This window comes from Staurois parvus, unplaced genomic scaffold (genome assembly GCF_062004578.1).
Source record: "Staurois parvus isolate SC_StPar_1 unplaced genomic scaffold, SC_StPar_1.0 ptg000011l, whole genome shotgun sequence".
NCBI lineage: Eukaryota > Metazoa > Chordata > Amphibia > Anura > Ranidae > Staurois > Staurois parvus.
In genome coordinates this window covers 34,447,905-34,736,262 of record NW_028317807.1, presented here as the reverse complement: position 1 = coordinate 34,736,262, position 288,358 = coordinate 34,447,905, and the positions used below count along the sequence as shown (strand labels likewise).

The following is a 288,358-nucleotide window of genomic DNA, read 5'->3' as shown; positions in this document are numbered from 1 at the left end:
ATAAATTGACTCCTTAGTGTAGCTACACAGACATGAAGGACATTTTCATTATTTCACTCATGTCTGTGCTCTTCTATGGCAGCAAAAGAACGCTGTAGGGCAACCAAGCTAAAGTTCAGCCATGAAATGTCTTAATCAAACATCCCTTATTACATCTAATGACATTGCTTATGTAATCTTGTTTCATGGAAATATTGAATATTGACAATCCGCTTTCTTTTTTTCTTTTTTTACAGTATGCAACTAAATGACATAAAATAATCCATGACCCATGTAAAATACACACAAATAAACATTGTGTTAATTCAACACATACACATTTGCCCATGTTTTAGCCTTCTAAAAATGCTTCAAATACATAAAACTAACTGATGATCTACCACATACCAGCGTGATTCTGTCTTACTGCTTCAGCTGAATAAACAATGCCTTTGCTGTCTTAAAATCCCTACGACCATTGTCAGCTCTGCCTCCTATCCCCACCTTTCTCTGTCCCTCAGCCATGCTGTTGCCTTCATTCCCTAGAGCCTGCCTACACACTGTGTATATGGAAAGGGTTTTTGGAGGATGTAGTTCTAAGGGGTATGTCTATATCTATAGGAACTGAGCTTCCAGTTGTTGCCACTGTAAAATATTTCGGAGCCTGATGTTGAAAGCTATTTCTTGCTACAAGAACAAGGTAAAAGTAAAATGAGTGCTGGAACATTATCTAGAAGGGGGAATGTAGTAACATTTAATTAATTCCTTAAATTAAAAAAGATTGACCAGAGGGAAACCAATGACCAAAATAAATCGCACAGTTTGGTCGAATTAATACAAGTTTAACATGATTGGCAATCCCTCATATATCCACCCATATTGGACTGCAGAGTTATCCCCATTAACCTCTTACAATGCCACTATTAATGTTCTTTTTGTAGGTTAGTGTTGAGGCATATCTACAGCAGTAGCTTTCCCCAGGATATGAAGTGCCTTGCAGATTTATATGCTGGATTAAAGTGAGGTTATGGAGGGTGTATAAGGTAGTTAACTTGCAAGGGTTTAATATTTCTCCTCTATACAGTCCACCCATTACACTGTTTCAATAGAACTGTTTAAATAAATTCAAAACTGTAATTACGTTCAAACTGACACATAGACTGCCCACTAACTGTTATTGTCTCTGAACACATCCGCGTGACTCTGTGTCCAAGGGGATTGTCTCAGAGAAAAATTGTACAGAAAACCAAATTTTACAGAAAACGGAATGGTACAGAAAACCGGCATTCACTATTTAAGATTATCCTACAATCTATACCTCCCTCCATCGCAGTGATTCCCAACTCCCATTGTATGTGCCCTTGTGGGAGAAAGACCTTAGTAGCTCTTGGAATGCTGAATGATACATTTCTTGCAGCTTATTACAAAATTTTACTTTGCTGGTGTATGGTACATCAAAAACTTGATAGTTTCAAGACGAGCTCCTTGAACCTTTGCTTTCGGTGGGTATACTAGTTCACATCAGGTGGGGTTTATGAATATTTTTTTTTCAAAATGTTCTGTCTTTTTTCATTTATATAATAAAAAAAAGATAAAATACCACCAAAAGAATGCTCTATTTGTGTGAAAAGAATTATGAAATTCATTTGGGCACAGTTTTGCATGACCGCACAATTGCCAGTTAAAATAGAGCAGTGCCGAATAGCAAAAAAATGGCCTGGTCATAAAGGGGGTAAGAGCTCAAGTGGTTAATAAACTGTTCTTTTTCTCTTTCAGCTTCTGCTAGCATCTCTAGGGTGCTAGAAAGGTCCCAGGCGAAGTGCACTTGCTAACGCTCATCTGGGAACAAAGCCGGCACTACAGAGGAAGCATTGGCTTATGCTCCCTCCTGCTCCCCCTCCCCTGCCAGTGCTGGCTCCATGCACTGATTCTTTGGGATGGTAGATAGGCAACCCACAATCTGGGCTTTCCACCATGGCATTCCCAGAGCATAAGGTCGCAGCCCACATCAGAGGGCTCCTTGGGCCTCATGTGGCTTCTGGGCCATGGATTGAGCACCCCTGAATTAGAGAAAGTCTCTCTATCTCTCCCCATTTCCAACCTATTTGTCCCACATTTTGGTCTGATGTACACACCTGTATAAAATGTACTATTTATCTATCAAAAAGTGCTTTACAATGCTAAAGCGGAAAAGAAGTAAAAAAAAAATCCCTTCTGGGTTTAGCCAATCATTTTTGTGTATTGACCTCCAAGTAACAGGAGTGTGGCAATTTTTTTTATAAATAGGCCCCTTAATATATTTACATATTTGATTTCTGAATGGGAGTTACAGAATGACCATAGACTCTTGAGTCTTGAAGCAGAACTGAAAGCAAGACTTTTTTTTGTTTCATGTCAGTTTTTTTTTTGCCAACTGTGTCTTATTGGGTGGATATCTCTTCACTCCAGGTCCCATAGTTACAATATTAAGTCAGAAGAAACTCCTTCAAAGTAAGGGAAATTCTTCATACTAGTGTCCCCATTGGAAGATTTCCCCTTTATTTCTGTTCTGGTGACTTCTCAAAATTAAGCATTTTTTTACTTTCACTTTTGGTGATAACAGTCACCATGACAAATACAGAAGGTGAATCTCCTTAACAGGGGCACAGACAGCAATAAAAGCCTGACAGGTATTCTAATTCCTCTCCACTTCATCTAATACTAAACAAATTGAATTTTGACTTGTAAATTTCATATCTTTGCATACAGTACAGGGCAAAGGCAAATATATTCACAGACCCAGGGGTTATAGGCTCATACCTTCAGGTGATTGGACACTAGCAAGCACATGCCCACTAGACGCCTCCACTATAATCCTACCCCACTCCATGAATCCTCCGTTTTGTAGCAAGCAATGCAGAGTAATCAAGCAAAAGAAGAAAGGGTGTCCTGTACTGTACTCCAAGTTATAGAATTTACAAGCAAGTCAAAATTTCTTTTTTCTTAATCATACAGTACAGGACACAGGCAAAGTATTAACAGACCCTGGGACATCCCCAATCAATGAATGAGAAGGGTGGGCAACTACTAGGCAAAGAGAATTGTGCCAACAGGCTCAACAACACAACGGTCAACAAACCCAACTTCAGAATGTCGCTGCAAGAACCTTGTTGCCAAAAACTTCAGAAGATTGGATGTGCACCAAGTAAAACTTTAAAAAGGTATGAGCAGAAGACCAGGTGGAGACCTTACAAAGCTGGGCTACAGAGGAATGGTGCTTGAAAGCTCAAGATACTCTCACTGATTTGGTGGAATGAGCATGTAAGTGTCCCTTAAAGTGTGAGCTCTGCTGATCAGTGTTCTTATATAATGAGCAATGGTAGACTTTGCAGCAGGGCATTTTTCCTGAGGCCCTAACAAGAGGCCATATAGGAAATTAGTTTTCCTGATGGAAGCTGTTGCTTTGATGTAGACTATGTCTAGGTAATGAAGAGAGATTTCTTTTTGATGCTTTGAAGCAGGGCATAAGGATGGTAACACTATGTCTTTATTGAGGTGAAAGCGTGATACCACCATAGTAAGGATGTCTTGGAAGTATGGCTGCCTTGCATTGTGAAGAATGAGAACTGGCAGAAAGAGCTGCTATTTCAGAGGCACATCTAACAAACGTGATAGCTACCAGAAAGGTCACTTTGCAGGAAAGATCATATAAGGTGATAGCCCTGATGAGTTCAAAGGGTGGTTCTGCAACTCACAGAGAATCAAGTTGAGATCCCAAGGAAGGGTTCTGTAATGGGGGCCTGATGCGAGATACACCTATAATTAAGATTTTGAGAAGGAAGAGGGAAGCCAGAGGCTTTTGAAAAAGAAAATACAAGGAAAAGACCTGTCCTTTCAGAGTGCTTAAGGCCAAGTTTGGTCAAGACCTGATTGTAGGAAGGTGAGAACATGAGGCACAGAGTAGTGTCTGAGTTTAATGATGCCTGTATTCACACCAGGCAAAGAAGGATTTCCAGGTATAATAGTAGATTTTTCTGGAAGTGGCCTTTCTTGATTTTAGCAAGGCAAGATTGACAGACTCAGAAACGTCTCAGTTTCTTAAGCCATGCTTTTAAAGCCAGAGACTGAGAAGCAGGATAGAATAGGGGGCCCTGAGACAGCAGGTGTGGCCTGCTGAGTAGAGGCCAGGGATTGTCTCCTAGTAGTCTAAGTATGACAGTGCATCAAATCTTTCTTGGCCAGTTTGATACAATTGGAATCACCATCTTCTTCTCCTGATGATATAGCCTTGAAGGAGGCTACCATGACTCCTAGAACTCCCATGGAGAATAATTTTGTGGGATGTCTCTTTGACCTTAATTCTCGAGCATGAGATAGATGATTTTATATTCTGGAAGGAAAACCTTTGCTTGAGATGTGTCTAGAACAAGACCCAAGTATTACAGATGCAGAGAAGGCTGGAAAACAGATTTTTTGAAAATTGATCACACAACAGAAGGCTTAGAGCATCTGGATTGTCCCATGGATATCTGCAGAAAGCTGGGTGGGAGATGAATCCTTTAGGAAATGGTTGTCCAGATAACCTATGATCTGGGTTCTGAGAAGGGCAAGGAGAGGTGCTAAGACCTTTGTGAATACTCTGGGAGCAGATGATAGGCCAAAAGGCAGTGTGACAAACTGGAAGTGACTGTGAGGAGGATACATAGGAATATGCAGATAGGCATCTTGGATGTCTACAGATGCTAAGTATGCTAAGTATTCTCCTCATCTCTGAGAGACAATAATTGACCTTATGGATTCCATAAAAAATTTTGGAATGTTAAGGTATTTGTTGTGGGATTTTAAGTCCAGAACAGGACAAATACTCCCATTGGGCTTTGGTACCATGAACAGGTTTGAGTAAATACCCTTGAACCTATCTTGTGGAGATAGTGGAGATAGTGGCACAGCTACTCCCTAGGACAAGAGATAGTTCAGGGCATTGTGAAAAGTTGACTGTCCTTGGGCTGATTTTGGTTGGTGGTGAGGGGATAAAGCTTTGATCTCTCATTTGTACCTCTTTGAAACCACCAATTAAACCCACAGGTCCAGGGGTGGACTGACAACTCATGGGGCCCCCGGGCAGTAGGGGATCATGGGGCCCCTGTGTCCTTTCCCACACTCAAGGCACACCCAAAAAAGCCTATAAAAGGTACCAGGGGCATTTCATGGGGCCCCCTACAGTGCCCGAGTGTTCGAATGGTCAGTCCGCCCCTGCACAGGTCTGAAATGTCTGTGATCCAGAGAGAGACAAACTGTAACAGACATCTCCCCACTCTTAGGAGTGAGGGAGCCCCTTCATTGGCAAGAGGGTTTTTTGTAAGACTTGCTGGGTTTTGTGGCCCATGTCTTGCACCTGAGGCAAGGGCTGAACTTAGGATTGAAGCCCAGGTACAACAATTAGGTTCTCCTGAGGAGAGGCAAGGGGTTATGGAGGGTTTGAATCTTCTGCTGTGGAAGTCCTGTGACACAAGTGATGAATGATCTTTTACAGATGGTTTCCGTGGTCAGGTCACAACATTTCAAAATTATGTTTGTGAATGGAGTTTAGGGCCATCCTAGAAATATGTTTCATGGCATGTTCTAGGGCATTTACACAAAAAAAAACAGAGCAAAAGGCAGTTCAAGTAAATACACAGATAAAGCAGGGGTCATGTAGGTTTTTCATTATCCTGGTACAGTTTGCTGCAGTTTACCATACTGTAATTGCAGTGAGAGCTGGTTGCAGTATTGGGCCTACTAGAATAAAGAGAGCTTTTAAGAACATCTCAAACTTTCTATCTGCAGAATCTTCAATAGGCACAGTAAGATACTTGTTTAACCTCTGTTCACACTATTGCGGGTTGTGTGGCCTGCGTTTGCTCAGTCATGGCAGCCCATGCATTTGAATATACTGCTGTGCCTATGTTTTCCGCAAAAAAATGTTGGTGCAGGGAAACTGCATCGTCTTTTTATCAATGCGGTTTTCTTGCGTTTCCCGCACCCACAATCACACTGCGGCCTGAGATGCGTGGGGTGCAATTCAGAATGAATGGCAGCCCCGTGTGTCTCGTAGGAGCACCACAATTCGGTTGCAGGTGGTTGCAGATGTGTGAACAGATGCAATTCCCACATCCGCAACCAGCCCTCAGCCTGATGGCTAGTGTGAACCTACCCTTAAGACAGGCAGGATGGCATGATCCATTACACATATTTGTAAACGTGATTGCACCACACATATGAGGTATCACCACAAATATCAGAGCGAGAGCAATAATTCTTGCACCAGACCTTCTGTGTAACTCTAAACTGGTAATCTGTAAAGACTTTTCGAAAGAGTCGCCTATGAAGATATTTAAGTACCGTAGTTTGTTGCCATTCCACGGGCATGCACAATTTTAAAGAATGACATGTTAGGTATCTATTTACTCAGCGTAACATCATCTTTTATATTTTACTGAACAATAGAAAATTATATTGTGCTTGTGTGCAACAACCAACATTTTTTTCTCCAGGGTCATTGCGTTCAGAAAAAAAATTGTGTTTGGGAGGGTTCTAAATAATGATCTAATTATCTGATTTTCCCATATACTGTATATGAGAAGTGTCAGAAAAGGCTTGGTAAACAAGTGGTTAATGTGCTTATATAAGGTAATGAAGTGGTGTGGGATGCACTAATTTATCTTGTTCCTTTGGTGAAATATTTGAATTGATAAGTGGACTTTGAATTACAAGTAAACGTTTGTCTCTTTTTCTACAAATTCTTTGAATTATTACTTCATTACATTATGTATTCGCAATAAGCACTTTGTTAAAGTGCAGCACAGTTTGTTATGATGGAGAGTGTGATGAGGCTGAAGTATTATGGGTGGAACTGCACATGGGGGTGCGTACTACAAAGATAATCATTGGAGTTTGTTATAAGCCTCCCAGTGTTAATGAGGAGGTGGAAACTCAGCTCCTTGTACAGATCAAAAGGGCTGCAAGGGCTGGGACAGTGATAATAATGGGGGATTTTAACTACCTGGAAATTGACTGGAGTAATGATACTGCAGGAACAGTTAAAGGGCAAAAATTTTTAAACCTACTACAGGACAATTTTATGGTACAGTTCATAGAGGCCCCTACTAGGAATGATGCTCTGCTGGACCAGGTAATCTCAAACCATGCAGAGCTTATTACGAATGTCCATATAAAAGAACATCTGGGTAGCAGTGACCATAACATGATTTCATTTATTGTTAGCTGTAAACAGCAAGCACATACGGGAAAAATAAAAATGCTCAATTTCAAGAGAGCTAATTTTCCAAGGCTGAGAGCTGCTCTCCAAGACTTAGACTGGGAGGTAATATTGGCATTGATAAACACAACACAGAAATGGGAGTTCTTCAAAAAGACTGTGTGTGAACACACTGCAAAATACACCCTGTTCCAAATTATTATGCAAATTCTATTTAAGTGTAACAAAGATTAAATATTTTGTTTTTCAGTTTAACTCATGGATGGCATTGTGTCTCAGGGCTCTTTTGATCACTGAAAACAATCTTGGACACCTGTGATAATTAGATTGACAGGTGAGCCCAATTTAAGGAAAAACTACTAAAGGAGGGTGTTCCACATTATTAAGCAGAGCATTTTCAAGCAATATGGGGAAGAAAAAGGATCTCTCTGCTGCCGAAAAGAGTGAAATAGTTCAATGCCTTGGACAAGGTATGAAAATATTAGATATTTCACAAAAACTTAAGCGTGATCATCGCACTATTAAGAGATTTGTGGCTGATTCAGAGCACAGACAGGTTCGTGCAGATAAAGGCACATTGAGGAAGATTTCTGCCAGATCCATGCATCGGATCAAGAGAGCAGCTGCTAAAATACCATTACATAGCAGCAAACAGATATTTGAAGCTGCTTTTGCCTCTGGACTCCCATGGACATCAAGGTGTAGAGTCCTCCAGAGTCTTGCAACTGTGCATAAACCTTCTATTCAGCCACCACTAACCAATGCTCACAAGCAGAAACGGCTACATTGGGCAGAAAAATACATGAAGACTAATTTTCAAACAGTCCTGTTCACTGATGAGTGCCATGCAACCCTGGATGGTTCAGATGGATGGAGTTGTGGACGGCCACCCTGTTCCAACAAGGCTGCGACGTCAGCAAGGCGGTGTTGGAGTCATGTTTTGGGCTGGAATCATGGGAACAAAGCTGGTCAGCCCCTTTAGGGGCCCCGAAGGTGTAAAGATGACCTCTGCAAAGTATGTGGAGTTTATGACTGACCACTTTCTTCCCTGGTACAGAAGGAAGAACTATGCTTTCCGCAATAAAATAATCTTCATGCATGACAATGCACCATCTCATGCTGCAAGGAATACCTCTGCATCAATGGCTGCTATGGGGATAAAAGGAGTGAAAGTCATGGTGTGGCCTCCATCCTCCCCTGACCTCAATCCTCAATTGAGAATCTTTGGAGCATCCTCAAGTAAAAGATCTATGAGGGTGGGAGGCAGTTTACATCCAAACAGCAGCTCTGGGAGGCTATTCTGACATCTTGCAAACAAATTCAAGCAGAAACTGTCCAAAAACTCACAAGTTCAATGGATGCAAGACTTGTGAAGCTGCTATCAAATAAGGGGTCCTATGTTAAAATGTAATGTGACCTGTTAAAATTTTTAAAAAGATAAAATGTTTTTAAAAGTTTCATTGAAATAGATTTGATTTCAGTAAATATGCTGCAAACACAACAAATGACAATTTTCAGTTCTTTACAACCTATAAAGTGTTTTGAAACTTACTGTGCGTAATAATTTGGAACAGTGCATTGTAAGTTTTTTATGTTTAAAAAAATACTGTTATCATTAGGAGGTTTGTTCAATACAATTTGAATTGTACTCTTAATAGTTGATAACATGAGAATTATGCTGACTGTTATTTACATCAATTATTTTGGTAAATGAGAAAAATATCATTTGCATAATAATTTGGAACAGGGTGTATATTTCCATGGGCAACAAGTTTAAAAGGCTAAAAATCAAACCTATGTTGCTTACGGCCAAAGTTAAAAAGGCTATAGATAATAAGAAAAGAGCTTTTATTCAATATAAAAATGAAGGAACACTATCATTGTTTAAACATTACAAAGAATATAACAGAATATGCAAAAAGTAAATAAAGGCCGCAAAAATTGAAAATGAACGACAGATTGCAAAAGATAGCACGACCAAACCCCCAAAAAATTCTTCAAATATATTAATAGTAAAAAGGCTCGGTCCGAGCATGTAGGCCCTTTACAAAATAATCTAGAGTGGGTGACTGGGGACAAAGAGAAGGCAATTTTATTTAATACCTTCTTCAGCTCTGTATATACAAAGGAGTATGGAGGAGCTCTTGTCCATAATGGGCATGGTATTGACACAGCTCCAGATGATCCACATTGGCTCACAATTGATATGATCCAAAACTATTTAGACAGTATAAAGGTGAATAAAGCACCTGGACCGGTTGGTATACACCCAGGGGTCCTTAAAAAATTGAGCTCTGTCATTTCAAAGCCATTGTTTCTAATTTTTAAGAACTTTTTAATGACTGGCATAGTACCACTGGATTGGCATAAGGCCAATGTGGTGCCAATATTTAAAAAGGGGTCAAAATCCTTACCAAGTAATTATAGACCAGTTAGTTTAACTTCTATAGTTGGGAAGATACTCGAGAGTAATAAAAGACCACATAGATGAGTTCTTGCTGAAAAAAATATTTTAAGCAACAGGCAGCATGGATTCATGAAAGACAGAAGTTGTCAAACAAAGCAGATTTCTTTTTATGAGGGGTGTAGCAATCGTGCACACAGACGGATACAAACTTCCATTTTGGCAAAGGACCATTTATCTTGTACAATCATATCTCTCCCTCCCTCTTTCCTCATCCCCCTCCCTCTCTTTTAAATGACATGTGGTCTGTTTGGTGCAGAGGTCAAAAAGGGCATCGAAACCCAATGGGAGGGTGTCCTGGCTATAAAACCTCACCAGCTAGGTGCCCCCCTGTCTGGTAGCTGTGCAATCTGGGATATCGTAAAAGTGTAAACCAAGTCCCTCACTGAACTTCAAAAGACCTTCCAAGGGGTCGTAAAAACAAACTTACTTTTAAAAATTCACTTTTTCATATAAGTTGATATCTTCACATAGGACATAATTACTTTAACATGGAGCCCATATTCGGATGGCTCAGTTTGAGACCATTCTCCTGGTATGTTACACCCCTTGTCTGACACATATAAGAGAGCAGAAAATTGTATCTCCTGAACCCTTCAAGTGTATATGACATGTTTCATCTCTAACCATTCCGCAGATGCTGCTGAGTATTAATATACTAGTGCCCAGGCTGCCAAATCCCCCGAGAATAAGTTATGGGCCATAATATAGGCTACAAGGGATTTTGGTTCTAGCTTGGGTCTCCTCCCCAACACCCCTCCCCAAATGAGGCAATTGGTTCTCTGTTGTAAGGAGACACCCTGCTGAGATCCTAGAAAAAGGCTGTTATGCTTGGAGTTGTGTGTGTGAGAGAGAAGAGTCTCCTGTTTTTAACATCGAAACTGACAATAGAGACAAGAAATCCTTTTGACTCATGAAACTTGAAGCTGCTTAAATCAAGGCTGACTGGCAAGTACTTTAACCCTCTAAACTCCTTTCTGTTATCTCTTTGCTGTGTTATTGTTCTCTGTATATTCTTATATATATTGGCTACATCTTGTTCTGTAAATATTTTTTATTGCACCCTTTTGACCTTTTAGTAATAAATCTTTTTTTCTGGAAGTGTTGAACTGTTTCTAAAGCTTTTTAATGCAAATTAAGAATTCCTGCCACTGAAGAGCACTACTGGATGTGTTTAACCCTCTGTATAACCTGCCTGCGGTGACAGTGGTATACAGACGATTATTTCAACCATCATAGTGTTATTGCTGATATTGCCAAGTTTCCTCTTTCTCTGTACAAAAAGGAGGTGGTGGCAGTGTGAAGGGTTAGTTGCGTAATTAACCTGGCCCAGTAACAATCACGCTCAGGCTGCCGGTACATCGATTGCGGTCCATTAAATCGTTGTGCAGGGTGCAGTTGGGCGTGGCATTGTTACGCACATGACAACACGGTTTTAGATTGCCTAGTCCTTTGGTCACGAGTTTGGTGAGAAGGGCAGGGGTCTGACTCCACGATCGTCACAAGGGGGTGAGCAAAATCTTGGACAGAGGGGTGGCGGTGGATGTGATATACTTGAATTTTGCAAAAGCGTTTGACACAGTTCCCCACACATGGCTAATGTGTAAGGTAAAGTCTACGGGCTTGGAAAAATCCGTATGTAAATGGATAGAAAACTGGCTAAAAGATCGTATTCAGAGAGTAGCGGTTAATGATTCCTACTCTGAATGGTCTCTTGTCATCAGTGGTGTACCCCAAGGTTCAGTGTTGGGACTCTTACTTTTTAATACATTTATAAACGATATAGGGTCTGAGATTCACAATCCCATTTCAGCCTTTGCAGATGACACCAAGCTGTGCAGTGGAATAACGTTCTTACAGGATGTCTTCAACTTACAAGCCAATCTCAGAGCTCTGTGTAATTGGGCAACTATGTGGCAAATGAGGTTTAATGTTGACAAATGTAAGGGTATGCACTTGGGGGCTAAGAATATGCATGCATCATACATACAAGGGGGGAGTACAACTGGGGGAATCAATGGTGGAGAAGGATCTGGAGGTTCTGGTAGATCACAAGCTTAATAATAACATGCAATGCCAAGCTGCGGTTTGTAAAGCGAGAAAAATCCTATCTTGTATTAAAAGAGGTATAGACTCCAGAGAGAGAGATATCATATTACCCCTGTATAAATCATTAGTAAGACCTCATCTGGAATATGCAGTTCAGTTTTGGGCACCAATTCACAAAAAGAACATTGGGGAACTTGAGAAAGTGCAGAGAAGGGCAAATAAACTGATTCGAGGCATGGAGGAGCTCAGCTATTAGGAAAGATTAGAGGAACTGAATTTATTCTCTCTTGAGAAGAGGAGATTAAGGGGGGATATGATCAACATGTATAAATACATCAGTGGTTCATATAATGAACTCGGTGTAGAGCTATTCACCCTGAGGTCAACACAGAGGACAAGGGGGCACTCTTTACATCTGGAGGAAAATAAATTTAATCTCCAAATACGGAAAGGTTTCTTCACAGTGAGAGCTGTGAAAATGTTGAATAGACTCCCTCAAGAGTTGGTTCTGGCCAGCTCAGTGGATTGCTTCAAAAAAGGCCTGGATTCTTTCTTAGATACACAGAATATAACTGGATAATAACATTTATAGGTAAAGTTGATCCAGGGAATATCCGATTGCCTCTCGGGGGATCAGGAAGGAATTTTTTTCCCAGCAGGAGCAAATGGGATCGTGCTTCGCTGGGTTTTTTTTTGCCTTACTCTGGATAAACTGTGGGTGTAGGATTATAACTTTTTTTTTCTGTGGTTGAACTGGATGGACTTTTGTCTTTTTTCAGCCAGACTATGTAACTATGTTATAGAGTTTTGTGGCAAAGTTAGATATTGCCTAACATTATTACAGCTGCTTTTTCTATCGTTTTTTATTTTTGTTTGCAAGATCACTAGCTCAGTTTACTATTTGTATGCTTGTAGTCAAGTGGTTAAGACCAGACCAGAACCAGAAGTCTGTCTAGTATCATTGCTGGATGGTCTTCAGCTTTCTCTCTGTGATTTTATTTCCTAAAACCCTGCTTGATCCTCTTACTGATCTGGCTCCATTTAACTCTTCTTTGGATTCCCCTTGCCTGCTTATGTCTGCTACTGATTCATGTTGCTGACATCAGCCTGGACTTCTGACTAAGATTCTGCATGCTGATTTTGTTCCTCTCTGCCAGCTCATTGGAGATCCCCGCCTGTCTCTGACCTGGACTCTGATTGTGATTCTGTATATATCTTCCTTCCTGTTACCAAACTCAGCTTGTGACCTAACTCCTTGCTTCTGCTTATTCAACCTCAGCATCTCCAAGTTCAAGTTTGCTGCACCAGCTTCCTGGCACCTGTTCCCTTCCGCTGCCCTAACAGTCCCTGTATCCACCACCAGGGCTGTTGGATGGGAATCACGCAAGGGGCCACCCTCATGATCCTGAGCCTTTCTAACAGGTTTGTGACACTGAGGTTGAGTGTTTTGTGGGCCTTCAGCAGAATCAGTGTTTGCCTGCGGTTTTGCCAAAGCGCTTTTTCCCCTATTCTCCGCAATAGCCACAAAAAAGGATATTGCCCTCTTATAAGGGCTGTAGGTGGAAGTGACAGTAAAATGTGCAACATGTGGTGTGGTGTAACACTTGGTCATCCACCGAATTAATGAACTGAAGTCAATTTAAATAAAGCTCGGTCTTCTTCAGTAATGATCAAAGATAAAGTGTGACCTTGTCTTATCTGTCCATGACACTGGGCTGTATATGAAGTCCAGGCTTCGCCCGTCATGGTGGGCATACCCAAGGACTGGCTTTTATAAGGACAGACCAAAGCCCTGGATCTGTATATCACCCTGCAGCTAACTACATGTGTTGCACTAAGTTATGAAGTAAGCACTCACGCAGGACTCCGTAACCTAAACAACTTTACAGGTATGTGAAAAAAAAACAAAGCTCTATCTGGATGTAGGAAGATTGAAATTATTTATATGTAATACTCATATTTACTTAACTGTATAGTTTTCTCATTGTAGTTTAGTCCTCAACACAAATAAATAAGGGAATTGTATTACAAAGCAATATACATCCCTTTCTAACAAGATAACCTCACCTCTTGGAGTGGATGCAGAGCCACAGGGAATATTTTACACACCGTTGAATAATGGCAGTTAGCCAAAACAGTTTCCATATTTTTTATTATTATAATTATTATTATACAGTGTTTATATAGTGCCAACAGTTTGCTCAATTAGCTGGGGGCGGGGTAGGCTTCCCTGAAGAGGTGGGTTTTCAGGGTAGGATGGAGGAGGAGGGAGATCGTAGGAGTTGTGAGGGGACAGGGTTGAGGGGGCAGGTGGTGAGGCGGGCTTCAGAGAAGACCTTAGTGACCTCTTCAGTGGTATCAAGGTCGAAGGAGTATAGTGTTGAGTGGGGTTTTAGTGTGAGAAATGTTAGGTGGGGTGGAGGTCTGGACAGTGGTGAGGTCAAGGGAGAGGGATGATGAGGGGGTTTTCGTGTGAGGGGTGCTAAGTGGGGTGGAAGTCTGAGCAGCGGCGATGTCCCTACGAATTGCGTCAATCTTGTTTTTGAAGTGGTTGGCAATCTCATGGGCGGTGAGTGAGGTACTGGGTGGAGGCAGAGAGAGTAGAGAGTTAAAAGTAGAGAAGAGCTGGCAAGGACTGCAGGAGAGGGTATTGATGAGGGTCACAAAGTAGGCTTCCTTGGCAGCGTAGAGGGAGGAAGTGTAGGTGAGGAAGGCAGATGTATATCGGGTGAACGCTAGTTGGGATCTGGTTTTGCGCCATAGTCGCTCCAGCGCACGACTGCGTCGTTTGAGATTTTTAGTATGATCCGTCTGCCAGGGCTGGAGTGGTCAGGGTCTAATGCTTTGTGTGGTTAGAGGCGCTAACGAGTCTAGAGCAGTTGACAGCAAGTTGTTATAAGCAGTAGTGGCCAGGTCAGGGCAGCACAGGGGAAGGATACTGTCGTAAAGTTGATCAGCTGCAGAGTGGAAGGGGGCAGAGGTTTCGGCTGGTGATAGTTTGACATTTGGAGGGGTAGGTGTTTGAGGACGAGGAGATGGAGAAGGTAATAAGGTTGTGGTCAGAGAGAGGAAAGGGGGTGTTTGTGAGGTTGTGGGGAGTGCAGAGATGAGAGAAAACAAGGTCTAGGATGTTCCCGTCGGAGTGGGTGGTGGGCTGTATACACTGTGCGAGTGCAAAAGAAGAGATTAAGAGGAGGAGTTGGGATATAGCCGGGTTATTGATGTTGATCAGGATGTTGAAATCTCCAAGGATAATGCTGGGTAGGTCTGAGGAGAGAAAGAAGGGAAGCCAGGCAGAGAAGTCCTCGAGGAAGCAGGACATGGGTCCAGGAGACCGATAGATTACAGCAATCCTCAGAGGGGTTGGAGAGAATAGTCGGATACAGTGGGCCTCAAAGGAGGACAAGGATAGAGAGGGGGGGTTAGGGAGGACTTGGAAGGTGCTCAGCGGTGACAGGAGCATACCAACCCCACCACCTTTTCGACCGCTGGGTCTGTGTGAGTGGGTCCAGATGAGACCTCCATAGGAGAGTGCCGCAGGGGAGGTAGAGTCAGTGGCTTGGATCCAGGTTTCAGTGATCGCTAGGAGGTTGAGGGAGCGGGAAACAAAGAGGTTGTGGATGGCGGTGAGTTTGTTGCAAACCGATCGGGCGTTCAGGAGTGCACACAATAATGGGGGGAGGTGGTTTTGGGGAGCAGAGGGACAGGTATTAGATTGAGGGGGTTGCGGCAGTTCGTGGAAGTGGGAGGGTGCCTTATGGGTGAGCGAGGTGGTGGAGGACCAGGGTTCTGGGAGATGTCCCCCGCGGTTAGGAGAAGAAGGGTGAGAAAGGTGGCATGGGAACGGGATGTACAAGAGCGTGTAAATCTACTAGTGAAGGTGTTCGGGTCAGTGGAAGAGTGGAGTATCAGGAGGAGGTGGTGAGAGCCGTACAGGGGAGAAGCAAGCAGTGAGGGCACAATGTACAGTTGTTTGGGAGGAGCAGAGGGATATAGAGAAGAGATTTTGGGAACGGAGGAGAGGAGTATGAGGAGGAGCAAAGGAGGCATTTTAGGAAGGTAAACGGAGTGGTGGACAGGTATAGTGGGAAGTTTCTCAGGGTGCTTGGTTGCAGATAGTCTAGTGTGCAGTGGCATATCTTGTCGCTGTGTCTTTCTGTAGCTAGAGTTCTCGTGCCTAGGATCAGGTTGTGTAGAGTTCAGATCGATAGGTTGTGGCCAAGGGTAGTCAAGCTGCAAGTTCCAGTTTGTGTAAGTCCCAGTTTGAGGGGTGAGGTTTGGTTTGAGGAGATGAAGGGTGGACGTCAACAGCGGAAGTGTTTCCCAGGTGGTGGAGATGAGGTGTAGAAAAGGTTGTGAGGGGTGGGCATCAGCTGTGGGAGATGGGCGTAGTAGGGGCTGGGGGATCGCAGAATCAGCAGTCGGGCTGTTAGGGATCCGGGTATGACCAGAAATGTGTGGACTGACACAGGGAAACGCAGACTTCAGGTATAGTGTGAATAAGACAATTTATTAAGACTAAACAAAACATAGATGTAGTGCAAGACTAAACAACAACACAGTGCAAACAAACCAACCCAAACCTCCAACAAATAACAATAGAAACAATACTAAGCGTAGTCGGGCAGGCCGGGTCGGTAGCAAACGGGCAGGCAGGACACAAGGAGCAGGCGGAAGAGTAGTCAGGAATAGCCGAGGTCAGGACAGGCGGAGTTCATGCAGAGTCAGGGATTGAAGCAGAATCTGGATCAGGCAGAAAGCAGACAGGATGCAGGTACAGGGGCCCATGGGAAACATACACCAAGGCCCTGATCACAGGCCTGGCCATTCCTTAAATACACTTGTTGTAATCAGCTTCAGGTGATGGCTCATTGCAGGAGTGAGCCTCTGGTTGCTGAGAGCACCCGCTGGCCAGCCCTGGTACTGCAGCCCACAAGGCAGGTGAGTCCCACCACCACTGGCAAGTCCATTCCTGACACGGGCCTTCTCTCGCATGGTACTCACGGGGGTCATCAGATGGGCTTCAGGTCCGGGGCAGGGTTGCATTGTGGTAGGCGATGGTAGGCCTCACCAGGTCGAGGTCATCCGTTGGGCTCAGCAGGTCCGGGCAGGGTTGCGTCGTGGGAGGTGATGGTAGGCCTCACCAGGCCGAGATCATCTGCTGGGCTCAGTAGTGTGGAAAAACGCTCGCTTCGATTTATTGTTAAGAAGTCACCAGAACGCTGCCAAACGTCACATCAACCTGCTAATCATAAAACTAGCAAAGTCACATATCAAGAAAGGCTCCATTGACTGAATTGCCTAAGGAAGAAAATTAATAATTTTCTTTACTGGTAAGTTGGAAATAAATAACTTAGTCTTTAGGTCCTCATACTACAGATGCATCTAAAAACCACCCCCAACCTAATGTAAGGTACTGTAATACCTAGCTTGTGGGTGGGATGTCACTGTCCTCAAATACAATATAAGGTTATTGGTCCTGCATTGTAATTGGTTATGTCTTTGTACAAGCGTTGGCCAGAGTGCCTTACAGCGGAAGCTATGGGGGAACAGTTGCATAGCGCGAAGGGAGCCTTCCAAGTATGAAATAAGGTAACTATTACAGCCTATTTATCTACCCCTAGACATAACAAGCGTTTAACCTCTGTGGAAAGGGGGGGGACGCTGCAAGGCTGTTTGACCCTTGTAATTCCTGAATACAAATTTGCTCCTTGTTCTGGCTTTTACATTTTGCTCTAGAAAATCATGGCAGTGACCTTTGTCTTCACTTTTGTACCACGCTTCTGTTTTAATCTCTGGTACCCTCTATGTCTAGATGAATGCTCAATATAACTTTAGCCCAACAATGAATTTGCCCAATATTTAGCATTTTGTCTTGGCCCATCTATCTGCAAGATGCCACCAGTGACAATGTTGCAAGGATTATTTTTGAGATAACCTGCCTCATAATTCAAGCCCTATCTCCAACTCCAGTGCTTCTGGTGAAGACTAGGTACTTCCAGAGTCTGCACCTAGGCAAGAGACAGTTCCCATTCTGAATGTGCCGATAATGGTCCTTCATCATCCTAGCTATTCTGAATGCATCTTATAGCCCAACTCCAGGGTATAAGCAACCCCTCCTTCTACCACTCTCTAACTGCGCAGCACAGTGGCTAAATTGTTAGAACTTCAGCCTGTCAGTACTAGGGTCATAGGTTCAAATCCCAACCATGGCACCACCTGTCTGGAGTTTGCATGTTCTCCCTGTGCCTGCGTGGGTTTCCTCCGGGTACTCCGGTTTCCTCCTCCCACACTCCAAAGACATGCTGGTAGGTTAATTGGATCCTGTCTAAATTGGCCCTAGTATGAATGTAAGTTAGGGACCTTAGATTGTATGCCCCTGATGGTTAGGGACTGATGTGAATGTACAATATATATATGTAAAGTGCTACATAAATTGACGGCGCTATATAAGTACCTGAAATAAATAAAATATAAACTGCTGGCATGAAAAAAAAACCCCAGACCTATCCAAATGTCCATTTTACTTCCCTGAAGCCACAGTCACATGGCGATCCTTCAGACGATCCTTCTGTTTAATTCCTGGGATCCTTCTATAAGGTGTCCACATTACTACCTGTGCGATCTGGACACCTTTTACTGGTTGAGGTAACACTTCCAGGAGCCTGGTCCCCCTTCATAGGCTCCAGAGGCAGGAGAGCTCCTGGGGGTGATGAGGAGACAAGTGTCCAAGAAAATAAGGAGCAGGAAAATGTCCCCAGAACAAGGAATTATCTTGGCTCATGGAAGAAACTGTGACTTTGGTCCTTTACACTGCAGGATTGGTGTTTGAAATCAAGACTGAGGAGGTAACTGATGCACAATGCACTATTTACATTTAATTTTTACCTAGAGTTGGGCTTCAAAAGAAAGCTAAGGCCAAAAAATGGCAAAATAATTAAAACCTTATCTGTATTTTTCCAGTTGGTGTTCCCTTGGGGAGATTTTTCTTTACTTTCTGTCTTGAGTACATAACAGAAAGTAAGACAATATCTCTCCATAGTGAGTGGAATTCCCTCTTAGATCACTGGAACAATGTCCTCATGCACTGGACCTTGGGTTCTCTCTGCAAACAATTGTCAGAGAGAATTGGAGCCTGCCCGTCACAAATGCAGGTCAAAAGCTCACTCTGCTGATATTGACAGCACACTTATTTTATATTATTTCATCCTCAAGCTCTCTTAGAGAATGGGATATATTTGATCCTGTCTGTCAAATGTAAGGTTAATCATTGGCTCTTTGGCTCAAACCGACCACTAACTGAGATCTACGTACTGTAATACTATTATAGAAACCTTCCTGTTTATTTCATGAAACCCTGCATGCTGTTTTTACTGCACACAATCAAAAAAGTCAGCAACAATCCACAGAAAGGACAAACTCAATTTTTACATTGATAGTTTAAAGCCCAACTCTGGAATATTTTTTTACAGGTACACCTAGAGGTGCAAAAAAAAAACAAAATTAAAGCTATATCTTGCAATTCCTACCTTCATATCTACAGATGTGAAATGTCTGCAGATTTATTTAATCTACACTGTTAAAAAAGCAGTACTGGGGTTAAAAGACCCCAGAAGACCCAAAGCTTTTAACTCCCTCAGCGCTGGACGTGTAGAGAAAGGAAGAGGATAGTGCAACCCTGCAGTGAAGATTTCTATAGGATCCAACTGCCTGCACAACGTGGGACATACATAATTACAGATAAGTTAGCTCACTTAAATTAGCTATACATAAATCTACTCCCACCCTCATGCTAAGTCTATTCTATCTATCCTATTTTAAAGCACTGAGATTTGCAAAGGAAGAAAAGTTTTAAATTAAATTACTGGCAAATTATATCTCTCTCCTAACTTCTTTTTTTTTAAGAAAAAATGGCACACAATCCCCAAATGTTCCTCAAAATACATAGCAGACCCCCAAGGGTCTGTTAAGTACTGTAGGGGACCTTTGGAGGGGTCTTTTTTCATCAATGACATTTTATTTGTCAACAATTTAAATTTAAATTTTAATTGTGTCATTTTTTTCATTCTTCTGCTGAAGTAATTACAAGTAATTATAGACCTGTTAGTTTAACATCTATAGTTGGGAAGATACTGGAGAGTATAATAAAAGACCACATAGATGAGTTCTTGCTGGAAAAAAATATTTTAAGCAATAGACAGCATGGATTCCTGAAAGACAGAAGTTGTCAAACAAATCTGATTTCTTTTTATGAGGAGGTGAGCAAAACCTTGGACAGAGGGGTGGCTGTGGATGTGGTATACTTGGATTTTGCAAAAGTGTTTGGCACAGTTCCCCACACACAGCTAATGTGTAAGGTAAAGTCTACGGGCTTGGAAAATCAGTATGTAAATGGATAGAAAACTGGCTAAATGATCGTATCCAGAGAGTAGTGGTTAATGATTCATACTCTGAATGGTCTAAGGTTTTCAGTGGTGTACCCCAAGTTTCAGTGTTGGGACCCTTACTTTTTAATATATTTTAATAAATGATATAGAGTCTGGGATTAAAAATCCCATTTCAGTCTTTGCAGATGACACCAAGTTGTGCAGTGGAATAAAGTCCTTATAGGATGTCTCCAACTTACATGCAGACCTCAATGCACTGTTTAATTGGGCAACTATGTGGCAAATGAGGTTTAATGTTGATAAATGTAAGGTTATGTACTTGGGGACTAAGAATATGTATGCATCATACATACTAGGGGGAGTAGAACTGGGGGAATCAATGGTTAAGAAGGATCTGGGAGTTCTGGTAGATCATAAGCTTAATAATGGCATGCAATGCCAAGCTGCGGTTTATAAAGTGAGCAAAATCCTCTCTTATTTTAAAAGAGGTATAGACGAGAGAGAGAGAGAGAGAGAGAGATAGAGAGAGAGAGAGAGAGAGAGAGAAGGATCATTTTACCCTGTACAAATCATTAGCAACACCTCATCTGGAATATGCAGATCAATTTTGGGAACCAATTCACAATAAGACTATCGGGGAACTGGAGAAAGTGCAGAGAAGGGCAACCAAACTGATAAGAGGCATGGAGGGGCACAGCTATGAGAAAAGATTAGAGGAACTGAATTTATTCTCTCTTGAGAAGAGGAGATTACGGGGGGATATGATCAACATGTATAAATACATCAGTGGTTCATATAGTGAACTCTGTGTAGAGTTATTCACCCTGAGGTAATCACAGAGGACAAGGGGGCACTCTTTACGTCTGGAGGAAAAGAGATTTAATCTCCAAATACAGAAAGGTTTCTTCACAGTGAAAGCTGTGAAAATGTGGAATAGACTCCCTCAAGAGTTGGTTCTGGCCAGCTCAGTGGATTGCTTTAAAAAAGGCCTGGATTCTTTCACATAATATAACTGGATACTAACATTTATAGGTGCAGTTGATCCAGGGAATATCCGATTGCCTCTCAGGGGATCAGGAAGAATTTCTTTCCCCTGCAGGAGCAAATTGGATTGTGCTTTGCTGAGTTTTTTTGCCTTGTAGGTATAGGATTATTAATTTTTTTTTTTGGTTGAACTGGAAGGTGTTTGGTCTTTTTTCAGCACATCCTACAGCAAGGAAAAAGAAAAATGTAGGTAAAGTTCATCCCAAAATGCTTACCAGGGTCAGGTAGTGATTTTAAGGGGAGTTCCAAGCAAGAAAAAGTTTTAAAAGTCTCCCTACGAATCTATACCAGACCCATAATCTTAGCAACGGCCTGGCTGACCAGGAAAGGGGGTTTGGTGGGTGAGCTTGCGGCCACCCCTCCTGAACAAAACTAGGCCACATGCCCTCAACATGGGGATCTTTGCCAGGGGAAAGCACAAACCAATCCCACTAATACTGCAAGGATAGTAGAAGAAAAAAGTCCAAGCAGGGGCAGTATTCAGGAAATTTTACCCCTCTTGAATCTTAATTAGACAACGATAAAACATAACAAATAGGAGACAGCACCAATCTAGTGCAATAAATCTTCAGATTTAATACATAAAGTATTGTGCAAAATGCACTAACCAATGTAAGGGAATATTGTGCCTATCATTAGACCCTAAACTTTTGTTCTAGCAACCATGTAATTTCTGGACTTTGTATTTTGCAGTCTGCTTTTGCTAGGATGGACAATCACACCATTAGGAACCAAAATGGGAAAGCACCTACAAAATAATGAAAAAGGCTTTCTTAAACAGTTTCCCCAGGCATTTTCACTAATTCACTAAAAATTCAAATGAAAGCCTCAGATATTGAAACCCTTTCCCCCAAATTACCAGCATTTGAGAGATCCCTGAATCTATGTAGACAAGAGGCTTACTGATTTTTTAGCTTCATTATATATACTGTATATGTGAGTAGTACAGTATATATAAAGACAGTGCTAAGCCCTGATACTTTGTGAATACAGGCACAGGGCTTACAGGATTCTCAAAGTTACAGTTTGCGGGGCTCCAGAGTATTGTTTCTGAGTGTAGAAGACTGGATTGTCAGTATTATCTGGGTTTGGTAATCCTGGATCAGGGTCTGGAGTCTGGAGGCTTCAAAAAGACTTGGGGGGGACGAAGCCTTCAATCCTGTGGCCAAGTCCTACAGGATACCTGCAGGCTGTGTGTATGTCCAGGTGTGCGTAGCCATTATAAGCTAACCTATTTCAGTAGTTTAGGGCTCCCAAATGGAGACTGGTGGCTCCAGCCAGGAGACAAGTTTGCTTCCTGTCCAGGAGAAAAATGGCTACGGGGCAGAGTGTGTGTCTTTCCAGTATGGCAGACAGGTCTTTGTCCAGTCATCATTGGATGAAGACAGTTTGGTAAACTGAGGTGCATTGCGGAACAGTAGCGCTGCAAGGGAGCAGTAGGTGAGTGTCCGTACTGGCCTGAAGTAAAGGTATTCTAACAAGGATGGGGCCTGACAGAAAGACACAGCCAGAAGGCTGAACAATTTTTTGCTACTTGTTTAATGGTGGAAACCCCAGTGTGGGCAACCTAATGTAAGCACTTTTATTTTTTACTTTTTCAATTAAAAAGGGAATCACCAAGCCCTTAAGCAGACTTCCTGACTCGCATAGATTCACTGAAACACATTGAGAAAATATATATATAGTGTGTGTATACAGCGGGTAACATAGGAATTGAACAAGTAACCATTTTTCTCAGTACATATATTTCTAAAGGTGCTATTGACATTACATTTTCACCACATGTCGGTAACAACCCATGCAATTCATATATACAAAGAAACCAAAATGAATAAGTTCAGAAATTAAGTTATGTGTAATAAAATTTAATGACACAGGGAAAAAGTATTGAACACATGAAGGAGGTGCAAAAAGGCTTGGAGGTGCAAAAAGGCATGGAAAGCCAAGACACCAGCTGAAATTTATCAGTAATTAGAAAGTAATCCTGCCCTTTGTCAGTGCAAATTAATATCAGCTGGTTTAGTCTCAACTGATGGCCTATAAAAAGGTGTCTCATTACCAAGGTGTCACATAAGAAACATCTTATGATGGGTAAGCGCAAAGAGCTCTCTCAAGACCTTCGCAATCTTATTGTTGCAAAACGTACTGATGGCATTGGTTACAGAAGTATTTCTAAACTTCTGAATATTCCAGCGAGCACTGTTGGGGCCATAATTTGGAAGTGGAAAGAACATTGTTTCACCATAAATTTCTGACCGAGGAGTGAAAAGAATTATTAGAAGACTCCACTGCTAAAGAAAAAGCATGTTGAAGCTGGTTTAAAGTTTGCTGCACAACATTTAGTCAAGCCTGTGAAATGCTGGGAGAATATAGTTGGGTCAGGTGAGACCAAAATTGAAGTCTTTGGATGCCATAATACACACCATGTTGGGAAATGGCACTGCACATCACCCCAAAAACACCATACCAACAGTGAAGTTTGGAAATGGGAACATCATGGTGTGGGGCTGTTTTTCAGCATATTTAAATAATTACCGCGCTCCAATACCCTCAAGAAATTCAATCTAAAAGTGCACAGTGCTTATAGAGTGAGTAAATACAATCAAAAAGTGCACAGTGGTCATAATTAAAATAAGAAATGTATATTAAGGTGATAGAAAATAAATTAATAATAAAAAAAAAAGTATAAAAAAAAATTATCAATTTTATCATCCTATCAAATCATTATTTGGGAAATCTCCATATAAATGTGCCAATATTTCATTTATGAATCACCAGAAAAATAAAAATAAAAAATGTAATGAGAAATACAAAAGGTTTACTTTGAAAAAAGCAACAATAGTGTCCCAAATATAACTGTGTAGATGAGTGTCCAGCCAAAACAAATATACTCTCCTTTGATATGCAGATAAGATCTTTGTAGGAATATCCCTTTGCAGCTATAGCAGCTTCAACTCTTCTGGGAAGGCTGTCCACAAGGTTTAGGAGTGTGTCTATGGGAATGTTTGACCATTCTTCCAGAAGTGCATTTGTGAGGTCAGGCACTGATGTCGGACAAGAAGGCCTGGCTCGCAGTCTCTGCTCTAATTCATCCCAAAGGTGTTCTATCGGGTTGAGGCCAGGACTCTGTGCAGGCCAGTAAAACTCGCTCATCCATGTCTTTATGGACCTTGCTTTGTGCAGTGGTGCGCAGTCATGTTGGAACAGGAAGGGGCCATCCCCAAACTGTTGCCACATGAAATTGCCCAAAATGTCTTGGTATGCTGATGCCTTAAGAGTTCCCTTCACTGGAACTAAGGGGCCAAGCCCAACCCCTGAAAAACAACTCCACACCATGATCCCCCCTCCACCAAACTTTACACTTGGCACAATGCAGTCAGGCAAGTACCATTGTCCTGGCATGTGCCAAACCCAGACACATCCATTGGATTGCCAGACAGAGACGCATGATTGGTCACTCCAGAGAACACGTCTCCTCTGCTCTAGAGTTTGCATTGCACTTGGTGATGTAAGGCTTGGATGCAGCTGCTTGGCCATGGAAACCCATTCCATGAAGCTCTCTATGCACTGCTGTTGTGTTAATCTGAAGGCCACAAGAAGTTTGATGGTCTTTAGATATTGACTCTGCAGACAGTTGGCGACTTCTATGCACTGTGCTCTTCAGCATGCGCTGACCCTGCTCTGTCATTTTATATGGCCTACCACTTCATGGCTGAGTTGCTGTTGTTCCCAGTTGCTTCCACTTTGTTATAATACCACTAACAGTTGACCGTGGAATATTTAGTATCTAGGAAATTTCATGGATGGACTTATTGCGCAGGTGGCAACCTATCATGGTACCACTCTTGAATTCACTGAGTTCCTGAGAGCGATCCATTCTTTCACAAATGTTTGTAGCATGCCTAAATGCTTGATTAAATACACCTGTGTCATGGAGGTGATTGGAACACCTAAATCCAATGATTTGGAGGGGTGACCCAATACTTTTGGCAATTTAGTGTGTGTATATATATATATATATATATATATATATATACACACACTATATTGTAAAACTAGAGAAGAGAATGTACTGTGTATAATCTATACACTGTATATTCTCTTGTCTAGTTTTGCAGAATGATTCCCTATCTGTGATTTTCCTTCTTCAGACTTCAGTAAGATTTTTTTTTAGCTTTTCTACATGATTTGGAAGAGGACTGCTGCCACCTGCTGGATACACTTGATAAGACATTGCTGTAATTTAAAGTGTATCTGCAGTAATTCTAAAAGCAAACGTAATGGCCCGATTTTGAAATTGTCTGACTTACAATGAAGTCGCACGATTTCAAAGTCGGGTGGCTTGTTTATTTCAGGTGCAGTTTGCAAGACATCTGACACAGATGGCTATGCAAATTTCACCAAAAGTAGTGCATGCACTACTTTAGAAATCAGTGTGGCTCCGACCAAGTCAGAACCGCACCAATATGACTGCTCTAATAGCGGACAATAGGGTGTGACTTGGCATATGATTTGCAAGTCGCATGGCATGCAAATCGCATGCCAAGTCACACCCAATGTGACCGGAGTGTAAATGTGCTGGCTGCATTCATTTTCTTTTTTATTAGAACTTAGGGCTGGTTCACACCACAAAAACACACTCCAGATCTGTTCCGGATGCCTTTCTGCAAGCACATTTTTAACATGTTTTTGATGCATTTCTGGATACATTCCAGGTGCTTTTTAACCGTTTCAATACCGTGCAATTTTATACCTTCCTGCCCAGGCCAGTTTTCAGGTTTCAGCGCTCTCACACTTTGAATGACAATTGCGCGGTCATACAACATTGTACCCAAACTAAAATTTTATCATTTTCTTCACACAACTAGAGCTTTCTTTTGGTGGTATTTAATCACTGCTGGGGTTTTTATTTTTTGCTAAATTAACAAAAAAAGACCAAAAATTTTGAAAAAAACACGTTTTTCTTTGTTTCTGTTATACAGTTGCAAGAAAAAGTATGTGAACCCCTTGGGATTACATGGAGTTTTGCATGAATTGGGCATAAAATGTGCTCTGAACGTCATCTAAGTCACAACAATAGAAGAACACAGTCTGCTGAACATAATACTACACAAACAGTAGATGTTGCCATGGTTTAATTGCACATAACATGTAAACATTCACAGTGCAGGGAGGAAAAAGTATGTGAACCTTTTGACTTAATAACTGGTTGACCCTCCTTTGGCAGCAATAACCTCAACCAAACGTTTCCTGTAGTTGCAGATCAGACCTGCACAACGATCTGGAGTAATTTTGGACCACTCCTCTTCACAAAACTGTTTCAGTGTAGCAATATTCTTGGGATGTCTGGTGTGAATCGCTCTCTTAAGGTCATGCCACAGAATTTCAATCGGGTTGAGGTCAGGACTCTGACTGGGCCACTCCAGAAGGTGTATTCTGTGCTGTTGCAGTCATTGTTTTGTTGAATTACTTGTATGCTTTGGGTCATTGTCCTGTTGCATCACCCATCCTCTGCGGAGCTTCAGTTGGTGGACAGATGGTTGTACGTTTTCCTGCAAAATGTCTTGATAAACTCTGGAATTCATTTTCCCATCAATGACAACAATCCATGCAGGCCCTGAGGCAGCAAAACAGCTCCAAACCATGATGCTCCCTCCGCCATGTTTCACAGTGGGGATGAGGTTTTGATGTTGGTGTGCTGTGCCTTTTTTTCTCCACACATAGTGTTGTGTGTTCTTCCCAAACAACTCAATCTTGGTTTCATCTGTCCACAGTATATTTTGCCAGTAGTGCTGTGGAACATCCAGGTGCTCTTTTGCAAACTTCAAACGTGTTTTAATATTCTTTTTAGACAGCAATGGCTTCCTCCGTGGTGTCCTCTCATGTACTCCATTCTTGTTTAATGTTTTCCTTATTGTAGATGTGTCAACAAAAATGTTAGCATGTGCCAGAGATTTCTGTAGGTCTTTAGCTGACACTCTGGGATTCTTCTTTACCTCATGCAGCATTCTGCGCTGTGCTCTTGCAGTCATTTTTACAGGACGATCTTGCCTAGGGAGAGTAGCAACAATGCTAAACTTTCTCCATTTGTAGACAGTCTGTCTTACCGTGGACACGTGAACATCAAGGCTTTTGGAGATACTTTTGTAACCCTTTCCAGCTTCATGCAAGTCAACAATTCTTGATCGCAGGTCTTCTGAGAGCTCTTTTCTGCGAGGCATGGTTCACATCAGACAGTGCTTCTTGAAACCAGTAAACCCACAACAGGTGTGTGTTTTTTAAGGGCAGGACAGCTGTCAGCAACACATCCAATATTATCACACTGATTGGAGTCAAGGTTGGCTCACTCCTGGCTCCAATTAGCTCTGGGAGAAGTCATTAAGCTAGGACCTCACATACTTTTTCCTCCCTGCAATGTGAATGTTTACATGTTATGTGCAATTAAACCATGGCAACATCTAATGTTTGTGTAGTATTATGTACAGCAGACTGTGTTCTTCTATTGTTGTGACTTAGATGACGTTCAGAGCACATTTTATGCCCAATTCATGCAAAACTCCACGTAATCCCAAAGGGTTCACATACTTTTTCTTGCAACTGTACAAGTTTACAAATAAATAATTGTTCTTCATAAATTTAGGCCGAGATGTATTCTGCTACATGTCTTTGGTGAAAATAACCCAAATTAGGATGTATTATTTAGTTTGTAGGAAAGTTATAGAGTTCACAAACTATGGTATAGATCTGAATATTGATCAATCCTGAAGTACTGACAGCCAATCTAATTTCTTGAGGTCCAAGAATGTCAGAGCAGTACAGATATCCCCCAAATGACCCCTTTTTGCAGAGTAGACAGTCCGACGTACTTCATAAGAGGTATGGCGAGTTTTTTAAAGTTGTATTTTTTTGTCATAATTTTTCGGAAAATGAAAAAATTAAAAAAATTATTTTCACTATTTTTTTTTTTCATACTGTCACCAGTGCAGTACAGCGTCATCATATAACTGGCATGGCGGTGAACAGGGACACTGACTGGTGACAGTATGAAAAAAATATATATATATATTTTTTTTAATTTTTTTAAATTTTTTTATTATATTTAATTTTTTATTACATTTTTTTTAATTTTTTTTAAGATTTTTTTTCATATTTTACTTTGACCAAAGTAGTGCAATGTTACCATAGTAACATTGTACTACTTTGGGGAAGTGATCAGTATTTTTTTTTTTTTTTTTACACAATTTGCTTATAGCAAAGAATTACTTTGCTATAAGCAAGCATTTACCTGAATTAAATCGATTCATTCAGCTTTTTTTTTTTTTTGTGCTTAGCTGTGATTTGGTCACAGCTAATCACATGACATGTGCATGTGATTAGCTGTGACCATTCACAGCTAGGCACTAGTATACAATGGATGGCATCATGAATGAAGCCATCCATTGTATACAACTGTCATGTGACCTGCTGTGATTGGTCACAGCAGGTCACATGGAGCCGTGTCCGAGGTGCACGGCCGCTGACAGATCGCACTGCTGCGCCGCTCTGCATTAGCGCATGTGTTTAATGGCGTTCCAGTACAGTATAGTGCAGGAAAAATGCAGCATGATCTACTTTTTTTTTCTGGAACTGGAACACCATGGAAATGACTGCAATTGTGTGAACTATGCCATAGGAAGCCATATAACCTACTTTCCATGCAGTTTTAATGAAGAAAAAAAGCACACTGGTCTGCACGTGATGTGAGCTGGCCCTTAGTGATTTTGTTTTTCGTTTTCAATGTTCTTTAACCACATGCCACCCAGCCACTGTAGAAATACGTTGGCAGGGCGGCACGGCTGGGCAAAACCACGTTTTAAGACGTGTGTTTACAAAACAGGTAGGGGGCGCGCGCGAGGCGCGCCGCTGCCCTACCTGTCCCGACGATCACGGTTGTGGATGTCAGTCGCCGGGTCACAGCCGGTCGTTACCGGCTGTGTGCCGCCGATTAGCGGCAATCACTGACAGAGAGCAGGGCTGCAGTAGCTCTGCTCTCTGTCAGTTCCCTGAGAGCTCCTGACACGCTGACACGGAGAGAAGAGTTTATCTCTCCTGATCAGCTGTCCCCCCTGCAGTACACACCCCCGCCCCCTAGTAAAACACTCCCCTCACACAGTTAACCCTTTCAGTAAATAAAAAGGTTAACCCCTTCCTCCCCAGTGTCATTAGTACAGTGTCAGTGTTTTTTTTGCACTGATCACTATTGGTGTCACTGGGGATGTCAGTGACCCTAAGTCAGTTCTCCCCCAGTGTCAGAATGTCCGCCGCAGTTCCGCCATAAGTCGCTGATCACCGCCATAAGTCACTGATTGCCGCCATAAGTCGCTGATCGCCGCCATTATTAGTGTAAAAAAAAGAAAGAAAAATCCCAGTATCTTTACTGCCATTTGTAAACGCTATAACTTTCATGTAAACCAATTAATTTACATGTATTGGTTTTTTTTTTAGCAAAGACATGTCGCAGAATGCATTTTGGCCAAAATTTATGACAAAATTTGATTTTTAAATTTTTTTTACTGGACATGTTTTATAGCAAAAAGTCCAAAATATTGTTTTTTTTCTCAAAATCGTCAGCCTTTTTTTTTATAGCGCAAAAAATAAAAAACACATGGCGATCAAATACCACCAAAAGAAAGCTGTATTTGTGTGAAAAAAAGTACATACATTTTATTTATGTACCGTATTGCATGACCGCACAATTGTCCGTTAAACTAGCGCAGCGCTGTATAGCAAATAAATGGCGTAAATTGCAGTATCTATACCATAGTTTGTAGACGCTATAACTTTCACAAAAAGCATTCAATATACACTTATTGGGATTTTTTTTAACAAAAACATGTAGCAGAATACATTTTGGCCTACATGTATAACTAACTTTGAGTTTACTATATATTTTTTATAGCTAAAAGTAAAAAATATCGTTTTTCTTCAAATTTTTGGGTCTTTTTTTGTTTATAGCGTGAAAAATAAAAAGCGCACAGGTGATCAAATACCACCGAAAGAAAGCTCTATTTATGTGAAAAAAAGGATGTAAATTTTGTTTGGGTGCAGCATTGCATGACCGCGCAATTATCAGTTGAATTAGTGCAACGCTGAGTAGCAAAAAGAGGCCTGTTCATTAAGGGGGGTAAATCCTCAGGAGCGCAAGTGGTTAATGGACCAAGCTGTCTAGCAAAAGTGGCAACTGGTGGGTAAAGACAAATCATTGGCAGGGGTTCTTACAATAGTCAGCTTTTATTCATTTGGTTAAAACCTTTATCCCAAAAGAAAAAGCAAACTGTTTCAGTTAGGCTTTCATTTGTTAGTCACTTACCTAAAGTCCATCTGACACTACCGTCTCCAGACAATGCTGCTGTACAGGGTGTCTCTATTGCTACTCCATAGACACTGTTATCCAGATCATTAGGTGAAAATAAAGAAAAATAACCCTAAAAACAGAAAACCAAAGCAACCACCACATCCAAGTATTCGTAAGCTATGATATATTAAAGCTTTGTTTTGGGTTTGAATATGCTTTACATTTTTTTAAATTCATTGATGAAAATTAGCCTTCAAGTGGTTGTAAAAGCTTGAGGGTTTTTTTTACCTTCATGCATTCTATGCATGAAGATAAAAAACCTTCTGTGTGCAGCAGCTCCCCCAGCCCCCTCAATACTTACCTGAGCCCCATCGAGATCACAGCTTTGTGCATATTTGGTGTTGTCAGGACCACTGCACTGCTGGTGCATATGTGAGATGGGGAAACAGCTTTCATTGTTTGAACACTGATTGAAGTAAATTAAAAACGTTCTGACTGACATTCTGCAGTTTAGCCACAAGATGTCACTGTCTCTAACACAGCCTCAGACTGCATAGCTATTTCTATATTCAATAAGGGGTGGGGTTTTCTCAAGGAGAGTGAACAGGAAGAGAAAAGAGAAGCCATACTGGAGAGAGAGAGAAGAAGGCTGAGTGATCGGAGAATCTGTTGCCATCCAGCTGTGAAGACTGCCCTCCATAATCAGAAATCCCATTGAGTGAAGCTGATGGTGTTCAAGACGCTAATCCTGTTCAAAGAGGGAACGATTTGCTGCCAGGAAGCTGATGAGGACAGAGGAGCAAAGCAACATACATTGCTGATAATATCGCATGATTAGTGGAGAGACTTTTGTTCTGTTCAGAATCATCAGCGTCTGCAATACAGACCCTGGTCGGTAAGAATTGTGCACGCACTTCCTTTCAGTGTTGGCGCCTATAAGACTGAGACCAGGTCTATAGTTAGTTAGTTAGGGTCTCTGTTTGTGTTAGGCCACAAGTGTTATTACTGATCATTGAAAGGACTCCACAACTTAAAGTGACATTTCACATTGGAGAACTGATAAAAATCCTACAAACTCAAGCCAGACTGGTGTTTTGCTCAGAAGGAATACTCAGGCACGTGCTACAGGACCAGTTATGGGAGGGAGAATACTGTAGATTTGTGTAAGATTGTAAGCTGTTGTGCTGCACCGCAGGCTAGCCCATACCATACACCAATACACTGATTCCTGCTCTTTTAGGGTAATAACAGGTAAGGTGTGGCAGCTTAGTTGTGCCCACCAGTAGGTAAATTACTAAACTTTCTACCTTCATCCATCAGAAGGCGCCGTGCTGTGCAGCACAAGGGTCTCAGCCTTTGGGCTGAGTGTCTGTAAATTTATTGTATATTTCAGCATTTGTGGTTTTGTTTATTTGCCACATCTAAGTAAAATTCTGTTGTGACAAAAGCTGGTGTTGGGGTTGCTTTCCTCGTTCGTGACTTCACTGTATCCTGGGAGCCCACCCCGGTACACGGCTTACAACTTGGCATAGTCGGCAGGATGCAGCGACCGTTATGGATGGGAATGCGGCGGGAGATCTTCCCCTGGCACCAGTGGCACCGGTCCAGGATCCAGCTCAGGGTGCGCCGGTGCAAGGCCAAATTGCCCCAACACTGATACAGCTTGCCCCCGCCCTGGCCGTACCAGTAGGGTACATTCCCGTGGGGGCGCTGTTGAGTCACCTGCCAAAATTTGATGGTAAAATTATGACGTTGCAGGACTGGACTGAAAGAGTGCGAAGTGCAGTTAGAATGTGTAACCTGAAGTCCGAGCTGCGGGCCGAGGTTGCATTGGGGGCTCTAGAGGGTGACCTCAGACGGACAGTAATGGTAAGGCCTGAATCTGACAGGGATACCCTAGAGAAAATATTCTCCCTGCTGGAGAGAACCCAAGGGGGGTGTGCTAAGGTAGTGCAACTGCGAAGCCATTTCATCAACCGACCACAGCGAGAGATTAAATGAAATACAGTGGCGAGATCCAGAGGCCATGGGAGCTTTCCGGGAGGTGAACCGGCTACTACGAGACCAGTTCATAGTGGGGCTCTCCAACAAGTTCTTACAGGACAAATTGCAAGAGATGACCCGGAAGGCGCCCAACATGACATTCCACAGCATCTACTTAGCCGCCGTGGAGAGAGAGGAAGAGTGCATACCTGTTGTGGTGAGAATGAGTAGTACCCATGCTACAAGAGGTCAGTCTGCATCTGAAGACTCAGAATCCTTAAAGAATGTGGTCCAGGCCCTGCGAACAGAATTAAGAGAACTTCAGCTGGAAGTGTCCCAGATGAAGGCAGAATCTCCCCGGTCTCCGGAAATGACCTCAGCACCTCGCGCCACTCCACTCAGGATAACTCAGCTGCGGGGGTACGTAAAAAGGGGACCCCTCTGTTGGGCTTGTCGACAGTATGGCCACCTGGCCAGAGAGTGCCCAGAACAGATGAAGTCTGAGCTGACGTTAAACTTCCGACCGCCGCAGTAGCTGGGCGTCCTCCAGCGGTACACCAGAAGCTAAGCCCTAAGCATGAGGAACACGACCTGTATGCCAGCAGCCCCGTTATGGAAGCTGAGTTGGAAGGCCAGAAGGTACGCTGCCTAGTTGATACAGGGTCGGAATGCACCCTTATGCCTCTGGAGTTCTTCGAAAGACACTTTGGACATATTATGGAGCCAGAAGACGGGAGTGTCATCAAGCTGACGTTTGCCAATAACAGAGAGATGGACGTCCGAGGAATAGTCTGGATGCAGGTCCAGCTGTGTGGGCAAGACATCGGCAAGAAGGGGGTCGTGCTGGTGAATCATTCCTCCAGGAGAGGGATGGACGTGACACTAGGTATGAACGTGCTGAGAGACCAAGACCACCAACTCTATGCCAAAGAAGGGCCAAGGTATTGGCAACGGGCCACCACACACCGGCCAACCCAGAAGGTTTTACAGCAGATGGTGAGGAGCTGTAGTCTGCGAAAGGGCGACATGTCTGGTCGGCCCATTGGACACGTGAGGGTGCCGCGGAGGACCCCTGTGAAGATCACGCCTCGACATGAGCGAATATTGATGCTGCTGGTTGGGGCTGGACGACGACTGAAAAAACGCAGACTCATCCACTGGTAGCCCGAGCCCTCGCTATTGTGAAGGATGGATGTGTGCCTGTACGCTGCCTCAACGTTGAAGACTAAGAGATAACCATCCCTGGGAATACCTTGCTGGCCGAAGTTTATGTGTCCGAAGGGGATATTCCTCGATGGAGGAGCTTCACGCTACGGGCAGATAGGAGATCAGCCTGGACCTATGCTGTAGAGCTCCATCAAAGGGAGACCCCGACAGCGGAGTGGAACGGTCGAGTGATCATGGCCCGGATGGGGGTGGACTGCAAGATCCTGACTCCAGGACAACAGAAGTTGCTGGAAAACACCCTTTGGGAGTTTCAGGAGGCCTTCTTGAGACATGATGAGGACTTCGGGTGTGCCTCCACCATCGAACACGAAATCCCCACCGGCAATGCTGCATCGATCAGGGAACGTTACCGGCAAATCCCACTAAAATGTACCAGGAGGTGAAGGATATGGTGGCCAGTATGTTGGAAAACCAGGTGATCCAGGAGAGTCAAAGTCCTTGGGCTGCTCCAGTAGTCTTGGTGCAGAAGAAAGATGGGAGTCTCCATTTCTGCATGGATTATCGGAAGCTGAATGCCCAGACCGTCCGGGATGCCTACCCCCTTCCGTGGATTGAGGAGTCGTTGTCCGCCCTGAGTCATGCGAAGTTCTTCTCGACTCTTGACCTGGCCAGTGGGTATTGGCAGATACCGGTGGCCAAGAAAGACAAAGCAAAGATGGCCTTCATCCTACCTATGGGTCTCTACGAGTTCAACCAGATGCCATTCGGCCTGTCCAATGCCCTGGGAACATTCCAGCGGTTGATGGAGCACTGTCTGGGAGATCTCAACTTCGAGTCGGTATTAATATACCTGGATGACGTAGTAGTGTTTGGGGCCTCTTTTGAGGATCACCTCCAGAAACTGCGACAGGTCTTAGGACGGCTGCGAGACCATGGCCTCAAAATCAAGCCCAAGAAGTGCCAACTGTTTTGACAGCAGAGTATTTGGGACATTTGGTTACCCAAGAGGGGGTAAAGCCAACCCCCGACAAGGTGGAGGCTGTCCAGAAGTGGCCCCAGCCGAGTACACTACGAGAGGTGTGGGCGTTCATTGGACTGGCCGGCTACTACAGGAGGTTTATACCCAAGTTTGCTCATTTGGTGGGCCTGTTAATTGAGTTGTTAAGGGGCACTGCAGGGGGCCCGAAGAATCGTCCCATCGAGTGGGGACCCCGGCAACAAGGGGCCTTTGAAGCAGTGAAGGGGGCGCTGATCAGTGCCCCAATTCTGAGTTATGCGCGGTTCGACACCCCATTCCTGCTTTACACTGACGGAAGTCTACATGGTCTGGGGGCTGTGTTATCCCAAGTCCAGGATGGACGTGAGAGAGTCATTGCCTATGGCAGCTGGGGTCTGAGGGAGTCAGAGCGCAACAATGACAACTACAGCTCCTTTAAATTGTAACTACTGGCACTGGTGCGGGCCATGACTGAAATGTTCGCGGAGTACCTGACCGGTGCAGAGGTGACCGTGATGACGGACAACAACCTATTAGCACATCTGGAAAATGCCAAACTCGGTGCGCTTGAGCAGAGGTGGTTGGCTCGCCTTTCTAAGTACCAATACCGCTTCAAGTTCCGGTCAGGTAGGAAGAACCGTAACGCTGACACACTCTCCCGAGTCCCTGTAGGGTTGTCGGCTCAAAGTCCCGATGAAGAGCTAGAGGACACTGAAACTCCTGACCTTGGTCGATTACCCATGTTCTAGGATGTGGCACATTCAAGTGGGGTGGCGTCCAGGATGCCATTGGTGCTGGGAAAGACATCGGCTGATTGAGAGAGGGTCCAGGATAGCTGCCTGGACCTGTGGAAAGTGAAAGAATGGGTCCGGACCAAGGTCTGGCCTCAGTCAGAAGAGCGGGCTCGTCTGACTCCCGAGGGCCAAAAGTTGTTGAGGCAATAGGATAAGCTAACTGTTACCCAGGGCCTCCTGTGTCGGACCATATACTTGCAGTCAGAGTTGCAGTACCGGCGACAAATTGTCATCCCCATGTCATTGGGACCGGAGGCTGCCCGGGAGGCCCATGAGAGGGGTGCCCATTTTGGGAGCGATAAAACGTTCAAGTGGCTCCAACGGCTCGTGTACTGTCCCAATTTGGCAGACATGGTGGCCGAAGCATGTCTTAAGTGTCGGCCCTGCGGGCTGTGTAAGAGTACTATACAGTGGGCTCCTGTCCAGGCCATCTGGACATCAGCACCCCTAGAGCTCCTTATGATCGAATATGTACAGATTGGGTACTCTACCTCGGGACACTCGTACTGTCTAGTCATGACAGATCATTTCACAAAGTATACGGTGGCTGTACCCACCAGAGACCAGACGGCAGAGTTGGCCGCTGAAACGGTCTGCAAACACTTTATACAGGTGTTCGGGTGTCCACAGAGAATACATTTGGACTAGGGGGTATGTTTTCAGGGTACTCTAATGAATGAGCTGTACCAACTGTATGGGATCAAACGTTCCCGCACCACCCCGTATCACCCCCAGGGAAACGGGGCGTGCGATCGGTTCAACCGCACCTTGCTCCAGATGCTGCAGACTCTGGAGGACCGCCAAAAGGCTCGGTAGCCCGAATACCTACCTGAACTGATGTGGGCCTATAATAACAGGGTACACAGTACCACCAGATACTCCCCACATATGCTCATGTTTGGAAGGGGAGATTGAAGATTTCAACATGCCTGATCCAATGGAGCCACCACCAAGAAATACTACCGCATGGGTGAAAGCGCATCCCCACCGGCTGAGAGCGATCCACAAGGTTGTGGGGGAGCGCCTTTGTCAGGAATGGACTCAGCACTGGTGGTGGGACTCACCTGCCGTGTGGGCTGCAGTACCAGAGCTGACCAGCGGGTGCTCTCAGCACTGGTGGTGGGACTCACCTGCCGTGTGGGCTGCAGTACCAGAGCTGACCAGCGGGTGCTCTCAGCACTGGTGGTGGGACTCACCTGCCGTGTGGGCTACAGTACCAGAGCTGACCAGCGGGTGCTCTTAGCAGCCAGAGGCTCACAATCAGCCAAACCTGGGGCTGATTGCAGAAAGGTGTATATAAGGCATGACCAGGCCTGTGCTCTGGGCCTTGGTGTATGTTTTCCCATGAGCCTCTGTACCTGGTATCCTGTGTTCCTGCTTCGTTGCTGACCCGGCTTGATTCTGACCTCTGCTGACCATCTCCTGTTGAACCCCTGGCTTGCCTGACCATACTTCTGTCTGATCCCCTGTACCGCGCTGTCCGTGAGTTACTGAAGCTTGTGACCTTGACTATTCTCTGCCTGCTCCTTTGGTACCTTGCTGCCCGCACGTTGCTGACTTTGCCCGTCTGACCACGCTAACTACTCTGCCATCCATCCATCCTGCACGGATCCAGCCGTACCTGCACATACAGTCATGGCCGAAATTGTTGGCACCCTTGATATTTCTCCAGGAAATCATGTATTTCTCACGAAACGTATTGCATTAACACATGTTTTGCTATACACATGTTTATTCCCTTTGTGTGTATTGGGACAAAACAAAAAAAGGGAGGAAAGAAAGCAAATTCGACATAATGTCACACAAACCTCCAAAAATGGGCTGGACAAAAGTATTGGCACCCTTTCACAACTGCGGATAAATAAGAATGTTACAAGCATGTGATGCTCCTGTAAACTCACCTGGGGCAAGTAACAGGTGTGGGCAATATAGAAATCACACCTGAAAGCAGATAAAAAGGAGAGACGTTCACTTAACCTTTGCATTGTGTGTCTGTCTGTGCCACACTAAGCATGGACAACAGAAAGAGGAGACGAGAACTGTCTGAGGACCTGAGAACCAAAATTGTGGCAAAATATCAACAATCTCAAGGTTACAAGTCCATCTCCAGAGAACTAGATTTGCCTTTGTCCACAGTGCGCAACATTATCAAGAAGTTTGCAACCCATGGCACTGTAGCTAATCTCCCTGGTCGTGGACGGATGAGGAAAATTGATGAAAGATTGCAACGCAGAATAGTCCGGATGGTGGATAAGCAGCCCCAAACATGTTCCAAAGACATTCAAGCTGTCCTGCAGGCTCAGGGAGCATCAGTGTCAGCGCGAACTATCCGTCGACATTTAAATGAAATGAAACGCTATGGCAGGAGACCCAGGAGGACCCCACTGCTGACACAGAGACATAAAAAAGCAAGACTACAGTTTGCCAAAATGTACTTGAGTAAGCCAAAAGCCTTCTGGGAAAACGTCTTGTGGACAGATGAGACCAAGATAGAGCTTTTCGGTAAAGCACATCATTCTACTGTTTACCGAAAACGGAATGAGGCCTACAAAGAACAAAACACAGTACCTACGGTAAAATATGGTGGAGGTTCAATGATGTTTTGGGGTTGTTTTGCTGCCTCTGGCACTGGGTGCCTTGACTGTGTGCAAGGCATCATGAAATCTGAGGATTACCAAAGGATTTTGGGTCGCACTGTAGGGCCCAGTGTCAGAAAGCTGGGTTTGCGTCCAAGATCCTGGGTCTTCCAGCAGGACAATGACCCCAAACATACGTCAAAAAGCACTCAGAAATGGATGGCAAAGAAGCGCTGGAGAGTTCTGAAGTGGCCAGCAATGAGCCCAGATCTAAATCCCATTGAACACCTGTGGAGAGATCTTAAAATTGCTGTTGGGAAAAGGTGTCCTTCCAATAAGAGAGACCTGGAGCTGTTTGCAAAGGAAGAGTGGTCCAAAATTCCGGGTGAGAGGTGTCAGAAGCTTATTGATGGTTATAGGAAGCGACTGATTTCAGTTATGTTTTCCAAAGGGTGTGCAACCAAATATTAAGTTAAGGGTGCCAATACTTTTGTCCAGCCCATTTTTGGGGTTTTGTGTGACATTATGTCATATTTGCTTTTCTGCCTCTGTTTTATATTTGTTCCAATACATACAAAGGGAATAAACATGTGTATAGCAAAACATGTGTTAATGCAATACCTTTTTTGTGTGAAATACTTGATTTTCAGGAAAAATATCAAGGGTGCCAACAATTTCGGCCATGACTGTACCTCTGGCGGATCCCTCTACCACTAGCAGGTGTACTCAGGGGCTGCGACCTGGTTCCTGTCTGCTCCAAGTCCATCCCCACCATCAGGGGCCCTGGTGAATAAGCAGGCTGGGACTTAGACTCCACGCCCTGGGGAATTCTGTCCTGGGGACCACTAGAGGTACCACTAAACGGTCATTACAGAACCCTACGGCCGGCCTGACCGTTCCACCTCTCCAGCCCTGACTGCGCCTGTGTTCCTGCACCTACTAAGATTAGTGAAAGGTTGGTTTGTTCACTGTGCGTTTATATATATATATATATCTGGGTGGCTAATAATAAACTGTATTATTATACTATACCTGAAACCTGCGTTTCCCTGTGTCAGTCCACACCTTTCTGGTCATTCCTTGATTCCTGACAGCCTTAGACGAGTGGTACACCCCAATCCAAGACAAGTGCAGAAGGAAGGGTATGCCCCGGGTGATCGAGTGATAGTCAAAGCCAAGCGGCCATCTGGAAAGTTGGATGGGCGGTGGGAGGCGGTCCCATACACGGTGAAGAGGAGGGTAGACCCTGCCATCCCGGTCTATGAGGTAGAGCCAATAGGGACTGGGGGGCCCCTCACGAAACTTGCATCGTAGCATGTTGAGGTGTTGTAATTTTGATGAACCAGTGTGCGTGGAGGGGATGGCTCCTCCTGCTCAGAGTACAGAGGAAATCCCCTTAGAGGAGGGGGAGGAATGGTGGGTTGTCCCTGCCCCGGTACCCACAGAGGCTCCAACCTTAGCAAGTTTGCCACCAAGGGAAAGTGTTGAGCAGTCAGCAGCTCCTCCCCCATTAAATGTGCCTGACGTCCCCAGTGCTTCTGAGCCTGTCACTCTACGAAGGTCAACAAGGCCCAATGCTGGTGTGCCCCCACAGCGTCATGCCCAGAATGAGTTTGTATGGGGAGGGTTGCCGAGGAAGACAACCTCTAGTGGGGTGACATGTGAGATGGGGAAACAGCTTTCATTGTTTGAACACTGATTGAAGTAAATTAAAAACGTTCTGACTGACATTCTGCAGTTTAGCCACAAGATGTCACTGTTTCTAACACAGCCTAAGACTGCATACCTATTTCTTTATTCAATAAGGGGTGGGGTTTTCTCAAGGAGAGGGAACAGGAAGAGAAAAGAGAAGCCATACTGGAGAGAGAGAGAAGAAGGCTGAGTGATCGGAGAATCTGTTGCCATCCAGCTGTGAGGACTGTCCTCCGTAATCAGAAATCCCATTGAGTGAAGCTGATGGTGTTCAAGACGCTAATCCTGTTCAAAGAGGGGAAGATTTGCTACCAGGAAGCTGATGAGGACAGAGGAGCAAAGCAACATACATTGCTGATAATATCGCATGAATAATGGAGAGACTTTTGTTCTGTTCAGAGTCATCAGCGTCTGCAATACAGACCCGGGTCGTTAAGAATTGTGCACGCACCTCCTTTCAGTGTTGGCGCCTATAAGACTGAGACCAGGCCTATAGTTAGTTAGTTGGGGTCTCTGTGTCAGGCCACAAGTGTTATTACTGATCATTGGAAAGACTCCACAACTTAAAGTGACATTTCACATTGGAGAACTGATGAAAATCCTACAAACTTAAGCCAGACTGGCGTTTTGCTCAGAAGGAATACTCAGGCACGTGCTACAGGACCAATTATGGGAGGGAGAATACTGTAGATTTGTGTAAGATTGTAAGCTGTTGTGCTGCACCGCAGGCTAGCCCATACCATACACCAATACACTGATTCCTGCTCTTTTAGGGTAATAACAGGTAAGGTGTGGCAGCTTAGTTGTGCCCACTAGAGATGAGCGAATCGAAGTAGGCGAAGTGGAATTCGTTTCGAATATTAGGAAAATTTCGATTCGCGTCGAATCCGAAAATAAGCAGACTTCGGATGCGCGAAATTTTCGAATTTTTCCTAAAATGGCGGCGACATGTGCGGCGACGGAGCGGGGATGTCTGGGAAGGCGCGCAGACAAGGCGCGCTGACCCATAATGCATTCATTCATGACATGTGATCGCATTAGCCAATCAGCAGCCAGCCAGCACAGTGTAATGGTCGAGCTATAAATGGCGGTCATTTTAGAATTCTCCATTTGCCTCCAGTCATTCAACAGAGGCAGACCTGGCTGTATTCAGGGAGAGAGTTAGGGACAGAGAAACGTTACTTAGGGACACAGAAACGTTAGTTAGGGCCACAGAATCGTTACTTAGGGCCACAGAAACGTTACTTAGGGACACAGAATTGTTACTTAGGGACAGACACAGAATTGTTACTGAGGGACACAGATTTGTTACTGAGGGCCACAGAAACGTTACTTAGGGCCACAGAAACGTTACTTAGGGCCACAGAATCGTTACTTAGGGCCACAGAAACGTTACTTAGGGCCACAGAAACGTTACTTAGGGCCACAGAATTGTTACTCAGGGACAGACACAGAATTGTTACTGAGGGATACAGAATTGTTGCTGAGGGACACAGAACCGTGACTTAGGGCCACAGAAACGTTACTTAGGGCCACAGAATTGTTACTTAGGAACAGACACAGAATTGTTACTGAGGGACACAGATTTGTTACTGAGGGCCACAGAAATGTTACTTAGGGCCACAGAAACGTTACTTAGGGCCACAGAATCGTTACTTAGGGCCACAGAAACGTTACTTAGGGCCACAGAAACTTTACTTAGGGCCACAGAATTGTTACTTAGGGACAGACACAGAATTGTTACTGAGGGACACAGAATTGTTACTGAGGGCCACAGAACCGTTACTTAGGGCCACAGAAACGTTACTTAGGGACACAGAATTGTTACTCAGGGACAGACACAGAATTGTTACTGAGGGATACAGAATTGTTACTGAGGGACACAGAAACGTTACTTAGGGCCACAGAAACGTTACTTAGGGCCACAGAAACGTTACTTAGGGCCACAGAATTGTTACTTAGGAACAGACACAGAATTGTTACTGAGGGACACAGAATTGTTACTGAGGGACACAGATTTGTTACTGAGGGCCACAGAAACGTTACTTAGGGCCACAGAAACGTTACTTAGGGCCACAGAATCGTTACTTAGGGCCACAGAAACGTTACTTAGGGCCAAAGAAACTTTACTTAGGGCCACAGAATTGTTACTTAGGGACAGACACAGAATTGTTACTGAGGGACACAGAATTGTTACTGAGGGCCACAGAACCGTTACTTAGGGCCACAGTAACGTTACTTAGGGACACAGAATTGTTACTCAGGGACAGACACAGATTTGTTACTGAGGGATACAGAATTGTTACTGAGGGACACAGAAACGTTACTTAGGGCCACAGAAACGTTACTTAGGGCCACAGAAACGTTACTTAGGGCCACAGAATTATTACTTAGGGACAGACACAGAATTGTTACTGAGGGACACAGAATTGTTACTGAGGGCCACAGAACCGTTACTTAGGGCCACAGAGACGTTACTTAGGGACACAGAAACGTTACTTAGGGCCACAGAATCGTTACTTAGGGCCACAGAAATGTTACTTAGGGCCACAGAAACTTTACTTAGGGCCACAGAATTGTTACTTAGGGACACAGAATTGTTACTCAGGGACAGACACAGAATTGTTACTGAGGGACACAGAATTGTTACTGAGGGCCACAGAACCGTTACTTAGGGCCACAGAAACGTTACTTAGGGACACAGAATTGTTACTCAGGGACAGACACAGAATTGTTACTGAGGGACACAGAATTGTTACTGAGGGCCACAGAACTGTTACTGAGGGCCACAGAACTGTTACTTAGGGCCACAGAATCGTTACTTAGGGCCACAGAATCGTTACTTAGGGCCACAGAAACGTTACTTAGGGACACAGAAACGTTACTTAGGGACACAGAATTGTTACTCAGGGACAGACACAGAATTGTTACTGAGGGACACAGAATTGTTACTGAGGGCCACAGAACCGTTACTTAGGGCCACAGAAACGTTACTTAGGGACACAGAATTGTTACTCAGGGACAGACACAGAATTGTTACTCAGGGACAGACACAGAATTGTTACTCAGGGACACAGAATTGTTACTGAGGGACACAGAATTGTTACTGAGGGACACAGAATTGTTACTCAGGGACACAGAATTGTTACTCAGGGACACAGAATTGTTACTCAGGGACACAGAATTGTTACTGAGGGACACAGAATTGTTACTCAGGGACACAGAATTGTTACTCAGGGACAGACACAGAATTGTTACTCAGGGACAGACACAGAATTGTTACTGAGGGCCACAGAACTGTTACTTAGGGCCAGAGAAACGTTACTCAGGGACACAGAATTGTTACTCAGGGACACAGAATTGTTACTCAGGGACAGACACAGAATTGTTACTCAGGGACAGACACAGAATTGTTACTGAGGGACACAGAATTGTTACTGAGGGACACAGAATTGTTACTGAGGGCCACAGAACTGTTACTTAGGGCCACAGAAACGTTACTCACGGACACAGAATTGTTACTCAGGGACAGACACAGAATTGTTACTCAGGGACACAGAATCGTTTAATTAAAGAGTATGTCAGACAACATGCAGAGGAGTGGCAGAGGAGGCAATGTTTTAGGAGCGAGCAGACATGGCAGCAGAGGAAGGGGTCGAGGCAGCACTATTCGCAGCCAGAGGCCAGTGCTCCCGGTGTCATCCAGCGGTCGTGTCTCCACCGACAACCCTGCCGTCATCGATTGGTTGGCTCGGTCGTCTTCCTCTTCCCAGGTCACCTCTGACACCTACAGCCAACGGTCGGTGGGTACGGCAGACACAACCGTTAGTTGGCATGGCCCGGGAGCAAGCCCACTGAAATCACGTGTCCTCTACCTGCCCCTGTCCTTTGGATTTCCCTCACCAAGCGAAGTATCGCATGCTGTGGGCTCAGCCCCACTGTACAGTGAGGAAGAGCTAACAGAGGGTGGTCAGGAACGGGGGGAGACATCCGCCTCTTCAGCAGCCAGGCGAAGAAGTAGTGGCGAGGAGAGTGGCTTGGTAGCCGGTCTAGAGACAGGTCTGTCTCCTGACCCACACGCAGCCGAGGGGGCTAGTAGTGAGGCGGAGACCCTAATTGATGATGATGAGGCTGATCGCACTTGGCAGCCTCGTCGTCATCAGGCTATTGCTTCCGCATCATCAGGAGAAGAGGGTGGCAGCTTGGCAGCGAGCAAAACAGTCGGTGGGTTGCCCAGGAGGCAGCAGGGTCGCAGCAGTGTTAGTGGAGGCAAACGGCCACGGAGTACAGCACCAGCTCCACTGCAGCCTACCACCACGGCCAGTAGTGGTGCCGGTGTGCACGGAGGAAGCAGCAGTCAGCCAGTGAGGAGTATCGGGGGCAAAGTTTCCTACTCGACGGTGTGGCAATTTTTTGTCAAGCCGCCCGAGGATGTAAACGTAGCCGTATGTCGACTATGTGGCCAGAAAGTCAAGCGTGGCCAGGGGGCCCATGTTGGGACTACAGCGTTGCGGCAGCATATGCAGCGTCGCCATTTGGTGGCCTGGGAAAACCGTGATAAAGATACGGCGGTTCTGCCCGCCCCAGCCCCTGCTCCATCACCCGCTCCGTTACTTGCTCCGTCACCCGACGTCAATCGCCCTCTATCAGCCAGTCAAGGCTCCAACACCTCTGCTGAGGGGAGTTGTCGCTCGTTGGCATCTTCCGCTCGTTCAGATGCTCCTTCTCCTGCTACTCCTCTTCACGGATTCCGTCAGCAGTCTTTCTTGGAATCCGTTTCCAAGAGACAACAGTTTGCGAGCACGCACCTGACGGTGCAAAAGCTGAACGTCCTCCTGTCCAAGTTGCTGGTGCTGCAGTCCCTCCCTTTCCAAGTGGTGGACTCAGCACCTTTCCGAGAAATGATGACTTGTGCCACGCCGCGGTGGAGAGTGCCAAGCCGTCATTTCTTCGCCAAAAAGGCAGTGCCAGCCCTGCATTCACATGTAGAAGAGATGGTGGGCCAGTCTTTGAGCATGTCGGTCTCTGCCAAAGTGCACGGCAGCGCCGACGTGTGGAGCTGTAACTACGGTCAGGGACAGTACATGTCATTTACGGCCCACTGGGTGAACGTGGTGCCGTCACAGCCGCACCAGCAACTTGGACAGGTCATGCCGCTTTTGCCTCCACGTTTGCACGTCCTTGGTCCACAAAAGATGTCCGCCTCTACCACCTCTTCTTCCTTCGTGTCCTCAGCCGCCACCCCCGTGCCAAGTCCCATTACCCGACCGGCATATCACATGTGCAGGGCGCAACGGTGTCACGCTGTGCTGCACCTGGTATGCCTTGGCGAACGTAGTCACACAGGGGAGGAACTTCTGAGTGTAATGAACAGAGAAATCGACAGATGGCTGTCTCCGCGCAAACTGAAAATCGGAACCATGTTGACCGACAACGGAAAGAACATGGTGTCTGCTCTGCGTCAAGGAAGGTTGTGCCATGCGCCATGCATGGCTCACGTGTTCAATCTGGTTGTCAAGCGGTTCCTAAAATCCACCATCCCACTGCAAGACATCCTTAAAATGTCACGTAAACTTTGCATGCATTTCAGCCATTCCTACACTGCAAAGCAAACCCTCCTTGAGCTGCAGCGGCAGAACGGAATTCCACAGCATCGCCTGATCTGCGACGTTGCAACAAGGTGGAATTCAACCCTACACATGTTAGACCGCCTTTACGAACAGTCGAAAGGCCATCACAGATTTCCTGATGTTACAAGCGGATAAAGGTACTCCCCTGTGTAACTTAGATGTCAGCCATTGGCAGCTCATGCGTGACACCTGCCGCTTGCTCAGGCCCTTTGAGGAGGCCACGCTATTCGTGAGTCGGCAGGACTATGGGATGAACGACGTCATTCCTCTGTTGCACGTCCTGGAACAAATGCTGTTAACAATGGCTGGTCAGGCTGCGGTAGACGTGGCGCACAGATCTCAACGCCACATGACCCCTGTGGGGGCAGGACAGGAAGAAGAGGAGGAGGTAGAGGAGGACATTTGTGCTCAGGAATTATTGAGTGAAATGGGTGGTTTTTCCACTCAGCGGACAGGAGTGGAGGAGCAGGAGCATCTGGAAGAGGAGGAGGAGGAGGAGACAGAGGACCCAGACGCACCGTGGCAGTATGCTGTGGAGATGGAGGCAGGGAGTCCCTCGCATTCCTTGGCACAAATGGCCCATAGCATGCTCGCTTGCTTGCGTACCGACAGCCGAATAATAACCATCAGACAGAGAGATGACTTTTGGCTGTCCACCTTGTTGGACCCTCGCTACCGTTCAAAAATGGTGGCCTTTTTCACACCTGCTGAGAGGGAGGCCAAAATAACGTACTATAAAAACCACCTATGTAGTCAGTTGGTCTCTGCCTTTGTGCGCCAACGTCCATCCTCAGACACTGTGGGCCCTGTGCGCTCACGTTCCGCTGCCATGGCAGCAGGGGAGGGGTGGGGTGGTAGGAGCAGTGGTAGCTCCACCAGCAGCGGCTGCCTCAGTCTGCAGTCGATGATGAGTAGCTTTCTTCACCAGCGCAGTGAGGAAACTACTAACCAGCCGCAGCAGCATCAGGTGGACCTGGAGCAGGACCTCAAACAACAGGCTTGGGCCTACTTGGACAGCACCCTGCCAACCGAGGTAGACAATCCCCTTGACTACTGGGCAACGAAACTTGACCTTTGGCCCCAACTAGCTGAATTTGCCCTTGAAAGGCTGTCATGCCCGGCCAGTAGCGTGGCATCGGAGCGCGTGTTTAGTGCGGCAGGAGGTATTGTAACTCCGCGGAGGACACGACTGTCCACCCAAAGTGTGGAGAGACTCACGTTTGTGAAAATGAATCAGGCGTGGATTAGTCTGGATTTCAAACCACCAGTTCCTGACACAACTGACTAAATCCGCCATGAATCATGCCCCTGCCATGTGCCACTTTCACGTCTCCTCACACTGCTGGTGTGTTCCATTTTTTGTCATAGGGTGCTGGCAGATTACGGGCCTCCCATAGCTGCTGCCAGGACCATAATCTGCCATGGGCCCCTGTACCGCCTCCTCATGCTGCTGCCAGGTCCACAGTGTCTCATGCCATGTGCCACTTTCAGGTCTCCTCACACTGCTGGTGTGTTCAATTTTTTGACATAGGGTGCTGGCAGATTACGGGCCTCCCATAGCTGCTGCCAGGCCCCTAATCTGCCATGGGCCCCTATAACGCCTCCTCATGCTGCTGCCAGGTCCAGAGTCTCTCATGGGTCCCTGTACGGCCTCCCATTGCTGCTGTCTCCATCGCCACACTCTTCCATGTGCCACTTTCAGGTCTCCTCACACTGCTGGTGTGTTCCATTTTTTGTCATAGGGTGCTGGCAGATTACGGGCCTCCCATAGCTGCTGCCAGGCCCCTAATCTGCCATGGGCCCCTGTACCGCCTCCTCATGCTGCTGCCAGGTCCACAGTGTCTCATGCCATGTGCCACTTTCAGGTCTCCTCACACTGCTGGTGTGTTCAATTTTTTGACATAGGGTGCTGGCAGATTACGGGCCTCCCATAGCTGCTGCCAGGCCCCTAATCTGCCATGAGCCCCTATACCGCCTCCTCATGTTGCTGCCAAGTCCAGAGTCTGTCTTGGGTCCCTGTACGGCCTCCCATTGCTGCTGTCTCCATCGCCACACTCTGCCATGTGCCACTTTCAGGTCTCCTCACACACTGCTGGTGTGTTCAATTTTTTGACATAGGGTGCTGGCAGATTACGGGCCTCCTATAGCTGCTGCCAGGCCCTTAATCTGCCATGGGCCCCTATACCGCCTCCTCATGCTGCTGCCAGGTCCAGAGTCTCTCATGGTTCCCTGTACGGCCTCCCATTGCTGCTGTCTCCATCGCCACACTCTTCCATGTGCCACTTTCAGGTCTCCTCACACTGCTGGTGTGTTCCATTTTTTGTCATAGGGTGCTGGCAGATTACGGGCCTCCCATAGCTGCTGCCAGGCCCCTAATCTGCCATGGGCCCCTGTACCGCCTCCTCATGCTGCTGCCAGGTCCACAGTGTCTCATGCCATGTGCCACTTTCAGGTCTCCTCACACTGCTGGTGTGTTCCATTTTTTGTCATAGGGTGCTGGCAGATTACGGGCCTCCCATAGCTGCTGCCAGGCCCCTAATCTGCCATGGGCCCCTATACCGCCTCCTCATGCTGCTGCCAAGTCCAGAGTCTGTCATGGGTCCCTGTACGGCCTCCCATTGCTGCTGTCTCCATCGCCACACTCTTCCATGTGCCACTTTCAGGTCTCCTCACACTGCTGGTGTGTTCCATTTTTTGTCATAGGGTGCTGGCAGATTACGGGCCTCCCATAGCTGCTGCCAGGCCCCTAATCTGCCATGGGCCCCTGTACCGCCTCCTCATGCTGCTGCCAGGTCCACAGTGTCTCATGCCATGTGCCACTTTCAGGTCTCCTCACACTGCTGGTGTGTTCAATTTTTTGACATAGGGTGCTGGCAGATTACGGGCCTCCCATAGCTGCTGCCAGGCCCCTAATCTGCCATGGGCCCCTATACCGCCTCCTCATGCTGCTGCCAGGTCCAGAGTCTCTCATGGGTCCCTGTACGGCCTCCCATTGCTGCTGTCTCCATCGCCACACTCTTCCATGTGCCACTTTCAGGTCTCCTCACACTGCTGGTGTGTTCCATTTTTTGTCATAGGGTGCTGGCAGATTACGGGCCTCCCATAGCTGCTGCCAGGCCCCTAATCTGCCATGGGCCCCTGTACCGCCTCCTCATGCTGCTGCCAGGTCCACAGTGTCTCATGCCATGTGCCACTTTCAGGTCTCCTCACACTGCTGGTGTGTTCAATTTTTTGACATAGGGTGCTGGCAGATTACGGGCCTCCCATAGCTGCTGCCAGGCCCCTAATCTGCCATGAGCCCCTATACCGCCTCCTCATGTTGCTGCCAAGTCCAGAGTCTGTCTTGGGTCCCTGTACGGCCTCCCATTGCTGCTGTCTCCATCGCCACACTCTGCCATGTGCCACTTTCAGGTCTCCTCACACACTGCTGGTGTGTTCAATTTTTTGACATAGGGTGCTGGCAGATTACGGGCCTCCTATAGCTGCTGCCAGGCCCTTAATCTGCCATGGGCCCCTATACCGCCTCCTCATGCTGCTGCCAGGTCCAGAGTCTCTCATGGGTCCCTGTACTGCCTCCCATTGCTGCTGTCTCCATCGCCACACTCTTCCATGTGCCACTTTCAGGTCTCCTCACACTGCTGGTGTGTTCCATTTTTTGTCATAGGGTGCTGGCAGATTACGGGCCTCCCATAGCTGCTGCCAGGCCCCTAATCTGCCATGGGCCCCTGTACCGCCTCCTCATGCTGCTGCCAGGTCCACAGTGTCTCATGCCATGTGCCACTTTCAGGTCTCCTCACACTGCTGGTGTGTTCCATTTTTTGTCATAGGGTGCTGGCAGATTACGGGCCTCCTATAGCTGCTGCCAGGCCCCTAATCTGCCATGGGCCCCTATACCGCCTCCTCATGCTGCTGCCAGGTCCAGAGTCTCTCATGGGTCCCTGTACGGCCTCCCATTGCTGCTGTCTCCATCGCCACACTCTGCCATGTGCCACTTTCAGGTCTCCTCACACACTGCTGGTGTGTTCAATTTTTTGACATAGGGTGCTGGCAGATTACGGGCCTCCCATAGCTGCTTCCAGGCCCCTAATCTGCCATGGGCCCCTGTACCGCCTCCTCATGCTGCTGCCAGGTCCACAGTGTCTCATGCCATGTGCCACTTTCAGGTCTCCTCACACTGCTGGTGTGTTCAATTTTTTGACATAGGGTGCTGGCAGATTACGGGCCTCCCATAGCTGCTGCCAGGCCCCTAATCTGCCATGGGCCCTTATACCGCCTCCTCATGCTGCTGCCAAGTCCAGAGTCTCTCATGGGTCCCTGTACGGCCTCCCATTGCTGCTGTCTCCATCGCCACACTCTGCCATGTGCCACTTTCAGGTCTCCTCACACACTGCTGGTGTGTTCAATTTTTTGACATAGGGTGCTGGCAGATTATGGGCCTCCCATAGCTGCTGCCAGGCCCCTAATCTGCCATGGGCCCCTGTACCGCCTCCTCATGCTGCTGCCAGGTCCACAGTGTCTCATGCCATGTGCCACTTTCAGGTCTCCTCACACTGCTGGTGTGTTCAATTTTTTGACATAGGGTGCTGGCAGATTACGGGCCTCCCATAGCTGCTGCCAGGCCCCCAATCTGCCATGGGCCCCTATACCGCCTCCTCATGCTGCTGCCAAGTCCAGAGTCTCTCATGGGTCCCTGTACGGCGTCCCATTGCTGCTGTCTCCATCGCCACACTCTGCCATGTGCCACTTTCAGGTCTCCTCACACACTGCTGGTGTGTTCAATTTTTTGACATAGGGTGCTGGCAGATTACGGGTCTCCCATAGCTGCTGCCAGGCCCCTAATCTGCCATGGGCCCCTGTACCGCCTCTTCATGCTGCTGCCAGGTCCACAGTGTCTCATGCCATGTGCCACTTTCAGGTCTCCTCACACTGCTGGTGTGTTCAATTTTTTGACATAGGGTGCTGGCAGATTACGGGCCTCCCATAGCTGCTGCCAGGCCCCTAATCTGCCATGGGCCCCTATACCGCCTCCTCATGCTGCTGCCAAGTCCAGAGTCTCTCATGGGTCCCCGTACGGCATCCCATTGCTGCTGTCTCCATCGCCACACTCTGCCATGTGCCACTTTCAGGTCTCCTCACACACTGCTGGTGTGTTCAATTTTTTGACATAGGGTGCTGGCAGATTACGGGCCTCCCATAGCTGCTGCCAGGCCCCTAATCTGCCATGGGCCCCTATACCGCCTCCTCATGCTGCTGCCAAGTCCAGAGTCTCTCAAGGGTCCCTGTACGGCGTCCCATTGCTGCTGTCTCCATCGCCACACTCTGCCATGTGCCACTTTCAGGTCTCCTCACACACTGCTGGTGTGTTCAATTTTTTGACATAGGGTGCTGGCAGATTACGGGCCTCCCATAGCTGCTGCCAGGCCCCTAATCTGCCATGGGCCCCTGTACCACCTCCTCATGCTGCTGCCAGGTCCACAGTGTCTCATGCCATGTGCCACTTTCAGGTCTCCTCACACTGCTGGTGTGTTCCATTTTTTGTCATAGGGTGCTGGCAGATTACGGGCCTCCCATAGCTGCTGCCAGGCCCCTAATCTGCCATGGGCCCCTATACCGCCTCCTCATGCTGCTGCCAGGTCCAGAGTCTCTCATGGGTCCCTGTACGGCCTCCCATTGCTGCTGTCTCCATTGCCACACTCTGCCATGTGCCACTTTCAGATCTCCTCACACTGCTGGTGTGTTACATTTTTTGTCATAGGGTGCTGGCAGATTACGGGCCTCCTATTGCTGCTGCCAGGCCCGTAATCTGCCATGGGCCCCCGTACCGACTCCTCATGCTGTGACGTTGCAACAAGGTGGAATTCAACCCTACATATGTTAGACCGCCTTTACGAACAGCGAAAGGCCATCACAGATTTCCTGATGTTAAAAGCGGATAAAGGTACTCCCTGTGTAACTTAGATGTCAGCCATTGGCAGCTCATGCGTGACACCTGCGCTTGCTCAGGCCCTTTGAGAAGGCCACGCTATTCGTGAGTCGGCAGGACTATGGGATGAACGACATCATTCCTCTGTTGCACGTCCTGGAACAAATGCTGTTAACAATGGCTGGTCAGGGTGCGGTAGACGTGGCGCACAGATCTCAACGCCACATGACCCCTGTGGGGGCAGGACAGGAAGAAGAGGAGGAGGTAGAGGAGGACATTGGTGCTCAGGAATTATTGAGTGAAATGGATGGTTTTTCCACTCAGCAGACAGGAGTGGAGGAGCAGGAGCATCTGGTAGAGGAGGAGGAAGAGGAGACAGAGGACCCAGACGCACCATGGCAGTATGCTGTGGAGATGGAGGCAGGGAGTTACTCGCATTCCTTGGCACAAATGGCCCATAGCATGCTCGCTTGCTTGCGTACCGACAGCCGAATAATAACCATCAGACAGAGGGATGACTTTTGGCTGTCCACCTTGTTGGACCCTCGCTACCGTTCAAAAATGGTGGCCTTTTTCACACCTGCTGAGAGGGAGGCCAAAATAACGTACTATAAAAACCACCTATGTAGTCAGCTGGTCTCTGCCTTTCTGCGCCATCGTCCATCCTCAGACACTGTGGGCCCTGTGCGCTCGTGTTCCGCTGCCATGGCAGCAGGGGAGGGGTGGGGTGGTAGGAGCAGTGGCAGCTCCACCAGCAGCAGCTGCCTCAGTCTGCAGTCGATAATGAGTAGCTTTCTTCACCAGCGCAGTGAGGAAACTACTAACCAGCCGCAGCAGCAGCATCAGGTGGACCTGGAGCAGGACCTCAAACAACAGGCTTAGGCCTACTTGGACAGCACCCTGCCAACCGAGGTAGACAATCCCCTTGACTACTGGGCAACGAAACTTGACCTTTGGCCCCAACTAGCTGAATTTGCCCTTGAAAGGCTGTCATGCCCGGCCAGTAGCGTGGCATCGGAGCGCGTGTTTAGTGCGGCAGGAGGTATTGTAACTCCGCGGAGGACACGACTATCCACCCAAAGTGTGGAGAGACTCACGTTTGTGAAAATGAATCAGGCGTGGATTAGTCTGGATTTCAAACCACCAGTTCCTGACACAACTGACTAAATCCGCCATGAATCATGCCCCAAACATGTGCCACTTTCAGGTCTCCTCACACTGCTGGTGTGTTCCATTTTTTGTCATAGGGTGCTGGCAGATTGCGGGCCTCCCATAGCTGCTGCCAGGCCCCTAATCTGCCATGGGCCCCTATACCGCCTCCTCATGCTGCTGCCAAGTCCAGAGTCTCTCATGGGTCCCTGTACGGCCTCCCATTGCTGCTGTCTCCATCGCCACACTCTGCCATGTGCCACTTTCAGGTCTCCTCACACTGCTGGTGTGTTGCATTTTTTGTCATAGGGTGCTGGCAGATTACGGGCCTCCCATAGCTGCTGCCAGGCCCCTAATCTGCCATGGGCCCCTATACCGCCTCCTCATGCTGCTGCCAGGTCCAGAGTCTCTCATGGGTCCCTGTACGGCCTCCCATTGCTGCTGTCTCCATCGCCACACTCTGCCATGTGCCACTTTCAGGTCTCCTCACACTGCTGGTGTGTTGCATTTTTTGTCATAGGGTGCTGGCAGATTACGGGCCTCCCATAGCTGCTGCCAGGCCCCTAATCTGCCATGGGCCCCCGTACCGACTCCTCATGCTGCTGCCAGGCCCGTAATCTGTCATGGGCCCCTGTACCGCCTCCTCATGCTGCTGCCAGGTCCAGAGTGCGTCATGGGTCCCTGTACGGCCTCCCATTGCTGCTGTCTCCATCGCCACACTCTGCCATGTGCCACTTTCAGGTCTCCTCACACTGCTGGTGGTTTCCATTTTTGTCATAGGGTGCTGTATGGCCTCCCATTGCTGCTGCCTCCACCTCCACACTGTGGCTCCACACTCTGGTTTTGGCCCCGTGACTGCCCAAATGAGTGAAGTGTGCGGTGATTCTAAGATCGACGGCACTCATCTGCATGTCATACTGACTGTCAGTATTATTTCTCTTCCCCAGCAGACTCCAAGGGCATTTAAATTAAAGGTACAGTGTTCTGCACTAATATAAAGGCTCTCTGAAGCCTAGAAACACCCTTTTATAAGTTAAATTCGCAGCGAATATATTCGACTCGAATCAAAATTTTTCCACGAATTCGCCGAATCAGTCGAATCGAATTTTTGAATACTTCGCTCATCTCTAGTGCCCACCAGTAGGTAAATTACTACACTTTCTATCTTCATCCATCAGAAGGTGCCGTGCTGTGCAGCACAAGGGTCTCAGCCATTGGGCTTAGTGTATGTAAAGTTATTGTATATTTCAGCATTTGTGGTTTTGTTTATTTGCCACATCTAAGTAAAATTCTGTTGTGATAAAAGCTGGTGTTGGGGTTGCTTTCCTCGTTTGTGACTTCACTGTATCCTGGGGAGCCCACCCCGTACACGGCTTACACATAAGGTATGCCCTAAAAGCACAAACCAATGAATTGTCCAACACAAATGAAATCACACAAAAATGAATGAAGTAGAGGAACGAGGTGTGGGATGGATCCTAGTGCAGAAGTAGCACATGGAAATAAAAATCCACAACTCCTGGTGAAATCAGACCCAAGGGAGATCCGGAAGCAGAAAAACAAGGGTGCCAAGGCGCTGGATCAGTAAAAAATTTGTTTATTGTACATTTGGGCAAACAGAGAGCAGCACTGAGGTAGTGGGTGGTGATCTATAGCACAGCAATATAGACTTACAGAGGTATCAGTGAGATGGACGACAGTGAGTTGGGACTGCCAAAAAGGGACCACAAACAGCCTCTGTACCGGCCAGCTGACCTACATCCAAGGAAACTGAGGGAACTTTAACACCATGGCTAACAGGCCTTTATAAATGTAGAAGATGCAGGGGCTGTAGAGTAACAAAAGTGAATGAGAGGAAAAGTGTAGAATTTGTAGCACAAGTAACAGGCAGAAAATATAAATTAAAGGATTTTATGCATGTGAAGCAGTGGTGTACATGTTGGAATGTCCCTGCCAGAAGCAATACATGGGTTGAACGTATTAATAGTACTAAAAAGGGAGTGAAAAGTTATTTGGTATTAAAACATTTCAGAGAATGTCATAATAAGGACCCAAGAGGTCTTAAGCTTTGGGCAATAGAGAAAGTAGATAAGCATGGGTGGGGGGGGGATTACTTTAGTTAAGTAGGAGAGAATCCTTTTTAGTAAGGTATTATCTAGGGGAGGGGGCTAAATATTTAGTTGATCTCAATTACTTCATCAGCAGCTCATTTTTTATGTTTTTATCTGGCTGGTCTCTAGAGAATATATGACTAGATTGGATTCAGTTTTTGAAGTTTTAGTATTTTTATTTAATATGTATTGTGTATATTTTATATACACAAATGGTTATGTTTACTATGATGGTCTGTTGGTATCGGGAGGTTTTGTGGGGGCAGCAGTTCAAGTCTTTTGGGTTTCGGCTGCGTTGAGCTGTGGCTACATAACTTTCGGTCTGTGGATGCAAAGTGGCTTCTGATCACGCCAATTCCGGTATCCCCGAGTACTGTTGCAGAAGGGGAAGGCTGTATATTTAAGGAAATAATGATATGATGCCTTGTAAAAGCAAATAAGTAGTGAGGTTGTGCGGTGTAGAGGTACATCTGGTTGGATGAGTATCTGAGAGGCTCTGTGTCTCCAAGTTTCCAGGTCCCGGATCAGTGATGACGTCACTTCTGGTCCTGGTGGGTGGTCGCACTTCCGATGGTGTTACTTCCAGTGTTCCCAGCTGCTGCCAGAGGAGGCAGCTTCAGGATGGAGGTGGAGGAGAGAGTATATATGGATAGTGTGGCAGTGAGGCTCCTGTCCTACTAAAGAAGCTCGTGAGAGGAGCGTAATGTGTATATGAACAGGAGCCACACTGGTGAGAAAGATCATCACGGATATGTGGACACATTGGCCATAAGCTTCACTGTTTTATGCTGTTATCATAGCACTTTGGGTGCTTTTTTAGTGTGAGTGTATTTATGTGGGCATTTTTTATTAAATAAATAAGAGTACATGGAGAGCACTATTTTTAATCCCATTTTGTATTTACATGTACATTCACTAGAGAGTGAAATAGTGTTGGTGGAGTATTGCTGGCAGGGAACAAGAGCTTGAAGGAAAGCACATGGCTAATAGCCCATGGTGGGGCCAAAAGTGCGTTATGAAATTAAAATATCATTGGGGTCAATAAAAGAAGGTAAGCGTGTGATATGAGTGTTACAAAACTCAGGACCCTGCATTCACAATATCTGGTCTCCCACAGTACACACAACATGGAAATGCAATTAGTTTAGTAAATATAAACTGCTAAATACATTTTCTCATCAGCAGTTAGATCCGTCATGTGACTTCTATCAGTGCTGATTGGCCCTGTGCTGATCACATGCACTCTCCCAAGAAAAAATAAACCTCTCTAGCAATACACAAATCTGAGCATGTGCAGAGTGACTCCACACAAAATGTCGTATCAGGAGATAAGAGGGGGACACTGGAAGAAGGGGAGGATCAGAGAAGACAGGATCAAAGAGTGTAGTTACACAATGCAGAGGATTAACCCCTTAGGTTCCACAGTGAGTAAAACAAGCATGCTTTACTGCATATACAGACTGATTTTACTGTTGTGGGTTTAGTAACACTTTAAGATCACTGTACACTGGTGGAGGATTAAAGTATGGACATCTGGGATAAAATTTGAAGAATGGAGTTTTTTTTTTTTTGTGTTTATTTATGTATTTTGATTATGCTACATCTAAATGTATGATATATGAATGTAGATGTGTGGTGAAAAACACTGGGTGATGTTTTAAAATCAATAACTGTTTTTGATCATTATATAACTGCGCTGATTGATTTTTTTCACAGACCTTCATCTATCATCCAGCTCATCGATCCCTCTCTTGGTCTGTGCCGCTGTGCAATGGATCACCACCCTCTGGTGCTCCTCTCTGTTTGCCCGAATGTAAGTTTGGATATTTTGTGTACAATAACTTCTGACATTTTTTACTGATCCAGCACCTTGGCACCTTTGTTTTCTTGCACTGCTGGTGCACCTTATGTACTTTGAGAAGGTCTCTTGCCAGTAAGACTAAGATTTTGTCAACAACAGGAATTTGATCAGTCTTATGTAATATGCAGCTTCCAGAGTGAAAATATCTTCCCTGTTGTCAGGTAACTGGTCACGTTCAATTCATGTTGGCAAGGGTATGTGCATATTTCCTTTGATTTAGGTGATGATGTACCCATTGACCTTCTGCCTACAGTCTCTACACGACCAGAACAGCTGACATTGATAAATCACTGGACCTACTAATTCAGATGAGATAGCTGCTACACCATTACAGATCCTTTACCACAGGGGTGACCAACCTGCAGCCCACAGGCCACATGTGGACCAAGACAGCTATGAATGCAGCCCAACACAAAATCGTAAAGTTACTCAAAGCTGTTGATTTTGTTTTTTTAATGTCTGTACACTTAGCGAACACGTGGAAAAATCTGACAGTATCTTCTTACTGGACTTTTCTAAGTTTTATTTTCCCAAAGAAAAATATCCCACTTTTCACAATCACGCCTTATTCATGTCATCAGTTTTCGGCAGCAACTATATTTGTGAGTAACTATTTTAAAGGATGAAGCACGCAAAGGGCAAAATAAAAACCAAAGTATCTGATGAGCACCTTGAGAATTCATTGAGAGCTGCTATTACATTCATTGAACCAGATATTGATGTGTCACTTTATCAAAAACAGTGTCAAATATCACACTAGTTTTATGTTGCCCTCTTTTACTTTTATAAAAATACCATTACCATGTTTAAAGTGTAAGTTTGATTTTAAAAATTCTCACACCGTCATCATTATTATTGTAACAGAAATACAAACCTTACCGGCTAGTGCTGAGCAGTCTTCACATCCTCTGACTTCAGCCTAGCATTAAAAAGTTCAGCTTGTCTGCATTTGAGGTCTTTTTTTCCTTTTATTTCCTCCCCTAATTAGGAAGAGGTTGGATAGCCAGTATGTATAAATATCAACTTTAACCACTTCTCATCCGGCCCATGTAGATAAACGGCCGGAAGGGAGCGCTAAACGTCCCCCCGCATCCCTTGCCTGTGCACGCTCCCTGGGAGCGTGCGGCACCCCGATCGATGCCCGCTGTGGCTGGAGGAACACAAATCGCTGTATGGGATCACTGTGTGAGGTCCCGATTCATGTGATCACTGATTGGCCAATCAGTGATCCCATGAACAGTAGTAAACAAGATATCACTTTCTGACATCATTGCTTACTACTTGTGAAATCTGTGAATGATCACAGAGGTCACATGGTACAAGGCTATTCACAACAGCCTTGTACCATGTGACAAGCTGTGACCAATCACAGCTTGCACAGTATTTCTCAATGGCTGCAGGAATGCAGCCAGAGAGAAGAAGAAATGAGTGCTTTTACAGCCTTTATGGGTGTAAAAGCAATCAGTGTAAAAAAAAAAAAAAAAAAAAGCTTCATCACCCCCCACAAGTAGTACAGTGTCAATAGTAACACTGCACTGCTAGGGTGACAGTATGTAAAAAAAAAAAGCAAACAAATAATAATATAAAAATGTAAAAAATAAATTTGAAAAATTATAATTTTTGGTTATAAACTAATTTTTTTTTACTAAAAAGATAGATAAATACATTTTGGCAAAGATTTATGAAGAAATATTATTTATTTGCAAAATTTTATAAGAAAAACACTTTTTTTTTCAAAATTTTTGGACTTTTTCATTAAAGTTTTATCTGTCTCAAGAAAATGCTAAAAAATTCACATGGGTACAGTGTTGCATGACCGTGCAATTGTTATTCAAAGTGTGATAGCACTGAAAGCTGAAAATTGCCCTGGACAGGAAGGGGGTGAAAGTGTCCGGACTTGAAGTGGTTAAGAGGTGGTAACACACATTATGGCCCTGATTTACTAAGAATTGAGTCTACCAGCAGACTGAACATTGAGGTAGACTCAATTCAATCAATCTAGACCTGTCAGTCTTCAGAAAGGCGTCTAGCAAACTCATTGAAAAGAGTCTACTTTGTAGACTCTTTTCCTGTTAGTAAATCCAGAATCACGTCTGGCACATTCCTAGATGCAATGCTGGATATGTTCGCTAGGTGGCGCACAACCGCGGGCTTTGTCCCATTGGCATTTTTCTGTTTGCATATGAGAATACTTATAATTTAAAATAAAAAGTACACCTATATTATTATTTTTTTGGGTTGCTGTTTCTCCAAAATGATCAAACAACTAATGCATTTCCGAATAAATGTCATACATTCTATTTTCAAATGTCAAACCTTTTCACACTTATATCTTAAATAATTAGGAATGTCTAGTTCTAATTTCCCAATATAATTATATATCTTCATTCTCTTTAATCATGTAACTATTTTATGTTAATGTAATAGTGCAGCACTATAAATGCATGTTATCAATCATAAACGCATGTAAAATAAAAAAAGTGCAAATAAGTGCAATAATGAAGTAAACTGGTAAATGGTGCTAAAAAAGTTCATATAATCATTCCTAAATAATGCTAAAGTAATATGTTAAAGTAAGAGTGCAGCGCTATAAATGCATGTTAACAATCATAAACGCATGTAAAGTCAACAAAGTGCAAATAAGTGCAATAATGATGTAAACTGGTAAATGGTGCTAAAAAAAGTTCATATAATCATTCCTGAATAATGGAATGTCTTTCGTGTGAGAGTACCAACTCAGAGAGTGCCTATGAACGGCACGTGTGGTTTATCCATGATGGACAGTAGTGTATGAACTCGTGAAAGGTAATCCACCCTTGGGACGGGTGTACACTCACCAGAGCAAAAGTATTAATGCGCATGGGTTATACACATCACACATCTGGGGGTGCAGCGGTATGCTGGCAGCTATGGGTTAGTCATCCAGCTCCATCCATCCATCAGGGTGGGTGCCAAAATGGTCCTGGGGAGGAATTAGCTCAGCCACAGGAGCCAGAAAGGTGCTTAATAGTGTAGTACTTTATTATAATGGTCACGAGTAACAATTTAAAATATCCACGTGGAGTACTAAAAATAATAGCAAAGTGAGTACCAAGATGGCCGCTGCTCCTCAATGGCGGCGGCGTGACGTCAGCAATAGGGCTCCACTCAATGCGTTTCATGTACCAACACGTCCTCAGGGGCACACCAATAGGACGTGTCTTCATAAGAGACAAAATGGTGGTACCCAAGAGAATAATACCTGGGTCTTAAGAAACACATAGAAGTAGAGCATTTGAAACATTGGAAAAGAAAAGTGTTATTTAATACTTTGATTGTTCCTTCTACTTACCTGTTGTTCTCCCACTCATACATGTTATTCATGGCTAAAACAAATACTTTCATATACTGTACTATGTATACTTTGATGCAACCTGATCTTTTTTGTTCCTGTTCTCATAAACCAGCCTATACAAATATATACAAAATTGTTCTGTGCTAAAAACTAAACAGATGTGTTTTAAACTGCGGCTAGATCTGCAATTGATATGTGATAATTATGAAATAGGATCATGCACAGCACTGAACCTATCAATATATAAAACCCTGTTCAATGACAGGTATTAAACAAGAGCTTTCTAAGCTGATAGATCATTCTTAATTCAAGCCTCATTCCTCCAATGAATATAAATCCCTTCAGCATATATTGTGTATCACACATATGTGAACCATAAATATCTAAAAGTAAATAAAAGTGCAATATAAGGATGCATTGATATCTGTTTTTTACCGGCGAGTATGAGTACCGATACTTGTACTCAAGTACTTGGCGATACCAATAACTAATACCTTTGCGGTGTTATTTGAGCCCATTCCAAATCAATCGGCTCAAATCGCAATGCAAATAATAGTATGCAATTTGAACAGGAATGTGCTCCAATTCCTGTCCAAATGACATGCGGTTTCCCTCACTGCTCCTGTGTGAATCCAGGCTGAAAGCACTATGACAAGCCTGGGTTCACACAAGAGCTTTAAAATTGGTTTTATAGTTTCAACAACCATTTATATTTTATATTTAAAGGTGAGTGGGGGGAAGGAGCGCTAAGACGCATCTACCCTGTGTGCGTTTGGGGATGGACCATCAGCAATGGGGGTTAGTAGAAGGTCCATGTGGAGGTGGTGTCCAAGTCCATCTGTAGTGGGGGGCTTATAGTGGTATGGACTTGTCCGAGGAGGCAGCCGGCTTTTAGATACTCCTAATGCAGGTAAAGAAGAGAGACAACAGCACCACTCTAAGTGTAGACGGTTAAAACCAGGCAGATTTAAAGGTAAACTTGCACTCACATAGGTAGGTAACAGGTAGGCATGTCAAGTAATGGAAGTCAAGTGGAATCATCAGGTTCTTTGGCCATGCTCTGGCTGTTTTCCTGCCACTCCAGTGGTGTCCAGGGCTCGGGGAGTAGCAGAGGGGCGCAGGGAGGCTCACAGGGATGATGTCACCGCATGGACTTGGTTTCCAAGATGGCACGCATTCGGAGCATGCTCACTCCTTCATCAGCCCTGGACACCACCAAAGCGGCAGGAGAACACCCAGAGCGTGGCCAAAGGACCTGATGCTTCCACTGGACCTCCATTACTTGACATGGCTACCTGTTACCTTCCTATGTGAGTGCAATTTTACCATCAAATCTGCCTTATTCTAACCGTCTACACTTAGAGTGACGCTGCTGTCTGTCTTTTCTATATTTTATATTTAAGCCCATTTAGGAATGTTACATTAATGTCCAGTCAATTTACTGGGTCAGTAATTGTTATGTATTGTCAAAACAAGTTGGTAAGGTTTTGATATTTAAGGCTCATGCATATGTACGAATAACTGCTTCTTCAAAGATGCAACTACAGTTTACGTTCAGTACTGTATAAAACATAGGGCAGGCAGTGTTCTTTAGCAAACACCTGGGCACACATCTGTTTTTAAGGACTCACACAAATAGATGTAGCCCATCCAATGGTCCCTTGGAGCTTGGGGTTGCACTGCTCAGGCATCTTTAGGGCTGTGCCGCAGCCTGAGCCATTTGATTGCCAGGTCAGTAGGGAGCTGGACTCTGGCCACCACAATGGTTGGGACTTAGCCCTACCTATCATATACAGAGGAGGGATGTGATTGGCTGCATCTGTGGCTGGGGACAGGCACCTGCTGACTAGGCCAGGGGAAGAGGTGGAGAGTGGCAGAGAGCTGAGGAAGAAATAGAGTGAAAGCCAGGGAGAGGGAGAGGGTCTGCCAGTGAGGGGTGACTTGGGAATCCCCAGTATCATGATCTACATCCCACCTTGCCAGCTACAGGACCTCACAGAAAGCACAGAAATCCCAGTATCTGCAACACAGAGAGAGAGAGAGAGAGAGAGAGAGAGAGAGCGCAAACTCGAGTGAATGTCAGTGTGGCCTGAACCTCATCCAGCCAAGACCACGCCGCCTGCTCTTCATCTACCATCAGAGGACAAACTGCATCTGTGAAGACTTAAAAGTGGTGAGCGTCCTTTGGCCATTCTTAATGTGTTGGAATTTGCCTCCACCTGCTGGGATTCTACTGCCTCTGGTGGAGCTCTGTTTAAGGGGGAACACATCATCCTTTTACTGTCTGTTTTTGGGACACTTTGCAAAGATCTTTTTTACCTAGTGGATTAGAAATGCATTCACTTGGAAGTTGAGCATTCCACCATTACATTTAAAGGATCTCAATATCGGCAGACTCTGTGATTAGTGGTTAGCTAGGGTTTAGTGAATTGCTGTTAGGTTCCATAGTTTGTGGCATGCTCCTTACTCTTTATCGGGAATATTGGTTGCACTGTTTACTGTTTACTATAGCCTGCAGCATTGCTCTCTACTTGCCTAGTGCATTTTAAGCAAGGCCTTTCACTGGCAGCAAAGTGTGAACACCTACCCTACTCACTTTGTTGTATTATTGAAATATACCACTGTTATTGAATTACTGCATTTACCATCTGCCTAGCCTGTATAACCACCTCTTTTTTTCAGTGCTTATTGTTGCTGTTACAGAAGATCATTCATTGACATTGGTGTGTTGTCAGCCATCTACAGAGTGTGTCAGCACTGGAAATGGTAGGAGAACCCAGAATTTGCAGGCTCTCTAGTGGGGGGCAGTGTTATATAAACCTTTTCTAAGCATCAGTGGGGTATGTTTAAATTTGAAGCTGAAGGCCAAGTAAACAATACATTGACATTTAATTCAGCTACGTAATTAATACAAAATGTCCTTAATGAGACTCTGTCAATACCTCTTACTTTTACATTTGCATACAGCTGCAAGAAGTACAAAGAAATGAACTCTCTAGTACCCCCTGTCTTGTTTCAAAATTGTATCTCTATGCTGATTTATAGCTGCTGTATTACTGCAGCTCGAAACAACACTTTTAGGACTTTCAGCCCATGTAGCTACATCTTCCAGAATACAAATGTACACAAAATTTAACTTAAATATAAGTATCCAAAAAAATATACTCTATACTTATCTCCATGCTGCAGCACCTGCGTGACACTGCATCTGTCCCAGACTGAGAGCTGAGTGATTACCTCCATTGTCCAGGAAACTCTCAGCTGTGTGCTGAAAGGGGGAGCCAGCTGTCAATCAAGCAGATAGATAGATCCCGACAACATTATCAGGATCCTTCCCCTACTTGACGTGGCTGCGTTAGATCAGCTGATAGCAGGCAATAACCTGTTATCAGCTGACTCTAGGTCAGATAAGAACAAAAAGTAAATTTGACCCAAAAGAGAAGTATGGTCAAAAAAGGTTTGTTCATACTTTTCTTTTAATATCTTATAAAAATATCTTCTAAGAAAAAATCCACATGGTCAGATTTAAACAACAGTTAATGATTGGCACCCACTCTAAAAAGTACCTTATTCGTAAATGTATTTATATATAAATATATATACACATATACACAGTTTATCTAATTTGTCGCTAGTTATGTGTCAGAATGGAATCATCAAATCTACAAAAAAACAAGAGAGCAACCATGTAACAGAAAACATTTATTGTAAACATTTTACTTTTAAAAATTCATTTGTGTGATAAAACAATGGCACTGTTAACATAATTTATACATAAGTATGCCTATCTTTGTTGCTGCTTGCATTGCAAGTCCTTGTGTCAATGCATTTCCCACAATAACAGCTATTAAGAATAAAGAAAAGAAAAAAAAATGGGAAAAAAAGAAATTAAACATTTAATATTTAATTTTCCTGAACAATTTCATTTTTTACTGTATAAATCACAAAGCAAATCTTCTGAATTGTAATATATGCTAATTGGTTAATTTGTTTGCTGCCTTTAGACAAGACCATGCAGTAGGTCTAACATATTAGTTTAGTGGTAGTGATAGCAGAATCAAATCACTCAAATAGAATTCCAATAACACATGTATGTATTTTCTCTGATTTCTTACAGTATTATCATCCTAAACAAATATTACATTCAAAATGCTAAACACTAGCACCATTTTTTTCCTTTTATTTAGTACAATCATTATATAGAAAAAGATTGAAATTGAAAGACCAGTAACAAAGTATTCCTTTATAAATATATGACACATTATATGGAGTACGCTAGTAAAACAACAAGAAATCTTTGGTAGTAGAATATAATTTTATCTATTTTTAAGTGCATTTGTTTTCTTCATCTTAATAAAGTTAAAATCTTAGAAAAATGCTGAGTACCCACTAGGCACATCATTGTGCTCCAACATTGTAATTGCACCACTTTTACAGGGCTAGTACCAGGGGCGGACTGACCATTTAGAAACTCGGGCACTGCCCGAGGGCCCGGGGTCAGTAGGGGGCCCCATGAGATGCCCCTGGTACCTTTTTCATAGGCTTTTTTGAGTTTGTGCAAGGACACAGGGGCCCCATGATCCCCTATTGCCCAGGGGCCCCATGAGTTGTCAGTCCGCCTCTGGCTAGTATTCAATGCACATGGACAAAACATGCAGTTCACTAAAGGGTATATTAAGCCGTAATAGAGTGTGTTAACTCTTCTCATGATAACATTTTTCCTGGGACAGATAATTGCAGACCAAGGAATCAAATTTGTGCAGCATTCCTCACATTTTCACTCTCAGCAGTAGGAGCTTCCTACGAGAGCAGTGCAAATCAATAGGCAGCAGAGACCCAACATACAACATGAGGGTAAGTGCCACATGTAGACATGCCTGGTAATACTGTTCGGTTCATTCTTCAGCGCTTAGTACCTGGGGAAGTTTGGTGTAAAACAGAAATCATTACCCTGATTATTCACCACTCATGTGAAATAGGTTCCTAGGTCCACATTTAATTTCCTTTGGAGTTGTGGGTGCTCTTGTGGGTTGTTCATGCCTATTCAGCCCTAAATCAAGGTAACAGCAAACCTAGATGCTGTTTTTTTTTCCCGTGGCTAGTCCCTATTATTATACTATTTTTGGAAATAGTGCAAATGCATAAACATTTTTTTATACTACTGAGATTCCTAAACAGTTGTGGACTTTTTGTCCAGTGCAAAATTTTAAAGCGAAATTATGGGCAAAATGACATATGATGCAGTCTGTCAATAGTTACTAGTGGCAGTTTTATTACCTGTTAATCCTGCCAGTAAATTTGTTATTTTTAAACTACCATTAACAGACCAAGCTGACCGGCAACAGTGGAGGGTTCAGACAAACCATTTAACACCAACTGGCATGCCTTTATTCATTTATGTAAAACCTTCACTTCGAAAGGAAAAACACCTTTTTCTGTAACTGCTTAAAAAGCGTTAGCTGGAGTCATGCTTTAATTTGTTAGTGAAGCATGTAAAATCCATCTAAATTCACTGATCCATCTAACAGTACCCTCTTCATAGGTTGGCTGTCTAATAGTGGATACATTGGGGTTTACTTACTAAAGCTAGTTCACTCAGAGTCTGGTTAGCCAAACAGCTTCTGACCTCAGCTTGTTCAGTTAAGCTTTAGCAATACAACCTGGAAGCTGATTGGTTTCTATGTGGAAGAGCATGAGACTCTGAGTGAACCAGCTTTAGTAAATAAACCCCATTGCTCCTCCACAGATACAGTGGAGCAGTGAGTGTAGCTACTCTAAGATAGGAAATGTGTTACTGGCAGAATCACCAGAAGAAAATGAAGAAAAACTCAATGCAGCCAGGACTGGTAAGTTGCAATATACTAAATGTTTGTTTTTAGGTTTAGATATGCTTTTAGCCCAGTCCAGCAGCCCAAGTGCATAAATATGTGTACAAAAAAGGCATGCATGCATACAGTCCAGATATAGCTTCAAGATTTTAAAGACTTGACAAAACACATTTTTTTTATTCTAGCAAACATTTAGAAAAAATTTAAACAATTGTATCCTCTTTTGCTTGGAGCAATGAAGAGTCTGTCAATAAATCTTCTATTAATGGACTTTACGTCTCTCACAGCTTTGCTTTTATGGTATCTTTAAATGTACATTTGTGACCATTGAACAGCGAGACAGGAATTAAGAGCCAATATATGCTCAGTGTCACCTTATATATCTGGCTCTGAGTTCATCAATAAAAGATTTATCCGTTTCTATAAATTGCATTTTCTTTCTGTTTAGAAATGTCATGACTGTCATTCTGAATATGGCACTATCGTGGAATCAATGACTACATTTCAGTAAGGCAGTTTTATCAAACAGATCACTGGCTGACAATGCCTACATAAAAAAAAATGCACATATTGATGTTTGTTGTTAGAAGAATGTGATGACCATGATTAATTACATTTAGGTTAGTCTTCTTGGGTGACCTTGTCTTCGTAAAGTGCTTAATAAGCATTCTTTTTATGTTGATTTTCCTTGAGAGATTTTTGAGGAACATTCAGTCTGTAGATTCTCTATGCAACCACCACCCGCAAGTCCTGGCTGCTGTCACTGCTTAGGCTGGAATTATCAGGGGTTGCCTGGGCCTGAGCAAAGTTGATGAAAACCTAGAAAAAAGATATAAAGGTACATCAGAGGAAAATAGTATTACAACACTTTACACATCATGGGAAACTAAACCACAGCAACCAATCAGATTTACTAAAGCTTACTATACTTTGCGTAGTGTTTTTTGTATACAGCACAAAGCCTTGCCTAGGCCCTAAGCTATATTTAATTGTTGAACACAGAAAAGTAGTAACTTGAAAAATAATCTGGATACCACACTTGGAATGCCCCTCAAAGCTGGAGCCCCAACTCCCACTATCTTCAGGTGCGGGGTGCAGGCTGCCAAAAGCCCGTCTGAGGCAGTGCATACATGAAAACAAAAAAGTGCCATTCTCCTAACTAGCCAATGTAGTATAGACATCAAAGTGGCTTCAACCATTTCACTCCGCCTATCAGGGCTTAATCACAGAGTACCCTACGATTAAGCCTCAATGGACGGGACGAAACTCGTCAAGGGACGTGGTCTTTGACGGAGACTCATAGGCTAATGCTGTTTTGATGTTTATACTACATTGGCTGGTCGGGAGAGTAGGGATTTTTTGTTTTCATGAAGAATAATCTATTTATAGTCCTACATGAAAGGTCCTCCGTTGCCCCTGAAAATATGTGTATCTTATATGTACCTTTAAAAGGGAACAACAGTAGTTTTGAAACAACTGTATTTTTTGCATGCTGATTTTTATAAGACCTTTATTCCAGAGTGCACACATAACACTAGTGTCAAAGAGCATCATGGGTAATCTAAAGAGAGAGGAAAAAGGAGAAGCTGCTTGCTTTCAGGCAACTTCTCTCTAGTTGGAACCATATCGAGCAGTAGGAAATAGAGTGGGAAGAAAGGTGAGCCACTTCTTTGGCCCATTCAGATGGTAATCAAAGCTTCAGCTATCTGTAAACTCAAGGCAAAAGAGTTCCAATTATCCCAGTAAACATGTGAAAAGGAGCTCTAACTGCTAGCTGGAAAAGGCAAATATTAATTTTCCTATGTAATATTTCATATCGGGCCACATAAAACTGAATTTTTTTAGATATTTATTTATTTTTTCACCCTAAATGCACTAAAGACAATATAGACAACACCACATTCCCTTTAAAGAGATCAGGGGTAAGTCCTAAATAAACTTGCTCTCAGCTATATATACTGTATGGCTGATGGCACCTTGATCACAGGGTGTCACTCCCAAATGTATGCATCTGAAAGCTGACTTTGGCATATTTGTTTTGCTTTTTTCTGGACCAAAGCTGCTGGAGTTGTGAGAGATTGAACTCAGTGGATGAATGTCTTCATTTAAATGTTGTCCTCTTTGCTGTTAACAGGGCTGAGTGCTATAAAACCTAATAAAACAGACCTGCTATTATGTCACTTGACCAAACTACATTATGATTTGAACCTGTTGATGAGTAGGAAATATGTTGTATACAAAAACGCCCCTGCTTTCTTTCTCCAAACCAACCAAAACAGCAGATGAGACTCAGCTCTTACCTTCTTGTGATTCCCACAATTATATTGTAATAATAAACAAAGTGCCCCCTCCCATAAGTTTTAATAATGGCATATCAGTCACAAAATACCCCTACGTGACGTGACGTGTATGACTATATAAATAAAAAATCAGATCAGATTATAACTAAGTATAAATATAAACACTTATGTAAAAGATAAATGTAAAAATAATGTGCAATCCAATAAGTAAAAATCACACTGAAATATAGTGATACACAAAAATCACAATTCCAGTGCTTATTTACACTCTAAATTGCTTTTTTGGTGTGCAGTCACTGTGGGAAATCTCACAGTTTAGAGAGTGAATACGCTGTGATTGTTATATTCGATTATCACTATTTTTTTCACTTTGATTTTCACTTTTTGTATTACCATTATTTATTTATTTATCTTTTAATATACATTTATTTTTATACCTATTTATAATATGATCTGATTTTTATTTTTATAGCCATACAGAAAGGTAATGGTATTTTGTGATTGATATGTCATTTATTAGAACCTTTGGGAGAGCTGCACTTTATTGTTACAGGTAGGAAATATGAGCAAATACTTTTAATTTCTGCAAACTATAATTTTGGCAAAATGCTTGTCAACGTGAAAGTTTGGAGGATAAGTAAGACTACCACCTATAATAAGGGATATACCAGAAATGTAAGATATATATATATACACACACACACACACACTGTATCTAAGCATTAAAAAATTAAAAAATATGTTGCAGTGTACCTCATCCAGAGTTGTCTGACTGACTGAAAAGTGAATGATGTTCAAGGCTGTTTTGTTAGACTCGAGCAGGTCAAATATACTAGCGACTCCTCCTACAGACACAGGGACATGGTACTCCACCATAGTGAAGTGGTGTTCCTATTCAGGAAAAGAAAAAAAAAACATTTTTAACATACAAGTACCTTTAAAACACATTTAGAATCTTCAAAAAGTCACAAATGGAGTAAAAAGGATTTTTCAAGTCAACTTATGAAAAAGATTTTACCTGCATCTACTACTGAGACATGACTACCTTCTGTTTTAGGAAGATAATATCATGCAATGTACTGATTAGGGTGGAAGACACATGGAAGCCATGGTTTTCATATACTGCATATACTATGCATATATATTTCATATACTAACGATGGCCAAAAAGCCTGCTGTATGCAGTTTGGAATAAATAGCTCTATAATATTAGGATACATTTGCAGTATACACCAGTGGTTCTGGATGTGCATTTTGCTGTTGGGACAAAGAGGGATTTAGGAAGGGCTAAAGGCTCTACTGTCCTGTATTGAGGAATAATACTCTAATTTCTGTGATACAGTATGTTATGGAATAAGACAAGTGAATACCTTCTGTTTTAAGAAGACTTTACTGTGCTATGCATTTGGTTGGAGGGCTTTTTTGGGCTCTTTCAGTCCCTTCTCACCAAAACATGTACCTACTATCTAACAGAATTATAATGACCCAGAAACTTTGTTGTATCTGAATACTCTATCTGGTGTATTGCACACGGCAATGTGCTTCAAGAGAGTGCAGTACCTATAGCGGCTCTATGAATGTCTCTTGTATTGGCTTCAAAAAGGTAAATTCTGGTTGTTATGAGTTACTGAACGTTGCTTCTTACACCACTTTTTAAATAAATGTTTATTTGGGAGCTAAATTTCTAGTTAACATATTCTCTGCATTCTGTAGGACAAGGGTCTCCAAACTTTCTAAATGAAGGGCCAGTTTACTACCCTTCAGACTTTAGGGGGGATGGACTGTGGCCAGTAGGAATAGAAATTTTCCTGGCATCAGTGGGAGTAAACAGTGCCCGATCTTTAGTATTAGGAGAGGAATAGTGCCCCATTGTTGGTGTTAGTAGGAGGAATAATGCCCCATTGCTGATGTCAGTGGGCAGAATGGTGTCCTGTTTCTGTGCGAATAATAATGCCCCAAGGGCCAGATAAAGGAAAGCAAAGGGCCACATCCAGCCCCTTGGCCACAGTTTGAAGTCCACTGCTCTAGGACATTGTTTCATTGCAATAAATGTGAAGTTTTAAGGTAAGAAATGTGTTGCAGTTTTTTTACTACTACAAAAAAGTAATAGCTTTAAAATAGAAGTAAAAGCCTATTTAAAGCCTTCATTCATACAGGAGGTGCTATTTGCACTACAGAAATTTAGAGCGGAATGGAGTGTCAACAGAAGAGGTGCTGGATTAAATAAGGACTCAGGTAGGTAAAAAGGGGGTGAGAGGGGGATACTGATACCTAAACATTTTTATCAAGGAATGCATTCATATAAAAATGTTTAGGCTTTAAAACAGAGAGGATTCTATATTGTTCTATACATATCAAACCTAAAATATCCTAAATATACGTACAGGAGGGGGACACCCATGTGCCTTTTTATAAAGCTTACTAGGAGTTCAGTTTTAAAGCTTGTACCTTTAGCAATGTTTTTTTTTTTTATAGTACAGCATTTTGATGTAAACCTGTCACAAGAGAAACACGTATGCTCACATTTTTCTTATCTTCTACTGCAAATGCTAGTTGCCTGGCTGTACTAATGGACTGATTTCAATACTTTGAATCACTGAACTAAAAACAGGGAATTTCTGACTTTTGCACAATTTTTGTGATGTGTTTGAGCATACTTATTTAGGCTTTCTGCGATGCATTTTGCATTTTTGCACATGCACTTTTTAAAGCGTTTTGATGCATTTTGCATTTTTTTCCTTGTTGCTAGGCAGATTAAAATGCATCAAAAGTGTATAAAAAAGGCACTACATGCTTTTCTGCAGCATTTCCATTGACATCTATAGAACCAAAAATGCAACTTTTTGCATTTAAAAAAGTCCCTGACCCTTTCCAAAAAATACACCGGGTGAAAACGCAGAGATGTGAACATGTCCCATAGGAAATCATGTTAAATGGACTGTAGTTCGCTTATGCAAAACACTGCGGAAAATGCTTAGGTGTGAACCTAGGGTTGTGGTCAAGGACCCAAAGTATTAAAGTAATGACTTGCATTTTTGGAAGTAGGTCAACAGTGGCAAGACCTTTATTTACTTGGAGACACGTCTATGTTAATACATAGAGTGCAATATCTGTTCTCACCTAAGTTTCAGTCTTCAGCTGGCCATACACTGCAGGCTGAACAAACAAAAAAAAAAAAACTAAGGCAGGCCATAGAATATACAGTTTTCTTTCCTTCCACCATTGGTGGAAGGTAAGAAAGTTGCTTGATTCCCTCATCAACACAGTCAGTGTTGATGGGGGAAACCCTCCTGCATCACTATTGTATTCTGCCAGTAGGGAGCCTTCCCTGCTGGCAGAACAAAATGATTACTTCTAGTGGCTATAACTACCAGCAGTGATCACATGAAAAAATCCATCAGACTGGTTGTTCTGAAGTCGATTGATGGATCAACTTCAGTACAACCAGCCAGCCCATAGATTGTTTGAACTTCGGCCTGTCCCTGCTGAACCAGCTAAGGATCGATCTATCTCTGGCTGCCTTAAGAGATTCCTCCATCCATGTGGATGAACTCATCTCTAGTCTCCTGCTGTGGATACTGTATTTTGACAGCTGACCCCACTGGCTGTCAAAATATCTGAGCAATTACTACATCTGATTAGATGCAGATGCTGGTCAGCCAGACATTTTCCAGCAGGTCAACAGATTTCAAATGTTCTGCTTTTCTTCAACGGAGCTGGGCTGGCATGGTCACCCACTGAGCAAGGTTTGGACAGTCCCTGAGGAATTTTATACAATTGCTATAACTCTTTTGGGCCAAAGCTTTATTCAACAATTACTTACAAAATTACACATGATAGATATCACATTTGAAAAAGTGACACTGAAAATAAGTAAAACATCATAAGTTTTGTAATGCTGTACCTTTAAGTAAGTGTTTGGAAAATTAAAGTGCATAAAGTCGGTGATTGTCTTGACACTGACGGAGGAGTCCTTAAGATGCATCTTCACGGTGAACCCACTTCCAAACCTAAATGTATTACAAAAACATTCATATGATTGAGCCTGATTACAGGATGTACCTTGCATGTGACTGTGAAAGACCAAACCTTTCAGTATCTCAGAAATAAGTCTGGTCTTGAAGCAAATAAGCACTGTACGTCACTAAGTAACGTCGACAGTGTACGAGTGCAAACTACTGCTGAATTGATTACCTGCCCACTAATACATCATTGTATGATATGGAGACAAACTGCCAAGCAGTATATGTCTCCAAATGCCACTATTTAAAAACATATACATTTTGCTCAAAATTAATTTGGACTTTTTTAGACCTGTGTGCTGTGCTTAAAGTGGTGTTAAACCCAAAACCCCAAAATGTAATATATTACAGCTTACTAATCCTGTAGTGGCTATTTTTTTCACCTCTCTTGTTCCCTGGTTATCTGGCCAGTAACACACCTTGAGTATTATACAGACACCACTCTGGATGAATGAGCACAGGGGGCAGATCTGGACAGTAGCATTGTCAGTCTGGGCAGAGGGGGAGTGCTAGAAGTACTAACAGATGTAAAATACAGTAACACATTGAATCTGAGCTCCAGCTAGTACTCTATAATCAGTTACAGAAAAATTTTTTTTTTCTTTTAGGATAATGGTTTTACATAAATAAATAAATAAATAAATAAATAAAAGCTGATCATTTTAACAGCTGTAGACGGCCTACCGCAGGTTTACTGTGGCATAGCGGCCCCGCTGCATTGGATCCTATATGTGTGATCCCGAACTTCCTGGTAAGGGGTGTGTGCGTCCGTCCCCAATCTGTGCTATCATAGCACAAGACAGTCAGCAGGTCTCGGCCAATGTTTTATGGCTGGGACCTGCTGATTGGCTTAGCAAATGACAGTACGGAGCCCTGTGTTTACTATGATTTTTCTCCCTACAAAGCAGGGAGCAAAAATACACCCATTTAGTAGTAAAAGCAGCACACATTACACATTGTTAGGCACATAGGTGTCCGTTTATGGACCAGCGGTAATAGATCGCTGCTCAGTTTTCCGGCATTCTCGGAGAACACAGTTCTCCTGTGAATGCAGTTTACGAAGCAGTTCTCCGAACGAAGGGAGAACGGTCTCCAAACGCTGGAGAACGGTCTGCAAACTCTGGAAAACGGCTCATTTTACTATAATCTTTAGAGATTACAGTAAAAGATCAGTTTACTAAGCAGAGGTAAATTATCTCTGCTTAGTTTTCGGTCCCTCTGATTCTCCAGCTCTGGGCTGGAGAATCTGGAGGGAGAACACAGATCTCCAGAGAAGGGCTGACATGATCTCCTGAGTGTCATAAACTGTGAATGACCAGAGAATAGCTGAGATCTGTTGAATCGCAGCTATTCTCTGTGTCATAAAAGGACACCATAGTAAGCCCTTTAGACTCTTGCACACAGTACTGATGTTTGAGCATCTGCTTTTTTTTCAAATGTAATTTCAGGTGCTTTTTGTGTATGTATTTGCGCGCACAATGTATTCTCAGGGAAAATTCATTAATATAATATGTGCATATTTGTGTGTATTTGCGCATGTGCAGTGTAAATTATTGCCCAAAAGTACGGATTATCCTATTTTGTTTTTACCGAGGAATATGCAACGCTTATTTACGCACCTGTGTACAAAGGCACATTGTTCTATGTTTTGCCTCATTAAATAATTGCTGTTGTGAGCTTCTTCAAGCTGAAGTGTGCAAGAGGCCTTTGATTACCCCTGTGTGTTCACCCCTTCCCAGCCAGTGTCATTAGTACAGTGACAGTGTATAGTATTATCATTGATTACTGCATTAGTGTCACTGGAGATGTCAGTTAGTCAGTTCCCACCCTGTGTCAGATTGCCTGCCATATAAGTCACTGATCACCGCAATTACTAGTATAAAAAAAATAAATACATATTCCAGTAGATATACCATATACCATAGTTTGTAGATGCTATAACTTTCACACAAATTAATTGATATACACTTATTGGGATTTTTTTTACCAACATGTAGCAGAATACATTTTGACCATTTTTTTAAAATGTTTTATTGGATATGTTTTATAACAAAAAGTAAAAAATATTGTTTTTTTTTAATTTTTGGTATATAATACAAATATAAAAACCCAGTGGAGATCAAATGCCACTAAAAGAAAACTCAAAAAAATTATTTAAATTTATTTCCTAGATTGTAAGCTCGAAAAAGCAGGGCCCTCGAACCCCTCGTGTATTGTTTTGTTACTGTATTGTCTCATGTACTGTTCCCCACTATATTGTACAGCGCTGAGCAAACCTTTTGGCGCTATATAAATACTGTATAATAATAATCTGTATACAGTGCTGCATGACTGCACAATTGCCAGTTAAAGTAGCCAAGTGCCTAATAGCAAAACAAATGCTCTGGTCATGAAGGGGATAAAATCTTCAGGAGATTAAGTGGTTAGGCACCCCTGGCAGTGTTAAATGGTCTGTCTCATCCCTGTAACAGCAAGAGAGCTTTTCCATTGAAAAACCACAGACATATTAGCTAGATCACCAGATGAAAATAGAAGAAAACATAAAAAGGAAACTAATACAGCAATATAATATAATCTGCAATATAATAAATATTTGCTTTTGGGTTTAATTCTACATTGACAATTCTACATTGACATGTAGAAAGAAAAGTGTACACTCTAAATGACACATTAATAAGTGGTGTCATTTTATTGATGGGCAGATATCAGAAGGAAAACCCCAATAGCCGCAGAGCATTTCACAGCACCAATATAGCACGTTGGACCCTCTATCCCTATCCCATTGACCAGATCAGAGCTGAGGCCAAAATTTCTTCAAAAAGCAAGGCCAAGGGGTTGAATAAAAGAGTTGATTACAATATACTATATAAACAGAGGAGTTTATGAGTTACTAGTACAAGAATCAAGTGACAAATGGTTATTTAACTGACAGATATGTACAGTGTATAATGCTAACCTGCTCTTTACGTGCTGTAAGGAGCCAATGCATTGAAACTTCCCCTTCACCATGATTGCTAATCTTGTACAAAGGGCTTCACATTCCTCCATGCTGCAAAAAGAAATACAGTTGTTACTTTTATGTGTCTACAATTAAGCATAAAATATACATTTTAGTATTGTTTAAAAAATAATAGAACATTTATATTTATATTTTTAGACTAGCTCGTACAATCATATGATGATCCTAATTGTTAGAGCTATGTCCATTATACTACATTTCATAAAATTGGGTGTCCAGAAAATGGTCACCATCCTGCCAAAAACAGGACATCTAGGAAGATGTGTGTAGGATATGTGAGAAAGAAATATTAAGGAATGTGACACTGACAGCAATGTATCAGTGATGAATATAGCCAGTGTATGTAGAACGCCATGGCATTGATTTACTAAAAGTGGAGAGTGCAATATCTGTTGCAACTCTGCAGAGAAACCAATCAGGTTCCAGGTGTTATTGTCAAAGCTTAATTGAACAAGCTGAAGTAAGAAGCTGATTGGCTACTATGGACAGCTGCCCCAGATTTTGCACTCAGTTTTAGTAAATCCCTCCCCCGATGACAAATAATGACAAAATGAGAGTACCACAACATTTCAAAATTAGCCAAAAAAGCAAAGGATTGTGGAGTAAAAAAAAAAGTTTAATGCTGCCATGAGGATGGATGACCACGGATTTCATGTTTTTTTTTTAGTTATGGCTCAATTTTCCTATCATGGCTCATTCTGTTTCTACTACATAATCACGTATTATGAGGTTCCATTTTTAGTTATTGCTCTTTATCCCAGTACCCTATAATCCCCCAACAGCTGTATATAATTCTTTCAAATCATGCCTTTTATTCTTATACATCCTTAAAAACCAATTACCCTGCCTGTTGCCCCATGTTATGACAGCTTATTACTGAGCATGCTGCCCCATATCCTTACTTCTGTTATCGTTCTTACCTCCTATCAGTAATTTGCTCTCCAGCCTATTCCCACAAACCAAGAATAAAAAGAAAAATTGAAGCAAACATCTTAATTTATTGACACAGCCCAGCAATGCCTCGCCGCCTCACTTTTCAATTTCTTTAGCTTGACATGTGCACCTCAATATGTCATATTATAGTAAAGAGCAGAGGGATTTTATACGGTGCACAAAACACTGGAAAAACTAAAACATGTACAGTCATTATGTGATCGAATCACAGCACTAAATCAAACAGAGCAAGTGTGCTGGGTCCATCTGATTTATTATCGCTTGTACATACTCTTCCATATCCTCTGAGAAGACATCGTGTATGCAATCCCAGATCTTTAATTTCAGATTCTGGAGAGGCTTATTAGGTGATAAAACAGAAATCAAGAGATAAGGAGCGAGGAAACGCAGCTGAATCAAAACCGTATAGAAAAGGAGAATAAAGAAATATACTGTTTAAATGGTTTGATTTCATTTTCCATGCATCCACAGTTCTGGTAATAACTTACAATGGGTAGATGTGAACCAAAAGACCATTGATGTGCCATTGTACTGTAACAATTGCGTGACTTTATAAATAGCTGCCTTCCTTGTTTTAAAAATACCCCATTCACTGTGTGCTGTGAGTTGAGCATGCTAGCACAGCTTCTATTGAGATAGTTAGTATTTGATATGTACTGTATGTCTTCATTATGCCTATCTGAGACATGACTTTGCAACCTTTTCGTTAACAAGCCAGATTTCTCTTTTGTTTATGGTTTAGGTTTTTGTTTGGTTTGTAATTATTTTTCAAAATCGAAGATATCTGATCAAGCAAATGGCATTGTATGCTCAAAGTTCACTAACAAAAAGAGCATAAAAGTCACTAAAAAGACAATTCAGTGTTAAAATATCAAGTCAGAAAAAGGGGTGCAGAGGTAAGGGAATGGAGAGGGTGAATTAAACTGGATACATAGAGTCCAAATATTGGCCAGTTCAGCAGGAACTGTCCAACATTCAGACCATGTGTACAGCTGTCTTTCCAACAGAATCCAGTCTAAAGACTGGCTTTTGTCGAAGGGATATGCTGGAAAATCAACATCCTATTAGCTCTGGCAATCAATGGCTGTGAGAGCTGATTAGTGTGTTCTAGCGGGTGGAAAGGGGGAGTCCCCATGTCAGAATACAAAGGCAAAGTGGGAGAGATCGCTATACTAACATCGCTTAGTTAGTATGGCAATCACTCTGGTTTTTTTCCATTGAGACCACTGGGTTGAATGAAAAAAAAAACAACTGAATGTGTGCACCAGGTATTAGATTCACCATTATGTTGTCTCTCTGGAGTCCTGTTTGAACGTCCTGATATAATAAACTTTCAGGGCTTGCTGTGTACTGCATGTTGACTTTTCTAAGAGCTTGTGTGGTGGCCTGTGTTAATTTGCACAGATCAATGCAGGCTCACCACTGGGCACATAGAAAAAAAACTATCTTCTATGTACCCTCTTCACACCAAAAAGTCCTTTGTGGTGGGTTGCAGTGCATTGTGTAACAATGCAGACATGCTGCATGTTCCTGAAACACCCCACAGCTTGTATGAGATCATCATTAGTCACTGCATGGCAGCAGAGCTGCTACATAGAGGAATGAATGGAATGTCATTCCTAACATTTCAATGGTAATAATAACAGATAAACATTGCCTTCAGTTGTAACGACCCCTCACCACCCATACTCAACGGACACCAGTCTGAATGCTAAAATGCAGTAGTATTGTTTTTAGGACCTCAATAGGTCCCATAGGAATTTTATTGTAAAATTGTATAATAAAAATGATTGTATTTTAATTCTATTGGTGTCCTGAGTGCTGAGCCAGTAATGTCCGATATGGTATTTTGCCTTTTGCCATTATATTTGTTCATATAAAAAAATAAGATGTGGCAGATAAGTGGTTTATTCTATAATAAATGTTAAAATGGCTTCTGCAGCTGGTGTGATTGAGCCCTTATTGTCATGCAATGTATGTCACGATTGCAACGTCAGACCCCAGACCTCACCAACCTCGTGACCGAAGGACTGGCCAATCGGAAATCGCGATGTGACGTTCATAACAATGCCACACCCAGCTGCACCCTGCACAGCGATTTTCCAGCTAATGGACTACAATCTGTGCCTGCAGCCTGAATGCGCTTGTTACTGGGTCAGGTTAATCACGTAATTAACCATTCACTGCCACCACCTCCCTTTTTGTATCGAGAAAGGAGGAAACTCGGCTTCAGCTTCGACACTATAATGGTCGATATAATCGTCTGTATAAAACGGTCATAATGCGAGTCTTTTATACAGAGGGTTAAACAAACAGTAGCATCTCTTTAAAGGCAGGGATTCGTAAATTGCAATTAAAAGCTATAGAGTTTTTGGAAAAAAAAAAAAGCTATAGAGACAGTTCAACACTTTCAGAAAGGAAGATTTATTACTAAAAGGTCAAACAGGGTGCAATAAAAATATTTACATAAAAAAGATGTAACTAAGATATATATATATATATATATATATACACATACAGACACACACACACACACAGAACCATAGCACAGCAAAGAGATAACAGGGAGAAGATAAAGGGTTAGGTTACTTGCCATTTAAGCCTTTGAGGTAAGCAGATCCAGGTTTTTTAGAGCAGAATGGTGCTTTGATCTCCCGCTGTTATGATGGAAAGATAGGAGATATCTTTAACTACTTCTTTAGGCCTGCTAGCCTGTTTTTTAAAGTCCCCCAGCAGGGGGGTGGCTCTGAGTAACTGACCAATACTCTGTTTAGGGAGGTGTTGGCAGGCGGAACCCAAAATTAGAACCAGCATCTCTCATAATTCATATTCTGGCCTATAACTTCCAAGCTGCACAAGCGACAATCTCTCCGCGGGTATTTTATTATGCAGATGAGTCTAAGGCTCATGTAGATATGAAATATGAAATTGTACGTTACATGGTGTACGAGTCCTATGTTTTGGCTCCCCTGATGATCTGAGGTGGACGAGTGACCCATCAAAATGTTCGTCGGCACATTGGCCATCTGACGAGGTGCCCGGTTTTTATGTAAGTCTTCCATATTTCAAGATATGAAAAATAGGGGAAAAACTGATTTTACCAGAAGTTATCTGATCCTGTCACCTATGCTGAGCTAGGTTTTATGAGGTTACAATTCTTTCAATTCCTGGGAAAGCTGCCTTATCTCCTTACGAGGTGTGAGATGTTACAGCTTCTGGGACAGTGAGTCTCCAATTCTCTTAGGACAGAGGAGTTATCCTGGCCTAGGTGAGAAAGGCTACACTGTCACAGACTGCTAGGCACAGAACCAGGTGCCTTGGCCTGTCAGTGACCCATAACCAGCCACATCTGTCACTGTGCCTCTCAGGAAGGGAGGGGGGAAGGAATGAGAAATGGATACCCTTAGCAGGATGGAGTCTGAAACCAAAATGGTTGCACCGTGTCCATCTCAGATGCGCGTTTTTGCGACAATGTATAGTAGGTTTGTTGAGGATACAAGAGTAGACTACAAGTTGATCATGTTAGAAGTCTCAAGAGATATTCTGGTGGATCGGGGACATTGATGTAAATGTAGATTACATGAAACACTTAACTTCCCTACTTTCATGAAACCCATTTGGTAGTTTAATGTTCCATGCAGCTCAACAGTTCTTAGATGTGATTAATTTTTTTCAGGATTTCACCTGGTGATTCTGCCAGTAACATACTACCAGTCCTAGTGTGACAGTGCTCACTCAGTGTACTGTATCTATGCAGGAGTAGTGTTGTCAACCTAGGCTGCTCTCCTAATTTGGGCTATAAACAGCTCTCCCTCTCCTAATCTCCATTTTACAGACGGTAACATGAAAATCTGATAATAATGTTTGAGATTTAATTTCAGAACACAGGACATTACAAGCAAATTTGAGTTCTATAAGTATCAATGGGTATTTTGCTGTACTTGAAGAAAATGAATGTAACCTGAAAAAAATAAAACAAATGCAGCCACCCCATCTACAGACGGGTAAACTGCAATATGTATATTTGTTTTCTTGTGTTTAGGTACACTCTAAAGCAAAACTTGGATAAAACTATATATTCTACAGTTTCTGAACTTTATTTGTATTACTATATAACTCACTCTTAAAACATAACCCTACTTTGTAAAGGACAATGGCGACAGCTCACTAGTTACCTGTGAGATGTTAGAATCACTGCACAGTTTTCCTGAATTTCTTCAGAAATAATCTTCCAGAGATACCTTTTAGTTTTTGGATCCATTCCTGAACTTGGCTCATCCTGGGAAACAGAAAAAAAGAGTAATCTTAGTGACAACATTTTAGGAACCAACCTTAGTTTTTTTTTGTGGCAGTAGAGGGCTCCACTGCAAAGGTCAACCATCTCCCACTCCCTTTATGGTTGAGATTACAACATGTGTGCTATCAATAAAGTAACATAGACATACAATGCACTGATGTATGAAACTGTTTTAACTATAGGGTACAGTCACAATGTCCAGGAACACAACTGTAATACAAGTAATGTACATGTCCATTGCACACTATATATGCATGGGCAGCTAGGATTGCAGGACGGGGCTTATTACTCTATATTGCCTTTGGGGATGTATATGCAGGCACGGGGTTCTATGTCTGCCCAAGCAGATTGGGTCCACTGCTGGCACTACCTCTTAGACCAGTTATCTACCGTTACTACTGACGATACCAATTTAAACTTGTTCCTGCATACTATACGATGACTAACTTCAAACAAGTATAAAACATTGACCAATATTATATACAAATTACACATTTTGAAAAAGATTTGAAATGTATCAGTCAGTTAATGTTATTATCTAGCTTCTCAGGCGTGGCTTAAAAATTGTTCTTTTTACCAGAAGAAGAATTGATGGTCTTCCAATGAGGGCAAGGGCTGTTGAAAGTTTTCTTCTTGTACCACAGCTGTAGCTGGCAGTTATTCTGTTTTTGTACGGAACAAGTTGGAGTTTTTTAAGTAGTTGGTTGGACACCTATAAATTAAGAGACAAGGTAAAATATGAGGTTTGTCATGTTTTTTTCTATTTCAATATTTTTATTAAAGAAGTTTTTGTTTTTATAATACAACAAGCTCATGATATGCCCACGCAGGGGCAGAGCAGAACAATAGCATAAATAAGCAGATACAAATGAGCAGGGTGTATTTGCCAAATAATGGAACGTCCAATGACACCAAGGAGGGACGGCAAATAGCCGAACCAAATAGTAGCAGCAGCAATCCATCATATTACTGAAAAAAACAAACAAAGAGTAAAAACCCCCACCAAGAAGTATAAGCTCAGAACATATGGGAAAAAAACCCAAACAGATAAAAAAAGAAAGAAAATATAAGAACATAGAAAGAAATAAAGAAGAAAGAAAGCTTCAGGGAGAAAACATGGAAGAAAGGAAAACTAGAAGAGTCACAGATCCAGAGCTAGCACAGGCAATGACTATAAGAGGCCATAGCTAGTAGGAGGCAGGGAATAATGTATCCAAGGTTCGCAAACCTTAAGGAATCTGGATGAGAATCTTGAAGAATGCTAGACATCTGTTCATTGATCAGCATAGCATTCATCCGGGTCTTCACCCCCTGGAAGACAACTGAAGGGGTTCTCCAAGCTATAGCATGTTTGGCCGAAATGAATAGCTAGGATGCCAATTTCTGCTGAGATCTAGACTGACCCAAAATTGGGCAATGCAGGAGGGCCACTCTTGCATCCTTATGGACCATAATATGAAATAACGTTTGCAGCAAACCAAAAACCCTAGACCGGAAGCCTATCAATCGTGGGCACGACCACCAGATGTGCAAGATGTCCCCACGTAGACCTCAGTTCCGGAAACACCTATCTCTGCCCGTCATATTAAAGTGAGCAGTCCTGTCATGTTTTTTTAAGATGTCTTGGAGACAGGGTATATATATGACTACAGTTAGTAAAAAATAGGTTTAGAGGTTCAAATATAAATTACTGTATCACCCAATATATGGCTTCCATCCAGTAGCCAAAAAATATGCAGACCAACAAAGAAATTTGTGAAAAGAGATTCACAAGAAAGCGGCTACATTATGGACAGAATGTGATACTCAGAAAAATTTCCAAAAATGATGCTTTATTACACATTAATAATTGACAATCCGGCAATCGCCCTGGTTTACCATCACCTCAGTATGAGACAATACACACAGACCTAAAACCATTTAAAATCACACCAAGACCGGTCTGGATATATATGTGCTGCAAAGGCAGTGACAACCATATTCTAGAGCATTTGCAGCACCGCACATTGGTTACACTCCCTGTAGGAGGTGTTTTTCAAAAAATTGTACCATAGGTATATAATATCACATGCTATGCATATAAGCAAATACAGTTACCACGTGGAGAGAAGCATAACCCTAAGCCTATACAAGGCAATGTGGGTAAAAAATAGAATGAAAAGAAGGGGGGGATAAACCCCAGAAATGTAATTATGGATTCATGCAGTACAACCCTATAAAGGCACATGTGGTTGGGATCCATCTACCCGTGGTAGACGCAAATAGTTGCAAAGATTCTTTATAGATGAAAGAGTCCCTGTTGATGTCTTGATGGAGAGATGAATACAAATAGCAAAGGCCTGCTTTATAGGGTTATTCTTCTCTCCACGTGGTAACTGTATTTGCTTATATGCATAGCATGTGATATTATATACTTATGGTACAATTTTTTGAAAAACACCTCCTACAGGGAGTGTAACCAATGTGCGGTGCTGCAAATGCTCTAGACTATGGTTGTCACTGCCTTTGCAGAACATATATATCCAGACCGGTCGTGGTGTGATTTTAAATGGTTTTAGGTCTGTGTGTATTGTCTCATACTGAGGTGATGGTAAACCAGGGCGATTGCCTGATTGTCAATTATTAATGTGTAATAAAGCATAATTTTTGGAAATTTTTCTGAGTATCGCATTCTGTCCATAATGTAGCCGCTTTCTTGTGAATCTCTTTTCACATATTTCTATGTTGGTCTGTATATGTATGACTACACCTATAACTAACATACTTCACACTGTCAGGCTACAGTTGACACTTGTGTGACCTGCTTTCTGACTGCAGGCAGCCTATTCATTTTAATGGGCTTTTAGACCCGCAGGAAACACAGGGAAAGAACTTCCTGACTCCTGGGCAGTACCAAGTTGAATAGTGCTGCAGCACCATGCGATTAGCACGCATGAAAATGCACTGCATTTGCCGAAGCGTGGGGGAGGCATTAGGAATTAATGGCACACCCACGAGTCTGCTAAAGAGCAATGGGGAAGATTTACTAAAACTGAAGCACTCAGAATCTGGTGCAGCTGTGCATAGTAACCAATCAGCTTCTAACTTTAGCTTGTTCAATTAGGCTTTGACAATAAAACCTGGAAGCTGATTGGTTTCTGATTGGTTTCTATAAGGAGCTGCACCGAATTTTGCACTCACTGGTTTTAGTAAATAACCCCCAGTGTGTTTTGCTGCAGGTTGGGAACACATGCAATTTTGTGAACATGTCTGGCCTGCACAAATGTGAACCTTCAGAGTCTGTCCATTCTAGAAATGTCCTGTATGACGCCTATTCAAAGACTTTCACATCACACTGTAGTCCATAAAAATGTTCAAGGTTTGTTACAAGCATTTTTAATGTCCCAAAACACAAGAAATTGATTAAAATGCAATTCTTGTAAAACACTTGTGAAGCCTTGGCAAATACTGACATGTGCCTTTCTGCATTAAGCAGATATTCATATTAATACTATGCTTAGCAGCCTTGCAGTGATGGATAAATGAAAAGCAACAGAAGGGCTGAAATGCTTACCTTTCCTGGAGAACATATTGCTCTGTTCTTCCTCCATTGCTGGTCACTTTGCAAAACTCTAAGACAGCCTTTATCAACCTTTTCAACACAGGAACCATTGACATAACTTTCCTGTCTCAGGGAACCCCTGCTAAAATGACTATATCTATAATTCATGATACATTAGTGTGATAGTCGGAGGTAAGAATGCTCCTTACACTTCTGTTTATTTGGAAGGATTACCCCCTTGCAGATTGCTAAAAACATCAATGGTGTCAGTGGGAACTTACCTGAGAGGCAAAAATTGCTCATTGCTCAAGGAAACCCTGGCAACCTCTGGAGGAACCCTAAAGTTCCACTGAATCCTGGTTGAGAAACCCTGCTCTAAGACTTTTGTCATAGGATCAACCAATCTGAATCCTGACCATTTGCTTTAAAACAAATTAAATATCCCAATGGTTGGACTTTATGACCAGCAGTAGAGGGAGGTTGCGGCAGAATGTTTTCCATAAAAGATAAGTATTTTGGCTTTTTTTTCTATTTTGTCCATCTGAGCAAGACTGCACATATAGCTAAATGGTAAAGATAAATTTTAGGCAAAATGCGAAATATATATTTAAAATGCATTTTAGTTAACTATTTTCAGTATCAAGAGATCTGTAATTGCAGTGCAATCTCAGAGCCAAAGAATCTCAAACCCAAAGAACACAATGCCTTGCATCAAATTAAGAAAAAAAAACTGAAGTCACAGGAATTTACCATATGTGGCAAACAGCTAAACAGGTTGAAAAAAAAAGAACCGCAGCAGGTGGGTCTCTTAAATGCTAGATTTATATCTATGAAAGGTTTGTATTTGAGTCATATTTATATGAGTCATATCTATAAATTAATATGACATCTATTCATCATTCACTGTAATTAAAAACACATGCACCAGGATACAAGCTACACCTGCAGGTAGTGTTTGGTGAATGTCACATTCACAGCTTTATAAATATATTCCTGTTAACTTAATAAAATTTGTGAACCAAATGTTACAGTAAGAAAAAATATTTTATAGAGCAAATTTAATCTGTCATAGTTTTAATGACCCCTAATCTTTATTTCTCAACCAAGGCTGGAATAGTTGTTCTCTACACTTAGGCAGTGTGGTACAGCAGGCTTTGTATAGCCTATGCTCAGTTTATTTTTACTTATTTATGTATTTATTTCCTACAGATAATACACCATGCACTCTATGTGGCACTAGTTCTTGGAATTGTATACTGTGTCTCTGCAGTATGTAGCAAACCTATGTTATTATGAGATGTCCTACAATGCATACATTAATTTGACAAATATAATATATAGTATAACAGTACGTCCACTCCAACCCCAACAGAATATTAATTTTCTAAACATATTTTCCTGTTGATATACTGTTTTTAACCTGAGGGTTCTGTTCAACATAAAACAAACATGACAAAAGTAAAACACTAATATCCAAGTAAAGGGCAGAACATAGGATCTGATTATATAACGATCTAAAATTACTGTACTTACTGATTTGATCCTTCTTTCTGGGATTCCATGTATTCTTGCATAATAATACAAGTGCTCTAATCCAGTCAAGAGTTCATCCAGTGCATTCTCCTGAGGGCAGTACCCAAAGGATGACCATTCTGTATTGAACCCTAAAACATTCACCAGATTCCTGGATAAAGGAGAAAAATCTGTTGAGTAAATACTGCCCAATCCATGCGTACAAACTGACAATTTTTTAAAAAATATTTGACATACCCCATAAAGTTTCTGACTTGGATGTTTCCATTAGATGGTGAAATATCCCCTGTGAGCATCTTAAATATTGTGGTCTTTCCAGCTCCATTTACACCGAGTAGTCCAAAACACTTACAATATAAAAACAGTAAAACAACTTAATGGCTAAATCCCAAACAACAATGATTTAAATACAATAGATAAAGAGAAAATATACATCAATGATATAAGTATGATACACGCTGACCAACTCTTTTTACTCCAAATGTAGGAATATGAAAATAAAATAATTGTAACTAAATTTAAAGCAGAACTCCAGGCAAAAACTTTTTTTTTACATGTCCTTGGTGCTCTGAAATGGCTTATTCATTTTCAAATCAAACCATTATTTTCTCTTTGGTTTTCTATTTGTAAGACCGATGGCTGCTATGCCTCCTATTCCCCCAGCTACTGGTCTTGGCACATCCCTTCTGTAGTTCTTTCTCTGGGAAGTAGTAATGTAATTCAGCCCCACTTGCAGTCGTGGGTGGTTCAATACTCTCAGACACATTCAACAGGTACAGGCCTAGTGTACCCACCCACATTCACTACAATTCCCCTTGATTGATGGGAACTTTAGTTTCCTTTTACTGCAGAGAGAGAGGAGAGGATATGATGTCATTCCTGCTGTTACACATCTTCCTGGGCAGAGCAGAGAGGAGAGGATATGATGTCATTCCTGCTGTTACACATCCTCCTTGGCAGAGCAGAGAGGAGAGGAGAGGATATGATGTCATTCCTGCTGTTACACATCCTCCTTGGCAGAGCAGAGAGGAGAGGATATGATGTCATAACTGCTGTTACACATCCTCCTTGGCAGAGCAGAGAGGAGAGGATATGATGTCATAACTGCTGTTACACATCCTCCTTGGCAGAGCAGAGAGGAGAGGATATGATGTCATTCCTGCTGTTACACATCCTCCTTGGCAGAGCAGATGCTGTTATCTTTTGAATTACAGTGATGAGGTCATGAAAATTCAATCAGATTTTTCTCCTAAATGGTAAGGTTTTACAAAATTGTATTAACTGTTTAGTGATTTGTGTAAAGGGGTGTACCAATGTGTGATGTTTATGACTATCCCGGAGTTCTTCCTTAAACATAAATATTTCCTTCCTTAATATGTAAATACTGTATAGGCTGTATATCATACATACATTTCTAAGCAAGATGGTAGACAGCAATACCTAAATGTGCTACTATATAAGCACAAATTGACATGCAATCCACAGGATTGCAATGCCTACTGCTAATCATCAGGAAATACGTTTACTGGGGTAGAAAATCACTGGACCCTTCCTATCAGTCTGTTGATTAAACAGCACGAGCATTCATCTCCTCTACACTATCCAGTGGGCATTTGATGAAAAGCAAATGTCTGAGGATCTGATTATTCTGGATGAAATGGTAAAAAAGCTTGTTCTTCTGCAAGATGTACCTATACTAATATATCACAGTGTACAAGAAATGTTACTTCTACTGTGTTCTGGTTAAAAAACCAACAGGCACCATTAATCACATGCCACAGCCTAAGACAATCAATTGTGCACCCCGTCACTGTGCTGCTACATATTTTCAATTATTGTGCATGACACAGAAATTGGTCCATTAGATACCACAGTTTATGTCCTGAAATGAATTATTTGATTTAATTTTTTTATTTAAGTTTTGAAAGATTATAATCTTTTGCAAAATATGTTAAATGGTGTACTATGACACCCAGTAATAGTCACCTCTCCAGGTGCAATTCCCAGACTCATGTTGTTGACTGCAAACACATTTTTGTTGACCTGATGGAAAACTTTGGTTAGACCTTCAAGAACTAAAAGATCTCCATTTGTACAACCAGACTCTACTCGGTCTCTCTCATATTTCACATCCTCATCTTCATCTGTATTTTTCGCAGTAAGGGGGTATAGCTTGAACTGTTTTTTGAAGAAAGTCCTAGTACATAAAATGGGTAAAAAATGTGTTTAGTTTACCTCAAAGCATTAGTTTAAATCACACATCCTCCTAAAAACACTACTATGTTTTTAAGGACAGCTGGCAAAACACATAGTTAACTCCTATATTTTAAAAAAAAGGGAAATTTGTTAAGGCCTCTTGCACACAGGAGTAAAAAAGGCCATGTTTTTTACTGATCTGGATATAGATGCATTGTTGTCCATGGATCCATAGCAGCTGAGTAAAGATCAGCAATAGTGACGAGTACAGAGCCGTAAAACAAAAACAGAAATGTTTTTACATTTGAGTGCAGTAATGCACATGTGTCTGTGAGTGTTCGTGCCTATGGGCATGTATTGCAATATTAGCAATCAAGAGAAAAATATTAATCTTGTCTCTTAGGTTTCTTAGGCAATTTGGTTCCATCTACCCTTTTCTCTGTATATTTTACGCAGATGATATAAATATATGCCGAACCTTCTGTAAAATATGTACTTTGATTTGAAAACAGGATCTGGACTTTTGATGAAATATAGCTTATGTCTGAAGAGTAACATTAACCATATCACCCATTTTGATTCAACATAAGGGGCCATACATTGTAGTTTTTTTTTTTAGCTTCCTAGGCCATCCTAGTATGCTTTAGGATGTAGGGCACAAATGCATTGTTTACAGAGACAATGGATCTTTTCAGTGCATTTTGAAAATTCCCAACATTCATTGACCATTTCAACTCTGAGTACATGCTCAATGCAGAATGCATCTCAGGTGTTAAAATTAAGGCTCCATGCACACTGGCTTAAAAAATGCTGCTCCTAGAAGAGTTTAGCATTTTGCCTATAGAAGTAACTAGAGATGAGCGAAGTATTCAAAAATTCGATTCGGCTGATTCGGCGAATTCGAGGAATAAATTCGATTCAGAGTGTGGCGATGGAGACAGCAGCAATGGGAGGCCGTACAGTGACCCATGAGACACTCTGGACCTGGCAGCAGCATGAGGAGGCGGTACAGGGGCCCATGACAGATTACGGGCCTGGCAGCAGCATGAGGAGTCGGTACGGGGGCCCATGGCAGATTACGGGCCTGGCAGCAGCAATGGGAGGCCCGTAATCTGCCAGCACCCTATGACAAAATGGAACCCACCAGCAGTGTGAGGAGACGTGAAAGTGGCACATGGCAGAGTGTGGCGATGGAGACAGCAGCAATGGGAGGCCGTACAGGGACCCATGAGACACTCTGGACCTGGCAGCAGCATGAGGAGGCGGTACAGGGGCCCATGACAGATTACGGGCCTGGCAGCAGCATGAGGAGTCGGTACGGGGGCCCATGGCAGATTACGGGCCTGGCAGCAGCAATGGGAGGCCCGTAATCTGCCAGCACCCTATGACAAAATGGAACCCACCAGCAGTGTGAGGAGACCTGAAAGTGGCACATGGCAGAGTGTGGCGATGGAGACAGCAGCAATGGGAGGCCGTACAGGGACCCATGACACACTCTGGACCTGGCAGCAGCATGAGGAGGTGGTACAGGGGCCCATGGCAGATTACGGGCCTGGCAGCAGCAATGGGAGGCCCGTAATCTGCCAGCACCCTATGACAAATGGGAACCCACCAGCAGTGTGAGGAGACCTGAAAGTGGCACATGGCAGAGTGTGGCGATGGAGACAGCAGCAATGGGAGGCCGTACAGGGACCCATGACAGATTACGGGCCTGGCAGCAGCATGAGGAGGCGGTACAGGGGCCCATGACAGATTACGGGCCTGGCAGCAGCAATGGGAAGCCCGTAATCTGCCAGCACCCTATGACAAAATGGAACCCACCAGCAGTGTGAGGAGACCTGAAAGTGACACATGGCAGAGTGTGGCGATGGAGACAGCGGCAATGGGAGGCCGTACAGGGACCCATGACAGATTACGGGCCTGGCAGCAGCATGAGGAGGCGGTACAGGGGCCCATGACAGATTACGGGCCTGGCAGCAGCAATGGGAGGCCCGTAATCTGCCAGCACCCTATGACAAAATGGAACCCACCAGCAGTGTGAGGAGACCTGAAAGTGGCACATGGCAGAGTGTGGCGATGGAGACAGCAGCAATGGGAGGCCGTACAGGGACCCATGACACACTCTGGACCTGGCAGCAGCATGAGGAGGCGGTACAGGGGCCCATGGCAGATTATGGGCCTGGCAGCAGCAATGGGAGGCCCGTAATCTGCCAGCACCCTATGACAAAATGGAACCCACCAGCAGTGTGAGGAGACCTGAAAGTGGCACATGGTAGAGTGTGGCGATGGAGACAGCAGCAATGGGAGGCCGTACAGGGACCCATGACACACTCTGGACCTGGCAGCAGCATGAGGAGGCGGTACAGGGGCCCATGGCAGATTACGGGCCTGGCAGCAGCAATGGGAAGCCCGTAATCTGCCAGCACCCTATGACAAAATGGAACCCACCAGCAGTGTGAGGAGACCTGAAAGTGGCACATGGCAGAGTGTGGCGATGGAGACAGCAGCAATGGGAGGCCGTACAGGGACCCATGACAGATTACGGGCCTGGCAGCAGCATGAGGAGGCGGTACAGGGGCCCATGACAGATTACGGGCCTGGCAGCAGCAATGGGAGGCCCGTAATCTGCCAGCACCCTATGACAAAATGGAACCCACCAGCAGTGTGAGGAGACCTGAAAGTGGCACATGGCAGAGTGTGGTGATGGAGACAGCAGCAATGGGAGGCCGTACAGGGACCCATGACAGATTACGGGCCTGGCAGCAGCATGAGGAGGCGGTACAGGGGCCCATGACAGATTACGGGCCTGGCAGCAGCAATGGGAGGCCCGTAATCTGCCAGCACCCTATGACAAAATGGAACCCACCAGCAGTGTGAGGAGACCTGAAAGTGGCACATGGCAGAGTGTGGCGATGGAGACATGGGCCCCCTGGCCACGCTTGACTTTCTGGCCACATAGTCGACATACGGCTACGTTTACTTCCTCGGGCGGCTTGACGAAAAATTGCCACACCGCCGAGTAGGAAACTTTGACCCCGCTACTCCTCACTGGCTGACTGCTACTTCCTCCGTGCACACCGGCACCACTACTGGCCGTGGTGGTAGGCTGCAGTGGAGCTGGTGCTGTACTCCGTGGCCGTTTGCCTCCACTGACACTGCTGCGACCCTGCTGCCTCCTGGGCAACCCACCGACTGTTTTGCTCGCTGCCAAGCTGGCACCCTCTTCTCCTGATGATGCGGAAGCAATAGCCTGATGACGATGAGGCTGCCAAGTGCGATCAGCCTCATCATCATCAATTAGGGTCTCCGCCTCACTACTAGCCCCCTCGGCTGCGTGTGGGTCAGGAGACAGACCTGTCTCTAGACCGGCTACCGAGCCACTCTCCTCGCCAGTACTTCTTTGTCTGGCTGCTGAAGAGGCGGATGTCTCCCCCCGTTCCTGACCGCCCTCTGTTAGCTCTTCCTCACTGTACAGTGGGGCTGAGCCCACAGCATGCGATACTTCGCTTGGTGAGGGAACACCAAAGGACAGGGGCAGGTAGAGGACACGTGATTTCAGTGGGCTTGCTCCCGGGCCATGCCAACTAACGGTTGTGTCTGACGTACCCACCGACCGTTGGCTGTAGGTGTCAGAGGTGACCTGGGAAGAGGAAGACGACCGAGCCAACCAATCGATGACGGCAGGGTTGTCGGTGGAGACACGACCGCTGGATGACACCGGGAGCACTGGCCTCTGGCTGCGACTAGTGCTGCCTCGACCCCTTCCTCTGCTGCCACGTCTGCTCGCTCCTGAAACATTGCCTTTTCTGCCACTCCTCTGCGTGTTGTCTGACATACTCTTTAATTCAACGATTCTGTGTCCCTGAGTAAAGATTCTGTGTCCCTGAGTAACAATTCTGTGTCTGTCCCTCAGTAACAATTCTGTGTCCCTCAGTAACAATTCTGTGTCCCTCAGTAACAATTCTGTGTCTGTCCCTGAGTAACAATTCTGTGTCCCTCAGTAACAATTCTGTGTCCCTCAGTAACAATTCTGTGTCTGTCCCTGAGTAACAATTCTGTGTCCCTGAGTAACAGTTCTGTGTCCCTGAGTAACAATTCTGTGTCCCTGAGTAACAGTTCTGTGTCCCTGAGTAACAATTCTGTGTCCCTGAGTAACAGTTCTGTGTCCCTGAGTAACAATTCTGTGTCCCTGAGTAACAATTCTGTGTCTGTCCCTGAGTAACAATTCTGTGTCCCTGAGTAACAGTTCTGTGTCCCTGAGTAACAATTCTGTGTCCCTGAGTAACAGTTCTGTGTCCCTGAGTAACAATTCTGTGTCCCTCAGTAACAATTCTGTGTCCCTCAGTAACAATTCTGTGTCTGTCCCTGAGTAACAATTCTGTGTCCCTCAGTAACAATTCTGTGTTCCTCAGTAACAATTCTGTGTCCCTCAGTAACAATTCTGTGTCTGTCCCTGAGTAATAATTCTGTGTCCCTGAGTAACAGTTCTGTGTCCCTGAGTAACAATTCTGTGTCCCTGAGTAACAATTCTGTGTCCCTGAGTAACAATTCTGTGTCCCTCAGTAACAATTCTGTGTCTGTCCCTGAGTAACAATTCTGTGTCCCTGAGTAACAATTCTGTGTCCCTCAGTAACAATTCTGTGTCCCTCAGTAACAATTCTGTGTCCCTTAGTAACAATTCTGTGTCTGTCCCTGAGTAACAATTCTGTGTCCCTGAGTAACAGTTCTGTGTCCCTGAGTAACAATTCTGTGTCCCTCAGTAACAATTCTGTGTCCCTCAGTAACAATTCTGTGTCTGTCCCTGAGTAACAATTCTGTGTCCCTCAGTAACAATTCTGTGTTCCTCAGTAACAATTCTGTGTCCCTCAGTAACAATTCTGTGTCTGTCCCTGAGTAACAATTCTGTGTCCCTGAGTAAAAGTTCTGTGTCCCTGAGTAACAGTTCTGTGTCCCTGAGTAACAATTCTGTGTCCCCGAGTAACAATTCTGTGTCCCTGAGTAACAATTCTGTGTCCCTGAGTAACAATTCTGTGTCCCTCAGTAACAATTCTGTGTCTGTCCCTGAGTAACAATTCTGTGTCCCTGAGTAACAATTCTGTGTCCCTCAGTAACAATTCTGTGTCCCTCAGTAACAATTCTGTGTCCCTTAGTAACAATTCTGTGTCTGTCCCTGAGTAACAATTCTGTGTCCCTGAGTAACAGTTCTGTGTCCCTGAGTAACAATTCTGTGTCCCTGAGTAACAGTTCTGTGTCCCTGAGTAACAATTCCGTGTCCCTGAGTAACAATTCTGTGTCCCTGAGTAACAATTCTGTGTCCCTCAGTAACAATTCTGTGTCCCTCAGTAACAATTCTGTGTCTCTCAGTAACAATTCTGTGTCTGTCCCTGAGTAACAATTCTGTGTCCCTCAGTAACAATTCTGTGTCCCTCAGTAACAATTCTGTGTCTGTCCATGAGTAACAATTCTGTGTCCCTGAGTAACAGTTCTGTGTCCCTGAGTAACAATTCTGTGTCCCTGAGTAACAGTTCTGTGTCCCTGAGTAACAATTCTGTGTCCCTGAGTAACAATTCTGTGTCCCTGAGTAACAATTCTGTGTCCCTCAGTAACAATTCTGTGTCTGTCCCTGAGTAACAATTCTGTGTCCCTGAGTAACAATTCTGTGTCCCTCAGTAACAATTCTGTGTCTGTCCCTGAGTAACAATTCTGTGTCCCTGAGTAACAATTCTGTGTCCCTCAGTAACAATTCTGTGTCCCTCAGTAACAATTCTGTGTCCCTTAGTAACAATTCTGTGTCTGTCCCTGAGTAACAATTCTGTGTCCCTGAGTAACAGTTCTGTGTCCCTGAGTAACAATTCTGTGTCCCTGAGTAACAGTTCTGTGTCCCTGAGTAACAATTCCGTGTCCCTGAGTAACAATTCTGTGTCCCTGAGTAACAATTCTGTGTCCCTCAGTAACAATTCTGTGTCCCTCAGTAACAATTCTGTGTCTCTCAGTAACAATTCTGTGTCTGTCCCTGAGTAACAATTCTGTGTCCCTCAGTAACAATTCTGTGTCCCTCAGTAACAATTCTGTGTCTGTCCATGAGTAACAATTCTGTGTCCCTGAGTAACAGTTCTGTGTCCCTGAGTAACAATTCTGTGTCCCTGAGTAACAGTTCTGTGTCCCTGAGTAACAATTCTGTGTCCCTGAGTAACAATTCTGTGTCCCTGAGTAACAATTCTGTGTCCCTCAGTAACAATTCTGTTTCCCTCAGTAACAATTCTGTGTCTGTCCCTGAGTAACAATTCTGTGTCGCTCAGTAACAAATCTGTGTCCCTCAGTAACAATTCTGTGTCCCTCAGTAACAATTCTGTGTCTGTCCCTGAGTAACAATTCTGTGTCCCTGAGTAACAGTTCTGTGTCCCTGAGTAACAATTCTGTGTCCCTGAGTAACAGTTCTGTGTCCCTGAGTAACAATTCTGTGTCCCTGAGTAACAATTCTGTGTCCCTCAGTAACAATTCTGTGTCCCTGAGTAACAATTCTGTGTCCCTCAGTAACAATTCTGTGTCTGTCCCTGAGTAACAATTCTGTGTCCCTGAGTAACAGTTCTGTGTCCCTGAGTAACAATTCTGTGTCCCTAAGTAACGATTCTGTGGCCCTAAAGTCTCTTTGGCCCTAACTCTGTCCCTAATACAGAGAGGTCTGTCTCTCTTGAATGACCGGAGGCTAATGGAGAATTCTAAGATGGCCGCAATTTATAGCTCGACCATTACACAGTGCTGGCTGGCTGGCTGCTGATTGGCTAATGCGATCACATGTCATGATTGAATGCATTATGGGTCAGCGCTCCTTGTCTGCGCGCCTTCCCAGAGATCCCCGCTCCGTCGCCACACATGCCGCCATTTTTGGAAAATTTCGATACGCGCATCCGAAGTCTGCTAATTTTTGCATTCGGCGAATCGAATTCGAATCGAATTTTTCCTAATCTTCGAAACGAATTCCACTTGGCCAGGTTCGATTCGCTCATCTCTAGAAGTAACTAATGCTATCCTATGTATCCATGCACATTAGGTAGTCTAGAGGTCATTTTTAAGCTCAGCGTTTAGAGGCAGAAAAAAATCCTTATGTTTTGCATTTTTTTAGAGCGTTTTTCAGGCAGAATAAAAAACACTAAACATTCCTAAGTGCTCCTAAACACTAATTTAAAACATTCTCAAAATTAGCATTTTTTTCTGCCAAGAACACTGGTGTGTTTTTTTTTTAAACCAGTATGCATGGGGCTTAAGTACTTGCCCTCCAGAGGATTTACACCCCTTCCTGACCAGGCCATTTTTTGCGATACGGCGCTGCATTAATTTAACTAAAAATTCCGCGGTCATGCAACGCTTCCCCCCAATGAAATTTACGTAATTGTTTCCCGACAAATAGAGCTTTCTTTCGGTAGTATTTGATTGCCTCTGCACAGATCTGTGTACCGGCCCCGTTGTCAGTAACATGCGACCTTCTGTGACGAATCACAGAAGGGCACATGACAGTTGTATACAATGGATGGCTTCCTTTCATGCCATCCATTGTATACAAGTGTGGCTAGCTGTGAATGGTCACAGCAATCACATGCACAAGCTGGGCCAATCACAGCCCAGCTGTGTCATGTGATTAGCTGTGGCCAAATCACAGTTAAGCACAAAAAAAAACCCCTAAATGAATCGATTCCATTCAGGTAAATGATTGCTTATAGCAAAGAAATTCTTTGCTATAAGACAATTGTGTAAAAAAAAAAAAAAATACTGATCACTTCCCCAAAGTAGTACAATGTTTCTATGGTAACATTATACTACTTTGGTCATGGTGAAATATGAAAAAAAAATCTTAAAAAAGAGAAAAAGAATGTAATAAAAAATATTAAAAAAAAAAATAAATTATCAATTTTTTTTTTTGATACTGTCACCAGTCAGTGTCCCTGATCACCGCCATGCCAGTTATACTGCACTGGTGACAGTATGTGAAAAAATAAATAGTGAAAATAATTTTTTTTATTCATTTCCGAAAAATTATGACAAAAAAATTACAACTTCAAAATACTCGTCATGCTTGTTATGAAATACGTTGGCCTGTCTACTTTGCAAAAAGGGGTCATTTGGGGGATTTCTGTACTGTCCTGACATTTTTGGACCTCAAGAAATTAGATTGGCCGTCAGTACTTCAGGATTGATCAATTTTCAGATATATCCCATAGTTTGTGAACTCTATAACTTTCCTACAGACTAAATAATACATCCTAATTTGGGTTAAGACATGTAGCAGAATACATCTTGGCCTAAATTTATAAAGAACAATTATTTATTTGCAAACTTTTATAACAGAAACAAAGAAAAATGTTTTTTTTTTCAAAATTTTTGGTATTTTTTTGTTAATTAACCAAAAAATAAAAACCCCTGCAGTGATTAAATACCACCAAAAGAAAGCTCTAGTTGTGTGAAGAAAATGATAAAATTTTAGTTTGGGTACAATGTTGTATGACCGCGCAATTGTCATTCAAAGTGTGAGAGCGCTGAAACCTGAAAATTGGCCAGAGCAGGAAGGGGGTAAAAGTGTCCTGTTTTGAAGCGGTTAAACATGTCCAGTAAAACAATTTAAAAAATCAAATTTCGTCATAAATTTAGACCAAAATGTATTCTGCGACATGTCTTTGATAAAAAAAAAATCCTAATACATGTAAATTAATTGTTTTCTGTGAATGTTATAGCATGTACAAATAGCGTTATATATACTGGTATTTTTTTTTTCTTATTAGTAATGCCGGCGATCAGCAACTTATAGCGGGAATGCGGTGTGCATTCTTACACTGGGGGGAACTGACGTGGTGTCAATGACATCCCCAGTGACACTAATACAGTGATCAGTGCTAATAAAAAGCACTGACACTGTACTAATGGCACTGGGCAGGAAGGGGTTAACATGTGGGGCGATTAAAGGGTTAACTGTGTGCTGTGTGTGTGCTTTACCCTGTAAGCACACTGCTTTGTATGGTTCTGCTATACAGAGCCATACAAAGCAGTGTGCAGGAGCTGACATGGAGAGATCTGTGTTGTTTATACACAGGTCTCTCTCCCATCGGTGATCGGGTGCCGGCGGGGAATCACCGACTGGGACCCAGTGATTGACAGCCGAGGCTGCGAATGGCGATGCGGATTGGGTATATACAGTATACGTGATTTTTTGCACCCGTGCTGCCCTGTAGAAGTATTTCTGCTATAGGGTGGCGCGGAAGTGGTCAATATACTGTATAACATTGTGTGACAATCTACATCCAATCAAAACACCTACTTTCTCTATGTAGAATGTATTTATACCATGTATGACTGTGCTTGTGATGACTACATTTACCATTGTGACAGATAGAACTAATGAGTTGGGCCCCAGCTGTGTCAATTAACATTAAACACATTGTAAAATGAATTTATCCACATAAATTTTCTCCCCCTATCTCACTACATACAGGGTAACTTTAAATGCTTTTAACCACTTGCTGCTCATCCACAATACTTTTACTGCAAGCAGCGACACCTACAGGCACAGGGGCGTACTGGTATGTCATTGAGCACATGTGCACTAGCGTGTCCCTGGGGCGCCCAGCTGATGGATTCTGTGACCATGCTTGCAGCAGCCAGGGTATCATGTGATTGTTATGACCAATTATATCAATCACATGATTACAATGTAAACAAAACAGTAATGAATGCTTCCTTGCTGTTGTGATGCTGTGGCCCGCAGCTATCACATGGTACCTGGTACATTGTACCATGTGATTAGCTGTAGCCAATCACAGCATTTCAACAGTAAGTAAGCTGTCATGAATGGAAAGCCTTTCATGACAGTTAAAGTGTTACTACTGTAAACCCACAAAGGGAAATAAGTCTGTATATGCAGTAAAGCATACTTTTTATGCTCACTGTTGAACCTAAGAGGTTAATCCTCTGTATTGTGTAAAAAGGCTGTTTGATCCTATCTTCTATAATCCTGCCCTTCTTCTACTATCCCCAATCCATCTACTGATAGAACAGAGCTCTAGGAGTCACTCTGCACATGCTCAGATTAATGTGTATCGCTAGAGAGTTTTTTTTTCTTTGAGAGAGCGCCTCATAGGGCAATCAGGGGAGAATGAAAACTCCTTCCACAAGCTTTAACCAGTGCTCTGCTGGACACTGATAGAAATCATCTAACTGCTGATGAGAAAAGATATCCAGCAGTTTATATTTACTAAAATAGCTCTATTTCCATGTTGTGTGTACTATGGGAGACCAGATATAGTGAATGCAGGGTCCTGGGTTTAGTAACACTTTAACTATTGCTTATAACAGTGATCATCACTGTTATAAGCGATGAAAATGTACAAAAAAGAAAAAAATCCCTGATCACTTCCCCAGAGTAGCACAGTGTCACAATGGTGACACTGAACTACTCTGATAACAGCATGTAAACAAATTGTAAAAAATGTTTTAAAAAAATGTAAAAGAAAGAAAAAAATGTTTTTTTACATAACATCACCAATCATTATCCCTGATCACTGCCAAACCAGTCATATGTATGATGATGCTGTACTGCACTGGTGACAATATGTAAACAAATTGTGAAAAAAAAATTTTTTTTCTGTTTTCCACAAAATTGTGATGCCATGCCTCTTACTAAATACATTGGACTGCCTCCTTTCCAAAAAAGGGGTAATTTAGGGGGTATTTGTACTATGCTGGCATTTTAAGACATCAAGAAATCAAATGTCAGTACATCAGGACTGATCAGTTTTGAAATATATACTGTATACCATATATTAGTTTGTAGACTCTATAACTTTCACACAAACTATATAATATACACTGATTTGGGTATTTTTTTACAAAATGTTCAGTATTTTTTCATTTATATTGCAAAAAAAAAAATTAATAGTAGTAACCAAGTGGTGATTAAATACCACCAAAGGAAAGCTCTCTGTCTGAAAATTTTTTTTAGAAAAATTTCATTTGGATACAGTGTTACATGACCGAACAATTAGAAGTTAAAGTAGCACGGTGCTCTTTTGGCAATCGGTTCATGATATAATTTCGCTAGTTAACACATACACTCTGGTTTTTACGCCTGAACAATATCTATTGCATCACACATCTCTCTCAAAAATGCATTATTGGAAATCCCTAGCTATGCATTTGGTCATCGCGGTTAGACTTTGCATTCCCGTCCATTGGCAATCTACCCTTTTATCAAGGAATGGTCCTCTAGAATAAATAAGATAGAAGAGATGGATGAACTGATCTGTATATCTCAAGATCGACTGCATAAGTTTACAACTGTCTGGTCTTGCTGGTCCCATTTTAAGACTACTGAGCAATACAGGAACTACATACAATAGATGGCCTTAATGCTATAGGTGTACTGTGATCTCATTTCCCACTCTTGGGTACATTGTATAGTTATCCCTTATATGGACTATTTAGGGGGGGAGGAGTTGTGGGGGCCAGAAGATGATGCGGTATACCGGCTCTTTCCCTTACCTTTCCCTCCCCATTTCCCCCCATTTTGTTTTTCTTCTCCTTGTTTTCTTTCATCCTTTTTATTTCTATTCTGTTTTGTTATTCGCCCACTGCCACTGAACGACCCCTGTAGGAAATCTCCCTTGAATATAACCCTTCTATGGAACTTTAGCATGGCCTACCTAATGACCTCTCTTTTTGCAGCTATGACGTTAGCTCCTCAGATATTATTTTGCCCTTAATAGGAGACTTGGATTGATATCATATGTTGTAAGATTTGGGGTATCTTATACCACTTTTTGGCTATTGGCCTACATTTCTCTTCTACGCCCTTTTTCTTTCTTATACTGAACATACTTTATACTTTTTGCTCATTTATTATCTTTGATTCTTTATGGTAACATGATTGCTACTTGCACTTGTAATATGTTGTATAACATAAATAAAAAAAAATGTATGGGGAAAAAAAAGTAGCACAGCGCTGAATAGCAAAACAAATGCCCTGGTCATGAAGGGGTAAAACCTTCTGGTGATCAAGTGTTTAATGAAGGGTAAGAGTTGCACCTAAAACAACAGGTGGTGATACCTCTTTCTAAAATTTTATATAACTCAGCCATTGTGTAGTGGTAAACACAAGTATAAGACACCTCCCCCCATTATTTAACAGCAGAAAAGATCATTTCTGACATATTGGAAAAAGTGTGTTTGATAACAAAAGCTTTTACCAATCAAAAGTGCTTTTTGTTGCCTCTGAAGAAAGCCTACACCACCCAATATTCACCGGATTATTGCAAGTAATGCTGATGCTGGCACTCTATCAATAATGTATAACATATTTTTTATGTATAATAGAGTGAGAAAGGATTAGAACCTCTGCCAGTTTTTTATTGCTGTCTGTGTCTCTGCTGGGAAGAGTTTCCTAATTTCCTGCCCTGGCTACAGGGGCTCAGTTTGATGAAAGCTCTCTAACTTGACAAACTTAACAGACAAGCAATGAAACACTTTAGGTAGCATGGATACATTGTAATACCTCTGTTGGTATTTTATTGCTGTCCTTTACCCTTTTAGCAAAGTTCCCTTATCCCCTATCCCAGTGACAAGTGGGCAGCAGAACCAAGCTTACAACTGGGTTTTAATTGCAGTTCAGCTTTAACAATAACATAACTTACTTAACACTGTAGATTATTCCATCATTGATTAACAGTCGTAGCAGAAAGCAGAAGGTCCCTTGGACAGCCATGGATACAAACATATATCCCAGTATGTTCATGTCAAAAATATTCACTTTCTCATTACTTCCAAAGATGGAATACTGCTCTTGTATAGCCTGTTGCTGTGCTAGTTGAATCAGCCCATAACCAAAACAGAACTGAGGGAAGATCTTAAAAATGTTTATGAGGACATTGTATGTGGTGTCCAGGCTCTGTAAGAAAAAAAAAGAAAGTATTTTAAGATTAGGTTATAAGCATTTTGCCCCCACGCTGGCTCCCTATTTGATAACTTTATTCAATGATGTTTTGCAGGGGGGTAGGTTCCCTGAGGAGATGCTATTGGCTAATATGTCCCTAATACCTAAACCACAGAAAGACCACTGTTTGCCACAAAACTATAGACCAATCTCAGTAATGAATAACGATCTGAAGATATTTAGCCGTATTTTGGCGAACAGGTTGGCCCCTATCATCTCCTCTTTGGTTTCTCCAGACCAGTCGGGTTTTATTCCCGACAGATTTATTAATGATAACATTCGCCTCACTCTAAATGTTATTCAAGATGCCAATTTACATTCCAAAGAGGTTCTGTTGATGAGTTTAGATATAAACAAGGCCTTTGACAGTGTTCTTTGGCCATATTTATTCTCCCTGCTAGGGAAAATGGGCTTTAGTGACGGGTTTTTGGCAGGCGTGCACGCCCTATACGACTCTCCTAAAACAAGAATAAGGCTTCCTGGTTGTAACTCTGACTTTTTTACATTGGGTAGAGGCACCCGCCAGGGTTGTCCTCTTTCACCCCTTCTATTTGCGCTGGTGTTGGAACCTTTGGCATTGGCGATCAGATCACATTCGGATATTTCTGGTTACTCATTATTAGTTTCACATTTTAAAATGAGCATGTAAGCCGATGATGTCATGCTTTTTCTTACTAAACCGTTGACTTCATTGCCTAATTTATGTGCTGTATTGAACGATTTTGCCTTAGTGTCAGGTCTCACCGTTAATTTTACCAAATCGGTGATTATGCCGGTTAATGTTCCTGACTCCCTAAGTGCATCTCTCCGTAGCCCTTTCCCATTTCGTTGGGTCAAGGACAGGATCTCCTATCTGGGGATTAATCTCACCCCCAGATACTCGGATATGTTTACTGCTAATTATCCATCATGTGTATCACGTCTCTCTACTCTATTGAAGATTTGGCATGGTTATCATATTTCCTTTCTGGGTAGAGTCACGGCAGTTAAAATGAATATTTTGCCCAAACTGCTTTATCTTTTTAGATCACTTCCAGTCCCAGTTTCAAAAACGTTTTTGGATCACTTTCAGCGGACTGTTAATAATTTTATTTGGGGAAATAAGCATCCACGATTTGCTTCATCCATTTTGTACCGCTCACAACGGACGGGAGGTCTTGGCCTCCCCAACTTTTGGCTATATTACCTCTCTGCTCGTTTTGCGCAATTATCACAATGGGCTACTATTAACTCTCAAATCCCATGGATCAAGTTTGAGTCTCAATCGATACGCCCATTTTATTTACCGGGAATTCTATGGTCTAAAATTTCCCCCGATCGCTTACTTTTCATAACTCCATAGTGACTCATTCGCTGACTCTCTGGTCCAAATACAAATCTAAATTGAATCTAGTCTCTCTTACCCCCCCAGGTGTTTAATTTTTTGGTGACCCCACTTTTGTTGTAGCTTTTTCTTCCCCTCAACAGTTTCGTTGGTGGTATGATCGATCCTTTATCAGATTATCGGATTTTCAAAGAGGAGGATCTTATATTACCTTTGATATGCTACGTGTGTTGTTTGATGTTCCTCTTCGCGAGTACCTTCGCTACCGACAGATTAGACATTTTTTTAATTCACACTTTGGCCTTATGCCATCTTCCCCGATTTCTTTTTTTGAACGTATCAGCCGTGACTCTACTAGGGGTAGGGGTCTTATCTCAGATCTTTATCACCAATTTTTAATCTGCCTTTTTCATAGACCCCCCTCTTATCGACAAAAATGGGAGGAGGATAGTGGTATCACTTTTTCAGAGGAGGATTGGGATTCCATGGTGGATAATATATGCAAGAGTTCTAGATCTCTTTCGGTTCGTGAGAAGGCCCTCAAGGTTTTAACCAGATGGTATTATACCCCATCAAGACTACATGTATTGTTTCCACAAACGTCCCCTTTATGTTTCCGGGGCTGTGGCCTCACAGGTACTTTGGTTCATATATTCTGGGATTGCCCGACCATATGTTTGATTTGGTGTAAGATATCTGAGGTGGCTACCTCACTGTCGGGTACCCTGATACGATTGTCCATACAGACCTGTTTATTGGGGGCCAATATCCCAGGGGTCTCTGATGCCAATCTGAGATTGATACATACATTATGTATTGCCACTTTATGGTCTATTGCCTTACATTGGAGGTCCAATGCTGTACCCTTGGACTCCGTTTTACACAGAATTGATACTGTAATGCTTATGCACCGCATTCATTATACCCTACTGGATAAGATGCACTTATATGATAAAAAATGGGAGTCATGGAGAGATTGTAGACACTTATTGCATGTTTAACAATATTCTCAGTAAAAGTTGCCTGATATGTACTGTTGACGGATGTATCTCTTAGCTTATCTTATTGTTCACGTATTTCATGCACTCGTAATTTACTCTTCCTTTTTTTTTTTTTTTCTCTCTTTCTTATGTTAATATACTTTTCTGTATTGTACATTTCAAAAGTGCCTTGTTTTCGTTGAAAATAACACTTGAAAATGTGCTGTTATTTTACAGTCTACTTATATTCAATAAAATCGTTTGTAAACAAAAAAAAAAAAGATTAGGTAAACTACAAAATCAGCATATTTATAGGCTCAATGGGGAGTTTTAGCCAAGCAGTAGAAGGTTGGCTGCATCTGATGTGTAGAGAAATTATTTATGGAGTCGGTGCCACTTTTTAGGGAGATTTTTCATTCATGGTAAAAAAAAAGGGCAGACAGCCTGACTTGAGAAGAAAGCCTGACCTTAAAGCGGAGCTCCACTCAAAAGGGAAAGTTCCGCTTTAAGGACTGCTCCCCATTAAGAATTGGCACCTTTGGGGGGACTGGGTACCCGAATTTGACAGGTACCCATTCCCACTTCTGGTCCGATTGCCTAGGTGACCGGAACCGGAAGGTGTCCTCTCTCCCTCCCTGTAGTCTTTTGGGACACATGCGCAGTGGGTACCCGAGTGTGAAGCCGCAATCTATCACAGCTGGGTGCCCACACTGAAGATACCGGCGCCTGGAACACAAGATGGTTGGTGAAATGGTCTGTGGGGGACACACCGTGGGACCGAGGGACAGGTAAGTGGCTGTTATTTAAAAGTCAGCAGCTACAGTTTTTGTAGCTGCTGACTTTTATTCTTTGACAGGGTGAGTGGAACTCCTCTTTAAGAGCCCAACTCTGGGCTATTTCTTTTTGTGATATGATACCCCAACTGGTTCAAAAAAATTGCTTTGGATTCAATATTCTTTTAATCTGGTGCTAGATTGTTCACTTTGCAGGAGAAGTTGCACTTTGCATAGAGAGATGAAGCTGGCATCCAATCCAATCATGTGCAAGCAAACATGTTGTTTTTTTATTTTCCTTGTAGGCATTTGGGTATTATGTGCAAAGTGAAATTTCACCACATTCACTAAAGGCTGGAGAAAATTCCCATACAAAGTGCAACTTGATTGAAAAGTGAAAAGCCTATTTGCTTTTAGTGAAATTTCACAGCACTTTGCACTTACAGTGTATTGATGCAGAGAGCAGCATTGGCTTCATCGTGTCATTGCTGCTCTCTTCATAGTCTACCCACCACCTGATGATGAAGAAGAAGACCCTGCGTTGAACCAGACCAGCCTGAAAACTTCTCCACATTTTCTTTAAAATTGGTTTTGGCAGACTTTCTACAACTTCCATTGCAAATAGTTCCTTCAGCAACTTCATACACACTTTTAGATCCACTCACATTACTTTTAGCATTACTGTATGCTTAAGCTCAGTATTGTAAAGAATGACAATATTTTTTTTATGTCAGTGCACTATACAGGTAACACCTCAGAAGATGACTTGACAGAGCAGTAAATATAATGAACTAAGTCTCCTAAAATACATATAGGATGCTTAGTCCATTACATTTGCAACCTCTTCAAACATCTAAAGGGATAAAGGAAAACTCATATTTCATAAAACAAACTGCTTGCAATTTGAACTAGGAGGCTGAGGATTCTTGGAAATGATGGCTATATAGCCATGAGGATTATAGTCTGTTACCACCAGGGCTTTTTTTTCCACAGAGAATAGGCGCAGGAACTCCCCCCTTCTGAGTCACCCCTTGTTTCCGTATCCCTATCCACCTTCGACCACCGTCCCTTGGTTCCACCTCCCAGTATGGCTCCTTTTAGGAAGTACACAGCCAAGCATCATTTTGTATGAAATTTGTTAAGGATAACAAGAAAAGCAGTAAAATAGATCCCCTGCAGCCAGCAACAATAGCCCCCCCTAGCAAAAATGGACTCCACAACATAATATCACCCCAGCAACAATGGACCCCCCAGTGGCAACAACAGATCTCCCATCAGCAAGCAACAATAGACCCCTCCCTCAGCAGTAGATTCCTTTTGGCAACAATTGACTTCACAGCAACAATAGATCCCTCCCCAGCAACAATAGACTACCATGCAAAAATATATCTCCTCAAGTGACAATATATCCCCCAGCAGCCAGCAGCAAGCATCAATAGACTCTCCAGCATTCAGTGCTGGAGGTGCCAGAACTGTGTTCCCCCACGTTCCCTCTGAAAAAAAGCCCTGGTTACTACTGTGCAGCCAGCAGAGACTTAGCATCTGTCAGATCTGAATGCATGACTCCAAAGTCAAACCTCTACATCAAGCAAGGCACTGCACAAGCAGAAGTCAGCATATTAGTTTTCATCACACCTATTTACATTTCTAATAGATACAGATCAAAGGGCAGGAATCCACTGTCCAACCCTCTTTGCCCCTATGAATTTAGCTATGGAACCCAGGACCATTTATCTGCACAAATAGTTTGAATAAAATATAATCTTTCAACAAATATCCTTGTATGTGTAGTCAGGTGCTGGGCTACAGCAATATGGAGATGAAGACATTGCCCTTTTTTTCTCTCCCTCTACTGAGATACTTATGCTATGCTGCACCATCCTCCTCCAGCCAGCAGGGGGAGAACTAAAGCCAAGCAAGCCCATAGACTTCTATGCAGATTGCTGAGAATCTTGGGAATTTTAGTTTGAGATGGCTGTCATATAATCGCAACACTATATTGGTTACACTACATTTCCCAATATACTCTATGCAGTAGGAAGAGTGGAGAGATTTTTCATTAAACTGCCCCTGTAGCAATCCTGCACACAGAGATGGATGCGAACCTCCATTTTGGCAAAGGACCGTCCATCTTGTACAATTATCTCTCTCTCCCTCTTTCCTCATCCCCCTCCCTCTCTGTTTAGTGACATGTGGTCGGTGTATGTTTGCAGAGATCACAGGCAACAAGCTCATTGGGAGGGTGTCAGGACTATAAAACCCCCCAGCCAAGCTGGTGCCTAGGTACCTATTAGCTCACAATCTGGGATATCGTAAAAGTGTAAACCAAGTCCCTCACTGAACTTCAAAAGACCTTCCAAGGGGTCGTAAAAACAGACTTACTTTTAAAAACTCACTTTTCCATATAAGTTGATATCTTCATGTAGGACATAATTACGTAAACATGGAGCCCATATTCAGACGGCTCAATTTGAGACCATTCTCCTGGTATGTTGCACCCCCTATCTGACACATACCGGAGAGCAGAAAATTATATCTCCTGAACCATTCACGCGAATATTTCATATTCCATAACTAACCGTTCTGCAGATGCGTCTGCATATTATTCTACTAGTGGAACGGCTGCTAAATGCCCCGAGGAAAAGTTATTGGCCATAATATAAGCTATGAGGGATTTTTGTTCTAGCTTGTGTCTCCGCCCCAACACCCCTCCCCAAATGAGGTGATTGGTTCTCTGCTGTAAGGAGACACCCTGCTGAGATCCTAGAAAAAGGCTGTTATGCTTGGAGTTAAGCTAAGTGGGTGAAGAGTTGAAGATCTCCCTGCTTTAACATCGAAACTAACAGTGGGAGATCAAAGTAGAGCGCTACTGTGTGTGTGTTTTAAACTTTGGTGTATCTCTGCCTGCGGTGACAGTGGTATAATGATGATTATTCAAACATAATAGTGTTATTGCTAATGTTGCCGAGTTTCCTCTTTCTCTGTACAAAAAGGAGGTGGTGGCAGTGTGAAGGGTGAATTGTGTAATTAACCTGGCCCAGTAACAATCGCTCCCAGGCTGCCGGTACATCGGTTGTGGTCCAGTGAGCTGGAAAATCTTTGTGCAGGGTGCAGCTTGGTGTGGCATTGTTACGCACGTGACAGCGCGGTTTTAGATTGGCTAGTCCTTCAGTCACGAGTTTGGTGAGAAGGGCTGGGGTCTGACGCCGCGATCGTCACATATTGGCTGGCAGCGTACGTGGGATAGTTTGTGTTAGAGCTTTAGTGCATTGTTAGGAATTAGCTCTGCACTGAAGGATTGTAACCTTTGTGGAAACAGTCCTTAGAAACAAGCGGTGCATATTTTTATATATATATATATATATATATATATATAGAGAGAGAGACATATAGCAACAGCTCCTTCCTTTTTCTGCTTTCTCTTCTATCTTTGCTTGCAATTATGCCTAGTGCAGCAGAATACAAGAAAATTAGCAAAAGTGATTTGAGTACGGAATGTACCTCACGAGGAATGGACGTCGGACGCAAAACTCGTGAAGATTTGATTCGGGACCTACAGGAGCATGATAGCCAAGCAGACCAGAACTCGGGAGAACTTGACCATGCAGGGGTTCCCGCTACCTCCGATCCCAGTGGCTCAGAGACGGCCTCGCAGGATGGGCATACAGAGACTGACACTGGAGTATCATGTTATCTTCACACCACAGCTTGAGCAACCAGCACCGGAATGCCTGTAACCAGCAGAGACTCTGCAGGAAGCCCTGAAATGCATCATGGAGACAGATCCTGGGGCATACCTGCGGTTCCTTGAATGCCAGGCTGACAGAGAGGAACGCCAAGCTGAAAAAGAGGCTGAGAGAGAGGCGGTGCAGCGGGAAGCTAATTGTCAGCACGAGCTGGAGATGGCGAGGCTCCAGCCGCAGCGACAGGTTAAGCACCCTGGGTCCTTAGAGCATAGGGACGCCTCTCTGGCCATGGGCACAGCAGCCAAGTTTCCAGTGATGGAAAAAGATAGTGACATTGACACGTATTTACTGTAATTTTAAAAAATGTGCCGTCAGTACCATCTGCCCCAAGCTCAATGGGCTCAGTACCTGACACCAGGGCTACGAGGCAAGGCCCTGAATGTGTTTGTCAAATTGCCAGAGGGGCAGGACGACGATTATGAAGCGCTAAAAGATGCCATAATCCGGAAGTACCAGATGACCCCGGAAGTGTACCGCAAGTGGTTTAGGTCCTTGCATAAGGGATCTGGGGACTCTTACATGGATGTGGCGAGTCGCTTACGCAACACATTCCGGCAGTGGACTAAAGGACTGAAAGCTGACTCCTATGAGTCTTTAGAGGATCTCATGATACGAGATCAGCTCCTGCATATCTGCCCGGCAGACGTCAGACAGTTTGTCTTAGAAAGAGAACCAGCATCTGCTAAAGCTGTAGCCGATCTGGCAGATACCTATGTCCACACACGGGTGTCTGACCCTCGCAAGGCTCCTCAAAATGGCTGGAAAGGAGGGAAATCGCCCATAGTAACCCCTTCTACGCCGGTGAGTCAAGCTCCCCCTCACCCAACACCTGCAGCACCTGGGGCCAAGCCATTCCTGACTAACAATCGCAGATGTTTCACCTGTGGTGAAGCCGGACATCTCAGGACGCAGTGTCCTGAGCAGAAGAAGATGACATCATCGGGCCAACCGGCCCACAACCTTTCCTCCGTGCTGTTGGTCAGTGGTAAGCCTCGGGGAACCGGCACCAACCTACAGCCAGTCATAGTCGGTAACTGGACCGTAACTGGAGCTAAAGTCACCTTAGTCCGACCAGATGCGATAGAGGACAAGGACATCATCCCAGAGAAGTTCCATACCCTCACCGGAGTGGGGGGAACCCGTTCCCGCATACCCCGTGCCTATATGTTCATCGATTGGAGTGCAGGGAGGGGGATGAGGGAGGTGGGAGTCTCAGATGAAATCCCCACAGCCGTCCTATTGGGTGCTGATCTGGGCACCCTTATCTCCTACTATGCCCCTGCTAAGGACGCCCCGGATGCCCCACTGGAACTCTCTGGACATACCAAGGTATTGTGTGCAGATGTTGGGTAATATCTGGGCAACCTGTTGATGGACAGAGGTAGGAGGTTGGAAGTGGAGTGGGGTTACGGAATTCTCCACAGCCTGGAGAAGGAGAGGAGACACCCTTGAAGGGGGAGGTAATGAACTCCTGTGTTATTGATGTTGCAAACGTAACTGTTGATAATGATGATGATATTGATAATGATGATGATACTAATGATGCATTACCAAAATTAGTGGTCACCCGCAGTGCGGCAAGGGCAGCTGAGGCACAGGCTCTGGTCTCAGAACAGCAGGAGGATGTCTCTGTTCCCTCCCCTTGTTCTGACCCAGTGGACTCTGCCTCCATTGAGTCTCAGCAGCCGTCATTGTTTGCTACAGGACCACTGGCTGGGACTTGCGGTTCCACATTTGAAGCAGCACTGCAGACAGACCAGACCCTAGAGCAGCTCAGAAGTCTGGCTAATTGCCCCCCTGCAGAGGATGACAAACAGAAGGTCTACTGGGAACAGGAAAGGCTGTATAGGGAGGGCTTGCCCACCGAGGGGAGGGGGCTGACATTGGTAGGAGACAGCTTGTTGTGCCTAATCCCTTTAGGGGACAACTGCTGAAAGTGGCTCATTAAATTCCTTTAGCAGGGCACCTGGGGATCACTAAGACCAGAGCCCGATTAGTTCACAATTTCTACTGGCCTACCATGCTGACTGACATAGCTGACTACTGTCGGTCCTGTGTTACCTGCCAGCGAGTTGGCAAGGCAGAAGATGTGCACAGGGCCCCATTACAACCTTTGCCTGTGATTGACGAACCTTTTAAGAGGGTGGCAGTAGACATCTTGGGGCCTCTAGCCATCCCTAGCAGCTTAGGCAAACGTTATATCCTGACAGTGGTTGACTATGCCACCAGGTATCCCGAAGCTGTGACTCTCTCCTCCCTCCGGGCGGACAAGGTTGCGGATGCTCTGCTGGGGATTTTCACCAGCGTGGGGTTTCTGGCCGAGCTCAAGGGCCCCAGTTTGTGTCAGACCTGATGCAAGCTCTCTGTCAGAAGATACAGATGACACACATCATGGCCAGTCTTTACCATCCACAAACAAATGGCTTGTGCGAGAGTTTCAATGGCACCTTGAAACAAATGTTGCGCATCTTTGTGGAATCCCAGGGGAAGGACTGGGAACGATATCTGCCTCATCTGCTATTCACTTACAGAGAGGTGCCTCAGGAGTCCACCGGGTTTTTGCCCTTTGAACTTCTGTACGGGCGGAGGGTGAGAGGGCCTCTGGACCTAATCCGTGAGACCTGAAAGGGCAAAATTGTTGACCCTGAGGTCTCTGTGGTGGATTACGTGCTAAAATTCAGGGATAAAATGGAGACGCTGGTAGGGATGGTACGGGAAAATATGGCCCAGACCAGGCAGAAGCGTTTGGTATGACCGTAATACTGTACAACGTTGGTCAATAGGTGTATGTTCTGCTACCCTTGCGGCAGAACAAACTTCAGGCTGCCTGGGAAGGCCCGTACCCCATCACCCAGTGCCTGAACAATGTTACCTATCTGGTCAGGTTGGGGGAAGGGAGCAGACGGCAGAAGGCCTTCCATGTTAACATGATCAAAGCCCACCATGAACGTACGGCCTATGTCATGCCAGTCTGCAGCCAACAGGAGCCCGAGGAGGCTGACCCCCTCCTAGACCTACTCGCTGACATTAGGAAAGTGGATTCAGCCCACCCGATCAACCCCCTCCTTACCCCCACTCAGGTACCTGGGCTGGAGAGAGTGCTGGCAGTATATGGGAGTAGGTTTACTGGGAAGCCTGGGAGAACACACCTCGCTGCCCAGAAAGTAGACACAGGGGCCTATCCTCCTATTAAACAATCAGCCTATCGCGTCTCTTTGGAGGTGTTGGCTGATATGAAAAAGGAGGTTGAGGAAATGCTGCAGTTGGGGCTGATTGAGACGTCTCACAGTGCCTGGGCATCTCCTGTAGTCCTGGTCCCCAAAAAGGACCGGATGACCAGGTTCTGTGTGGACTATTGGAAATTGAAGGCCATCACCACTGCAGATGCCTACCCCATGCCCCGGATCTGTGAATTGTTGGATAGGCTGGCGGCTGCCCGCTATATCACAATCAGGGATCTGAGCAGGGGGTACTGGCAAATTCCTCTGGCGCCTGAGACCTGGGAAAAGTATGCCTTCATCACCCCATTCAGCTTGTTCGAATTCTTGTTCATGCCATTTGGGATGAAGAATGCCCCAGCTACCTTCCAGAGGGTCATGAATGACTTGCTGGACGGGCTGGAACAATTTGCAGTAACCTACCTGGACAATATCGCCATGTTCAGCCCCACCTGGGAAGAACATCTGGTGCATCTGTCACAGGTTCTGGACAAACTGACAGCTGCCAATCTGACCGTCAAACCCAGTAAATGTCAGAAAGGCATGACAAATGTCCAGTATTTGGGACATCAGGTAGACGAAGGCACCCTGAGGCCAGAAACAGGGAAGGTGGAGACCATCCTGGCCTGGCCTATCCCCAAACCAAGAAACAGGTCATGTCATTCCTGGGGACAGCCGGTTACTATAGGAAGTTTGTATGTAACTATAGTAGCCTGGCGAAACCTGTGACTTGACCTGACCAAGAAGAAACTACCCAAGGTGGTGTCTTGGACACCCGATTGTAAGAAGGCCATCCAGGCCTTGAAGGAGGCGCTGGCCAGCACCCCTGTGCTACAGGCTCCAGACTTCACCCGTCATTTCCTAGTGCAGACGGATGCCTCTGCATATGGCTTGGGTGCAGTCCTGAGCCAGGTGGATGGTGCAGGAGAAGAACATCTCATCCTCTACCTGAGGCGGAAGTTGCTTCCCAGAGAGGTAGCATACGCCATGATTGAAAAGGAGTTTCTTGCGATCGTGTGGGCCCTCCAGAAGTTACAAATGTACCTTTATGGGCGGCACTTCACAGTGATCACCGATCACAATCCTCTGAGCTGGTTAAATTGTGTTGCTGGGGAGAATGGCAAACTACTTCGGTGGAGCCTAATTCTTCAGCAATACGATTTCACCATACAGCATAAGAAGGGCAGCACCCATGGCAATGCTGATGGGTTGTCGAGACAGGTCGAGCTGGCAGAAGTCGGTTGCGTCAGGAGGGAAATTGCAGTCCCCTCCCATGCAACCACCTGAGGGGGGAGGTGTAGCAATCCTGCACACAGAGATGGATGCGAACCTCCATTTTGGCAAAGGACCGTCCATCTTGTACAATTATCTCTCTCTCTCTTTCCTCATCCCCCTCCCTCTCTGTTTAGTGACATGTGGTCGGTGTGTGTTTGCAGAGATCACAGGCAACAAGCTTATTGGGAGGGCGTCAGGACTATAAAACCCCCCAGCCGAGCTGGTGCCTAGGTACCTATTAGCTCGCAATCCACTAAACTTCAAAAGACCTTCCAAAACATGAGACTGCTACCCACATTTGGTGTGCCATTAAGAAGTAATGCTGCCACAAGCGTTGCTCATTTTGCCATATTTTTTGTGCATTTCTGAAAGCGTGGGCAGAAATATATGTTTCTGCCAGGATTTCTGAGGCCTCAGCCCTACAGCTATTGCAGAACTACAAGTCCCATCATATCTCTGCCTCTGTCATGTTTGTGGCTGTAAGAGTCCTGCAATGCCTCATGGTACTTATAGTTCCACAGCAGCTTGTGGGCTGATGTTTGCTGCTATACAAAATCTCTAGGTTCACTTAGAAAAAGGCACAACTGAATTATCCTGTTAGAATACTTTTAGAATGACCAGAATTTTTTTTTGCTGCAGTCAGTGAAATATTAAAACACTCACTTAGGCGCATACAACACGTAATTATCTCTCCTAAATCATCTTTTGTTTGTAGATCAGCTGAAAGCCTTTTTTTGTTAGCTTAGCTCACCTGGGTTATGGCACACCACTTCTCTTTGCTCTTTGATAGCATGATATTATATTGTGTATTTATAATATATATTATTTTTTCATAATCCCTTGCAAAGCAGAAATCAGAATGAGATGGGAGACAATCAAGCATTGCTGCATTGTATGCTGTTGACACTCTAACATGTTTTCAAGCCCTGGGAACAGGAGAAGGTGCTTTCATAGCTCATGGGAGGAAAGCAAAAGGAAAGTATAAGAAAGCAAACCAAGCTAGCAATAAAAAAAAAACTTCAAATCTGCAGTGTCAATACAAAGAGAGGATGAACATTTGGCGTATTTCAAACATTTTTTGCTGTGTTTAGCTGGTGAGAGATGGCTATATTGTTCTATATATATTTTAAGGTTTTTTTTTAATTCACAATGACAGCTCATGGTCATTGTTGGTATTTTATAAAACCTTGCCAGAAAGGCAAATAATGCAGAGACCCCAATGAGATACATACTGTACGTTGTTAACAGTATACATTGTTGAAGAGTTAAAACATTAAATACCTGGTCATTTTTGTCACTTGTAGTTGTCTGCTGGAGAAGCATATACACTACAGAAGAAGAGATGATGGTATTGATGCCAATAAACAGGTTGATGCACACATAGGTAATAAATGCCATGCCAGCATTCTTGAAATTTCCAGCTATCAGATACATCCAGGGAAAAGTTGCATAACTGAAAGACACAATTGCAAAATATAAATGACCGTGGTCAAGTATCTTCTTCAGATAATATCAGATCCATTAATTTAGTACATTTACCTTCAGAGTGTGTGTTAGACAAAGTATGTTAGGCTCCATAAATGAATGCATTAAACAAACTTTAATATTGTGTCAAACGGTATGCCAAAGACACCATACTGCACCACTAAACATATATACTATTTGCAAGTTCCACAGAAGACTATGTTCATTTTAAGGGTGTGTTAATCATTGCTAAAGTGTTACTAAACCCAAATCAATCTGTATATGCAGTAAAGCATGCTTGTTATACTCACTGTGGAACCTAAGGGTTAATCCTCTGCATTGTGTAAAAAGCCTGTTTGATGCTGTCTTCTCTGATCCTCCCCTTCTTCTACAGTCCCCAGTCCATCTACTGATAGTACAGAGCCCTAGGAGTCACTCTGCACATGCTCAGTTTAGTGCATATTGCTGGAAAGTTTTTTTTTTTGGGGGGGGGGAGTGCATGTGATCAGCACAGGGCCAATCAGGCGTCCTGCAGCCTAATATGATAGTCAGATGAGAATGAAAAATCCTCCTACAAGCTTTAACCAGTGCTCATCTGGTCACTGATAGAAGTCACAAGACTGGTATATACTGCTGATGAGAAAGGGTATTTAGCAGTTTATATTTACTAATATAATAGCATTTCCATGTTCTGTGTACTGTGGGAGGCCAGATATAATGAATGCATGGTCCTGGGTTTAGTAACACTTTAAGGCAAGTTTACCATTTTGTTAAATTAGGGCTGATGAATTAAAACCTTTGAAAGGAAAATGAGAGCACATGTAAACAAAAATACGTCAGTAACAGCCAATCAAGAAACTTATTTCATTTTAAATAAAAAGAACAAAGACATTTGATTTGCCATCCTGAGCAGCATCTCTAATGTTATTCTTGTTTCTTTATAAGTGTAGCCCCCCCCCCCTAGTTAGGATGCTAGGTAAATTTAGTTTTTGGCTTCATTATAATTAGAGATGAGCGAAGAAATGAAAAATTCGATTCGACTGATTCGGCGAATTCGTGGACAATATTCGATTCGAGTCGAATAAATTCGCTGTGAATTTAACTTAAAAAAGGGTGTTTCTAGGCTTCAGAGAGACTTAATATTAGTGCAGAACACTGTACCTTTAATTTAAATGCCCTTGAAGTCTGCTGGGGAAGAGAAATAATACTGTCACTCAGTATGACATGCAGATGAGTGCCGTCGATCTTAGAATCACCGCACACTTCACTCATTTGGCCAGTCACGGGGCCAAAACCAGTGTTTGGAGCCACAGTGTGGCGGTGGAGGCAGCAGCAATGGGAGGCCATACAGCAACCTATGACAAAATGGAAACCAGCAGGAGTGTGAGGAGACCTGAAAGTGGCACATGCAGTGGGAGCAATGGGAGGCGGTACAAGGACCCATGTCACACTGTGGACCCAGCAGCAGCGTGACCAGGCGGTACGGGGGCCCATGGCAGATTACAGGCCTGGCAGCAGCAATGGGAGGCCCGTAATCTGCCAGCACCCTATGACAAAAAATGGAACACACCAGCAGTGTGTGAGGAGACCTGAAAGTGGCACATGGCAGAGTGTGGCGATGGAGACAGCAGCAATGGGAGGCCGTACAGGGACCCATGAGAGACTCTGGACCTGGCAGCAGCATGAGGAGGCGGTATAGGGGCCCATGGCAGATTAGGGGCCTGGCAGCAGCTATAGGAGGCCCGTAATCTGCCAGCACCCTATGACAAAAAATTGAACACACCAGCAGTGTGTGAGGAGACCTGAAAGTGGCACATGGCATGAGACACTCTGGACCTGGCAGCAGCATGAGGAGGCGGTATATAGGGGCCCATGGCAGATTAGGGGCCTGGCAGCAGCTATGGGAGGCCCGTAATCTGCCAGCACCCAATGTCAAAAAATTGAAAACACAAGCAGTGTGTGAGGAGACCTGAAAGTGGCACATGTTTGGGGCATGATTCATGGCGGATTTAGTCAGTTGTGTCAGGAACTAGTGGTTTGAAATCCAGACTAATCCACGACTGATTCATTTTCACAAACGTGAGTCTCTCCACACTTTGGGTGGACAGTCGTGTCCTCCGCGGAGTTGCAATACCTCCTGCCGCACTAAACACGCGCTCCGATGCCACGCTACTGGCCGGGCATGACAGCCTTTCAAGGGCAAATTCAGCTAGTTGGGGCCAAAGGTCAAGTTTTGTTGCCCAGTAGTCAAGGGGATTGTCTACCTCGGTTGGCAGGGTGCTGTCCAAGTAGGCCTAAGCCTGTTGTTTGAGGTCCTGCTCCAGGTCCACCTGATGCTGCTGCTGCTGCGGCTGGTTAGTAGTTTCCTCACTGCGCTGGTGAAGAAAGCTACTCATCATCGACTGCAGACTGAGGCAGCCGCTGCTGGTGGAGCTGCCACTGCTCCTACCACCCCACCCCTCCCCTGCTGCCATGGCAGCGGAACGCGAGCGCACAGGGCCCACAGTGTCTGAGGATGGACGTTGGCGCAGAAAGGCAGAGACCAGCTGACTACATAGGTGGTTTTTATAGTACGTTATTTTGGCCTCCCTCTCAGCAGGTGTGAAAAAGGCCACCATTTTTGAACGGTAGCGAGGGTCCAACAAGGTGGACAGCCAAAAGTCATCCCTCTGTCTGATGGTTATTATTCGGCTGTCGCTACGCAAGCAAGCGAGCATGCTATGGGCCATTTGTGCCAAGGAATGCGAGGGACTCCCTACCTCCATCTCCACAGCATACTGCCACGGTGCGTCTGGGTCCTCTGTCTCCTCCTCCTCCTCCTCCTCTACCAGATGCTCCTGCTCCTCCACTCCTGTCCGCTGAGTGGAAAAACCACCCATTTCACTCAATAATTCCTGAGCACCAATGTCCTCCTCTACCTCCTCCTCTTCTTCCTGTCCTGCCCCCACAGGGGTCATGTGGCGTTGAGATCTGTGCGCCACGTCTACCGCACCCTGACCAGCCATTGTTAACAGCATTTGTTCCAGGACGTGCAACAGAGGAATGACGTCGTTCATCCCATAGTCCTGCCGACTCACGAATAGCGTGGCCTCCTCAAAGGGCCTGAGCAAGCGCAGGTGTCACGCATGAGCTGCCAATGGCTGACATCTAAGTTACACAGGGAGTACCTTTATCCGCTTTTAACATCAGGAAATCTGTGATGGCCTTTCGCTGTTAGTAAAGGCGGTCTAACATATGTAGGGTTGAATTCCACCTTGTTGCAACGTCACAGCATGAGGAGTCGGTACGGGGGCCCATGGCAGATTACGTGCCTGGCAGCAGCAATGGGAGGCCCGTAATCTGCCAGCACCCTATGTCAAAAGATTTGAACACACCAGCAGTGTGAGGAGACCTGAAAGTGGCACATGGCAGAGTGTGGCGATGGAGACAGCAGCAATGGGAGGCCGTACAGGGACCCATGAGAGACTCTGGACCTGGCAGCAGCATGAGGAGGCGGTATATAGGGGCCTATGGCAGATTAGGGGCCTGGCAGCAGCTATGGGAGGCCCGTAATCTGCCAGCACCCTATGTCAAAAATTCTACACACCAGCAGTGTGAGGAGACCTGAAAGTGGCACATGGCAGAGTGTGGCGATGGAGACAGCAGCAATGGGAGGCCGTACAGGGACCCATGAGAGACTCTGGACCTGGCAGCAGCATGAGGAGGCGGTATATAGGGGCCTATGGCAGATTAGGGGCCTGGCAGCAGCAATGGGAGGCCCGTAATCTGCCAGCACCCTATGTCAAAAAATTCTACACACCAGCAGTGTGTGAGGAGACCTGAAAGTGGCACATGGCAGAGTGTGGCGATGGAGACAGCAGCAATGGGAGGCCGTACAGGGACCCATGAGAGACTCTGGACCTGGCAGCAGCATGAGGAGGCGGTATATAGGGGCCTATGGCAGATTAGGGGCCTGGCAGCAGCAATGGGAGGCCCGTAATCTGCCAGCACCCTATGTCAAAAAATTCTACACACCAGCAGTGTGTGAGGAGACCTGAAAGTGGCACATGGCAGAGTGTGGCGATGGAGACAGCAGCAATGGGAGGCCATACAGGGACCCATGAGAGACTCTGGACCTAGCAGCAGCATGAGGAGGCGGTATATAGGGGCCTATGGCAGATTAGGGGCCTGTCAGCAGCTATAGGAGGCCCGTAATCTGCCAGCACCCTATGTCAAAAAATTCTACACACCAGCAGTGTGTGAGGAGACCTGAAAGTGGCACATGGCAGAGTGTGGCGATGGAGACAGCAGCAATGGGAGGCCGTACAGGGACCCATGAGAGACTCTGGACCTGGCAGCAGCATGAGGAGGCGGTATATAGGGGCCTATGGCAGATTAGGGGCCTGGCAGCAGCTATGGGAGGCCCGTAATCTGCCAGCACCCTATGTCAAAAAATTCTACACACCAGCAGTGTGAGGAGACCTGAAAGTGGCACATGGCAGAGTGTGGCGATGGAGACAGCAGCAATGGGAGGCCGTACAGGGACCCATGAGAGACTCTGGACCTGGCAGCAGCATGAGGAGGCGGTATATAGGGGCCTATGGCAGATTAGGGGCCTGGCAGCAGCTATAGGAGGCCCGTAATCTGCCAGCACCCTATGTCAAAAAATTCTACACACCAGCAGTGTGTGAGGAGACCTGAAAGTGGCACATGGCAGAGTGTGGCGATGGAGACAGCAGCAATGGGAGGCCGTACAGGGACCCATGAGAGACTCTGGACCTGGCAGCAGCATGAGGAGGCGGTATATAGGGGCCTATGGCAGATTAGGGGCCTGGCAGCAGCTACGGGAGGCCCGTAATCTGCCAGCACCCTATGTCAAAAAATTCTACACACCAGCAGTGTGTGAGGAGACCTGAAAGTGGCACATGGCAGAGTGTGGCGATGGAGACAGCAGCAATAGGAGGCCGTACAGGGACCCATGAGAGACTCTGGACCTGGCAGCAGCATGAGGAGGCGGTATATAGGGGCCTATGGCAGATTAGGGGCCTGGCAGCAGCAATGGGAGGCCCGTAATCTGCCAGCACCCTATGTCAAAAAATTCTACACACCAGCAGTGTGTGAGGAGACCTGAAAGTGGCACATGGCAGAGTGTGGCGATGGAGACAGCAGCAATGGGAGGCCGTACAGAGACCCATGAGAGACTCTGGACCTGGCAGCAGCATGAGGAGGCGGTATATAGGGGCCTATGGCAGATTAGGGGCCTGGCAGCAGCAATGGGAGGCCCGTAATCTGCCAGCACCCTATGTCAAAAAATTCTACACACCAGCAGTGTGTGAGGAGACCTGAAAGTGGCACATGGCAGAGTGTGGCGATGGAGACAGCAGCAATAGGAGGCCGTACAGGGACCCATGAGAGACTCTGGACCTGGCAGCAGCATGAGGAGGCGGTATATAGGGGCCTATGGCAGATTAGGGGCCTGGCAGCAGCAATGGGAGGCCCGTAATCTGCCAGCACCCTATGTCAAAAAATTCTACACACCAGCAGTGTGTGAGGAGACCTGAAAGTGGCACATGGCAGAGTGTGGCGATGGAGACAGCAGCAATGGGAGGCCGTACAGGGACCCATGAGAGACTCTGGACCTGGCAGCAGCATGAGGAGGCGGTATATAGGGGCCTATGGCAGATTAGGGGCCTGGCAGCAGCTATAGGAGGCCCGTAATCTGCCAGCACCCTATGTCAAAAAATTCTACACACCAGCAGTGTGTGAGGAGACCTGAAAGTGGCACATGGCAGAGTGTGGCGATGGAGACAGCAGCAATGGGAGGCCGTACAGGGACCCATGAGAGACTCTGGACCTGGCAGCAGCATGAGGAGGCGGTATATAGGGGCCTATGGCAGATTAGGGGCCTGGCAGCAGCTATGGGAGGCCCGTAATCTGCCAGCACCCTATGTCAAAAAATTCTACACACCAGCAGTGTGTGAGGAGACCTGAAAGTGGCACATGGCAGAGTGTGGCGATGGAGACAGCAGCAATAGGAGGCCGTACAGGGACCCATGAGAGACTCTGGACCTGGCAGCAGCATGAGGAGGCGGTATATAGGGGCCTATGGCAGATTAGGGGCCTGGCAGCAGCAATGGGAGGCCCGTAATCTGCCAGCACCCTATGTCAAAAAATTCTACACACCAGCAGTGTGAGGAGACCTGAAAGTGGCACATGGCAGAGTGTGGCGATGGAGACAGCAGCAATGGGAGGCCGTACAGGGACCCATGAGAGACTCTGGACCTGGCAGCAGCATGAGGAGGCGGTATATAGGGGCCTATGGCAGATTAGGGGCCTGGCAGCAGCTATAGGAGGCCCGTAATCTGCCAGCACCCTATGTCAAAAAATTCTACACACCAGCAGTGTGTGAGGAGACCTGAAAGTGGCACATGGCAGAGTGTGGCGATGGAGACAGCAGCAATAGGAGGCCGTACAGGGACCCATGAGAGACTCTGGACCTGGCAGCAGCATGAGGAGGCGGTATATAGGGGCCTATGGCAGATTAGGGGCCTGGCAGCAGCAATGGGAGGCCCGTAATCTGCCAGCACCCTATGTCAAAAAATTCTACACACCAGCAGTGTGTGAGGAGACCTGAAAGTGGCACATGGCAGAGTGTGGCGATGGAGACAGCAGCAATGGGAGGCCGTACAGGGACCCATGAGAGACTCTGGACCTGGCAGCAGCATGAGGAGGCGGTATATAGGGGCCTATGGCAGATTAGGGGCCTGGCAGCAGCTATGGGAGGCCCGTAATCTGCCAGCACCCTATGTCAAAAAATTCTACACACCAGCAGTGTGAGGAGACCTGAAAGTGGCACATGGCAGAGTGTGGCGATGGAGACAGCAGCAATGGGAGGCCGTACAGGGACCCATGAGAGACTCTGGACCTGGCAGCAGCATGAGGAGGCGGTATATAGGGGCCTATGGCAGATTAGGGGCCTGGCAGCAGCAATGGGAGGCCCGTAATCTGCCAGCACCCTATGTCAAAAAATTCAACACACCAGCAGTGTGTGAGGAGACCTCAAAGTGGCACATGTTTGAGGCATGATTCATGGCGGATTTAGTCAGTTGTGTCAGGAACTGGTGGTTTGAAATCCAGACTAATCCACGCCTGATTCATTTTCACAAACGTGAGTCTCTCCACACTTTGGGTGGACAGTCGTGTCCTCCGCGGAGTTACAATACCTCCTGCCGCACTAAACACGCGCTCCGATGCCACGCTACTGGCCGGGCATGACAGCCTTTCAAGGGCAAATTCAGCTAGTTGGGGCCAAAGGTCAAGTTTCGTTGACCAGTAGTCAAGGGGATTGTCTACCTCGGTTGGCAGGGTGCTGTCCAAGTAGGCCCAAGCCTGTTGTTTGAGGTCCTGCTCCAGGTCCACCTGATGCTGCTGCTGCTGCTGCTGCTGCTGCGGCTGGTTAGTAGTTTCCTCACTGCGCTGGTGAAGAAAGCTACTCATCATCGACTGCAGACTGAGGCAGCCGCTGCTGGTGGAGCTGCCACTGCTCCTACCACCCCACCCCTCCCCTGCTGCTATGGCAGCGGAACGCGAGCGCACAGGGCCCACAGTGTCTGAGGATGGACGTTGGCGCACAAAGGCAGAGACCAACTGACTACATAGGTGGTTTTTATAGTACGTTATTTTGGCCTCCCTCTCAGCAGGTGTGAAAAAGGCCACCATTTTGGAACGGTAGCGACGGTCCAACAAGGTGGACAGCCAAAAGTCATCCCTCTGTCTGATGGTTATTATTCGGCTGTCGCTACGCAAGCAACCGAGCATGCTATGGGCCATTTGTGCCAAGGAATGCGAGGGACTCCCTGCCTCCATCTCCACAGCATACTGCCACGGTGCGTCTGGGTCCTCTGTCTCCTCCTCCTCCTCCTCTACCAGATGCTCCTGCTCCTCCACTCCTGTCCGCTGAGTGGAAAAACCACCCATTTCACTCAATAATTCCTGAGCACAAATGTCCTCCTCTACCTCCTCCTCTTCTTCCTGTCCTGCCCCCACAGGGGTCATGTGGCGTTGAGATCTGTGCGCCACGTCTACCGCACCCTGACCAGCCATTGTTAACAGCATTTGTTCAAGGACGTGCAACAGAGGAATGACGTCGTTCATCCCATAGTCCTGCCGACTCACGAATAGCGTGGCCTCCTCAAAGGGCCTGAGCAAGCGGCAGGTGTCACGCATGAGCTGCCAATGGCTGACATCGAAGTTACACAGGGGAGTACCTTTATCCGCTTGTAACATCAGGAAATCGGTGATGGCCTTTCGCTGCTCGTAAAGGCGGTCTAACATGTGTAGGGTTGAATTCCACCTTGTTGCAACGTCGCAGATCAGGCGATGATGTGGAATTCCGTTCTGCCGCTGCAGCTCAAGGAGGGTGTGCTTTGCGGTGTAGGAATGGCTGAAATGCATGCAAAGTTTACGTGACATTTTAAGGATGTCTTGCAGTGGGATGGTGGATTTTAGGAACCGCTTGACAACCAGATTGAACACGTGAGCCATGCATGGCGCATGGCACAACCTTCCTTGACGCAGAGCAGACACCATGTTCTTTCCGTTGTCGGTCAACATGGTTCCGATTTTCAGTTTGCGCGGAGACAGCCATCTGTCGATTTCTCTGTTCATTACACTCAGAAGTTCCTCCCCTGTGTGACTACGTTCGCCTGGACCTGGCAGCAGCATGAGGAGGCGGTATAGGGGCCCATGGCAGATTAGGGGCCTGGCAGCAGCTATAGGAGGCCCGTAATCTGCCAGCACCCTATGTCAAAAAATTCAACACACCAGCAGTGTGAGGAGACCTGAAAGTGGCACATGGCATGAGAGACTCTGGACCTGGCAGCAGCATGAGGAGGCGGTATAGGGGCCCATGGCAGATTAGGGGCCTGGCAGCAGCTATGGGAGGCCCGTAATCTGCCAGCACCCTATGTCAAAAAATTCAACACACCAGCAGTGTGTGAGGAGACCTGAAAGTGGCACATGGCAGAGTGTGGCGATGGAGACAGCAGCAATGGGAGGCCGTACAGGGACCCATGACAGACTCTGGACCTGGCAGCAGCATGAGGAGGCGGTATATAGGGGCCCATGGCAGATTAGGGGCCTGGCAGCAGCTATGGGAGGCCCGTAATCTGCCAGCACCCTATGTCAAAAAATTCAACACACCAGCAGTGTGAGGAGACCTGAAAGTGGCACATGGCATGAGAGACTGTGGACCTGGCAGCAGCATGAGGAGGCGGTATAGGGGCCCATGGCAGATTAGGGGCCTGGCAGCAGCTATGGGAGGCCCGTAATCTGCCAGCACCCTATGTCAAAAAATTCAACACACCAGCAGTGTGTGAGGAGACCTGAAAGTGGCACATGGCAGAGTGTGGCGATGGAGACAGCAGCAATGGGAGGCCGAACAGGGACCCATGACAGACTCTGGACCTGGCAGCAGCATGAGGAGGCGGTATATAGGGGCCCATGGCAGATTAGGGGCCTGGCAGCAGCTATGGGAGGCCCGTAATCTGCCAGCACCCTATGTCAAAAAATTCAACACACCAGCAGTGTGAGGAGACCTGAAAATGGCACATGGCATGAGAGACTGTGGACCTGGCAGCAGCATGAGGAGGCGGTATAGGGGCCCATGGCAGATTAGGGGCCTGGCAGCAGCTATGGGAGGCCCGTAATCTGCCAGCACCCTATGTCAAAAAATTCAACACACCAGCAGTGTGTGAGGAGACCTGAAAGTGGCACATGGCAGAGTGTGGCGATGGAGACAACCCACCGACTGTTTTGCTCGCTGCCAAGCTGCCACCCTCTTCTCCTGATGATGCGGAAGCAATAGCCTGATGACGACGAGGCTGCCAAGTGCGATCAGCCTCATCATCATCAATTAGGGTCTCCGCCTCACTACTAGCCCCCTCGGCTGCGTGTGGGTCAGGAGACAGACCTGTCTCTACACCGGCTACCGAGCCACTCTCCTCGCCACTACTTCTTCGCCTGCTGAAGAGGCGGATGTCTCCCCCCGTTCCTGACCGCCCTCTGTTAGCTCTTCCTCACTGTACTGGATGACACCGGGAGCACTAGCCTCTGGCTGCGAATAGTGCTGCCTCGACCCCTTCCTCTGCTGCCACGTCTGCTCGCTCCGAAAACATTGCCTCCTCTGCCACTCCTCTGCATGTTGTCTGACATACTCTTTAATTAAACGATTCTGTGTCCCTGAGTAACAATTCTGTGGCCCTAAGTAACGGTTCTGTGGCCCTCAGTAACAGTTCTGTGTCCCTGAGTAACAATTCTGTGTCTGTGCGAGTAACAATTCTGTGGCCCTAAGTAACAGTTCTGTGGCCCTCAGTAACAATTATGTGTCCCTAAGTAACGGTTCTGTGGCCCTCAGTAACAATTCTGTGTCCCTGTGTAACAATTCTGTGTCTGTGCGAGTAACAATTCTGTGGCCCTAAGTAACAGTTCTGTGGCCCTCAGTAACAGTTCTGTGTCCCTGAGTAACAATTCTGTGTCTGTGCGAGTAACAATTCTGTGGCCCTAAGTAACAGTTCTGTGGCCCTCAGTAACAGTTCTGTGTCCCTGAGTAACAATTCTGTGTCTGTGCGAGTAACAATTCTGTGGCCCTAAGTAACAGTTCTGTGGCCCTCAGTAACAATTCTGTGTCCCTGAGTAACAATTCTGTGGCCCTAAGTAACGGTTCTGTGGCCCTCAGTAACAATTCTGTGTCCCTGTGTAACAATTCTGTGTCTGTGCAAGTAACAATTCTGTGGCCCTAAGTAACAGTTCTGTGGCCCTCAGTAACAGTTCTGTGTCCCTGAGTAACAATTCTGTGTCTGTGCGAGTAACAATTCTGTGGCCCTAAGTAACAGTTCTGTGGCCCTCAGTAACAGTTCTGTGTCCCTGAGTAACAATTCTGTGTCTGTGCGAGTAACAATTCTGTGGCCCTAAGTAACAGTTCTGTTGCCCTCAGTAACAATTCTGTGGCCCTAAGTAACGGTTCTGTGGCCCTCAGTAACAATTCTGTGTCCCTGTGTAACAATTCTGTGTCTGTGCGAGTAACAATTCTGTGGCCCTAAGTAACAGTTCTGTGGCCCTCAGTAACAGTTCTGTGTCCCTGAGTAACAATTCTGTGTCTGTGCGAGTAACAATTCTGTGTCTGTGCGAGTAACAATTCTGTGGCCCTAAGTAACGGTTCTGTGGCCCTCAGTAACAGTTCTGTGTCCCTGTGTAACAATTCTGTGTCTGTGCGAGTAACAATTCTGTGGCCCTAAGTAACAGTTCTGTGGCCCTCAGTAACAATTCTGTGTCCCTGATTAACGTTTCTGTGGCCCCAAGTAACAGTTCTGTGGCCCTCAGTAACAATTCTGTGTCTGTGCGAGTAACAATTCTGTGTCTGTGCGAGTAACAATTCTGTGGCCCTAACAGTTCTGTGGCCCTCAGTAACAATTCTGTGTCCCTGATTAACGTTTCTGTGGCCCCAAGTAACAGTTCTGTGGCCCTCAGTAACAATTCTGTGTCTGTGCGAGTAACAATTCTGTGTCTGTGTGAGTAACAATTCTGTGGCCCTAAGTAACAGTTCTGTGGCCCTCAGTAACAATTCTGTGTCCCTGATTAACGTTTCTGTGGCCCCAAGTAACAGTTCTGTGGCCCTCAGTAACAATTCTGTGTCTGTGCGAGTAAGAATTCAGTGTCTGTGCGAGTAACAATTCTGTGGCCCTAAGTAACAGTTCTGTGGCCCTCAGTAACAGTTCTGTGTCCCTGAGTAACAATTGTGTCTGTGCGAGTAACAATTCTGTGGCCCTAAGTAACAGTTCTGTGGCCCTCAGTAACAATTCTGTGTCCCTGATTAACGTTTCTGTGGCCCCAAGTAACAGTTCTGTGGCCCTCAGTAACAATTCTGTGTCTGTGCGAGTAACAATTCTGTGGCCCTAAGTAACAGTTCTGTGGCCCTCAGTAACAATTCTGTGTCCCTGATTAACGTTTCTGTGGCCCCAAGTAACAGTTCTGTGGCCCTCAGTAACAATTCTGTGTCTGTGCGAGTAACAATTCTGTGGCCCTAACTAACAGTTCTGTGGCCCATAAGTAACAGTTCTGTGTCCCTGAGTAACAATTCTGTGTCTGTGCGAGTAAGAATTCTGTGTCTGTGCGAGCAACAATTCTGTGGCCCTAACTAACAGTTCTGTGGCCCTCAGTAACAGTTCTGTGTCCCTGAGTAACAATTCTTTGTGTCTGTGCGAGTAACAATTCTGTGTCTGTGCGAGTAACAATTCTGTGTCTGTGCGAGTAACAATTCTGTGGCCCTAAGTAACGGTTCTGTGGCCCTCAGTAACAGTTCTGTGTCCCTGTGTAACAATTCTGTGTCTGTGCGAGTAACAATTCTGTGGCCCTAAGTAACAGTTCTGTGGCCCTCAGTAACAATTCTGTGTCTGTGCGAGTAACAATTCTGTGTCTGTGCGAGTAACAATTCTGTGGCCCTAAGTAACAGTTCTGTGGCCCTCAGTAACAATTCTGTGTCCCTGATTAACGTTTCTGTGGCCCCAAGTAACAGTTCTGTGGCCCTCAGTAACAATTCTGTGTCTGTGCGAGTAACAATTCTGTGTCTGTGCGAGCAACAATTCTGTGGCCCTAAGTAACAGTTCTGTGGCCCTCAGTAACAGTTCTGTGTCCCTGAGTAACAATTCTGTGTCTGTGCGAGTAACAATTCTGTGTCTGTGCGAGTAACAATTCTGTGTCTGTGCGAGTAACAATTCTGTGGCCCTAAGTAACGGTTCTGTGGCCCTCAGTAACAGTTCTGTGTCCCTGTGTAACAATTCTGTGTCTGCGCGAGTAACAATTCTGTGGCCCTAAGTAACAGTTCTGTGGCCCTCAGTAACAATTCTGTGTCCCTGATTAACGTTTCTGTGGCCCCAAGTAACAGTTCTGTGGCCCTCAGTAACAATTCTGTGTCTGTGCGAGTAACAATTCTGTGTCTGTGCGAGTAACAATTCTGTGGCCCTAACTAACAGTTCTGTGGCCCTCAGTAACAATTCTGTGTCTGTGCGAGTAACAATTCTGTGTCTGTGCGAGTAACAATTCCGTGTCTGTGCGAGTAACAATTCTGTGGCCCTAAGTAACGGTTCTGTGGCGCTCAGTAACAGTTCTGTGTCCCTGTGTAACAATTCTGTGTCTGTGCGAGTAACAATTCTGTGGCCCTAAGTAACAGTTCTGTGGCCCTCAGTAACAATTCTGTGTCTGTGCGAGTAACAATTCTGTGTCTGTGCGAGTAACAATTCTGTGGCCCTAAGTAACAGTTCTGTGGCCCTCAGTAACAATTCTGTGTCTGTCCCTGAGTAACAATTCTGTGGCCCTAACTAAAGTTTCTGTGGCCCTAAGTAACAATTCTCTGGCACTCAGTAACAATTCTGTCTGTCCCTGAGTAACAATTCTGTGGCCCTAATAACGTTTCTGTGGCCCTAAGTAACAATTATCTGGCACTCAGTAACAATTCTGTCTGTCCCTGAGTAACAATTCTGTGGCCCTAATAACGTTTCTGTGGCCCTAAGTAACAATTCTCTGGCACTCAGTAACAATTCTGTCTGTCCCTGAGTAACAATTCTGTGGCCCTAATAACGTTTCTGTGGCCCTAAGTAACAATTCTCTGGCACTCAGTAACAATTCTGTCTGTCCCTGAGTATGAATTCTGTGTCCCTAACTAGCGTTTCTTTGTCCCTAAGTAACGATTCTGTGGCCCTAATTAACAAATCTGTGTCCCTGAGTAATAGTTCTCTGTCCCTAAGTATCGTTTCTCTGTCCCCAAGTATCGTTTCTGTGGCCCTAACTCTGTCCCTGTCCCTAATACAGAGCGGTCTGCCTCTGTTCAATGACTGCAGGCAAATGAAGAATTCCAAAATGGCCGCTATTTATAGCTCGACCATTACACAGTGCTAGCTGGCTGGCTGCTGATTGGCTGATGCGATCACATGTCGTTGAGGAATGCATTATGGGTCAGCGCGCCTTGTCTGCGTGCCTTCCCAGACATCCCCGCTCCGTCGCCGCACATGTCAGCCGCCATTTTCGGAAAAATTTCGATTCGCGCGTCCGAATTAGGCTATTTTTCGGATTTTTTCCGATATTCGACTCGAATTCCACTTCGGCTACTTCGATTCGCTCATCTATAATTATAATCATTGGAGCAGTTGTTTCTTTTTGCTGTTCTGGGTTCCACATGTTGCACGTTTGATTGCCCCCCTGCCTTCCAGAAAGTTCTGGAACATAGGAGTGGAACATGGCAAATGGGCAGCATGAATATATATGGTGCTGCAGCCAATCCATGGGGAGGTGTTCCCAGAAGGTGGCTGAAGAGAATAGAGATAGTACAGGCTGAAGTATTCCTGTTCTAGTGATTCCATCTGTTTGGGTGGGGGGTGGATACCCCCTACCTCCAGTCATCCAGCTGTCTCAAGTGACTGAGTGACTGTTCACTGAGGACCCCACTTTGGCAGAATGTGAGGCCTACATCTGAGACAGTGCTGGACACCCTGAGGCTTCACCTAAGGATCTGACCCACTCAACCTCACTGGTAGACATCTGGAAGAAGCTGAATAGGCACAGCTACTCCTTTGAGCTTGTGTATACTGCTCTGTTTCAAGATCCTAGTGACTGAGTACTATTGGGATTGCCGAGCCTTATAGTTCCTCTTTTGATCGGTGCATAGCAACCAGTTCCCTCTAGTTTTGTGGAAACACTTTGAGCTGTTGTTGCTTTCTTGTGATGTACATTAGTCTCCTCTGATTTCTGCTAGGAGGACTGTCCTTTAAAGCTGGGTCAAGTAATTCCCCTGTTGAGGAGCACATACCTCTAGCCTCTTCTAGTCTCACGGGAGTAGAATAATTTTTTGCAAAATTTGCATCTTAAAGAGTGTCCTTTGTTTCTGTTAGTTGTTCTGAAATATCCCATACTTTTCTACACCAAATCATTTATTATTTTATTTCAGGTACTTATACAGCGCTGTCAATTTACGCAGCACTTTACATATATATATTGTACATTCACATCGGTGCCTAACCCTCAAGGGGTGTACAATCTAAGGTCCCTAACTCAGAGTCATACATACACATACTAGGGCCAATTTAGACAGGAGCCAATTCACCTACCAGCATGTCTTTGGAATGTGGGAGGAAACAAGAGGAAACCCACGCAGACACAGGGAGAACATGCAAACTCCAGGCAGGTGGGGCTGTGGTTGGGATTCGAACCAGCGACCCTAGTACTGCCAGGTGGAAATGCTAACCATTTAGGCACTGTGCTGCACCATTTAGCCACTGTGCTGTCCCGAAATCCAAGTTCTCTAAAAAAAAAGAGACATCCCCTAGACTGCTGTTTGTGTCAGTGTGCCTGAACTGTGAAGGAGAACTTTGGTTATCATCATTATCATCATCATTATTTGTGCTGGAAGTGTACAGTGACTGTGCCTGACCATCATCAGCTAACATCCCTTTCGGGGGTACTGCTACAAAGCCAACTTAGAGATGAGACAAACATACACATTACAGACTGATGGAAAGGTGAAAGAAGGTATATGGTAGTATGCCATATACATTTCCAGCAGGAGGTGGACAGCCTTACTTGCTAGATTTATGAGCTTATGAGTGCTTGGCCTTCAACAGAGCCCCTGACTGTGACAATGGAATTGGCCATAGCACACTTTTCCTAACTGAGATCTTCGGTATTACCTTGCTGGAGACAACTGACAGATAGGCAATGACAGGCGGGGAGAACAAATGATTACATGGAGTGACAGAGTTAGGAGAACACTGTCAGGAAACTTAAAGGATGAATGGAATGAGGGTTAAGCCAAGGCAACAATTATACAAGAATTATATACAGGGAATAACAAGGCTAAGAAGCTGGGATGCATAGAGACACTAGAGTTGAACATCAATTTTCCTGTGGAAACTAATGAGACGTGGCAGGCTTAATTAGACAAAGGCTGCAAACACCACACATGTGGGGATATGGTGAAACAGGACGAAAGAGCAAGCCCAAAGTACAGAAAACATATCCCAGACCACAGAAGGAAAGACAGGAGAACAGGATAGACAGAAAGGATCACATCTGAAAGATCTTCACGATAAACTTTATACTGTATGCTTTCTTTATACTTTCTCCATCTGCTCATCCCCCATAACAATTACCTTTTGTATCACCTGACCCTGCCTCTTAGATTGTAAGCTCTAATTAGCAGGGCCCTCTGATTTCTCTTGTACGAAACTGTATTGTGACTATATTGTCTGCCTTCATTTTGTAAAGTGTTGAGCAAACTGTTGGAGCTATATAAATCCTGCACAATAATAATATAATAATAATATCCAAATATTAAAAGAATAATAAAAATCACTTCCCGCTGTGGAAAGCAGCTTACCCAAATAAAATAAACAGTAGAGATACTGCTCCAAGGTTGGGGTAGTTGTAGAATGCTGGAAGTTTAAAGGCTGCTATCATTGCTATGGAAAGGCCTACCGGTATGAAGTAGATGGCCTGGTGAAGAGAACACAAAATAACTTGTTTAGCAAATATTTTTTTAGCAAAATGGGAACATACAGAAATTTTTGGGAGAGAATGGATAGGTTTAAAACTATGGAAAAGATTCATTGATGACATTATGATGATCTGGGAAGGCCCTTTGGATACCTTTAAATGTGTTTTTGCAACACATTAAGGATAATCAATACGATTTTGGATTTACATACACTATAAATACAGAATCGGTTAATTTTTTAGATCTGAAAATTTTTAAACACGAGAATAAATTATATTGTAAGACATACTTTAAAGAAACAGACAGGAATGGGTATATTCCAACCTGCAGCTGCCATCACTCCCAATGGATCCAAGGTATGCCTAAGGGGCAGTTCACTAGGATTATGAGGAGCTGCTCAAGATTAGGAGATTATATTGAGTAATCATACATTAAGGAAAGATTTATACAGAAAGGATATGATGCCAAGAAATTTGAAAAAATTAGATTTAAAATTACAACTATTTGGGGATGGTAAGATTAAGAAAAATCAGGATCTGAAAAGAGAGAAAATGAAGAAGGTTGAATATGCGTTTATTTCTCATTTTAGTTGTCAGTATAAAGATATGGAAGCAATTTTTAAAAGATATTGGCCGATCATAAAAAAAGGACAAAATGTTAGGGTCGTTATTACCAGAAAAACCATCATTTATTTATCGGAAAACAAATAATATCCATAATACGTTAGTGAAAAGCGTCATTTCTCAAATGTTTGACCTGAAATGTTTTTATCAGTATAAAAAATTTAAAGTATGTAGAACCACTGGTGCAAATAGAAGAGTTATATCGAATTTTACCTCCTGTACTACTGGAGAAGAGTTAAATATTAAGAAATTTATTACATGCTCTACTGCATATGTGACTTATTTGTTAGAGTGTCCATGCTGGCTCCAATATGTAGGAAGAACTAAGAGACTCCTCCATGAAAGATTGAGGGAACATGTGACCAACATTAACCTCCCTAGCGGTATGATTATTTCATATTTTTGGTGCTGAAAGCGGTACAATTATTTTTCATGGAAATATGTAGTTTTTTTTATTGTAGGCTGTAATTTTTAGGAATAACTCACTGAAATCTGTCTGAACAAGATTCTAAATCATACATTTAATTCAATAATATAATCAAACCAAAAACACTGAAATGTGAAATAGAGCGCCAAGTTTGCACATTACTGAGCAAAGTCGCAGAATCGTTTTCAGTGTTTGATGACAAATTTCTCCACGAATCATTATCACTCAATTCTGCAAGTGGTTCTAATTTACTATCGCTGTTTTCTAGCCGGTCTAAAACCGCTTTTGACCTAAAGGGACACTTTTTGGACGCCATGGACTTTTCTAAGTTTCCAGGCAGAAAGAACAATCAAAATGCAGACAGGGGACAGGACAAAGCACTAGGGACAAAATGTATGTGAAATGGGTTGAAACAGCAATGTTTTACCATGTAAAATCATTTTGAAAAATTTTCAAATTTCCCGCCGCCGCTGGCGCCCGTACGTCCCGACGTCACAGGGACCGGAACACAGGAGGCGGATGACGGCATCAGCCGGAGGAGATGGCCGGGGACGCTGCAGGGGACACATCGTGGGAGCGAAGGACAAGGTAAGTGCTGCAGGGACTCCCTATACAGCGCTGTATGGTAAGCCCGAGTGTAGCTCGGGGTTACCGCTTTTGGTACTGACATTTTACCCCGAGCTACACTCGGGAATACCGTTAGGGAGGTTAAAAAAGGTAAAAAGGACCATAGTATATCCAGACATTTCAGAGACTACCACAATTGTGATCCTAGATTAATAAAATTCTGTGGGATAGATACTACAGAATCACATTGGAGAGGCAGCAATAAAATCCAAAGTATATAAAAAATGAAACATTTTGGATTTTTCAATTAGGGACATTAAAACTAAAAGGTCTGAATGTAGATTTAGATTTAAACTGTTTTATTTCCAATTTCTAATTACAATGTATTTATGGAGGCAAGATAGGGGAAGGATATTTTATTATTTTAATGAGTATGAATAATATTTTAGGTTGTTATTAAGATGGTTTTAATGTGTAATATATATTTTAATAAGAATCATATTATATTATATTGTATATTTATTTATATGAATTACTGAGAAGAGTATTCGTAATATTTTATAAAATTTATATTTGAAAATATTTTTAAAAACATAGCTACAGATATCTTAAATGTAAAATCTATTAGGGTGGGAATAAATTAAATTAAGTAGATACATTCAATATTCTATATGAGAGATATATCTTATTACTAGATGGAGGTTTCAGATTTTTATTATGTTTTTTAGATATTAAAATAGGTTTTAGATTAATTTAATAAAATATAACAATTATTGATTAATATCCAGTTTTAGTAAATGAAGTTCCCTAGGCTATATTATTAAAATAGTGCAATAGAGTGATATATTTATTTTTACCACTAGATGGCGGTTTGAGATTGTTGTTATTTATTTAAATAGGTTTCTAGATTCATATGATAAAATATAATAGTACAGAGTAATATCCGGTTTTATTAAAGATAGTTTGCATAGACACACCATTATAATAGTGCATTAGATGTTTATTAGTAAGATTTAGGAATAGTATATTGTTCTATGTGTATTTCACTATATACAGTTGTGTTCAAAATAATAGTTGTATAAGCACTGTTTCTGAGAACTGCTGTACATCTGTGTTGCATGGAGTCAACCAACTTCTGGCACCTGTGAACAGGTATTCCAGCCCAGGATGATTGGACTACATTCCACAGTTCTTCTCTATTTCTTGGTTTTGCCTCAGAAACTGCATTTTTTATGTCACCCCACAAGTTTTCTATTGGATTAAGATCTGCAGACTGTTTTAGTAGGGCAACACATACAAATTTGTGAATTGGCCACAAAGGCATGGGTTTGAGCTGATGTGTTTTTGGTGGCATCTGGTGTCTCACAAAAAAACATGGGTCTGACCTGCAATTGCCTTGACAATACTCATAGTAACCAAAGTGATTAAGCAGAGGAACACTAGTCTACATATAAACTAAAGGGCACATATGTTGACCTAATACTATCACTAAGAAAACACTTAAAATACTGAAGCTAAATAGAATGCTAACTATTTATTAAAAATAGTTACCAGTTTTGAATACAGTTTGTGTTCTTGGGACTGGCACACATTAAGGAGACTAAAGATAAAGAGCTGTTTTGGGCAAAGTGACACTGTCCGTGTAAAAGTTACTACCCCAACCACTAATACAGACCTGTTTAGTGTCCCCCAATCGCTCCTCCCTCTGTCACAGCTGGCACAAAGTACCCTCCAACACCAGCCATCATTGATTATTGTGTACCAGCGGCAAAGGAGGAAGGAGGGATGGCTTTACACACTAGCTCTGAATGGGCCAAGTAGCAATGCCTATAAAAGTCAGGCCCTGTTTTGGAGAAAGTCTTTTTTCTTCTGTTGTTCAATTATTCTATAGTGGCTCTTCTCAACTTATCTTTTTAGATTTTTTGTAGGTTATGGTACGGTATGTATGATATGTACTGAGTAATTGTTCTATTAAACCTATATTAAAACAGCTTGTATTAGCTTTTAAGATAAGCATAAACCAGCATTAGAAAAAGATTTCTTTTTAAATTTCATGAACAATAAGTGATTTTTCATTTAGAAATGAATATGCCATTAGCACACTTTGCCAACATGATTATGCATGTTTCTCAACTGGCCAAATTGTAACAGGACAGGAGTATCTAAACTCAAAAAACAAATGTTATATATTGCAGCTTACCAGTTCTTAGATGTGTTGGCTGCATAGCTTTTCAAGCTAAAAAAAGGTTAAGCAATTACAGAAAACACCTGTTGAACTTGCCAGAAGTTCAGTCTCATTGCCACCTCTTGTGAGCTTAAAAGAAAGAACACTGATCCGTATGTTTATTGTGTAAACCATTAGTCCCATAAATCCTCCATGTAATAGAGATGGACAAAGGGAGTCAAGTTTCAAGTCCAATCTATGTGACAACCATGGCTGCCCCATAGTACAGTAGAGAAAAATGCCTGAACATAAATCAAAAGAAAGGGGTTGATTTACTAAAATGGAGAGTGCAAAATCTGGTGCAGCTCTGCCTAGAAACCAAACAGCTTCCAGGTTTTATTGTCAAAGCTTAATTGAACAAGCTGAAGTTAAAAGCTGATTGGCTACCATGCACAGCTGAACCAGATTTTACACTCTCCAGTTTTAGTAAATCAACCCACAAAATGTGTTATTTGTAGGATTACCAGGTGAAAAAGAAGAAAAATAATGCAGCCGATACATTGAAGGACAGGTAGGTGGAAATATATTTTTATTTTTGGGTTTAGATACTGTACACTTTAAGACCTGTGGTTTTCAAAGGTGGGAACATATTAGTAACTAGTATAATAGAGTTAATAGTCTTGGGCTGAGATTAGTAGGTTCCAAGTCATGGTCAAAATGTATTTCTGTATCTTCTTTATATTGGCAGGTAATGATCTGATACATGCACAGTTAAATACATTTAATTATCTCAGAGCAGAAAATAAACTGAACATTTACCAAGTCATAGAGGAAGTTTGTTATCCAATAAAGGACCTCTCCGACGCCGGCAATGTGCTGTAGTCTCTTTGAACCGTTGTCATACTCTTTCACAACATAGGTAACAAAACTTGCCGTAGTGATGGAGTAGCCAGCCAGAATAGAAAGTGCCACCAACATATTCACCAAGATAACGGTCCTACAGATGGAGAAGAATGATTCTCAGAGGAGGAAACATGTCCCCACCAGATGGGAGCTGTACATTTCATGGACTCCCTCATCTCTCAGCTATTACGTATGAATAAAAATACACAGAGAACTGCTACACAGTTGTTAAAGAGATAAATAAGGGTGCCTAAAAAACCAGACAGGTAAATACATCTTCTGCATTACTGCAGCACGACTTTTAAATTATGAGTGTGACCATAATACCCAGAAATGTATTAAGCCTCTAACAGAAAGAAGAATTTCTAGTAGTCTGGAATCCCAGAGGAGCATGAGGCAACATAAAAGACAGCAATATATTTTGTGTGCTAGCTGATGTTTCTGTGTGCAAGCCTTGACATAGGATCCATTTTTGTTCCTGTGATTTTCTGTTACCTCTGAATTTTATATAACAATCCTGCTGCTGTTCAATAATTGGCTAATAATTGTGCCGCAATGCTCCAGAGAGTTTATCTATACGCTTGTGGCCAACGTTTGCATATTTAAGGCAGTCTGAAAATCTGTCTGGTTATAGAACAAGGCTGGGTAGCTTAACAATTCCCGATCTGTTATTTAGAAATAAGAGAAACTAGAATTGTTTTGGGTCAGTTATTCAGTTGTTTAATTTGTGCATTTTGAAACCAATGTTTTACATTTGTTCTAACTATGCAAATATACAAAATCTTTATTTTGTAAATAAACATTACAACAACAGAGTATGCCTTTGACACAAGAATCACAGAGCGTTTCAGTTTTATTTCTGAAAGCCAAAGCAACAATGTTTACTTTGTACTTTAAGTCTCACTTTATTTCTAATTGAAGCTATGTATGCCCCATCTGAACAAAGCAAAGAGATGGGGATAAGCCACGCCCCAACTGAACAAAGCAAGCAGAGAGATGGGGATAAGCCACTCCTTTGACTCATACAGCTGTGTGTAAATTGAACTTGAGCTACTGAGCTCTGTAAACAACACACTTTTTTTAACACAGCAGCTCAGAATGTACACAAGTAAATATCTGAAAGTAAAAGTACGGCTCCACTTTATGGTTTAAAGATAAAAAACAAAATATTCATATTACCAGAAAAATATAATTTTTTTCATTTTTGTTTCTTTGACATAAGGAAAAAATATATTTAAAGACACAGTAAAGCATTTAAATTAGGTGATTTCTGTCTCTTGAAGCATCTATTGAAAAGGGAAATTAAAGTAGAATTACACTATTTTTTTAATGCTTGCACCCCTTTAAAAAAAATAGTGTCAATGTTAATTTATTGTCCATGCTCTAACACTGTCCATGACTTCCTAATCAGTCCAGCACCGGTACAAGGCAGAAGAGCATGTAAAGAAGAAAGGGGAAAGGTGCCTCTAAGTGTAGACTTTAAACACATTAATTGTACACAGTGAAGAGCAACTTACAAGAGGGTAGATTAAAACAGGCTCATCAATTATGCATCATGGGAAAGTCCGCCACGGTGAGTAGCAGAATGTGCAGCTGTAGATGGTAATCGACCTTCTGTCAGCGACCAGGCGAGCCGGAAAGATGGAAGAGGCCTGGTACTGAGGTATGGACTGCATGTGGAGCGCAATGTATACGCGATGACCTTATCGGATGTCGTTGCAACGCATTTCCTTAGCATGCACTGTGAGATTGTCATTCCAGGCACACTACTTTGTTAAGTGATTGATGAGCTAACAGACATACAGGAACAAAAACCCCAATATGTACTAGCCTCCCCCAACTGACTCTAGAATATCCACATATTGTCTCAAAAAAGAGCCTATATGGAATAATAAAGTAAAAAAAGTAGCAAAGATTGGCTTCAATGGACTTCAAATCCAAGTAAACTGCTTATAGCGCCAGCATATTATGAATTGAGTGCAGCCTGTTTTACTCTACCCTCTTGTAAGTTGCTCTTCACTGCGTGCAATAAATGTTTTTTAAAGTCTACACTTAGAAGCGCCTTTCCTCATTCTTTTTTACATGCACCATTCTGGAACAAGCTTCAATCCAGTGATAGGCAGCCACAAGTGTAAAGGACTTTCCCCATCCTGCTGTATACAGATACTTCATCAGCTGTGTTACCTATTACGTGTACTGTATATACAGTGAGGAACAGAAGTATTTGAACACCCTGCGATTTTGCAAGTTCTCTCACTTAGAAATCATGGTGGGGTCTGAAATTCACATTGAAGGTGCATTCCCACTCTAAGAGACAGAATTTAAAAAAAAATTCAGGAAATCACATTGTATGATTTTTAAAGAATTTATTTGTTTTGCACTGTTGAACATAAGTATTTGAACACCTAAGAAACAGCAAGAATTCTGGCTCTCAAAGACCTGTTACTGTGCCTTTAAAAAGTCCACCTCTACTCCCCTCATTATTCTAATTTATTAGCACCTGTCTTAGCTCTTTAAAGACACATGTCCACCCCACAGTCAGTCAGATGCCAACTACTACCATGGGCAAGACCAAAGAGCTGTCAAAAGACACCAGAGACAAAATTGTGGACCTCCACGAGGCTGGAAAGGACTACGGGGCAATTGTCAAGCAGCCTGGTGAAAATAGATCAACTGTTGGAGCAATTGTTAGAAAATGGAAGAGGCTAAAGACGACTGTCAGTCTCCCTTGGACTGGGGCTCCATGCAAGATCTCACCTTGTGGGGTATCACTGATGATAAGAAAGGTGAGGAATCAGCCCAGAACTGCAAGGGAGGAGATGGTCAAAGACATGAAGAGAGCTGGGACCACAGTTTCAAAGGTCACTGTCGGTAGAACATTACGCTGTCATGGTTTCAAATCATGCATTGCACGGAAGGTGTCAAGGTCCTACCTTTCTTCAGAGCTTGTGCATCTCCATGAGCTGGCCTCCATCTTGGTTTTCTGCAAAGCATGGTGGGAACCTTTATGCCTTCAGGCTTCTGCGGCTCCTCCTCAGAAGGGTGTGGTTGAGCACATTTAAACCTGCTGTCTGCAAGTGTGCTCTGCACTTGTGTCCTGTATGTTGCCCTGTTGCAAGCTCTTGTGTTGTTCCCATTGCTCTCCTGGTAACCGACTTGGCTTGGACAAGACTACTCTCTGCGTTAACCCTTTATCTGACCTCCCGTTGTTGAACCCGGCCCGTGACCTGAGTCTTCTTTGCCTACCGTCTAGTACTGTCTGCTCCATTGTTATTGACCCGGCTTGTCTGACTACTCTACTCGTGATCCCATATAGCTCCCACCAGCTGTACGCCATTGGCGGCAGTCGTTATCGCAGCTGGGGCCACTCGGGGGCCACTCGGGGGCCGCGACCTGGTCTCAGGCTGCGACAAGTCCATCCCCACCATCAGGGGCCCTGGTGAAGGGTAGCCTGGGGCTTAGACTCCGCGCCCTGAGGGACTCTGGTCTGTGGGTAGTGGCTGTCGTCAGTCGCAGCGTGACCGTACCATAGGCCTGCCTGCCCATTCCATCGTTCCTGCCCTGACAGAAGGTTCCCCTGCTCAAGTCATCACATGTCCAGGCCCGTCTGAAGTTTGCCAATGACCATCTGGATGATCCAGAGGAGGCATGGGAGAAAGTCATGTGGTCAGATAAGACCAAAGTAGAACTTTTTGGTGTAAACTTCACTCGTCGTGTTTGGAGGAAAAAGAAGGATGAGTTGCATCCCAAGAACACCATCCCTACTGTGAAGCATGGGGGTGGTAACATCATGCTTTGGGGGTGCTTTTCTGCGAAGGGGACAGGACGACTGCACTGTATTAACCTCCTTGGCGGTATTCCCGAGTGTAGCTCGGGGTAACATTTCAGTACCAAAAGCGGTAACCCCGAGCTACACTCGGGAATACCATGCGGCGCTGCTCCGGCATGTGTTCTTCACTTACCTTACCCTGCGCTCCCACGATGTGTCCCCTGCAGCGTCCCCGGCCATCTCCTCCGGCCGATGCCAGCATCCGGCTTCTGTCTCCTGTCCCTGTGACGTCGGGACGTTCGGGCGCCGCCGCCGCCGGCGGCGGGAAATTTAAAAATTTTTTCATTTTACACAGTAAAACATTGCTGTTTCAACCTATTTCACATACATATTGTCCCTAGTGCTTGTCCTGCGCCCTGCCTGCATTTTGTCTGTTCTTTCTGCCTGGAAACTGAGAAATGTCCATGGCGTCCAAAAAGTGTCCCTTTAGGTCAAAAGCGGTTTAGATCAGCTAGAGAACAGCAATAGTAAATCAGAACCACTTACAGAATTGAGTGATAATGATTCGTGGGGGAAATTCGTCATCAGAAACTGAAAACGATTTTGCGACTGAGCTCAGCAATGTGCGAACTTGGCGCTCTATTTCACATTTCAGTGTTTTTGGTTTGATTATATTATTGAATTAAATTTTTTATTATTTTTATATTATTTTTATGATTATTTATTAAATTATAATTTATGATTTTGTGTTTCAAATTTTATCATACCCGGGATGTTTACTAAACTCTTGCTCGGACAGATTTCAGTGAGTTTTTCCTAAAAATTACAGCCTACAATAAAAAAAATACATATTTCCATGCAAAAAAATGGTACCGCTTTCAGCACCAAAAATCTGAAATAATCATACCGCCAGGGAGGTTAAGGAGAGGATGAATGGGGCCATTTATTGTGAGATTTTGAGCAACAACCTTCTTCCCTCAGTCAGAGCATTGAAGATGGGTCGTGGCTGGGTCTTCCAACATGACAACGACCCAAAGCACACAGCCAGGATAACCAAGGAGTGGCTCCGTAAGAAGCATATCAAGGTTCTGGAGTGGCCTAGCCAGTCTCCAGACCTAAATCCAATAGAACATCTTTGGAGGGAGCTGAAACTCCGTGTTGCTCAGCGACAGTCCGGAAACCTGACAGATCTAGAGGAGATCTGTGTGGAGGAGTGGGCCAAATTCCCTGTTGCAGTGTGTGCAACCCTGGTCAAGAACTACAGGAAACGTTTGACCTCTGTAATTGCAAACAAAGGCTTCTGTACCAAATATTAACACTGATTTTCTCAGGTGTTCAAATACTTATGTTCAGCAGTGCAAGACAAATAAATTCTTTAAAAATCATACAATGTGATTTCCTGATTTTTTTTTTAAATTCTGTCTCTCAGAGTGGGAATGCACCTACAATGTGAATTTCAGACCCCTTCATGATTTCTAAGTGGGAGAACGTGCAATATCGCAGGGTGTTCAAATACTTCTGTTCCTCACTGTACCTACCAACTGTGTCTTTATGGTTCTTGCATAATTTCAATTTTTATGGTTAAATAATATTGATTCATTTATTTTACATATGATGGGTTTTACATTTAATCCATGGTTACAGTGCCACTTTTGGATTGTTATTAGGTTACACCTATTCCCCTTGTGTGTAAGGCAGAAGAGCATGGTGTCATTTTTCCCATTTCCCATGAACGCAGCCTGATGTTTGCATGTCCGCCCTAGGGGCACGTCATCATGTAGGCAGGACTTGCAGTACTCCAAGACTGAGCTGCTCTAGCACATCATTACATGAGTGCCAGTCAGTCTTGGAGGAATGCCTGCACAAAACTGTTCAGGAAAGGCATTTACTGGATGCTGTATTTTCTCTAATCTTCCCATTTTTACAAAAGCTACTGTACATGTTTTGCCCATGCTTTATATGCATTGCTAATTTAAAAAAAATAAATTAAAAGTGATTTCTTGGGGGTCTTGGCTTGGCGCATAGAGTGATAGCAGTGACCCTGCACAGCTCCCGGCCCGGACCTCCACTGCAGGCTCCCTCTCTCCCTCACGGGCTCTCAAATATAATCTCCATGGGGAGGAATCAACACCGAACCCCCCCGAGAGCAATGGGGAGCCGGTCCGGTGGTGACATGAGCCAGTTTCTGACCCAATCCTCGGCCAAAGCATCGGGCACTGCAGGCCTCCAAGATGGCGTTGGCACCCCTCCCCTTCTCGTCCCCTGTGCATACTGGGCTCCATGAAGAAGAAGGGCAGGTAAGCCCTCGGGGCTCTCTCTCTCTCTCTCTCTCTCCTCCTGGGGATCCTCTTCTGCAGGTACAGCACACACAGGGCACACAGAGATCCCACAGCCCTTCCCCAGCATCTCTCTCTGCTCTGAGGATGGCTGGGATCTGCAGTCCCACATGTGGTCCCTGCACACTTACATTAAATCCCTTCATACAAAGCCTGATTTTGGGCTTTATGTGAAATGTATTGAAAGCACGTACAACCAGGAAATTTCTGATCTTAAACAAGACATTTGTGTGCGTATGGAAGAGATTGAAAATACCGCTGACGGTCTGTGTAACGCTTTACAAACCTATGAAGAGACCCTTAACTCCCATACGGTTCTTATACAACAGCTCATGTACCAGCAAGATGACACTGAGAACAGGAACCGGATCCGGATCAGGGGCATACGAGAAACCATTGAATCTAAAGATTTGGCTGCAGCGGTTACCGCCATCTTCAATCAACTGCTCCAGCAACCTAAAGACACTTATATTGAGTTGGAACGCGTACATCGCACGATGGGCCCTAGGAATCCTGATTCCTCTTTTGTCCGTGATACCCTATGCAGGGTCCACTACTTTAAGGTCAAGGACGCCATTATGCGTGCGGGCAGCACGCAGGACACCATCCTATTCAACGAAGTGCCAGTGATGCTCCTCCCTGACCTTTCCCATCAGACTCTGGCTATGCACAGGGCTCTGCGCCCTCTCACTCAGATGCTGCAGGAGAGGCATATCCGGCGGTTCCCATTTCAACTTCATGCCTCCCAGAATGGTAAATCTGCTCAATTCCACACCCTTGGGGATTTGCCTACATTTCTCGGTGTGTTCGAGCTACCTCAGGTGTCCCTCCTGGACTGGCCCTTCCAACTCCCGACCCCTGGCCTTCCATTCCCTTCTTCCTGGCAGCGGTCCAATCGCAAGAAGAAGAAGAAGCGTTCCAAATTCTCCTTCCAAAAGATCCCGAAGGGATGATCCCCTATCTGCATGAATTGGGAGGTTTCTCCCTTTCTTCCTCTTCCTACAGTTTTTACACATTCTGTTAATTACTCCTATTAGATCTGTGCCTTATATTTGTGCCTGTTGGTTTTCGGGTTCTGAGGCTGTGGCCTGCAGCTAATCCCTGGGTTCCTGTCAGGAATGGACTCAGCACTGGTGGTGGGACTCACCTGCCGTGTGGGCTGCAGTGCCAGGGCTGACCGGTGAGAGCTTTTTGCAAAATTTTTAGTGAACCGTCTTTCCCCTTTTCTACCAACCTTGATCCACCACGACTAGGTTGGCTTTGTCTCAGGTCACAAAGCTAGGGATAATTCTTCTAAAACAATCCATCTTATCTCTTATATCAAGCAACACGGCTTAAAGGCTTGCCTACTCTCATTTGACACTGAGAAGGCGTTCGATCGCTTCGACTGGCGCTTTCTCCATCTTACCTTGCAACTCCCTCCTCACCGGCCTACCTCGTCACAGACTATCCCGCTTCAGTCAATCCTGAACTCAGCGGCCAGACTCATCCACCTTACCAACCGCTCCTCTTCTGCCACCCCCCTCTGTCATTTCCTCCACTGGCTCCAGATTGCCCAACGCATCAAATTCAAACTACTAACACTGACATACAAAGCCATTCATAACGCTGCCCCAAACTACCTCCCTGACCTGATACCCAAATACCACCCAACCCGTATTCGCTCCTCACAAGACCTCCTACTTTCTAGCTCCCTGGTCTCCACCTCCCACGCCCGACTACAGGACTTCTCCAGTACTTTCCCCATCCTCTGAAACTCACTACCCCAATCCATCAGACTGTCACCAACCCTCCTCACCTTTAGGCGCACCCTGAAAACCCATCTCTTCAGGGAAGCCCACCCCACCCTCACCTAACTGCCGATCTCCTCCACTCCTCCTACCACTCCATCCCCCACAGCCACTTCTCCTGTGCCACTACCCCCTCCCTCCTAGATTGTAAGCTCGAAAGAGCAGGGCCCTCGAACCCCTCGTGTATTGTTTTGTTACTGTACTGTCTCATGTAGTATCCCCCACTATAATGTAAAGCGCTGAGCAAACCTTTTGGCGCTATATAAATACTGTAGAATAATAAAGATTGGTGTGGGTTCGCGGTTCCTTGCTCGGATTATGTCCCTCTACTCTCATCCTTCGGCGTCTGTCCTGGTCAACGGTACAGTTTCTTCGCCCTTTCCTATATCGAATGGGACCAGACAAGGATGTCCCCTCTTGCCCCTTCTGTTTGTTTTAGTAATGGAACATCTTGCGAGAGCCATACGAGCTAACAACTCAATCTTGGGCATCCACACTCTCTCCGCACACCACAAATTATCCTTATACGCCGACGACCTTCTAGTTTACATTCAGCAGCCACTTATTTCCCTGCCTAGCCTTTTCCACGAATTTCGTAGATTTGGTTCCTTCAGTAACTTTAAACTTAATATCTCTAAAATGGAGGCCCTCAATATTTCTTTACCTCCCCATGTACTGGCGAACCTTCGATAACCCCACTCTTCCTCAGGGGTTGGGCTCTTCTATTATTGGACCCTTTACACACGCATCCTGGCCCTTAGCTCGGGACTTTATCTCACCCAATCAGGTCTTCCGCTCCTTCAGGGTGGGTCTAGGGATTGGTTGACCACTCTACACCTATCCTCATTTTACAAGCACTTGCACTCTTCCTCCAACATTCATTGCCCACTTTCTGAGATTGAACGTCTGTGCTCCCTCTCTGAACCACTGAGACATGTCCTAGCTTCTCTCTATAAAGTGCTCCACAATGCTCTTCACTCTGAACTCCCTCCCTACACTAAGGCGTGGGCTCGAGACCTAGGTAAGGACATTCCGGCGGAGGATTGGTCCACGTCGTTCCACTTTACTCATAAATCGTCTATTTCTTGCTACTCACAAGAAAATAATTTTAAGCTTCTTTCTCGATGGTGCAGTGATCTCCTTTCCCTACACAAAATTTTTCCCTCTACACCTGATCTTTGTTGGCGCTGTAATAGAGCTGTTGGTACACAGCTCCACATTTGGTGGGATTGTGATCAAATACAACCCTTCTGGCGACAAGTCTTTGCTGTATATAACCGGATCTACGGTGAGTCCTTGGCCCCTTCGCCCGGAAAGTGCTCTTCTATCTATATTACCAGGCAGCACAGAAGAACAGTCTGTTGCGCTTCTTTCTGTCTGCGGCCCGCCAATTGATACCCATCTTTTGGAAAACGGCCACTCCCCCTCCATTCCCGATGTGGGTCTCCGTGCTTATTGATACCATGTGTATGGAGGAAATTCTGGCATTTACCAATGATCCCTATGATAAACATAAGTTGCTGTGGTCGGTCTGGCTCCATTTCTCCTCCTCTGCAACTCTCCGAGATATGTGTTCCCCTGTTGCGCTCTAGTGGAGTTGAGCCTTGCTCCCCCGACTCATTTTCATTTTGGCTTATCCGCCGATTGGACCCTGCAGTCCGTGCTGAGATGTGGGCGGCGGGGTCACTTAGGTGAGATTCAGATAGGGAGCCACCCTACTGCTGCTTTCTGCCATCCCCATCTCCCAATCCCCTCTCTTCTCTCTCTTCTCCTCCTTCGATATCCTTTCCACTGGCTTTTTTCCTTTTTTTTCCACTGGCTTCTTTCTTTCTCCCATCTCTTTCTAATTTTAGGTTTACATTTTTGGTTGTACAGAGTTCTCTCATATTTTTCCATACATCTCGCCCAGGGATACCCCCCTGATACTATATTATGTTATACCTCTGTAATATGGGTTATTGATCCTTCCCTCTTGCAGTTTTACTGCATCATTTTCATACATCCACATGGATCATAGCCACATCTGTGATGTTTTTCTGTTTACTTACTTGTACATGTTCTTTATACTTATCATGCTCTGTCTGTTAAATGTATGCAAAATAATAAAGACAAATTTGCCTTTAAAAGTGATTTCTTACATAGCAGATTGAGCCACAGTTCCAGGAAGGGGCTGATTGTAGACAGAAATACCTAAAAAAATAAGTAATATTATTTGAGTTTATCATCAAGTCTACTATATGTCTGCTATACTTTTGACCTTAAAAGTATGCTATGTACAAAGGTATTCGAATAAACCCATTCAGTGAAGTCCTACTATCTGTAATGTTTTAAAAGTTTTTTTTTCTATGGGATGTCAGAGAGATGGATGCTGACTATATACTGTATCTCACCCAATGAATAAACACATTGAAATATGGCAGGTACAACAATATACTAAAGCACTTATTATAACAGTGCTGCTGAGTGTAACAATTGTGCACACAGAGATGGACACGTTTATCCATCTTGCTAAGGATCCTCTGTCTTGTATCTCTCTCCCTCCAATCGCCCCTCCCTCTCTGTTGAGTGACACGTGGTCCCTGTGTGCTGGGTTCAGAAGTGTACCGACATCAGGCACAGCGGGACAGCTTCATGGTTATAAATCCCAAATTATCTGGTGCCCGGGTGTCTGTTAGCTTCTCAATCTGAAATAGTCGTAAAGCCATAAACCAGTCCTTCACTGGACTTCAAACGCATTCCGAGATAGCCGTAAAACAGACATCACATTTAAAACCCACTTTCCCATATAATTTCATATCTTAAGATAGGAAATAATTACCAGAAAACCAAGCTTATATTCGGATAGCTCAGTTTAATGTGAGTCGCCTGATATCTTGCACCCCTAGTTGAAGTCTACAGGAGAGCAGAAAGCCATATAGTTCTAGCTGAAATAGTGAAATATGGCATGTTTAATGTCTGAACGTTCAGAATATCGTTCTGCATATTAATCTACTAGTGGCTAGGCTGCTGCATGTACCTAGGGAAGGTTATTGACCATGGTATAACTTGCGAGGGATTTGGTCATAGCCTGAGTTCTCCGCCTAAAAACACCCCTCCCCAAATGAGGCGATTGGTTCTCTGCTTTAAGGAGACACCCTGCTGAGTTCCTAGAAAAAGGATGTTATGCTTGGAGCAATAAATTGAAGAATTCTCCCTTTTAACACCAGGAACCAATTTGGGAGAAAAGGCACCCTTTTGCTCAGGAAACTTGATCTGCTTAAGCCAAGGCTGACGGCAAGTATTCTACCGCTCAACTTTCTTTCTGTTATCTCCCTGTTGTGTTATTGCTCTCTGTATTTATATATATATATATATATATATATATATATATATATACACATTGGCTACATCTTTTTCTGTATTTATATATATATATTGGCTACATCGTTTTCTGTAAATACTTTTGTTGCACCATTTTGACCTTTTTAGTAATAAATCTTATTTTCTGAAAAGTGTTGAACTGTTCCTTAAGCTCTTTAATGCAAACTAAGAATCCCTGTCTCTGAAGAGCACTACTGTGTGTTTTTAAACCTCTGTATACCTCTGCCTGCGGTGACAGTGGTATACAGACGATTATTCAAACTTCATAGTGTTATTGCTAATATTGCAGAGTTTCCTACTTTTCTCTACAAAAAGGCGGTGGTGGCAGTGTGAAGGGTTAATTGCGTAATTACCCTGACCCCGTAACAATCGCTCTCAGGCTGCAGATACATAGATTGTGGTCCATTAGCTGGAAAATCTTTGTGCAGGGTGCAGCTGAGCGTGGCATTGTTACGCACGTGACAGCACGGTTTTAGATTGGCTAGTCCTTCGGTCACGAGTTGGTGAGAAGGGCTGGGGGTCTGACGCCGCGACCGTCACACTGAGCACAAGTGAAATAATGGTGTTTGCTCAAATTGTTCACAATAGGTACCTCTGCACAGACCAAGAAAAAGTCAACATTCAAAATACAAATATATTGTTTAAAAAAAAAAAAACCAGGGCACTGTTTTGTAACCTTGTATAAAAAGACTCACAACCTGTGAAAATGAAATCTAAGAAATTTTGACAGGAGTTATTCAGAAAGCAAGTATTACAGCAGTGGAAAGCATGTGACAGAACATAGTTTGCGCGGAGTTTATGCTGCTACAGGTACATGTGACATGATTTCTATTTGCAAATAAAAATCGTAAAAAGGGTGGTTTTAATCAAGGGTTCAAAGAGGGCATACATTTTAGTTTCGCCAAAACAATACATGCCAGCTACTAGAACTGTACGCAACAAAAAAATGTGTTTTGTTTCGTTTTTAATTCATTTGTTAAATTAATCATTCCATTTCATCATATTCATTATGCTAGAATGATTAATTTTCAGAATTTGTTTTGCATATTCAGATTTTTGTTGTATATTTGGATTAGTTTCGTATATTCGGATTCGGCTAGACCAACCAACGAAGAGAAATGGAATGAGCTGATTGGACAATATCCGAAAATACAAATGAAACAAAATTAATTTCAGATTAATTTGTTATGTTCATTCATTACAATAAGAAATGGAATGAGCAGATTGGACAGTATTCAAAAGAAAGAATGGATGAATTTCGGAATCATTCAATATGTTACGATACAGAGATTCTGATGGATCCATCTTCATCCAACCCAAGTAGGAATCATCATCCTATTTCACATTTATACCTTACTGTTTATTGAAATATGTTTGCTATAAGCAAGCATTTAACTGAATGAAATCGATTAATTCAGGTTTTTTTGTTGTGATTAGCTGTGATTGACCACGGCTAATTACATGACACAGATAGGCTGTGATTGGCCCAGTCTGTGTATGTGATCACTGTGAGCAATCACAGCTAGTGATACAATTGTATAAAATGGATGGCATGAAAGGAAGCCATCCATTGTTTACAGCTGTCATGTGACCTGCTGTGATTGGTCATAGCAGGTCACATTGTACTGGCAACGGGCCGGTACACAGATCTGTCATCGGCTGTGTCCGAGGTACACAGCTGGTGACAGATGTCGCCACAGCATGGCCCTGCGGGCACGTGCAAGACACGATCTGGGAAGGACCTCATACAACGCCCAACCGGATTGACGAGAGGTGGTTAAACACACAATAGTAAAATCAGTCTGTATATGCAGTAAAGTATGCTTGTTATACTCACTGTGGAACCGAAGGGGTTAGTCCTGTGCATTGTGTAAAACCGCTGTTTGATCCTCACTTCTCTGATCCTCCCTTTCTTCCAGTGTCCCCCTCCTACAATCAGGTCCATAAATATTGGGACATCGACACAATTCTAACATTTTTGGCTCTATACACCACCACAATGGATTTTAAATGAAACGAACAAGATGTGCTTTAACTGCAGACTGTCAGCTTTAATTTGAGGGTATTTACATCTAAATCAGGTGAACGGTGTAGGAATTACAACAGTTTGCATATGTGCCTCCCACTTCTTAAGGGACCAAAAGTAATGGGACAGAATAATAATCATAAAACAAACTTTCACTTTTTAATACTTGGTTGCAAATCCTTTGCAGTCAATTACAGCCTGAAGTCTGGAATGCATAGACATCACCAGACGCTGGGTTTCATCCCTGGTGATGCTCTGCCAGGCCTCTACTGCAACTGTCTTCAGTTCCTGCTTGTTCTTGTCTTCAGCAAGTGAAATGCATGCTCAATCGGATTCAGGTCAGGTGATTGACTTGGGCATTGCATAACATTCCACTTCTTTCCCTTAAAAAAGTTCTGAAACAGTTGGCTGACTATGAGCAGATAACATTGCCCGGAACACTTCAGAATTCACCCTGCTGCTTTTGTCATCAGTCACATCATCAATAAATACAACAGAACCATTTCCATTGGCAGCCATACATGCCCACGCCATGACACTACCACCACCATGCTTCACTGATGAGGTGGTATGCTTAGGATCATGAGCAGTTCCTTTCCTTCTCCATACTCTTCTCTTCCCATCACTCTGGTACAAGTTGATCTTGGTCTCATCTGTCCATAGGATGTTGTTCCAGAACTGTGAAGGCTTTTTTAGATGTCGTTTGGCAAGCTCTAATCTGGCCTTCCTGTTTTTGAGGCTCACCAATGGTGTACATCTTGTGGTGAACCCTCTGTATTCACTCTGGTGAAGTCTTCTCTTGATTGTTGACTTTGACACACATACACCTACCTCCTGGAGAGTGTTCTTGATCTGGCCAACTGTTGTGAAGGGTGTTTTCTTCACCAGGGAAAGAATTCTTTGGTCATCCACCACAGTTGTTTTCTGTGGTCTTCCGGGTCTTTTGGTGTTGCTGAGCTCACCGGTGCATTCCTTCTTTTTAAGAATGTTCCAAACAGTTGTTTTGGCCACGCCTAATGTTTTTGCTATCTCTCTGATGGGTTTGTTTTGTTTTTTCAGCCTAATGATGGCTTGCTTCACTGATCGTGACAGCTCTTTGGATCTCATCTTGAGAGTTGACAGCAACAGATTCCAAATGCAAATAGCACACTTGAAATAGACCTTTTATCTGCGCGTTGTAATTGGGATAATGAGGGAATAACACACACATGGCCATGGAACAGCTGAGAAGCCAATTGTCCCATTACTTTTGGTCCCTTAACAAGTGGGAGGCACATATGCAAACTGTTGTAATTCCTACACCGTTCACCTGATTTGGATGTAAATACCCTCAAATTAAAGCTGACAGTCTGCAGTTAAAGTTATTTGTTTCATTTCAAATCCATTGTGGTGGTGTATAGAGCCAAAAATGTTAGAATTGTGTCGACATCCCAATATTTATGGACCTGACTGTATCTCCTGAAAAGACATATCATGTGAGTCACTCTGCACATGCTCAGTTTGGTGTGTATTCCTGTAGAGGTTTTTTTTTTTTCCTTGGAGAGTGCATGTGATCAGCACAGGGCCAATCAGAACTGTCCAGACAGAGGTCAGGGGTTCTACATCCTCCTAGAGCAAAATGAAAACTCCTCCTACACGTTTTAACATGTGCTCAGCTGGACACTGATAGAAGTCACAAGACTGCTCTAACTGCTGATGAGAAAAGGTATTTAGCAGTTTATATTTACTAAAATAATTGCACTTCCATGTTGTGTGTACTGTGGGAGACCAGATATAGTGAATGTAGGGTCTGGGGTTTAGTAACACTAAAGGCCCAAACTATTGCATCATGTCTTGCCAAGTAAAACAAATTAATACAAATTAATTAGTTGTTTTGTTAGAATTTATTTCAGATTTGTTAAAATTCATTACTATTGTGATACGGAGATTTGCAAACATCTGTAACTCCGAATAACGTACATATTGTTTGAATTTCAATCCATAACAAAATGAATCGCTCAGCAGTGTGGAACTGCATCGTGAGTAGGGGGCGGGCACCACAGGAGCCGAGTCTCCTCCCAGCCTCTGTCCCCAGTGTGGAGCCGAATTGTGAGAGGGGGTGGGCGCCGCCCGTAGGTGCGGTTATACAGGAGCCAAGTCTCCTCCCAGCCTCTGTCCCCAGAGTGGAGCAGCATTGTAATAGGGGGGCAGGCACTGCCGGCAGGCGGGGTTAAACAGGAGCTGAGTCTCCTCCCAGCCTCTGTCCTCTGTCATTATGTTAGCATATGGCCTGGTATACGGAAGTCGGCAAAAAACTAGATGAGGCGGGGGGGTGGGATGGGGTGTTGTGTGAGAGCTGGCAAAGTTTCCTTTTCCTATTAACTAGCTGGTGATTGGTTGTGCGGACCGCCTAGCAACCAATCACCAGCTTGTTAATAGGAAAAGTTAACTTGGCCAGCTCTTACTCCCCTGTCCAGTGCTGTGCTCTGCTGTAAGTCTCTGTATCCTAAATGTGTAAATTATTAGTTTTCATTTTTTTATGTCATATTTAATATAGCATCAAAATATTTATTTAGCAAGGCAATAATGAGTTCTAAAGTGCCTATAGTAGTCAATCATATTTTACCCTTATTTTATCACAGTCAGATCAATGAAATATGATTGCAGATTGCTTGTATTGGTTATTTAAATTTTTTTTCTTATTGTAATTATAACACTGAATAAGGAAAGAAAAATAACCAATACCAGCAATCAGCTGTCATATTTAATTGATCTGACTGTAATAAAGTAAGGATAAAATATGATTGGCTACTATAGGCACTGATCATTACTGCCTTATTAACAAACTATTTAATCCTATATTAAATATAACATTAAAAATATTTACTTAAGGCAGTAATGATGTGCACAATGTAGTAACCCATAGCAACCAATCATAATGTATCTTTACATGGCTTACCACAGTAAGAACAATAAAAGGTGATTGGCTGTGTGTGTGTGTGTATGTATGTGTGTGTGGGGGTAGAGGACTTGGCTGGGTCGAGGGTGATGGGGGTAGAGGACATGGCTGTTAGGGGAGGGGGTGTGAAGGGGGCTAAGAGAACATGGCTTTGCGGGAGGAGGGGTGTGTGGTGGGGGTAGAGGACATGGCTGTGGTGGGGAGGTAGGTGTGAAGAGGGAATAAAGGACATGGGGGTGGGAGGTGTGTGAAGGGGGGTTAAAAAATGCTCCAAGCTTATAAACTTTGAGAAGTCACACTTAATATTTTGTTTCCCTAATAATGTAAAGCACTCAGTTTTCTTTAATGTTTACATTGCTTTATGTTTATATTGTTAAGTTGTTAATATTTATTTTTGTAACTTAATTCTGCATAAAACATTTAACATGTCATGTCGTGAGATAATTTACAAGGGTGTGTTTAGGGGCGGAATTAGGGGTGGGGCAGGGTAAGGGTTGGGTGGGGCAACTGATGGCCAGTAACTCTTAAGGCCTGGCTAGTAGCACAGGACTTGAAATTTTGAGCACTGGTGTAGGCAGGGCCATCTTTAACGCAGGGCAAAAGGGGCAGCTGTTGGCCCTGTCATTGTTGTGGGACCCAAAGCACCTGCCACTTCAGCCAGCGCTGCCCAGGAAAGTCTGGAGCAGGGATGGGTGGGGAAACATTTTGGCACCATGCTACAGAGAGCTACAGCCAGGAGCGAGGTCAGTGAAGTCTGTTCATTCCCATTAGATTCGACAAACATTTTCCATCCTTGTTTTGTTTTAATTTTTTTGACCTCTCGGAAACTCTTAGATAATCAAACATTCTAAAAACTAGTTTTTTTATGACATTCTAAATGTGTAAAGCCAGCTTTACACTCTCCAGTAGACATTAAACAATATGACAAAAACCCTTACGGGGAAAATGTATTGCTGAATTCTTAGAAGGTATAAGATGCTAAAGAATAATTGGGCCTACTACCATTCAAAATGGTAAATATAATTTTTTCAGGGACTGATCTTTAAATGTAAAAAATCATTGAATTTTCAAATGGTATTTGTTTCTTACATCATTGTGCCTGAACTGGTACTCTTTGCTGTACCCGATAAGAAAAGTTGCCAAAGAGAGAAAACGTAAACACATTTATCTATAGTTAGCAGCAGCTATTTACAGAATACTTGCATTTTCCATAAAAGTGTTTTTGGGCTTTAAGAGGTATACATTATATGACCCACAATTATTAGCATTTTATATCACAGACATATTCTGTAGTGCAGTACAAGTAATATACAGAAGCATGCATATAATAGTCCCTGAAAAAACATGCATACTGTTACCATATTTTGGGGTCAACCATGTACATGAAGTACAAAAATGTTGATGCTCATTCCTTCTAATAATATATGTTGGCAGCAACATGTTTGTTTGTGATAGATTTTGGCAATGTTTGTTGGCATAATATTTCTTTTACTAATAAAGTTATACTAGTGCTAAAATTGTAAGTTGTCATAGAAATATTTCACTAGGGCTTTGCTTGAGAAATAAAGATAAGAACATGAAATGTTTATTATGACAGCAATATTTTCAGCATTACTGTAATGGTTAAGGCACGGGTGTCAAACTAGCAGCCCTCTAGCTGTTGCCAAACTACAAGTCCCATGAGGCACTGCAAGACTGACAGTTACAAGCATGACTTCCAAAGGCAAAGGCATGATGGGACTTGTAGTTTCGCAACAGCTGGAGGACCACGAGTTTGACACCCCTGGCTTAAGTTAATTTAAAGTAGAACTATTTTTTTTTTTCATTTTGGATAGAGAAAGGGAGGGTTAAAACTCCTGTCAATTTTTCTGTAGTCTGTTTTCCATTGGGAGACTTCCATTCACTCCCTGTCCCACAGCCAAAGTAAGAAGTGAAAGGAAATCCCTCAAGAGTGAGGGAATCCCTTGTTGTCACCAGAGACACCAGAAATAGTGTCCCTATAGGAAGGTTCCCCACTATTTCTGTTCTTGTGACAAGCCAAAATTAGGGATTTTCTTTTATTTTTACTCTCAGTAATAATGATAAAAATGGACAAATAGATCTTTCCAACGGGGACAGCAATAGAAAACCGGACAGAAGTTCTAATCCCTCTCCACTCTATCCAAAAGTAAACTAGTTATTCTTTAATTTACAGTATTTTATAAACAAATACCACACAGAGTATATGCACGGGGGTCAAAACTTAGTGTGTTCTTTCTTTCCATAAAAAAATAACAGTGCCAAGTTTACAAAGGAACTTAAAACAATGCCTGGAATAAGCATATTCCGATCACAGGGAGATATACAAATTCCATGTAACTATTGTGCCTAGAAGATGGACCCAGCTATTCTGCAGTGAGACCACTGTGCTAAACCCTAGCCAACATGCTAGCCAATGCCAGACTGTGTATTTTTTTTCTTTCAAATGACCCCCACTGCAAGAATCCAGAAAAGCATTTGTATTACGTAGGAGATAACAAGTGTTATTTTTAGCAGAGCCGTGGCACAAGCGCTGGAGTAGTTAGGAAACTGACTCAAGGGAATCTCCCTGGCGATCTGGAGGAGAAGCTAAAAGCTATAATCATGATGGATAGTAGTATAATTAAGCTGTAATGTCAGTGGGATTGAATGCAGGACCTGCATAATGGCCTCTCGCTGCAAGATAAATGCAGGCCTAAATCTAACGTGTTTATGGAAAATAAGCGGTGTCTAGAGATCATCAAAATGCTTTATTTTCTCAGTAGAAGAATCACAAGTCCTCCAAGAATCAATTCCAGCGCAGGGGCGGACTGACAACTCATGGGGCCCCCGGGCAATAGGGGATCATGGGGCCTCTGTGTCCTTGCCGAAACTCAAAAAAGCCTATGAAAAAGGTACCAGGGGCATCTCATGGGGCCCCCTACTGACCCCGGGCCCTCTGGCAGTGCCCGAGTTTCCAAATGGTCAGTCCACCCCTGTTCCAGCGGCACTATTGTTTGCACTGTTGCTAAGTGACTAAACTTCTATCAAATATTTATCATCTGCTGCCCATCGCTCAGTGGGAGGTTACTGCACATAATTAAAGGTCTAGAATTTAGACAGAAAACAGAAGTCATTTTTTGTACTGTAGAAGATATTTTAGGCACAGCGGTAGAATACATATTTAGATCCTAAATAAAAGGGGGATACGATGCAAGTCTTTTAAGGTGGCTTGGGGGGCTAGGGGCTATTTACCTTACATGTGAAGTGGATTGGAGCTGTGTGAACAGCGGGCTGCTTATTCATATTCAACAGATGGAAGTACCTTGACACATTCATGTAACTTCAAGCGCTACCATAAGCATCAATTTTACATGAACTGTTAGATACTGATGTGCTAGAAGTATCGTTGAATATTGATACAGTACAGACTGTCATACTGGGATAAGGTCAGTGGGTTTTCAGAAAAAATGCCTGGTCTGTACTGATATCTAAGTTCATAGTGTGATCTAAAACTAAAAGAATACTTTAATGCATAAGCAAAAATCTGCAGAAGGTGAAAGCATTTCATGAAAAAGGGAATATTTTACCAGCTAACAAAATATTACTGATACAAGATAATGAATTCCCTCTCACATCGAAGGGTAGGGTTTTGAAAATTGGCTATATATATATATATATATATATATATATATATATATATATATATATTGGGACACCCCTCCAAATCATTGGATTCAGGAGTTCCAATCACTTCCATGGCTGCAGGTGTATAAAATCAAGCACGTAGGCATGCAGACTGCTTCTACAAACACTTGTGAAAGAATGGGTCGCTCTCAGGAGCTCAGTGAATTCAATTTTGGTACCGTGATAGGTTGCCACTTCTGCAGTAAGTACTACCATGAAATTTCTTTGCTACTAAATATTGCACAGTCAACTGTTAGTGGTATTATAACAAAGTGGAAGAAACTGGGAACAACAGCAACTCAGCCACAAAGTGGTAAGCCACATAAAATGACAGAGCGGGCACACGCACATGCTGAAGTGCACATTGTGCAGAAGTCACCAACTGTCTGCAGAGTCAGTAGCTAAAGACCTCATCATGTGGCCTTCAGATTAGCACAACAACAGTACGTATAGAGCTTCATGGAATAGGTTTCCATGGCCAAGCAGCTGCAGCCAAGCTTTACATCACCAAGTGCAATGCAAAGCGTCAGATGCAGTGCTGTAAAACACACCGCCACTGGACTCTAGAGCAGTGGAGACGTGTTCTCTGGAGAGACAAATCACTCTTCTCTGTTTGGCAATCCGATGGACGTGTCTGGGTTTGGTGCTTGCCAGGAGAACAGTACTTGCGTGACTGCATTGTGCCAAGTGCCCTTACCCAATCTATGCAAAAACTATGGGAATTTTTGGCTGCAGTCCCACTTTAATTTCTTATTCACTCCATAGCACACACCTCATGTGCCTCCATGACTCCCCTCTAGTCACTTCCTAGAAAACTGTAAACCCACACTGAAAAAACTAGGGGTGCCGCTCGAGATTTCTATGTATCCCAGACCGGTGTCTTACACTGAGGGTGCCCCCATTGTGTCCATAACTAAGCCTCATGGGCATGGAAAAATGCTTCAGAGGGGTGTGGCTGCTTTTACTATGATGACTGTCAGGTCCTGATGGTGTGCGGGTTGTTTCCTTTCTTTATAATAGAAAACTGTAGACATGTTTATCAGCCTATGTACTTTACTCTCCTGCAGACTATGATTTACACCCTCTGCATTCTTCATACACCTAGCACAGCTCAGGATTAGTAGAGAGATAATTATCTGTAATAATTTATAGATACAATAAACGCCTCATAGATGGACCATCATGGGTTCGTGCAATGTGCACATGTATAATTAACTTCCACTGTAATTATATTCAGTTGCACTGTTTCAGACTTCTTACACTGAACTTTTTTTATTTTTTTTTTCTTACTGTATTTTGCAGCCTCATCACTTGGTAGATTTGCTCTCAAGAGGAAGTTGCTGAAGCTGTTTAGGAATGCTGGGAGACTGTGAGGACCCTCGTTATTATACCAAACCTGGACATAAGAACATCAGTTTTAGGTTAATGTTCATATTGGCATTGAACAAGCAGAAACAAGCTTTTGCACCAACAAGTTTGCAACAACAGATGTCTTTAAAGCATTGGTATTATTTGAATTAAATAAAAAGGAAATAGGAAAGAAACATAATATTGTTAGCAGACATGTAGCACCCAGCTACATTCACTCCCTGGTTATCTCTCACCTTGACTACTGCAGCTCCCTACTCATTGGCTTAAATGTACACAGGCCATTCCCTCTTTCAGGCCATCATGAAAGCTGCTGCCAGACTTATCCACCTTACCAACTGTTCAGTGTCTGCTACTCCTCTCTGCCAGTACGTCCACTGGCTTCCGCTCACCCAACCAATAAAATCCAAAATCCAAACAACAAGTTACAATGTCATCCACAACTCTGCCCTGAGCTACATCACTAATCTTGTCTGAAAATGCCATCCAAATTGTTCTCTTCAGTCCTCACAAGACCTCCTGTTCTCTAGATCCCTTGTCACCTCCTCTCATGTTCCCTCCCGGACTTCTCCAGAGCCTATTTTATCCTGTGAAATTCTTTAACCCAATCTGTCCAACTGTCTTCTACTCTATCCACCTTTAGGTGATCCCTGAAAAACCATCTCTTTAGAGAAGCCTATCCTGCTTCTAACTAACAAACTGTATTTCTACTTTCTCCATCAGCCTACCCTCACAATTATAAACTGTTGTATCACTTGACCCTTCCTCTTAGATTGTAAGCTCTAATTAAGCTTGTATTGAATTGTATTGTAACATGGCTTTTTTTTAAAGTGCTGCGCAAACTGTTGGAGCTATATAAATCATGTATTATAAAAATGCTTTACTAGATTACTATTGGGATAGGATGGACAGGGGACTTTTTTTCTGACTGAGAGCTTAGGAAGGCAAGCATCCAACCATCATAAAAATTCTATTATCTTCTTGCATTTACAGTATGTGTAATATATTTATGCTTAGAAATGGGATCCGGTTGACCCAAATTATGGCCCCCATATTAGCTTAACATAAGTTTCCTTTGAGAAAATGCTACTGATTCCTCACCTAGTTAAACATTTATAGGGACAGTTTCAAGCATTCAGCTGGGCATCACTGACTGAAGCATTTTCATTTGTGCAATGCTTATGAACATCTTCATTTTGCAGGTCTGGAGAGTATGGGGTAGGGTGTATTACAATCTATTTGGAGCATGATATACAAAAGTGAAATGGTCAGGTCAAAGGATTCTTTCCCCAGAGCACTTAATGCTGTAAATCTATAGTGGATAATCTGAGTGGAGTCACACATCACTGCTGGAAATCATGCTCTTAGCGCCTCTACAGCTCTCCCACAATTGCACCTCAATTTCAAAGATATGCTCTTGAAAATCAGCAAGTGCTAGTGAATTCTATTTTCGACAGCATTATCTGATAGGATATTTGGGAAAACCTTTTGTAAGTTATTTGCTACTAAAGTAGGTAACAATCCACAAATGAGATCTCTAAGACCCAATGAATTGACCACCCTTACTAGACCAATTAGCTGGTTGAATCTACCAATGCACATGTCACATCAGTAAATCTACAAAATTAACTGCATGTGTTTGTGGCAAATGTGCACCTAGACACATGGCCTGACCACCATTTTGTTAAGGGCTCTCATCATGGTCCTGGTTTGCAGATGTCATTCTCACTCCAGTCCTCCCCCCACTCCCTCTCACTGAATGGAATGTGGTCTGTGTGTGTGCACTGGGGTCACAAGTGCATAGGGCACAGCTGGTAAGCTTCATGGTTGTAACCCAAATTAGCCTGGTTCCAGAGTGTCTGACAGACCCTTGCCTGGACTAGGTCGTAAAGGTATAACTCAGTCAGTCACTTGACAGGCAAGCATTCCAGAGAGTCATAAAACGTACATCCCACTTGACTCATGTTTCATACAAATTCATAAACCTCAACAGGAACAGAGCACATTAAAATAAAGCATATATTCAGATAGGCCATTTTACCACAAGTCACCTGATACCTTACATCCCTATGTGGCGTCTACAGGAGAGTAGAAAGCAATATGTTTTTATCTGGAATGGTAAGATATGCCATATTTGGTGTCTGGATGTTCAGAATATGATTCTGCATATTAATCTGTCAGTGGCTAGGATTCTACATGTACCTATGGAAGGTTATTGACCATGGTATAAACTTGGAGGGATTTGGTCATAGCCTGGGTCTCCACCTAACACCCCTCCCCAAATGAGGCGATTGGCCCTTGGCTTCAGTAGACACCCCCTGCTGGGACACTAGAAAAAAGTCTGTCATGCCTGGAGAAAGAGAAGAAGAGATTCTCTCTTTTAACACCAGGAGCCATCTTTGGGAGAAAAGGCAACCCTTTTGTTCGGACACTTGGACTCTGCTTAAACCAAGGACTTCTGCAAGTATCCTACCTTCTGAAACTTCTTTCTTTTATCTCTCTGCTGTGTTATTGCTCTCTTTATTTATATATATATTTGCTACATCTTTTCTGTAAATATTTTATTTGCACCATTTTGACCTTTTTAGTAATAAATCCTATTTTCTGAAAAGTGTTGAAACTGTCTCTAAAGCTTTTAATGCAAAGTAAAAGAATCCCTGTCTCTGAAGAGTGCTACTGTATGTTAACCCTCTGCGTACATCTGTCTGCGGTGGCAGTGTGTATACAGACGCTTATTCAACCAGCATAGTGTTACTGCTAACATTTGTGAATTTCCTCCTTCTCTGTAAAAAGGTGGTGGTGGCAGTGTGAAGGGTTAATTGCGTAATTAACCTGACCCAGTAACAATCGCTCTCAGGCTGCTGGCACATAGATTGTGGTCCAGCGAGCTGGAAAATCTTTGTGCAGGCGCAGCTGAGAGTGGCATTTTTACGCAAGTGGCAGCGCGGTCTTAGATTGGCTGGTCCTTCAGTCATAAGTTGGTGAGAAGGGCTGGGGTCTGACGCCGCGCCCGTCACAGTGTTCAATTTGATTTAGCAGCCAGAGAAAAATTGGCCTGCCAAGAAGAAGGAAACTCTGTTATTATGTTACTTTTCTAGCATGTGAACAAGCTATCTTCTATAAAACCTGAAGTGCCAAATATATATGCGGAATGGTTGCCGTTTGAACCGCATCCAATCCACATGGCATGTGAAACTACATTGCTTCCCATGGTCCCTGTTCACATACTCTATGTCCAGTGCACTGGACGTGTGGATTCAGTGTAGATTGAAAAAGAGTCCTGTCTGATTTTTGAGCAGTGCGGTCCAGTTCAGGTGCGGTATACAGGCTACTGACTTCTATGGGCACAGCTTCTGAATCGCACATGTCATCAGGTTTCAGCACAGTTTTCTCCCCCCTCCACCTGAGCAAAACCAAAAATCCTTGCAAAATTGCATCCAAACAAGTCCTGAACCTGTGAACAGTGCAATTCGCAGTTGTATCCTGAGCGGTCCTGAACCTCTGAACAAGTAGATTGCAGTCCGCACTGAAACCAGACCTTGAAATCCGGAACACGAGTGAATAGGCAAAAAATGTTTGTCCTCTGCACCAGCCTGAATTTGATATCAAAGGGAATTAGAGAGTTATTGTCAGTCTATGTCCATTTCCAGCACTGACATATTTGTCATGTAGAAGAGTGACAATAACCAGCTGTTTTAACCTAATTGTTTTAATTCGTTAACCTGTATGCCTGACAGAGGCACTGTAACACTGCATTCAGCAAGAGTTTTTTCAATGTAATTATTTTTCTGAAAATTTATCAGGATTATGTTATAATACCATAAAGCACAGGTCTTCTTTATATTTTTCTTCATGCCCCATTGTAGGCTGTACTCTTCCCCACCTAGAGGTCTCAAATGGTTGAATTTTGTGTTTTACTTATTTTATGTTTTTTTTCCTACATGTCTTCAGTCTGCTCAGGTGAAATGCAGAGAGTGCAAAATCAGGCTCATTTCTGCATAGAAGCTTCTAACTTCAGCTTCTTGATTGGTGTCTATGCAGAAGTGAGCCCGATTTTGCACTCTCCAGCTTCAGTAAATAAACTCCTGGGTGTATAGACTATATCTTGACAGCACTGGGCAGGAGATGAATATTTCAACCAGATCTGAATTTTTGTTTTTATTACCTCCTGGGACACCAATAAGAAAATTCACTGAGTCGGTTTTTAAATATAACACAACACATATGGAAAATAAATGCATTTTTGGGTAGTTCCTAAAATACATAATTGATGTTACCTTGTTTAGAGTTAGGTTTTCAGGCAGAGGTAGAACATTTGGTATTTGTGACTTAGGAATGCCAAAACTCCATCCTCCATATCTGCAAGAATGCAAGCATATTATAGGTATTATATCAATAATATTGAGAGGAGTGTTTCTATAAAATAAATTTATGCATCTTTAAAGTGATTTTAAACCTTCATGTTTTTTTATTTGAAATAATAAACATGTCATACTTACCTGCTCTGTGCAGTAGTTTTGCACAGAGCAGCCCCAATCCTCCTCTTCTGGGATACCCCACCAGTGCTCCTGGTTCCACCTCTTCTGTGTGTGCCCCCATAGCAAGCTGCTTCCTCTGGATGCACTCATGCGGGCTCGATCCCGAGTTACATTGCCTGCTTCTATAGACACAGACAGCATGGCTAGGCCCTGTCCCCCCACGCCCTCCTCACAGGATTTGATTGACAGCAGCAATGGTTCCCACTGCTATTAATCTGCCTAGTGAGGAGGGAGAGAGGAGAAAGCCATTGCTCTCAGACACAGCGCTGGATCGAGAATGGGCTCTGGTAAGTATAAGAGGGGCTGGGGGGAATCCTGTGCAGAGAAGGTTTTTTTACCTTAAAACAGAGAATATTTTAGGGTAAATAAAAACCCGTTAGAACCACTTTAATTTAAAAGAAGAGCTCAGATACAGTTATGGGAATGGTCCAACTCACGCAGAGCTCTATGCTTGCAAGTCAGTGAGATTTCAAGTAGACCTGTCATGAGATAAATAGGGGAGCTGCTATTGCTAACAATATATTCATTAGTTATAATACTTTCTGAGTCACTGGAAAAACTATACAAATTAGCAACATAGGTGAAAATCAGAAGTCCCTATGCAAATGATCATTCTAGGTCAGTGTCTTGTAGTATTCAAACAAGCGGTTAAGCGTGGTAGCCAATTAACCAGCATTTTCAGGTCAACCTAATATTATTTACCTGTAGGCAGTTGCCTACTTGGTGCAATATGTTTTTGTTATAGTTTCATATTATGTTCTGCACTGTATTACTACTGTTAATGTAGGAGTTAAGAATTTCTTGATGAGTCATTCTTCTTCTCCTGTGTTCATGTGACTTCCTTTTCTGAAGCACAGAAATTTAGGGAAGAGCTGCCTTGTGGCCGCTGTCCAGGATGGAAATGTAAGAGAGAGGACCTGTGGAGTTCATGTAATTGATTCAGACTGTGCAACACCCTTCAGTGGAACCCAATATGAGGTTCCAGAACCATGGACTTTCTGCTAAAAAAAGACTTTGTTCAGTTCAGGTATAGGCAACACCACAGTGCAGGGCAGACAGAAAAAATAACAACTATTTGTCAACATGCTAATTCTAAGTGCACAGCCAGAAGGGACTCTGTAATCTGCAAGTGTTCTTTTTCTCTAAGGATGTTTGTTACTTGAAGATGTATGTACTTTCTTTGAATTGTCATTGCATGTGGAGAGTTTATTAAGTAAGAAGAGATGCCTGGTCAGAATTACTAAAGGGGAACCAAGTTTAATTCTTAATTCATGATGTATTCAAAAGAACTTGAAGTGAAACCATATTTCACTCAAGCTTTGAGCAGTGGCAAGTGTAACCAAATTAACCTTTGAGGGTATGAGTCTACTAGTGAACATTCTAGTCCAGGGGCGTACTGAGATGCCCCTGGTACCTTTTTCATAGGCTTTTTTGAATTAGGGCATGATCCCCTATTGCCCGGGGGCCCCATGAGTTGTCAGTCCGCCCCTGTTCTAGTCAACCTTTATGGTTGAGGAGCAAAGCAGTGTAACTTAAGAAGTAGCAGCAAGTCAGCATTAGAAGCAGGTGATGGTGGCAGGTGACAGGGATCTGGTAGTGAGTGATTAGGTGTACTTCATGTTCCTCACTTAGTGACTTGGTCTTGATATTGGAACCTGCTGCACTACAGGGCCCTGCCAAGGATCTAACCTGGAGCTGCGGTATGAAGGCCTTGCTAAAATTAAATATGGTGGCTTCTCTGTGCGCCCAAGGGTGTAATATGTTTATGGGAAGTGTCAAGCTATAAGACGGGCTGGTTGAGTTAAGAATTACTTTCTCAAAATGCTAAAGAGTCCATTGTTAGGGTAGGTAGGAACAGACCTAGCTGCTGGCTGAAGAGGAGAGATGTGGTTCTTGTTAGTCTGTGAGTGGGGCTAGAAAGAAGTTGCTTCTGACCTGTAAAGCGCTATTGTTATTGACTGAACTGTATTAATTAATTGGCCTCTGGTCTGTGAAGTGTTAACGTCCATACAGAGTAAGTGGCTTCACTGTACAAAAGTTATATAGCTTGTAGTGCTATCAGGTGCCCCTAGGAGAAACGAATGAGGTGTAACACCCCACCTTTCACCATACCTAAACCTAGTGTCTCTCTAAGGAGACAAAGACAATTTAGATAAACATGAATCTCTTGAGATATTCATCCCTCTCTCCCACCCCCTTAACCCATCCTGCCCAGTGTAAAGTTTCCCTTATCTGGTAAAGCCAGTTATAGTCACGTATATTCCCCCATCCAAGTCCCTTGCTGTCACTGTTCTCCGCTAATCCAGTACCATACATTAACCCTTGCCATGCAGTCTCCTTTTCTCCCATTGGTCCGACAGCAAATCTAATTTTGATCCTAAGAGGACCCCTCTGTTGGCTGCCAAATAGGAATTGTCCACATCAAACAGGCAATGATATGAACATCTGGAAGAAGGACCTATCCAGAAAGTAAATAGAGAGGAGAAGGACCTGGCACTGGATAATCATGTGGCCACAGTTTAAGCTAAGTGGAAATGGATATTTAGAGTTTTTTTTCTGAACAGTCAAGTAGGGTGGTGGAGGGTTGTGGTGGGGGGGTGTATTTTTATCCTGGAGTTGAGCTTTAACATTTAAAAGACGATGCACTGAAATTGGAAGACTTGGCTGAAGCTCTCTTCCACACAAACAAGGTACTTACCGCTTCTGTATATATTTCAGGGTTGTATCCATGAGATAGTTTTCTATGTTTGTTCCAGTGACATTGTACATCATTTGTTTGGAGAAGGTCATGCGGTGAGGAGGAGTGCTATCAGATGAACCACAAGACTGCACAATAAAACACAAATTGCTGTAGTCAATAAGGCAGTGAGAAGTACAATGTAAAGCTTTGAAAGCCATAGTAATCAGACATTCTCTCCTTATAGTAATATGAATTCTGATTTGACATGGGTTGCTGAGCTTTGCAAATTATTATTACTATTTGCAGTTATTGCTTATTAACTACCCAGAGCCCATCAGACCACAATCCAGGGAAAGATGCAGAGGCATACTCTGTTGTGAACAAAAGTGTATGTACGGTATATATTTTTTTAGCTTTGTAAGATGTGCACATCCTATCTTTATTAACTACCAGGGCAAGTCAATATCCGCTTCTAATAAAAGCATTATAGTGAGGACCAGGATCAACTTTAAAAGTCCTGAGCAGTGACTCAACTTTGTGACCTCAGCACGGCTACACTGATGTTTGAACAGAGTATGAATGCTCAGGTCATGTGACATATACACCATTAAACAGGAACTAAGTAGAGCTTTAACACACTTCCTACAAAATTATTTACTAGATGTGTGTGGTTTACTATACAATTGTAATATTTGTCTACTATACTGTATGTTCAATCATAATTGGAAAATATTCTAAAAAAGTTGATTTACCACACAAATGCTGTTTCTACAAATGCTGCTAATTGTTCTATTTCGAGCACAAGTAAAATGACCTAGAGTAATCTTCCATTAACCACTGAGTTTTCACTCTGCGGCTCAGTATACAGGCAGGTTTTAATGCTGAATTTTGTACATTCAGCATGTAAGGCACATTTTTAACTCTGAACTTACCAACGACAGCACAAGACTATCCATGCTTCAATTTAATTGTGTGTCTAATGTAGTTATTGACTAAACAAATTTAAAGAGAACCTTTTCTTTGCCCATGCAGGTAAAGGAAAAGGTTAATTTGGGTCCCTGCCTCCCCAGCAACATGTATTCACCTTTCCTTGCTTCTAGTACTGTGAGACTCCATTCAGCTGCCAGTGCTGGGAAAAGAAAGCCATTTGTATGCTCCCAAGTGTTGAAGCTTACATTATTCTATGGACTACATCTCTGGTCCCATATGTCAAGCTGGCTGGGACAAACATGTGGTACCTAGTTAGTGCTGTCACTGTCACTGAAAGAGGAGGAGTAGGTATAGGCTAGCCCATACCTTGAAGAGCCAGGTCTCAGTCTTTCAGATCTCCCAATTCCCAGTGATCAAATGGAGCAACACAGGAGTGAGGAAAGGTTGACACATTCTGTTGGTGAGGAGTTAAGTGACACATTTCCTTTGCACTGCATGTGTAATGGAATGGTTCACTTTTTGTCACATAACCCCCCCCCCCATGTTCCATTTTAAAATAAACTTATGTAGAGTAGACCAGCGGGTTCACTTAACCTGTTGGTGATCACAGCCTCAACAGTTGTGAGATATTTATTTGTTTTTTTGCCTTTTTCCCACTGGAATCATTTTTTCAGTGAAACTTCATATCACGTTTGAAGCAATTTACTACTCTATGAGTGCTCTTTGGCCAGATCTCCAGGTGAAAACTGAGGGAAAAAAGCCTAAGAAAAGCAAACTGATGCAGCCACCATATCTAATGATTGGTAATTGGCACTACATTACATTTTTGGTTTAAGGCCCCTTTCACATGGGCTAGATCTGGTTTTGCTCAGCAGGTTGATCTGTGCACTGATCCACTGCTGAGCTGAGTGTAGCAACCAGAAGACAGGTCGGTGTCCACATGGATACAGCCCATTCTGCTCTATGGGCAGTCACATGTAAACGGACCGACTGTCTGTTTACACCTAACTGCCCTCCAGATGGAGGGGAATGGATCCCCTTCCATTGGTGTTTCAGAGGTAGCTGGGTATAAATTGATACAAGTCTGTTCACATCTGACTGCCCATAGAGGGGAAAGGAGGGTCCAGTTGGGTCCACATGAAAAATGGACAGAAGGACCTGATTGGACTGCTCATTTGAAAGGGACTTAATTGTCCCCTTCCCTAGCTTTACATTCACTTTTTCCTGTTCTTCACCAATGCTCTGTTCAGCCACTGGGATTAAAAAAAAAATTAGGTTTTTGAAGTCTAGCCATTTGTGCTTCATATTTTACTCAGTAAAGTTGTGATTACATAGAAAATAGACTAAACAGTTAGTCAATGACAGAATTCACTGAGTATATTATATATAGTTATATGACATAGAAAATCATTTTACAGACAGTCTATGTCTTAAAGCCATGATCCTTGAAGCGTGGGGTCTGGCAGTCTCTGTTGTCTAATCAGTTTGTTATAACTAATAGCCAAGTTCAAGATTTTTGCAGCCAGGCCCCAGACTCATATATATATATTTCAAAATATACACACAACACTTCCAAAATGTATTTTATATATATATATATATATATATATATATATATCTCAGAAATAATATCAGTCAAAATACTTTGTACTGAGATAAATAGTATATGACAAAATGCAGCAGCTAAATATACATTTAATTAGTACAATCACAATAAAAGCTGCCTAAAGTTACTGTCTGCTTATTGTGATTTTTCCCTTTGCACTTTGTCATTAATAAACACATTTAGCTTGTTATTTGAAGAATGCAGGAAAAATAAAAAATTTTCACGAGACAAATCTAACTTTACTACATTTCTAATTGGCAACCATATGATTTAACATAAGGGTTATACATCTTCAGTCAGATGGAGAACACAGAGATCTCATTTCACCTACCATGATTCCAGCTGAGCAGTTGCAGTTGTTATATGTGGGCATCTGCTCACCAGTGTTGTTCCATGACCCCAAGCTGTTCTCAGACAAGCATTGCCTATAAGAAATGTGGCAGAGGAATGTATTAAATCTGCTGGTGCAATTAATAATTTACTACATATTTCCCAACATGACCCTTTAAACTGGACATTCTCTCAACTACCAAATGCAATTGCCTGAACTGAATGAGGTGATTTATTGCCTGATTTTATGATGTCTATTATTGTGGCCTACTATATGCATAAACCACATAATGGTGGTCACTTGTATGTATCTCTGCTCTTTTTTGTTTTGTTTTATATAAAGTGGAGAATAAATAAATCCCGTTTTTTTCTTTTTTGCTGTCTGTGTCTCATTTACGGAGCTTATTCCACTTACTGTGGGAGATACATCAGAAAGTGGGGAAATCCCCTCTGAGACAGTTATCACCAGAACAGGTGTCCTCATTAGAAGATTTCTTATAACTTCCTGTTATAGCGACAAATGATGTAAAAATGTTGATTTTGCATAACATTTCACACAAGTGGCCACCAGGACAGATAGAGAAAGTGAATAATCCTAGGGCAAAAATAGACTGCTATTAAAACTTGACAAAGGTTCTAGGCCAAATCTATTAAAAACTAAAGTTTTGGTTAGAGATACACTTTCAACAACTAAATGGGATCTCATGAGATAAAAACAAAAAAAGGGTTAGGTTTAAGCCTGAATTAAGGGACATCTGTCAGCAATTTCTAGAGATCTGTGTACAAAGAAATGTCCTATGGCCCGTACACACGGTAAGAAAATTGTATGAAAATTTCCATATGAGGAATGATCAACCAATTATCTAATTCTGACTTTTTAGACAACAAAAACTGAGGGTGCAAGCTAGAAAATGTTTATCATATGTGATCACAACATACAATTTTCATTAAATGTATACAGTTATCATACAGAAATAATCAAATAGAAAAAAACGAGCATGATCAGAAACCAGAACAACCCTACGCTTCCTCTTCTACTACTCTAGTATGTAGCTGCTTTTGTCTTTGTTTGCCTTTGTCGGCTGAGAATTTTCTTACAAGTCAATACCATTCTGGCTACACCATGATATGCACTTTTGTTTAAAATTAGACAATCCATCGTTCTATTTTCTCATAATGTGTAGTAGGCTTTAGGGTGGATAGATGGGCAGATCTCCTACTGGCAACAATAGTTGATGAGAAATCTCCATGTTTAATCAATATCTTAAAGAACACAAGAACAATTTCCAAAATTTACCAAAACTGAGTTTTATAGAACATTTGTTTAGCTCATTACATGAAAGTAAGTTTAATAATATAACTTAGATTATAAAATCTTCAGTTTTACTCAAATTAGTTGATACAAAAATTAATACGTCCCACAACAAAAAATACTACATCTAGTATCTTGTATGACCTCCATGATTTGTAAGGACAGCACCAAGTCTTCTAGGCATGGAATGAACAAGTTGGTGACATATTGCAACATCAATCTTTTTCCATTGTTCAAGAATGACCTCTTTTGGAGCCTGGATACTGGATGGAGAGTGATGCTCAACTTGTCTCTTCAGAATTCCCCATAGGTGTTTGATTGGGTTCAGATCAGGAGACTTGGCCACTAAATCACTTTCACCCTGTTCTTCTTCAAAAATGCAACAGAAGCCATCAGTTCCAAAAAACATTTATCTTGGTCTCATCACTCCAGAGTAAAGAGTCCCAGTAGTCTTCTTCTTTTTTAGCATGGGCCCTGGCAAATTCTAGGTGGGTTTTTTTGTGCATGGGCTTTAGGAGAGGCTTTCTTCACAGACGACATGCATGCATGTCACTCCTCTGCAGTGTACACTGTATTGTGTCATGGGAAACAATCACCTGGTTTGGCTTTCTACTTCTTTAGCTAACTGCAGTGAACTTGCATGGTGATTTTCTTCAACCCTTCTCATCAGAAGATGCTCCTGTCGAGGTGTTAACTTCCATGGATGGCTTGGACGTCTCTGTGAGATGGTTGCAGTTCCATCTTTGTTAAATTTCTGTATCACTTTTGCTACAGTATTCTGACTGATAAGTAAAGCTTTGCTGATCTTCTTGTAGCCTTCACCTTTCTTGTGTAAAGAAATAATTTTCTTTCTTAGGCCTTGTATCATTTCTCTTCCATGTGATGCCATTTGTGGACACTGTCAGGAATGGACTTGCCAATAGTGGTGGGACTCACCTGCCTTGTGGGCTGCAGTACCAGGGCTGGCCAGCGGGTGCTCTCAACAACCAGAGGTTCACTTCGGCAATTAGCCATCACCTGGGGCTGATTGCAGTTGTATTTAAGGGATGGCCAGACCTGCAGTCTGTGCCTTGGTGTGTGTTTTTCCATGGGCCCCTGTACCTTGTAACCTGCATTCCTGTTCCTGTTTCTGCCTGACTTGTTGCTGACCCTGCCTGATCCTGACCTCTGCTGACTTCTCCTGTTTTGATCCCTGGCTTGTGACTCTGACCATTCTCTCTCCGCCTGCTCCTCCTGTACGTACCTGCCCGATAGTTATCGACCCGGCCTGCCTAACTACGTTGTGCTATACATGTGTATGTATCTGGGTATCTGTATCAGTTTAGGTTTGGGTTTGTTTCACCTTGTTGTATGTATTTGTGTTAGCTTGGGGTTTGGTGCACTGCGTTTATGTTTGTATTGTTAGTCTTTATTAAAGCGTCTTATTTATACCATATCTGAAGCTTGTGTTTCCCTGTCTCAGTCCACACACTTCTGGTCACACCCGCATCCCTGACAGACACAGAGTAGATGCTACCATCTCTCGGTGTCCTTGGTCGTCATGCACTTTTCCAAACATGACAATAATACATAACACATCTAAGGCCACTGTTTCATTTCTGAAGAACAGGGTGAAAGTGATTCAGTGGCCAAGTCTCCTGATCTGAACCAAATCAAACACCTATGGGGCATTCTGAAGAGACAAGTTGAGCATTGCTCTCCATCCAGCATCCAAGCTCTAAAAGAGGTTGTTCTTGAAGAATAGAAAAAGTTTGATGTTGCAATATGTCGCCAACTTGTTCATTCCATGCCTAGAAGACTTGGTGCTGTCCTTACAAATCATGGAGGTCATACAAAATACTAGATGGAGTCGTTTTTGTTGTTGGGTGTATTCATTTTTATATCAACTGATTTGAGTAAAACTGAAGATTTTGTAATCTGTTATATTATTAACCTTACTTTCATGTAATGAGCTAAACAATTGTTCTAAAAATTCAGTTTTGTAAAAAGTTTACAAATTGTTCTTGTGTTCATTGAGATATTGATTAAAATCTTACTTTTCAGAAGGGGTGTACTCATTTATGCTGAGCACTGTATATATATATTTTTATTTTTGAGGCTTTAAGTAGCTCTGTCTGTACTGAGAGTCTGCCAACAACCAACAAATTAACTGACTAAACGTATCCATCCTACAGTGAAATAATAATTAACTTTTCATTAGGCAGAATTTTAATGTCAGAGTGTTCTATTTAGTACAAAATATGGCAGAGCAAAATTCACCATGTGTTTTCCACACAACAAGGAAGCAGGGTGCTGCTGCTTCCTTGTTGTGTGGAAAACACATGGTGCATTTTGCTCTGCCATATTGTGTGGTTGTGCTTGCATTTTAGCTGTGAGGCAAGCAACCTGGGCATACTAAGAGCTCCCCCTGGTGACTATTCCACTGTACTGAAGAGGCTGCATCCATGTCCTTAAAGTGGACCTCCGGTTTGAGAATATATATCCAGATGATGTCCATCCATCCCAGGCTGACTCTATTCGTATCCTGAAAGGGACCCCCTGGCAGACCTTCGCTTTGTTGATACATTGCGCATTTTCTTTGCGCGTCCGGTGAGTGTGCATTTTATACATATCCTGCCCCTCACCGAGTCTTATGAAAGCAACGACTTTGGGAATATTATAATCACCTTTGAGCTCTTTTTACTGTGGACTATTAACCCATTTATGAATATTGCAATTATACGTTTATCCGGATTATATTTAGTGCTGCACTTATATTATATAAATGCTTTTAATATGCACAGAACAAAAGAGCTATGAGGACATAATATACAAGGGGGGGGGGGTCATACCTCCTAGCAGCCAATTAGAACCAGGAACCCTTACAAATTAAATATTATACTTACTCTGTATTGTCCAAGCAGAAACTGTCTATACCAGGGAATGAGGACATTGCATCCATCAAACTTTCACTGCTCTTATTATTTATGCTGAAAAAAATAGTAAAAACATCAAGGAATACATAAAAGATGTATTATTGCAAAGTATATTCTTTCATATGAAACTATTTACATTCCCAGAAATTTAATGCAGCAATGGAAAATTTATGGGTCTTAATAGCCTCTTTAGATTTTCAATCTGTGTGAATAAATGGATGCAAGGAACTTGACAAAAAAGATTCAGGTTTCAAATAACAAAGAAGAAATGCCTAAATTAGACAAAATGGCTGGCAGAGACCAGCTTACATTTTAAAATACAGCATGTCTAACATTTCCAAAAAAGTCTATTATGTTAAATATACATCTGCATAGGACATTTTAGTTGAAGGGGCAAAGTAAATGGTAATTATATTATTGCAGGTGAATCCAAAACAATTTTTTGTATTATAATGTAAGAGAAAAGTGCAAAGCAAAGTAACCCATTGCAATCAATCAAGAGCTGCCATTTTCCTGACTGTTCAAAACTGATGAAGATTCTCTTTACTGCCTTATAAAATGAGCTTGAATACCATCATATTAGTAAGGTAAAGTATAATATAAACATGTGGTGACACTGTTGGAAGAGAAAAATCTAATTATTTGGTATGGGTATATACATATTAGTGTGCTTTGCACCATCTTATTAAATACATTCCTTTCACCTAAAAAAAGAACACAATGAGCAACAGTGTACACTGAAACCAATCAGAAAGAAATAGTATGATCACTACATATAACTAATAGCAACTCATTTGTGGTTGTTAAAAGTTAAAGCTTTTTGTTGCTCAACTTTGTTATGTTTTTAAAGGAGCTCCACTGAAGTTGATTTAAGGCAGTGCTCCCCAAACTGCAAAATAGAGAACACAGAGGCGCCTCTGAGTGCAGACTGTTAGCAAATTTATTAGAGTAAAAAGTATTAAAATCCACTCACATTTTGTGAAATAAATTCAAGCACATCATCAGTCCATGTCCAGTATAGAGGAGGTCAGGCGCTCACACTGTGGATGATGCTGCCACCACTCTACCGGATCCAAGGCTGGTCGGATGGCGGCAACAACCCAGGGGTGAGGGCTGGAGCACTGGTGAAGTGCAATGTTGAGTGTGATGACATCACTAGACATAATCATGACGCATTTCGGAGCATGCGCACTGAGGGGTAGGGAATCAGGCACGCTCCTTTGCCAAGCTCTTGTCAAATCTATCATTGCACTCTATGCTGTGCTTCACCAGCACTCCAGCCCTCAGTCCTGGTTCCCCTCCAGCATCCAGCCGACCCTGGAACCAGCAGAGCGGCGGCAGCATCATCCATAGTGTGAGCGACTGACCTCTTCTGCACTGGGTTTGCTTGTGCATGACTGAATGATGGAAGTCAACAGAGCTTCACCTCATTCACTAAGATAAGGGAAAATCTGGTCCAACGTGTAGAACATTCTATGTGCATTTAATAAACCAACCTCACTGTTAAATAACAGAAAATATTAGCTGACGTAAACATTTTTAAAAAGTCGTCCTTACCCAAATACCACTGCTTGATTTGTGGTGCCATACAGTTCAGGAGTTAACAAGAGCTTAGGATAATCGACAGTACTTGTTGATAGTGACCCAAGGCCCATAGCCGCAATAACAAACAACACCGGGAGGAGGATCTGAGAAAGTAAACCTTTCCAGTTACGCTTGGAATGATGAAACCTCTTAATGAATATGGCCCCAACCTTCTTAAAGAAGAGCTTCACTCCTTTCACTCTATCTTTCTTGGTCAGAGGTTGATCTATTTAATCCAAAAATACAGTAGTTAAGTAAAATTTAGTTTAACAATTTATGTATTCTGCATGCTACTTGGTAGAACACATGATTAAATAGTTTGTTTTAAATGAGAATAATACAAAAATATAAATGTAATTTTGATAGGAAGTGATAAAGTCATCTATTTAAAGAAACATGTATCCATCTACAGATAACAAGGGTAAAAAAAATTCCTCAAACACTCTCCTCTCTTCAATGTGCCCACTGCTCCATCTGTCAGTTTATCAAAAAATTCCTCAGAGTGTAATCATATTAATCCATTGAAGTAAATGGCAACAATGGGGAGCGAAAACTTACAGAGGCAGATGACCTAAAGGTGACTGCAGATAGACACGTATCAGAAAGATACCTGCACATCACCACGGGAGTTGTTTTCAGCCATAGAACCAGCCTCATTACCCACCCATTGCTGGCAGGGTGCATGCACGCCACTATCCTTTATCATTCCACATAGAAAATTGACAGATTGGGCCCCACTTTCAGTTGTAAAATTTCCTTGTACAATATTGAGCATCCTAAATGTCTGGAGCTTTTTTTTTTCCACAAAGAACGTATTAGGTTTAATGGTAGTGAACAATGTATGTTTGGACAATGAGAGGGTACACAAATGAATAACAAGAAAAGCAGAGCACAAAGGAAGCCCAACAGTTTTAATGAACTGTAGGTACAGAGGCAAGTTGCACGCATTGTCAGAAGATCAGGAACTGTCAAGGAAGTCGCATAGATATGTGCGGGTGCAGGGCTCCTGTCAGCTCTGTTCACGGCCGGATGGCAGGTGTGCATGCACACTCACACTCGCAAGTGCGTCCGGGTGCGCATGCGCAACGGCACTTCAGTGCAAGGAGGGCTATTTAAACTGAACTGGGACTCTGCTTCAATACCGTTTGGTCTTTACACCTGTGCACCTGTGTATCCTGCTACCTGTTTTCCTATTGCTCATCCGATCTGTCATTTACCTCGCTAGAACGCCACCTGCATCGTCCTCTGTCTACCCTCTGGACTATTCTTCTGCCTGCCGATACTGTCATACTTGCCTGCTTGTTGCTGACCCGGACTGCCTGACCTTGCTTGCACTGATCCTGCTCCTAACCAGCTTACCCTGCCAGTATTCTGCACCTGCACATCTGCCTGAACGCCAGCTGCCAAACTATTCCTGCACCTCTGCCAGTGTGCCATCCTCCAGCAACTCTTGCATCCCTGACGCACATCATTTCCACGGAAGTCATATCTGGAACTGGTGCACCTCTGTTCTCCGGCGCTCCCTGTCACTTTACCAGGGCCCATGAGCCAGAGCCGCAAGAGAGGCCCTCCTCTACATCTCAGGTTCTACCATCAGGTATGTGACAGGAAGCTGTGTCAAATTAATTATTAATTAATTTGACACAGTTTTATGGGTATGTGTATTAGTGTTGATGCACCACAGCACTTTATTGTCAGCATTCATTTATTTAATTATTTAAATATTTAAAATACCACGTAGTAGACCACAAGTACTTATTCACATTAGGTATGTGACAGGAACCATATGTAATATGGAAAATGATTTAGCGTATAAGGCCAACGGGGACTGCCCCTCATCAGCATCATAGATTGCCTCTATGGGGTGGAAGGGAGGAGGATCAATTTATCCATATTCTGAAACTAAAGACCAAAAAAAGAAGGGGGGGGGATAGGTGGGACCAGAAGATTGGAAGGGAGAAGGGAAAATACACATACACATACAGAGAGAAGAGAGTGATTATGGAACCTGTCTGAGGAAGACAGGGGAGAGCAAAGGAGAGTTCCCATCTGGAGCTTTAGATATTGCCTCTTAGTTGCACAAAACAGTGTGGTTATTACAAGCTATGTGTAATAATAGAGCTTTGCTTTCTCCAGTTATGGCCAGCTTAAGGTAAGTAGAACTTTAAGCACAATAGATTTTAATTAATCTCCAATACAATGACAGTAAGCAGGGACAAGGGTAAGGTCTACCCTAAAACATTTTATTTACATATATTCTTTGACCTTGAATATCCTATTTTAGCAACTAAATAACGCCTTTAAAAACTTTGATCTGCAGCATTTGGAACATACCATATCTATCAGTAAAACTATAAGATTCATTATCCATTACATAATCTGTACTAAGAATAGGCACAGCCCTCTGTGAGAAATTTTGGTCATCCTCATCAAGTTCATCAGTCAGCTTGAGGAACACCTGCAACAAAGTAAAAGCAGTTGACATTTGTAGTCAGAGAAACCTTGTATTATTTATAGGCAGAGAGACAACAGACTGCAAAAATCAAGCCTGACTTCTATTTGCCTGGCTGTGGACTCAGGTTCTTCCTGAAGGATTCCGTGGCATTAACAAGTCATCTGTGAGATATAGTTCCTCCTGCCTCTTCTGTGACTGGCCTATGGTCTCCACTAAGTCTTGTCTTAAAATATAGCAAACACAAAAATGCAATATACAGTATTGTACCTTCACATCATTAGTCATCATTATGGGTTTTTCCCTCTTTTTTTCCCCTTTATTTTCACCTACTGATGCGGCCAGAACCCACTTCCCATATTAGGGTGGCTACACTTACTCTTCCACTCTATCTATTGCAGAGCAGCATAGCCACCTTTGAACAGCAGCATTGCCAACCTGTGGAGAGAATAGTGTTGGATGCATTAGTAGATTTAGGTGAGCATTACATAAGTGACTAACAAATTCAACTACAGCTAACACTTTTTAATCAGATATAGAACTTATTTTCACTTTGGGACATTAACTAAATTAATAATAGCTGATTGTTGTAAGCACCCATCAGTGCTAAATTGTTTGTCTCAGCCCTCTAACTCCGTCTTTTGCTGAACAGCTTGGTCTGTAAAAGTTGAAAACCAACTTACCAGCAGTATCAAAGTTGAGAATAAAGAAAAAAGGCATAAAAGAATAATAATGCAGATACCACAGCTAAGGACTGATACACTACAATATATTGCTTTTTTATTTTTGACTTTGGATATGCTTTAAATATCCCTAATGTAAGCCTTCCAGGAAGAATTCATAATAGGTACCCAAGCCATCTCAGGTCCAATGAGTGAAAACGATCTAAATGTCTTAGGGTAAACCAGTTATCTTTCCAAAGTATTTTAATAGGGAAAAATTCAGTAAAGGTACCTGGAATGTGGCAGTGGAATGATAATACATATTGTTTTGTCTTTTTAAAGATTGTACATGTTCTGTGTCCTGATTGAAGAGGGTAACTGGCTGCCATTTTGGTGATTATAGGACTTTTGAAAGTCTTTGAATACTTTGGTATCTCATGAAGTTCATGTATAATCTCACCTCTTCGATAGTTGTATCTGAGATGCCGTAGCAGCCTAAACTCAGATCATGCATGTTAGCATCCAGATCACGGAGTAGAGATAAGTAGGCACTTGATATCTCAGCTCTAAATGGTGGTAAGACATAGACAAGTTCTCCTCCCACATCTTCTTTTAGTGTTGCCTCAGGAATATGTGATTGGATAACAGCTGTCACCCTCTCAGAATCGCATATCCTATCATCCTTCTGATTGGGGAACTGGAAGAGAGCAGAATTAATGAAAATATGCAAACATTTGGTCAGAATTCATGTAATTTACAGAAAAAGTTACAGTATTCTAACGCCAATCTCCTTAGCTAAGTATACAGTTAAAATGTATATACATGTCCTGTTGCAGCTGCCAAAACATTTGTAGCTCTGTGGAACTTCACTTTCTCAATCAACATTAACTATTTTGAATCATTATGATGCCAGCATTAGTAAATAGATAGGAAAGTGTATCATATTTATGTGTTTTAAACTTTTTATAAAATTTTTTAGTCACTTCCAGGTTTCCAGGTCTATGCAAATTATGTCATACATCCCAGGAGTCTTCAAGAGGGGAGGCTTGGTTTTCTCAGCTAAGCACATCCTCTTGTCTGTATACCTGACCTAAGAGCAGATGGATTCCAGGATGTAATTGCTACATGAATCATCTGCCCTTGCTCAAGATGACCACTGCCAGAAATACTAGGAGGAGTTTTTTTTAAGTGATTTATTAGCAAAATAAAGCATGGTGACATGGATGGATGGGTGAGTTTGCTTTGAATATTAATAATGAATGAAATAGTATGTTTGGTTTGTGGTTCTCAGATACAGGGTAGTTCCGCTGACCTGAGTTTCTGATTCACACAACCCTGTCCTATTGCATAGCTATAAAAGTATCATCACTCAGTATACTTGTTAATGAACACAGTCGTCTAACCTGGCTGCCCCAGTTTCCTGATTGGACAGTAAAGTCTTTTGTGGACACTCCCTTCCTGTAAGCATGTTCTTTGTGTTAGACTGACAATAAAGTCTAATGCAATAATGGGCTGGTTAGCTGACAATGCTGCACTGTATTAAAGTGGAGCTGAACTCAATAAGTAAACGTTTGCTGTTATAAGAAACATTTAGAAATGGTATTGTGCCTAAGCAATGCCCTACAAATATACATGTTGTCTTAAATTCTCCTATAAATAGCACCGTGCTTCCTGGTGTATGAGGGAGCCTATGCACTCTTGTGCCAACATCCTAACAGATGTTCAGATGTACTCTGACTACCAGTCTTATGAGATTTGGAGTGAGATTTTGTGACGTTACAATCAAACTGCCTGTTGGAGAGGAATTTGGCCTTGTATATCTCCAGTGCCTTCATTAATGTATGATCCAAGCATTCAATCACAAAGTTCTTTATGGACTGGATTATAGGGCTGTAGAAGGAAAGTTGGAATCTGTTCTATGTCCTGGCGCCCACTTATCATAGTTTATGCATGCACAGTGCATCATTATACTGCCTTTGCTTTTATTTCCTTGTGCCTTGTGATCGAGGTATGTCTAGATTGTGAATTAGAACTTCTTGAGTCGATAAGCCGGTTCACACTAGAGGTCAACCCAATAAGATTCATCAAGCCCTGATGTTTTAAAATCAGAGAATTAATTTAGATGGCAACTTTGGTTCTCAGGGCTGAACTAAGCTAAGGAACAGATAGTTATGTGTTAACCATTTTAAGTTCAAGCAAAATGGTGTTTTGAACGTTTTGCTAACTTGTTTCTTTTGTTCAGGTGATAGATCAAATTCTGTAAAAAAGAATCTTACTGATCCTGCTGGAATGTATTGAACTGGCTGCATTCTCATAAACAATTGATTTGTATATAATATTATTTTCTCTACAAAGAATGATAGATTGTCATTTCTTCTGCTTGGCAACCTTGGTTTGAATTGAAGAAAATATTCTATTAATTGTTTTAACTACAACTAAAATGACAATAATAAATAACCTGTTTTGAGAATTTTACTTAATCAAAGGGAACCTGTCACAGTAGATGATATTGCCTTAGAACTTGCGCACATTGGGCACAAAAATTGCTGCTCATACAAGCTTTTGACCTTTATTCTTCAGCCAGTGTAAGCAAATTTATGTTAGCCCGTTTGTCCATGCACCTTTGGGTGTTTACAGACATATTTGCAGAGGAACTATTCAGACTGAAAATAAAATCACAAGTACCTTTTGAGAGGAGCTTTCGGGCAGAAAAATAATTTGACGAGCATTTAGAAGCGTCAGCATTTTTAAGTGTGTATTGATTATAGTGAAAAATGCTTTGACAAAAATGCTCATAAAAGCAAATGCCCATAAAGGCGCATAAACTCTTGTGCAATACAAGCCACTATGAGTATTTTTCTGCTGCTTTTTCTGCCAGGCTCTAGTATTTTTTTCAGCCACCTAATGTGTATTGACCCTAAGAGTGTATGCTGTAGGGCTGTCATCAGTCTACAGTTAAGATACTTAGATGTTAAAACTGTAAACTATACATCCTTGACCTATCCTCTTTCTTGTAAAGAGAACCAGTCAGCACTGAAATAGGAGAAAGGCTGCTAGAAACTCTGCTTAATACACCTCACCTGTAAAACAATGTACAAAAATATGCATCCTCTTTTTTGCTAATTCTAGTAAATAGAAATTAACTTACTTTTTTGGTGAGCGTGAGATGGTACCCACTTCCAAATTTCTCTTTGAGGAACATTGGGGTTCCGCAACACCTTAGACCCCCTTGCTCAAGAAAGGCAATGCGATCACTCAATACTTCTGCTTCATCCAGGTGATGTGTGGACAGGATTATTGTTTTATCTGAAGTCAAATGGTACAGTGTTAATTGTCTATTTATTGGATGTAAAAATATGATTGTTACAGTTTTTATGTCTTATCACTTAATTGTTATAATTGTTAAGAGTAAGGAAGGATGATTGAACTGTACCATGGAAAACTTCCCTTAGAGGCTAAATTAAAAAATCTCTCTATTTAATTAAAAATAATAAAAATACGAAAGTTGTAAAAATGTAAAAGTCACATCAAATAAGTCTTAAAGGTAAACACTATTTAAATAACTCTAAATATTTACCTATTGAAGATAAATTATACCACAAGGATTAGTCTACACAGGATTTAATATTTCATTTAGTAAAAAGATGGCGTATAGAACTCTGGAGGTGACATTATGTTTGTACCCTCTAATAGTTGCATCTGCCATATTATTAATGGGTTTTGTGCTACCAGTCATTTTTATTTAAACCCTTCATACCTAAGGGTAAAACAAATCTTAACGCCTAAGCACAATTTTGCAACTTTGACGTGTTAGCAAAACCATACATATCATCACAACTTTGTGCATCCAGGTGGATTATACCTTGTTTTTTTCAGGACAGATTGGGTTTTCATTTGGTGGTAAATGGTAATGGATATCTCCTGATTTTTTTTATTACCAAAGGAAAACTGGCCAAAAATAATAAAAAAAAACTTTTTTTTTTAAATTTAACTGTATATTTCTTGCAACTATATATTCTACCACCAAAGAACAACCCAAAATAATTTCTCTTGCTCCTGACAATCACAGTGATACAACATGTGTGTGTGTTAGTTGTTGTTTGTACCTTGTACAGCACAGAAACAATAGTGCACGATTTGTTTTTTTTTCTTCCTGCCACTAACTGACACTGATACTGATACTGATACTATTTTAAAAATTTAAAAAAAATCCTGACACAAAAAACAAAAACCTGACTCTGACCCTTGAGCTTTGACCATGACCTTAACCCAAACACTAGCACTGCCACAGACCTAGATCAAACTTTGATCTAGGTATTTTTGTTTTTTTTTTATTTTATTTTTTTATTATTAATCTATTTAGTTATAGTTACACATACTTGTTTTTTTTTTCTCTCTGAAAGGACGGAGATACGATGTATCTTTCCTCTATTCAGAGAGAAAAAAAGGGGTGTGAGCTTCACCGTGACTGATCATTGTGATAGCCAATAGAGGCTATCATAGCTCAGATCAGGTGACCTTGAATCAGGAGAACCGGGTCCCTATCGTTAAAATGGGACCCCGGGATCTCAGTGTCACCCTGTGCAACGTGCTCCCAGCAGAAAGACAGGTACGCAAATTAGCAGCCCCACAGAAAAAAGCCCAGTTCTGTGAGGCCGCTAATTTGTATTTGGTTGGCGTCAAGGAGATAAAATTGTACTTTATATTGTGGATAAAGCAGCAAGATGACTGAAAATATTCAAACGTAATGATTAAAACTGAAAAACCCCTTGATGGTGGAGATAAAACACTTTGACATTACGACTCCCAACGTAAATTTTTGAAAATATGGGAGCCGTGGTTGGAATATGCCTTTCCCACGCTCCCCCCGGCTAGTCTGGGGATGTGATGGTGTTCGGTATTGGCGTTCTTGGACCCCTGCTCTTTGGTTTTGTTATATATTTTTTTTTTGTTTTCCCTTTCTCTTTGTACTCCTTTCTTTTCCTGTTTGTTTTTGGTGTGACAGTGGATAGCTGCTTTTAGTTTGTTACAGACAGAGTTGCATCAATGTTCTTGTAATTTATGTGCCATTGATAGCCCCTGCGTGGGCATACCTTTTGCCCTGTTGGCATTAGAGCACTGTTTTTTCTATTTTTTTTATTTTTTATATGTGCAATTGATAGCCCCTGTGTGGGCGTGTTTTGTTGTCTCTGTTTTATACTGTTTAAAAAGTTAATAAAAAACATTGAAATACAAAACACTTTAACATTAGTAACACTGTATACAGAATGTCATTGCAACTACTTAGTGTAGCCAGGTAAATTATACCTTGTTTTTATTTTTTCATGACAAACTGGGCTTTCATTCGGTGGTAAATAGTAATGGATATCTCTTGATTTTAACAGAAAAAATCTTTTTTTTTTAATGTACCTGTATATTATTTGCTATTATCATGACCTACAACCAAAGAACAGCACATAACAAATTCTCCTTTTCCTGAAGATTACAGTGATACCACATGTGGATATTATTTGTTGTTTGTACATGTAGTAGGGCTCAAAAACAATAGTGTTTATTTAACTTTTTTATCCTACCTAAAACACTAATTGAAACTAATACTAATTTAAATAAAATAGTTTTTAATCCTACTCAAGATACACCATCCCTGATCTTTGACCCCAATCTCTGACTCTTTGACTCTGAACATGGTCTTGATCCTAACATTGACCCTATCTCTAACCCTGATCTAGCTATTTTATCTTTATTTTTTTTATTTACTGTTTCTAATAATTTTTACACACTTTTTGTTTATAATGTTCTTCTCTAGCAAGTAGAAAAAGATAAAATCTATCTTTCATTCCATCAAAAATGAGAAAAAAACACAGGGGTGAGCTGTACAATGTAAAACAAGGGAACAAAGGGCGCACCAGCCTATTGCATTACCTGGGAAATAACTGTATTAACTCTAAAGTAGATGTATACTCACAAACAACTGTGGTAATAAAAGCATATCAAAGACTAAAGCGGCCTGGTCTCCAAGTCAACTACCAAAACGTGAGAGGACTTTCACTGTTTGGACTGATTGTTTACCAGACATTGGGGTTGATTTACTAAAGGCAAATAGATTGTGCACTTTGCAAAGTGCAGTTCCTCCAGAGCTTAGTAAATGAGATAAAGCTCCGCTTTGCAAAGAATACCCAAACATGTGCAAGGAAAATAAAAAAAACAGCAGTTTTGCTTGCACATGATTGGATGATGGAAGTCAGCAGAGCCTCTGCTCATTTACTAAGCTCGGGAGCAAATGCTATTGTAGAGTGCAACTGCACTTTGCAAAGTTCACAATCTATTTGCCTTTAGTAAATCGACCCCATTGCATCTTGTATATCACATAAATCAACAAATTGTGTCAATACCAATATACTGTAATGGTCATCTCTATATGAATGGTCATGGAATGTAGTGTAGTGTAGCATCACCTATAGCAGTCCCTGTTGCTATAAGCCAAGCAAGCTTAGCTATAATAACAGAGACACAGTAACTGGTGTGGTGGTGATCAGTGACACTGTAGCTGGTGTTGTAATGATCGTGGACAATATAACTGGTGTGGCAGTGATTAAGGACAATATGACTGGTATGGCAGTGAGCAGCGATACAATAATTGGTGTGGCTGTGATCAGGGATACTGTAACTGGTGTGGTGGTGATTAGAGATGATGTGACTGGTGTGACTGTGATTAGGGTTGCTGTGAGTGGGTGGCAGTGATTAGGGATACTGTAAGTAGACTGGGTTGTTTAGAGACACTGTGAGTGGACTGTGGTGATTAAGGACACTGTGAGTGGGTGGCGGTGATTAGGGACACTGTGAGTGGACTGTGGTGATTAGGGACAGTGTATACAAAAAATAAATAAATACATTGTTTTTACAATTTTTTTAGCATATTCTCACCAGAGCATTCTCACCAGAGCAGTGCAGTGTTGCCATGGTGACACTGTACTACTCTGGGGAGGGGAGGAGGTGATCAGGTTTTTTTTCCTTTGCTCTCTGATGGTTTATTACATTGATGATCACTGTAAAAGCAATCATCAACACTGTTCAAAGATTTAATTAATGAAACCTTTGTTTACTATTGTGATACTGTGATTGGTCACAGATGTCACATGGTACAGGCCACATGTGAGCACTGTAACCCATCACAGAGATCATAAAATAGTAAGCAAAGCATCATGAATAACAGCCTTGTTTACTACTGTAACTGTGATGCGATCACATGGTACCAGGGCTGCTCACAGCAGCCCAGTACCGTGATCAGTGATCTGATGTGTCCACTGGACACAGCAAATACAGGTTGCACCACTGAGTGCCTATGGAGTGCACACAGCATGCCCTTCTGGGGGGACATATAGGACTCCCAGAACTAGAGAGCATTAGCCCAGCCAATGTACATAAATGCCAATATACATAAAGTAGAATTCTGTGTTGTCTCCTTTCCCAGAATGCCCTGAGAATAGGTAAGTATAAGCACCTTCCTTCTACAGGGTAGCTAGTATTGGTGTTAGAAGGGGTTGGTAGCCATTTTAAGCTTGGTTAGTTCCAGCAGGGCATTCTACTTTTATAGTAAAATACTATCCTGCTTTTGACAAATACCTAATTTCCAACACATCAAAATCACAGTGTTGTAAACCAATCAACTCAACCAGACATCATTACCCTGACATTAAATGTTCCAAATGTCACATGCAAGTGACTAAGTTTACAAATATATAATGAACTGTAAATATCAAAAGGCAATATTATACAATGTAACTCAGTAACTTGTACCTTTCTTGTTTTTGGAAATGACTTCCCAGATGCTGCGTCTTGAACATGGGTCTACTCCAGTAGTGGGCTCATCTAAAACAACAACCTTGGAGCCACCAATTAAGGCTATAGAAATAGACAGCTTCCTCTTCATGCCACCAGATAAGGTCTTCACAGGCTTGTGTCGATGATTGTATAGTCCAGTATCTTTCAATGTCCTGCAAACAAAGTAGCCAATGTCATGCTGGAGACTGTGTATTACTCTGTTGGGTACATGTAGGACTATGAGGACGTTTGAGTAAGGAATTCTCAGACCTGGCCTGATGCATATATCACAGTTAGACAAAAGGATAAAAGCAACCTGAGAGAACACGCTGGCTACACTTTACTGAGATTGCAAATGTTAATGGGAAGCTGCACTAGGAGAATATAGAGGCTGCGGTCATGCCAAGTGCATGGCTTTAACAGTTTCTGAGGCATTGCCCTAGTATGTAGAGCAGGAGTTCTGACTGCACTCTTTGCAATCAATATAATTCTTTCAGATCGATCACTCAGTAATTCTCATACAAGTTCTTATTAACAATAATGGTAGCAGGTGGTAAGAGTACTAATAGTAATGGGCCAAACACCCCCTTGTTCAGTTCGTGGTCGAACATTCTAACGACTGAAAATTCGACCGTGAACTTCAAATGGAGGGGACAATTCACTAAACTGTATCTTACCGCATCTGAGTATGTGTTAAGATACTGCACAGCTACTAAAAAAAATGAATTAGTTAAATTATTAAGTCATGCGGTGTTTTAGTAGTGAAAACATTCTTTAATGCTTCAGCTGTCAGCAGGGTTCCCGCTGACAGCTGAATGAATTGCTGTCTTCTCCCGTCAATTATAAAATTTTAAAGAAAAACAAGTGGGATCCCCCCACCCCAATCCTTACAAAGCCCTTTGGGTCTGGTATCGATTTTGAGGGGGACCACACGCCAAAATGTTTAAAAAAATGGTGTGGGGGTTCCCTTCAAAATCCATACCAGACCCTTATCCGAGCATGCAGCCGGCAGGTCATGAAAGAGGGGGAACGAGCAAGCGCCCCCCTCCTCCTGAACCATACCAGACCACATGCCCTCTGCATGGAGGGATGTGCTTTGTTGATGGGGACAAGGGCCTCTTCCCCACAACCATGGCCGGTGGTTGCGGGGGTCTGCGGGTCTTATCAGAATCTGGAAGCTCCCTTTTACAAGGGGGCCCCCAGATCCCACCCCCCATGTGAATGAGTATGGGGTACATGGTACCGCTACTCATTCACAAAAAAAAAGTGTAGTCTAACAAATGACAGTAGACAGTCTTTGACAAGTCCTTTATTAAAACAAAAATAAAAAAAAATGCCCCCCGAAGTAGATCCAATGTCAATCACGATGTCCGCCGCCATCACCAACCCAAAAATAAACAAAAACACTCTACTGTCGAGGCTGGCTCCTGCCGTCTGACAGCTGCACCAGGATAACAGTTCTTAAATACTGTGATGACATCACAAGGGGGCGGGGTCACCATGCCCCGTTGTGATATCATGTGCTGTGATTGGCCAAAGCATTGCACCTGACCTATTAAATCAAATGGTGCAACGCTAACTTATAAACTATTATCCAAAATTATATTAATATAATTACATACGTGACAAAAAACGCGAACTTGATCCCTTCTGGGATCTTATAGTGAAAATAGGTGGTTAAACATAATAACTAGAAGGTGAAATCAAACAGGTCCAAATGGGACTGAGATAAAGTGTACATAGTGAACTGCAATTGGCTAAAATTGATGTCTATATTAAATTAATGGTTTTACACTATGGAATATCTGTTTGGTATATATATATATATATATATATATATATATATATATATATATATATATATACCGTATATATCATTATCCAAAATTGAGGAATGGTGATGTTTTTTATGATTATTTATCATATTGTCACTAGAGTGTTTTTGATGGTTTAACACAGCATGTAGGAGATTTATCCCATATTAGAGATTTACTTATTTGTCACTTTGGACTTTTACTTTTTATTTTATTTTTAGACAAGCATCAGTCACTGTGTTTGGGTTTTGTTTGAGTGATATTAATCCCAAATTAAGGGATCTTTGACACATTATTTTATTCGTTGTTTTCACATTTTATCCAGTCCCATTTGGACTGTTTGGAATCATAGTATATTTCTTTTCAAATCACCATGTTCAATCACTTTTTGGATGTCACATTGGATCCCTGAGCGGATCAGTTCACTTTGTACACTTTATCTCAGTCCCATTTTGACCTGTTTGATTTCACCTTCTAATCATTATGTTTAACCACCTATTTTCACTATAAGATCCCAGAAGGGATCAAGTTTCCATTTTTTGTCACGTGTGTAATTATATTAATATAATTTTGGATAATAGTTTATTTATAGGTTAGCGCTGCACCATTTGATTTAATATTGTAAAATTTTTCATATGGTATATGATTGGGTGTTAGCAGCTCCCCACGGTCAGTAGCAATTTAATTAGGAGCGCAGGAGGATCATACCACAATTGCACCTGACCTGTGGCCAGGTGCATTGCTTTGGCCAATCACAATGCACTGTCAGGGCATAGTGCATTGTGAGGCACGGCAGGCGAACAGCCCACCAAATGCCCTTACCATTCATGTGTTAGCCAAACACACAAATGGCCGATGTTCAAGTCAAACTTTTGTTCGACTCGAACATCATGCTCACCACTACTATCTAATAGTTTTATGACCTTGTGGAAATCTGACACAAAGAGACATAAACAGACAATAAGAAAACTCTTCTGCTAAACACATTTTACTTTTGCTGATAACTGTTCTTTTAGGGGAACAAAGCATCAGCACTCAAAAAGAGCAAAAGTTCCTTTTGAATTGCAATCCCAAAAGTACTTTTGTATAACTGTTTTCTTAATAAAGTCCCAGTCAGCAGGAAATAGCAGAGATGTCACATCTGTCAACCTGGAGCAAACATATTGTTCTTAAGGTGGTCCCAGGGTCCAACAGATCCTCATATGATCTAATTGTAGTGGCTGAAGCAGAAGGACAGGTATTCACACAGCACCTTACAAAGTACACTCCCAATGGCTATATTAAAAGGTCCACTAGACGTACATGCAGCTGATTTGTTGGATAGTTTTAGTAGTTCACCGACTGGTTTCATGTGCTTGAAATTGTCATTTTTAGAAAGGAGATACCAACAGTGTCAAACATAACAACAATAACCTAATTATCTTTTAATGTTAGTATATTTACAACATACTGTATGTGAACTCTAACTGAAAGAACTCTAATGTAAAGTAATAGTAGTGAAAAGTGCCACTGCATCATAAAAGCTATTCTTTTCCTAGTTCAAACTTTCCATATCTTGCCTTCAGAAAGAAGGGTTACACCTTTGTACACACAAGGGTGACAATCAGATTCATGGATACACCATAAAAGGGTAGATTATTTTTAAAGCAGAATGTTATCATCTGAATGGGGCTGCAGTTGTGTTATATGGCCAATCACACTTGTCCGAGTTCCTCTTTAAGAAATGAAACCTGCATTGCAAATGTATGGATGTATAGCGTATAGAAAGTTCATTCTTGCCAGAATAAAATATTACGCAATGGTGAAAATGCACTGCAGCTGTAAAAAGACCCTAATGGGCATTTGCATTTATATTGTGTTTTATATGTATACAGAATTCCAAAATGTTCCACAAACACTCTGCAATCAATATAGGATCATACAAAAGAAAAAAAATGCAGTGAGGCATCGTTTTGCCATCACCTATCATTTTTCTGGACCATTGATCAGAAAGTTCCGAGCTAGAGATATTTAACTGTGATGAATTAGTACCTCTGTTGGTAACTTCCACAGGAGACAAAGAGTAGACTGTAGAAAAAAAGGTTTTCAAATCTAGAAGTGAATTTATTTCTTTGTAAGCATCAATTTGCCATACTGTTTAAATTCAGTTATTTTAGCCACTAACACCAACATTGTTTTCCAGCACATACATTTTTTTTTCCGAAATAGATGCAAATGTGCCATATTTCTTTCTTATATTTCTTTTTTTTAATACAATTGTAAGACAATTGTTGTTTATGCATAAATGATTTGAATTTTTGTAAGATGTAATTATAAAGAGCTGTTGTTAAGAACATAAACTATTCAGGCTTACAACTGTTAAGAAAAAAAAGACACTAATGTGCTGCATTTCCCATTAAATATGTCTAAGTCACAGAAAAAAGTAATTTATAATAAATTGTATTTTGCTGAATGTCTTTTACATTTGCCTTATAATTATGTGAATATAGTGGATAATTACCAATTAAAGAAGACCTGTCAGGACTGCTGTTATTTCCTGGAGCTCCCTCATTGCACAGGGGGTTGGTGTTGTCCCACTTCTGGAAAAGGCACTAGTTCCAGGTTAGGTACATCACTGTGCAGGAATTTCATTACTTTAGGCTAAAGAATTAGCAAAGCTTCCAAGATTTGGGTAATTGCAGCCCTTAGCACTTGATGGCAACCTCAACTGTGCCAGGCAGCACATTTTTTAACAAGTTACCTAGTGTGGTTGTAAACCTTAAATTAAAAGTAATAAATATGTCATACTTACCTGCTCTGTGCAATGATTTTGCACAGAGCAGCCCTGATGCTGCAAAGAATACATTAAGGTAAAAAAGCTTGAGCCTTTAAAACTACTTTAAGAGTTTAAAATACATTCTCTCATCTTCGAAAATGTATGTGCGCCTTCCTTGCAGTTTTTACCAAGCTGTATTATATTCTCTTGTGTCCCTATAGTATTTTCAGTGCTCATTTGACACCTAGCTTTATTATGTGACTTGTACAAGTAAGGGAGGAAACTGTATTTTTCAATGTGTCAAGGCATGCCTTCAGACACTAAAACAGTACAGTATAAAATAAATGCTGGCCCCTGTTGGAGGTTGGTCTGAATGTTTGGCCTAATTGCACACTTTTATTTGCTGTGTGACCTTTTGGGGCAATAGCATCCTTTCTCTGTTATATATAACCAAGGAGAAGAGAAAACAAAACTACTATCTTGTGCCTGGGGGCAAAAATATCATTTGGATACAAATATAACAGTTATTTACTATAAATAACTCTTACTAAGGTATTTCACATGAAATCCCATCTCTTCTCCTGAAAGTTGCCAAAAATAAATGTATTTTTTGATGTACAAATCCACTTCTCAAGAGTCTTAGATAGTTATTACACATTACCTTTTTACTTCCTCATGAAGCTGTGTCTTGTTCCATTGTGGAGCTTTAATAGATCCATACAGCAGCAGGTGCTCCTTAGTGGTGAGGTGGTCAAACAACACATCATACTGCATACAGACTCCTAAGTTCTTTCTGACCTTGCTTAGGTGTGTACGGATATCCTCACCATAGACATATATGGTGCCAGAAGTGGCACTGAAAAGTCCTGTCAGCATGGAGCTGTAGAGAAGGAAAAGTCAAATTAACAACTTTGTATTACTCCAGTATATCACTAAACCATCAAAAGCAAGAAACATTCTGTACTGTCAAAAGCTTGCTGTACCAGTATTCCGCAGATTAAAGTGTTTGCCCCAGTACCTAATAGTAATTTCTTGCCTTAGCACTGAAGGTGTTCTATGCAGAGATTTCAGAGTGCCAAGATCCCAGCAATGACATGACATTTTTATATACACACGCACACTTGTATTTAACCAATACTACAATATCTTTAAATATTTAGAATATTAAAATATATCCTTTTCTTACAGTGTGGTAGTTTTTCCAGCTCCATTGTGGCCTAGTAGCGATGTAATGTGGCCTTCATAGAAATTTAAATTCAGATTTTTGACAGCGATGTTTGACTTATATACTTTTGTTAAGCCATTAAGAGAGACCCCCAAATCCAGATCAGTAGGTTCCTGCTCATTATAAGGATAGAGTTCATCTCCTGCAAAGATATAACAAGAAATGCATATATTTTCCCTGCTAAGGTTTTTTTTTATATCTTAGTTCTATTGTAAATAAATGTTGAGTGAGCAAGTGTTATGCCAATACTGGACAAAGCAAAAGGTTTGCTTTACTGGCATCCCCTCAAGCTGTATATACCTTCCTTTTGCTTCTCTACTTCTCTGTTATGACCCCAACTTGGAGGACTCTTTCTCCACCCAATAGCACTAGGTGGCTCTGCAGCCAATCACCAAGTATCAGTGTAATCAGGCAAAAAAAGATTATAATGTTTCTTGTTTTCTTATTAGATACAGTATACACAGAAACATAATTGTTAGTAGACAACCTTGTCAACGATATATATATATATATATAAAAAACATTTTTTTTCTTTACTCTTCTGATTTTTAAAATAGATTTTCATTATATTTGCATGGGGGAGAGAAAACATATTTTCTCATTACATACATACTGTGAGTAACGTTAATGTTTCCAGTTTATTAATACTGCCTAATGGGTGCTTTCTTCTAAGACTTTACCCTTTTTCTCAGGAACGCCATGTGCCACAATGTTAGACATTAACAGTCCACTTGGTTTTTTGGTACACAGACTTTGTATTCCACAACATTCCATCCAGAAAGATGGTAGAACAGGGAAATACCAGACAGCACCGATACCGTATTGTCCTGAATAAAAATTATGACAATAAAAAAGTATGAATTAAATCTCATGAATTGGTTAGATGCACTAGGCTATGGTATCCTATAAACTAAGATGTATTCACCAAATTCTTTACCTGGGAAAACAATTTTGATGTACCAGCCAATAACAAAGTAAATCATGGCATCTATCAGCATGATCCAGCACAACCAGCCAAAACTAAAAGAATCATCAGATAATGGAGATGAATACATATTATGCCACTGAATCCCTGCAAAAAAGAAGGTAACGCCTGTTAAAGAATGTATTAGTATTGGCATGTTCTGGCATTCAATAGTAGTTTCACCAAACATCATACCATATCATACCCACATGGAAATGGATTACAGTTCAAACCAGAATAGCATAAGTACACACATTTTCGCAATTTTTGTAAATGTATAATTTAAGCTTTCACTACAGGGGAAAAAAATTGAACCTGTGTTGTGTTTTTATTGCTGTCTGTAACCTCAATGGGAGGATGTATCCTCACTTCCTGCCCCAGTAGCAGGTTGTCAAAAGAACAGGAGGTGACAATAAATCTTTCCAATCACACATAACAAAACAAAACAAGCTGAGTTGGCAAGAGATAGGACCTCTGTCGGCTTTCTATTGCTATCTGCCCCATTTTGTTCCCTTTATTTTATGCTTACCATGGCACAGAACATAAGGGGAAGTCTTGCCATAGGGGTCACAGACTGTAATTGAAACCTAACATTTTCAACCCTTCTGAAATCTACCCATAACTTCAAAATATATTTGTCTGTGGATGGGTTTTAATGGCTGATTTCCCTCTGGAGCCTAAAAAGAATTCATCAAGGAAAAAAAACGCAGAAGAAACCTCACATGAAAGTCTCAACTTGTTAACTCTCACATCATTATATTCTGAGTATAATCATTAGGCTTCTTATGCAGGAATATGGCTTTGTGTGAAAACCCTAACAATGATCATCTCTCATTAGGTCTCTTTAGGTCTGTTAAATATATGATTATAAGATTTTTCTTATATCTGTTCAATAGGTGCACAAAAAATGGCTGTTGGTGTTACTGCAGTCTTATCAATTACATTGTTCCAAGGTATCTCTGACAAATACAAACCTTTCCCCTCTATGTTAGGGGAGGTTTCTGTAGTCCTTCCCCAGGTGACAACACTTTTTTTCCATAGATACAATATGGTATGGGAGTAATGTCAGTGACCCCCATCTATGGACTGGAGAGCTGCAGTATATTACATGTTTGTTCTTTGGTTTAGATACACCTAAAGTCTTGTCATCCTATTATTGATTGCTGCTTACATCACCTAGCTGTTAACTTTTCAATTCTAGCCCAATTAGGCGTTATTTTTACTAACGCTGCCTCCTTTTCAGTATTCAGCTGCAATAAATCTGTGACCACTTTAAACAGACATGGACCTCTGTAGCTTCTGCAAATTACTTTTGCTGGACACCTGAGATGAGGCTCCCAGAGAAAAATGTAAGACACATTTTCAGCTCTCTGAATCCTTGTATCTACTGATTGTTCTGATATGCAGTTTTCAGTGAAGGTGTTCATTATATGCTCAGTTTGAATTGGCCTGGTTTGTGAGAGATGTATTTTAAGGAGGATGGGACTTAAGAGCAGGTAAACTGTGCTCAATTTACTCATTGCTCCAAATACCTCACACATATAGAACCATGCTTTGCCAAGGTACCTTAATGATGCAGTGTCTTGACACTTTTATTAGTAAATGTGTACAACAAAAATCTTTGCTTTAAATATAAATATTAGAAACCGTTTATAGTAAGGCCTATGCTCTGAAATGCTGGATAAAGTGCTGGCAAATTGCATTGCTTATGTTAAGTGCACACGTAAAGATCAGCAGCTTAGCACTATTTTCATTCCAGTATGTCATTTTGCATCTATGGAGATGTACTGCAGACTTAGATCATTCATTGGCTCACCTTCATTTTGCGCTTCAAAACGAACAATATATTGTGTGCCATAACTCAATGCCGTGGGAGAGAAAAAGCTCTATGGATAACAAACATAAAATAAGAGGTTACTAAAAGAGTTGGAAAGAAAAATATTGTTTGAGAAATTCAGCTGTCTTCAGCAGTTGCTTTTACCAATATAGGGAAAATAAGGATAGAATAATGTCAAACTTACCAGTAAGGTCTTTCCGGCAAAGGACAGATTGGTTTCTTTAGACACTACCACAATGAATGGAAAGAAGGTAATTATATAGATTAGGCTGCCACTCAGACCTGCCACATTTGTGTTGTGGAAAAAGACACTGATGAGGAAGCTCATGGCAATGACTGTCAAGCTATAATCCAGGAAGAACAGGAAGAGGATAAAACCATTGCTTAGGCTCAAAATTTTGCCAAATTTTAAAATTAGGACAAGAATGCTAACTGTTAGAGTCAGGAAGCTTGCACTTTCAATGAACCAAGCAAAAAAGTGACTGCAAGAGTTGACTCCCATCATCTTCATGTACTACAAGAAAAGATGGACACAAATCTGTTAGTCAAATATGTTTTACAATTTATGAATAATAAATATATGCATTGGTCAATGTAGATGCAAAGGTTAAATACACTTAAATACTGTGCACATGGTTTACTGGTATTTAAATATCAACCAAGCTTCTGGGGTACAGAGGCTGACCCTGTCCTCCTCCACTTACTAAGCCTTAGTATTGGCCAATAAAGCAACTTGTCATTGTGATGGACCAATAGTAAGGCTTATGATGTGGAAAAGGACAGGGCCCCACATGTCTCCTTCCACATTCTCAAGCCTATTATTGTCTGTTTGCAATTTGCATGCCAGGGCACACATATACTCAGAGAACTGTGGTGCTGAAATTGAAACAGAAATATAGGTGCAGGTGCCTGCAATATGCTGCCAGGGGTGTTTTAAGAGTTTTTTTTTTCATTAAGGTGTACTAGGCCAGTTAATGCCGCACCCTACTACTATGACCATTCTCCACATGAAAACAGCTCATATGCTGGGTGTACTCTTTGAAAACCCTCCCCACTTATCATAGCTGTTCATCTCAACCTCAGTAAAGAGGAACTCTGTTCCACCTTCTTATTTTTATAACAGCCTAAGCATTCCTATTATTGGTAAAGTTGCTCTTTATTTAGATTTGATTTTGTCATTTCTGAATTTACAAGTAGATTTCTGATTCTGAATGGTCAAATGCAGTTTAGTATGATAGTCCTTGACATGACATTCTATATATAAGACAGAAAGGAGATCATTGTTCAGTTGTCATTGAAAGGCAGCAGTGATAGCAAGTGGGCACTTATTACATCATCACTTTTTATAAGCATGTTGTACAATTGATATTCTTTTACAGGTAGGATTGCTTTAGGGCTTATTCAGATGGGCAATTAAACCCATCCTCCGTGGGGAACCACTTGTACATACGTGTGCCTTCACCTTGGAGCAGGGAGCTGGCAGGCCATAGAAGTGGATGCATGGACACAATCACATGTCAACCTTTGGCATGTCACTGCATGTGCATCCACTTCTATGGACTGCCTGCACACAGCTCTGCGGTAGATACACACACATCTGCCAGTTGCTCTGCATGGAGGATTGGCTTAATACCTTGACTGAATGAGCCCTTACATGGCCAGGGTGGCTGTTTAACAACATTATTGGACAGAAAATGTCAAAACATTTAGAATTTTTTAAATGGACTGATCATTTTTCTAGAACTAGGGCTTGCTACAGAGCATAGAAGACATCATACTGGCATAAAATTGCCTTTGATGTTTTCATTCCTAGTGGAGAATACATTTTAATTTGCTTAAAAATAATTGCAAACTACATATTTATAGTTGATTTTGATGAGAGACATTTTAATAATCTGCTCTGGTCATCATTTGTAAAAATGTACAACAGGATGAACAATATCAAAATACAGTTTTTATAAAAATCGGTTCACTCATCGGTAAAAATACCATTTATGCAGAATGCACAGCTGCACCAGGACCATCTGGGAGTTAGGGGCCCACTGATAGTATATGTGGGCCTGGCAGATACTTTGATCTCATTAAAATTAAATCTTAGCAAGCAACAAAATGAATCAAAAAGATCCAGATTTATTAACCACTTCCTGACTGCCCTATAGCAGAAATACTGCTACAGGGCGGCACGGGTGCGCAACATCACGTATATATACGTGATTACTTGCTGGCGCCCAGTGATTGCCAAGCATCTCCAACGGAGAGGAGAACTGTTTGTAAAAAAAATAGTTCTCCTCCCTGTCAGCTCGTGCACACTGCTTTGCATGGCTAGGCAGAGCAAAGCCATGCAAAGCAGTGTGCTTACAGTGAAGCACACAGAACTTAGTGAAACAGCACACAGTTAACGCTTTGATCGCCCCCTCATGTTTACCCCTTCCTGCCCAGTGCCATTAGTACAGTGTCAGTGCTTTTTTTTAGCACTGATCACTGTATTGGTGTCATCGGGGATGTCAGTGACACCAAGTCAGTTCCCCCCAGTATCAGAAGTCCTGCTATATGTCGCTGATCTTCGCCATTACTAGTGAAAATGAAAAATAAAATAAAGAATCCCAGTGTATATACCACCTATTGTAAATGCTATAACTTTCACGTAAGCCAATTAATTTATACTTATTGGGATTTTTTTTTGCAAAGACATGTAGCAGAATACATTTTTGCCTAAATTTAGGATGAAATTTGATTTTTTTACTGGACACGTTTAATAGCAGAGAGTCAAAATATAGTTTTTTCTCAAAATTGTTTTTTTTTCTTTTTAATAGTGCAAAAAATAAAAAACGCACAGGAGACATATACCACTGAAAGAAAACTCAATTCATGGGAAAGAAATGGACGTAAATTTAATTTGGGTGCAGTGTTGCATGACCGTGCAATTGTCAGTTAAAGTAACGCAGTGTTGTAACACAAAAAATGGCCTGGTCATGAAGGAGGGGGGGGGGTAAATCCTCAGGAGGGCAAGCGGTTACAGTGGAGTTTTCTCAATCAGCTCTCTCAATCAGCATGGACTATTTTTAATCCTTGTGCTGTAAGCATTAGTAAATAGATAGGAGGTATATTATATTTACTTGTTTTAAATAGTTTTTTTTACATTTCTTTAGTTATCCTCATGGTGTCCATGCCTAAGCAAATGATGTCATACATCACATGAGTCTTCAGGAGCGGAGCAGGGTCTTTCTCAGCTAAGCAAACCCTCCTGCCTGCATTCCTGAGCTAAGGGCAGATGGATTCCAGAATGTAAATGCTACATAATTTGCCATTACTCAAGATTACTACAGCCAGGGGGAGTTTGCTTTGAATATTAAAAATAAATTAAATATCACTTTTGGTGTGTTGATCTCAGATACAGTGAAGTTCTGCTTTAAATTTACATTTTAATGTGCATACATATAAGTGCAAACACAAAATGAAAAAAAAATGCCAAAACTACTCCCTGAAGGTTTGGCTTGGAGTTTTGGACTGATTTAGGTTCTATAATATGTCTGGCCACAGATCAGACATTGAGAAAATTCAGCCTATTAAAAAGGTTTCTTCTATCTATCTATCTATCTATCTATCTATCTATCTATCTATCTATCTATCTATCATCTATCATAAATGTTTGCACTTAGGGACCCCAAAAGTTCTGCTTACACAGGGAGCCCATTGATGATTGTGTCTGTCACTGCATCCACTTTTTTCAAATTACAGTTGCTGATGTGCAAACTTGTAAAAATCTACCTCCTTCTCCTCATTTTAACCCTTGAACTGCAATTCAGCCATCTCTAGCTATGATAACACACCAACAACCGTTTCTACAGTCATAGTAAACATTTGAGAAAACCTCTTTTGTTGATCCATACCTCATGCAGTCTAAGTTCTTTTTCATGTACAAGTTTTTTCACAAATGATGCTATAAAAAGGACCCAGGCAATCATCAATGCAATGGGGAGGGAGAAGGCCATGCTGAAGAGGAAACTGTGGAGAGAAATGAAGAATCACAGTTTATTGATCTCCTGCCAGCAGTCACTTCATGGGAGAGTTTTAAGTTAACTTATTGATGACTGTGGAAGTGTTTTTTATAACTCATGCAAGATGCTACATGATAACGCTGTGTAGCAATTTAGAAAGCTAGGTACAGAAAAGTGAAGCTGTTGTCAGGAGCAACCTATCAGAGTCTGTATTTTATTTTCCCAAGCGCAGGTTAGAAAATTACATTTAAAACCGGATTGGATGTTTCAAGCCGCAGGGAAGTGGAACATGATCTAACCCAGGGTTACTTATCCAATACCAAAACCTCCAAATGTCCTCTTTATTAACACAAGGTATGGTTTATCATTTAAAAAGAACAAGAAACAAATATTTAAAGTGAAACTCTAGTCAAAACATTTGTGGACACCCTACAATCACACCTACCTCTATGGCCAAAAGTATGAGGGTACTCCTTTTAAATGATTAAAGCTGAACTCCAGGAAAACTAAAAGACCTCTCTTGCAGTGGGGCTGTTTCCACGCTGCAAGGGTTAACTGCTTGTTAAAGTCTATGGGGACCTGGAAAATTACTTTTACTTACCTGATTCACCACTCTTACAGGCTTCTCTATGCTGATAGCCCAGTCCCTGCAGCCTCATTTTTTCCACTCTCTGGCAGTCCAATATCTTTGATATCATCAACACTGTTGTAGAAACCATAGCCCCACACTGGATGTTAGGACACCAAGGAACAGTCCACAGTTAGAGCGGAGGGGGACTCTCTCTGCTGGGGAAGGGGGGATTACTGGAGCATCAGGAGACAGTCTTACGGTCCCCTAGACTAAACAGGCAATTAATGCTTGCAGTATGGGCATAGTTTCACTTCAAGGGAGGACGTTTAGTTCTCCCAGAGTAGGGCTTTACATTTAGGTATTTCCAGTAAAGTGTACTTTTATGTTACAGCATACAAAGACATTTTAGACAGTTGTGTGCTTACAAAACTTGTGACAATTGTTTGAGGAATGCTCTTTTCTTTTCTAACATGACTGCCCCTGTAAATAAAACCAGGTTTGTAAAGACATGGTTTGAAGTTTGGGGTTGACTCTATCGAGAAACTTGAGAAAACTTGACCTCAATACTACTGAACAACTTTGGGTTGGTTTTTGCTGGGTCTTCTCATCCAACATCAGCACTTGACTTCCCAAATGCTCTTTTGGCTGGATGGACACAAATTCCTTTAGACATACCTAAAAGTACTGTGAAAAAGTCTTCCCAGAAAATAGAGGCTCTTTTAGCTGCATAGACAAGAACAACTCTCTATATATATGGTTTTGAAACAGGGTGTTCAACAAGCTCATCGAGGGTTTGATGGTCTGCTGTTTACAGACTTTAGACCATATATAGTGTATGTAAACATTTTTATAAAATGTTTAAAATAGAAAATAAATTATAATATTCATGTTACCTACATACACAGCATTTCTGTAATAAGCTTAGTAGATACTCAGACAGCAGAAAAATTAGGTGGCCCACCCATTGTTTCTTATCACAAAATGAGTGCAATATTTTTAATACATGCTCACCTCTGTGCAAAATAAGGAATGGATTTCTTTCACATTCATTTTATTTTCTGATATGTTTTATACTCTATAGTGGGCTTACAATTATTTAAAAGAGCACAACTGACCCAATTTATACATAAAAACACAATTTTAAGGGCCAAGCAGCACAGCCTTAGGTTTATGAAAGGCTAGGCTAAAATGACAGACAAGGTGGTGGAAAGAGAAGGTTTGTGAGTAACATAGGTCAGTCTCCCTTTAAGAGGCTGATTGTAATACTTTTATGCTGGCCCTGGAGTTTGTGCCCTGCTTCCAAAGTCCAGCATATTTGGCTTGTTAAAAAAGGCTGAAAAGCCTCATAAGAAGAGGCTGTGGTAAGGACCTTTTAAAACAACTCTGTGGATGGTGAACTGACAGTTGGGCTGTGCAAGAGCACTTGAAGGGTTCTCCAATGAAATTGCTAAAGTAAGCAAGTTTTACTGCTGAATTAAATATTTATTTTCTGTCAAATGGCTACATAAAAATAACGCGAGATTGGTAATCCTTCAAAGTGACTGTATTGTACTATGCTTTCCTGCCACAGAGCCACCATCTGAGCATATCCCAATATTTTTACATATATTGTATATACAAAGCTCTAAGGACCAATGGCCAGCAGTTGCTGGATACTAGGAAGTGCACCTACCTATCTTTCGTGTAGCAGGGGTAAGGCATGGGCTGGAATTGTACAGCAATATCATCCATATTCCTATTTGTTTGCATTTCAATGATGGCTCTATCAATATTCTCCTGTAGGTAGACAAAGCCACGACTGTACATATTCAAACTATTGTGAGGTCCAAGAACCCAGACAGAATCCTTCATGGAACTAGTGTCTACAGAGTGTAGAGAACGCATGGTAATACTGTAGGAGATCTGTTTGGGCAAGCTCGATAGATCACGTTTCTGCCTACTGCTCCCAGATGAAAGATTGAAGGTCACAGCTGTAAGCATAAATATAATTTTAAAAAAAACACCCTAAAAAAGTAAATAATTACATATCATAATGATGGTCAGTTATCCTAAAGTAACACATTTTGAAAATGAAAAGGTTCAAAAAGGACAATTTAGAAGAGAAAATAATCATGATAAATAGTTATGGGTACATTTAAACAGACCTGTTCACCAAAATAAAGAACATTTCACAAACAGATATACATATCTGCAAATGAAAAGTGCCTCTCTCAGTGAGATAATTAAAGTAACCAGAAATCTAGCTGTAAATTATATCATACTACACCTTGCACATGATCATTGGTCTTTCTGCTGTTTTGTTGAATAGTTGTATCAGTTTTCACTGATGGTTGTATTAATAGAAAGTCTCTGGTATAAGAAAAATGCTTTGCCAGATTCATAAAACTCAGCATGTCATTACTAAATGGCAAATTAATTTTTTTTGTCTTTGATCTCTAGAAAAATGCTAAATTTTTGCTACTAGCTAACATTGAGGACTTGTTGCATGACAGTTCTCATTTCAAAAGAAAGCAGAGGGTGTTTAAAGATTTATCAGAAATCAGCAGTGCTGAGACAGTAGGACTAATTTAGTGAATAAGCTGATAGTCTGCACTCAAAAGAATTGAGAATCTTTGCTGAAAGAAGAACAGGAATTTGTTTTTCATATAATTGGATAATTGAAATGAATATACACATATTCCTTATTCTCTAAGGCGTTTCTACAATGTTTGGGTTCTACAGCCATTCCCAATGGTAGCTCAACCTTAACTAGACCCAAAATTCACTTACACAACAGTGGAGTTAAATGGGTTTTATTTAAGAACAAATGAAAGCATCCATAGAGGAAAACTGTTTAGGTCAGTACGGCAATAACAAACAAGCATAACAACAATTTCAGAAACATGCACGGTTTTAACTGGATAAAAGGAACAACAATACGACCTATTTACAATTTGGAGACCCTAACTATATCACTGACCAGTTGGGGTTTAACATACAGTCTGCTGGTGTTGGGGCCTTCAAAATCCTTTTGGAGCACTCACTCTCTCTGATGAGAGTACTTGCAATCCAAAAGAAGGTCAGAAAAGTTCTGGGCTGACTCTCCACATGGCAGCAAAGTTTGTAAACAAACAGCAGCAAGGTCTGTATCAATACAGGTGGCCAAAAAGCCTCTTCTAAGTAATGTCATTGGGGGTCCATGAATCAGTAGGCCATTACTGGAAAGCCAGGGAAGAGGTCACGCCACACACAGAGGCTCCCCTATCAAACCTCTCCCTTTCTCCCTGGATTAAATTTACAGTCCACATCTCTGGTAGGCTCTTTGGGATCTCTTTCAGTACAGATGGCAGGATCTCTGTGTTCAGCAGTCCAGCAGGCCAATCTCTTCCTCTGTAGAGTAGAGCACAGCCACTCATAGTTCTGTCATTGCTGCTTTCTGCACACAGCACACCTCCCTTGTCATTCAGCAACTTTCATAGCAGCTCTCTTGCAGGGTTCTATACAGCTTCCCAACCCTGTTCTCCCTCTTTCGAGGGTCTGCTTACTCTAGCCTGGCAGACTGACCTGGCTCTAAGTTCTGTCACACAGCACAGTTTCTCTGGCAGTCTGTGCCTCTCATCTCTCATACAAAAGTCCAGTTCTTAGTCCTCAGGAGCCTCCTTGAACCCCAGGCATCTTCACAGATAATTCCTGCCAGTATTCTTTCCCTCCTCCGGTCTGGTGGGCAGGCTAAAGTCCAACCACAGTTGTGACCAATCAGGCTCTTACTAGTTCTTAGCTTTCTTCCCCCAGCCACACAGTCCAATCCAGTGGAGAGAGACAGCAAGGTAAGATACAAAGTAGCCATGATTCCTTGGTTCTGCGGCACCTACCCTTAAAGGGGTTGCCGACCGGGGCAGCACTCACAATTATTTGAATGGAGATTCTCAACCCCTGTAAATTAGCCCTAGTTTTTTTTTTAGGAGAGGCACATTCCAAATCGTGTTTTATGTGTATCTGAACTCTGTTGATAAGATTTCAGATATAAAAAAAATAGCCCTAATAAAACAATCCTATGGAAATTAATTAACAGAGAGCTGTGAATTACTGCATAATTTCCCTCTGTTAGGAAAGGCTTCCCCAGGTTCTGCATCTGGACAGTCAGAAAAAAATTTAATGGTTGTCCAGTATACTTGTCATATTTCAGATGCTCTAATAACTGGGTGACCTGAACTGCACGTAGTTTACAGCACCTGAAATGTATTTTGGTTAAACTACTTCAACATTTTACATGAGGTATGTTGCGTTTTTGCTTTTTCATTCTGAATGTTTTGGGGAAATACATAATCCTTTATCAGATCAAATACCACACACACACACACCTCACCACCTATCCTTCCTGGTGTGACGACAATTAGGATTATACTGTTTTTTCACACACCAAGCTAAATAATCAGATGTGTGAAAAACAGGTTATCTAATTCCTTCCTTGTCAGGCAATAACCACGTGTTACCTGCAAATAGATTGTTGGTCTGCTGAAGCTGGTTCGCTTTGGCCATCATTTCTTCAGTGGAGTTCATAGGCTGGATACGGTTATAGGATATGCAGGACATGAGGTTCAACAATACATCAGAGATATTTTGAAATTCCTGCTTTATATTTGTATTATTTATAATCAGATTGATGAAGCTGTCTGTTGGATTAAAAAAAGCAAAAGAGAGAAATGTATAGAAAACTGAAAATAAAAACATAAAATATGTGAACATGTCATAAAGATAACAGACAGAGCCTACTGAAAAAAAAACAAGTAAAATGTCAATGCAGAAAAAAAAGAATTATAAGATGTCTACAAAAATGAAATCATGGACAACCTCTTTATGTGACCTCTTCTTTCACTCTAAATATAATTGATGTTCCTACAAATATAGCTGTATGGCATGCAGTGCCAATGCTCAAATAGGTTGCGCAAATACTACATTAGCAGTGTCAATCGTTCTCTGAGTGATTAGCTGCAAAAGTTCATTGTAAAGTCCTGGACTGAAGTGCACCCAGATATGTTGTCATCCTGAAATACCCTTCCACCATCACCTTCCAAGCCATGAATATGATATTGGCCTAACTGTTAGCATTAGTCACCACCACTGCACTACCTTCTGCACTCAGTGACACAGCAAATGATCATGTGAAATGTTTCCCTAGCAGCTGCTTATACATCATAGAAAGCAGGTATGGATGCATCACAATGACCCTTCCAGAAAACCAGGGACTATGGAGAGAATAGGGTATGAATGCATCACAGGAGCCAACACTAATCTAATAAAACACGTACTTTTGTTATATTCTGCAGCAAATAGGTTCTACTATTGTTATATTATAGATAATGCATAGACCGCTTAAAGGTAAGTCTTGATATAGACCACTGTGCAGTTCACTGCACTCAGCCAGGAGTTCTCACTGTCAAGAGATGACAGTCTTTATCACGTCCCAACACAAGTCTTCTATTACATATCATTGTAATTCTAACATCCGCTGCTCAAGTCCTGAAGAAGAAGGAGTCCTTTCCCCTGAAATGTGTTGGCTGTATTTGATGCTCTTAACCAATATATGTTTCAAAAATTCCTTTAAGTGATAAGATCTTTTGTACTAGGCACCTCTCAATACCTACTCCAGAGAGAGCAGTTCAAGAATACATGTATGTAAACATTACAAATATAGGATATACAGGGTCATGTAGGGCCCATCTATACAAAATGTGTATTATCGTTCATGTAAATAATGGGTTAGAAGGGATTGTTATGTACTCCATTTTGTGATTGCCTAATTTTATTTTTATGTTATGCTAAAACCATTGTGACTGCTAATGAAAAAAGAAATACTGAAAGCGGCTGGTAATGAATATCTTGTATCGTGCAATTGCCTTAAGAATCCTTTGTTCAGCCAATATGATTAATAGTGAAAATTTTGATAATCGCCTTTCAGAATATAAAAAGGTAATAATCTGAAATGCATGCAAGAAAACCATATGAACTGTCCGATCTTGATCATGCCTTATTACTTACAAGTCCATCTTACAGACTATCAAATAGTATTGCAGACAATTCTAACTATTGAAGGCTTTCTGTGGTAAAATAGTACCCTCAAGCGGAAAAATAGAAGAATGCTTAGTAAATATGCTTACCAGCTTTTTCTATTTTTTCAGACAGGTCTGTGACATTCAGGTCCAAGAAATCGTTCAGTACTCCACTTATAACAGTATTATTCAGAAATGTCTGCAAAAACAAACACTTTAAGCATCAATAATAGCAAAAACATTAAGAACATACTATTATTTCACAGGCATTTGTTTATATTTTTCTCCTCATTTACATGCAGGAAATGCTGTCCAACAATAGTGACAAAGATTGATGCAAGCTGAGTCACTTCCAAGGGGTGCAGAAAAGCCATATGCAGAAAAAGTGACTGTTGTAAGCACCCCTGGCAATGTTATAGTTTGTCACAGCCCCAGTCACTGACCATTTGCTGGACAGATTGATCAACATTTAAAAAAGTACCAAAAAGTAAATAAAGGCATGTAAAATAGGAATTCATTAATGTTATTATTACATATACTTATCACATATAATTAACAGAATACATTTTGTAATGGTGATCTTTCAAGCCCTACACACGACAGCTGTCCTTTTAAGATAGGAACAGCTGAGAGTTATTACTGAAGACAGAGAAAGCACTATCACTGTGAACCACCATTGTGTTTGCATAGTCAGGCGGAACCCTACCTGTATTGTTCCAATGAGCTTTTGAGCTAGTTTTATAAAAGGCCAATTATTCAAAATTGCATCTATGCCATTGGATATGTTCTGTATTGTATGCATGTAATCCTCCATCTGAAGTATATATCCTTTGGTCTATAAGGGAACAGAAAGAAGAAACACCATTAATATTTTTATAATTACTTTGGATTCAGCATTACTTATAGACCATTAATAAAGTGTAATACAAGTTAAAGGTCTTCTCATGAAAGATTAGGTCACTAGTATTCATAATGTTGTTGCTTAATTGTTTGCAACCAGAATCAGATTTACCATTAAGCATAGTAGGCAAGTGTCTATAGGCACCACTCAGGCAGAGGGGCCCTGAAAACACCAGACCAGCTTTCATTTTGACAGTCCTGGTCCTTTACAGCAGCATTAGCTGTTTCCTTTCAGTACCTCACCTCTCTACTGCAATGTTCCCTTCCCAGCTACCTACCCCAAAACTACGTTCCATCTGGCCATCATGAACTTAACACTTCCAGCACATCCAACTGTGGTTACAGCTACGTTGACCACCAGCCCACCATCTCAATCATATGCAGACTGCAGGGAGGAAGGTGGTATGGCTGGCTGTGCCCTCCCCCCACACCTCCTGAGATGAGGCTTACAGGTACCAAGATAACAAGCTGCCTGTCCACCTGGCAAAGCTGGTGCACTTGATATCCTCCCTCAATCTAAACACCCCAGTAACTACTGCGTCTGACCCCACAACCTTCCCCCATCATGCCTCCCCCTTTCATTGCTGTAACCAACAACCACTACCTACTGTGCCTACTATGCCCCTCCTGCTCTCACTAACACAAAAAAACTCACCTCACTAACCTGCTCAGCTCTAACCCCCACACTTGGCACTCACCTCCCCTAAAATGACCACTGCATCTGCCTCTCCCCCACCATTCTCATCACCACAGCTGACACTACAAATGCACCTGCAACTCCCCCCTGCTCTCACAAATACACCCACAACCACCACCCCCCCCTTTCTCTGCCACATCTGACATCCTCACCCACTTCCCATTCTCATCACAATGTCTACCGCTTGCCCTCTCAGTCCTGGTCAATGTCACTCTTATCATGATGCCCCCACATCCTCCCTGTACACTTTCCCCCCACCCTTACCACCACAAGAAGTAGAGCTGCTCTTGAAAAAAGGAGTGAGTGAGGAAACCTGTTGTCCCTCTATTGCCATGTCAAAGTAACCCCTATCACTACTTCAATGTCCCAAAGCAACAAATCAGTATTTTTAAAGAAGGCTTTGTTTAGAAGTAGCCATTAACTTTCTATCATGGCTTCTTGGCTTGTGAATGGATTCATGTTTGAAAACCAACCCATTCATAGTATGTTGCTGTCAAGAGTCTAGATCGGTGAATCAGTAATTCTCAGTTGACCTGTACTGATTTCTAGAAATGGCTTTGTTTACACTCAAATGTATTCATTATTAAATGGTCTTCACGTAATCAATCTCTTTCATATGAACCTGAGAAGCTCCAGTGAGGGCACTGGGTAAATATCAATAACATGACAGCAGAGTATCATGAACACAAATCCATTCATAAACGTTGAAAAGGTTGCCATAATTATAAACGCAGAAATTTAAATTAATTCTACATCCTACATCCTTGTTTAGATGTAGCCATGTAACTCCCCATCATGGCTTCTTGGCTTGTAAATGGATTTGTGTTTGTAAACAAACCCATTCATAGTACATTGCGCTCAACAAACTAGACTGGTGAATAACTAATATCCTTTTTTAACCTGGACTGAATTATTGAAATGGCTTTGTTTACCTTCAAACCCATTCATACTATATGAAATCATTTCTAGCTAATCAATCTCTTTCATATGAACCTGAGGAATTCCAGTGAGGACATTGGGTAAATACCAGTCACTTGACTGCAGAGTATCATGAGCACAAATCCATTCATAAACTTTGAAACGGTTACCATAAATATAAACACAGAAATGTAAATGTATTCTATGTCCTTTTCAATTTTCTTGTTAAATAACTATTCATTGAAGAAGTTTTCAAATTCTTACATACAAAAATATATATGATCGCTATACCATAACAAGAAAAGCATACTAATACCTAGTATCTAGAATTGAAACAATATCAAAAATATACAATGACCCTGCAACAAGCGAGTTGTTAAAAATCACTAAGGAAACCAGTAGATGGAATCTGACACTTAGGACGAAACAACCAAAAAAAGTGTTCTGATATGTTGGAATTTATAGGAGGGAGGAAGTAGGTGACTAAAAGGGGGAGGAAAAATCAAAAAAAAAATGCTTGAAGAAACAGCAAAGGGAATGAACCAATTATTTTGCCACTAGGGCTTGGAATGTAGAAGTATCACTAAAGGCTTGCCATGTCCTTTTAAATTTTATCATATTTGCAGTACCTTCTGTTCTTAGCTGCAAGAGCTAGCGGAGGAAAAACAGCAGCACGCGGATCTTCCCATTGAATGACTGTGTGGGGGAAAAGGTGTCAGGACAAGTCTGATCATTAGATCAGGCTGAGTTCCCAGCATATTTAGAGAACTGGCCACAGTGTGTTCTCCTGCTTAGTGTGGTCAGTTTTTAATAAGAAAGCAGAGAAACTGGCAAGAACACCAGTTTCACACAAAGGAAGCAATACAAAGAGAACAGGATATGTTTTCATACAAGCACATGGTACAGCAGGCACATATCAGGAATATGAAATGTTGGGATACATACTCTTTAAGGTTTCAATTTTCTGTGCTTATAGGCTGTCAAGTTGTAAACCCAGCCCTCTTTGTTACGTAAAGTGTATGTTCAGCAAAAACTTTATTTTTTATTTTTTTTTAGGTTTGGATAGAGTGAGGACAAAATAGAACCCCTGTTGAGTTTTACTGCTACCCGAATCTGTTAGACTTCCAATCACTTACAGTAATGTAACACAGACACACATAGGTATACCTTATTCATAATCTTCGCTGTTACATTATTGTCTGGTGTATAGAGTATCTGTCCATATAACAGAGGCTTCAGCAACATCCAGGAGGCAGCACCACTAGTAGTCTGTACTAAGTTAACAAATAAGTTTGCGCAAAAGGCATCTGAAAACACAAAACTCCTTATTAGTCATGTGATGCAGACAACACGGGTGGCACAATTATCACACTGATCATGGTGACAATTACTTACTATCAGAAGGAATTCCATATGTTTCATAAACAGATTGTGCTCTTTCATTCTTGAGGTTTGTAGCTGATCTGGTTGAAGTATACATAGAATAGAGGGCGTGCCTGATACGCGGTATATTTCCAGTGCACACAGTTTTAAAGAGGGTGGTAAATGAAATTGTGCTGTCTCGAGGGGTTCCTGAAAAATCTAAGGGATCCTGAAAACAGGCAAGAACATACACACTACTGTCTTAAAACTGCTGAAGGTTAAGTTTAAAATGTTTACTTTATCAGCATAAGACAACCAAATCAATTGAATTTAGCTTCTAAACAAGTTACTAAAAGCAAACGTGTCATGAGAAAAAACTGGCCCTGCTATTGCTGAGTGCTCTTTGAAAAATGCAATTCTCCTGGATATTATTTGATCCCACTGCCTTCAATACTACACAAGCTATTGACCAGAACTTGTATGGAGATCAGGAAAGTCAAAGAAAAGTCAGAAGCTGTTATCCATATACCCATGCCAGGCTTTTCAAATAATTAAAGAGTGTCAGTGTGAGATCCAGGCAACTAGTATTTCAAAATCAGAGATTAGCAATGGTAGTCTCCATATGTAATAGTTGTATAGGTGCCTGAGCATATCTTAAAGTGTTACTAAACCCACAACCGTAAAATCAGTCTGTATATGCTGTACATCATGCTTGTTATACTCACTGTGGAACCTAAGGGGTTAATTCTCCATATTGTGTAAAAAAACTGTTTGATCCTGACTTCTCTGCCCCTCCTCTTGTTCAAATGTCCATGCTGATAAGACAGACTGAACCCGGATGGAGACAGCAGCAATGGGAGGCCGTACAGGGACCCATGACACACTCTGGACCTGGCAGCAGCATGAGGAGGCGGTACAGGGGCCCATGACAGATTACGGGCCTGGCAGCAGCATGAGGAGTCGGTACGGGGGCCCATGGCAGATTACGGGCCTGGCAGCAGCATGAGGAGGCGGTACAGGGGCCCATGGCAGAGTGGCGGAGCGTAAGCAGCTAAAATTGAAGGCCATACAGAGGCCTATGTTAAAAAGTCCCCCCAGCAGCAGCGTGGGGAGACGACTATCAAGAGTCCAATGGCAGAGTGGCGGAGCAGAAGCAGCTTCAATTGAAGGCCATACACAGGCCTAGGTTTAAAAGTCCCTCACAGTTAATTCCAATAACAAACTCTACTCCTCCGTGCAATCTACTTACGAGACCCTGGGCAGGTCTGGGTCCAATTTGTGGTAGAGACTGGTTTTGTTCAGCCATGCTTGAGTGAGTAATAACAGGTCTGTGCTGCCCTTTGGTGTCTGGCTTAATGCGCACAACACTGAACGTCCCAGCGTTTGTCAACGATTTGCCGTTAAGTGATGCAAACCCGCTGAACCACGTTCATGAGGAGCCGGTACAGGGGGCCATGAATCAGTATGAACCTGGCAGCAGCGTGAGCAGACGACAGAGGCACATGGCGCAGGGTGGCGGTGTAGGCAGCATTATTCTGAAGCCATACACAGGCCTAGGTTAAAAAGCGGAAGCCGTCAGCAGCGTGAGCAGACGACAGAGACACATGGCGCAGGGTGGCGGTGGATGCAGCAGTATTCGGAAGCCAAACACAGGCCTCGGTTAAAAAGCGGAAGCCGTCAGCAGTGTGAGCAGACGACAGAGGCACATGGCGCAGGGTGGCGGTGGAGGCAGCAGCAATGGAAGGCCATACAGCACCCTATCACAAAATGGAACCCACCAACAGTGTAAGGAGACCTGAAAGTGGCACATGGCAGAGTCTGGCGATGAAGTCAGCAGCAATGGGAGGCCGTACAGGGACCCATGACACACTCTGGTCCTGGCAGCAGCAAGAGGAGGCGGTACAGGGGCCCATGGCAGAGTGGCGAAGCGTAAGCAGCTTAAATTGAAGGCCATACAGAGGCCTATGTTAAAAAGTCCCCCCAGCAGCAGTGTGGGGAGACGACTATCAAGAGTCCAATGGCAGAGTGGCGGAGCAGAAGCAGCTTCAATTGAAGGCCATACACAGGCCTAGGTTAAAAAGTCCCCCCAGCAGCAGCGTGGGGAGACGACTATCAAGAGTCCAATGGCTGAGTGGCGATCAGGGAAGTCAGCGTTGTGATTGCAGATGCAATGCAGAAATTTTATGAGGTAATGCCGTGGGTGCGAAGAAGATCATATACCGTCGTACTTCCATCCATAAGACGGAACAACCTGCGAACCGGGAGCTTTATTGCCCTGACCCGCTGAGCAGCTTCTGGGATACCCAAGAGTTTGGCTTCTGTGGGGAATATGGTTGAAAACTCAAACTTAAAGGCATGTTGACGGAAGGGCACCAGTGTCAGTGCTCCGGAGGGAATATAGCTTCAAAGCTGACACTTAAAGGTATATTGACGGTCAGAGACCACAGGAAGTGGAGCTTGCGTCTTAAATCGACTGAATGTGGCAGACGTGAAACGTCTACGGGCCATATATGAAACGGGTTGTTCCTCTTTCTGGAATAAGTGTTGGAAATGGCCACTCTTTTTGGTGTGGCGTTTTGTCTATTTTATTCCGATAACGGACTCTACTCCTCCGTGCAATCTACTTACGAGACCCTGGGCAGGTCTGGGTCCAATTTGTGGTAGAGACTAGTTTTGTTCAGCCATGCTTGAGCGAGTAATAACAGGTCTGTGCTGCCCTTTGGTGTCTGGCTTAATGCGCACAACACTGAACGTCCCAGCATTTGTCAACGATTTGCCGTTAAGTGATGCAAACCCGCTGAACCACGTTCATGAGGAGCCGGTACAGGGGGCCATGAATCAGTATGGACCTGGCAGCAGTGTGAGGAGACCCGAAAGTGGCACATGGCGCAGGGTGGCGGTGGAGGCAGCAGTATTCGGAAGACATACACAGGACTAGTTTAAAAAGCGGAAGCCGTCAGCAGCGTGAGCAGACGAAAGATGCACATGGCGCAGGGTGGCGGTGGAGGCAGCAGTATTCGGAAGCCATACACAGGCCTAGGTTAAAAAGCGGAAGCCGTCAGCAGTGTGAGCAGACGACAGAGGCACATGGCGCAGGGTGGCGGTGGAGGCAGCAGTATTCGGAAGCCATACACAGGCCTAGGTTTAAAACTGGAACCCAGCAGCGTGAGCAGACAACAAAGACGCACATGGCAGAGGATGGATCTGGCAGCAGTATGAGAAGGCGGTACAGGGGCCCGTGGCACAGTGTGGTGATGGGGGCTACAGCAACTGGATGCCAGAAAGTGGCCGATAGGGCTATATACTGCATGGAATTATAAAGTTGTAAAGACAGCGGCCTATAAGGCTATACACACTATAACAATCATGACTTGATTGACCTTTGGCCTATAAGGCTATACACAGCATGAATATCATGACTTATTCTGAGAGTGGTTTGGAAGGCTATATACAAAAAGTAATTCATGAGCTGTCCGGACAGCGGACAATAAGTACATATATACAAATCAATTCATCAGCTGTCCAGCCAGCGGCCTCAAAGGCGACACATATAGAAAGCAATTCATGAGCTGTTCAGACAGCGGCCTCTAAGGCGACAGATATACAAAGCAATTCCCGAGGTGTTCAGTGAGCGGCTTGAACGGCTAGGTTATTACTAAATATATCTTTCTGGCCAAACATCGGCCTATAAATAGATGTCTACACAGTGACAAAAAAGTAGGTCGCCTTACAGCGGCGTATCCTACAAATTGACATTATAAGAAATGGTTTAGACCAAAAAAAAAAACAAAAACTTTGATGCTATGCTATACCTTAGTAGATTGTGGAAAGTCGACAAGTCAAGCGTAACTGTGTACATTACAGAAAATCTTAACAAGACAACCAAACATGTGGCCAAACCGTGACCGATACAACAAGTTAACAATGTAAGAAACAGGAGGGGGTCAAACCGTGGCCAATAAATAAACAGTCCACCTCATTGATGAGATGGACAACACGTGTCAAATAAATATTTAAAAAAATTGCTATTTCATCGGTCTGGAACTGGTCGACTATAAATAATTAAAAAGTTTAAATTCATGTGACAGTCGTCCAGCGACGTATAAATAATTTAAAAACACCAATTCATGAGGGGCCCGACCAGCAGAGTATAAGTCATTAAAAAGGTTAAATTCATGTGACGGTCGTCCAGCGAAGTATAAATAATTTAAAAACCCCAATTCATGAGGGGCCCGACCTGCAGAGTATAAGTCATTAAAAATGTGCAAAACATGAGTCGGCCGACCAGCAGCCTCTCAATAAAATATTTATACAAATGTACGGATCAGGTGGAGGTCTTCCATTTGTCCCTAATAACATGTTTGGGGCATGATTCATGGCGGATTTAGTCAGTTGTGTCAGGAACTGGTGGTTTGAAATCCAGACTAATCCACGCCTGATTCATTTTCACAAACGTGAGTCTCTCCACACTTTGGGTGGACAGTCGTGTCCTCCGCGGAGTTACAATACCTCCTGCCGCACTAAACACGCGCTCCGATGCCACGCTACTGGCCGGGCATGACAGCCTTTCAAGGGCAAATTCAGCTAGTTGGGGCCAAAGGTCAAGTTTCGTTGCCCAGTAGTCAAGGGGATTGTCTACCTCGGTTGGCAGGGTGCTGTCCAAGTAGGCCCAAGCCTGTTGTTTGAGGTCCTGCTCCAGGTCCACCTGATGCTGCTGCTGCTGCGGCTGGTTAGTAGTTTCCTCACTGCGCTGGTGAAGAAAGCTACTCATCATCGACTGCAGACTGAGGCAGCCGCTGCTGGTGGAGCTGCCACTGCTCCTACCACCCCACCCCTCCCCTGCTGCCATGGCAGCGGAATGCGAGCGCACAGGGCCCACAGTGTCTGAGGATGGACGTTGGCGCAGAAAGGCAGAGACCAACTGACTACATAGGTGGTTTTTATAGTACTTTATTTTGGCCTCCCTCTCAGCAGGTGTGAAAAAGGCCACCATTTTTGAACGGTAGCGAGGGTCCAACAAGGTGGACAGCCAAAAGTCATCCCTCTGTCTGATGGTTATTATTCGGCTGTCGCTACGCAAGCAACCGAGCATGCTATGGGCCATTTGTGCCAAGGAATGCGAGGGACTCCCTGCCTCCATCTCCACAGCATACTGCCACGGTGCATCTGGGTCCTCTGTCTCCTCCTCCTCCTCCTCTACCAGATGCTCCTGCTCCTCCACTCCTGTCCGCTGAGTGGAAAAACCACCCATTTCACTCAATAATTCCTGAGCACCAATGTCCTCCTCTACCTCCTCCTCTTCTTCCTGTCCTGCCCCCACAGGGGTCATGTGGTGTTGAGATCTGTGCGCCACGTCTACCGCACCCTGACCAGCCATTGTTAACAGCATTTGTTCCAGGACGTGCAACAGAGGAATGACGTCGTTCATCCCATAGTCCTGCCGACTCACGAATAGCGTGGCCTCCTCAAAGGGCCTGAGCAAGCGGCAGGTGTCACGCATGAGCTGCCAATGGCTGACATCGAAGTTACACAGGGGAGTACCTTTATCCGCTTGTAACATCAGGAAATCGGTGATGGCCTTTCGCTGTTCGTAAAGGCGGTCTAACATATGTAGGGTTGAATTCCACCTTGTTGCAATGTCGCAGATCAGGCGATGCTGTGGAATTCCGTTCTGCTGCTGCAGCTCAAGGAGGGTGTGCTTTGCGGTGTAGGAATGGCTGAAATGCATGCAAAGTTTACGTGACATTTTAAGGATGTCTTGCAGTGGGATGGTGGATTTTAGGAACCGCTTGACAACCAGATTGAACATGTGAGCCATGCATGGCGCATGGCACAACCTTCCTTGACGCAGAGCAGACACCATGTTCTTTCCGTTGTCGGTCAACATGTTTCCGATTTTCAGTTTGCGCGGAGACAGCCATCTGTCGATTTCTCTGTTCATTACACTCAGAAGTTCCTCCCCTGTGTGACTACGTTCGCCAAGGCATACCAGGTGCAGCACAGCGTGACACCGTTGCGCCCTGCACATGTGATATGCCGGTCGGGTAATGGGACTTGGCACGGGGGTGGCGGCTGAGGACACGGCGGAAGAAGAGGTGGTAGAGGCGGACATCTTTGCTGGACCAAGGACATGCAAACGTGGAGGCAAAAGCGGCATGACCTGTCCAAGTTGCTGGTGCGGCTGTGCCGGCACCACGTTCACCCAGTGGGCCGTAAATGACATGTACTGTCCCTGACCGTAGTTACAGCTCCACACGTCGGCGCTGCCGTGCACTTTGGCAGAGACCGACATGCTCAAAGACTGGCCCACCATCTCTTCTACATGTGAATGCAGGGCTGGCACTGCCTTTTTGGCAAAGAAATGCCGGCTTGGCACTCTCCACCGCGGCTCGGCACAAGCCATCATTTCTCGGAAAGGTGCTGAGTCCACCACTTGGAAAGGGAGGGACTGCAGCACCAGCAACTTGGACAGGAGGACGTTCAGCTTCTGCACCGTCGGGTGCGTGCTCGCAAACTGTTGTCTCTTGGAAACGGATTCCAAGAAAGACTGCTGACGGAATCCGTGAAGAGGAGTAGCAGGAGAAGGAGCATCTGAACGAGCGAAAGATGCCAACGAGCGACAACTCCCCTCAGCAGAGGTGTTGGAGCCTTGACTGGCTGATAGAGGGCTATTGACGTCGGGCGACGGAGCAAGTAACGGAGCGGGTGATGGAGCGGGGGCTGGGGCAGGCAGAACCGCCGTATCTTTATCACGGTTTTCCCAGGCCACCGAATGGCGACGCTGCATATGCTGACGCAACGCTGTAGTCCCAACATGGGCCCCCTGGCCACGCTTGACTTTCTGGCCACATAGTCGACATACGGCTACGTTTACTTCCTCGGGCGGCTTGACGAAAAATTGCCACACCGCCGAGTAGGAAACTTTGCCCCCGCTACTCCTCACTGGCTGACTGCTACTTCCTCCGTGCACACCGGCACCACTACTGGCCGTGGTGGTAGGCTGCAGTGGAGCTGGTGCTCTACTCCGTGGCCGTTTGGCTCTACTGACACTGCTGCGACCCTGCTGCCTCCTGGGCAACCCACCGACTGTTTTGCTCGCTGCCAAGCTGGCACCCTCTTCTCCTGATGATGCGGAAGCAATAGCCTGATGACGACGAGGCTGCCAAGTGCGATCAGCCTCATCATCATCAATTAGGGTCTCCGCGTCACTACTAGCCCCCTCGGCTGCGTCAGGAGACAGACCTGTCTCTAGACCGGCTACCGAGCCACTCTTCTCGCCAGTACTTCTTCGCCTGGCTGCTGAAGAGGCGGATGTCTCCCCCCGTTCCTGACCGCCCTCTGTTAGCTCTTCCTCACTGTACAGTGGGGCTGAGCCCACAGCATGCGATACTTCGCTTGGTGAGGGAACACCAAAGGACAGGGGCAGGTCGAGGACACGTGATTTCAGTGGGCTTGCTCCCGGGCCATGCCAACTAACGGTTGTGTCTGACGTACCCACCGACCGTTGGCTGTAGGTGTCAGAGGTGACCTGGGAAGAGGAAGACGACTGAGTCAACCAATCGATGACGGCAGGGTTGTCGGTGGAGACACGACCGCTGGATGACACCGGGAGCACTGGCCTCTGGCTGCGACTAGTGCTGCCTCGACCCCTTCCTCTGCTGCCACGTCTGCTCGCTCCTGAAACATTGCCTCCTCTGCCACTCCTCTGCGTGTTGTCTGACATACTCTTTAATTCAATAAGCACCCCAAAAATAAAACCGGATTTAACTCTTTGAACGTACAATAGTGGTTGTGAAGCAGAAAGTCAGTTTATTTAGCACAATCGGTCAATTGCAACTTGCCGTTGGCTGGAAACTGTACGTTTATGTCACTGGAATGCACTAATCACCCAAAAAATATTACCGCCAGCCGGCATGTAAATGGATTTAACTCTTTGAACGTACAATAGTGGTTGTGAAGCAGAAAGTCAGTTTATTGTACACAATCGGTCAATTGCAGCTTGCCGTTGACTGGAAACTGTACGTTTCTGTCACTGGAATGCACTAATCACCCAAAAAATATTACCGCCAGCCGGCGTGTACATGGATTTAACTCTTTGAACGTACAATAGTGGTTGTGAAGCAGAAAGTCAGTTTATTTAGCACAATCGGTCAATTGCAGCTTGCCGTTGGCTGGAAACTGTACGTTTATGTCACTGGAATGCACTAATCACCCAAAAAATATTACCGCCACCCGGCGTGTAAATGGATCTAACTCTTTGAATGTACAATAGTGGTTGTGAAGCAGAAAGTCAGTTTATTTAGCACAATCGGTCAATTGCAGCTTGCCGTTGGCTGGAAACTGTACGTTTATGTCACTGGAATGCACTAATCACCCAAAAAATATTACCGCCACCCGGCGTGTATATGGATTTAACTCTTTGAACGTACAATAGTGGTTGTGAAGCAGAAAGTCAGTTTATTTAGCACAATCGGTCAATTGCAGCTTGCCGTTGGCTGGAAACTGTACGTTTATGTCACTGGAATGCACTAATCACCCAAAAAATATTACCGCCACCCGGCGTGTAAATGGATCTAACTCTTTGAATGTACAATAGTGGTTGTGAAGCAGAAAGTCAGTTTATTTAGCACAATCGGTCAATTGCAGCTTGCCGTTGGCTGGAAACTGTACGTTTATGTCACTGGAATGCACTAATCACCCAAAAAATATTACCGCCACCCGGCGTGTATATGGATTTAACTCTTTGAACGTACAATAGTGGTTGTGAAGCAGAAAGTCAGTTTATTTAGCACAATCGGTCAATTGCAGCTTGCCGTTGGCTGGAAACTGTACGTTTAGGTCACTGGAATGCACTAATCACCCAAAAAATATTACCGCCACCCGGCGTGTAAATGGATCTAACTCTTTGAACGTACAATAGTGGTTGTGAAGCAGAAAGTCAGTTTATTTAGCACAATCGGTCAATTGCAGCTTGCCGTTGGCTGGAAACTGTACGTTTATGTCACTGGAATGCACTAATCACCCAAAAAATATTACCGCCACCCGGCGTGTAAATGGATTTAACTCTTTGAACGTACAATAGTGGTTGTGAAGCAGAAAGTCAGTTTATTTAGCACAATCGGTCAATTGCAGCTTGCCGTTGGCTGGAAACTGTACGTTTATGTCACTGGAATGCACTAATCACCCAAAAAATATTACCGCCACCCGGCGTGTAAATGGATTTAACTCTTTGAACGTACAATAGTGGTTGTGAAGCAGAAAGTCAGTTTATTTAGCACAATCGGTCAATTGCAGCTTGCCGTTGGCTGGAAACTGTACGTTTATGTCACTGGAATGCACTAATCACCCAAAAAATATTACCGCCACCCGGCGTGTAAATGGATCTAACTCTTTGAACGTACAATAGTGGTTGTGAAGCAGAAAGTCAGTTTATTTTGCACAATCGGTCAATTACAGCTTGCCGTTGGCTGGAAACTGTACGTTTATGTCACTGGAATGCACTAATCACCCAAAAAATATTACCGCCACCCGGCGTGTATATGGAATTAACTCTTTGAACGTACAATAGTGGTTGTGAAGCAGAAAGTCAGTTTATTTTGCACAATTGGCAAACTGCAGCACCAACTGTGCACGACAGCCACCAAAAAAAAAAAGGGTGTATGTCACTTTAAATTTTCGATTCTTTGATAGCTGTGGCCCTAAGTAACGATTCTGTGTCCCTGAGTAACAATTCTGTGTCCCTGAGTAACGATTCTGTGTCCCTGAGTAACGATTCTTTGTCCCTGAGTAACGATTCTGTGTCCCTGAGTAACGATTCTGTGTCCCTGAGTAACGATTCTGTGGCCCTAAAGTCTCTGTGGCCCTAACTCTGTCCCTTAATACACACAGGTCTGTTTCTCTTGAATGACCGGAGGCTAATGGAGAATTCTAAGATGGCCGCGATTTATAGTGCTGGCTGGCTGCTGATTGGCTAATGCGATCACATGTCATGAATGCATTATGGGTCAGCGCGCCTTGTCTGCGCGCCTTCCCAGAGATCCCCGCCCCATCTTCTCTGTCCATTTTCTCCGTGGCCACACATGTCGCCGCCATTTTTGGGAAAATTCGATTCGTGCATCCGAAGTTTGCTAATCTTCGGATTCGTCGCGAATAGAATTTTTCCAAATCTTCGGAACGAATTCCACTTCGTCATGTTCGATTCGCTCATCTCTAACCATCATCCTTGGTGACTTCAATATCCCTATCAACGTCAACAACCCGGCTACATCCCAACTCCTCCACTTAACCTCTTCTTTTGCACTCACACAGTGCACACAGTCCTCCACCCACACCGACGGGAACACCATGGACCTCGTTTTCTCTCATCTCTGCACCCTCCACAAATTCACTAACACCCCCTTCCCTCTCTGACCACAACCTCATTACGTTCTCCATCTCCCCATCCTCTAACTCCCCCCCCCTCACAAAACATCAAACCATCACCAGCCATAACCTCCGCAACCTGAACCCGGCCCCTCTCCACTCGGCAGCTGACCATCTGTACGACAGTATCCTTCCACTGTCATGCCCTGACCTGGCCACTACTGCATACAACGACTCGCTGTTAGCTGCCCTAGACTCCTTAGCACCCCTAACCACACATAGCATTAGACCCCGACCGCTTCAACCCTGGCAGAATGACCACACTAAAAATCTCAAACGACGCAGTCGCGCGGTGGAGCGATTATGGCGCAAAACCAGATCCCCTCGAGCATTCTCCATCTACAAATCTGCCTTCCTCACCTACACCTCCTCCTTCTACACCACCAAGAAGCCTACTTCGTAACCCTCATTAACACCCTCTCCACCTGTCCTCGCCGGCTCTTCTCCACTTTCAACTCCCTACTCTCTCCCCCCCACCCAGTACCTCACTCACCACCCACGAGATTGCCAATCACTTCCAAAACAAGATTTACGCAATCCGCAAGGACATTGCCAATACTCAATCTACCTCCCCACCTAGCCTCCCTCCCACCATTACTCCATCAACTCTCCCCTCTTCTGACCTCGCAACCGCCCTGCCCCCCACCACACCTAACATCCCGCACACTATAACCTCCCCAACACTCCGCTCCTTCAGCCCTGCTACCACTGAGGAGGTCACTAAGGTCTTCTCAGAAGCCCGCCTCACCACTTGCCCCCTTGACCCTGTCCCCACACAACTCCTCCGGTCACCCTCCTCCTCCATCCTACGCTCCCTTACCCACAACTTCAATCTCTCCCTCTCTACTGGCGTATTCCCCTCCCTCCTAAAGCACGCGCACATCACCCCCATACTCAAAAAACCCTCCCTGGACCCCACCGACCTGAACAACCTTAGACCCATCCCCCTGCTGCCATTCACATCCAAGCTCCTTGAGCACTTAGTCTACAATCGCCTAAGCTCCCACCTCACTGACAACCACCTCTTCGATCCTTTACAGCCTGGCTTCCGTCCCCTACACTCCACCGAAACTGCCCTACTCAAAATCACTAACGACCTGCTAACCGCCAAAGTTAATGGCCACTACTCAGTCCTCCTACTCCTCGACCTTTCTGCGGCCTTCGACACAGTTGACCACCCCCTCCTCCTTAGTAAACTACACTCCCTTGGCATCAGAGACTCTGCTCTCTCCTGGCTTTCTCCTATCTATCCCAACACTCCTTCAGCGTTACCTATAACGCTACCACCTCCCCCTCTCCCCACCTCTCTGTTGGGGTCCCCCAAGGCTCTGTCCTCGGGCCCCTTCTTTTCTCCATCTACACCTCCTCCCTCAGCAAACTGATACACTCCCACGGCTTCAACTATCACCTCTATGCCGATGACACGCAAATTTACCTCTCCACCCCTCACCTCACCCCTTAAGCCTCCGCCCATATCACCCACCTACTGAACGACATATCAGACTGGATGTCGCTTCATTTCCTCAAATTGAACCTTTCCAAAACCAAGCTCCTAGTTTTCCCCTCAGCCCGCGCCCCCCCCCCATCCTCTCTCCATCATGACCAACAACGCCACCATCAATCCCACCCCGCAAGCCAAAGTCCTAGGTGTCACCCTAGGCTCAAACCTATCCTTCCAACCCCATGTCCAATCGTTGGCAAATTCATGCAGGCTCCCCCTCCGTAACATCTCCAAGATACGTACAATCCTAAACCCAGACACTACTAAACAACTCGTTCACTCCCTTATTATCTCACGCCTGGATTACTGCAACTCCCTCCTCACCGGTTTACCCCAACACAGGCTATCCCCGCTTCAGTCTATCCTGAACTCAGCAGCCAGACTCATCCACCTTACCAACCACTCCACTTCTGCCACACCTCTCTGTCATTCCCTCCATTGGCTTCGGATTGCCCAACGCATTAAATTCAAACTACTAACATTGACATACAAAGCCATTCATAACGCTGCCCCAAACTACCTCACCGACCTGATACCCAAATACCACCCAACTCGTACTCTTCGCTCCTCACAAGACCTCCTACTTTCTAGCTCCCTGGTCTCCTCCTCCCACGCCCGACTGCAGGACTTCTCCAGGACTTCCCCCATCCTCTGGAACTCTCTACCCCAATCCATCAGACTGTCACCTACCCTCCTCACCTTCATGCACACCCTGAAAACCCATCTCTTCAGGGAAGCCCACCCCACCCTCACCTAACAGCCGACCTCCTCCACTCCTCCTACCACTCCATCCCCCACAGCCACTTCCTCCTGTACCACTATCCCCTCCCTCCTAGATTGTAAGGTCGAAAGAGCAAGGCCCTCGAACCCCTCGTGTATTGTTTTGTTACTGTATTGTCTCATGTACTGTCCCCCACTATAATGTACAGCGCTGAGCAAACCTTTTGGCGCTATATTAATACTGTATTATAATAATAATAATAATGCAGGGTCCTGGGTTTAGTAACACTTTAAAAATTCCACAGGAATGCCACAGAAGGCAGTATACAGTATAATCCTATTTTCTGGTATGAGAGCCGAGTAAAGGATGAATGCCAATTTACTGACTTCATTGTCTGGTTAAAATAATTACTTTTAATTACTAAATTTCAAGCAATCTATTGTATATAACATGCATGTCATTTATGTCAACTAAAAAAATAATAAATGATAACTTTTTTTCTCATTTAACTATATGTTTGGAAAAGGCACATATAAAAATAATTGAAAATAAATAATTGAAAGGTTTGAATAAAAGCAGTGATGTGTAAAACATTGTCTAATATTTTAGTGAAATATATACTCAAATCTGAAATTGTCCATTATATACTATACTGTAAAAGTAACTTTGTTCTATGATGCTAGCCATATTAATGGGGTACATACTAGACTCCTCTTCCTCCTGGTACTTGAGGTACTTGAGGTACTTGATAAGTCTGTAAAGGTCTTTATAATGCTCAGAAAATTGGTGAGTTCCTGCTCTGCTGGCATGTTATTTAGAAAACTGTCGACTTTATTAATCAGAGCTTGCAGTGCTGATAAGATAAGGTTGAAGCTTGTTTGCCACGTTGATGGAACTGCCAGCTGCAATAAGAAAAATAACATGACATTGATTGAAAACAACAGACAGGAAGAAAGGTTATTATACTGTATGTAGCATCGGTATATATATATATATATATTATATACACAATATATATATATGTGACAAGGGATTCCCAGAGAAGCATGGGGTAGGCAAAGAGACAGCACAATAGATATTACCTGCTTGTAGACTCAGTGCTGTCCCATAAATCATGTGATGTTTTGTTTATGTGCATAAATTGTAGCTTGGAACTCCGTAAACAACATGCTGTTTTTAATAGAGGGCCTAATTAATACATGAAAAAAAGTGAAAAGGAGCCCAAAACTCCACTCCATTCAGCTGTCTACTTGGACAAGCGCATGTCAGTGAGATAGGTGCAGTGGGTGGGGAGGGGGAAAGTGCACCAAGGAAGGAGTGTCCAGTATAGATACTCCAACCTCCTTGCTGGACTCAGCACATAAATCAGGTGCAAATTACATCATGTGAAATGCCGTGAATTCTAAAGGGTGCTGACCACAACCTTTTTGAACTTCCCACTGTTTTTTTCCTAATTGCACATTATCAAGTGCTCTTTGCAAAGTGAATTTTCACTGCGTTAACGAAGTGAAGAGCCTGTTTGCCTATTGTAAATCAACTCCACAGTCTAGTCTCTTAACCTTTAAAAGAAAAACGATATTTCTATATTCTGTTATGACTTTTATCAGAAACATGCTAAAGTGCTCAGCTTTAATATAAAATAACCTGAGTAGTGAGTGTTCAAGTTTTAAAAAAAAACTTTCTATGTGTTAAAGTAAAACTAAAAGCAAAACTTTTTTATTTAGTTTTAGACAGAGGGATTAATACACCTGTCAGTTATTGTTGCTGTCTGTGCCTCCGTTAGGAAGATTCACCCTCTCTATTTGTCCGGTTTGCTGTTATCATCAAAAGTGAAATAAAAGAAAATCTCAAATGTTGGGTTGTCACCAGAACAGAAATAGAGGGCAACACAAAAATCATCCGCCCCCACGGACACCGACCAACACCAACTCTCCCCCCCCCCTTGTCTCTCTCATAAAGAAAGCCTGACATTGACCAACAACACCCCTGCCCCCTACCTGGGAGAGCCTTCCACTAACCCCCCCCATGCAGCACATGTTCCTTCTTTCATTCCTTCTTCTGGGGGGAGGTGCTGTCCCTCTGAAAAATGCCGCCCTAGGCAAGTGCCTTGTTTGCCTTGTGGTAAATATGCCCCTGTTGGTGACGCTGATGACACACCGGGATTCCCTTACTTTGACGGGATTCCTCTCACTTCCTGAGTTGCTATGAGACAGGAAGTGAAGGGAAATGTCCCTACTGGGAAACAAAGAAACAAAAAACACCCTCCCTTACCCTAGCTTCACACCTAAGCATTTTCTGCAGCGTTTTGCAGAAACCCAGTACAGTCCATTTAATATGATTTCTTATGGGACATCTTCACACCTGTGCATTTTCACCGGATGTGTTTTTGGAAAGGGTCAGGGACTTTTTTGAATGCAAAAAGTTGTGTTTTTGTTTCTATAGACTTCAATGGAAACACTGCAGAAAAGCATGTATTGCTTTTTTGCTCCGTTTTTTTTATATGTTTTTGCCACATTTTGTATGCATTTTTGATGCATTTTAAATCTGCCTAGCAACAAGAAAAATGTAAAAAAAAAACACGGCAAAAACGCAATGCAGAAACGGCTCTAACCCAACCTGCATAGGTGTGAACCTAGCCTTACTCTATCCAAAATGAAAATAATAACTTTTACCTTTACTTACACTGTAAATATGATAAAAATGTAAATCCATGCAGCTTTGACAGGAATTATTATATATATATATATATATATATATATTCTCCAGAAGCAAATTTGTATTAATTTGTATCCATTTGTATTTGAAGTACTTTGCATTAAGGTAGATGAAGATTGCACAGCCAAGCAGCAACAAATAGGACTAGATGAGTGCTTAGGATCGATATCAGATTGAAAAGCAGGACCCCTGGAGGTGTTTACTGCCCGAACTTGGCCAGTATGATAACATGCTTCCAGGAGGAAGAGCTATATGGACATCCTGTGTAATCTTTTGCTCAAAAACTCAACTCTGAACCTGGGCCAGAAATGAACTTTTGTGACTTCTGGTGCAAGATTTCTTCTACAAAATCCACAATCCCCCAGATCCCACAGACAAGAGACCCTTGCGTGTGAAATATTCAGTTAGAATAAATGTGTGTTAGCCTAGATAGAACTACCCTCCTTCCCCATACATCTTCCTCCTTGTCACATAGTAACTTGCAACTATAATGTATATATATCTTTATTTGTAAATAAACCAACCCCTTGTTTGAAAATATAGTGGTTTTTCATTAAAATCAAGGCATCCTAAACTGTTAAATGAGTATACACATACATTAGGGCAACCACATTTCAGTATCCTGCTTAGAAATGCTGCACCATGGCTTATTACAAAATAGAGTTACAAGCAATGCTCTTAGTTCATTATCTCTGGTGATGATGACCAAGACACCCATGGCCTTCTTAGGAAGCTACTCTCATCATACATGGAGACGTTCCAACTTGTTGTAAACTCTATATTCATGCATGCCCTACCTTCACTTCCGTAGAGAAGTTCAAAAGATGAAGAGTAGATTGTGTGCACTGCCTAGTACATCAACAAAGAGCAGCTACCATTCCACAGCTGTGTGAACAGCAGTGTGCAGCTACAGTATCCCCCTGGATATCATTCTCGGATGCAGCTATCACCAGCTTATGTTCTTAAATAGTTGCCAGCATCCCATGACTATGCAGAAAGAGCAAAAGACCCCAGTATTTGAATAAGGGACTTTAAGGGCAATAGGAAACGTACTGAGGTAAAATATAACAAAGCTTTAATTTAGTACAATAAAATATCACAAATTTCTCGATTCCATAAAAATAACAGCATAGTGGCTACATGGATGCAACTGAAAGAACTCTGGCTGATGTAAAAAAGAACCACCTCTTGTTGTTCGACTGGACAATCATCCATTGAAAACCCAATGTGTTTCAGATAATATTCTTTCCTCAAGGGTATATAACAGAGGTGGACAACAAAAAGTATGTATGTACTATATTCTATTTTTTGATACTGCAATGTACTTATTGTGAGTTGTTATGCTACAGAACTCCCTTTTGTTGTCCTCCTCTGTTATATACCCCTGAGGAAAGATGATTATCTGAAACATGTTGGGTTTCCAATGGATGATTGTCCAGTAGAACAACAAGAGGATGTTCTTTTTTACATCAGCCAAAGTTCTTTCATTTGCATCCACGTAGCCACTATGTTGTGATTTTTATGGATTCGAGAAATTTGTGATATTTTATTGTACTAAAATAAAGCTTTGTTATATTTTACCTCAGTACTTTTCCTGTTGCCCTTAAATTCCCTTATTCAAATACTGTGGGGCCTTCACTCTTTCTGGATATCATTCTCAAACAGACATCTGTGTGCAGATCCATCTCTATGTTAACCTCCCAATTATGTCTGATACAGAAAACAATATATTAGCTACAGTATGTGGATGGTCTAATATGCCAGCTGTTGTCCTGAGAGGTTGGCTACAGTTTAAAAAATCTACTAGAGGGAAATGCCGAAACCTATGATAATATAAAATAGGAAATTTTACATTAAAACAAGGCAAACATAACTCAAAATATGCTTTAAAGCTTTTCTTGGTATCTTCTTATTGGAAAGAATAAAAATTTGTGAAAATAAGCATTTACGTTACATTGTCATGGCTTGCACATGCACTGTCAAACAAATATAAAACCTTAAATTTCAGTAGGTGGTTTTTACTTACTCTATAAAATAATTTCAGAAGATCCACATTCTCTAAGAATATTATGGCCATCTTATATCCCTGCTCTGGAGACAGATTACAGAACACTTGGAAAGGTTTGGCCACCAATGAAGTGTTTTTACTACACTGGTATAGAGTGGTAAACCAAGTACCAATCTGTACAAAAAGAGGAAGATAAATACAAGAATAAATATCAGATTTTTTTCAAGAAGAATGCCTCCATAATTACATAGCTAGTCTGGCTGAAAAAAATACACAAGTTCATCTAAGTCAACATAAGTAAAAAATCAAAATCAAATGAAAACATCAATATACAGAAACCTATACAAACAGTTGATCAAGAGAAAGGCAAAATAACTCCTATATGGGTCATTGTGTGGCCTGGTCCAATTTGCTCCATCTGGGGAAAAAACGTCTTCCTGATCCCCTAAGGCAATCAGATATTACCTGGATCAAAAAAACGAATCATTCTAACATAATGGTTATGATGAACTAAAATGATTTACTTAAAGTGGTAGTAAAGCCATTTTGTAAATTTTTACCTACAGGTAAACTGATAATAAAGCTTACCTGTAGGTAAAGTTAATATTTCCTAAGTGTGCACAGTTTAGGAGATGTTTGTTTCTTTGTAGAGCCAGCGCATGTGCTCAGAAGGAACAGCATACCCATGGCGTTCCTTCAAAGCACTGTGCCGTGTCCAAGGATGCCTGTGTGCATGCGCAGGAGTGTCATCGCATTTCAGCCAGTCAGATGACCGGAACTCGTGAACCCGGAAGGAAGACAAGGTGCAGAGGGAAGCTTCTACAGCGGGGACAGCATGTCGCTGGAAGCCTTTGTTTCAAGGTAAGTTTTACATAATATGCTAGTGTGCGATACATACTAGCACATTATACCTTTACCTTGCAGGGGATTTTTTTTAATGCGGTTTACTACCACTTTAACAAATGAAACCAAAACAAAATGAAACAGATTTTGATGTCGTGCACATCTGCAGCCACTATGCGCAGCTATTCTAGATTTTGCAATCTCCGGTTTTAGTAAATCAACCCCAAAGTCAACATCACTAATAAACTACAATCTAAAAGCAACACTTCTACTAAATGGACCACTGATGACCCCATTTGTGATCAGCTGAGTTGACCCTTTTGCTGCATTACACATGCCCACTTTTTTACTCAAGACGTGTTAAGAATAAAACTAATGTGCAAAACTAATGTGCAAAACCTTCAGTAACCAGTGACAGCTCACCTCTATCTTCATCCTTACAGCACTTGCATGTCATCACTAGCCTTTGTGTCTTCTTACCCAATAAGCCCAATGGTTTAATGCTGCCAGGTTTGATAAGACAACAAGGTTATAAGAGCCGCCTGTTTATAGAATTCAAACCTACCTCAGTGTTGTTGTTTGGGATTGGTACATTCATCAGAGCTGTAATACTTGGCTGATTCAGCTTTACAAATTGAGCCAGCTCATCCTCCACATGACTTCTGTTCTGGAAAATGTTTGCCAATATTGCTGTGCAACAAGGAACATGACAACCATTATTAGTGCATTTTTATATCATAATATTTTTCATTATTACATTGAAAATTATGATTAATCAAACATTTTTCCTTCAAACAATTAAAATAGCACTATTATCCTTAAAGAAGAACTTTACTCCTGGGACTACTTCGTCCTTCGGCTCCTCTTTTGTTCGGCTATTTTTGTAAATCCTGTGCATGCACAGATATGATGCAGGTCTCCACCAATTCTTTAGGATCTGGCACATTTGTGCAAGCATGGCAGATTCCCACTCATGAGTGTACACTCTACAGGATACGCCACATGTGCGCATGGGCAGGAATACGCTATACTGTCTCTGAGTCTCTGCCAGCTGCCAAATACCTGGCAAGGAGCAGCATCATGCCTTCACATGTGCAGAACTTCATGGCTTGCATGCACGCCTCAGCACAACACTGCCTCCTGGGATGTGTGGTAGACATCCCAAGAAGCAGCAGGGGGCCTTACGCCATTGCCACCTAGACAAGAAGCAGGAACTCTCTTTTATCACTGTTTTCAACCATCAGCAACATAACTGGTGTAACCAATGTGCAAAGGGATACAACAGCAGCACAGTGGCAGAGTGGTTAGCATTTCTGCCTAACAGCACTAGAGTCATCAGTTTGAATCCCAACCATGACACTACCTGTTTGTATGTCCTCCCTGTGCCTGAGTGGGTTTCCTCTGGGTACTCTGGTCTCCTCCCAAACTCCAAAAACATGCTGATAGGTTAATTGGCTACTGTCTATATTTTCCCTAGTATGAGTATGAATGTGAGTTAGGGACCTTAGATTGTAAGCTCCTTGAGGGCAGGACCTGATATGAATGTACAATTTCTATGTAAAGTACTGCGTAATTGACGGTCCTATATAAGTACCTATAATAAATAAATGGCAAATGTTTTAAAGGTGCCCAAATACAAAGCATTTTTAGGATAAATCAGATAATATTGGATCTTTTCTACCACTGAATAAGAATAAAGATTTTTTGAGTGTGATATCCAACTGTATATTGAATGGCTGGAATGGAAAAATTGATTGCAATAGTCGTGGTTATGAAGTTGAAGTAAATAAAATAATCTCACTAGACTGTTAACTTTTATAGGCAAGCCTTTGTTTCCTGCTGTATCTTCATACTGCTTTACAACTGCACAAATCTTCCCTGTAAATTGTTATGTATAGCTATTCAGTATATGTATGGGTAACCCTTGCTTGTAATACTTAGCGATAGATGATGGCAATATACTGTATAGTCATTACACATTTGGTCCATAATTTTGAAGTTCCTGTTTGACAATACATTTTTGGATCTTTCATTCATGTTTATATGTAAAGGGCAGTCTGTTAAAGTGTATCTCTAGGCACAGTGAATCTTTTTGTTTTGGATAGAGCAGAGAAGGCTTAAAGGCCCTCTCATATTATATTTCCTGCTGAGAAGAATTACCCCTCTATTTGTACCAATAATCATTGTCACTGAGAAGTGAGGGCAAATACAAAATTCTCCCCAAAGTTCTCCCCAAAACAAGAGGTTAGAGTAATTTTCCATAGGTACACCTGTTAGGGGACAACAGTCTAAGAGGGGATGTCCCCAACTTTGGAAGATTTCCTCTAACTTCCTGCTGCATTTGGGACAGGAAGTGAAGTTAAATCCTCCCAACAGGACACAGATAAAAAAATAAACTGCCAGGAGGTCTTCCTACTCAAGAAAAGCCTCTGAATTTTTTATTTTGTGAACACCTTAAGATACAGTAGGGGTATAACAGCAAACAAATCAACATGAATTTAGCATTGTATCCTACCTTCAAAATCTGTACTTGTAGTATTGACATATTCGCTGAGTGCTGCAGTGATATTTGTAAGGTTGCTCACCGGAAGACTGCAACAAATTGTACAATAAAATATTCAGTATCATTACAAGAAATGTTCTGTTGAATAAATATGAATGATCATTGGATCCATTGTACGGACTAATTATGCCCAGTTGTTTGTCAAAACAGGGATCCAAGATGAGCCCATAAGCACAGAATGACCTGAAAATTACTCCAGCACTAATTCAAATTACAAATAATTATAACACTAAGGTGCTTATATATAAAGCAGTAAATGTGACTTACAATTACAAACAAGATTCACCCTCTGACATTTAGAGTTTGTTCACACTATGTCTGGTGACCTGTTTTTTTTCCGCACTGGATAAAAGCAAGTCACTGCTAGGACACCACAACACTGGGGTGGCTTTCAGTGAAGAAAATGGCTGTCTGTCACCACATTGCAGCACAATGCACCAGGCTGCTCTGCAAAGACATGAATGAAGTGACACAGTGGGGCTGAGTTACTAAAGGCAAATAGACTGTCCAATTTGCAAGTGCAGTTGCTCCAGAGCTTAATAAATTAGTTAAAGCTTCACTTTACAAATACCCAATCGCATGCAAGGAAAATAAAAAACAGCATTTTGCTTGCACATGATAGGATGATGGAAGCATTTACTAAGCTCTGGAGCATCTATTTGACTTTAGCAACTCAACCCCACTGTGTTTTTTACTAGTGTGAGCCAGGTCTTAAATTCAAACAAGATTTGCCCATCAGCATACAGCATAATAGAAAGATTCCAATTAGACACAAGATTCAACTGTCACAAATAAAATCAAGCAGGATTCACCCATCAGAAGCCACATTAAACACAGGGCAAATCCTCTTTGAAAATGAAAGTCTAATGCTGTAAAAAAAAACATACTGATGAATGTCCTGCAAAGATTGGTTGTGTGAATCCTTTATAAATAGACCCTTTATTGATACTCTAATGATTTACACAGATTCTTTTTGGCTGTATGCATCATTTGCAGAAAAAGAAATAGAAAACAAAATAAATAGAAAACAAAATAGAAATAGAAAACAAACTTTTACTTTGGCCTTTCCTATAAACTCAATAATCATATTGCTGCTTTTGGTTGTAAAACAAGTTAATTGTTTAGAATCGTAATTATAACTAATTGGTATATACATTATAGTAGTACAATAAAAACAAGGGTTTGCTTGTCACATATGTTTTTTGTTACTTTATGGGATGATTTGATAAAGGCAAATAGGCTGATCACTTTGCAAAAGAAGTTACACTTTGCATGGAAATTTTCCCCACAGCTTAGTGAAGGTGACGTTTCACTTTATCACGCTAGGTTTGCACGCATTTCAAAATGTGCTGCTCTTTTGCAAACACACATGGGTGCCATTAATTCTTAATGGCACCCATGCACATTGGAAGCCTTACATGGGGCACTCTTTAGACTTTCAACCAAATGTTTTAATTTCTTTATACTACATTGTACAGTGTAAGTTCATTATTGAGTTATTGGAAAGGTGACACAAGCTGCATTTTTTGACAACATTACAATTTGTTGGAATGATGTAACCATCTCAGTTATCCCAACCAGGACCAAGCCCAAAGATAAGAACCTCAACAGCTGTCACCATAACTTGTGGCAGATAGCATCCATGTGTGCAAGGAGATCTCATTTACTGTCTAGTCTCACTAGTACCAAGAATAACTCAATATACTGCAGTAGGGTCATCCCCATCTGGTTAGATTGCTAAGAACTATGGTGGAGCTTGAATGGAATAACATGTTTCTTTTAAACAACCATAGTGATAGTGCTCAACTCACAGTGTTCTCAGCTGGACACTAATTTCATTTTCGAAGATCTGCCACAGGCTGCTCAGGAATGATGTTATTATTGTTGGTGAAATGTTTGCTGTCTGGGTGACTTTAGTTCCTGTAGACAACAGGTCACCAACGTCTTGCAGCAGTGTAATATACTGACAGGGCATATAGCAATATGACAGTGAGTTGTTTGAACCTTCCAATCCACAGATTATACCAGACAGGCTTTGGAGTTGGTACATCTGCAAGAAAAAACAGTATTATGTTTGGTATACAACTGCTTACGCATTATGTATTGCCTATTTCCATTGTTTGGTACCTTATGCTAAGATAAAAGGCAGAATTATTTTTGGAAACAAATGCATGCCGATTTACTGAAACAGAAATGACTTTTATTGAAAAGAATTTTGAAATAGCAGAGGCATTGATGTCCAGGACTTAGAGTGGACAGTATGAATTAAACTTGTGTATGAAGCGTTGGAGGATGCTGGACTGTTTTTGTCTTCTGTTCTTTTTCCATACATTACACACCATACTAGTGCAGCAGAGTTAGGATGATATTAATTTAGCCCAAACAAAAAAAAAAAATCACCCTGACTAGGTTTATTTGCCTATAAACATAAAGCATGGTGTCATGAACTCAATTAAACAAGAGCTCCAGCCAAAGATAAAGATAAAAAGCAATCGCCAATTAAGGAATAAAAACACAGAACCAGTTTTTGCCTCTCAGTTTTCAGTCTGATGGCCAGCATAATTCAACCCACTTTTCTGAGCCCAGATCATTCTGGACCTACCCCAGACTGTGATTGGAAGTGAAAGGAGAAGCAGCTCACCTTTCTGTCACTCTGCTGCCTCCCCCAAGCAGCATACTTTCTGTCGGTATATGCTCCTTGTGATGCCAATCAGCTTCTTCCTCTCACAAATACAAATTTAGGAGATTACACTGGTTGCAATAATTTATTAAAGCTTTTCTAAACTTAAAAAAAATGTAATATATTACAGCTTACAAGTTCTTGGTGGCTGCATTAGTTTTCATCAAACCACCATATAATGGAGGTAAACAAAGGCAGACATGTTTGAAATTCAGCCTGTGTGACAACAATGGCTGCTCCTATAGATACCGTAGAGATAAAAGCATAGCTATGAAGGGACAGGAAGTTTGTTATTACCAGGATTGCCAGGTGAAAATAAAGAGGGGGGGGGAGCCTAAAAAAAGAACTAATGCAGCCACCATTTCAAAGGATTGTTAAGTTGCAATATATTACATTTATTTTTTGGGCTTATATACACTTTAAAGGTGAAGCTTAGGTTGGCAATGTTTTCATAGTTACATTGGCCCAGCTTGAACAGGGGGAAGTATGCATGTGCCATACCTGTGGGATCTCCATGGAAGCTGGAAATCACTGTAGTCGGTACCACTACTACAGTGATTGCTGCTGGCTTTTGGGTTCCGTGCTGAGCAGCTGCCCTGCTGCTTACTAAACACAGGAGATCACCTGCTCATCTCAGGCACCATTCAGAGAACAATTTGCATTTTCTCAGTGAATGCAAAGTTTTCTCTGATTGGACAAGGAGGAGCCTGTGACTTTACCACCTTGTCCAGTTTAGGGAATGCTTTGCATTCATTACGAAAATACGTGTTCCCTGAATGGCTCCTGTGCTGAGTTCAGCATAGGGTCTGAAAGCTAATGGACATCACTGTATCCCATCACAGGGATACCATAGGTATGGCATAAAGGGGGGGGGGTATTTACTAAAACTGAAGCACTCAGAATCTGGTGCAGTTGTGCATGGTAGCCAATCAGCTTCTAACTTCAGTTTGTTCAATTACGTTTTGACAATAAAACCTGGAAGCTGATTGGTTTCTGTGCAGAGCTGCACCAGATTTTGCAAGCTCCAGTTTTAGGAAATCAATCCCATAGTGTACATACTTACATTGGTCCAAGCAGTTCAATGTGTAAAAATTGCCATACTTTAACTTCTGTGTTAATGATTATGGAGCTGCATTTAAAATGTGTCTTTTATATGTGCCCAGAGTTCAGTTTTAAAGAGTAACTCCACTTTTATTGAAAAACAATCCCCTCTGGGTGATCAATGTACATTGCAAGGATTTTAACAAACTTTGAGTCCTACCTGTTTCTGCTTTAAAAATTTCCCTTTGTTAAATCATGGCTTGTGCAGAACTGATTCAGAATGGGAGTGAATGTTTCATTTTTGAGCAGCTGATGCCCTTGCAGAGTTCTAATGAGGAGGGTGGCAGGGTCTGCATTGCTTTTAAAGTGATTAACCCTTTGGGACCTCGCCAAAACTAAAATTTTTGTTGCAGAGGATGCCTAAAATCTGACTTGTGTCTTAGTTCAGATTTCTGGGAAAATCAGTGAGCCAATCACACAAGCAGGAAATGACATCCCTGGGGGTGCTCCATACATCAACAGTGTATGAAAAGCCTCCAGGCTGCCATATTTCATGAATTTTACAGAAAATTATAGCGCTGCAGACTGAAAAGGAAATATCATTTTTAAAAACAATAAATTACACTATGGCTGTGTCACAATTGTATATGCTATATTCATTTTTTTTATGTGTGATATTATTTTCCTACAAAAGTAGAATTACCCTTTAAAAATATTTTCCCCAATGTGCTTGTTGCAGAAGTGAACCACTCTTGCTTGTCTAGAGATGTAATTCATGTGATACACCAATAATATAAATATAAACAAAGTATTCCACAATAATTTATGATTATATACGATAAACCAAATAACATATCATTTGTGTCACATGACTTAGTTTGATGGCAGAATTCAGAACCAAAATTATTTAAGTAACAGGAACTAGAAATTTGCGGTCCAGTGGTAAAACAAAATGGACAGTGAAGCTGTTTTGCTTATCGTACCCTAAAAAGGAAGGAGATGGATAATGTTACTGACCCTAAAGAAAGGTAATGGCTAATTCCTGCCTGAAAGAGTTATTGTTGTGTGACAGCATAATTCTCAGGTACTGTGAAGAGAATTATATACATGATGTGACATTGCTTTCGCTAACTTGCCTTTTGCTTGAATAAGTCTGGAATTGCTGATGCATTTGCTGATTCATTGCTTTGAGTAAACAAATTCTTGGCCAGCAGAATTGCTTCTTCAAGGTGCCCTACAGAAGATAAGATGATTAATCAAGAACCCTTAACCACAAGGAAATCCATACTGAAATCCTTTCTTCAGCCCAGATTCTTAGATACTCAGTAAGTGCATTAATTGCAAAAAAATCTATATCACATTATAGAATGCTGCTTAATTAGTGGCCTGCTTGCCTTGGTTATCAAAGCTATTTATTACATGTTAGTGCCAAGCTCAGTTAAACTTTTTAAAACAAATGGCTGAAAATGGCAAATATTGGTCACAAAAGGACATTTTCTATACCGCTTAGATTGCTGGAGAGGTCTTGAGTCACATTCTTCAAGCAGTTCATTATGGTTCCATAAGGTTCTGTCAGTGGGGGAACTTGCATTGTAACTGTGAATTGTATCATACGGTTCAGAAGTCTACAGCAGAAGAGAGTTGCGTTAATTCCATACAACCATATGAATGAATGTTTTTTTTACAGATTTTGGCATGTAATAATACTGCAGTGGACTGTTTTGTTTTTATTGCAGCATGAAAGGACACGCATATTAAAATTCTATGTCATATGATGAAACTATGCAAATTATATAAATAATATTAGCATGGCTACAATGGTTAAAAGTCAAGTGCATTGTTTCTGGTTGACACTAAAACCTTGAATCCCTCATAAATTCTGTTTCCTGGGACTCCAATAACTAGATCTAAGAATCTGAATTCCCAGCTATATGCATCTGCCATACAAGCCATTTAAGAGGATGATCACTCTTACTTTTAGATTTATTTTACATTACAAGCATTGAACAAATAACAATGGGATCCCTCTTGGCGTTATTATGATTGTGGTGGTTAGGCAAAGCTAGAAACTCTATCTTGAAGATCTCACTGCAGAGGAAGTATACAGTAGAATACAGTAGGTACTTCAATCTACCGTCTTCCACCCATAAATTGATTATCATTTTTTTAACCTAGGTGGAATTTGGGGCAAAAAGGATTTATAAATTACTGTTCTATTGACAGTAATCTAAATAGATCTGTTTTTTGTTAATTAGTAATAATGACAAAAATAAAACATTACATTGATTGCACACTAATATATTTGATGTTATGTAAAGGAATTCTGCAGTTAGACACATATGGGAGCTGTCGTTGCTGGCCTCTTTCTATATTTGCTCAATGCCTAGCTTTCATATTGATCAAATGGTTTTCGTGGTTTTTCTGCCCCTGGCCTTGACCATGTATGTAGGAGAGCAGTTCAGGCTTCCGTCATGCAAATTTGTTAAATCAGAAAGTACTGACACTAGCCAATTATGGAACTTCTAAAGTACATATAGTATATGTCGCCAGTTCACAAGTTTATATTGGTCTGATGCCTTCAGCTGCAGGCATCAACCTGGTATTTTTTTTTTAATCTGCAGGTGACTCTCTATATTGCAAAAGCAATCCCCCACCTTCCCTCCGCTGCCCTCTAGTGCCTCTCCGAGCTCTCCATCCCTCCGGAGAACCCCAAACTGAAGCCAAATATTCCGCTGGCTTACCATAGAGCTGATCAGGGACTGGAACATTCCTGATCAGCTCTATGGTATTAGAAACAGGAAGTGATGAGTATTTTGTCACTTACTGTTTTTGTCTTTTGTTTACGAGCTATTACTAGCTGATATAAGTATTGGATCAGGCCGATCTTGGTCTCAATTGATGATGTTAAGGGCAGAGAAGACATCTGGGGTCTAATAGACCCCAGATGTCTCAGTAAAGAGGACCTGTCATTGCCTATTGTTATCACAAGGGATATTTTTATTGTGATAACAATAAAAGTGATTAAAAAAAATTTAAAGGGACAGTGAAAAATTTAAAAGAATGTAATCAATAAAAATGTGTAAAGATAGGTCGAACACACATATGTAAACGGTATTCGCCCCACAGCTGTGAATTAACATCACAAACATTATAGTGAGAGCAATAAATCTAGCTTTAGACCTTCTTTGTAACTCTAAACTGGTAACGTGTAAAAATGTTTAAAGCATCGCCTATGGAGATTTTTAAGTATCATAGTTTGTCACTATTTCATGAACCTGTCCAATACTAAAGCATGACATGTTGGGTATTTGTTTACTCGTTATAACATCATCTTTTATATTTTACCAAAAATGGATTGTATATTGTGCTTTTTAGCATTAAAATTCATTAAAGTATATTTTTCCCAAAAAAAATTGAATTTGAAAACACCACAATTTTATTCTTTAGGGCCTCTGATATACTGTATATATATATATACTGTATATATATATATACATATATATATATATATATATATACATATATATATATATATATATATATATATATATATATATATATATATATATATATATATAATGTTTGGGGGTTCTAAATACTTTTCTAGCAAAAACTACTGATATTTACTTGTAAGCAAAAAGTGTCAGGCTTGGTCTTAAAGTGCCTAGACAAAGCCAGGTAAATGGCACTTGCCAAATAGATCAGCAATAGTAGCCTGCCTATTTCTCTTAGGAGATGTTTAATTTAATCCAGCCTTAGTGGCTCAATAACAACAAGCAATGTTGCAACTTGAAACACTTTGTTTTAGGAAATTGGTCTATATGAGAAGAGACAATATGGTGATATTGAGATTCTTGAAGCATTAAGAATACTGTACATATTATTGCAAGCTTGGATTTTCTGACATTGATAGAAAAATGTCTTTACTTGAGGTCAAAAGTATGCTGTTCACTGTGCATATGCTATATGTTTTGGAAAATAAAGGACAAATATCATGCCAGATCATGGAGTTAAGGGAATTAGTCTAGAGGTCTTTTTCGTATTAGAACTGCTTTTCTCCACATAGAAGTCAATAGGAGAGAAAAAGTAGCTTGAAGCAAACTTAAAGATAGGTCAACTGCTAGTCAGAATGAGATAAACTGCAGGTCATACTGTAGGCTGGAAATTTTGAATGAACCCAGAAGCATCTGAAACAAGTCTCCCATGCAAGTGGAATGCACCTTAAAGTAAGCTGCTTTCACTCACTAACACAAGCCCACAAGGTTTGGCTTATAATAAGGACATATTTTTCATGGAAATACCACCAGAAAAATCAACGTCAACTTATAAAATATTGTAGCTGTTTGTGGAAAGCTTTTTGAACAAGAGATTGCTCATCCAGGGAATCAGCCAAGTCTGGTGAGCATTGACTGTGAGATGACATAATGATGTCTATACAAAAGGCCATTTTTCTAGTAATTTCAACCATTCTTTTAATCTTACTATTCATTTTGCAGTTGGTTACTTTAATGAATAAAATTGCTGGAAAACTGCATACATACGGTCAGCTTTAAGCATAGAATAACACTAGAACACTGAGGAATTTCTCTGATAATGTATTTAAGAAGGAAATTCATGGACATGTAACAGGTTCAATAATGAGTCTACTTACCGCTGAGTCAAACCGGTGGCTGTGCCTTGGTTTACAATGCTGCCTGACAAATTAGCTACTAGGTCAGATAACATGGAAAATCCCTCCAGGTATGAAGTAGCATTGAGGATTCTTGACAGCATAAGCAAAATATCTCTTTCTATAGCAATCATCTGTCCCACTGTGATGTTGTTTGTAACACTAGTGATGATTTGATTTACAGGTATATTTTCTATCCAGTCTGCAATAATGGAATAATCATTACTAAATATCTTCAGTTCTTGGATAAAGAGTTTATGAACACCTCCAAGCATGATCTCTTGGGAAAGATTTTGGGAGTTAATGGCATCAGAAACAAACATAATGATCTTCTCTAAACCAGTGATGTAATTTACTATATCAGCTGATGTGTTGGTTGCCAGGTATGGCAAAATGTTTTTAAATGTTTCTAGAGGTGAAGTCCATGTGCTAATGTTTGTAGGTTGTATATGGAAACTATCACAGATCAGAAGACTGAAGTTAGAGAGTAATCCTTCATCCAGATATGAGTTTGTTGGATCAAAGGCTGCCCAGATAGAGTGAAAGAATTTGGCCACTGCGCCTAGGGTAGATGCACATTCTGATGTTGAGGACACAGTGTCATTTATGACTGGATAATTTTTCATTAAAGAAACAATTGCCTGGTAAATATGGATTGTTTTTAAATCCAACCCACTGTCTATGAGGATGACTGCTCTTCTCAGTTGATCCAATGCAGCCAGAGAAACATCAATGTTGGCATCTGTCCAGTTCATGGCAAGGAGTTTGTTTAATGTTTGCCATGACTCAAGCCATCCTGGTTGAAAAGTCATATTCACAGTCGCTGCAACTAGCTCATTAACATAAGCATCCAAAGATAAATTTATTGGAGCCAGAACATTGATGATCTTTGAGATTTGTGTCCACATCTGCTGGAAAATTGACATATCTACAGGGGAACTGTAATGGTCAATAAGAAACAGAATGAAAATGTGCATTGGGTTGGATTGGTTTATAATCATAACATTTAGAGTATCTAATAGCTGTGTTTCCTGCTGAAATGTAGAATTGTGAGCTGGCATGTTGTTGCTGATAAATGTCAAGCTATCATTCAGTGACTGAATGAGTGGTATTTGTAAACCTGATATCTTAGTTATATCTGCCAGAATGCTCATGGAGATCCTCATTGCTTGCGTTAAGCATCTCTCTCCAGCCAGTGGTTGCAAACTGTCTTTACCGCAGACATTGATGAAAACAGGAGAGCTCTGCAATGCCAGATAAATCAAATCTCCTAGTGAATGGTTACTGATTGAGTCAATTTCAGAACTGTTATAGATTGCCTGCCAATCACATGTTGTGTTTTCTAGTGTCAAGGTGGTTGTGGCATTTTTGAAAACTGTTTGCACAAGTATTTGTAGAACGTCCTGTGCAGAGCAGTTACCAGTATAGACGTGGGTCCAATTGCCACCTAGGAATGGCTTCATAGTCATATAGAAGACATCCAGCAGCTCAGCTTCCATTGCAGATATGTTTTGGAATGGTACCCATTTCCATTCATCCTGGACTAACATATAAGTAAAGTTGTATATTTTATAAATGTCTTCTTTTCCTATTGTCCCTTTTGCCTCAATTTCATTAATGATCCCCATACCTTCCTTTACTATTGTGAAGATTTTCTCAATGGTGGTATTGCTATAGAATTGGTATGCCAATTGAAGCCCCTGTACACCTTGTATGGTTTGTAGCACCTGATTAATGGATGATAGAATAAATGATATGTTGCTTCTGTTAATTTCTTGTAGTAACATCAGAGCTATTTCAGCATCTTTTTGGATGCTCTGATTCATAAACAGATTTCTAATAAAAAAAGTTGGTTGTGTGTACTGTGAAATGAATACAATGAGCCAAGAATACAGATTGTAGATGTCAGTGCTTTCATTTAGTAAAACATGTGGTTGGAATAATGGTAATATTTCAGCAACGGCTTTACTGAGATCACTTGACTGTGTAGTCATTGAACTTAGAAGATACTGCAAAAAGTTAAATATAAGCTTCGATGAATTTTGCACCTGGTTACTTGCATCCATGTAAATGGGCAGGTACCTAGTAATAATGGTAGAAATGTCCTGAATATTTATGGTGTTATTCAGCTGGACCAAGTCATTAAACATCTTTAATGCATCCAGATAGACATTTATATTTTGTATGTTATTGGAAGCAATAAAACTTTTTACCAGTTTGACTATTTGTGAAATAGGATCTGCTTGATTCAAAGAGGATACAATATTGAATAAATTGTCTGAGTTAATTGATATATCAAATTGGAATTCTAATGTCTTCAGAAACATTTCTAGCTCGCTGATTGTATCCTGATTAGTTACTTCAAGTATGATTCTGGTCACATTCAGTAAAGTTTGTAAAAGCTCTGTCAGCTGTGCAGAATCAGTTTGTGGAAGGAAAGCTGTAAGAATATTTTCCACTGTTTTCAGTGCATCTATTGAACTGTTGGTTGCAAGAAATGTAAATGAATTACTTGCAGATTCTATATCTGTTATTATAAGACTTATTTGTTGGTAATGATTCATAATCCACTGCCTTATAGTCTGCATGGTGTAGGCACCTGGGGATGTAACTAACGCTCCTGTCTGATTTTCAGGCTGAACCAATAACCAGTTTACTGTATCCAACTCCATACGTAATATCTCCAAAGCTTCAGTGATGTTTAGTTGTGACAAACTGGAAAGGATAAAGATGTTTAATTTAGAATTGACTGTTGAGAGCAGATTCATGGCAATGTCTGACCCATTTAAGTTGAGATTTAGTAGTATACCCATATCCTGCAATGTTTGAACAATCCCTACAAGAGATGTATTTATTACTTGCATTGTTGGTTGGTACTGAAACACAGCAATTGTGACATTATAGAGATCAGTTAGCTGCTGATACATGGAAATGGTATTATTCAATTGACTTAGCCATTGTTTTGCTACAGAAGAGATGGCTTCCAGTTTATTTAGTGTTGTCTCCTCCAGTGGCAATAAGTTCCAGAATTTTGTAAAATGTAATGTCATATTTAGTTTGCACTGTAATAGTTTCACATCAGAATTGTTACTACAATTGTAGGTGCGGAGCAGGATTTCTGACTGGAGAAGAATTTGTGTGAAGTTGGTAGATTTGAGCATTTCTACAATATTCTGTAGGGATGCAATAGATGTGATGTTTATTTTATCCCCATTAGTTGCATTCAAAACCCATCTTGTTAATGTAAGCATTTCTTCAAAAAATCCATTTCCGTTGTTAGAAAAATTATATGAAGATCCTGATGCCTGTGAGAGCATCAGAAAAATGTTATTGATTAGTGTAATCTGCGACTGTTTAAAGGACCCAAACTCTTCTAAAAGTGAACTGTTTATAAGAGTTCTGTTCTGAATCATTAACTCCAACTGTGTCACATCAGAAATGAATTTCTGTATGTCTTCAATATAACCTGTGCAAGTTATTGGCATAACACTGCATGTCTCTATGAGGAGCAGACTGGCATTAACTGCTTGTTCAAACCTGTCCTTTTCTGTTGGTGGTATGTACTGAGAGATCAGGTTGGCAATCCTAGAAGGCAGATAACTAACATCAATGCTTCCATTCAAGAACATATGGGATTGGAAAAATGGTAGTATATCTACAACAACTTGGTTGAGGTTAGATTGTTTCCCTGTCAGACTAATAAGATACTGCCATAGATTAAGAATGACATTCAGATCTGCTTGCGTCTGATTCATAGAGTCTGAAAGAATGGATATGTATTTAGTAAAGATTGTTGAGAGATCTTGAATATTTGTAGTGTTATTCAGTTGGATCAAATCATTATACATCTTCAGTGCATTCATGAACATTTTGCCATATTGCACATCCTTACCTATAACACCCTGGATAACATTGGCTATTTTATAAATAAAATCTGACTGATTTAACCTAGAAAGGATATTGAATAGTTTAGATGGGTCATTTGATATATTGAACTGGAATACAGACGTTTTCAAGCTGTTAATAAACATTTCAAGTCTATTTAATGTATCCTGACTAGTTACTTGCAGCATGATTTTTGTCACATTTATTATAGTTTCTAAAGACTCTGTCAATTTAACATCTTCAGTTTGTGGAGGAAACAATGTCAGGAGATCTTCCACTATTGTTTTCAGTGTATCAATGGTTGTGTTGGGGGAGATGCCATTGAAAGAACTAATTAAATTCTCCATGTCTTTTACTGTTATGGTCAGTTGCTGGTAGTTCTGTACAATCCATTGGGTTACTGTGTGCATTGTGTAGGCTCCGGGAAAGCTGGCTAAAGTTCCTGTCTGATTTTCTGCTTGAAGCAGTAACCAATTTACGGTGTCCAACTCCAACTGTATTATCTCTAGTAGCTCACTGATGTTCAACTGGGACGAACTGGAAACACTGCCCACAATTTTAGATTCAACTTTTACCATCTCAGAGAGCAGGTGAACTGCAATGTCAGATCCATGTAAACTTGTATCTAGTAGTACACCCATGTCCTGTAGGATATGCACAATATTAGCCAGTGAAGTGTTTATTGCTTGTAGTGTGGGATAGTACTTAAATGCTAAAACTGTGACATTATAGAGTTCATTAAGCTGTTTATAGACTGGAGCATTGCTATTAAGCTGGTTTAGCCATTGCTCCTCTATAGAAGTTATAATTGTTAAGTCTTCATGAGTTAATTGTGCAAAGGGCAGCAGATTCAGGAGATGAGTTAGTTTAAAAGTCACATTAAGTTTGCACAATAACGGGTCTGCATCAGTTTGGTTTGTACACATGTAGGTATGTAAAAGACTTTCTGTCTGAAGAAGAACTTGTGTGACATTAGCAGAACTGAGCACGTCTACAATTTTCTTTAGGGATGAAAAAGAAGTGTTGCTTAGATTTTCCACCATTGTTGTGTTTAAGAGGAAATCTGTCAAAGCTGAAAACTCTTGAAAAAGTTCATTTCCATTTGTAGAATTATATGGATATCCTAATGCATATGAGAACACCAAAAATACTTCATTGATCATTTTAATCTGTGATTGGTTATAAGATCCAAACTGCAGGAGTGAGCTATTTACCAAAGTTGCATTCTTCGTCACCAACTCCAGCTGTATTAAGTCAGACATAAACTTCTGTACTACTTCAGTAGGCCCATTACATGTCATGGGTGTAATTCTACATTCCTGGACAGACTGGATGAGTAGGAGAGTGGCATTTGCTGCATTTTCTAATCTGGTTTGTACCTCTGGTGGTGTAAACTGAGCAATAATCCCAACAAGCCATGAAGAGAGATTGTGAACATCAATGCTTTCATTTAACAGAAAATGGGATTTGAAAAGAGGCAGTAACTCTACAATTGTTTTGCTTGTATCACTGATTTGTATATTAGTCATATTAGTAAAATATTGCCACAGATTGAGGATGGGCATTAGAGAGGTTTGTGTTTGGTTGCTTGTATCCAAGTAAATATGCAGATATTTAACTAGGATTGAAGAGAATTCTTGAATGTTGGTGTTGTTATTTATGTGGAAAAATTCTCTGAACATGTCCAATGTACTCATGGCCATCTTGATGTACTTCATATTATCAGAAGTAGGTATTATCTGCATAATATTGCCAATGATATTCATGAAATCTGACTGATTTAGGGAATAAAGAAAATTTAACAGTATTGCAGATTCATTTGATTTGCTTTGTGGAGTATTCATAATTGTCAGGCTGTTAATTAACAGTTCAAGCTCACTCAGAATTTTTGTCATATTAACAGAATGAAGCCCCCCATTCAGTAAGAGTGAAATGTTCTTATTTTGTGCCAGTAAGATCTGAAATAACTCATTCAGTACTATGTTCATGGCTTTTCCTATACTATCAGTAGACACATTTGACTGGGTTTCAGAAATGATCCTATCAGTGATATTGAGGACAAGCTGCAGGAAGTGTTCCAGTATGTAGGCATTTTCAGAGCTGGCTGAACCATAGGTAGGCCAAAGATGACTGATTGTAGAGATGATCACATTCTCCAAACCATTTTGTTTAAAGGAATCCCACACTTTGTTCAGGAATCTAGGGGGAGAAGAGGAACCATGCTTATTATGTAGCAGCATGCAGCCACTTAATTGCATGTAACTACAATGTTTTTCAAGAACGTTTATGCATACATTTAGAGCAATCTACCAGCTACCTGGGGTAGAATAACTACAGTAAGAACAATGCAGTCCCCACATTCGTAAACCAAAACTCTGACCTTTATGTTTTTGTTTTGGATAATTGTTGGAGTTTTAGACCCTCTGTGAATTTTTTTCATTGCTTTCTGTGTCCTTATTGAGGACATTTTTCATAACTTCCTGTGATGCCAATTGGAAAAGAAATGAGGGATAATTGTTTGACTAGCAGAAATAGCAGATGTGGCAGAATGTGTGTCACATTTGAAAATCTAGTGCTGTTTGTGTCCCGGTTTGTTACAGGGACAGAAAGTAAGTAAAAATCTTACTAACAGAGAAAAAGCATCTAAGTATGCCATAATTGTGGGATCCCAGTGGGGGCCAGAAAACACTGTAATAGACACTGCCTCTACAGTGATCTCCACTAGGCTCTGGGTCTTGTGCAAAGCAGCTGCCCTGTTGCTTAGTAAACACAGAAGGTAACTCTCTCGACATGGGCATCAGTAAGAAAACTCCTCTTCGCATTTTCTCAGTGAATGAGATGAGGTAAGTGAATGAGGATGAGGTAGAGATTGTGAGGTCACCACCCTGCCTCTCCACCTCTTCCCCATTACAGAATGCTTTGCATTCATTGAGAAATGAAAAGCGTTCAATGAATGGCACCCATGACAAGCAAGGGAACTTCTGTGCTCTCTAGGCAGCAGGGCTGCCAATTGGCACGGGACCTTGGTTGTCTACTACAGTGATTTCCAGTTTCCACTAGGATCCCACAGGTATGGCACACATACACATATAATTAGATTTGTCCCAGCTGGACCACTGTAAATACTGTATGTTAAAATTGCCATACCTAAATTTCAGCATTTTTCTTCTTTTTTATTTTTCTCTTTGTAATAATTTCCACTTATTGTATATATGACAAAAACATAAACATGTATTATACATTGAATGTGTCTAATTCCTTCATCATCATGAGGCCTTACTCTCATCTTGTAACTGTACTCTTATTAAACTTTCAAACCAGTTCACCACAAGTAGAGTTTGTAGTTTTCCTTATTATAGCAAATGGGGCCTAGCTTGGTAAACTAGTCTCTTCAGGTAGCTCATTCTATAACTAACCTTTTAAATTTATATATATCTTGTTAAAATCTAATCAAATAATTTAAAAAAAATCAGCACAAAGGACATTACTTACTACTAATTTGATGTGTCCCTTGTGCCGCTGGCTTTTGCTTTTCCTGAACTCTTCATCCTCAGACTCACCCCCACCCCATGCTTGCCCTTTCTGTCCAGCTCCTTCATTGTACTACAGCTTCTACAAATGAAAATTGATGTATGACCGGACCTTAAGGGGTCTTCTACTGTATTTTGTTGTATTCTTACATTCAAATCTTTGTGACAACCCGAGGCTGCAACCCCTTATTTTTCTAATATGCCATATTGCTTGTTGATTTGACAAAGTTTAAAATGTTAATGAAAATATTGAAATGAAAATTGATCTATAAATGGAGGAGGTGGACCTTTTAATCATTTGCTCATCCTTCAATTATAGAACACATTTATTTTATAAAAGTGATGGTACAGCTTCTATGAATGAATGAGCCTGGAGGAAAGGTTGGGCAATCTTGATGAGTAGTCACAGTTTTCCTCTCGTCCCTAGATCTCACAAGAAAGTGGGGTTTATTTAATAAAGCAAAAATCCTGTTTTTCTACATTACCTTGCACATGATTGGGTATTCAAAGTGAACAGCCTCTAACCTTTCAGCATTCTTAACCCCAATGTTTAATTTTTATTACACATGAAAAGCACAACTACAGTATGTGGCCAGGAAAAATCGTTCTTTCTAGTCTAGCATTTTACCATGTCTGGCTCTTCCTGTTAATGGAATACAAAGCTGTTTTAGAAGATTTACAATTTAACCCCTTCATGACCAGGGTCAAAACAAACCTTAACTCCCAAGCCCAATCTTGCAACTTTGACATGTGTTAGTATAACTGTTCATATCATCGCAACTACTTAGTGTATTCAAGTGGATTATACCTTATTTCTTTCAGGACAGATTCAGCTTTCATTTTGTGGGATATGTTAATGGATATCTCCTGAGTTTTTTTTTTTGTAATCAAAGTAAAACTGGCCCAACGTAGTAAAAAAACCCACTTTTTAAAAATTTTGCTGTGTGTTTTTATGCCATTACCATGTACCACTACCAAAAAACCTGCAAAATAGATTCTTCTATTCAATACCACATATGTATGGGTGATCTGTTGTTTGTAACCGCAGTAGGACCAAGAAACAAAAGTACATATGTTGTTTTGTTGGGGGGGGGGGGGAGGGATGTCCTACCTAAACACACTGACATGATACTAACAGTCTCACCGACAATAAATATAAAACTTTTTTTTTCCTGAAATACACTGGCACTAACCTTGCCACTAACTGACACTTGCACTGCCACTAACTGACACAGACACTAACTGCCACTAACTGGCACCAGGGCCAGTGCCACCACTAGGAAACTAGGCAGTTGCCTAGGGTGCACTGCCGCTTAGGGGTGCAGCCATGGCCACTGGTTTCTCTACTCTAGACCGTGGCCAGAACTAGGGGGTGCTGGGGTGGGCTACAGTACAAACTGCACCTCTACCTTGTTTCCTGCCTGTAAGTTCGGGGGGGGGGGGGTGACAGGCCATGGGAACTGTACATAATGACATAATGAAAGAAGGGGGAGAGAGGGGTAACAATCATTTGTGACCAGATGAGAGATTTTTTCAGGAGGGAGGATGGGGGCTATTTGTGCTGGGAATGGTAATAATAGGGATGATGAGGGAAAATGTGTGCTAGGAGAAGGAATGGGGGGATATGTGCTAGTAGTAGGTTTGGAGGGGGGTGTTAGCTAGAGGAGGGATTTGTCCTAAGTTCACGGATTGAAGGAAGAGGAGTGGTGCTGGGAGGGGGGATTAAGGGGGATTTTGTGCTAGGAGAGAGGATTGGGGGGAAATTGTGCTAGGAGGAGGATTATGGTGCAAAATTGTCTAGCACTGGCCATGACTAACACCTATACTGACACTAAGTGACAATTACACTGCCAATAATTGACATTAACTGATATTTAAATGATATTTGCACTGCCACTAACTGACGCTACTTACACTGCCATTAACACTGATATCTACACTCACTAAGCTAGATAAAGCATTGAACTAATTAGTCTTTAATTTTTTTTTCTTCAACAGACCTTTTTTTCTACAGTCTTCTCCTTAGTGAGGAGGAATTGATACAATGTATTTTTTCCTCCTCGCTAACAGAGAAGTCTGTTGTCGATCCTCTTCACAGAAGGGAGACAACACAGGTACCACCTGCAGGATGAATGATCACTATGATAGCCAATCAAAGGCTATCATGTGATTGTGATCCAGTTCCCCTAGGTCCCAATCATTAGTAGAGTCTCGGGGTTGTCACCAACAGCCTGGTTTCAGTGCTAGGAATGCAAGATCAAACATGCTCCCAGCACAAACACAAGGACAGATATATGCGCTGCTCAGATTTAAAGCCCACCTCCTGGATGCCACATATGTGTATCACGCTGTCGTAAAGGGGTAAAAATATTTTCATTTATGCTCACATAAATGTTAGCTTTTTCCATGTGTATCCACCCTACCATAAGCAGGATTGACTCTTTAACCACTTGCTAACCGCGCTATAGCCGAATGACGGCTAAAGCATGGTTATCCAGTTCTGGGAGGGCGTCATATGATGTCCTCCCAGAATGCACCCTCCCGCATGCCCCCCAGTGGCGAGCACCCAGCGATCTCCATGATTACTGTGTTCTACGAACACAGCTGATCACGTGAAGAGGTAAAAGGACAATCACAGTGGCCTTTTACCACATGATCAGCTGTGTCCAATGACACAGCAAATCATGGAGTAAATACAGTTGCTGGTTATCGGCAGCATTTTCCTCACTCTGTCACAGTGTGAGGAAAGTACTACCAATAGCCGTCAGCTGTCACAGAGCAGATCGGCGCTGATCATCAGGGCACTGATTATCAGTGCCTTGCAGTGCCACCCAGCAGTGCCTCACAGCAGTGCCACCCATCAGTGCCTCCCAGCAGTGTCACCCATCAGTGCTGCCCAGCAGTGGAGCCCATCAGTGCCCAGCAGTGGAGCCCATCAGTGCCCAGCAGTGGAGCCCATCAGTGCCACGCATCAGTGCCTAGCAGTGCCGCCAGTCAGTCCTGCTAGTCAGTGCTGTCAGTCAGTGCTGCCCATCAGTGTCACCCTTCAGTGCTGCTTATCAGTGCCACCTATCAGTGACAATCATTGCTGCATATCAGTGCTGCCTCGTCAGTGCCTCGTCATCAATGCCCACCAGTGCCGCCTCGTCAGTGCCACCTCATTAGTGCAGCCTATCAGTTCCCATCAGTGCTGCCTATCAGTGCCCATCAGTGTTGCCTATCAGTGCAGCCTCATCATCGCACATCAGTAAAGGAGAAAAATTGCCTGTTTGCAAAATTTTATAGTAGAAACAAAGAAAAACTTTTTTTTCATTTTTTGCTCTTTGTTTATAGTGCAAAAAATAAAACACCCAGTGGTGATTAAATACCACCAAAAGGAAACTCTATTTGTGTGAAGAAAAAAAAATTCATATGGGTACAGTGTTGAATGACTGCGCAATTTTCATTCAAAGTGTAATAGCGCTGAAAGCTGAAAATTGGCCTGGGCACAAAGGGGGTATAAGTGCCCAGTAGGCAAGTGGTTAAACTTAGATCTGCTGGCTGTAATCAGCCTAAGCTAAACTAATTGCTCTGTGTTCATTTGTCCTTCCCTAAGCCCAGATTATTGTATGTCTCCTAGTCACCAACCAATAGGAAGTTTACTGATAGTGGTACAAGCTGGGGGAGTTTTGTTGACCTCCCAGGTATGCTGCCTAGGGAGGGCATGGACTCTGTGTGGCACAGGTCAAGAACCTAAAGAGCCTTCACTACTCCGCTGGAGGGTACATCCTGGAGAAGTGACGCTGAAGCCAGAATGGAAGCCCAACTGTGACTAGAGTCTGTGATTTGTTTTGGGTTATGAGTGCTCAACCCCACCCCCCTTCAATCAGACTAGTGAAAATAAATTCCCTTCAAGCTAACATTCAGTTAATTCATCACCTTACAAGTATTGGGGAGTGAAATTCAGTTAATCATCCACAAGTGTTGGGGTAGCTGTGGGACAGTTTACCTTTAGAAAGATTAGGAACGCCTTTTAAATTCAGCAACTCCTTGGGGGATGAGCACTACCCAAGGATTGCACTATCTGCATGAGTGTAGTACAAGCATGGGGTACGCAAATATCCAGAGCTTGAGAAAAAGTTATATTTTCCTTTGCCAACATATTAGAGTTACATACTGATTGTCAATATGTTAACACAATGGGCAATGTTTGCCACAGAACACATTTTTTAGAAAAGGAGGATTAAAAACGTCTTCTGGATTTTCATTCCTGTATCTGTCTCTCATGATTAATTTTTTTTCATTAAACCAGTTGGTTGAACCAAAAAAAAATTACTTGACCTCAAATGTGTGGATGGGGGAATCCTCCCTGCTGTGCCTTTGTATTCTGAAAGCGGGGAGACTTCCCTGCCATCATAATACACTGATCAGCACTGTAGTCTTCCTCGAGTGAGGAAAATCCGAAAGGGCAGTTGTACTGAAGCCGATCGGTGGACTTCTGTACAACCATCCTGCCGATACATGGATCGAAATTCAGGTGGTCCCTGCTGAATTTCAATCCATATATGGCCGGCTTAATCACTCAATGTCCATCTCATCCCATATCACAGATGGAGGAATTTAAAGGAAAGTTTACCAATAGAGACACAAACAGTTAAAATGTCTGACAGACCTCCTTTGTCATGCTATCCAAAACAAAAATAACAATTTTGGTTGGATTTGCATTTTAAATTACAGCAATTCATAGAACAATTCAAGAACTTACCTTTCTTGTAGAGATGTGTTTTGAGTTGTGTTTATAGAAATTCCCATCACATCCAGGGCAAAAGATATCCAAACATCATATGATGAACCATTCTGTAACTTAACCACATTTCGTATGTCCTGGATTATCTCCAAAAAGAAATTCTGTGTTTTGAACAAGATAAGTTCTTTGTCAGATGAAGATGTCCAGGCTAGATCCACTAAGAAATAAACCAGTTTATGTAAAACTGTGTTCTGTGCCCAGTTGGGTGAGCCTGATGTCTTATTGAACAGCTCATTTATATTTGATACAATGCTCATAATGGAGGTTATCTTGCTCTGAGATATAGTTGGGTCTGCTATAAAGTCACTTGCCACCTCAATAATGTAGTCTGCTACAGTAAGATATCTTCTTACACTGTCTGGTACAAGAGGTGTTACAAAGGTAAGAAATTCTCTGGCAGTGTGAAGAATGTTGATCCAGTTATTCTGTGAATAATTCCCTTGTAAAAAGTGACAAATATCCATTGTTAAATTTGAAATAAACGTATTGACTGGCCATGTGGTAGAGGCTCCGGTTGTTTGTATCATGACATATACAGAATTAATTACTTTGGAAATGCCTTCACAGTCCATCGTTATGAAAGAATGCAACATTTGTGTCAAATTCATGGGTCCATTACTAAAGGTCTGGTTGAAAATACCTACAAACAATTCATAGATGTGAAAGATGTCTGAGCCATCAGTGATGTTTTGATAAGACAGGATATACCTCACAGCCCTTAGTATTTCTTTAACTTGTGAATGATTTAAATTCTGATCCATTAGACTGTTTATAACTTGCCAAACTGGTGTAAATTCAGACATATTGAATGTGTTGAGACCTTGAATTGTATTGTTTTCATTGAAAATATGTGTTGCATTTATCCAATTTTCCAGTTGGCTCAGTAGAGTTCTGTTTGATTGATTTTCAATTAACATTTGAACAAGAAGTTGGAACATAGTATTAGTTTTATTAGCTAATAGGGTGGCTGTAAGAAATTCTGTCATATTGGTAAGGTTGTTGTTGAAGGAAGATGGCTGTAACACCACACTGGACACTGTTTGATTAATAGCTGACATCACAATGTTTATGAAGTACTGAAGAATTTTCTGTTCCTCTGAAGACTGAGTGAAGATTTGATTTTCCAGTGGTTGGATGGCAACTTTTTCTAGGCCACTGTCTTTGAAATATGTTAAAATACCTCTCAGTACCCTTAAGAGAAAAAAAAAATCCTCATTATAGCTACATGCTTTGAACAGAAATATTTTGATATGTAATTAATGCAGCCACTACACAAAACAAAATCTGGCTTTGGTCTCAGTTTCATAATGTTCTGTTGCTACCCTGGTTCACATCTGTGTGGTCATGCAGGCCGTGATTTGCGGAGGCACGAGGGCCGATTCATTTGAATGGACTCCCATGCCCGGGATGCGCAGGGAAGAAGTCCCTGCATTACTTGGGAAGCTGCAGCCCGCATGGGAACCAAGGTTCCCAGTATGGTTGTGATTTCCAGTGCAGGTGGCATGCCATTAGAATTAATGGCACCTGCCTTTGGGTCCCACATCCTCTGTGTGGGTGGTACAGCTGCAGGTATTTGTGCGGGTCCCACAGCAGCACCACCCACACAGATGTGAACCAGGGGTAATGGGGGCACAGACAGCAAAAACAACAGACTATTCCCTCTCTACTATCCAAAACAATCAAACAAAAATGTCTTTACTGACACTTTAGGAGTTTTCCTTGCTTGAATGACAGTAAAACATGCAACAATTAAACATGAAAGCTACCCGAACATCAAAATTCTGATGGTCTGTTAAATCCCAGAAGGACTTTGACATCACCTAAACGTACTTGAGTACCATTTCTCTAAGCCAGATTATTGCTTACCTGTAAAGCTGATACTATCTATCATTTTCCTAGACTGTCCTATCAAAAATGCTTTCTCTAGTTAGATTTGAAAAGAATAAGACCATTCAAGTATACACACCCATTGTTGCTTTATCTCATATGGAATGACTAGGCTTAACTGTGCTTTAAGAGGTTGTCTGAGGTCAATCATTGCTTTGAAGTGGAATGCAATGGCATTAGAAAGCAACAGTGTAGAAACAGTGCTCTGTATGGTGGCAACTAAATATCAGAAGCATATAATTCTATCATCTGTCTCCGCACTGAAACAATATACATGGAGATTGGGTGGATGTGCTAAACACTGGTCTGAACATTGTAGATTTAGACCCCTTTTACATGACTGTTCCTATCAAGTCTGCCTGCCAGTTTATTTCTATGGACAGGTGGGTGTAATGGGCTAAATGTAAATATATGTTTACACCCACCTGCCTCTGATCCGATCTGGATCGCTAAAAACAAGTAGAATGAGATCCGTTCTCCTCCTTGTAGGTGTATCAGATTGGAGGGCAGTCGGATGTAAAAGGACAGCCGGTCCATTTACATTCGACCATGCATAGAATGGGTTCGGTCCATAAACTGAGTGGCCATGGACTTGTCATCAGCCTACACTGCTCTGCTCAGCAGGGGATCCTGTATGATCCTGCCCCTTGTGAAAGGGGCCTAATACATTTAAAATGCACATAATTTCTTGTCATGCCTGTAACATTTTAGAATTTATATAGCTAGCATGTACTGTATGCTGTTTCATCATTTTAAGTTATTGTATTTGCTAATCTGCATTCATCTATATGAAGGTAGAAAGCAAGTGACACAGATTAATAGATTCAAATGTGAAGGAAGTAATTTAATATTTACAAAATACCCAGTTACTTCTGTAATAAAGTATACATTTTAATCATGTTTAAAAGATGGCTCAAGGCAATTGCTACAAGGAAGCAGGAATAAGTTGCAAAAATATGATCTGTCGAAGTGCAATAATTTAAAAGACTGATACGTGTGTCATATTTATAGATTCTGTTTGCAAAACATGTCTATCAATTCAATGACACTCCTTTGTCAAGTGACAAGATCTGCAAGAATCAAATGCTTTTCTTACTGTAAGTTACGCCCATCCTTGCCTTTTTGATGGGAAGAAAGCATTCTATTTTTTAACATGAAATTTTTTACTGAGTTGGTCAGCGAGATTTTCTGTATTATCAAAAGGTATTCTGCATTTTTATTAAAAACGTAACCCCGAAATATTGCGTTATCGCGCTAGGTGCAATAAGGCAATGCTGCACTCAATTTTCAGATACAAGGAGCACAAATAATATTTAAATAAAAAACGTGTGCAAACCTCTATATCACTATACCAACAATTACAAATTATATCAAATCTACTCTATAGATGTGAAAACGTATTGTTTGACAAGACACCAATGTGAAATTCCACCTTGAAAATGAACAAACTGCACAATGGGGTTGATTTACTTAAACTGGAGAGTGCAAAATCTAGTTCAGCTCTACATAGAAACCAATCAGCTGAAGCTGAAGTTAGAAGCTGTTTGGCTACCATGCACAACAGCACCAGATTTTGCACTCTGCAGTTTTAGTAAATTACCCCAATGTGACCAAAAATGTATAAACAATTTTATATAAAAACAAAAGTAAAAGGTGAAAAAATGAATAAACATAAAAAGTCCACTCCCAGTGCCCAATTACGGTCCATGGGTAGGGACAGCAGCCTGTGGCGTAATTAGCCCCAAGGGGGAAAATAGTTGAGGCGTTAGAATCTTTATGTACCCTGTTATTTTTGTGAGTATAATGTATATACAGTATAATAAAGAGGTCGCATTTCAGGTTATTTGGTGACCTGAGATCTTTTTGGACCGTAAGTGGACAGTAGGAGTGGGCTTTTTATGAGTATTCCTTTTTTTTTTTTTTTTACATTTATGTAAAATTGTGTATGAATTTTTGGTCACATAGTGTAGTTTAATAATTTTCAAGGTAGAATTTCACACTGCTTTTTTGGCAACAATGTTTTTACATATATAAACAACCGATGAGATATTATAATTTGATAACAGGAGTTTGCACACTTTTTTTATTTAAATATTTTGTATCTTTATTTAACATTTCCTTATATTTTATTATAGGTTAAAAACTAAGAAATGGGGAAGGGGGTTGGGGGGGGGGGGGGGCTGCGCTTGTACATAGCTGACTAACATGGCCTGGGAACTAGAGGCCAGCCCTGCTCAATGGCTGCATTTCTTTTATGGATCACCCACCAACATACATATAGCAATTCTCTGGGACCCTGCTGGTACCCATATTGTGAATATAGCTGCTCACAAAACAGAAAAAACTGGGCCACACCAGGTTGCTGGAGGACCTGGGTCATGCATCCCGCAAGATGGCACAGGCAACATTCTTAGCTAAGGAAGAGACCTGCTCATCAAGGGAACCCTCTGACCTCTTGGAGGAAGAAATGCCAGCCTCACAGCCTCAGTTGGTAAACCGACAAGCCCTGATGGTACAGTTCTAGACCACACTACACAAGAGAGGAGGTGGAAAAACCTCCCCTCTCTCTTTTCACAGGGGTCTGGCTCAGCTATCCTTTTCATCACTCTATTATATGCACTGAATTCCTGTATGTATTTCTGAACATCAGCTGCTATATGGTTTAAGTGGTGCTCATTTTACCTATATACATGGATGTAGTTTTGTTGGTTGGACTGAACAGTGGAGTGAATCTCTATGTTGTAGTATGCTTGGTGTGATATGACATACTTGGATATTTTTACATATTGTATAATTGCATGTATATGCCTAGCACAACTTTACTGCTAATGCAGTTTTGTTATGTGGTGTGCTTACTATATATTTCAAATGACTGTACTAACAGATTGCCACAGTGCGGAGGAGTTTAAGCACCTAAAAAAATAATCTATTGTTGGTTGTTAAATGGTGTAGATCAGGGGTGGGCAAACTTTTTGACTTGAGGGCCGCAATGGGTTCATATATTGGACCCGGGGGCCGGACCAAGAGTAGATGAATGATGTGTATGTGTCATCCATAGTAAGTATAGTAATATTCCCCCATAGTAAGCATAGTAATTAATCCCCCATATAGTAATTCATCCCCCATATAGTAATTCATCCCCCATAGTAATTCATCCCCCATATAGTAATTCATCCCCCATAGTAATTCATCCCCCATATAGTAATTCATCCCCCATATAGTAATTCATCCCCCATAGTAATTCATCCCCCATAGTAATTCATCCCCCATATAGTAATTCATCCCCCATAGTAATTCATCCCCCATATAGTAATTCATCCCCCCTATAGTAATGCATCCCCCCTATAGTAATTCATTCCCCATATTAATTCATCCCCCATATTAATTCATCCCTCATATAGTATTTCATCCCCATAGTACTATTCCCCCCCAAGTAGTAAGCCAAGTCCCCCCTGTGTCAATTTACTTACCTTTGCTCCGCACGTTCCTCTCGCCGTGTTCCCGTGCCGTTCTGGTCTTCAGGGCGGACTGTGAGAGGAGCCTTGCTCCCCTCACGTTCGTCACGCTGCCCCGCCTACACACATCCTGACAGCCAATGTATCACGCTCCGCGGGCCGGATTAAAAGGTCCGCCGGGCCGTAGTTTGCCCATTGCTGGTGTAGATAGTAGTGGTGTGCAGACCTTTATTGCTTATTATTTCCATTTTGATTGCTCTTGCCAGGCCATACCTATCCATTTGCCTGTAAAATTTGGCTTCCCCTCCACCTTTTCTTAGCTAAACACTTTTTTTTTTAAGGATACAAGTATTGCACCTTTCCCTACCCTGCAGGATAAACATAAACTTAAGGCAGGAGATATTTTTCAGTATCTTCTAATCAAACATTTTCTACGGACATTAATGGGTGCCTCACAAGATTTGTCCACCTCTACAACCTTTGAAAAGGTTATACTAAACACTGCACAAGCCCCTGGCTTCATCTCTATAGCTTACTCACTATTACTTGCTACACCTCCCCCCCTTCCTTTTTAAGCACAAAAAATGGAAAAGGAATTTTAGCAAACTCATTAAGTTGGAAAACTGGAGCAAGAATGGGACTACCACAGCCTAATGCTTGACACATGTATTGGCTGTGGAGGCCAGTTACAAACTCCATCTCTAATGTAAATGTACATTAAGCATACACTAAAGACTGGTTCACTACATCTGGCATTCTGTAACACATGTTCTGCAAAATGCTTTATTGTACTTAGCAGCAAACTGTTACTGCAGCTTAAAGGCACCTTTGGTGAGGTGTATCCCACTCCAGGAGCACTACCCATTTTTGTAAATTTACATTTTCACTTAGCTACATTACTTAGCTCTCAAACATGGAAGTGCAGTGCTGTTTATCTGCTCCTCCTCTCCCCTTGCCCATGCACAGAACTCCTCATATTCTGGAAATAGTGATGGGCTGAACTCCTACCTGTTCGGTTCGCGGTCCAACATTCGAACCTAATGAAAGTTAGACTGCAAACTTCGAACCGGGATAATTCACTAAGCGGTATCTTACCTCATTGGAGTATGCGGTAAGATACCGCACAGCTACTAAAATACCCTATGAGTTATATTATTGTCATGCGGTATTTTAGTAATGAAAACATTCTTTAATGTTTCAGCTGTCAGCTGACAGCTGAATGTAAAATGTATTGCTGGCAATTAACAAAAAATGTTAAAAACCAGTGTGGGTGTTTAATAATGTTAATACTTGGCGTGGGTGTCCCCCCAAAATCCAGACCAGACCCTTATCCAAGCATGCAGCCCAGCAGGACAGGAAAAGGGGGGACAAGTGACTGCCCCCCCCTTTCTTAACAATACCAGGCCACATGCCCTCAACAAGGGGGGGCAAGGGCCTCTTCCCCACAACTGTGGCCGGTGGTTGTGGGGGTCTGTATGCGGGGAGCTTTGGGAATCTGGACCCACAGATCCTGCCTCCCATGTGAATGAGTATGGGGTACATGATACCTCTACTCATTCACAAAAAAAAGTGTAATGTAAAAAATTACAGTAGACAGTCTTTTAAAAGTTCTTTATTAAAAACAAAAATAAATAAAATGTCCCCCAAAGTAGATCCAACATCAATCACGATGCCCGCCGCCACCGCCGACCCGCCACCTGACAGCTGCACCGGCCTGACAGTTCTTAAGTATCTAAGAGGAGGGAGCCACCTGGTGTTGTCATTGTGTGACCCCACCCCCTTGTGATGTCATCATGCATGTGATTGGCCAAAGCATTGCACCTGACCTGTGGCGAAGTGCATTGTGGGGCGCGGCAGGCGAATAGTTGAATGAAAGTGTAAATTTACAAGTGGGCAGCAATCCTGGCCATGGGATACACTTTATTTGAGGTAAATTTATTTACATAACAGTACGGAAATAAAGCTGTTTGCTTTTGAATGGGCCCCAAAGAAGGAGCAACCAAAATTATGCATGCATTGTGGTGTGTTCTAGCACAAGTAGATTCTATATGTGCATTGGGGCACCATTCAAAATGAATGCCGCAGCAATGCAACACACTGCTTGATGCATTACCATGCATTGTGGAAACATGTTTTCCCAGGTATGAACAAGCCTACATTTCTTTCAAGTGCTGACCCTAAAAGGTTCCCAATTGTTAATTTATACTATTTGAAATAATAATAGAGGGGCCAACCCATGAAAATAGTTTTCTGCTGTTTAAGAAATTCTCTGAAAATATTCAAACATTACTTAGCACAACTCAGGCTATACCCATACATCCTCCCATCCCAGATAATTGGAAACAAGAGTCTAACTTACTTTTGGGCAAGGCTTTCCAGGGGTAATGTGCTGTTCCGATTATTAAAGTAAATCTGTAGTATGTCAGAAGCAAAGATAAGAATTCCTTCATAGCCGGTGATATTGAGGCTTCTCAGAAAGCTGTTCAATACTCCAGTTACATTGGCAATGATAATTTCATCCATGGGCTCAGATCTGTTCAACAAGGCTTCTTTTATTATGGCCTGTAAAGAGCTATGTAACACTTGGATAGATTGGTATACAGCTGAGTTCCTGGTTGGTTCTTTCTGTTGTAAGAATTCCGTATGATCATTCAGTATGAGTTGCAGCATATTTATGATGTCTATGCTTGAACAGTTCTGCTTTAATGAAGGCATTGTTGGATCTGTTAAACACTGCATGCTTAAATTCAAAAGATCCATCAACTCCGTTTTCAACAATGGAAATTCATAAAAGATGTTTCCACTCCAACTGTCCAGCAAGAAGCTGTATACATAATGCAGAGCACTCTGATTCGGTCTGTTTCCAACAATACCCAGGATCTGATGTGATATGTTGTAGATTGCTTGTAAGTTATAATTTAATGTTGAGTTTCCAGGTATGTCTTTCAAAAAACTTTCCGCTGCCAGAAGGACCTTTTCTGTGAATAACATAACAGAAGATAGATTCTTCAGTCCTCCCCTGTCATATTTCTGTAATAACTGCAGCACAAACTTAGCTTCGCTGTCTGTGATTTGATTAAAAAATGAGCAAAAGGGACTTCCACTGACAAATTTTTGTTGAATAATCTGTTGAATGACCACTGTGATGTTATAAATAAAGGTTTCACTGGTATGACCTCCATTTTGCAATGTCATATTTATCATGTTTTGGAGAGCAGGCACAATGTGGGACATTTCCAACCAGCTAATAACAGACTGTACTTGATTCACAGTAGGCACAAGGGAGAGATTGCTTGCCAAAACAGACAGAGTATTGTTTATCATGACTTCTATAAGTGTTAAAAAAATATCTATATTACTAGAGGTATGGAAACTTTCTGTCTCATTTTTCATGTAAAGAATATACCACTGAATAGTCTGAAGCTGAATGTTTATGTTCTGTAATTCAGTCTTAGTTTGAGAAACTAGTGTTGAATTTGTGTTTAATTCCTCTAAAGTCTGCACAATTTGAAGAATTGTTGTTTCAATTTGTTGTAGCACAGACCGATTTTGATATGTCAAACTTGTTAAATCATACATATAAATTAGTTTTTGGTAGACATCCACTGTTCTATTAACTTCACTGAACCAATTTTTAATAATAGAAGAAGCAGCAACAAAAGTGTCATTAGTAGGCTGAGGAAATGGCAACATGTGAAGGAGATCTATTAGACTTAAACTTAGGTCCAAGGTGCATGTCAAAGGATCAGTTGATCCATTTGTATAACATTTAGAAAACCCACTTACATAATCCAGCTGATAGATCAGCTTTGTAAGGTCAACAGATTCAAGAACATGAAGGATATTGTCAACATTCTGTTTTAATTGCTCGGAAGCAGAATAGATAGACAGGATGTTAGGGTCAGTTTTTAAGGTCATGTTTATAATATAGCTCAGTTCTCCATAGATATCTTGGACATTTCTGCAAGAGTCATTGTTAATATGTGCCTGAGAACACAGAATCATTGAAAACACGTTGTTGATTATTTTGATCTCTGCATCATTGAGCTGGATTAACTGAGGAAATTGCTGTGCATCTCCACTAGTTGACAAACTTATGAGCTGTATAACTTCATACAACTGTTGCTGGTACCTGAGAATGGAACTTGAACAATTAGTAAGTTCTGCTTGACAAGTTGAAATGGAATCCAGAAGAGTCATCAAAACATGTTCGACTTTATTAAACAACTGTTGGTCTTCAGCTGGAATGAAACCAGAGATAAGACTGAGCAATGCCAATGATGCATTGTTGGGGGTAGAGCCCACCGCCTGTAAATTTGATGGTGTGAAAAAAGACAAAATAGCAGCATAACTACTGAAATCACCAGCCTGGCTGTTGTTGAAATAAGGATATAGCAATCCAAGGGTATCCCGCAAGGTAGTATCGCTGTTCAACAATTGTAATATCTGTTTTAAGTAAAAGTCCACAAGTAGAAAGCTGTTGTTCATATTGGGATTAGTTAGTATATTATTAAAGAGAGCGATTGCATGATTAAGTGTCGCAGTTATATTAGAAGTAACTAGGTATAAGTTTTGAAAATTTTGGAGAATTTGTGTAAACTCTTGGAATGTTGTCTGGTTAAAGATAGAAAGAATCTGGAGAACTTTTGTGAAGTCATTAACAGCTTCTATGCTGGTGGCAGAGAAGGTTTTAATTATGCTCTGCAGTTCTATTAACGTCTGAAGAGACACATTAGATGAAGAAAACAGGCCACTCAGATGTATCCAGTATTGAACATCCTTAATGATACTTTCTGTTATGTTATTGATTAGTCCTGTGTTGTTTCCTAATTGTTCTGGTGGAATGAGTTTTTCCAGCTTAATTAGAATTGTCTGAAGGGCTCCAAAATATTGATCAGTAGTGGACGATGTAATCAGAACATCGGTAACGTTCAGTAACAGCTTGACCATTTCTCCGAGGATAGTCTGCAACTGTGTATCTAGAGTATAGGTGTTGGTAATTTCTTGCTGAAGCTTCTCTATGATTATCTGGTTTACACCATTCTGTTTTAAGAGCGTCCACATTTTCTGCACATATCTGTAAAAATAAACAAAAATTTGTGAATTTATCTATGGCCATAACCATAATTGGTACACAGATCAAGTACTATTGGATGTATATGCTTATACTTTATTTACTTCAACGATCCAACTGTGTGGAAAAGCTATCCTTATTAACGTCCCTTCCATGTTAGTAGTTTTGAAGTATAGATTAACTTAACTACACTATATTGTACTTAAACGACTGTAAATTACTCCTCAAAAGTAGTACTTTTGTAGTGTATTTTCCTTACTGCTTGACATAGAAACTCACTTACTTGTCCTGATTTTGGTAGGGCAGTCACAACTGTGGGACACAAGAAGACCAGGAGTATTTCTAGGCTGGTAGCAGAGTTTAGGTCAAAGCTAATAGAATTGCCATTTAAATGGTGAGAGGGAGGGGTTGGATTAGAGTGGTTTGAGATGAAATTTTATTTTGCTGGGAGATGGGCTTTAAAAGATAAAAAATAAGGGCCACAACAGACAACTTGTATTTTGAGAAACTTTAAATATTATGTTTTACTCTTTGATAAATGAAAATCAACTTCCAACTACCTGGCATGTATAGCCATGGCGCAATGGATATATCTGAGGTTGCCTTTGGACTGGCAGAAAGAGTTGGCAGTGTGCTCTGAAAGGGATTCAGATTCTTTGTAAAGTTCATGTCGCATTTGAGATCACATCACTTGTGAAAGTTCACCAGCAACAGGTTGGCTAGAATATGCAGAGAGAAGACCGACATAATTTGTATGTCTTACTCCCTCCATGGCTTTGGCAATGAGTTGTCCCTCCCTCACTAATGAAAATTCTACAGTACTTAAGTTGCATGCAAGAGAGTGAAACCCTGCTTGTACACCCAGCAAGGGAGACACACATACAAACATGTGAGTGTTTCACCTCCCTTCTGTGTCTTTCGCAGGAGGTAAGTTTTCTCCAGCAGCAGCATTGGATGTGCAACATTGGCTTTAAGCTGGTGTTTATTAAACAATAGCCAACCTGACAGAGACCCCAACTCCTTTCTGTCTGCATCTTCTCTTCAGTCTCTGGAACACCAGAGATGTGCAGTTAAAAGAGAACTCTTCTTTGAAAAGGCTACTAAACATTTATAGTTTGAAAGCACATAAGGTGTACAGTTGCAAGAAAAAGTATGTGAACCCCTTGGGATTACGTGGAGTTTTGCATGAATTGGGCATAAAATGTGCTCTGAACGTCATCTAAGTCACAACAATAGAAGAACACAGTCTGCTGAACATAATACTACACAAACATTAGATATTGCCATGGTTTAATTGCACATAACATGTAAACATTCACAGTGCAGGGAGGAAAAAGTATGTGAGGCCCTAGCTTAATGACTTCTTCCAGAGCTAATTGGAGCCAGGAGTGAGCCAACCTTGACTCCAATCAGTGTGATGATATTGGATGTGTTGCTGACAGCTGTCTTGCCCTTAAAAAACACACACCTGTTTTGGGTTTACTGGTTTCAAGAAGCACTGTCTGATGTGAACCATGCCTCGCAGAAAAGAGCTCTCAGAAGACCTACGATCAAGAATTATTGACTTGCATGAAGCTGGAAAGGGTTACAAAAGTATCTCCAAAAGCCTTGATGTTCATGTGTCCACGGTAAGACAGACTGTCTACAAATGGAGAAAGTTTAGCACTGTTGCTACTCTCCCTAGGCGAGGTCGTCCTGTAAAAATGACTGCAAGAGCACAGTGCAAAATGCTGCATGAGGTAAAGAAGAATCCCAGAGTGTCAGCTAAAGACCTACAGAAATCTCTGGCACATGCTAACATTTTTGTTGACACATCTACAAAAGGAAAACATTAAACAAGAATGGAGAACATGGGAGGACACCACGGAGGAAACCATTGCTGTCCAAAAAGAATATTGCAGCACGTTTGAAGTTTGCAAAAGAGCACCTGGATGTTCCACAGCACTACTGGCAGAATATACTGTGGACAGATGACACCAAGATTGAGTTGTTTGGGAAGAACACACAACACTACGTGTGGAGAAAAAAAGGCCCAGCACACCAACATCAAAACCTCATCCCCACTGTAAAACATGGCGGAGGGAGCATCATGGTTTGGGGCTGCTTTGCTGCCTCAGGGCCTGGACGGATTGTTGTCATTGATGGGAAAATGAATTCCAGAGTTTATCAAGACATTTTGCAGGAAAACGTACGACCATCTGTCCGCCAACTGAAGCTCCGCAGAGGATGGGCGATGCAACAGGACAATGACCCAAAGCATACAAGTAATTCAACAAAACAATGGCTGCAACAGCACAGAATACGCCTTCTGGAGGGGCCCAGTCAGAGTCCTGACCTCAACCCGATTGAAATGCTGTGGCATGACCTTAAAAAAGCGATTCACACCAGACATCCCAAGAATATTGCTACACTGAAACAGTTTTGTGAAGAGGAGTGGTCCAAAATGACTCCAGATCGTTGTGCAGGTCTGATCTGCAACTACAGGAAACGTTTGGTTGAGGTTATTGCTGCCAAAGGAGGGTCAACCAGTTATTAAGTCCAAAGGTTCACATACTTTTTCCTCCCTGCACTGTGAATGTTTACATGTTATGTGCAATTAAACCATGGCAACATCTAATGTTTGTGTAGTATTATGTTCAGCAGACTGTGTTCTTCTATTGTTGTGACTTAGATGACGTTCAGAGCACATTTTATGCCCAATTCATGCGAAACTCCACGTAATCCCAAGGGGTTCACATACTTTTTCTTGCAACTGTATATTTCAGTCCTGCACTTTTATAAAAATGTACATTTCTGTGTGTTTATATTTTACATTCTCTAACCTCTTCCAGCCAGCCATATGCATATATGCAGCCTCTCAGAAAGTGGGCTTTAACACTTAGAGGCTGCATACACGAGTCCAAAATGTAAACATTTATGTGCTGAAAGCGTGTGCCCTGCAAGCTCCCTGTACAGAAACCAGCGTGTACTAGAAAGCTCCGGATGCATAATTTGGAGTCAATCAAAGTGGTCACATGACTGGAAATCCCGCCTTCCGCCATTCAAAACCTTTTAAAGGTCCAGGAGGTGGCAGCTGGAAGGGTTATATGACTTATACATGACTGCATAAGCCATTTTGTAATGTTATGTTTTTAGTCACCTTTCAATTTGTTAAAAATGACAAAAATGTGAAAGGTTTCCTAGTTGTAGCCATAGAAACACTGGGATAGTCTGTACACTGTGTACAAAGCTCTGTCAATCACATGAGCAGAGGATTTACTCCCCTACCTGACCAGGCCATTTTTTGTGATGGGGCACTGCGTTACTTTAACTGACAATTGCGCGGTCATGCAACCCTGCACCCAAATGAAATTTATGTCATTTTTCCCACAAATGGAGCTTTGTTTTAGTAGTATTTCATTGCCTCTGTGTTATTAATTTTTGCGCTATAAACAAAAAAAGACCGACAATTTAAAAAAAAAAAACAATATTTTTTACTTTTTGCTATAAAACATCCAGTAAAAAAAATTTGAAAATCAAATTTCGTCATAAATTTAGGCCAAAATGTATTCTGCTACATCTTTGCTAAAAAAGATCCCAATACTTATAAATTAATCGGTTTACATGAAAGTTATAGCTTCTACAAATGGCGGTATGTATATACTGGATTTTTTTTTTATATTCTAGTAATGGTGGCATTCAGCAACTTATAGCGGGACTGCGGTGGGCATTCTGACACTGGGGGGAACTGAGTAACTGTTGCTGACATCCCCAGTGACACTAATACAATAATCAGTGCTAATAAAAAGTACTGACACTGTACTAATGACACTGGGCAGGAAGAGGTTTACATCTGGGGTGATCAAATGGTTAACTGTATGCTGTTTTACTGTGTGCCGTGTGCTGTGCTTTACTATGTAAGCACACTGCTTTGTATGGCTCTACTATGCAGAGCCATACAAAGCAGTGTGCAGGAGATGACAGGGGAGAGATCTGTATTGTTTTCATACAGACCTCTCCCCCATCAGTGATACTCGGCAATCGCCGGGTGCCTGCGGGGAATCACCGGCCGGGACCCGGTGATGAACAGCCGAAGCCGCTAATAGTTCTGCTATAGGGCAGTCGGAAAGCGGCTAATAAAGCAGTGGAGCTGATTGTATGATTACAGCAAGCAGACCCTCCCACTTACCTAAAATTCTTTGTTAAAATTTGTTTTGGGGAAGATTTTTATCAACAACATTTTAAATTACACTTTAAATATGACCGTGTCTTATTCGATAGTAACTGTATGCAGTGCAAGATGACCATATAGGCAGAGTAAGCACCGGTCTATGGGCCCCCTGCAAGAAGGTTTTAACTGCCTAGGTGCCTTTACATTTACATTTAATCCGGCACCCACTGTATGTACAGTAATTGTTTTCTGTTTCATAATGTGTTTATAAAAAGAAAAGACTTGAAAAATCTGTACTGTCTCATTCTCAGGGCTTTGCTTTAGGCTGAACATCGAAAAGTAAAAATCTAGCTCTACTCTTGAAACCTGTATTTAGCATGAAATAATTATTTGGCTAACTCATCCTGCTGTTCTTATTCTTACTAATTTGCTTGTCAACATGCTTAAGAGCAACCTTGCTGGTGTTTGAATTTACCAGGAATACTTAAGTCTTCTACAGTATCTCAGTTGTAGTTATACCTGTTAAGGTAAAACAGTGGAACTGTATGAAAATCCAGACCAAATAAATAAAAAAAGATCATTTTTAAAATAAAATTTGATATTCCTAGCTTAGCTTGAACCATTCTAAACAGTGGTTGATTTACTAAAGGAGTAAAGCATGTTTGCTTTTGCAAAGGGACTTTTTACTTAGCTTAATAAACAAAATTAAACTGAGCTAACTTCTACTATCCCAACATATGCAACCAAAATTTTTTAATTTTTTTTAATTTCCCTTACACATTATTAATTTTTTAATTTCCCTTACACATTATTAGGTATTCTTATCGAAGTGCATTTTTACCACATTTACTAAGGTAAGTAAAAATTCCCTTGAAAAGAAAACATTAGTTGCTCCTTTAGTAAATCACTTTGCAAAGAGAAAAGTAATGTAGCATAGTGAAGCAGAGGAAGTTGTGCTGACATTCAATGTACTCATTCAATCACGTGCAAGCAAAAATCCTTTTTTTTATTGTCCCTTTCAAATGATTGTCTATTCTTCGTAAAGTGAATTTTAACTTTGTTTCACCCCTTATTTACTAAGGTAGGTTAAAATTTAATTTCCAAAATAAAAATTCTTTTTAAAAATGAATATGCTCTATTCCATAAAAAAAGCCAAATTTGTGAATCTGTAAATTGTTCCCTTGCAGTGGGGTGACCATACTGCAAGAATTAACAGCTCATTTAGTCTAGGAAAGGAGAAGTCTTTACGTCACTTGATCCTCTGTTCCCTTGGCAGGTGGCAGTCTCCAATGTTCTGGCACTTAACTGCCCCTTGATATCATCAATTTCAGTGCAGGGCTACAGGCACTGCTTTGGTATTGATGATATCAGGACCTTAGACCACTGGAGCATGGATGAGATGAAGCTGCAGGGACTGGATAAGCAGAGCATTGGAGCAGAGGATCGGGTAAGTAAATCCTCTTCTGTGTCCCCTAAACCTAAATGGACAAATAACCCTTTCTTGGGCTATAAGCAAATCAACCTTATAGTATATGTGAATTGCTCAAACTAGCTAGAGTTAGTGTATTTTGTAAAAAAAAAAACATTTTGTTAGTATTTTAAATCATACCGCAATGCACAGAAATATGTATGGCACATAAAGTATTAGACTAGGATATACTAATGACTATGTGCTTGATTTACAGTATGTGTGTATATTTTTATACTTGTATTAATTAATTACAGTTATTTGTTTTCCTTGAGTTTTTTTACACTTTTATTGTCATGAAGTGGTAGAGGTGACAGGGTACAGAGGGCCTATGGCTCATTTAAAAAGTATGTAAACCCAACATTTCATATTCCTGATATATTCCTGCTGTACCATGTACTTGTATGAAAAAGCATCCTGTTCTCTTTGTATTGTATTGTATGCCTTTGTGTGAAATCTTTGGTGTTCCTGTCAGTCCCTTTGCTTTCATATTAAAAACTGACCACATTAAACATGAGAAAACACCGTGGTCAGTTCTCTAGCTGTGCTGGGAACTCATCCTGCTCTCCTCCAATGGTCAGACCTGTCCTGACAGAACAAATATAATGCGATCACTTATAAAAAAGGAGAAAAAGGGTGTTTATAATTTTTTTTATATGTATGCACACATTTTTTCCCTTTCATTTCTTTTTTAAACTTATTGGGTTACAAGGTGAGAATTTATATATACTTTAAGTGGCATTCCAAATAGTTTACTACTGTACATGGTTCAAATACACATATATTTACTGTGTTACCTATCAAAAGATTTTTAACTTTGACTTGCCATGCACAATTCTTAGAAAAATTATTCGAATACTTTCTAATCAGATGATCTTTAGGTAGTTTTTTCACTCCCAACAGATGAAATTAACCCCCTTCCTAGGCTACTAATATATGCAGCATGCAACTTCCTTGAACATTGTAAGTGTACTTTTCAAACAAGGTTCTAAAATAGAATCCTCTCCTTGCTGCAGATGGAGATCAATGACATCAACATCTGTTCACCTGGCTCCTAATACCAGTATAATAAGCAAGAAAAATTTAGTGCAGGAGACAACCGGTGAGAAGCCACTCACTTGATCTCTAGCACTGTGCTAAGAACCAATAATCAACCTTCAGAATAAATATGTGGGTTCCAATACACATTTACATTGTCATGATACACAGATGGCTGTATAGGAGACAAACGTGTTGGTATTAAGCAATCCTTTATCAGTACTCCTCTAACAGGTATACTTGCAATAAAATAAAATTAAACTAAATTAAATATATTATGTGCCTGGGTTTTGTAGCAGCAGTAGATGTCCCACACATGGGTTCTGCTGTAGTGGAAGTATATGGCTAAGCTTTCTAGTAGGGGTACCATGATCACAAAATAGACTGCATATAATTACAAATCCTTTGCATGACAAACATTTGCCATATAATTTTTTTCCCATATTTAATTTTATAATTTTAACTGTGCATTTAGCTGCTTGTCTGGTGGGTTTAAACAGGTATAGTGCCTTTGTTTGTTTATTTGGAAGCATGTATTTATTCCTCAAATTGTTATAAATATTGACCTTTAATATCAAAATGTTTTTACTATATTTTATTGCCCACCTTTTTCTAAACACACCCACCTTGTAAAGGCTGTTGAAGAATTAACAGATACTTCTTTTAAAAGTGCCAGTGAACGTTGCAGGAAAAAATCCCAATCGATGGGGCCATCACAAACCAAACTAGTAGAATTATATTTACCTAGAAAACAAAATAAATTAAACACAGTGATGAACACCTAATAAACACCAAAGTTTGGATGTCTCAAGTACAATTACTACATTGTATCAATTAATATACTGTACTAGTGTGATAGTAGGCAGGTCAGTTTACTGACCAGCAAGGCTTTAATTTCAGTCATTTTCAAAAGGATTAAAGGTGCTTAATCTTTAATCCTTTCTGAAAATGATCAAAATGAAATTAGGAGGGAAAAACATTTTGATCTGCTATTTTATGAAACAATTCCTTCTAAAGAATCAAAGGTATCTTACATTACATTTACTATGCTAAAAAGACACTAGGCTTGCAGCAAAGGAGACATAATCCAGGTCTCAATAGCTGCTATTAGAGTTGTCCTAAAGAGTACAAGGTGATCCACAAGAAACACAAGGCTTTTTCATTCCTGTAGTTTCACAACATAAGAACTGAAGTTCTTAGTAGCTCAGCTGATGGGCAGCAATAATAATATGAGCTGCTGAAAAAAACAACAGTGCTTCTGCTGTGAAATTTGGGGATGAATTGTACTACAGTGCCCCCCAGGTACAGAGGTCAGATAGAACTTATAAGAAAGTCCTTTTACTGCTTGTTAAGAATATGTTAGTACTTTAATGTCCATGCCTGGACATTGATTCACTATAAAGGGTCAGCTCAGTTTAAATTAGATGGCAGTGACTGAATTTACTGTATATATATATATATATATATATATATATATATATATATATAGTTGGTAACCTCCAGTCCATGTTGGGGTGGTGGTTATATTACAGTATTGATACTGTAGTACTGAAATATGTGTTATTCCTACTACTCTGTAACATTACCCTGTGTGTTATCAAATCGGGAACACATATCCGGCCTGATTAATGGAACTAAGTACCGCTAAACAATATCTCTGTTATATGTGTAAAGTTCTCTGGTTTTAAAAGACATAAAAGTAAAAACACACAGGAGGGTGCAAATGTCTAGTGCATTGCCGAAAATCCTAGTGCATTGCCGAAAACCCCTTTTTATTAACAAACATAAGCCATAAACATACTCCCAAAACATGAATTGGAACAAGCTTAATAAAACTCAAATCTAGCCATGGGACAATGGCCCACTGCTGGATTGAAAAGCATAATACAAACTCAAATTATTACAAGTATAATAAAACTCAGATCCAGCCATGGGCCATTGCCCCATGGCTAGATTTGATTTTTTATTATGCTTGTTACAATTCATATTTAGGGAGTATGTTTTTGCCTTATACTTAATAAAAGAGGTTTTTGGTAATGAACTGGGAGTTTGTGCCCTATTGTGTGTTTTTACAGAATGTCTGCTAAGGTTCCCCAGTCTGGCTGGCTGCATCAGTGAAGCATTGCTGTTTGGGACACTTTTCAGTTGTGTTACTGTCTGGAGTGTTTTTGTATGTGTTTTGATATAATAGGTAACGTTTGCAATAATCCTTCTAATTTTGCATGCACGTCAATTACATAGTTGCTTTTAAATCGAATACTGGATATAAACATCTGTATTCGATTGCAGCTAAAGGCCTGCATTCAGCCATTAAAAAAACTGTAATTGTGTGCATCATATACAGTATGGTGCAAAAAAATTGGCAAAAAACAGACATTGATGTAAAGGAATTTGTGAAGCATGCAAGTACAGACAATAATATTCTGGTAAAGTCCTGATCTGGCTTTCTCCTGTTGACGTCATGCATTTGCATTGTATCATGAAAAATGTGTATGCTATAGATTACTTACAGGCATTACTGGAATTCTCATTAGTCAAAGACGTCACCAGCCAGTAGATTGTTTGAAATGTTTGTGTTTGATCCACCACAAGACAACCATAGCTGGATCCACATGGCAAGAGCTACAGAATGGAAAAATGTAGGTTTCATGTAACAATACAGATATATCTATTTGAGAAATCCAATTTCTTTGCACGTGTTATTGCCCAATACACACTCAACATGGCAGCTGGACTCTGATCTTGCCATTGTTCTGATTTATTTGATGACCTAAAACTATCCCTGTGTACAAGTGTAACACATGCAGATATCATTAAAGCCCAAGTGAACCCTCCGCTTTAAATCCGCTAAAAAAATTCTAGGTTCATTAAAATGAAAGGTGCTTAAAGTCTTTCAGTTGATTTTCTCTTTACTGTAGTTATAGCATGTCCCCTGCCAGCAGATGCAGACCGGAACCCTTGTTTTCTATGGAAAAGCAGTGATCTTTCTGCTGAGGTCTGACACACAACTTACGTTGAAGCACCTGGAATATATTTAGCTAATCTAAACTGAAAGTTCAGTCTGGCTTTAATATGCCTGACCATAGATTCCACAAAAAGTTCTTGTTTCAACTAAAAGTTAAAATTGTAGTTTATGAAAATCTGAGGCCTCCATGGAGCAGAATAAGTATTTAAATAAACAACTAATATACCCATTAATAATTGTTAAAAGAGAGTAGGGGAGTACTGAAAATAAAATGTTAAATTGTACACATGAAAACAATGGTACCTCTTGTGTATACTACTTGATGGTTAGAGAAGGCTGTTATACATTTTGGTCACTATATCTCATGGGATCTAACGTTGTATGAGCAAGCAATTATTCTTACCTGAAATAGGGAAATGCAAGGTTTTATCTCAGTGGCCAAGGATTGGTAAGACAGTGTTTGCAGGATACTAGATACATTAGTTGAATTTGCTGGTATGATGACTGTAATAAACACAGAGATTTGTGAAATAAGACAGTGAAAATGACAAAATCTATTTATAAGAACCTATGTTAATCCTATAGTTCTACCAATACTGTAGATCCTAGGCAGCAGTTCAAGTGATCCTGTACTAGGCAAAGTAACATATTTACTGCATAAGAGGTACCATGAGGAGTCTTGCATACACATAAATCTGCCCCCAAAGCACAAGTGTTTATGGATATGGAGGTAACATAGGCCTACCCTGGCTATACACAAATTAACACTCGGCACCTTAGCAGTCAATCACTAGACCCAAATACCATCACATATGCCAGCGTGTATTACTCTGTGTATGTTTTGAGTTGCAGAAAATGAAAACTTGTACAATAATTATCAAGTAGTCTGCTGGTGAATCAAGGGAACACAGAAAATATAAGCCTTGTTGCATATGGTGCCTCTTATAAAGCAAACGTTTGCTAGTATGAACAAAGAAAAGGTTGGCTTTAATGTGTCCATAGACATTAGGTCACAGTCTCCTGACTTGATCAAACAACTATATGACTTTGGGGTTGCACTGGCTGTTGAAGATGCCAACTATCTATGGTCAGCTTTAGACATCATCAAAATATCTGATCACTAAAGGAGCTTAGCAGTGCCTAAGAAGCTCATAAAGGTGCTTCTGCTGAGGTATGGGGGTGCACAAATTTAAGTGGATGGTTCAATAATTACCTGATTTCTATGGACACCTTAAAAACGAAAGCATTGCTTAAAATGTTACCCTATTGGGTTTATTTGTCAAACACAACAAGAAACAAAGTGCTTTCACTAATATTAGCACATAGCCAAAAATACTCTGAATGGCTGCTATTGGAATATAGTTTTGCAATCTACACTGTTTTACTAAATTGTACAGCAGTCATTCCAGGGTTGTTCAAATGTAGACCCCTTTGTTGCCATACAGGCTTACTTCTTTCAGTTTATTCTTAATGTGTTTGCCAATTAAATATTAGTTTCAGAGAAAAATGAATTTGCTCATGAGCTCTAGAATTTTCAGCGGTATTAAACCCAAAACCAAAAATGTAATGTATTGCCGCTTACAAATCATTAGACATGGTGGCTGCATTCATTTTCTTGTTTTAGGCTTTCTTTTCACTGTTTTTGCCTGTGATCTGGCCAGTAACACACCTCCTAGAGTGCCCCCACTCTTGGTGAATGAGCACAAGGGGCACAGCAGACAGCAGCACTGTCAATCTTGGGGGGGGGGGGGGTTAAACGTTCTAGGAGATTTAAATACACTAACAAATTGATGTCAAACTCCAGCTCACACTTTACAATCAATTACAGCATTACAATTGGGATAAAGGTTTTACATGAATAAATAAAAGCTAATCATTGTGAGCACTCCTGTCAGTGGTAAATGGTTTGTCCCATCCCTGTAAATGCAATAGTGCTTGTTTTTTAGAATAACAATAAACATACTGGCTGTATCACCAAATTAAAGTAGAAGAAAGAAAACCTAAAATATAAATCTATTCAACCATCACATCTAAGAATTAGTAAGCTGCAATATAATAAATGTTTGTGAATGAGAATAATACAGCTTTAAGCAAGAAATATATGAAATTATACTGATCTGGTATTATGGCCAAATCCTTAAATACTTAGAAATATATTTTGCCAAGAACAGCTGAGATCCCATGTCAAAATGCCTTTTTACCTAGGACAGAAGTCATATATTTTACCTGAATTAATAATTTTAAGTATGCTCTTTAAACAGGGTTGTATGTAGGAAAGTTCCTGAGGAATTGTTAAAAAACTGAGGACGAACTCTTCAGAATATGCAAAACTGAAAATAAACAGTCAATTAATAAATACATTCTCATCCTTTAACATATTCAGTAGATTATAGAGATAGGACTTTAAAAAAGTAAAACAATTATAATACCAAAAATGACTTTGGGGGTTGCTGCATTCCTACTTAGTGGCCTATAGAGTAATTTTTTCAATTTTAGGTTCACTTATAAAAGTTTGTATGAAAATTAGCAATAATATTTACTAGATTATAAAGCGTAAAAGTGCATTAGTCATTCCACATAAAAAGGTCTAAAAAGCAAAATGCACTGATGTAGTTATAACCACCAATTAAAAGGAGAGGTTGCACCAAAGATTTAGTACAATTATTTTAAGAGGAGCTCATGAAAAACGCTAGAAACATGGAAAACTACTACTGACTTATTTTTAAGACTGTGTATTTCAAGGTTTTTATCTTTGTTTTGCTTCACTTGGGGAGTCACCACCCTGGAAAAAGCACCTGCAATTTCAGGATTTAGGATGGTCTTTAAATCTAAGGCCATTATAGTTTCTCCAAAAGAGTTCTTCCATCAGCTGCATGTGAAAACAATGGTGTTGAGCTATTAAAACTGCAGAGTGCAAAATCTGGTGCAGCTCTGCACAGAAACCAATCAGCTTCCAGGTTTTTTGGTCAAAGCTTAACTGAACAAGCTTAAGTTAGAAGCTGATTGGCTACCAAGCACAGCTACACCAGATTTTGCACTCTTCAGTTTTAGTAAATCAACCCCAATGTCTTATGTGAAAGACCTTAGGACCGTACTTGCAATCCTGTTACCTGACCTCACCTATGTTCATAAGCTACAGATAATGACAGAGAGAGCAATGTCACAGGATCATGCCATAAAAAAAGGTTTCTCTTTCCACTTCAACAGTGAACATTCGCGACTCCCTACATAACAAATACAAATAATCCTACTATTCACAATACCATTCTAAATTTATGTCCCAGAAACAAAATGTTTTAATATAGGAGGTATAAAATGAGTACAAAGCTCACCTTCAAAAAGACCTAAGTAAGGGACCTATCCTTTTGTTTCATGGAAATATGAACAAACATCATTTTATATGCATATCCTACAATCTGCCAACCTACAGACCTTATTGGATTCAATTTTATTTTACATTCTGAATCAACTCCATCACAAATTAATCAAATAGACAGGCTTACTTTCCCCTCTTACCAGTACTAGCTCACCACCATACAGAAGCTGACACATTTGAGATATTTTCTTGAGACTATTGTGTTCTGACCCCTTTCCCACCTTGTGAATACTCTTTTGTCTTTGTCTAAGCTTTTTCTAATGATCAGTTAATTTTCTCCATGTAACCAATTTCAGTGAACTGATGTTTACTGTTACTTACATGCTTTTATGAAACGAATGCAATTGCTTTTAAAAGTAAAGAAACAAGATTTCTCTGCAGGAATGCTGTGCTTATGTTCAGGCGTGGACTGACAACTCATGGGGCCCCTGAGCAATAGGGGATCATGGGGCCCCTGTGTCCTTGCACAAACTCAAAAAAGCCTATGAAAAAGGTACCAGGGGCATCTCATAGGGCCCCTTACTGACCCCGGGCCTCGGGCAGTGCCCGAGTTTCCAAATGGTCAGTCCGCCCCTGCTTATGTTACATAATACGTGTGGCAATCTAGGAGGTCCTTGAAGCAGAGACATGCAAGTTAATACTGCTCTGAAATGAGGTATGCCATAGCTGAGTTAGATATTGCACAAGAGCATTAAAATTAATTATTGCATGCGAGGTCCCAGTGTAAGAGGAAACGCTTTAAATATCCACAACCTGCATATTGTAGATGATATTGCAATGCAAATACACATTTTTTTTAATATCTACAAATTGTAATTGCTTTGAAGCATTTGGCAATATCTTAAGTAACAGATGCACAATAATTGCAGCTTAGTCGTCATTATTTATTGCCAACAATTATGTAATCTAATAATAATATAATTTGGCTTTGAGTGTCTGTGACTAAGCAGGTGGATTTTGCAGCAATGCCAATATGACTTATGTTTAACCACTTGCCCTGCAGAGGATTTACCCCCCTTCCTGGCCAGGCCATTTTTTGCGTTACAGCGCTGTATTACTTTAACTGACAATTACAGGGTCATTCAACGCTGCATCCAAATGAAATGTACGTCCTTTTTTTCTCACAAATAGAGTTTTCTTTTGGTGGTATTTGATCACCTGTGCATTTTTCTTTTTTTACTAGTAATGGTGGCAATCAGTGACTTATAGCAGGACGGCAGGACTGCGGCGGGCATTCTAACACTGGGGGGAAATGATCTGGTGTCACTGACATCCCCAGTGACACCAATACAGTGGTCAGTGCTAATAAAAAGCACTGACACTGTACTAATGGCACTGGGCAGGAAGGGGTTAACATGTGAGACAATCAAAGGGTTAACTGTGTGCTGTTTTACTCTGTAAGCACACTGCCTTGTATGGCTCTGCTATTCAGAGCCATACAAAGCAGTGTGCAGGAGCTGACAGGGGAGAGATCTGTATTGTTTACATACAGGTCTCTCCCCCTGTCGGAGATACTCTGTGATCACCAGGTGCCAGTGAGTAAACACAGGCTGGGACCCAATGATTGAGAGCTGACCCCGTGATTGGAGGTGCGGGTAGGCAGTGCACCCCTGCCGCCTTGTAGCAGTATTTCTGCTATAGGGCCGAGGGGAAGCGATTAAGGAAGTGACATTTCATAAGACAGATTTCAACCATTCACTGTTTACAACCCTCATTCTGAATTAAAAAAAAAGACTGATGTGAAGATGCCAGCAAGATATAAACTCTGGGCAATTGTTTTGTTTCAAAAAAATTGGTACATGAACATCAAAGCTAATACTGAGCGAATATTACTGCCCCCAAAACCACAATGACCTTATCTTAGTAAAACAATGGAAATTCAATCCAATTTATTTCCCCAACATTGATAGGTCCCCAAAGGCATAAGGATTATTGTCCAAATCAGGTGACAATCTTTTTATATCTATAGGTACTGTAAGTTTAAACTTGTGAATAAGGCTGATTGAGAAATCTAATATATTCCTCCATCCAGTTTGTTTAGCGAGGATGGAGGCATTTCCCTTGCTGTTGTATTCAGACAGTCAGCACCTGCAGCTGCATGAATACAAGAAACATGACTGGTTGGATGTTTGGATGCAGTAATGGTTTGGCTGCCAATTTTCCACCCCAGCTTAACAGAGCCACCTGCAGCTCAAATTTCAGCTGATTTGCCAGAAATTATCCTAAATTTGAGCCATCTATGGACAGCTTAGGGCAGCACCTTCTGCTAATGTCTACCAAGCAGGGGCGGACTGACCATTCGAGCACTTGGGTACTGCCCGAGGGCACGGGGTCAGTAGGGGGCCCCATGAAATGCCCCTTGTACCTTTTATAGTCTTTTTTGGATGTGCTTTGAGTGTGGGAAGGACACAGGGGCCCCATGATCCCCTATTGCCCGGGGGCCCCATGAGTTGTCAGTCCGCCCCTGCTACCAAGTTAAAATTACTTCTGTTTTATGATTTCATATTTTAGCTCTTATTTATGTGAAAAAAGGAGCAGGGAAAATACAGTACTTCAAGGAGCAGCTTTGTCAGCATGTTTTGTTTAGACATCCCAAACAAGTAGGGAAAATAACAATGGCTCATTAAGCAGTCTCTTGTGGTCATTCTTGCATGCTCATTTGGACAGTAACATGTTCATTAATGTAATGTACATTTCTTCTCTCTAGTTTTCAGAAATATATTTTAAAATATAGTGAGACTAGAGATGGTTCAGGGGAAAGCAACTGCAAAAATCAGTAGTTAGATGGGCTAAGGCACCTTATTTTCCCAAGGGCCCCCAAAGAGCAAAAACCTGTTTATTTTTCATGTTTTGGGGGATGCTTGAACCTTGAAGGCATGCCTTTGAAATCTCAGGAAAAAAAAGTGTCATTAAGGGGGATGTTGATTATATCATTATACTGCTCACAGATTCATTCAATCTCAGAATTCAATGACACAAAGAGAAACTCCTAACCTCAAAGTATACAAAACTATAAAATATGCTTCATACCAAACTAAGAGGTTACCCTTTTTTAACTGAGTGATATCAGGCTGTGTTGCCAGCACACCCCCATTTAAACTTAGTTTATGCTTGTTTACCTTTGTGGGTTCCTTAAATATTCTGGCAGCATCAGCAGAAAATTCCATAGCTCTGTTCTACTTTGTAACACTTGAACATTTGTGGAGATATTAATTACTAATGGAAGGATCTGCACAGATGATGTGTTGCTTGCCTTCATAGCAAAAGAAACAAAACAAAACAATTATGTCATATCATGAATTTGCACAGATAGAAGAATTTATCAGTCGAAAATAAGGATGGATTAGCCTACACTTAACTACCAAGGCACTCACTCAGACTGGGAGCTCTTTCCCCTGACAGTGCCCCTTCTCAGGAATATATGATGATCCTCCCACTTGACAATGCAGGACTTCTGCCTTCTTTCAATTGTTGTTTAGAGATATTTATAGGTTTATTGTCCTTATGGCTTTTGAATTACACACATAGAAAAATGAGAACCTGCGCTTCTATGTGCGGTAAGTATATTTGATGATAAAAGCCTAAAAATGGTGAATGGTATAGTGGCAGAGGGACAAGGGGTTGAAACGAATTGTTGGTGTATTGTAAACTCAGAAGGTATCCTGAAGAAAACTATCTGTGTTTTTTAAAGTTTGTTTTTCTATAGCAGCAGAATAGCTTTAACATGATTGGATTCTTTGGGTTTCCTGTTACTCAATTTTCATACATAAGGTCTGAAATGATGCCTTTGAAATAAAAGGTCACCAGAGGGAGTAAATTAAATAATATGTAAAGCTTTTTTTTTTTAGATTTGGATTAAGTATTGAAAAGGGCTTTAACAGGTTTATTATTGCTGTCTGTGTCCCTTCAGGGAAATTGTCCTTCATTTCCTGTCCCAGAGACAGAGCAGGAAGTAAAAAGAGAGGATATCCTCTTTTAAACTGTAGTAATGAGAACAAGTGTCCCAGCTGGATGATTTACCCTTAAGTCCTGTTCCTGTTACACTCAAAAGCTTTGGATTTGTTTTCACTCTTGTACCAAGTGACAATGGCTAACAGGACCAATAGAGAGGATAAATGTCCCAAAAGATGGCACAGACATTAGTACAAACCTGAAAAAAAATTAGCTTGCACATTTTATAGAAAACAAAACAAAAAATATATTAAATAATTTGGGCTTTACATACACTTTAATGTCAGTTGCTGAAAGCTCATGTCCTTTGCTGAGTGAAGGGTTCAATCTCTGACTCACAAGAGGCAATGTGGGACCACAGCATAGAGGTTCATTGCTTTCACATGGAAAGCAGCAGTCTGGCTCTACTGTATGATGGCTAGGGAAGACTTTGTTATGGCTGTGGACTGCTTTACAACCTAAATGAACAGTAAGACTCTGCTTACTTACCATTGTAATTCACTAGGAAGCTATTGGTGGAGCTTAATTGTTGCTAATAATTTGCAATGGAAAGGTGCACATAGGTGGGAGCAAAACACTGAACAACACAAAACCTCCAGACAATTGAGGAGAGAGTTTTAATTTTCTATTTAAAAGTGAGAATTGTCTGACCTGGAACAAATTGCTGTCACATAGATTCAACAGAGCTAATCCTGCTTTTTTTTTTTTGTTTGAATATGCATGTTAGAGTACTTACTTGTAATATACAGTATGCATGTCTTACCTGTGAAAGAAGTGCTCCCATTACAAAGCTGGCCAGTGTTTTATTAGACTGACAAAACTGCTGTAGATCTAGTTGTGTAGGGTATAGAGTAATGGTACTGCACAATGCTCCTTTCAAATCCCCTGAACTGATGTCCTGCATCACTGTCTAGAGAAAAATTAAAATTAAAGTGTTATTTAGGGAACCTTGATGCAGTGTCTTATACTCCAATTCCATGATGATCTCTATAAAGGGCCTACATACAGATGTGTAAGAACTTTACCCCACTAAAATACAAAAAAATAGATTAGAAAGATAGAAAGTTCTGCTCAAGTCTTTCACAATTTTCAAATTAAAGAAGGAAAAGGCATCAGTATTTTTCATGCAATAAAGCCCAGTTGAACTGCTCTCTCTTTGTGCAAGGTGATTGGTCTTGTACCCACCCTCTCTCATTTTCTGCAATCGGCTTGTAGTTGTTGGCCCTGCTGGGACCCAGCACTGGTGGGCAGGTTCACAAACTGTGAACACAATGGGGTTGATTTAATATAACTGGAGAGTGCAAAATCTGGTGCAGCTGTACATGGCAGCCAATCAGCTTCTAACTTTAGCTTGTTCAATTAAGCTTTTACAAAACAATGGAAGCTGGTTGGTTTCTATGCACAGCTGCACCAGATTGTGCACTCTCCAGTTTTAGTAAATCAACCCCAGTATGTTGACTGTCAGCAACATACCCCTGGCAGTCCTGATGACCCAGGTGATATATTGACTATATAAAAATACAGCATTGATTGTACTAGTATAGAAAAATATTTAAAACTAAATATCAGCAAAAATATAGTATTTTAAAAACAGTTTTAAATTCAACCAGAAACACTGCTTTAGCCTTGAGGTCTTTGGCTATTAATCTGCTGCATTGTTCCCACAATGGTGATGCAGTTTAATTGTTGGCAGTCCACATACCTTTCCTATATTCATTATTTCTACAGCAGCTGTCCAGTTGTCTGCTATTGTTCTATCCCCTAAAACAAGAAATAAGAAAACAATGTGGGTCTCCTGTAAGATTCTAATCAGTAGCACTGACATTGTAGGATATTTTGTTATTAAGGTACCATTGTAATGCTCTAACTGCAGTTTTTATAGATTTTTGTGACAATGGATATTGGTAAGCAGTTCTGTTTCATGTAAAATTAGGCCTCATTCACACAGGTGCTAAGGGCAGTAGACCACACATGGGCTTTTTTGTTTATGCGACTAGGTGTTGTGTGCAGGAAAACCATGTAAGTGAATGGGGAAGCTGCAGCGGCATGGACACAGTTGCTTATCCCAATTTAAAAGGGGCATAGGTGCGCAGCCCCAAATGCACCCTGTCTGTCCGTCAGTTTGGGACAAACAGCTGTGTCCGTGCAGGGGCTGCATCCCTATACACATACATGGATTCTCTGCACACAGCATGTGGCATCTTAAGCCACATAAACACACAACCTATTCAAGGTCTACAGGCCTCAGTGCCCATGTGAATGAAGCCTTTGGTTTCTATGTTGTGGGCTACAAAAATAATTATTAAACCAAGACTTAAAAGGTAACTACAATGGTATTGAAATAAACTGACAGACTTTAGAGGCTACGTTTGTGTAGGCATATGACATACAGCTGTGCCCATAAGTTTACATGCCCCTGGCAGAATTAGTACATTTTTTAGCTTTAGCTGAACCAATGCCACAAAACAGCCAACTTACAATACCTCAATCAGCATCTAGAGAAGCTTCAAATCTTCTGAAGCAAAAACATATGCTGTGATGAGACCAAAACTAAGTGTTTTGGGTAGAACCATAAAAATTATGTTTGTAGATGACTCAACAAGGTTTATGAAGGGATGAAAATCATCCCTACTGTGCAGCATGAAGATAGATCTTGGTTGTTTTGGAGGTGTGCACGCTTCAACAGTACAGGATTTTCACTCACAATTGATGTCAAGATGAATGCATTCTTTCAGAAAATATTGGAGAAATATTTGCTTTAATCGGCCTGCAGGTTGTTCATGGGGTGTACTTAGACTTTCTAACATGATCTGAAACATAAGGCCATGTTGAAACTTCAGTGGCTGAAGCAAAAGAAATGAAGGGATCTGGAGTGGCCATCACACTCTCCTGACCTGATCAAAGTCTGTGAGTAACTTTCAATATGAGCAAAATCAGCCAATGAATTTACAGAATTTGGATGCTTTTTGCCAAGAAGAATGATCAGCTTTACCACATGAAAAAATAAAGGGCCGCATTCATAACTATCAATAAAGATTGCAAGGCATTATTGATGCTAAAGGGGGCAATACAGAATACTAAAAACTAAGGGTGTGCAAACTTCTGAATAGGATAATTACATTATTTTACTTTATTGTTAAAGTTTGTTTACTTATTGCTCTGTTCTGTGATGCCTAATGGTTTATTTAACATAATAATATTAAAAATATATGAAATGTGTTTGGTGTGATCACTCATGCTTAAAAAAGAAATACAAACTAGTATCTGATTTTTGTTGGAAAAACAAGCTTTTTATTTGTCAGTAAGTGTGATGGTTTCTGTTTGTGAATAATGGGAACTAAGAGTGTGAAGCATAGCTGGTTCCATAAAATCAGAACACGACTAACATACATGAGTTTGCTGTCTGACCAGTGGAACTTCTCGTCTGGAATGCTGAACCCCCACCTGAATCAGCAAACCGTTTTTTTAACCTGTGGTAATGAAAGCAAACAAATTACAATTTGCAGATAAAAAAACACCATTTATCTGAGGTAAATATTCATTAAAACATCATTAACAGTGTCACTAAAGTCATATTTTTTATCAAATAAAATAAATGTAATATGTCTAAATATAACTAGAATGTACCTTCTATCTCTTGTTTCCTTTGTTTCATCTCTTTATATCTCAAGCTTTTTTTCTGCTGTTCTCAGACTTCCTGTTCTAGTATGGCTACTTTTGTTTTCCATGTCTCGCTTGTGTACAGTGAAGGAAATAAGTATTTGATCCCCTGCTGATTTTGAATGTTTACCCACTCACAAAGAAATGATCAGTCTAAAAATCGAATGGTAGGTCTATTGTAACACTGAGAGACAGAATAGCAACAACAAATTCAAAAGAAATGCATGTCTAACAAATTATGCACTGATTTGCAGGTTCATGAGGGAAATAAGTATTTGATCCCCTATCATTCAGCAGGATTTCTGGCTACCAGGTGTCTTTCATACAGGTAACAAGCTGAGATTAGAAGCAGTATCTTAAAGGGAGTGCTGCTAATCTCATTTTGTTATTTGTATAAAAGACATCTTTCCATAGGAGCAATCAAACAATTATATTTCAAACTCTCCACCATGGCAAAGACCAAAGAGTTGTCCAAGGATGTTAGGGACAAGATTGTAGACCTACACAAGGATGGACTGGGCTACCAAACTATCGCTAAGCAGCTTGGTGAGAAGGTGACAACAGTTGGTGCAATCATTCGCAAATGGAAGAAACACAAAACAACTGTCAGTCTCCCTAGGTCCGGTGCACCATGCAAGATCCCACCTCGTGGAGTGTCAATGATCATGAGAACAGTGAGGAATCATCCCAGAACTACACGTGAGGATCTTGTCAATGATCTCCAGGTAGCTGGGACCACAGTCACCAAGAAAACAATTGGTAACCCTATGCCGACAAGGATTGTCCTATGCCTGCAGTGCCCGCAAGGTCCCTCTGCTCAAGAAAGCACATTTTCAGGCCCGTTTGCAGTTTGCCACTGAACATCTGAATGATGCATTGGAGGACTGGTTGAAAGTGTTGTGGTCAGATGAGACCAAAATTTAGCTCTTTGGCATCAACTCAACTCGCTGTGTTTGGAGGAGGAGGAATGCTGCCTATGACCCCAAGAACATCATCCCAACTGTCAAACTTGGTGGTGGAAACATTCTGCTTTGGGGGTGTTTTTCTGGTAAGGGGACAGGACAACTGCACCGCATCAAAGGGACGATGGACGGGGAAATGTACCATCAAATCTTGGGTGAGAACCTCCTTCCCTCAGCCAGGGCATTGAAAATGGGTGGTGGATGGGTGTTCCAGCATGACAATGACCCAAAACACATGGCCAAGGCAACAAAAGAGTGGCTCAAGAAGAAGTATATTAATCTCCCTGGCGGTATGATTATTTCAGATTTTTGGTGCTGAAAGCGGTACCATTATTTTGCATGGAAATATGTCGTTTTTTTATTGTAGGCTGTAATTTTTAGGAATAACTCACTGAAATCTGTCCGAACAAGAGTCTATTAAACATCCCGGGTATGATAAAATTTGAAACACGAAATCATAAATTATAATTTAATAAATAATCATAAAAAATAATAATATAATAATACATTTAATTCAATAATATAATCAAACCGAAAACACTGAAATTTGAAATAGAGCGCCAAGTTTGTACATTGCTGAGCAAAGTCGCAAAATCGTTTTCAGTGTCTGATGACGAATTTCCCCACGAATCATTATCACTCAATTCTGCAAGTAGTTCTGATTTACTATCGCTGTTCTCTAGCTGGTCTAAAACCGCTTTTGACCTAAAGGGACACTTTTTGGACGCCATGGATTTTTCTAAGTTTCCAGGCAGAAAGACAGACAAAATGTAGGCAGGGGACAGGACAAAGCACTAGGGACAATATGTATGTGAAATGGGTTGAAACAGCAATGTTTTACTGTGAAAAATGTGTTTTGAAAAAAATGACATTTTTTAAAATTTTCAAATTTCCCGCCGCCGCCGCCGCCGCCCGTACGTCCCAACGTCAAGGGGACAGAAGCCGGATGCCGGCATCAGCCGGAGGAGATGGCCGGGGACGCTTCAGGGGACACATCGTGGGAGCGAAGGACAAAGTAAGTGCTGCAGGGACTCCCTATGCAGCGCCGCATGGTAAGCCCGAGTGTAGCTCGGGGTTACCGCTTTTGGTACTAAAACTCTACCCCGAGCTACACTCGGGAATACCGCCAGGGAGGTTAAGGTCCGGGAGTGGCCTAGCCAGTCTCCAGACCTTAATCAGATTGAAAATCTGTGGAAGGAGCTGAAAGTTTGAGTTGCCAAACGTCAGCCACCAAACTTTAATGACTTGGAGAGGATCTGCCAAGAGGAGTGGACCAAAATCCCTCCTGAGATGTGTGCAAACCTGGTGGCCAACTACAGGAAATGTCTGACCGCTGTGATTGCCAACAAGGGATTTTCCACCAAGTACTAAGTCATGTTTTGTGAAGGGGATCAAATACTTATTTCCCTCATGAACATGCAAATCAGTGCATAATTTGTTAGACATGCATTTCTTTTGATTTTTTTGTTGCTATTCTGTTTCTCACTGTTACAATAGACCAACCATTCGATTTTTAGACTGATCATTTCTTTGGGAGTGGGCAAACATTCAAAATCAGCAGGGGATCAAATACTTATTTCCTTCACTGAATGTGAATGTAGCCACCCTTTCCTGCTCACCCCTAAAATGGACTACACATCTTTGTGCAGACATATTCAGTTCCATGGGAATTGTAGTACGCATAGAGCAGAGCATGTCACCAGAAATAATGGCACTGCTTGCTCTACCCTAGTAACTGGGAATAGGGAGCATGCACTGGAAAAATAAGAAAGCTTAAAATAATGGTAAGTAAATTTTTAAACAAAAAAATAAAATCAGAGCCATGGTAAACTTGATATTTTAGAATGACTGATGTAAAAAAACATTAGCGTCACTGTAAAGTATATGGTACAACAGTATGAGCAGCTACACAAAGTGCACATGATTCGCAAACATGCTTTGTAGGAGAAAACAATAAAACTGTTTTTAATACTTTTTTTTCTTGCTTTATCCTCCACCACTTGATCTCCTTTTTTCTCCCCAGCTCCGAGGGTGGTAGGCAGAGGCTCACAAACTCTTAGGCTGGGCACATGGATACAGGGATGGTATATATCCCTTGACACTCCCTGCCTACAGCAATGCTGGTTGTTCAGGGCTTGGGTAAGACATATCAGCAGTAATCAGACTACTAGAGTACAGACTATAGCATCTTGTATTTCCCAAGCAGGAAGAAAAGATGCAAACTGATCATGCTAGGACATTGCTGCTTCTGTGCATAGCATGGTCTGAAATAAACAGGAAGGTGATATCTCTGATTCCGGAAGGATCACCATGTATTTACTAAGTTTTGGAGAGTTTGCATATATAAAATATTTAACTATTAGCTTTCTGAGGGACAGATTAAAGCAGACCCCCAACCTTTCAATTAAAGGTTTACATACTCTTTTAATGTTTTTTTCCATGGAAAAAGTACTTGAACCTGTCTTGGTATCTGTCACCTGTAACCCTCTTGACAGCTTCATTCAGAAAGGCAATCCAGGCCACTATTGCTTTATACAATTTTGTCATTTCATGCTATGAACATGCTTACAGGAGGGATAACATACAGCCTAGAGCCTAGTACACACTACTAGTTTTTCTTTTGTTCAGCCCAGCAGGCTGAATAAAAAAAAACTGACAACTCAGGAGGAGCCGCTGTACTAACTATCTGATGTTAGTACAGCTATCTCCCCTGCTGTGCTATTGTGTTCTGACAGGGGGGGTGGCCCCCCACCAGAAAACTCTGGTCAGTACTCTTAGCCACTGGCTGAGAGCACTGATCAGGAGCCAATCGGCAAACCTTTTTCGGTCATGCCCCTTTGAAAGAAGCTGCCAAATGGCCGGCTTCTGTCTGAACGGCTGCCGTACACACGGGCCGAATGTCGGATGGTTTCTACTGAACTGGCTGATGTTGCCCAACATTTGGCCGCTGTGTACTAGGCTTACGGCTGACCTCATCGGTATGCCGCTGACCCTTCCCTTCCAGTCATAGGCTAGAGTGAACCTAAAACCAGACTGTATTGCTTAAAGGCAATGTCAAGTTCAAAACAGTCAGGACGTGACTGGGCTGTCTGGATTTTAAGACCAGCTGAACAGATATATAGCCTTTGGCAGGTAAGCCCAATAACATATCTGTCTCTCAATTTTGCTGTTTTCCTGGAACATGAGGTGTCATCTATCCACCCCACCCTGCTCAATGAACAATGAAGGAGAACCAGCAAACTGACACTGTTACCTTTTTGTTTTCCCTTCCCGTGAGCAAGTTCACATCATTAGTTTGACAACACTATGCAAAACAATACAACCACATTCTTCGAACTTTGAATGAATCTCTTCAGGGAAGCCTATCCTGTCTCCACTTAAAAACTGTACTTTTACTTTCTCTAATTGCTCATCCCTCACAATAAATGCATTTTTTCAATAATCATGAATCCTCATGAGTCCTCATAAGCAGGGCCCTCCTAACCCTTATTGTAACGGCACTGTCTCCCTTTATTTTGTAAAGTGCTGGCGATATATAAAACCTAAATGCTAACAATAATAATGATAATGAATGTACAACCAAAGTACCTAAATCTTGCATCTATTGACTGTAACCTGTATTCTTTTTTAATTCAATTTTTAATGACATATAGTAGTCCTAGTTACTTATGCCCAAAAGTAGCCACATTGAGTTGTTCTTTGCTCATATGTCATATATAACTACATTAATAGGGATTGTGTATATTGTGAACATCAAAATCACTTTCCTTCTAACACAATTCAGTGGGAATGCAGAAGCATGTTACAACAGCTTGAGGCAGGTAAAAAACACTTGTGAAGGAACTAAAAGGATCTCATAATCGTCTCAGACTGCTCTCAGATACACTGTGCTGATTTCCCCACTTGTACAAACCCTTAGACATATTGACCAAAAAGCATTTGAATGCAAATTTTACCTGTGACAGTATTTATTCACATACAACATGTACTTTATCCAGCACTGGACAAATGAAAGCTATTTGATTACTATTGTATGCAAAAGCTCCATGTAAATATTAGTTACTGAGCAATGTTGAAAAAAAATAAGGTGCTTAGTATGTGTCCAGACAGTTTTGGAAAAAGTGAAAAGGGGTTAGAAACCCTATTGGGTTTTACCACAATCCAAAATTCATTTTTTTTTTTTATTTTAGAATAGGGGAAGCTAGAACTCTCCTTGGGTGTGCTGTCTGTATTCCTGTTGCAGATTTGTTTAAACCAGCTGCATATATATGGTGTTGACCATACATTATCCCACCAGTGTCTGATAAAAAAATGAGTTTCTTGTTTTGGTACATACATTGTAAGATGGCAGCTGATCTCAGAATGCAAAGCATGTGTGGATGAAAGCCACAACAGAACTGTAAAACCATAGAATGTAAGCTACCATATGGTTGTATGTTAAATGTCAGCGTGTTCACCTATGATTGAACAATCCATCTCTAAAAGCTATAGCCAGCTTGATTTCATGCAGTGGCTTCAAGAAATAACCTCAGAAAATCACATTTATCTTACCTGCTTCTTGTAGTAACTGGGTCTTGTGTGTAGGATGTGTCATTACATATTGTATCTGTGTTACAGAGGAAGCTCTGTAGAAATGGAATCATCCCTGCACTCTGAAGATTCCTGGGAGCCAGGTAACCTGAAACATGTAATCTGTGCATGAGCATTCAAGGCTACACAACATATTTTAGGAGCTTATTTTCAGATACAGTATAAGTTTTGTTCCTACTCAATAATGCTACCTATACAGTTGCAAGAAAAAGTATGTAAATCCCTTGGGATTACGTGGAGTTTTGCATGAATTGGGCATAAAATGTGCTCTGAACGTCATCTAAGTCACAACAATAGAAGAACACAGTCTGCTGAACATAATACTACACAAACATTAGATGTTGCCATGGTTTAATTGCACATACCATGTAAACATTCACAGTGCAGGGAGGAAAAAGTATGTGAGGCCCTAGCTTAATGACTTCTCCCAGAGCTAATTGGAGCCAGGAGTGAGCCAACCTTGACTCCAATCAGTGTGATGATATTGGATGTGTTGCTGACAGCTGTCCTGCCCTTAAAAAACACACACCTGTTTTGGGTTTACTGGTTTCAAGAAGCACTGTCTGATGTGAACCATGCTTTGCAGAAAAGAGCTCTCAGAAGACCTACGATCAAGAATTGTTGACTTGCATGAGGCTGGAAAGGGTTACAAAAGTATCTCCAAAAGCCTTGATGTTCATGTGTCCACGGTAAGACAGACTGTCTACAAATGGAGAAAGTTTAGCACTGTTGCTACTCTCCCTAGGCGCGGTCGTCCTGTAAAAATGACTGCAAGAGCACAGCGCAGAATGCTGCATGAGCTAAAGAAGAATCCCAGAGTGTCAGCTAAAGACCTACAGAAATCTCTGGCACATGCTAGCATTTTTGTTGACACATCTACAATAAGGAAAACATTAAACAAGAATGGAGTACATGGGAGGACACCACGGAGGAAGCCATTGCTGTCCAAAAAGAATATTGCAGCACGTTTGAAGCATGCAAAAGAGCACCTGGATGTTCCACAGCACTACTGGCAAAATATACTATGGACAGATGAAACCAAGATTGAGTTGTTTGGGAAGAACACACAACACTATGTCTGGAGAAAAAAAGGCACAGCACACCAACATCAAAACCTCATCCCCACTGTAAAACATGGCGGAGGGAGCATCATGGTTTGGGGCTGCTTTGCTGCCTCAGGACCTGGACGGATTGTTGTCATTGATGGCAAAATGAATTCCAGAGTTTATCAAGACATTTTGCAGGAAAGCGTATGACCATCTGTCCGCCAACTGAAGCTCCGCAGAGGATGGGTGATGCAACAGGACAAAGACCCAAAGCATACAAGTAATTCAACAAAACAATGGCTGCAACAGCACAGAATACGCCTTCTGGAGTGGCCCAGTCAGGGTCCTGACCTCAACCTGATTGAAATGCTGTGGCATGACCTTAACCGTTTCAATACCGTGCAATTTTACACCTTCCTGCCCAGGCCATTTTTCAGGTTTCAGCGCTCTCACACTTTGAATGACAATTGCGCAGTCATACAACACTGTACCCAAACTAAAATGTTATCATTTTCTGCACACAATTAGAGCTTTCTTTTGGTGGTATTTAATCACCGCTGGGGTTTTTATTTTTTGCTAAATTAACAAAAAAAGACCAAAAATTTTGAAAAAAAAAACACATTTTTCTTTGTTTCTGTTATAAAAGTTTACAAATAAATAATTGTTCTTCATAAATTTAGGCCGAGATGTATTCTACTACATGTCTTTGGTGAAAATAACCCAAATTAGGATGTATTTTTTAGTTTGTAGGAAAGTTATAGAGTTCACAAACTATGGTATAGATCTGAATATTGATCAATCCTGAAGTACTGACAGCCAATCTAATTTCTTAAGGTCCAAGAATGTCAGAATAGTACAGATATCCCCAAATGACCCCTTTTTGCAGAGTAGACAGTCCGACGTACTTCATAAGAGGCATGGCGAGTTTTTTGAAGTTGTATTTTTTTGTCATAATTTTTCGGAAAATGAAAAAATTAAAAAAATTATTTTCACAATTTTTTTTTTTACATACTGTCACCAGTGCAGTACAGCGTCATCATATAACTGGCATGGCGGTGAACAGGGACACTGACTGGTGACAGTATGAAAAAAAAAAAAATATATATATTTTTTTAATTTATTTATTTATTTTTATTATATTTAATTTTTTATTACATTTTTTTTAATTTTTTTTAAGATTTGTTTTTCATCATTTACTATGACCAAAGTAGTACAATGTTACCATAGTAACATTGTACTACTTTGGGGAAGTGATCAGTGTTTTTTTTTTTTTTTAGACAATTTGCTTATAGTAAAGAATTACTTTGCTATAAGCAAGCATTTACCTGAATGAAATCGATTCATTCAGCTTTTTTTTTTTTTTTGTGCTTAGCTGTGATTTGGTCACAGCTAATCACATGACATGTGCATGTGATTAGCTGTGACCATTCACAGCTAGGCACTAGTATACAATGGATGGCATCATGAATGAAGCCATCCATTGTATACAACTGTCATGTGACCTGCTGTGACTGGTCACAGCAGGTCACATGGTACCAGCAACGGGAGCCGGTACTCGGATCTGTCATCGGCCGTGTCCGAGGTGCACGGCCGGTGACAGATCGCACTGCTGCGCCGCTCTGCATTAGCGCAAACGGCACATGTGGGGGAGCACGCCAAATGGCGTGCACCCGGAATGGAGAGACACTTCTGAAGCCGCCAAACGGCCATTGGCCGGGCGGCTAATGGTTAAGAGAGCGATTCACACCAGACATCCCAAGAATATTGCTACACTGAAACAGTTTTGTGAAGAGGAGTGGTCCAAAATTACTCCAGATCGTTGTGCAGGTCTGATCTGCAACTACAGGAAACGTTTGGTTCAGGTTATTGCTGCCAAAGGAGGGTCAACCAGTTATTAAGTCTAAAGGTTCACATACCTTTTCCTCCCTGCACTGTGAATGTTTACATGTTATGTGCAATTAAACCATGGCAACATCTAATGTTTGTGTAGTATTATGTTCAGCAGACTGTGTTCTTCTATTGTTGTGACTTAGATGACGTTCAGAGCACATTTTATGCCCAATTCATGCAAAACTCCACGTAATCCCAAGGGGTTCACATACTTTTTCTTGCAACTGTACATGTGCATGCCTTAGTTCCTGTTACTCTTATTGTATCTTACACTACCTACCTAACAAACCAATAAAAATTGTAAATGTATTTTTAACAGATGTTGGATGTTTATTGCGTTGTATTTCTAACTTGTCCGCCTAAATCAATACATCCTTACTTTGATTCTATTTTATATAACCACTATGGATTTGCTTTTTAAATGGAAGTTACATTGATTGACAATAATGATAATACAGTAAACTGATAAATGTTTATAACAATAAGAAAGTAAGCTTCTCTTAATTTTATTAATTAGTGCTAGTTAAGGTACAAACAGATGAAATATGCAACTAATATGTATGACATCATTTGCCTAGGCATGAAAACCAGGAAGTAACTGAAGAACTGTAAAAAAAAGTTGAAAACAAGAATATGGAAGAGTGACCACAGGAGTGTTAGTAAGCCTGGAGAGTGTACTACTTACTGACTAAGGATATCCTGCAAAGCCTGTCATTACTTCCTAAGGGTAATTATCCATTTGCACTAGTTGGAGGTGATCACAATTTTTTCACTATTTTGAGTTGGAGTGTTCACAATTACCGATTGGTTATATTTACCTGTATTTATTCATTGAGATATATATAATTTTTTTTTCTATTATTTATTTTCATGTGTGAGTGCACACAATATGCAGTTTGCATGATACACCGTTTGTTCACACTTGTGTTTATGTATTTTGGTGTATTATAAGTTAGAAGGTAATACACTATCATAAGTTTATCTTTTTGAGGTTCACGGAGAATGTAAAGACTTTCAGAATTACTACACTGGATCATGAAAGAGTGACAATTTTTCTGATTGAAGTTTGGAAAGACACTTTTTACTAGAGATATATTTTGGACATTAATTTTGGGACACTAATTTTTGGGACATTTATTGGATGTTTTTATTGGATTTATTTTATATATTTTATTTTGATATTATTTAGTATTTTGTCAATTTTTTATTATTTTTGATTATATTGGGATTGGGATAGGTTTGATTTTCTGTATGTAAAGAGGAGGTTGGTTACATTAATTACAATTTCATCTGGGCCCAAATAACACTTCTAAAGTCAGAGGAAACCTAAAGAAAAAAAAAAAAACTTTGCAGGAGGCACCATTTGGCACCTTTACTCACCTTTCCCATTCCTGACCATGCACCAATCAAGGCTGCAGACCTTGTGAAGATACCAGCATTTCTTATCTATTTTCATGCCTAGAAACTTGCTGACCACAGGATGCTGGTATTTTTGCAAGCACCAGGGATGGGAATGTAGAAGGCAAGTGAAGGTACCAGAGAGTATTTCCTACAGAAGAGTGTCAATTTTGTCACCATGTAAGAGAAACAGTACAAGCACATAACATGGTACAAGGCCCAGCACTTAGGGTCTCATCTCAAGCATACATGCATTTCTATGCATTTGTGCTTCACAGCATGAGCAAAGGTGAGAGTGCATGGCCAGCATTAGTTTGGTGCTATATGTCATAATCATTCTAAAACAGGCACAAACAGGTCAGACTCATAAATCCTTCTCATAAAACCGGTTTGTGTTTTGGTAGATTCTCTACGTGATTTGTTTATTCATGTGAGTACCTTTTTTATGAATATTTTCAAATAGTAAACATGTTTCATGAGGTACTTTGTCCATTGCTTTGTTTTTTATAAGTGTGATAGAGATAGTAAGCCTGGCGTCAAGATTTCTTTTTGGTAA

General features: G+C 41.9%; 1 protein-coding gene and 1 long non-coding RNA gene across 2 annotated transcripts; both read right to left on the bottom strand.

The window, feature by feature from the left end:
* Positions 1 to 63,400: 63,400 nt before the first annotated feature.
* LOC149474167 (uncharacterized) lies at positions 63,401 to 273,472 on the bottom strand. The gene is made up of 51 exons (XM_089672650.1): positions 273,352 to 273,472; positions 267,333 to 267,433; positions 266,475 to 266,586; positions 264,591 to 264,708; positions 254,594 to 257,311; positions 246,851 to 248,083; positions 234,674 to 240,775; positions 231,526 to 231,647; positions 231,159 to 231,256; positions 228,113 to 228,351; positions 226,254 to 226,330; positions 224,304 to 224,428; positions 222,914 to 223,069; positions 218,877 to 219,074; positions 205,562 to 205,757; positions 205,334 to 205,473; positions 202,358 to 202,486; positions 201,760 to 201,850; positions 200,095 to 200,274; positions 197,295 to 197,592; positions 194,944 to 195,058; positions 191,238 to 191,567; positions 191,033 to 191,102; positions 189,190 to 189,324; positions 188,933 to 189,079; positions 188,214 to 188,394; positions 187,689 to 187,907; positions 182,435 to 182,631; positions 177,786 to 177,943; positions 175,098 to 175,334; positions 173,858 to 173,981; positions 171,497 to 171,749; positions 169,910 to 169,993; positions 165,714 to 165,807; positions 162,865 to 162,992; positions 159,906 to 159,987; positions 155,551 to 155,656; positions 144,391 to 144,442; positions 134,274 to 134,451; positions 129,557 to 129,672; positions 112,972 to 113,143; positions 100,076 to 100,329; positions 87,192 to 87,402; positions 85,443 to 85,552; positions 85,206 to 85,356; positions 80,709 to 80,843; positions 80,010 to 80,113; positions 74,818 to 74,910; positions 71,744 to 71,849; positions 68,593 to 68,730; positions 63,401 to 66,358 (listed from the first exon to the last, which is right to left on the bottom strand). Exons 1-51 carry the CDS (start codon positions 273,470 to 273,472, stop codon positions 66,266 to 66,268), a joined length of 17,127 nt encoding a protein of 5,708 aa, XP_089528776.1. The 3' UTR covers positions 63,401 to 66,265.
* A 1,565-nt stretch (positions 273,473 to 275,037) lies between these two features.
* On the bottom strand, positions 275,038 to 277,729 carry LOC149474166 (uncharacterized). Its single transcript, XR_016312038.1, has 3 exons — positions 277,647 to 277,729; positions 275,959 to 276,017; positions 275,038 to 275,166 (listed from the first exon to the last, which is right to left on the bottom strand). It is a non-coding gene; the product is annotated as an uncharacterized LOC149474166 (long non-coding RNA).
* Between the last annotated feature and the right edge of the window lie 10,629 nt (positions 277,730 to 288,358).

Excerpts from the sequence above, each read along its gene's own strand:
- LOC149474167 (XM_089672650.1), bottom strand. The coding sequence starts at position 273,472 with ATGGAATTTTCTGCTGATGCTGCCAGAATATTTAAGGAACCCACAAAG. Across the intron at positions 226,331-228,112 it reads AGTGTCCAGCTGAGAACACT|TCTTCCGGTGAGCAACCTTA; the intron begins GTGAGTTGAGCA and ends AATTTGTTGCAG. Across the intron at positions 205,758-218,876 it reads CCAGGAGGAAGAGGAGTCTA|GATCCCTTAGATTTTTCAGG; the intron begins GTATGTACCCCA and ends GCCTGTTTTCAG.